Genomic DNA, 288,358 nt, shown 5'->3' with positions numbered 1-288,358 from the left:
GGACGATCCCTAAGCATTGTATTAGATAGGCATGTAAAATTTAGGAGCAACTTTTGGAAAATATTTTGGAGTATGTTGGGAACTAACTTATCATTTGGTTCAACTTACCACCCTTAGACTGATGGCCAAATAGAGGTGGTTAATATGGTGTTGGGTAAATAAAGGTGGCTAGGTACTTCAGTGGTTTAAAGTAGAACATCCAAGAGGAGATAAAGTTATGGCCACCTAATACTGTTCAAAGGTACCATCAACTAGCCCTAAAGGTGGAGGAGAAGACTAGAAAGAAATGGGAATCAAACCTCAAGGATAGATGCAAGGGAAAAAATTAGAGAGGACAAAGAGGAGGATACCAAAGAAGAGGTAATGAGAATAGGAACCAAGGTGAGACCAAGCTCACTGAGCAAGCCACTGAAGGTATTACTAGAGGAGGTTATAGCAGAGAAAGAGGTAACCAAGGAGGTCCCATTAGAGATAGAGGACTAGGTAGAAGTAACTCATACTTTTCTAGTATGAAGTGTTACAACTATGATCAACTAGGCCATCCAACATATAGATGCCCTAAAAGGCCCTCTTCAAACTATAAGATGAGAGTGGCATATGATCAAGAAGAAAAATCTAGTGGCAAGGAGAATGAAGTGGATCACATAGAGTCATAAAAAGGTGAGAGCCTTATGTTTAGGAGGGTATTGGTCAATCAATCAACTCCTAATGAACCTAAGCATAGCAAGGCTTTGTTTAGAATTAGATGTAAGATTCTTGGAAAGTATTGCAAGGTAGAGGTGGATTCAAGCTTTATTGAAAACATAATATTAGAAGAGGTAGTTGAAAATCTTAAACTAACTAAGATACCACATGTGAATCCATACAAGATGACTTAGCTCAACAAGGGTCAGAGTATACTGGTCAATGAATAGACTTGGTTTGATTTCTCCATAAAAAGGTACAAGGATAGGTTTTTGCATGAGATCTTACCCATGGATTCTTTCCATATACTATTGGGAAGACCCTAGTAGTATGAGAGAGAGGAAATACATGATGGAAAGGAAAACTCCACATCATTCAAGAAAGGAGGAAAAACCTTTAAAATCCAATCTCAGTTGGAAGGAGAGGAATCATAGTCTAAGATGCCTAGTGTGTTACCATTCAGTGGAAAAGAATCTATTAATGATCTCAAAGATGATGAGAGCCACAGTTTTGCAATTGTGTTGAAGTCCAAAGGAGAAAGAAGACAGTCAAAGACCCATTGCTTGCAGAGGTATAGGCATTCCCTAAAAAGTATAAAGACATTGTGAATGATGGCACTCCTACAACTTTACCTCCTAGAAGGATTATAATCCATAAAATAGACTTTGTTCTTAGTATATCTTTTCCCAAAAAAGCATCATACAGAGCCACCTCAGACCAAAACTTGGAAGTGGCAAGACAAGTGGAGGAATTTTTGGATCAAGGTTTGATAAGGAAGGGCATAAATCCATATGTAGCCCCTATTGTACTAGCATCCAAGAAGGGAGAAAAATGGAGTATATGTACAAACTCAAGGGCTATAAATAGGATCACAATCAGGTATAGCTTTCCCATACCTAGGATTGAAGATCTCATGGATTGTCTTGGAGGGGCAATGTTCTTCCAAAATTTGGACTTGAAGAGTGGATATCACCAAATAAAGATTAAGGAGGGAGATGAATGGAAGACAAAATTCAAAGCAATAGATGGGCTATATGAATGGCTAGTGATTCCATTTGGTCTCTCTAATGCTCCTAGCACATTCAAGAGGCTCATGAATGAAGTGCTTAAAGACTTCACTAGGAGATTTGTAGTGGTATATCTAGATGATATATTGATCTTCAGCAAGAAAATGGATGAGCACATCAAACATGTGGAAGCAATATTATAGAGGCTTCATGAGGAGAAGCTTGCCATAGACCTTGAGAAGTGTGAATTCATCAAGCAAGAACTTGTGTACTTGGGCTTGGTGGTGTCAAAAGGGTCCTTAAAGATGGATCAAGAGAAGGTTTTTGGTATACTCAACTGGCCACCACCTAGTACATCTATTGAGGTAAGAAATTTTCATGGTCTAGCTTAGTTTTATAAGAAATTCATTAGGAATTTTAGTGGCATATGTGCACCCTTTCTAGATACCATAAATAGTGGGGTCAAGTTTAAGTTTAAATGGACCTTAGAAGTAGATAATTCCTTTGAGATGCTAAAGAAATAAGTATCTACCCAACCTATTTTGCAATTTCCTAGCTTTGAGAAACTTTTCACCATTGAGTGTGATGGAAGTGGCCTAATAGTAGGGGGATTTTGAGTCAAAAAGGTAGGATAGTAGCCTTCTTTAGTGAAAATATAAATGAATCCAAAATGAAGTATTCTTCCTATGATTTAGAACTCTATGCCCTAGTTCAGTCCCTTAGGAAGTGGCAACAGTAGCTATTGCCAAAGGAATTTTTTGTATTCACTAAAAATCAAGCTCTAAATTATATCAACACTTAGGAAATGTTAAGCAATAGGAACTTGAAATGGATGGAGTATCTACAAGATTTCACCCTCACAATAAAGCATAAGAAAGGACAAATGAACAAGGTGGTAGATGCATTGAGTAGGAGAGTGTTAATAGTCCAAGAAGTTTAGTTGCATAACATTGGGATAAAGAGATTCAAGAGTCTCTATAAGGAGCATGAAGACTTTATAGAGGCATATAAGGTATGTTCTGAATTTAAGAACCATTTTCATAGCAAGTTCTCTAAATTTACCTTGCAAAATGAATTATTATTTAAGGGCAATCAACTATGTGTACCAAGGGGATCAAAAAGGAAGAACCATCTTCCAAAGAAGCATAATGGGAGCCTAAGTGGACACTTTGGGGTCAGTGAAAATCTAGAACTAGTCCAAAGGTTCTATTATTGGCCTAAACTAGTTAGGGATGTGACTAGGTATGTAGAGCAATGCATGGTATGTATGAAAGGTAAATGTAGAATGAGTAATGTAGGTTTGTATCAACCCTTACTAGTCCCAAATAGGCCATGGGAGTGTGTGAGCATGGACTTAATAGTAGGTCTAACCAAGACAAAATTGGGTTATGAAAGTACTTATGTGGTTGTTGACAGATTCAGTAAGATGGGGCACTTCATTTCGTGTAAGACTACCAATGATACTAGCCACATTGCACATCTATTCTTTAAGGAGGTTGTAAGGATTCATGGACCTCCATTAAGTATTGTTTCAAATAGAGATGTGAATTTCATGAGGCACTTTTGGAAGAGTTTGTGGAGTAGACTTGGTACAACCTCTCATTTCATTCAGCATACCATCCTCAAACTGATGGCTAGATTGAGGTGGTTAACAGGGTGCTAGGTAATCTCTTGAGGTTCCTAACTAAGGAGTATGGGAAAACATGGGATGTCATCATTTCCCAAGAAGAGTTTTCTTACAATGAAAATAGGCATAGGATCATAGGAAGAAGCCATTTTGAAATTGTGTATGGGATGCATCCAAGGGGTGTATGTGAGTTGAGAGATCTTGGAGGAATGAAACATACAAGTGGACATGCTACAGATTTTTCCCAAACCATGAAAGTAATCCAAGAGCAAGTCAAGAAGAGTATCCAAGATAATACATAGAAATTGAAATACAAGGTGGATGAAAAAAGGAAAGACATTCAATTTTCTATTGGTGATTATGTTATGGTGCATTTGAACAAGTCTAGGTTGAAAAAGGAAGTGCCAATGAAGTTGCAAATGGAAAAGTGGGGCCTTACAAAATCATAGCTAAATATGGGGTCGATCCTTATAAACTTGATTTGCCATTAGATTTGGGCATCTCTCTTATTTTTAATATCTAAGATTTGGTTTAAATCAAGGGTATGCTACCTTAGAGTAGTGAAGGAATCATTGTCGATCTGGAACCTATAGTAGTACCTTCATCAAGCAAGTTGGAAGCTGAAAAAGTGTTGGACTCAAGAGTTAAGAAGGCCACCAGACAAAAGGTTTACATGGAGCACCTCATCAAGTGGAAAGAAAAGATAGGTTTAGAAGTAACTTGGGTTGTCAAGGAATATTTCAATAATTCAAGCATCCCCCAAGACCTATTGTCCATAGGAGTGGCATAATTTTCTTTTGTAGGGGAGTATGGTGCAAGGGCACCTAGGTAGGCCCATGAAAGACCTAGTGATCCTATTTTATTTTATCTTGTAGTGGTTCTATCCACACCACTAGGTGAATAATAGTGCTAAACTAGTCCTTCATTGAGGTAAGTTAAACTTAGAAAGCCTCATGAGGCCTAAATTGCTCATAGTTGCTTAATTAGGTCAAATGGAGCATCTTTGTGTTTTGAAGGGTAGGATGGCCAAACAAGGTTTTTTAGAACATTTGTACATTTCTTATATCAATTTAAGTGTTTTGGGAAGGTTTGATAACCTTTGGAGAAAATTTGAGGGTCAAACATGAAAAGATGTAAAACTTGCTAAAAAATTTACAATGTTGTCATTGACAACATTGACAAATTTTGTTGCATTTGAGTAACTTTTCAGTTGAAGCTTGGTGACTTTTTGAAATAGTTAGGATACAATTTGGAATTTTTTATAAGGCCATCCTCAACCTTTTGAAAGGGTTGGAATTTTGAGCAATTTTGGTGTGTACGAACTAAACAACAAGCTTATAGTTACAGTTCTTGTTTTTGAGAAATTTTGGCATTTTTATGGATTGATATTGTATTGGTAGTATGTACAAGTGTTAGAGGGATTCATTTCAAGTTTTTTTGTGATATTGGATTGTGGTTTTATAAGGTTTTTATTGTTTCAATAAATTATTTTATTTTATGTTTACTTATTGTTCTGAATCAAGTGATTGAGAAAGATGGAGTCATAACTCCTTTTCCCACCATAGGATCTATACGATCTCTTGGGAATAGGAAGATGACTTCTTGAAAATATTTTAAAGTGAAGGAGGGGCCTTGGAAAGAAAGGGAATGATTTTTTTGGTGATGCCCTAGGAAAGCCAAAGATGCATGGCTATAGATCACAGTCTAGTGCATAGCTAATAAGTGGGATTGAATGCTTAGATTGCTTCAATCAAAGCTCAAGGAAGGATATTATCATGTGTGGCAAAACCCCAAAATAAATGGGATGCATTGGCAAGGTTTCTATGGAGAGTAAAATTTAATTCTTGTGAGACTGGTTTAAGGTCTTGTGAATCTTGATTTTTAGGCTTAATTTGTGGTCGTACTGTACAGACTGATTGGGAACCCAAGCCCACCATAATCCTTGCGATCTCTAAAAAGGGTGTCTAGATCAAGGATTATTTCACACCCTTGTTAAGGTATTTTGTAGGTTATTTTTTTATTTTCTTCATTTGGAGGGCTAATTGCTTGTAGCCCTATTGCAAGCATTTTTGTGCAATTTTGCATGATTCTTGGAACTTGATTAGGGTTTCAAGTTCAATTGTGGTTGTAGGTCTTGAAGGGAATCCAAATTCCTTCCTAGATGACCATTCCTTCATTTGGAGTGTCAGATGAGTTGTTGGTTTGGTTGTGGAATTGATGTGAAGAAGACTAAATCAAGCTTAGGGAATGGTGATAAAGAGTGGTTATTCTTACTAAATGGTGTGCATTAGTTGAAGGAACTAGGACCTCATAGTTAGGATCCTAAGGAGAGTTGGGTGGGAAGAAACCCTATTAGGTCAAAAGAAAGACCTAAGGAGACCCTAGAGGAAGCTAGGGTTGGAGCAAGACTAGTTTTCACATCAACAACATATGTTGTTAGGGGTCCTAGGGCCCCTAGGGATGAAAGGGGTCATAGGGTAATTTATGACCCCCTTTTACCCCTTCCATGATAATATATGTCCTTGAGGATCCTAAGAGCTCTAGGGACATATCCCATTTGTTAAAATGGGTCGAAAGCGATCACATGGTATCCTATAACCCCCTTTGACCCATTTGATGACAACATATGTCCCTAGGGGTCCTACAAACCCTAGGGACATATCTCAATTGTTGGAATGGGTTGAAAGGGGTCATAGGATATCAAACCATTCCATTACAACATACAAGCTTAGGGGTCCTAGGACCCCTAGGGATATAGGTCATTTCTTTTGAATAGATGGGAACGGGTCATACAATATCCTATGACCTCTTTCAACCCATCTCATGATAACATACATGCCTAGAGATCCTAGGACCCCTATGTAGATATATAACATGATTGAATGGGTTGAAAGGGGTCATAGTGTATCTTATGACCCATTTTGACCCATTTCATAACGAGACATCTCCCTAGAGGTACTACAAGATCTTAGGAAATATCTCATTTTTTGACCCATTTGATGAAAACGTATATCCCTAAGGGTCTTGGGACCTTTAGGGACATTATCTCACATGTTTAAAATGATAGAAAGGGGCCATAGGGAAACCTATGACCCCTTTCCACCCAATTTTTGACAACATATGTCCCTAAGGGTCTTATGACCTATATGGACATATTTCTTATATTTGAAAGAAATGAAAAGGGTCATAGGGTAACCTATGACCCCTTTTGGCCCATTCAATGAAAACATATGCCCCTAGGAGTTTATAACCCCAAGGGACACATCTCATATGTTTAAATGGATTGAAAGGAGTCACAAGGTACTATATGACACCTTTAAACCCATTTGATGACAATGTATATCCTTAGGGGTCTTAGGACCCCCTAGGTACATACCTCATATGTTTGAATAGGTCAAAAGGGGTCATAGAGAAACCTATGACCTCTTTCAACCCATATGATGAAAACATATGTCCCTAGGGTCCTTAGGACCCTAGGGACATATCTCTTATGTTTTAATGGGTTGAAAAGGGTCATAGAGCAACTTATGACCCCTTTCAACCCATCTGATGACAACATATGTCCCTAAGGGTCCTAAGACCACTAGAGACATATCTCACATGATCAAAAGGGTCAAAAGGTTTTATAGGGAAACATGTGAACCCTTTTGACCAATTCTATGATAATATATGTCCCTAGTGGTCCTAGGACCCCTAAGAACATATCTCACATGTTAAAAAGGGTCAACAGGGGTCATAGCAAAACCTATGACCCCTTTTTATCCATTTGATGAAAAACATGTCCATATGGTTCCTAGGAACCATAGGGATATATCTCACATGTTTAAAAGGCTCAAAAGGGGTCATAGTTTTCAAATTATTCAATGACAACATATGTCCCTAGGGGCCCTATGATCTATAAGGACATATTTATTTTGTTCAAAAGTGTTAGAAGGGGTTATAAGATAACCTATGACCCCTTTTGTCCTCTTTGATGACAACATATATCCCTAGGGCTCCTAGGACCCCTAGGGACATATCTCATATGTTCAAATGGACTGAAAGGTTTCATAGGGTACCCTACGACCCCTTTCAACCCATTTAATAACAACATATGTCCCTAGGGATCCTAAGACCCCTAGGGACATATCCTACATGCTAGAATGGGTCAAAAGGGCTTATATAGAAATGTAAGACCTCTTTCAACCCATTCAATGACAACATATGTGCCTAGGGGTCCTAGGACCCCTAGAGACATATCTCGTTTGTTTGAATGGGTCAAAAGGGGTCATAGGGAAACCTATGACCTTGTTCAACCCATTTTATGAAACCATATGTCGCTAAGGGTCTTACGAGCCCTAGGGACATATCACATATGTTTGAATAGGTCAAAAGATGTTAAAGGATAATCTATGACTCCTTTTCACCAATTTCTTCAAATTATCTATGTGTCTAAAGCTCCTTGATACCCTTAGGGTACCCTATCCTCCTTTTATCAATTTGATGACAACATATATCCCTAGGGGTCCTAGGGACATATCTCATATGTTCAAAAGGGTCAAAAGGGGTCATAGGGAAATATATGGCCCCTTTCAACCTATTCAATGACAACACATATCTCTAGTAGCCATAGGACCCCTAGGGACATTTCTCACATGTTCAAATGGGTTAAAAGGGGTCATAGGGAAACCTATAACCCCTTTTAACCCTTTTGATGACAACATATGTCCCTAGGGTTCCTAGGAACTCTAGGGATATATTTGACATGTTAAAATGGGTCCAAAGGAGGCTTAGGAAAACCTATGATCCCTCTCAACCCATTTGATAATAATATATGTCCCTAGTTTGTATGCAAATTTAGTGATGTTAGGAAAACAATGAAGTAAACAAAGCATTCACAAAACCAAACTAACAAAACATATAAAAAGAGACAAAGTGAGGTCCTCAAATGAGAATATGAGCCATGGATAGGCTCTCTCAATGAGGAGGATCACTTGATGTATGGATGTGTCTATTTGATAGGTCTTGTATGCTCAATTACTTCAATGTAGGAGATGGACAATGGCAAATTGGTAGCCTTGTGAGCTCTCAATTTGGCATTATGAGGGTATGGTTGATGGCTTTGTTTCTCAAACTAGCATGATAACTTTACTAAAATGGGTTGTGATAAAATGGCTTGGGAGGGGATCCAATTTATAGGGAAAGGGCTTGAGGGATGGAGGGGTAAGATGCAAGGATGGCAAGATGGTGAGGGAGGGCTAGGATACACTCAAAGGGGAGCACATGGATTGCGCTTGTTTAGCACCAATAGGGAAGTGACACTTGTCACAAGGAGGATGAGTGTGAGAGGATAGGATAAGGGTTGGCCAAAGGCTTCATGAGGGTGGTTGAGTATGTAAGAGTCATGAGTGAGGATGTAAGAGCCATTTATGGCTTTTTAAGAGCATTCATGACTTGGTGGTTGGGATATTTTTAAGGGAGACTTTGGTTTGGATTAGGAAAGTCTTAAGCTCATTTAGGATTGTGCAAATGATTAGGGGATGGCTTAGGCTTGGGTTAGGATTAGATTAGGGATGTTAGAGATGTTCAAGTGGATGGTATTGATGAGGGTGGGTGAGTTAGTGGCTAAGCTTGGTTAGTATGGGTGGCTGGGGTGGATTAGGCTAAATGGAGGATTTAGGATAGTTTAGGGGCTATTAGATTTGAGGGTTTTATTTATTAAAGTGATTTTAATAAATTTGGGATTTGGAATTAGATAGGAGAATAGGATTTAATTGATAAATAGTGGGTTATTTGATTTATCAATTAGGACTATAGATGATTAATTAAATTAATTAGCTAGGGGATGGAAAAGGATTAATTAAATAGGAATTTAATTACTGATGCCTTTAGAGATAGCTAAATAGGATTACCAAAGCAGTGTAATCAAATTTAGGTGTCTACACCTAGCTGTCCTAGGATCCCTAAGGACATATCTCATATGTTTGAATGGGTTGAAAGGGGTCATAGAGAAACTTACGACCCCTTTTGACCCACATAATGAAAACATATGTCCCTAGGGTTCCTAAGACCTCTAAAAACATATCTCATATGATTGAATGAGTCAAAATGGATCATAAGATAACATATGACCCATTTGGACCCCTAAGGATCCTAGTACTCTATGAGATATGTGAGATTTTTGAATGGATTGAAAGGGGTTATAGGATAATCTATGACCCCTTTAAACTCATTTGATGAGAATATATGTCCCTAGGGGTTCTAGGACCCTTACAGACATATATCATATGTTCAAATGGGTTGAAAGGGGTTATGAGTACCTTGTAACTTCTTTGGACTATCAAGTACATAGATGATGTCTTTCAATTAGTAAAAAGTGGTTATGGTGTACCAAATGACCCCTTTTGACCTATTTAATCACATTATGTATACTTAGGGATTTTACTACCCCTAAAAACATTAATAATCTACTCAAATGGATCATAAGGGGTTACAGGGCACCCTATGATCCTTTTTGACCTATTCGATCATATTATGTGTTCTTTGGGCCCTAGGACCTCTAACGATATAGATAATGTGTTCGAATGGGTCATAGGGTAACCTATGATCCTTTTTAATTCATTCAGTCACATTATGTATGCTTAAGAATCCTAAGACCCCTAAGGACATAGATAATGTATTTGAATGCGTCAAAAGGGATCATAGGGTACTCTATGACCCCTTTTGATCCATTCAATCCTAGGACCCTTAAGGACATAGATAATATGTTTGAATGGGTCAAAGGGATCATAGGACCCCCTAGGATCCTTCTTTATTATAGTCAACCAATATATTTGTGGTTAAGGGTCATCAAAAGAGGTCATATGTGATATTATTAAAAAAATAGATTTAAATAAAATAAAATTAATGAGGAATATTAGGTACACAATTTAGGCTCAATAGTACTTTGGATACCAAGCCTTCATGGTCAATGCTAGAAACATACCCAAAACATATTTATTGTTGACATTAAGGTCAATTGGTCTATCAGTGACTCTACACTTAGTCAATTGGTTACATTGCTACCGAGCTTTGTAGCTGATACTGAGCTTATCATTTAGTTTTTTGGTTAACCAAGTGATTCAATTGTTCCTAAGCCAAGAAGTCAAAATACAATGTCTACTGAGCACCTATGTTAGTTTGTAGTGTTTTCCAAGCTACACAGTGTTTACTAAGCTTCATAAACAATGTACAGTGAAAACATAGTGTAGTAAAGGCTACCAAGCTATTTGGTGGAAGTGAAGAAGATTGTAGTGTTCACTGAGCTCTGTAGTGTAAACCAAGTCCTAGAGTGTCTATGAGCTCACAAGGTTAATGAAGTGGATCTAGTGTTAACTAAGTCATATAGGTCAACCAAGTGGTCTAGCTACTACCGATTTTTCTCAAAATTCACCAAGTCACACAATGTTGACTAAGTTCAAGCTACTTGGAAGTGATTACTATGGACCAAGCTTCAAGTTAAACCAAGTGCCAAAGATTTCTAAGCATTCATAGTGTTTTTTGTGTATCATAAAATCACTAAGTTTTTCTTTAGAACCTGAGTTCTAGTAGTTGGGCTGACTTTGTGAATTATGATAAAATTGGTATTGTAGTCAACTCCAGTAAGTCATGATTTAGATTGGTATACATGCAATGCATTGTATCATATCAAAATAAGATATATGTGAAGAGATATGCTGAGAAAAAGTGCAAATTAAGAAGGCTACAAGAAGTATAAGGGCAAAAAATATTTATCTATCACAGTTAGGTGATCATTGCAATACAAGAAATCTCAACCAAAAAATTAGAGTTGCAGATCAAAGATTAGCCACTGGTTCATCCTAACAAGTGCATCAGTCAAATCCTTTAACAGGGTAGACTTAATAGCCTTTGCTAAATCTCCTAACAGAGTGCATATTTCATTGTATATCTGTAAATCCTTTAACAAAGTGGACCTTACAATCCTTATTGCTCCTAACAGAGCATATTACCAAAAGTGGTCAATTGTAAGCCTTAATAGGTTAACTTTATACTGAATTACTAAATCTTGTGGGTATCATCCCCATCTCGATTTTAATTTCTAATTGGAAGGTTTTTGGGTCACCATATCTTGTGTCAAGTGTTATGAATGATTATTTTCTTTCATTCTTTCATGCATACAATTAGATCAGAATATTATATGAAGGATTAATTGGTGAAGCAAGATAAAGTTTTATTGGTTCCTGATTCATCCTTCCCCTTTTAGTAACCTTTCCTATCTTGTATTTCCAACAATTGGTATCAAATCTCATTTGCTTCTCACATCAGAAGTTTAATAGCTTGAGAAAAGATTAGAGACAATGGAGGTATACATGATAGATAAGGCTATTGATAATGAAAAGTTGGATTTTGAACTGGCTATTGGGAAACTCAAGAAAAATGATTAGCAACTCTCTCAATCATTGAAAAGAAGGAAAAGATCTTGTAGTATAAATGAATGAAAATCTCTACACTGAAGAAAGAATTGAAGATATTTATCCTGAAAGAAATTCAAATGAATCTGATGAAGCAATCAAAGATCTATTATAAAAGAATTCCAATCTTCAAGAAGAAGTCATAAAGTTGAAAAGAGAACAAGAAATCCAATCAGTTATATTGTGTGAAGTCATGGAAGAAAAGGACAAAGCCAAAGAAGAGATATAAGAAAAGAAAAATGAAATTCAACATCTATCCCTTGAGAAATCAAACTTCATTGATCAACTCAATAATGCAAATGAAGAACTTATGAATCTAAGATCAGAAAATGAAAGATTGCAGAATGATCTCAACATTGAAAAGAAAACCTATGAAAGAATGATGAAATCTCAAGAAATAATGAATCAATTGAATGAAGAAAGTTAGTACAAAAACAAAGGAAAAGCTGGAATAGGATGCACAAAAGAACGTGAATCATCTCAGAAAGGAGCTTAAAAGAATAAAAATCCTACTTGCAATCATTGTGGTAAGATAGGTTATACATCAAACAAATGTTGGAGTAATAGTAAAGAAAAATTCAATGGAAAGTGTTACAGTAGTAATCAAAATGGTCATAGAGAAAGTGAATGTAAAGAGAAACTTAAGTTTGAAGGTAAATGTCACAATTGCAAGAAACAAGGACACAAATCTTTAGAATGAAAAACCAAGTAGTGGAACCTAATAGAACAAATTGTGAAAGAAATATTTGGATGGGATTACAATACATGGTGCAAATGTCACTACTATGGTGAATTGGGTACATTATATCAAACTATGTGAAACATCATACGAGGAAAATAAATACTATAAAAAGATGTTTTATTTGTACAAAACCTAGACATCTTGCCAAGAAATGTATAAACATAGGTAGAATTGAAGATGAAAAGATAAAAAAATAATTGAGGTAGCAATGGGTACTAAAATATCTAGAGAATGAAAATCAGGATCATGAAGTCAATGACACCCAAGTCAATGAGTTGGGTGGTTCAATAATTTCAACTTAGTTCCTTATGAAGGTCACTAGAGCTATGATTCAAAAGAAGTAATCTAACATTAGTTCCAGATAACAAGAAGAAAGATCCAAATCAGAATTCAAGATGCAAAAGGATCATCAAGCATGATGAGAAGCAGGAGACCTTACTGAGCTAGGTCGAGTCACAAGACCTTATTAAGAAAGGTTAGGCTGTATATTATTGCAGATACAAATTGGTAGTTCCTACTAAGTGATGATGACTCTACTAAGCTATAGATCTCTCTTGAGCATTAATGAGTAAACCAAGTGTAGGACAACCTATCACCAAGAGAGAATGAATATGAAGCATTAACGGTGATCAATGAAGGAAATTTTTTTAAAAGAAAGAAATTGAAGACATTGTTTACATCATGAATTTCAAAAACTATTAGTGCAGAGTGATTTTAGATCCCCAGAGAGAATTGAACATATTTTGTTGAAGAATTCTCAAAGTTTTCAAAAACCCTACCGAGCATGGGATCTTTGAGAAACAAATCAAAGAAAGGATTTGAAATATTGATTCGTGGAGTTGATTGCAAGCACCAAATTTCAAGTTGAATCTAGAAATTATAGAGGCACTTGACCCAACTAGTGCACAGTCTCAAATTCTTCTTAAGGTATTACTTGTGTACGAAATTTGTTCCTTTTATCATTGTTCAATCTAGGAACTCAAAAACCTAGAGATGAATGAAGCATTTAGGGAATTGTGTGTGGATGGTGCATTGAAGCTTGAACATCAACATTTGGAAACTAAGGGCTTGACACATATCTCTTATATGCCAAGAGACTTTTAGGTCAAGTGGATGAGATATATTTTGAGCCATGTACATAATGGGTAGTTATGGTTGGAACAACCTATTCAGATAATGAAGAAAATGATTCATAGAATTACTGGGCTTCTAATGTTAAATAAAGTGAAGACAACCAAAAGCCCATAATGTCGGGTCAAATTGGAAAAATGAACTCTTACTAAGTGGGATGGAAGAGGAATGAAGATTAGTGGTGTAACAGACATGGAGATGAAGTTTGGAAATCTTTTAATTGTGCACAATATTTATAGTTCTAGTAGATTAAATAACATGTCACGTGAAGCTATCAATCTAGCATACAAGGTTGTGAAGAATAACCTATCCTGTGACCTTGTCAAGTTACTATTGAATTAGCTCAAAAAAAACATGGAGAGTATCAGAGGATCAAAGAATAATCCATGTAAGTTTAGATCTATTTTAACATTTTTATTCTTCTTTGTTCATAATTTTTTCCCTTCCAAAGGTACAGTAGTATGGAGTAAAGATTATCCTATTTTGTATCAAATTAATGAGTATATAGTAGAGATGAGTAAAAATTTTGATAGCATCATGGATAACTACTTGGAAACATTCAAAGAGAAGATGAATAATAGATTTAGGATTCCTAAGAAACGTTTAGGAGACTACAAGGATGATATATGTTTTATGGTGGACTATGACAAAGTATACATTCAAGTAGTCAAACCTAGAATAACATGGGTTAAGCCTCTAGAGTATGAGGTTATAATTGATGACACCAAGGATATCATAGAGGCTCTACTGAATCAGCTTGTGGATCCTAAAGCTACATATTTTGGAACATATGATGAAGCTAAGGCAAGAATAGAGCTTGAGATTAAGCTACCTCAAGCAATGAATAAAGGAAGAAAAAGAGTGGAGAAGATACTAAAAAGCACAAAGAAAGACAATTCTACTCTTATGCTTACCAAGGGGAAAGGTGATGATATTGAAGATCATGATGCAAAGGGTGAAGAAGAAGAAGAAGCCAAATTTGAGGATGAATAGCCTCTCAGGAAGAAAGGTAAGGTTATCATAACTAGACCTACCAAGTCATCCCCTATTGTGTTCACTAGAAGGGAAGCCAAGTCAAGGAAGAAATTGAAGTTAGCTGAAGATGAAGCCAAGTAGATAATCTTCAAAAGATATGCACCTACACTTTAGGAAAGATTAAAGAAAATGAAAGAAGGAACTGGGATGGAAATTTTCAAATCTCCTAAGTATGAGACTAGGAATGTAGATGAGAAAAAGCAGATTAATGATGTGTTTATGTCAAAATTAGGCAAATGGAAGTACTCACTAGATCAGTTTGTACAAAAAATTCCTAATGAACTTCTACATGTAATCAAACCTAGATGGGAAAGTACAACAAAGACTCTCAAGGACATTTTTGAGTAGAACTTGAAGAAACTCATAACAAATCTCAACAAAAAAAAGGTAAAGGAATCGTTGAAGAAAAATGAAGAGAAGTTCACTATTAAATTCAACACATGTATGATATTGCTGAAAGACATTGAATATGTGGTCAAGGAAGCCACAACTATGTGGAAAAACATTTATAAGCTACACCAACCTAGTGACCTTATTATACACATTGATAACAAGGATGATGAAGATGAGGAAGAAAATGTAGAAATAAAAGATGATGAGTTAGATGATGTCAATCTAGATGATGATGAGGAGGAATAGGAAGCTACTAGAGGAATTCTTCTAAATATACAAGGTATTGAAGAAAATGATGCAATGAAAATTGTAGCAATAGTCATGGCCTCATTTCCTCACTCTCTGAGTACAGCCTTAGTGCAATTTGGCTCAAAGATAGCTTCTACCAAGTTGGTTATGGATAGCACCACTATACCAAGAACCAAAGCAAAATCTAAATCTGTTTAGTTGAATATCTCATTGATTGAAGTGGTCAACACTTCATCTACTGAGCAACAAGTCCCTCCATCATCGAGCTTGACTAAGAAACAACAAGGCATTTCTATTGTTAGTGTTGTTTCAACATTTGTTTCTAGTCCATCATTTTCCATAGTTATCTCTATTCCAAATGTATCCATAGCAAGTACAATGATAGTTGAGAGCCATTCTGAACTAATTACTAAAGTCTTAGACAAGAGGAAAAAAATTGTTTGCACCATTTTGAAAGAAAAGGGTAAAGAAGCAGAACCTATTGATCTAGATGAAGATATAGTTATTCCAAATTGGGATATCTCTACCCTCACTCCTGATCAAATGCACACCATGGGTAAATTACTAAAGAAGAGAGCTAAGTAGAAAATAGCTCAAAGAAGAGAAGAAGAAAGAGAATCAAGTTTTTGAAGACATCAAGAACATATTTGTTGATGCTCAGAGTATTGAGGTTGATAGTACTCATCCTATTCTTGAACAATTAGCAAAAATTGTTCACAAATTCAATGAAGACTTAAATGGACAGGAGAAGCTTCTATAGAGAGATGAAAGAAAGTTTGAAAACAGAGTGTTAGAACAAGTTGCACAAAGAATCGCAATAGATCAAGTAGAGATAGCTACTATTCTTGGGTCATTAGAAACCTCTATCAATAATGTTGTTTCATCATTTGTCAAGTTAAGTGACACATATATCTTGACAAAGGATATCAAAGAGAAATTTTCCAAGATAGATGAAGGTATGAAGGCAAGTGCACACTAGCTGTCACTTAACCCAAGTCATATTTTTGTACATTATTCAAAGATCAAATATCTAACAAACTTGTAGGAAGAATTATTGAAGGAAGAAGTCAGGATAAGGGCCACACTTGCAGAAATCTAGGGCATGATTCTTCGAAACATGGATGCATTACATAAACATACTGCGTATGCAAAGACACTCATCCATGATAACAACTTCTCCATAGCTGATCACATGATGGAATTATTAATAGAAGTTCAAGTTGCATTGTATACAAGCAAGGTACTACGGGAAAATTAGGACAAGAAAATGGTACTTATTTTGAAGGTACATTCTAAATTTTTGTAACATTTTGGTATTATAATATAGATATTATACACCTTTATATTTTTTTTCGAAAAGGGGGATAAGTGTATATTATATGAACAAGAATGTGGGAGAAGTAATATGTAAAGAAGGAGAAGTATACTATACTCCATTTGTATGTATATAGGGGAGATAAATGTGTGGGGGAGCAATATAGTATAGTATGGATAAGCAAAAAATCCATTTACAAAAGAAAATTAGAAAAATTAGAAAAACAGAGTAGGTTACCAAGCCACAATAGATGGAAGTCAAAACCAAGTTGAAGACATAGAATAATGGCAAAGGACATTTTGACTTATAGTTTCGAATGATCAAATTTTTGCTTTGATAAGTTTTTTTCTCACTAATGCCAAAGGGAGAGATTGTTGACATTAAGGTCAATTCTTCTACCAGTGACTCTACACTTAGTCAATTGGTTACATTACTACCAAGCTCTACAATTGCTACCAAGCTTATCATTTAGTTTGCATTGTTAACCAAGTGATTTAGTTATTCCTAAGCCAAGAAGTCAGAATACAATGTCTACCTAGCATCTGAGTCATTTTGTAGTGTTTTTTGAGCTACACAATATTTATCGAGCTTCATAAATAATGTACAATACAAACTAAGCATAGAAAAGGCTACCACATTAGTTAGTGGAAGTGAAGAAGATCATAGTGTTAATAGAGCTCTGTAGTGTTAACCAAGTCCAATAGTGTCTACCAAGCTCCTAGGGTTAACAAAGTGGATCTAGTGTTGACTGAGTCATATAGTGTCAACTGAGTGATCCAGTTGCTACTAAGTTTTCTCAAAGTTCGTTGAGTTACACAGAGCTAACCAAGTTTAAGCTACTTGGAATTGATTAGTATATACCAAGCTTCAAGTTCAATCAAGTGCCAAAAATTGCCAATCATTGATAGTGCTTGTCATGTATCAAAACATCACCGAGTTTGTCTTCAAAACCTAAGTTCCTACAGTTGGGCTAACTTTGTGAATTATGATGAAATTGGTATTGTATCCAACTCCAATAAGTTGTGATTTGGATTGGTATATATGAAATGCATTGTATCATATCCAAATAAGATATATGTGAAGAGATATGATGAGCAGAAGTGCAAATTATGAAGGTTACAAGTAGTATAAGGGACATCAAAAATTTATCTATCACAGTCAAGTGATCATTGCAATATAAGGAATCTCAACCAACAAATTAGAGTTGTAGATAAGAGATTAGCTGCTAGTTCATCCTAACAAGTGCATTAGTCAAATCCTTTAATAGGGTAGACTTAACAATCTTTGCTAAATCTCCTAACAGAGTGCATACTTCATTGTATGTCTGTAAATCATTTAACAAGGTGGACCTCAGAGTCCTTGTTGCTCCTAATAGGGAAAATCACTAGAAGTGGTCAATTGTAAGCGTTAATAGGTTAGCTTTATACTGCAGTACTAAAGCTTGTGGGTATCATCCCCACCATAGTTTTACTTTCTAATTGGAAGGTTTTTGGGTTACCATATCTTGTGTCAAAGTGTTATGAATGTTTATTTGCTTTCATTCTTTCATGCATACAATTAGATCAGGATATTATATGAAGGATTAATTGGTGAAGTAAGATAAAGTTTTATTGGTTCTTGATTCACCCCTCCCCTCTCAATAACCTTGCCCACCTTATATTTCCAACAATTTTTATCTTGTTTATGTGAGTTTCTAACTTCAAGCATGTACTCGATGACTTTTTTTTCCACCTAAATTAGATGAAATGAAAAGGGTTCCTTAAGAATGTTCTCAACTTTCCATTGATATAATGTCTATCAAATTATGAGTTTAGTATGTAATTCTTTTACTTATTTTCTAATGGGGTTAGCTATAAAGTGCTAATTTACATATTGATTGAAAAATAACTATAAATTTCAAACCATAAAACATTTTTGAAATCGAAAAGGTGTGTTACATTCTATTCTACATCTACTATATTAAAAAAAACAAGAAAAGCTAAATTTCCTAATGTTTTGAATTAGTTAAGGTGGTCATACACAAGCCTTTAGTTTTTGTAAAAACATTGTAGTAGAAAATTTATAAATAATTATTTTCTTGGAATAAAACTACATAGTGGCTATTCTCCACACAAAATGCAGCTTTGACTAGAATTTAAAAAAATCAAAATACAATAGTTTTTGCCTAAATTTTTAGTATTTGTTCTTTCATGATTTGTATGTTTTGTAATAAAAAACAACAACAAAATTGAGAAAAGAATAGCTGTATTTTTTGAGGTCTAAAGAAGAAGAAAATTGACTTTTGGTGCATTCTTTCTAGAGCATAGTCAACACCAAGAATATGTGTCATAGCTGGGCATGATTCTACTTTTTATATCTAGAATCTTATAAAAAATATTTTCATTTGATTATGATTAAGGTGGTCATACATACACCTACTTTTTATTTTTGTCCTAATTTTCTTGTACTACTACATTAAAATATGCATTCTTGACCAATATGCATTCTTGACCAATCTAGTAGTTTAAAGACTATATTTAATTTCCTACAAATTCAATTTTGATAACCTTTTAATATAAACTTCATAACTAGTTCAAAATTGCACATCAACTTGACATAAACCTGATTTGTTGATTTTACAATACCACTTAAGGGTATAGTTTGGCACACCATGATCCTACACATACCTTAATGTCAACATATATGAATTCTGGTTACAAAAGTTCAATTTGTTGAGGAAGATGTGCTCAATGAGGTCAAAGTGTGAATAGTTATGTTATGGGGGCTTAAAGTCATGGCCATGGATACATCTACATAGTATATGTATGTGTGCAAAAAGTTATTTGAAGGATTGCATGATTTTTTATTGAATATGTGGATACTAGTCACAAGATAGTTCACATGAAATAGTTTATTAGTAAATCAAATATATCTACTAAGAGAGACTAAATTCAATTGAGTGGTCTTAGATTATGGTTGAATACTTGTTTGTGATGATGATTTAGAGGTAGCGTTAGTTTGTGGTGACTGATCAGGGAAGTATTGTACATACTCCAGGGAAGTGATGTGATAATTGCTTCTTTTGGCGATATTGAGATGTAAGGGATTACGGATTGTAATTAGGTTGTAATAACTAGATAATAATATTGGACTCACTCTTTGGTGGGCATAGCCTAGGGATTAGGTGAACCACGTTAAATCTTTGTGTCTTGTTTTCTCTTATGTGTGATTTATTATTTTCTAGTAATGGTTATATTTGCATGTAATTGTTATTTCTATCTATGGTTTATCCCAATAGGTAGAAGAATCTAGAATTCACTTGGTGAAGGGCACTAAAGGATAGCATATGATTTATTCACTATCAAACATATTTTTAGTTATAATATTTTGGGATTTGTAAATATAATGTAAAATGTATTTTATTATCTTAAAAGGTCCTATATTATTCATTTTACATTAGGGAAGCCTCAAGGATGACTCAATTAGTTATTTGGACATAGTACGCATAAAGCAAGTATGTTTTCCTTGGTTGTAAGTGAAATATGTGTAATTATGATTGCATTGATGTTGAGGATGTGAATTCAATGAGAGTGGAATAGAAAATGATGATGATATTGTGTTGAGAACTTCAAAGGAACCGTATTGACATAGAAAGTGTTGTATTACTCAATTCACCCTTGGATATGTTATCCTGGAGATCTATTTTGTGTAACGATTCAGAAACAATTTGGATAGTGGGTTAAGTTGACTTCTTATCAGCTCCTTATAGGGTTGGAATATTGTAACAAAGACCCTCGTGTATTGATTGTATGTAATTGGATCCTAAAAGGGCCACATCCTTTTGCAAGGAATATTTATATTAGTGCATCATCTTGTGGGCGTCATTATCCCTGAGGCTTTCCCTAGTTAACACATTTTGTGTTATTGTGCATGATTCTTATCTTGTGGTGGTTGTATTTATTTGTTATTGGATTTGAACTTCATAAGATTATTTAAGCACACAACTTATTTACACCCTCATTGCCCCGCCCACCCCTCTCAGTTGTGTTGTTGGACTTTACTTTCTAACACCATACATCTATAATGAAAGGAAGTATAATTTTTTTGATGTTATCTTTTCTTAGTGAATCTCTTCAATAGTTGAGCTGAAGGCTCTAATCTTATTTTGAACTCTCTAAACTATCTAATCGTTCTCCCTATTAATCTATTTGGTATGATCTATTGAAATTTCTCTATCTCTAGGGTTATTTAAAGCATATATTTATTTCCACCCTTCTCTAGTTATAATAGTATGGAAGAAAACCTATTTTTTAAATATCAATTTTATATAAAATTCTATCATCTACATGTTCCCAAAGCTTATATGCTTTTACACCAAAATGGCAGTTGAAGGTATATTTAATAGTCATTATAAATGTGCATACACCTTGCACCAAAATATCTAAGATGACTTAATGGGGAATTATTTCAATTCCACACCTTCATAGTTGCCTTATTAATAAGAGTTTATGTAGAGGACTTACTAACTAGATAACAAGATATATCAACCACTTTCATTCAAAATCAATTTCTAAGATAGCCCTACTAATCATACTTCATCCATTACCATTAACATTATATCAATCACTCTATTCTATTGAGGGATGTGTAATTTTTTCTTATGTATCTATATTCCATGAGCATTATAAAATCTTCCTACTAGTTTGATTCTCTACAATAGTCTTAAATACTATAAATTAACTATAGAATTTAGAAACACTTCTAAGGAAATATATCCATGACATTTTACTTTAATCTTCAACAATAAATATAATACACAAATTAAAAAATTAGAGAAAAATAAACAATACCAAATAAATAATAATGGAATTAATTCAACATCTTCAAAAAAATATGAAACTAAGAGTAATTTTAACACAATTCTATTTTTCATATACACAATATTCACATTAATCAAATCCCATATTATAATTATTGAAAACCTCGACTTGTTTTCTAAGGTTTTTTAAACCCTTCTCACCTATATGTTCCATCATTTAGTTTTATAAAATCATTTCCCTTTATGGTTGTTTAGTCTCTAAAGCACACACAACCTTAGTTTTCAAAAAGTATGATCATTATATCAACCAAAATGAACCTTTTTATTATTGGTTCTAATAGTGAAGGAAAAATATCAGGTAATCCATATTTCCCCATTTCATATATCACTTAAAAGATGTTCTTGACAAGGTTTTTTTCTTTATATTTCCTCAAAGACTTTTACAAATTATTATTCTTTACTGAATTTGTTTAAACTATGCAAATATATAACCATGGTAACATCTGATTATATATTAAAAATATTGATTCAAATATAGGTCCTTGTTGGCCATGTTCTATGATAATATTTAATTATTTGGATGGAGTCGAAGATTATAAGAACCACTTGAGAAGGAAACTACAATTCTATTCTCCTCACTAATTGTCATTACCATCAAATGGTGTTGGTAGCTAGGAACCTCTTCCCACCAAGTGGGGTTTCTCTATCTTACTATTTCTATCTATCTAGAGAGAAATAATTAGGAAGGAAAATAAATAAAAATGATAACCTAGAAATAAGGAAGACATGCTTAACACAAGATGATTATCTCTACCTATACTAGCATCTCAACCTTATAGTGCCTAATGCTTAAATTTATGTTTGCGAATTTGTATTTCTATAGATTTTATCAACCTTTGAGCCTATCTTAAACCTAACTTACTTAATAAATTAGTTTGAATTGTTGGCTACATTAAATTGATAGGTTTTAAGCTTTATAGAGTACTTGCAACATGATTTGTTACTACCATTTTAATATTATATTTTATGAATGCAATTCTTAGATCACATATCATCTTATAAAACATCCATGTCTTACAAGTCTAATGTAGAATTAATCTAGCTTGTACAATACATTCATGTATACCATATTAAGTAGTACAAATTAGATCATAAGCATTTTGATTTAGTCTACACAATTTGATTTGTGTTTTCTAGTACAATGTAAAGCATACCTACATGAATGGTTATTTATGAGCATGCAAATTAACTCATAAAATTTTGATTATTATAGTAAGATGAGAAAACTCACTTTACAAATAAAACAATATTCATTTATTAGCTAAATTATTATTTATTTATATAAAAATAAGTAACAAAATTACTTGTCATGTCCCATAATTGTACAATTATAGTTACACAGAATATATAGCCCATAACTACTCTCATGAAAGAATATTGTAAATTATGTACATCTATTTATTTACTTAGGGGTTGACGGTGTAGGTGGGTTAGTGATAACTTATATTGGTAGGCACAAATTCACGAGTCTTGTCTTTCCCTAACCCATGTGAAACCAAAGGCCAAATCATGTTAGCATGACTAGTCACATTCAAAGTTTTGTCCAACAAATTGTCATTTACATAAATAGTAGGCATTTCTTATATTTTTAAAAAAATTATATAATTGAATTATTTTAAATTTTTTAATAACACTAATCTTATCTATAGAAACAATTCACTCTTTTACTTTATTTGATAAATTTTAAATGAAATTCAAAATATATATTTTAATATATATTCAATAAATCAAAATTACAAAATAAAAATAATAGCTAGTTCAAAAGAAATAATAAGAACGTAAATAAACAACTACTTAATGTTGAACACTAGCATACACTAATATCACTAATATCACTAATATGCCTTCATTAATCATTTTCTTAATAGGAAGTTACATAAGCTCTTGTAATAATGAAATAAGTGAAAATGTGAAGAGTTATGACAAATGAAGTGATGAAGTGGTTCAATTGAAAGATACCCATGGTGAGGCCTTAGTATTAATGTGAAAGATAGGCTTCCCAAATGAGATGAATGAAGATGAGATATCACCATCTAATCTCCTTATCCAACCTTTTGACCATTAATGCATGGCATTTGGAATAACGTGTAAGGCACCAACCTGGTTAAAGTGATTGTTCCTTTACTTTTTGGAATGTGGATTATAACCAAAGTGTGAAGGAAAGTTCCTCTTCATAACCATGCACACGTGTACATTTCAGCATTTGCAAAGACAATCATTTCTACAAAATTTGAAATTAAGGTTTGATTTAGTTTTCTTGGATAGAGCTCCACATTGTTGACCAAATGTTCAAAGGGTGTGAGAATCAATAATAGTTTTGCTTTTCCCAAAATATTTGTGGGGGTGCACTAGAATTGATATTGCCATAAAGAAATCAAATAGTTTTGTACTTGATTACAAGCCAATACGACATTAGGCCTGAATGGAAATTGGATAATAATTGTATAATCTCATGGTGTAGTGAGAAGTGCATTGAAATGATGAAAGCAACATTGAAATCCCTATTTGATGGAAGTGGATGGATGCAATCGAAAAATATGATTACCATATGAGATAGAATTGCATGATTATAATTTTGGGTATCCCTTTAAAGTGATGATCACGGGTATTGTAAAGGGATTCAAAGGAATGACTTTTCTTGGGCTTATAACTTGTGACCATGATATAATTTATGACTTGAGGACCAACCATGTTAGCCTCATTGCTACGTTGAAAGGGGACATGATATTCAACCTACTATTCTCTTGCATTTTTTCAAAAAGAGGAGGGAGAAAATGGAAACCATAAATTAGTTACACACAAACAAACTAGTTGAGATCCACTCCACATTAGGCCTAGAGTTCCACATTTAGACTCCCTAGTCAACATGACAACTTAATAATCAGTTCATGGTAGTGAAAGCTGAGTCTGATTGGATGCTATCAAATCATGGAAGGTTAGGGTTTGTTGGCGGAGTCACTATCTTCTTTAGGGTTTTTTGAATTATGTAAAGGTTAGATAATGACAAGTCATTCCACTCAAATGCTTAACTATTGAAGGAAGCAGCTAGCAAAAGTTATCTTTCAACTTTTGGTTAATCTAATGTTTTAATTAAGGAGATAAAAGGTAATAATTTTTTTAACTAAGGAGATAAAAGGTAATAATATTTTAATTAGGGAGATAAAATGTAATAATATTTTTATCAATCGAAGAAAATGATATAGCTTTATTGAATATTTATATGGTATAAGAATAAAGTCGATGTGATTTGCTTTCTAGATTTTTAAGGGATTTGATAATGTTTAAATTATGGGTTATGTGTTAGTAATATACATAAATGTATAAAATTGAAATTGAAGGATTCTAATTTTATATACTTTGAGAGATCAATTTATTTAATCATAAATTATAATAGAATATTTTTTAGAATGCCTTGTTAATCAAAAGATTAATATGAGTGGAGTTTGAGAAAATGAGATTGATAATAGATGTTGACCAACATAAATACTTCGGTTTTCTTTTTGATGTATAATAATGAGTAACACATGCACATAATGTACTACAAATTGAGAGGAGGAACTTTGATAATTTAAAAAAAAAAGAATTTTGTAAATAAACAACCCTAAATGTATGAATTTAAATATCTAGCCCCAACATTTCAATTAAGGTCAACCTAAAAATGTCAATCTTAAAATGCATGAATATAAATCATCAAAGAGAGGGGATATGATAGTTCTAGTGATCTTAGGTACTAGACAAGATTATGATTGTTCAATCACATCCATGATGACGAAATAAATAGATGAGAGGGTCTTTTAATAGGAAAGGGTATTGCATTTAGATGATAAACCACATCTTAGATTTATGAGAAGACCAAAATGGTTGAATCGTGCAATAGAAAATACACCAAACAATACCAAAAAACCCATGGTAGAAATTCTTTTTGGATAAGTGTTCAGGTGTGCATGTTTACACTACATAATTCACATAATATTTATTTGATTGAAGTAAGTTGGGTGAGAGGAGGAACTTTGATTTTAAAAAATTCAAATTTGTAAATAAACAACCTTAAATGTATGAATTTAAATATTTGGCATAACATTTCAATTAAGGTCAAAACCTAGAAATGTAAATCTTAAAATACATGAATACAAATCATCCAAGTGAGGGGATATGATAGTTCTAATGATCTTAGGTACTAGACAAGATTATGATTGTTCAATCACATCCATGATAACTACATAACTAGATTGGAGGGTCTTTTAATAGGAAAGGGTATTGTATTTAGATGATGAATCAAGTCTTAGGTTTATGAGAAGACCAAAATGGTTGAATCGTGTTGTAGAAAATGCACCAAACAATACCAACAAACCCATAGTAGAAAAATAATTTGGATAAGTGTTAAGGTGTGCATGTTTCCACTACATAATTCACATAATATTTATTTGATTGAAGTAAGTTGGATGTTAGTATATATTGTAAAGTTATAGTTGTACAGGTAAACTAGAACACCTTAGCATTAATCTAGTTGATATAAGGTTAAAGATGAACATTATCAATTGTGATTCTAATTAAGGTGAAGGTTAGGTAATTCTACCTAACTTGTTAATTGGGTTAATCTTTAGTATTTTATAGCTTTGCAAATTAAATCACTTAAATTCCTTCAAAATGACACATTAAATATAAAAATAATATTATAAATAATATCTAGTATTGTTACTATGTATATATATATGTGTGTGTGTGTGTGTGTGTGTGTGTGTGTGTGTGTGTATGTGTGTGTGTGTGTGTGTGTGTGTGTGTGTGTGTATGAATTACTATTATATAAAATATTATTTGTATTTACAAGGCCTATATGTGATGGAGACACAACCCAAGACAAAAATGAATGCAATAGGAAAAGGGGAATATTATTATGAAAATAGATCTGCTATTACATTTAGTACAATGAAAATAGACACTACGACATGCCTATGGGCTTACAATGTTATTAGATTTTGGAGAAAACCCTTCTCCTAGCACCTTCTCCCAAACTCCACCAAAAAATGCCTTTACAATGCTAGAAATGTCCTTAAGTAAACCAAATTAGGTTTAGGGTTAAGAATACATATTAGAATATGTAATTTGGCATTCACTGCCAAAATAGAAGGTTCTAGAAAACATGTCAGAAGTTGATGTAAAATTAAATGAATCCAGAAATGGTAGTCCAACTTCTAGGAGGCATAACTTTTGATCCAAGACTCTGATTGATGAATCATTTACATTTCTAGAAATCTCTCCAAGTGTTATATAGCCTCGTAGATTTTTGGGGCCCGTCCAAGGTTGCTTAGTGCCTCAAATCTGACTTTGAAGTGCTCTTAGGAAGTCTCTCGGCAACTTAAAACTGCAATAACTTTCAAAATGTAAAGCATTTTGACTTGATTCCTTTTTTGGAGTGCTCTAAATTACAAGTATAATCATCCTGCCAACTTACACCCTCTAATTCATTATAATTATGGCTCAATGAAAAAATAACCTATTTTCTGCATTGGCATGTATCCCAAGGTGCTCAAAAACTCTAATCCAAAAAAACAATAGTGGAACTATGAGAGTTGAAATCTTTATTTGACCCAAATGGGTATCCAAAAATGAAAACACTTTAAACAAAAATGAACACTAAGCATATTTTTTGGTGATACAGGATTGCTCTTACATTGTTGGATGCTCCTGCATCAATATGTATCTTAATACAACCAAAGAAATGATAAACACATTAAATTTATATTTTACTAAATATAAATGCAAGGGTGACATGCTCACCTATGAAGAAAGTAAGGACATGGAAAATTAAAAGTTAGAAGTCAATCACAATGAGAAAAACTACAATAATGAATTTCTTAATAAATTCAAGGATGAAAATAAGTAGTATTGTTAGATTATACATTTTTATTGACCATGTTAAGAATTGGGATATGCAACCCTATTGAGAAGTCAATTAACCCATTCACTAACTCGTTAAAATGGATTTGAGGCACATGTGCTTGCTATCTAAAAGAAAATCTTTAGCTGTAGATTTAGTTCTCTATTCAAAATATTCTTTAAGATGCTCCAATAGTATTCCTATCACACTCTTAACATTTTTAGGAAAAAAAGAGAAGATAACTAAAAATAAAAATATGGTGAAGCATCAATGATGGGAAGAAACTTGTTAGCCTACTTTTGATAACATAGTATTATAATAATATTACTATAAGTATTGATGATTTCTTGCATGCAATCATTGATTTCACAATCATTCAAATTAGTATTTTTACATTACAAGTAGGGTTCTCATTGCACAAAAAGACCAACTTGTCAATGCCTAATACAAATACTAGACTCTTAGAAAATAATAGGAAGTTAAGTCATGTCACGATGCCAAAGAGGAATGTTAGAAGTTAGTCCAAGAATCCCCCCTTAGTGTTACTTAAGGAGATTCAAACCTATGACCAAGCTCTAATACCACTTGTTACAAGCTAGTGTTTTTATTGCACCAAAAGATTGACCTGTCAATGTTTGATAGAACCACTAGATTTATAGAATACATAAGTTGATTAAGCCATGTCATGGGTCCCAAAAGAGAACACTGATAATTAGTCCAATATTTTCATGAAGGAAAATAAAATTGTCACCAAAATAGTAGACTCACTAGAAGCCTATCCAACAATGAACAACATTGATAAAAAAAAATACAATATTTAAGCTACAAAGGCTGATTTAATTATGTATAAAAGGGTATAAGAGTTGAAAAATAGTATGAGGGGAAAAGATGATATCAATAAATAAAGAAAAAAAGAAAAAAAGAATACAATTTATACTACAAAATAATGAAAGATCAATACCCAATTTTATTACAAATTTATGTTGAAATTCTATTTTAGGTCACATGTCTCTGTGCTACAAAATTATCTTGAAAACAAGAGACAATGATATAGTGTATCTTTCCATTCTATATATAAATGGTAAAACATCATAGAGATAATATAGGAAAATTTTGTTCTTTGAGAATTGAATTTTAACTACTAGTGGGCATGTTATAAAAAATAAATCCTAACCTAAATCTTAGTTAAAAGTCTCTACAAGCTCCATCATGTTGAGCATAGCAATGTATCATTTTTTATTTTTTTAAAATTTTGAACAAAAGAGTTGAATTTTTTTTTTGTAAACAAGTTTAAATACAAAATCTAATAAGGATTGATAGTTGTTCAGTACTTCTATAGATACATTCATGTTGATCAAAATATTGTGAAAGGTTTGTTTATTGTGAAAATTTCTCTCTAATTATTTTTTACATAGATATAGATCACCTTTGGAACTACCTAAAACTACCTTAATAGGCATAGGATAATATTTTCCATTATAGAATTTTTTTTTAGTAATCTACCTAGGGAATTATAAAATACCTTATAAATTTCATTTATGTCCCTCTCACATTATATCATTTAAGATATACTTAATATATGATTTTTCATACCTCAAAAGCCTTGGATAGGTTTCTCTTTAGCACATGGCATTGAAAATATACATCTTTATTTTGAAAATAGTTTGATAGTGATTCCATATTACCTTATGCTCCTTTTGAAAGTTAATGGCACAATCTATATGATTAATGGGACACAAATTAGGTACTAGTTATGAGAAAATGATTCTATATTATAGATTGTACATTGTCATTAATGGAAACACTACATAATTCTCATGGAAATTTTTAGAATCTAGAGTTACCAAAGGTTAGCAGATAAAAGTGACTAAGTATGGCATAATAAGGATAGTGAGAAGAGTTCAATAAGTCCTTCAATACAGATAGGTACAATGGTGTTTTGGAGAGTAAACCTAGGGGGCATTTAGGGAGATGTGCTCTACCATATACTAACTTTGTTTCAACTAGTGATGTTTGATGATGAAGTTTTGATAGTTTAAGAATTGGTTTGACAAAGAACAATGAAAAGAAACTATAGTTAGTTAGCAGATCAATGAATGCTCTTAACTAGTCAATGATCAATGTTGATCTTGATGTTAAGATTATAAAGCCAACACAATATAAGATTTATACAATGATAACCAAATCTAGATAAAATATATTTGATTGATTTGCATTGGACAGGCCAATTGACAATATTTTTTCTTCAACGAGGGCATATAAGATTGAGTTAAGTTAATTAGGAGTAGCATATATTAGTCATGATAATGAAATGACAAGTAATGATGTTGTATATGTTAGCATGATGATGATGATGATGATGATGTGCACTAATTTTAGATAGAATATTTTGTTAGATCATTATTTGTGTATTTTAATTGTTAGTAACCATGTAATCTACAAGAATCAGGTTGGGTATATTGGTAATAAGATCTACCAAAGAACTAAATAATTAAGTGTAGGATGAAATAGTTAAACAAAATCATTTTGAATGTTTTTGATGTGTGATGAATACTTTGGTGAATTATGAGAAATATCTTATAGGGTATGTTTATAAGATATTTTAAAACATGATTATAAAAAAAATGATCATGGATATTCAGGAAGTAAAGATTTATTAAGAATTACATGTAACAAAATGAAGAACAATAAATTGGCATAGTTGGCTTGGAAAGATTTCATGAACCTATATATTTTGCATGATGAATATCAATAATGTGAGAAGATAAGTGCGAAGAGCCCAACATGAATGCACATAATTCAAGGTATTAGTTTTAACTCTTAAGAATTGAATTGACTTTAAGGTTAATTTATAGAAACATATTTAGGGTATTTCCACTACCTCAAAGAATAACATAAAGATGATGTTAGTATTGGAAATATAAGAGGAGTAACTGAGAGGTGAGGGGTAAATCAGTTACCACTAAAACAAATCCAAATCCATTAGATGTTAATACAAACTTCTTATTAACTCAAATCCTTGCACAACTCAGTTAGAACTAGATATTCACAGTTAGAACTAGATATTCACTGTAAATCAGTTAATAAAAATAATCTTGAGATATATTAATGTGTATTAACCTTTAGTAACTTAGTTACATAAAGATAAAACAATAAGAAAATAATATGAATGCATAAGACACCAAGATTTAAAGTGGAAGTCTAATTTGGAAAAACCACCAATGCAGCTAGTTACAACTTTTCACTCTTCTAAAGTGAGCCCTATTAGGAGCCAACACTATTAAAGGTTACAAAACACACTATTAGGTGTGACCCTATTAAAGAATTTGAGTCACCCTATTAGGAGTAGCCTTGTTAGAGGTCTTAAGGCACTTCAATCTGATAAAGGGAGCTCCCCTAAATACCATAAACTCGTAACAGAAAGAAAGAAATAATAGAAAATGAGAGAACAAAATATGGACTTCTTATCTGTGCTACAAATAGAAAATTACAAAATTCATAAATACAATTTGCTAACCCACATGGGTGCCTTCAATACAATAATTTGTAAGATAGGTTGTGAACTATCAACCAAAGTTGTTTTAGATGATGTTTAGGCCTTTCTTAAATAGGCAACTTTTATGTTGCATGAGAAGGTTCTAGATGCTTAAACTTAATATCTAGGGCCAAAAAACCCTAATAATATACATAGAGTCAGCCAAATACATCTTCAACAAATTATTTTAGAAAATTTAGGTAGCCCAACTTTGGATGGCCATAACTCACAAACCATTGCCAATTTTTAGAAATGCTAGCTCCTGATCTATAGGCTCGAAACCATGCTAGTGCCCTTCCATCGAGTTTTTGAACCTCATTCGGGAACTCTAAGGCCTCCAACAGTAATCTTAAAGATTTCTTTGCAAATTTTTTCGTTGAAAATCTGCAATAACTTCTCTGATACTTAAACTAGAGCAATGAGATTTTTATGGTAAGCTTACAACTCTAAAATGAACCTTCCTATAGAAAATGAGAACTTTCCAAGCTCATAAGACAAACTTAATAAAAATAGTAAGTTCCCATAAATAGTAACCACCCTGTCTACTAGCCCTTATAAATATAGAAAAGATTGAAATTTTTTTTTTTAGGTGATGCAAGATTGCCCTTACACCCAAGATGTTCCTACATCAGACACTCAGGGTAATTTGGAAAGTGACCCCATCACATCTTAGGTGTTCAAAGGAAAACCAAGATGGTTGACCTCCTCCTTTACTAGCCATAATGAATCCTCAATTGGTCTCCCTTTTCACTTGACCAAATATTCCTCATAAGTTCTGTTTCTAGTACTTTTCCAACATGGCTGTGCAGTATCTCCTCAATCTCCATTGTAGCCAAACTAGCTGCAAGAATGCTCCACTGCACTTTTGTAACTTCATCTCCATCACCTCCTTCATAATAATCTATCAAATCTAAAATATTAAATACTGGTGAAATATTCAATTCAATAGGCAAGGCCACTTCATACACATTTCTAGAATCATGCCTTTTTACTATCTTGTACGGTCCAAACTTCTTCATTATCAGTTTATTATATGTACCTATTGGAAAACACTCCTTTCTCAAATGAACCATGACTTCATCTCCAATCTAAAATTACCTATATCTCCTTTTCATGTTTGCCTTAGCCTTATACTGTATATTCATCTTTATGATGTGCTTCCTCACCTCCTCATGGATGTTCTTCAAATTCTCAGAAAAATCTTCTGCTTCAACACTACTTATCTCTCCTTTATCTAACTTCCTCAATTTAGAATCATTTCTAGGACTACTCCCATATATAATCTAGAATGGTGATTTACCAGTACTCCTATTGATAGAATTATTATATGCCATTTTCACCTATGGTAAAATCATATCCCATCCTTTTGGTTTATCTACAACCAAGCATCTCAACAAATTTTCCAAATTGTGATTCATAGCTTCTATATGTCCATTAGTCTATGGATGATGTGATGAATTGAACTTCAAATTTCTCTTCAACTTCTTCCATAATGTATGCCAAAAATACCTAAAAAAATTGGTATCTCAATCTAAAACTATACTCTTTGGCAAACCACGATATCTCACCACTTCTTTGAAAAACAACTCTGGTATATGAACAATATCACTAGTCTTCTTGCAAGGAATGAAATGTTCCATCTTTGAAAACTTGTCAACCACCACAAAAATAGAATCACACCCACATTGTGTCCTTGGTAATCCAAGAACAAAATCCATGCTGATATCCTCCCATGGCTTCTCTGGTAAAGGCAATGGCTAATACAACCATGTGTTCTACTTTACTCCTTTCATCATCTGACATACTCGACAACTTTGTACAAACTTCATCACATCTTTTTATAACTATGGCCAATACTAATTTTTAGAAACCAAAGATATGATTTTATCTTTGCCAAAATGTCCAGCCAATCCTCCACTATGCTTCTCCTTGATGAGATTCTCTCTCATTGAATTTCTAGGAATGCACAACTAGATTCCTTTGAACAACATATTATCCTAGATAATAGGTTCTGTACAAGCCTTCCATGCTTCACCAAAATCAAGATCATCTAGATACAAATTACTAAGTTCCTTGAACCCAACCACCTCCATCTGCATTTCTATCAGCAAAAATTGTCTTCTACTAAGAGCTTTTGCAACTATGTTAGATTTCCCACTTCAATGTTTCAAAACAAATGTATAAATTTCCAAAAACTAAACCCACTTTAAATGCCTTTGATTCAATTTTCCTTGATTATTCAAATATTGCAAAGCTTGATGATCGATATACAAAAAAAACTCCTTAGGAAGAAGATAGTGTCTCCACTTCTTTAATGCTTCAACTATAACAAATTTTTTTTGATCATAAACAAAATATTTTCTTTTTGCATCATTCAAATTCTCACTTAAATAAGCAACTAGTCTACCTTCTTGATTCAAAATAGCTCCTATTATAGTATCACTAGCATCACAGTCTACTCGAAACACCTTGTTAATCAAGAAGTGCTAAAACAAGTTTCTTAGTAACTTTCTATTTCAATAGATTGAAACTCTTATCTGCTCCTATAGTCCACTTAAACTCTTTCATATCCCCTCTCATTATTTCAGTCAAGGGTCCACAAATACTACTAAAACTTCTTATGAACTTTCTGTAAAATATAGCCAGTCCATGAAACGATCTTACCTCTGTCACACTCCTTGGAGTAGGACATTCAAGGGTAGCCTTCACTTTCTCTAGATCCTTTTTTAGACTTTCTCTTGAGACTAAAAATCCAAGGTACACCAACTCCTTCTTTGCAAGACTACACTTCTTTAGGTTTATCAACAACTTTGCTTCCCCCAAATTTTCAAACACCTTGCAAATATGAATCAAATCCTCCTTCAATGACTTACTAAAGATCAATATATCATCTAGGTAAACAATGAAAAAATTACCTAGAAACTCCTTCAGTACCTCATTCATGAGCCTCATGATAGTGCTCAGTGCATTGGTTATCCCAAAAGGCATGACTAACCACTCATATAGTCCTTCCCTTATCTTGAAATCAGACTTCCACTCATCACCTTCTCTAATACAAATATGATGGTACCCACTTTTCAGATCTATCTTTGTGAAATATTGATCTTTTCTTAAACAATCCATAAGATCATCCATCCTCAGCAAAGGAAATCTATACTTGATACTAATCTTTTTGATAGCATGAGAATTTGTGTACATCCTCCATTCTCCATTCTTCTTTGGTGCTGACACTACTGGTACATCACATGGAATCAGACTCTCTCGAATCAACCCCTTCTATAACAATTCATGAACTTGCCTATTCAACTCTTTACTTTCTACTAGTGTCATTTTGTGTGTTTCCTTGTTTGGAAAATTGGCTCCTAGAATCAAATCCATCTGGTGACTAATCTTTCTCACTGGGGACAATCCATCAGTTACATTATCTAATACAATATCAAAAAACTCTTCCAAAATATCTGTAACTTCTATAGGTACCTTCTCTACTTCTTCTTTACTATCTTTGGGAATTATAGAAAAACACATATGCTCATGTTTCATACCTTTAAGAAAATCTTTTGCATTAACAAAACATATTCTAGTAGCACTACATACCTTTTCTTCTTTATCCTTCAATGGCTTCAACTTATGTTTCACTCCATCCTTAGTTAGAGTGTAGGTATTTGCTTGTGCATCATGTACAACATGCCTATGAAACTACCACAGCATGCCCAACAACATATGGCATATGTCTATAGGCATGATATCACATAATACCTCATCTTGGTACCTTTCAATCTTGAACTTCACTCAACACTACTCATTGACCATGACCTTGTGGTCATCTTACACCCAAGCAATACAATATGGACACGGGTGTTTCTACCTCTTCAACTTCAACTTGGTGACTATCATTTCTGACACCAGATTTTCATTACTTCCACCATCAATAATCACATCACAACACTTATTTTCATGTTTGCACCTTGTGTGAAACAAACTCCTTTGCTTAGGTTCATTCTCACCACACAACATGACTCTTCAGATAACTAGAACTTCTCCTCTTTTAGCATCTTTAGAATGTGAGGATCTAACATCTTCATCAACATGTGCAACTCTGGCCTAGCCTTCTATTCTTCAATCTATCCTTCCTTGCCATTGAGTACATTCAAATGCTCTATACCCTTCTTCTCTATAGTGAAAACATCTTCCACGGAAGCCTCTTCTTCCAGGTCTCTGTCCTCTACCTCTTCCTTTCTAGTCTCTATTGTTCTAATCATAGAACCAATTGGAATTTTTTCCCCTCTAGTTTTGATTACTAATTCTAGCCTCATCCTTGTTCTTTTGATCATCATTATGACCACCATAAGATCATCCACCAAATTTTCTAGCATGACTTCTTCCATTGTTCTTATTGTCAAACTTCTTGCTTAGTTTCTCCTCAACTCTTAGGGAAAATTGGTATGCCTCCTCAATACTATTCATTTGAACTAGACTTAGCTCATCCTAAATGTTTTTCCTTAACCTATTAAGATAAAGGGCAACTTTCTCCTTATTAGCTTTTGCATGGTCTGTTCTAATGAGAACTTGGTAGAACTCTTTGGTATACACTTGAACAGATTTTCCTCCTTGCTTCAACCCTTGTATTTTCTTCAAAATATCAAGCTCATAATCCATGAGAATGAATTTTCGCTTCAGTTTATCTTTCATCTGATCCAATCTAGTGATTTTGACCTTTCCCTTTCTATTTCACTCCAATTGATCTTCCTGCCACCAAATCTTCCCACGTCCCTTCATTTTTTCCTTCGTAGACTTGACTCTATCAAGATCATCAATATCTTCATATTCAAAGTACTCCTCTAGTTCATTGATCCAATTGATTAGCTCCTCTAGGTTAAGGTTTTTTGAAAATGTGGGAACTTCAAACTTAGGTCTTTTTCAATCTTGGACATGGCCCTAAAAAGCCTCTCTTCTAGATTTAGAATTGCCTCTGGTTTGGTAGTTTCTTCTACTTCATCCTCATCTTTGCTTTCATCTCTTACAGGAAGATTTATTCCTCTTTGCATTTGTTCTTCCAATTCTTACATTTTCTTTTGGAGGGCTCAAAAACCCTAAGGTGTAACACCTATAGCTCGTTTGCCATGCTCTCTTTGTAGAGGCTTTTTTGCACTTCCCCTGAAACCCTAGTGCAAACCACCTTCAATCGATGATCTATCTACACACTCAGCCCAAACCATGGTCTTGGTGCAAACTACCTCACAATCAGCAATTTGTTCACACACTCAAGAACTATAGCTCTGATACCACTTGATGTAGGGAGCTCCCCTTAATACCATTAACTCATAATAGAAACAAAGAAACAATAGAAAATGAGAGAAAAAAATGTGGACTTCTCATTTGTGCCACAAATACGAAATTATAGAATCCATAAATATAGTATGCTAACCCACATGGGTGCCTTCAATAAAATAATTTGCAAGACAAGTTGTGAACTATCACCTAGAGTTATTCTAGACAATGTTCAAGCCTTTCTTAAATAAGCAATTTTTATGCTGCCTAGGAAGGTTCTGGATACTCAAACTTAATACCTAGGGTGGACAGACCCTAACAATACACATAGAGTTAGCCAAATACATCTTTGACAAATTATTTTAAAAATTTTAGGTAGCCCAACTTTGGAAGGCCATAACTCATGAACTGTTGCTCTGATTGGCTATTATAACCACTTTTTAGATATGCCAACTCCTAATCTACAGGCTCAAAACCATAGTAGCACCCTTTTCTCTAGTTTTTGGACCTCATCTAGGCAATCTAACCCCTCCAATGATGAGGTTGAAGATTTTTTTTGCAATTTTTTCCACCAAAAATCTACAATAACTTCTTTGATACTTAAGCTAGAGGAATGAGATTTTTATGGTAGGCTTACAACTCTAAAATGAACCTTCCTATAGAAAATGACACCATTCCAAGCTCATATGAAAAACTTACTAAAATTAGTAAGTTCCCATAAATAGTAACCACCTTGTCTACTAGCCCTTATTAAAATATAAAACACCGAAAATAAAATATTTTTGGGTGATGCAAAATTGCCCTTACACCTAGGATGCTCCTGCATCACAATCTAGAAATGCCACCTTCTTAGATGATTTACAAGAATGATTGTTAAGTCAACTCTGTTAATAGATTTCTTCACTACTACAATTGTTAGAGAGCAACAATGATTGACTTGATTAATGAAGCAATTGATTTGTAGATTTAGGTCATTGTTCTAGCTTATCCTCTAGATCCTTCCTATTCATAATATTCTTTGTAGCTCCTTGGATGATCTTCACTTAATTAGATATCCTTCTTTATTTGCATGTTATCTTCTTCCACAACTTCCATATTTCAATGCACAACTTGGCATTTCATATGTATGAAAACCAATGTCAAGTTAGCTTGAATACCTTTACAAATAAACAATTAACATCGACTAAGTCAACTTACAAAAACCAAATAATAAACAAAACTATTCTACTATAGGTTGGTGTACATTGAAACATGGTCATTCGGTTACCACTGAGTTCCTTGGTAACTAATCTCACTTGGTTTACACTGAACCCCTTTGGTAACTAACTTGAATCAATTTACACATGAATCCTTCAATGACTAACCTAAATTTTTTTGCACTTGATCAATGAACTTGGCTTCTTCTCAACTTTTGCTTAGCTGATACTGGATTCTTTTGATCTTAATTACTATTGGAAGTGCTCAGCTAGAATGTAACATTTGTGTAACATCAATGAAAATATACAATTGTATAATTATTTTCAACAATCTCCCTCTTTGGCATTGATGGAAACACAACATGTCATAAGTAAAGGAAACTTGGAGAAATCCAAATGATTTATAAGATTTTATTCTGATTCTTCATCCATGAGAAATCCCTTTGAGATTCTCCCTATGATGTCATATCTTCAGACTCCATCTGATCAAGTTCTCCCTCTTGCTGATATACAAGTTCCTTCCTCTAATTTATCAAACTATCCATCAATATCCTTAAGTTCTTTTGATATGAAATATTCAATCTCTCCTCTTTCACATCAAATGCTAAAGACTTTATACAATGAGTTTGTAATCTACCTAATGTACTAATTCGTATTCAATGAACTCTAACTTTTTTGCATCAACTTGATAGATCTTCAATGTAGTTTGGTTGATGGATCACTAATTTGTACTCTAGTGTGTAGTAGATAGCAGAATGAACCCTAGATTTCTTTTGAGATATAAAAATGCATCCATAGGTAATGGTTAGCTAAATATGTTAGCAACCTACTCCTTTGTATTCACATATTCCAATCTAATCTCTTTATCTTGAACTAATTCTCTTAGAAACTAATACTTGATTGCAATGTGTTTTGTCTTAGAGTGCATCACTAGATTTTTTGATATGTTGATTGCACTTGTGTTATCAGAGTAGATAACCACTTGGTCCTTGACTTATTCCTTTATTCCTGACAATTTTTTCTTGATCTAGACCATGTTGGAACAATTAACTACTATAGCAACATATTCTTCCTTTGTTGTATACTGAGAGATGCAATTTTGCTTCTTACTAGTCCATGACACTAGCCTCTTTCTAAGAAAGAATGCTCCTCCATTGGTATTTTTCTATCATCTATGCTTCCAACCCAATATGCATCATTAAAGAATTTTAACTTGAGATTTTATCCTTTCTTGTACCATATACCATAGTCTTGAGTGCCTCTTAGATATCTCACAATTCTTTTGACTTCTATCATCTAATTTTCTCTGGGATTTGTAGAAAACCTTGCAACTATACCAAATACTAATGCAATATCAGTTCTTGTGTGAACAACATACTTGATGTTTACCAATCATAGATCTATAGGTAGTCTAGTTTACCTCTTTTGAAGCATCATCCTTAGAAAATTTGTGTCTAGTACACATAGGTGTTCCAACTAGTTTGGAATCTTCCATTCTAATTAAGGTAAATGTCATCCTTCATTTGATGAACTTGCAAACCAACAAAGAATTTTATCTCTCCAAAAATTGAGATTTCAAATTCTTTCCTCATTTCTTCAGAGAATGACTTGCATAAGTCATCATGACTTTTAAATTATATATTATCCACAAATACTTTTGCTAACAATATCTTATTTTGTGGTCCTTCTTTAATAAATAGACTATTATTATCATTGGTTCTCTAAAAAACAATATTTGCCAGATATCCATGTAGTATCTCATACCATGCTCTTGGAGCTTGTTTCAAACCATATAAAGGTTTGTATAACTTACAAACCATGTCTCTTTTATTTGGATTAATGAAACCTTCAAGCTAGTCAATGTAAACTTCTTTCTCTAGAATTAAATTTAAGAAATCTAATTTGACATCCACTTGATACACTTTGAATCCTTTAAATGCAACATATGCAAGAAATGTTCTAACCCCTTCAAGTCTAGCAATAGGAGAAAATGTTTCTCCATAGTTTATACCTTCTTCTTGAGCATATCCTTTATACACTAGCCTTTCCTTATTCCTTGATACTTAACCATTTTCATTCAATTTGTATCTAAATACCCACTTTATACCAATTACATTTTTTTTCCTTGGGTCTAGGAACAAGATTCCAGGTATTGTTCCTTTCAAATTGCTCGATCTCTGCATTCATTGCCTCTATCCAAATTTTAAATAGTTCTAGGTTCAAATTCAATAAGTAAACATGTATCTTTTAGTTTTCTCCTTGTCATTATGTCTCTTGTCAGATCTCCAATTAATTTTTCAGATGCATGATGCCTTCTGACATATCTAGCAAGTACATGTTCCTTTCTTCTAGATTATGGACTTGTTTTAGTTGGTTCACCATACCCAAAGGTTTTGTAAAATTCTAAACTCAACTTGGGTCTCACTATGTGAGACTTGGTTTCCTCTAAATGTGACTTGGGTTCCTCTTTCTAGAACTTAGTTTGAACTATCTCCAAGTTGGGTTGCTCTGGCTGTAACTTGGGTTCCACTGCAAACTTGGTTTCCTCTATTTGAGGTAGAAAACATGTAGTTTTAGTAAAGTCTAGGTAATCCAAATTACCTTTTGTCTAATTCCTAGTTCCAACTAGGTTTCCTTTACCATTTGGGAGCCTAGCCTTCCCATTCATGAATTCTACCTTGTATCTAATGTTTTCTAGTTGTGCCACACTTTGAAGATTGTACTTGAGTCCTTCAACCCAATAAGCATTGTCACATTTGATTTCATTAGTTAATGCAATGCATCATTTTTCCCTTCACATAACTGTTGGAAGTATGAATGTTGATGATATTCCTATGGGGAAGTATTGTAGATACATGCCTAGATCATTATCATGATGATATGTTACATTCATGACTATGTTTGTCATTGATGTTAGCATAATAGTTTTATGTGGTATTTGACAAAAGAACAATAGAAATATCAAGTTGGTATAGATGAGTAGTTGAGTATTCTCACTATCCAAGGTTATCAGAGATACTTCTAAGTATCTAGTATATGTAGTTAATGTCAGGTGAAGAAATGTTAAGTCTGGAAGAAGTTATGTAAGTTTTGGTGATGTTAGTTCTGAGATAGAGCTTATAGAGGCATATTTTGGTAAACTTGTTATATCTCTTAGCAGAATTGTTATTCTGAGAATTGAGGATGAGGATGTGAAGAATACATTTTGATAATGACATGGTTAAGCTCACTTGTCATAACATTACATGTACAAAATTTATTCAAGTTGTAAGGCATAAGATTAATGTTATCACTAAGTGTAACATGTTCTTAATGTGGTCCCATAATAATTAATTGACAAGGTGTAATGGCCAACTCAAGGAATTATCTTATGCACTTGGTATAAAGGAAGAAAATTTTCCTTTATCTCATGAGACGGTATGAGATGATTTTAAGCAACACAAAGATCAGAATCTAAAGTTGAGCAGAGTAGAGCGGAAGTGAAGGAAACTTCATTTCCAAAGTTTTATTGTGTTATCTGAAGTTGGATATTTCGATCCAAGGTTCGTGACCTGGTCTATAAGTTTTGATAGTGTTTGGTTTGGTTGAAAAAATAGAGGTAAGAGGAACTTAATAGTAAATTACTAGTTTGAGCAGTGAGCTCTTCTTATAATTGAAATTACATGTTTGAGTAGTGAACTCTTCTTGCATACATTATACTACAACTCCTAATAGGGTTGGCATAGCTCCTAACAAGGTTGGAATCTCCTAAAAGGGATTCAAACTCTACTAACAAGGACTCTATGTAATAAATATCATAAGAAACTAATAACAAGTTCCATCCTCTAACAAGGAATATTTATATTAGTACATCATCTTGTGGGCATCATTCCCACTAGGGTTTTCCCTCTGATCAAGGGCTTCCCTAGTTAACATATATCTAGTGTAATTGTCTATGTGCATCTTGTTATTGTTGCTTTTTACTTTGGTTGAATGGATAAGATTTCCTAAGGTTAATAAATATTCTAATTATTGGATAATTGATTCCTCCCCCTAATTATCTTGGTAGACTATTGTTTCTAACAATTGGTATCAGAGAATTAGGTCCTTGAAGATAAACTCTAACAACTATGGGACATCCATGGCAAGCATGTTTAGGAAGGATAGTTTGAAGTTCGTTGGAACAAATTATGAAAAATGAGAGGAAAAGATGAAGACACATCATTTGTGTATGGGTCTAGGATATTGGATCTTGACAAAGACATCAAAGACAATCATTGCTGAAAAAGATTTGGAAACTTGTACCGAGGAAGAAAGAGATATTTTTATGTGTGACATGAGAGCTAGAGAAGCACTGTTGAATTCACTTCCTGAAATTGTATACAATCAAGTAAAGTCACTTGTTACTTCACATTTGATTTGGAAAGCTTTGGAAACTAGTTTTAAAGGTCATGAACATTCTAAGAAATTGAGGCTACAAAATTGGATTTGTGCATTACAAAATACTAAAATGATGGAAGATGAATCTATAAGATCATATGTAGGTAGAATATCAAAAATCACTATAGGTATTAAATCTTAAGGAGGAACTAAATAAGATGATGAGGTTATATGGAAGATATTGAAGACTTTAACAACACTGTTTAAGTCAATAGTTAAAATGATACAATTTTTGATATCTTGTACCAAATATTTCACAAAGGAGGAAGACTTGAAGTAGTTGAGAATGAGCTTAGACAACTCAAAGGATTGACCAAAACATAAACAACTTTTAGTACCTTGAATATTCAACCTATTTTACCAAGGAGCACAAGTGTTAGAAAAGACTTTGCTAGCAGTAGAAAATCTGATGAGGACAAAAAGATTGAAGGAGTCACCCTTCTAGAAAGGAAAGAAAAAGATGGTAAGAAAATCTCTAAATGTTGGACTTGCAATGAATTTGGTCATTATGCATCTAATGTCCTAAAAGAGAGAAAAAGTATAAAGGAAATTTCAAACATAGAAGAGATAGAGAGTGTCTGTATGAAAATGAAGAAGATGAATCTAGTGAACAAGCAATAAGTACTAGTGATGATGAAATAGGATTTGTAGCAATCAAAGAAGAAAGCCCAGAGAAAGTATCTCTGATATCACAAGTTGAAAAGAAATCTGATTGGATAATTGATAGTGGTTGTTCACATCATATGACTAGTGATATGAACAAGTTTGTAAACTTCAAAAGTCAAGATGGAGGCATTGTCAGAGTTGGAAACAATGCAACATGCCATGTTAAAGGTATTGGATCTATAACTCCTGGTGGTAAAACTAACACTAAGGATGTATATTTTGTTGATGGTTTCAAGTACAATCTTTTGAGCATTAGAAAGCTAGTAGATAAAGGTTATCAGTTGTATTTCTTAGAAAAGACATGCATGATTAGAGACAAAAATGGGAAGGTAATTGGAACAAGAATCAAAACTAGAGGTAATGCATTTCAGTTGAATCCTACTGAAATGACATGTTTGGTTGCAAAAGTAGATAATAGTTGGTTATGGCATAAGAGATTTTGTCATATAAACTTTGACAGCATTGTGAAGACTAGTAGTATGTTTGCAGTTAGAGATTTGCCTCAGATTGTAAAACCTTCTAACACAATTTGCAAGGAATGTGTTTTGGAAAAGCATAACAGAACTTCTTTTTCCCTACAAGAAGTTTACTATGACAACAAAATTGGAGATTGTACACAAATATCTCAGTAGTCCTATGAATACTAAATGATTCTATGGTGAAAAATATTTTATGATTTTAGTTGATGAGTTTTCTAGAATTATGTGGGTTGCATTTCTTAAAGAAAATTTTGAGCCATTTGATAAGTTCAAGATATTGATGAATAGAGTTGAGAATGAATCAGACATGAAGAGTAAATGTTTGACATTAGATAGAGGAGGAGAATTTACTTCAAATGAGTTTAACATGTTTTGTGAAGAAAATGGAATCAAAAGACAATTATCAACTTTAAGAACCCCTAAACAAAATGATATAGTAGAAAGAAGAAATAGACTAGTAACGAAAGCCATAAGAGCTATGTTAGATAAGAAAGAAGTATTAAAGATAATTTGGAAAGAAGCTGTGAATACAAAAATCTAGACTCTGAATAGAGTATAGATCAAGAAAGAAAGAAACAAGACCCCTTATGAATTGTGGTTTGGTCACTCACCTACAGTTAAGTATTTTAGAATTTTTAGCAGTAAGTGTTATATCAAAAGAGTTGATGATATTGGTAAGTTTGATGCTAGAAGTGATGAGGGTATATTTCTTGGTTATTCATTGAAAAGAAAGACTTATAGATTTAATAATCAGAGAACTAAGACTAATATGGAAAGTACAAATGTGAGAGTTGAGAAATTTAGGATACAAGAAAGAATAGTTGATTACAATTCATATGATGATGTTGTCACTAAGCCAAGGAATGCTGAAGTCTTTCTTAAGACTAACAATAATATGCAGAATGAAGGAGAGCCAAGGTAGGAACAAAGCTTCAAACCTTCAATAGAGCCAAGGGTTAAGATAAAAACTCCTACTTTGAGAAATAATATGAGAAAGGATCATCCACCCAAGCAGATCATTGAAAGAAAACAAAAAGGTGTGATGAAAAGAAATAGAGTCAATGAAGAACTATGTTTGATATCTCAAGTTGAACCTAAGAATGTAGATGAAGCATGTAAAGATGACTATTTGAAGCAAGCTATGAAAGAGGAATTGGATCAAATAGTATAGAATGAGACATGGGAATTGGTCCCTAGACTAGCAGATAAGAATGCGATAGGAACTAAATGGGTATTCAGGAACAAGATGAATGAACAAGGTGATGTTGTAAGGAACAAAGAAAGATTGGTATGTAAAGGTTACTCATACCAAGAAGGAATAGACTATGATGAAACCTATGATCCTATGGCTAGAATTGAACAAGTAAGATTATTCTTAGCATATGTTGCATATAAGAAATTCAAAGTATATCAGATGGATGTCAAGTATACATTTTTGAATGGAGAACTTGAAGAAGAGGTATACATTGAACAACTTGAAGGTAATCCTTTAACAGATGACAAGGCCATAGTATTTAGATTGAAGAAAGCATTGTATGGCTTAAAGAAAGCACCTAGAACGTGGTATGTAGGGTTGGACAAGAATTTTAGAAAGCTTAGATATAGAAAAGGTATGACTGATAGCAACCTCTATTGAAAAGAAATTGATGATGGATGAATGATTTTGGTAAAATTTGTTGATGATACCATATTTGGAGGAAATGATGATGAAAGTGAAAAGTTTGTAGAAGAAATTAAGAAAGAATTTGAAATGAGTATGATAGGACCAATGAAATATTTTCTAGGATTATAGATTGTATATGATAAAGAAGGAATTTTTATTTCTCAAACTAAGTATTTGAAGGATTTACCAAAATGGTTTAGTTTGGAAACATGTAAACCAATTGAAACACCTATGGTAACTAGACACAAGTTATCTTCAAAGGATGAGACACCTACTGTTGAGAAAAAGAAGTACAAATATGTGATTGGAGGTTTGTAATATTTGACTCACACAATGCTAGATATAGTGAATGCATTCAGAATTTTTGCAAGATTCCAAGCTAATCCCAAAGAAGCACATTATGTAGTAGTCAAAAGAATATTTAGGTACCTAAAAGGAATACCAAATTTTGGATTTTTTTATGATAAGCCTAAAGATTTTACTCTATGTGCTTATACTAATGTTGATTAGGCAGGTAGTATGGATGATAGAAAGAGCACCAGTGGTGGAGCCTTCTTTCTTGGAGAAAGATTGGTTTATTGGCTAAACAAGAAGTAGGATTGTACCTCACAAAGTACAACAAAAGAAGAATATGTTGTAGCAACAAAAAATTGTAATCAAGTTGTTTGGATGAAGCAGATGTTGAAGGATATAAGGATATAATTTAGTGAACCTATTGTCATGCATTGTGATAACACAAGCACAATATGTCTAAAAATCTAGTGTATCATTCTAAGACCAAGCACATTTCTATCAAGTCTCACACGTTGGGAGAGAAAGTTGTAGCAAAGGAAATTAGATGTGACCAACTTCTTCATAAGAGAAACAAATCAATGGAATTTTGCCTCTATATTTACCCTTGACTTTAGGTAACCTTCTTGCAAGTAGGGCTTCAATATCTTCAAGGTCATAATCTAATCCTTCTACTTCTTCACTATCAAATTTTTTTCCTTTTGAGTTTCCTCCTTTTTTACTAGAGTTAGTTTGGCTTTGAATGCTGATTCTATGCTTCAAGAGCTAGGAAGATAGGTATCAAAATTATTCAACTCAAAAGTTGTTAAACTTCCCTCTAGTGCATCCAAAGTTACATCATTTTTGGGATCACATCTCATCTCTTTAATAGCTAAAACTCTAATTGCATAAATAGGAATAAGAGTTATTAATACCTTTTTGACTACTACCACATCATCTATTTTTGCTCCTGTAGTTCTAATTGCACTCACACTTTCTTTGTTTCTTTCACTATATTTATAAATGTTTCCATCTTCTTTCATTTTCATTGGATCAAATTGGCCTCTTAGACTTTATTCTTTGGCTCTCCTCACATTTTCATCTCCTCTATAGATCTTTTCCATCTTGTTCCATATTTCATGAGTAGAAGAAAAATATTTGACTTCATCAAATTTAGAATAATTAAGAGTAGAAGCAGTGTCAAACATCATTGTGTTGTGATTCTTTATATCCACCATAGGATCCATAGTCAAAGGATTAGGAGGTACCACATACTAGTTCTCCAAGAAGAGTAGGCTTGTATCTCGATTTCTTCCCAACAATAGCTTCATGAGTTCCTACCATGCTTTGAAATACCTAAAACAATTACCATTAAAACAATTCCAAATCCCTTAGATGTCAATACAAACTTCTTATTAACTCAAATCCTTGCACAACTCGGTTAACAAAGAAATCTTGAGATATTAGCCTGTATTAACCTTCAGTAACTTAGTTTCATAAAGATAAAGGAATAAGAACATAATTTTAATCCACGAGACACCAAGATTTAAAGTGGAAACCTAATTTGGGAAAACTATCAATGCAACTAGTTACAACTTTTCACTCTTCTCAAGTGAGCCTTGTTAGGAGCTAACCCTATTAAAGGTCACAAAATACATTTTTAGGTGTGACCTTGTTAAAGGATTTGAGTCACCTTGTTAGGAGTGGCCTTGTTAGAGGTCTTAAGACACTTCAACCTAGAAATGCCATTTCGTTAGAGGATTTACAAGAATGATTGTTAAGTCAACTCTGTTAAGAGATTTCTTCACTTCTACAATTGTTAGAGGGTAACAATGACTGACCTGATTAATGAAGCAACTAATTTATAGATTTAGATCATTGTTCTAGCTTTTCCTCTAGATCCTTCTTGATTTGAATATTCTTTGCAACTCCTTGGATGAACAACCCTTAATTAGATATCCTTCTTTATTTACATCTTATCTTCTTCCAAAAATTTCATATTTCAATCCACGTCTTGACCTTTCATATATATAAAACCCAATGTTAAGTTTTCTTTAATACCTCTATAGATAAACAACTAACATCCACTAATTTGGCTTGCAAAATCCAAATAATAAACAAAATTATTCTAGTGCAGGTTGACTAATACTTAAACTAGGTCACTTAGTTACCACTGAGTTCCCTAGCAATTGAATTTACTCAATTTACACTCAACCCCTTTAGTAACTGACGTGACTCAGTTTATACAAGAATCCTTCAATGATCAACCTAGCTTGGTTTGCACTTGATCACTAAACTTGGCTTCTTATGAACTTCTTGACTGATACCAAAGTCTTCTAAGCTTGATTACTTCTAGTAATGCTTGATTAGAATGTAACATTTGTGTAACATCAATGAAAATATACAATTGAATAATTGTTTTTAACAATTATATCAATGAGTGATAAGAGTTAAATTATTATGATACAAATTTTATTTTATACAATTATAGTATAATGTGTTTACATTGTTATAGAGTAGAGAATTAATAAGTAACACAAATGTTCTATCATGAAATAGGTGCAACACTCATATCAAGAAATACTTTTTAATTCTAACAAGTTGACAAGTAAAATCCTTTAACAAGGTCACTCTTAATAGGGTTGTGTAGGATCCTAACTAGTTTGGAGAATGGAATCTTTTAACTAGATGACTCATACAAGGAGTTATAAGTTACTTAATAGGGTATATCCTAATAGATATTTATTGTAAAGCTTCTACAAGGGATTAAAACTCTTAATCAAGGGAAACCCTAACTCACTGGATGTAAAAAGCTCCTAACAAGGAAACTTGATTACTATAATAGTGGGGATTTGTGGGTGACAATTCCAACCGTGGTTTCTTTTCTATGTCTAAAATAATTGTGTCAAGAGTTACATGTGTAAATGTAAGAATTACTTTTTTATTTATTACTAATTTTATTCAAATGTTTCATAGTAAAAATATTGATGGTGGAATTATTTAAAGTTATAAAACATTGATATAGCCTCTCCCCTCTCAATTCTCCTAGTATTAACAAGATATCTAAAGTATATATTACCCCTCCAACTCCAACATGTCCTTGATATTACTACAACTAATATTTCAACTTAAGATAATGTTGATAATGAACAAGGTTGGTAAATCAAGCACTAAATAGAATGTGGGATAATTGGATCAATTTTTATTTTGTCATTCATGCCAATCTTATTGACTTAATAAGCTTGATACTGATTTATGTAAGTTGCCAAATCATCTAAAGGATGTGGTGTTGAGAAGAGAAAGGGTTGGTGTATTAATGTTAAGTGTATGAGCTTTAATGGGAAATCAATGAATAATTTATTGACAAGGTAATATTAATTTGATTATTTTACATGATATGAAGAAGAGTTAGAAAGATGCACACATCTGTTATGTTGGTTGGTAAGAAAGGTTTGAAGTAATGAAATGAAAAGATAAGGAATAAGTGTGCCCTACCAAGATAGAAATAGTTGTCAAGAAGAAAAGTTATTGTTTGATGGAAGTATACAGAGCATAATTTTAAGAACTAAGTTAGTGAGTATTATCAAGAAAATAATTGTTATCAAGAAAAGATAGTGTAATTGAATGAATAATGTTAATGAAGTAGATGAGGTTATTTCATAAAGGAAGAAAATATCTCAATTAAGGAGAATATTTTGATTGAATTGATCAAATAGGGGAGGTAGGGGAATCCACTCAATTGTGGGATGGCATCAACTATGAATCCAAATTACCTATAAGATTATAAGGAAGAAAAGAAGTTTTTTAGTGAGATCTATGGATGAAATTTGTTAGTTAATATTAGATGGAAAAGATTTAAGGAAAGCTTCATGATCCAAGAAATTTTCAAGTTCCAAGATGAATTAAAACTAGCATAGTACTTAAAACATTTTACCTAGTGTTATAGATATTATATGTGAATTAAGATGTGATTGAATAGATGAGAGGAATTCAAGGAAAGCCTAATGAAGGAAACAAAGTGAAAATAATGCCTATATAAAGGATGAGGAGGAAATTTAATGTGGTTGATGTAATACCTCAAAATTGGTCCATTTCCATGTTAACCAATTCTAGTCTATTCTAATCAATTCTAAAGTCCTATGTCACTAGGCAATTCTAGTTTTGATTTTTGCTACTTGACTTAATTGTCAAATGTAGAAAGCCCTAAATCTACATTAATCAGACAACCTATTTAATTCCTAAGTATTGACTCTTATTAGTCACATTAAACCTATTTGATTAAGATTTACTTTAATTCGAAGTGTTTGTACTTTAATTAAATCAAATTATATCCTAACGCTAATGTACAAAGGAATTAAAAATGTTTAATTTAATAATTATGCCCACTTTAACTAATTGAATGTGATTATTCAATTAAATGAAAAAGGCATTTATGAGGTCGTATCTCACTTTATTGAATTAAATAATATCTTCAAAATCTTCTCTTCAGTTCTAAAATGGAAACTCTAAGTGAACTATCTCTTGAAATTAGAATCAATCCAGTTAATTTGTTCTCACACTTATAAAAAGCTCAGTTAACTATTCATCACACTTAAGATTTGAAATAGTCAACTTCACTCAACCCTCATTATAGAGGTTAGATTTTGATGATATTGAATTGTTGTGAAACTGAATACTCATTTTTATAGCTCTCATATGTGCTTTTGCTTAGAATTTTAATGGCATCTAGATAAATAATGCATACATCTAGCTTAGTTTATTTTATTGTTTAATAGAATAAATTGCACATCATATAGATTACTTGCAAAATCATAGTTTGCATAAATCCTTCATTCTAGAAAGGTCTGGTTACCTACTTCTCATTCTAAGAGCACATAGGCAAAATCCTTCTAGTTAAAAGGCAATAGGTCGATTTGTCAGACCTCTTGGATGAACCATCCCATGTTCACTACAGGATGAATCCGCATACAATGACCATTTTGAAGTGTAGGTGAAAGATTTGAGGCCTCATTTTCACGTATACAATTCTGGCACCCATTGTGGGGCTAAGAAAAACAATTTTTCTAGCCTCATTTGTCTTAATTTCTATCATTTTTCATTAGTTTGTCATACTAGTCTGTACAATCTTCCAGATTTTTGCACAAAAAATTTGTTTTGCACAAAGATTTGAGGGTTTTGCACATCATTGTACACTTTCTTGCATGAAAAAGTGCTCTATTGTGTAGGTTCTCATGTGACACATCATCTTCTCGCACATGATAGTGGAAGACTTCATGTGGACGTGCACAAGATTTCACGTAAAATCTTGAAAAAACATAGTTAAAATTTAGTTTTCCAAAATGCTATTTATCATTTTTTACTGACATGTTTTCTCTGAATATATTATTATTTCAATTTTTTTGGTTTTTGTAGTCTAACAGTTGTCTATAGGATGTTTGACAAAGACTCCTTCATACAAGCTTTCCTAAACATGAACTAACTATGTGTTGCAGGATGCTATCAAAGATATAATTGTTGAAGACCAATCTTAAAACCCACTAAAACAATGTGTCTTTTTCTTGCTTTCTAAACATAGTCTAATTAGGGCTTGTGAACTTCATAGGGTGCAAGACAAAAGAATAGGGGACTATGCTCTTCACCTCTTACAGGTCATGACCAAGGGTGAATCAGAAACCGAGAAGCTTCTGAAAGATGACATCTGAGGGAGCCAAGCAACTTAGTGGTTCTCTAGTGCTAATCCTCTTCTATGATGAGATGATAGTTTCCTTTTAGGGGATCAAATTTTTTAGATAGGATGGGTCTGGATTGATTAAGTTAAGTCAGTAATAAACATGTTCTACATGTTTGGGTTAGAAATTAAGGTAGAGGAGCACCCTCTTTCCCCTTGAGGGAAATCAAAAACTTTGACCCTTATGTTTGAACCACTAGTCTGAGTCAATCCTTTAGAGGGCCTATTGAAGTGATCCAACCTATGAGAATGACCCAAGTGAGCACACTCCTTTAGCTGGGGATTCCAACTCACTATAATAAAGAAGCTTTGTAGAGTGCAAGACTCCAAAGCCGTATTAATTTCTTTCCCTTGATTCTTGATATCACATATTGAGGGAAAGATTTGTCTATTACACTAGCCAGTGCCATCCTAGTCTTGCTATGTAAGTGTGTGCACTCTCAGATGTTGGTGTGGGTTGCTAGTCTCAACTCTTCTTGTAGAGAAATTGGGGATTAATATGAATGAAATCCAAGTAAAATCCTTTTAGTTAGAGGCTACCTAGTTCACCTTTGAAAGGAAGCATAATCTTTGTGCAAGGAGGGGGAAGAGTCTCTCTTGTAGAACTCACCATAGGTATGCTACTAGGTGTTGGAAGGTGGTATATGTGCTTGAGCCCTCCCACAAGGGTGTTCACTTAGTGTATATTTTATTGAGCCCTTTGAATACACCAAAAACATGGGTGCCCTCTAAAGGGTGACATGGTTGTTTGAGGTGCATAGATGTGCATAAGTTGTGGGAAAAAGGTTTTTCCTTCTCTACTATTTTCTATTCTTAGGCATAAAGAGTGTTTGTTATTGAGTCTTTAAAATGTCCAAACCTACTTAAAAAAACTAAAATTCAAGACTCCCCTATCCCTTTGAGTTTCTTTGCCCTCATTTGGATTGTATTTGACTATTGCTTGCTTCCCGTGTCTTGTTGAAAAAATTTTGTCTTGTTTGAAACCCAACTCTATTTCACAATCTAAAAATCAACCCTACAATCTATGTGTTATCTATCAAATGAATCAATAATCAGTTCAAAATAGTCTAAAATTGTCAAAATCTCTTCAAACTCCAATTTTGTTGTTTGTCTTGTTTCAAATTTCACACACAGTTTTGCAAGATTTCACATGAGCCTCATTTTCTCTATCACTTCTTTGCATGGGTCTGTCTAGATTTTCACACGAGAACTTGCACATATTCATGCAAGATCTTTCTAGTAGCCTTCTTTTCTATTTTTCAAAACTTGTTACTTCTTTGCATGGCCTAGCGCACATCCTCACACAAGTTTTAGTTGTTGATCTGAGTCTTTGCACTTACCTGTGTACTTTCTCATGCACCTCCCAAAGGATCTTCACATAAGACCTTGTGTTAAACTATCAAATCAACTTGTTTCAGCAATCTACATCTTGTGTCTAGCATGTTTCCTACATCAAGTTACCTCTTCTCTATCTATAAACAGTCCCAAACAATGACATTTTGCTCATCTAATGAATTATGGTCTGTACTTTAACTAGTGTTGTCTCTCATTGTCTTGTTCCTATCTTCTAGTTTTCATTATACTCCATATCATGATAGTCATAATCCTTGGCTATTCTAGCCTTCACTTAGACTACTCATACCTTAATATACAACACTCTTCCTTTTTCTTTTTGAGACTACATTTTAGTGTGATTCTTGTCTTGGTTTTTGCTTCTTATCCTTGTTTATGACTATCACAACAAGAAACAAAAATGTATTTGATCCTCTTAGACTTAGGTGAGGTTGCGCTAGTGGTCATAATCATGGTAGAGGTTTCCTTCCATTTCATACACAGTTTGCACCTATTTCATCTAGTGAGAGATCTTCATGATATCCCTTGCCTGTTAGATCACATCGAGTCTAGTGAATGTTCTCCATAAACTTACAAAAAACCAGAAACCCTTGTATTAAGAGGATCCTAAGACTAGAAAAGGTCCCATATCTCCAAACAAAACTTTTGAATTCCTTTTCAAAGGACCTTTCCAATCACAACATATTGAAACTAAACACATTCCTACAATGGTTGATTATGTGCCTAAACATGGTAGTCACAACAGACACCAAGATAAACCTAGGAATGACAAAGAGAAATACCATGACACTGATGAGGAATAGGAAGAGGTGGAAATACTTCTTGAACACATAGAAACGTGTTGTAAAGAAAAAACCTTCAGAAGGTCATGGAAATCTTATTCAATGAAGAGAAAGAAAAATACTTTCTCAAACTTGCCCAAGAGGGAGCTAAGCTACCCTCTCATTTCAATGTGGAAACCATCATCATGCATGAACATGAAACTGAGACTTCCAAACTCCAAAAACAACTAAAAATCATACAAGACCAACTAGCTCAGATGATGCATGAGAAAGACAAACCCACAAAAACATACACCTTTGATGTTGTTTGTTCATTTCCATTTGACAAGAGCATAGACATGCGTCCTTTTCCAAGAGGAGTAGAGCTACCTAAGTATGGAAAATACTTTGGAACCACTAATCCCAAAGATCACTTGTGGGAATTTGGTGCCTTGTCTATGGAATTTATGCATAACCAGACATATCTCATTCATTTATTCCCTAGAAATCTAGGTGGTTAGGCTTTGGAGTGGTTTTCACACTTGCCTCCTAGTATCAAAATATTTGATGAGATCACTAACTTTTTGGTCTAGCAGTATTCTCATAACAATCAACACCTTGTCAATATTTGAGATTTATGTAACCTCAAGTAGAAGGTTTGGGAACCCTTCCTCACATTCTTTTAGAGGTGGAGATAACTTTACACTAAGTTTTCGTATAAGATTTCAAAAATAGAAGAGCTTGACATCTTCACTGATAATCTCCTACCTAATTTTGGGTATAGAGTCCAACTTTAAGGTCCACGTACCTTTGAAGACATGATCACATAGGCTATCTGCATAGAGGAATTCATGGTCAAGAAGTGTGAACTTACTCTTCAGAAGGACACAAAACAAGGCTTCACCTCTAACAAGGAAAAACCCAAGTATGTCAATAAGAATTGAGAAATTGTGCATGATAGGGTTGTTGACAATGCCTCTCCTAAACCTACTAAGGTAGCCTTTAATCTCACAAATGGTCTCAATGCGGCCAAAAAAGCTGAGAAACCTCCTCCTGACAACAAGATATCTGGGAACAAACTGAGAAACTCATGGGCCACATGCCATAAATGAGAGTACACACCTCTAGGTGAATCTTTGGATGTGGTTTACAAAACCTTGTTACAAAACAAGCTCATTTCACCATTAGACAAATCTCACCCATATGATCCACAACCATGCCCACTAGGGTAGAACAAAATTGCATTCTACAAGTACCACCAAAATAAGGGACATAAAACTAGCAACTACATAAACTTGCATCACAAAGTCTAGGACATGATCGATGCTACTTACATTTTGGTAGATGGACATAACAAGAACTCAGATCATAAGGATTTCAAAGAATGCTTCTTGACCTGTGAAAAAGGAAAGATTTCAAAACTAAAACCTAACAACAAGGTCAACTATGCATACCCTAATGACAAAAACATGATCAACATGGTTGAAACTATGGATTTTGAATACTATGATGTCATTACCATTAAGGGCAAGCAAGATAATAATAAACCCAAGACACCAACAAACAACAGACAACACATCTTCGCAACACTATGCTAATGCTATTATGTGCTCTCATGCCAAGTTGGTGCTTAAAGGCCCTACACCTTCTACTCTTGATGTTGAACAATGTAAAGATAAAACCCTTGTTGGTTCATCTAGAAAAGGTGCAAAAAATATAGTGAATTTAGTAGTAACTAGCTATACTGTTCTCGATCAATTGAAACAAACTAACACTCAAATCAAAATTTTTGAGCTACTTAAAATCTTGCCTGCTTGTAGGCAGATTCTAGACAAAGCCCTCATTAAGGAAAATGTTCCTTAAGATCTTGATCTTGAGTGATTTCAATCTATGGTAGGTCACCTGACCTCATCTTACTTTATTTCCTTCTCTAAGGAGGATGACAACTCATTGAGTCACCCACATAATCAACCTCTATAAATTGAGGTCATGATACATAAGACACATGTCCATCAGGTCCTCATTGATAACGACACTAGTTTAAACATTTTATTTGCCTCTCTACTTAGACAATTAAATTACTTTGAGGACTCTGTTGATCCTCACCACAAAATCACTATCAAAGCATATGAAGAAGTCAAACAAAATTCTCTAGGTCTTGTGGTCTTGCCCCTTCGCATTGATCCTATAGAAAGGGATGTCACTTTTTAGGTCCTTGGCATTCCCTTGGCTTATAACATTTTACTAGGATGGCCTTGGAAACATGAGATGTGTGTTGTACCCTCCACATATCATTAATGCATCAAATTCCTGTTTCATGGCTCTGAAGTCACTATTCCTACTAGTACTAGCTACACCTACAATATGCTCAAAGCTACTAAAAATTTTGTCCTTGCTAACATGGAATCTATTGATTATCATGACAACAAGTTGAAACAAATTGAGCAATTAGTCAAGCTGAAGGAAACTAGCATGGGTGAGTACCATATCAAACCAGTAATATCATTAACATCTCTTCTTGAGTCTCCTCATCATTATGGGAGACCATCTGAGGAAAAGAAGCCATTTGTGTTGACACTTCAAACCAAGTATAATGGCACCTTTGTCAAGGCTACAGTTCCCTTAGAGGATGGAAGTGAAAACAAATCCATTGTTGCATGGCTTTACAAAGAAGAGATTCTAGTAGACCTAATAGGAACAAGCTTGAGAGATCACTCCTAGGAAATATGGGCCTTGTCTTAGACTCATGAAGCATTTTGGCTATAAGGGAACTAGTCCTATTGGGTGCAATAACAATAGTCTAGTTGATCCTATCAAAGAAATAGCTCGGAGAAACAAAGATACATTTGGTCTAGGCTTTAAGAAGGTTCCCTTCCATTTGGGGGCTAACAAATTAATACTAGAGCTTGAGGATTCATCTAGAAATGAGTCACAAGCTAAGTCAAATACTCAAGATTTAAAATTAGATGATGAGAATCCTTATCCTTATCCTATTCCTCATGATTTGGCTAAATTCTTTGCTGGGCTAGATAACTTTGTGTCATGTGTAAACACTATGGATGATACTAGTGATTCCTTTGAGGACAATATTGATCTGCCTAGTGCTCATTCAGAAAAGGGAGAGTCTATTCATGCATTATGTGTTGAATACTTATGTAAAAATCTAGATGATGAAGGCAAGTATGTCTTTATCACTATTGGGAAATTCTATAGCCTCTTTCCATGTAGCACTAATTCTAAGGAATATGAGTTTGACTCACTTTTAGAAGTGACTACTAATAAAGTCATTGACTGAGTTCTGTCTATGAAAACCAACTCAAAGTGGGTAAAAAATCTAGGGTTAGGTTGGATGGGTCTAATCCAACTAGTGTCCTCAAATTGTTAGTTGCTGACACTAGTACTTAGAGGCATTCAAACACACTTGAGGATGAATTTGTTGTAGTTCTCAAATTATTGGTCCAAGAATTTAAAGACTATACTATGAATGCAATTAAACCTGCCACTACTCTTTCACTCACATATCTTGAGCTTATAGACTAGAATCGTAATGCGTCTAGTGAAGTCCCCACATTCTAGAATGACTATGCTCTTGCCTGCTACCTAAACCCTATCAAACCTATAACTTCTTCCACTAGTGAAAAAAGTGTCAACATGACTAAAGCTAACATCAAATATCTCAGTCATACAATTAAAAAGAAAAAATATAGAAGGTCTGATGGTGAAAACCACATTGTAGTAGTGTTAGAACCCAAAAAAGTAAAAACAAAAGACACATCCAAGGGTGAAAACCTCTTTGAGGCACCTGCGGATGAGATATTTGATGTACTTCCAAGTCACTTTCAAGAGAAATAATTAGTGTTGATAGAGCCAATGTAGCCGATCAACCTAGGCATAGAAGAACATCCTCATATGATACACCTAGCACAATCATTGTCTCGAGAAGAAAGGAAGAAGTTCATTAACTTCTTCTAAGAAAAGAAGATAAATTTTTCTTGGACATATTCTAACATGTTAGGACTAGATCTTGATCAGATTATGCATCATTTGTCCATCACACTAGACATTAAACAAGTTAAATTTGTTTTTAGAAAATGCATCCTCATGTTGCATTGCTCATCAAAGCTAAATTGGAAAAACTTTTGAAAGCTAGATTCATCCATGCAATTGATTATGTTGAATGGATATCCAACATTTTTCTAGTGTCGAAGCATGATAAGTCCATTAGAGTTTTTACTAACTTCCATGATCTCAATTTAGCATGTCCTAAGGATGATTTTCCACTTCCCAACATTGACATGATAGTAGACATGACAACAGTATATGAGATGTACTCACTCATGGATGGGTTTTCTAGTTATAATTAGATAAAAATTGCATTAGAAGATCAGGAAAATACTACTTTTACATGTGCATGGGGAACCTTTTATTGGAATGTAATGCCATTTGAATTGAAAAATGCTAGTGCTACCTATCAGAGAGTGGTAACTACAATTTTCCATGATATGATGCATAAGACAATGGAGGACTATGTGGATGACACCTTAGTCAAAAGTGCAAAATGTAATACTCATTTACAATATTTGGGACCTATCCTAGATCACATGGAAAAGTTCAATCTTAGGCTCAATCCTAAGAAATGTGCATTTGGCATCACATCAGAGAAGTTACTGGGATACATCGTGTCGACAAAAGGAATCAAGGTGGATATGGGAAAAATTCAATCAATTATGGCTATGCCTCCCCCCCATAACATTAGCCAGATGAGAAGTCTACAAGGGAGACTCCAATCTATTCATAGGTTCATCTCACATTTGGTGGATAGATCACAACCTTTTACAAAGACTTTACATAAGGGTGTGAAATTTAGCTAGAGTAGGGATTGTGAGCAAAGCTTAACATAGATAAAACAATATCTCACTAATCCACCAATCTTGATGCCTCCTATCTATGGGAAGCCTTTGATTTTGTACATTTTAACAACTAAAACATATGTAGGAATCTTATTAGCTCAAGATGACAATGATAACAAGGAAATAGCTATTTATTATTTGAGTCACATGTTGATCTCCTATGAGAGGAATTACAACACCATTGAGAAACCTTGCTTGGCAGTTGTCTTTGCTTCCCAAAACTTGAGACACTACATGCTCACCCACACTATGTGACTAGTGGCTAAAATAGATCCACTGAAGTACTTGCTTAGTAAGGTAGCTCTCATGTGATGATTGGCTAAGTGGGTCATGATACTCAGCGAGTTCGACATTTAGTATGTCAAGCGAAAGTCTATCAAGGGACAAGTGATTGCAGATAAGCTATCAGATGTGCCTATGCAAAATCTTCTCCCAATGAACATTGATTTCCCTAACGAGTCAATTCTAACACTCACACATCAAACATGGGTGATATTCTTTGATGGATCCTTTACACAGTAGGGATCTGGTGCTGGATTACTCTTCATAATGCCACAGAGATGTTCGATACCCAAAGCATACAATATTCTATTTCCTTGTACAAATAAAATTGTAGAATACGAGGCTTTGATTAATGGCATGAAGATGGTAGATGAATGGAGAGTGGATCAGTTCGTTATCTTTGGGGACTCTCAACTCATAATCAACTAGGTTAATGATGTGTATCAGACAAAGGATGAAAAATTAATCCCTTACAAATGCATGGTTGATGACTTGAAGAAGTATTTTACACACATCACTTTCCAAAAAATTTCTCAATCAGATAACAAAGTGGCTGATGCCATGGCTACTCTGACCTCCCTATTATAGATGCTTGAAAATGATCCCCGATATGAGTTCCTATTGGAAGCGTTACACTACCCAGCCTATGATACCCCTGATTCTAGGATGATCTTGCTTCCATCACATCTACTCCTATCTCCATAACCAAACCATTTTGGATGGTCTAACGCAAAATGAAAAATGTTACCTTATTTGTAATGCTTCATGGTATGTCATTATTGCTAATGACTTGTTTAGGGGAGGTCTCAATGGAACACTGCATAGGTGTTTAGAAATTGAAGAGTCCAAACATGCATTAATTAATGTTCACGAGGGCATTTGTGGATCCCACTCAAATGGCTTGAGACTAGCTCACAAACTCATTAGAGCTAGCTACTATTGGCCTAAAATGGAGCAAGAGGAAATTAAGTATGCCAAGTCCTAAAAGTAGTGCTAGCTCCATGGGAATATGATTCACACTCTAGCAAGGGAGTTTATTCCATCTACTACAATATGGCCATTTGAACAATGGGCCTTAGACTTCGTGGGTTAGATTCACCCAACTTCTTCTAATGGACATAATTTCATTATTATAGCTATAGACTACTTAATGAAGTGGGTAGAGGTAATACCTCTTACAATAGAAAATGGAAAAATTGTAGCTCTTTTTATCATAAACTACATCATATACAGGTATGATGTACCATCCTCCATCATTACTGACAATGGATGACAATTTAAAAACAAAGACCTTAAAGAACTATGCAAAAGATTCAAAATCACACAACATTGGTCTTCTATCTATTGCCCCCAGGGTAATGGCTAGGAAAAGGCATCCAATAAAACAATCCTCAAGATCCTCCATCGTACAGTCAACAAATATATGAGGGACTAGCACCTCTAGATTAATCTAGCTTTGTGGGCATATAGGACAAGCATCAGGACTCCAATGGGTACAATGCCCTTTGCTTTGGTTTATGGAGTAGATACTGTGCTTCCAATAGAGGGTGAGATTCCTACCTTGAGAATCTCTATGAAAGGCCTCATTACTGATGAATATTACAGGATAGCTCAACTTCAAGAGATAGTACTACTAGATGAATGTTGACAAGTGGTTTGTGATCATTTGCAACCTTATTAGTAGTGAATGTCAAGAAGCTACAATAGGAAAGTTAAGCCACGTGACTTCCAATTGGGTGATCTCTTCCTAAGAGAGAATCCTAAGAATCAACAACAATGGGTCTAAAAAGGGAAGTTTGAATTGAATTGGATTGGTCCTTACATAATTATTGCAGTGTATGGATCTGGTGCTTACCAGCTTTCTACAGCCAAGGGAGAATTTCTCAAGGAACCTATCAACCTATCAACACTCTCCACCTAAAGCAATTTCACAGTTGATCTAATCTTAGAAGCTCTCTGTACATATCTAAAAGTCCTAAAAAAATCATTACCTTTGTGAAAACCTAGCAATAGGTGCCTTGGTAATACCAAAACAATTGAAAAATTCTAAAAAATACAAAAATACAAAAAAATGAAAAACAAGAAAAGTGCCATTGGTGAAAAGTTGGAAATAGGCATCATGGTAGAAAAAATATAAAAGCCCTACCAAGAAGGTGAAAACCTAACAAATAGGTGCATTTTGTGCCTAATGCTCCATTTTGTAGCACATTTTTTGGCTTCTTGTACAGCTGCTTTGTTGCTTTCCCTACTTTTTTCTCATGTATCCATGGATTGAGTTTTATCATAACTTGGGGGCATCGTCCTTTAGTGTCATAGAATCTCTTTCGTGACAATCACCAATCATTCTAGCTATGTCTATCTACTATTGCTAGTGTGACTCTTTTTGAGATTCTCCTCATAGAATCTCTTTTGCAATAGTCACCAATCATTCTAGCTATGTCTACCTACTATCACTAGCATCACTCTTTTTGAGATTCTCCTCATAGAATATCTTTCACGATAGTCACAAGTCATTCTGGCTGTGTCTACCTACTTTCATTAGTATCACTTTTTTTGAGATTCCTTAATGGAAGATCTCTCTTGCATTAGTCACCAGCCATTCTAGCTGTGTCTGTCTATTGTTGCTCAATCCTCTTTAGGTTCTTCACCTTGAAGATTCCTTTTTGACATTAATCACCAGTTGTTCTAACTATGTTTGTCTACTATTGTCACCCTACTAAAGAAATTTCTTTCATCTATGTTCTAGGATATGTTGGGCATTTTTATTTTTTATTTTTTGTTTTTGCTTCATCATGTCTCCTCAAGTAGCTCAATGATGTCACTATGACTAGAGAAGTCATAATTGGGGGCATGCTCATTTCTTTGCTTTTTGTTTGTGGTTTAGTTCCAATAAGAGCCTAAATTTGTATTGGATGATCGAGTGTATCTCGGCTCCTTTTATATGGATACATCAATAATGTTGGTTCTTCTCCTTTCTTGTTAGAGTGAACTCTTCATGCTACAGTACATACTGATACTTGTCCTGCTAAGTGAACATATGGGTCACTGTGAGTATATCTATCACACTTCTATCTCAGGTTATGAATGTAAGGTTCATTGTAGAAAGAATACTCATTGATTACTTAGCATAAGATGGATCTCTTGTGTGTTTCTTGTGTCTACGATGCAAGCAACATTCTAGTCATCCTAACATTTATGTTTTGATGCTTATGTCAACTTGCTACATTAAAAGGGACAAATTTTCTAATCATTTTGGCTTCTTGTGCCTTGAATGCTTACATTTCATCCCAAAAAAACTAGAACAAATGTCCTATTCATATTCTCATGATTGCAATGTTAGTGAGAGATGTATGACATCTAGGGTTTTGGCTATACGCTCAATGATGATAATTGTCAAAGCTTGGTAACTAGACCTAGGGTTGCATCTAGTTTAAGGCTGCATATAGCATAGGATTGCATTTCTTGGTTCAACATATGATTCAATCACAAATATATTTTCATATTCTATTATGAGGGGTTGCTGGTCCCTTCAAAGTATCATGATTCTTTATGGCTACACAAGTGTTTGATTCTTTGGTTCATCCTCTTGCACTCCTCAATTAGATACTTCTCACTATTGAGCAAAAACATGAAACACTACATCAGATGTTAGTCCATTTACCCATGCATTTCATTCATGAATCCATAAAGTCATTTCATCTACATGAATAACTCAAATCTAACATGCATTCATACATCAACATCATATTTTTCATCTCATAATCATAGCATAAAACAACTCATGTCTATCAAATCAAAAGTTGGAAATATACAATAACATGTACACAATGATACTCAGCACAAAAAATCTCATATATATATATATATATATATATATATATATATATATATATATATATATATATATATATATATATATATATATATCGGTGTCAAAGTATGTGTTAGTACAAAAATAGGTACTACTTGAGTACTATCGATCAAAATGGTACAAAATGGTACTAGCACACCAATCGATACATAGCTAGAATCATAAAACTCAAAGGTAAGAGCATCAAATCTAACTTTGTCTAGTACCCTCACCTACTAGAGGAGGAGACAGAGGCATATCTAATCTAGCTTGTGGATGCACACCCCCAGACTCTCAAGCATACTAGGAAAAATGCTAAACCTACTAGGTCTCATTAGGCATCACTATGGAGTACATTAAAAAATAGTAAGTCGCTCAGGCCACCTAAAGTTGAACCTCATCCTACAACATCTTTTTCCTTCACTTAGCTGCCTATACCTGCCCTCATAATCACTCGATCTCACAATCACACATTGCTATCCAGGTGTTGTGCACTACGACTTGTATCTGCAACTCTCCCAACTATCAGGAGGCCTATCTAATCCACTCTTTTTCCCTCCTCAAGGCATCCTAAGGCCTAGTAGCAAGCTAATCCTACATTTCCTCATCAAACATCTCTAGCTATCACTTTGTAGGTGCCTGCTCCTCTATCCATGGTCTCTACTGTTGACCCTCCTCTACCACACTGCTACTAGTACCTAGATTAGACACCATCTGGTGTGGGGGAATCTGCACTTGTCACATTCTATGTCTCATTTTCTATGTTGGACCCTATGGTGGTTGCTACTATGCTAGCTATTGGATTGGACCCTATACGAGTGCTTGCTGTGGTCCCTATGTTACCATCCCCACTAGATCTAGAAATCATGGAAATGGGTGACTGACAAAATATGCCTAGTATGCAGGCATCATCCATGCATCTACTATGTCTGAGAGGTAGTCACACTTTTTCATAATTTAGTTGCGCACATCAATCATAGATCTCCTAGGATCTAACCTCACTAACTATCCTTGCCCCAAGTCCCAAGCTAACCTGGCATATGAGTTGTACTCCTGTGAGATGTCCTAGGGCCAGCCATACTATCACCACACCCATGTGATGGGAAACCTCTTTATAATATGTGTGGCTCAACCTATGAATGGCTGTGAGGAGAACATCCAACTAAGCTCTCAGGGAGCATCATCCCAATCCTCTACCTTTCTCTAGGGCTTCTATATGATGGAGACTAGGTCATCAAGATGCATCCTCCAATGTTCCATCTTACCTAGGCCTACCTAGGTAAGCTGCCCCTATATCTACATATGTAGGGCTCCATCGACTCTCGAGCATCCTCAAAAATGGGTCGTGTAATTGGCAGGTGCTCCCATGCCTAGATCTATAGAACATATACCCCAATAGCCATACACTTCTACTCATGGTATACTATCTCATGCATCTCATAAAACATATGGGAAAGCATACACTGGCCCCGTCTGAATCACTCAGGAGAGTCAAGCATTCTTTGTAGCATAATATTCCACCTACAGTCTAATCCATGCTAACCTCTATCAGGTACCAGGAAGTAGTTGATGAAAATGGCCAACACTAATGCCAACTTGTGAGTGGTCCCATATGTATGGATGAGATCATCCCAGGTGATGGTTCAACCTATCATTAACTCCTGCTAAAGTATAACCCTTAGTGCCTCTGTGCCTACTTGGGGCATTGTGTCATACACCACTCATGATCCATGGAAAGGTATCCGTAGTATCCTATAAATTTCCTTAGGGGTGATAGTCATCTCTCCTTGTGGTAGGTGGAAGGTGTTCATCTCTAAATGGAAACACTCCATCAATGTTGTCAAAAGGCCATGATTCACCAGCACTGCTAGCATCCAACATGGAGATGCTAACACTAATCTATCAATGTAGGCCATGTCTCCATCATTGTGACTCTACAACAAAGCTCTGTAAGGTAGATAATGAGACCTAAATGTGATGTCATAAAAAAAAACTGCACATATGAGAATAAACAACATGTACACATTCAGTACTCACTCGATAAGTCAAAAATATGTCAAAACAATGGCAAAATTTGGACAAGAAATAAAAAATGCAATTTTTAAATTCATTTTCTATGCTAGAATTTCACATGGAAATTCATATTCTTGCAGAAAATCTTGCTTCTTTGCATAAGAAAACAAGTCCTCGCATAAGAAAACAAGACCTTTCATTAGAAGTGATGAGACTACAAGCAATGTGCACCGGATAGTCCCACACATGTCGCACAAAAGGTAGGTATCTCCCATGTGAGATTCCCCACCAAAATGCATGAAGAAAGATTGGGTTGGTGGATCCTTGCATGAAGAGTGACCCGTCTCGTGCAAGGACCAAAACCCCCACATGAGAACCGATTGACCTTCTTTGAAAAACATGCAAAAACATCCTAAAAATACCTCAAAATGAGTGCAAAATTAAATGTAATGCAAGTTTATTGATTACTCACCACAGGTCCATAGTCCATTGGCTAGTTGTGTTGTCTAGAGTGCTCACAATGTTGTGTATGCACTAGAATTTCCATATCTCTCTTAGAGCTCTCTTCTCTACTAAAGACAAAATGCACAAATGATTTGAAAATGACCCTTTGGACCCTTATAGGTTTTGACCTAATTTTTCAAAGTGCTTTGATTTGTGTGAAAATCACCTCCTAGCTAATTTGACCATTCTGAATCCATTTTTAGGATTGAATTCAAAATCTAACACACCTAAGTAGCTCAAAAATGCATTTCAAAATTTTGAAACCAATGCAACTGAATACTTGTGAAGTGCAAATTTTGTTGATACTTTGTGAATCTTTGAATCTTCTCAACACAAATTTCTTCAAGTTTTTGTAATTTATTCTAGAAAAAGTCAACTCTAGTCAAGTCTAGTCAACTTTTGGTCAAACTTGGACTTCTAGACCTCAAAATCATGTTGAATTAACTTTGAATTTTTTTTTGATCATTTTTCTCTCTTCTATTTTCTATTGACTCTTCATGTTCTTTTGTATCTCTCTATACTACTTTACATCATATTTTTGGGGTGTCATCTTTCAATTTTGCTCCCAAGGGGGTAGGATGATTACATCATTAAATCTAAATTTTGACTCAATCTAAATCTTCATTTCTTGGGGCATCTTATTCTTATCTTATGTCCTTATCACTTAGGGAATTTCATCACTAAGGGCATTTTGTTCCCCTCTGTCTGATATCATCTTTTCATCTGCAAATCATATCTTATAATAGTTCTTGTTAGAGTTCGATGGATGGGTATTGGGATATTCTAAACCCTGATTCCTAAGGATCAAGCCTTGTACTGAGGATGGCTCTATGACTCATGATTGGACCCTACTATCAGCTCAGGTATCTAGGTGTTCTATCTGGATCCTTAAATGTTAAGCTTTGTTCTAAAGAAAACCTTTTACATGCTTATTCAACTCAGGTATCTAGGTGTTCTATTTGGATCCCTTAGGATTAAACTTTGTTCTGGAGATAATCCTTAAAAGCTCTCATATGTGCTTTTTCTTAGTATTTTAATGGCATCTAGATTAATAATACATACATCTAGCTTAGTTTCTTTTATTGTTTAATATGATAAATTGCACATCATATAGATTACTTGCACAATCATAGTTTGCATAAATCCTTCATTCTAGCAAGGTTTGGTTGCCTACTTCTCATTCTAAGAGCATATAGGAAAAATCCTTCTAGTTAGAAGGCAACAGGTCGCATTGTCAGACCTCTTGGATGAACCATCCCATGTTCACTCCAAGATGAATCTGCATACAATGACAATGTTGAAGTTTAGGTGAAAGATCTGAGGCCTCATTTTCATGTATACAGGTGATAGTTTTTAATGGAAGTATGGGAACATAAGGGCATACCTAGTAGAGGAAAGTGTGAATCAAGTGAAGGAAAGAGATGAATGAAGTGTCTATCTTGATCAACCAAGTGAAGAAGAATGTGCAGAAGAGGATTGAGAAGAAAGGAGATCTAAATAGGTAAGCATAGTTTTTATTTAAAAAGATCATTTTATTATTAGTTTCTATCCATTGTAGCATAAAATTTCTTAACCAAGTGGATATAATAGTTCTATTTGTAAATCCTTTGTAAGGTGTCATTCTAATGAATGTACTAAGTCCTTTAGTAAGGCCACTCATGAATAGGGTGAATAGATCTAGTTGATCTTTGATGAAAATACCCTAATAGAGTTTCATTTAAGATATTTTCTTCTAACCTTTACCAAGGTTGACTCTTAACCAAGCTCACTTCAAAAGAGTAAATTTCTTTGTGGGTGATGATTGCCATGGTGGTTTTTACCTAAATTTTGTTTCCACATTAAATACTCATGTTAATATATTATTGGAGATGTTTCATATTATTTCATGTTTTCATTGTATTAAGTTATAATGTGTTGTTAACTGGTTTAATGTTTAACTAAATTATTTGCAAATTAGTTTTAAAGGGTAAACATTATTTTTAAGGACCTGTGATAATTGATTCTTCTCCCTCCTCGTTATCTAACAATTGGTATACAATCTTTTGGCACTTAGAAGGAAAATTTTAAAAGACTCAAGCTTATGATCCAAAGATGTATATGAGATGGGTAGCCAAATTTGAACAAGGAACATTTCTTCTCATGGATAGTAGGATGAGGTTGTATCTACCTTGAACTAAATACTATGTATAGCACTTCCTAGAAAATCACTCTACTTCACCACAACTTAGTCCTATGCCTATTGAGAAGATGGAACATAATTCCTTAATAATTAAGATATCTTCTTGCCTAAGTAATGCTAAATATTATAATTGTATAAATTGTACTTTAAAAAAGAATATGTGGGACAAAATTATACTTATTAATGGAAGTGATCATAATATTCTGTGAGTGAAGGATGAGAGTCTTAGAGGAAAGTTTTTTAACATGAAAAATAAACAAGGTGAGAACATTGTACAATATTACAACATAATCAAGTGGTTAGTGCTACTAGAGGAGTTAGCGGAATCATATGTATTAGAGTTTATGTTATTTAGGTATTGAGATCCATACCTATAATATTCGTACTCTCCATTCTTTGATCATTAGATTGATTACATATGATCTTAGTAACTATGATAATAGTGTAATTGGAACTGCTTTGAAGATATCTCTAACCATTGGTAGTTCAAGGAAATAAAGTTAAAGAGTTTACTAGAGTTCAACTAGAAGTAGCTATGCCAACATACTATCTAACGAGAAAGAACTAGAAGATTTTGAAGAAAACTTGGAAAAGAGGTTGAAAAGAGGAAGATGAAAGTATAAAGGTAAATTACATCTGAAATGTTTTAATTGTAATAAAATTGGCCATATTGCATCTAGGTGTCCTAATAATGACATGAATGATAAGGAGGACAAAAGAGAGAACATATATTGAAATCCCATAGACAACAAGGAAAAAGGAAATAGATCATGTTACCTAGTTGAGGAAGGACAAATTAATGATGAATTTGATGATCAAGAAGAGGGTAAGGAATTTTCCATCTTGCTATGAAGGAAGATTTAGAAGAAGAAAGGTATGAAGATTAAAAAAAAAATCTCTTATTTATCAAGTTGATAAATCCAATACATGGAATATTGATATTTTTTGTTCACATCATATGATTGGTGATGGTGACAAGTTTGAAAATATTGAAGAATATGATGGAGGATGTGTTAGACTTGGTAATGATGTTCCACATTTTGTCAAAGGAAAAGGATATATTATGCTAAATGAAAAGATTAAATGTGATGATCCTTATTGGGTTCAAGGAATAAAATACAATTTTTTGAGTGTGAAAATACATAACAACATAGGTCACCAAATGGAATTTCAAGACTGAAAGATGAAAATCTATGATGCTACTAGAAAGTTGATTGGTATTAGTGATAAATATAAAGGTAACTTACGCTCTCTAAATTCTATTGCAAGTACATGTCTTATTGAAAGAATTGAAGCAATAATTAAAGATGTTTGGTTATGCCATAAAAGGTTTTGTCATGTAAAGTTTGATAACTTGATCAAGATTAGTAAGAAGAAAAGAGTTAGAGGTTTACCAAGATTAAGAAAGCATTACAAAGTGATGTGTAAGGACTACCAAATCAGTAAGATGACAAAGTCTTTTTTTTCAAGAAAATCATATTGATCTACTAATATAGTATAATTGGTTCATACTAATCTCTATGGTCCTTTGAAAGTGCAAAGATATTATGGTGATTGATATTTTATTTTTCTTGTTGATGACCACTCTAGGATGATATTTTTTTAAGATAAAATGTATGGATTCCAAATGTTCAAATGGCATAAGGAACAAGTTGAAAAAGAATAGGTACGAAACTAGAGTTTCTAAGATACAATAGGGGAGGTGATTTTTTTTTTGATGAATTTACTCTCTTTTGTAATGAGAATGGAATCAAAATATGATTATAAAAATTGAGAACTCCACAAAATAAATAGCATTGCTAAAAGAAGGAATAGATCTATAGTTGAAAGTGCTAGAACATTTTTGATTAAGAAGTTGTAAGTTGTGTAATTTTTTTGGAAAGAATCCAATAGTACTACTATTTGTTAGATCACTAAAAGAGCTAAGATAGAGGAAAGGGTGAAGTAGTTATGTCTAGTTATCCTACAGTCCCCTTAAACACTTCAATACCAATAAAACTTGAAGACCTTCAATAGCGATAACATGGTGATCTCACGCAACTTTAAAATTATCACTTAGAATCAATTTCTTTAAACTATTAACTCATTGTTTATTATTTTACCAACTATCAAAATCATAACTTTACTATTACCTAGTTGTTACCAAGGTGCAGTAATAAATAAATATCATGAAAATAAACTTGCAACATAACAAGAATCATACATTTAAAACCATGATTTTTAATATGAAAACCCTATAAAGGGAAAAACTACATGGGACCGGAAACCAAATAACTTCACTCTTCTAGAGTGAAATCTTCTAGGAGCCCACCTTGTTTAAGGTTTACATACACATTGTTAATGTGACTTGGTTAGAGGATTTATACCAAAAGATCATCTAGACCTTATCACTCCTTGATCCTATCTTATGAAGAGTGACTTTCTCAAAGTACTTACAAATATAACTAATCAATGTTACCATATAGGATTTAACAAACTTGTTAAGTCTACTCAGTTCAATTTTTTTTGCTATAGTGGTTAGAAAGTAACAGTTCAAATGATCTATTAGGTTTAGCACTACCTTTCTTGTTAAAATTTCTTTTCTACTTGATCACTTTCTGATCTCTTTCTTTTGGTCTTTGTCTGGTTAATTCACATCTTTCACTTTCACTTTACACTTAACTCTTATTTGATCTTCTCTCTACTGTAGTTGGTTCTTCTTTCTTCTTTGAACTTCTTCTTCTCTAAAAATAATTCACATTCATTCAATATTCAACCAAAAACCAAAAATTGTTCCAACTTCTCCTTAATTATTAGTCTCTCTAGTTCTAGATTCTTGCATATTTATTCACTTAACCACAATCAAAGATCTCAAATTCATTTCATTTATTCACTTATAGAATAGAAGTTTCATAGAACTCTGTGCTCATCCTTATCCCTCTTCAATTTTCGTCATCAGATCTACATTATATTTTTCCAATTGTAGATTCGGTAGCAAAATTTGACTTGTGCCTTTGAGCTTCTCAAACATTCTTTATTTCCACCAAAAATCAGCCTCAAATTCCATCTTTCTTTATTTTTAATTCTAGCTGTGAATCTATGAACATAAAATTTCACTCAAATAAGCATCACTTAGTAACAGTTAACACTATTATTTAACTTTCTTTGCCAACTACTCGACCACCACTATAGTCACTAGGTGAACACTATCTTCCTTCTTTCATGTTATCACTTGCTGTATCTTGTATAGCTCATTACATTACAAGGCTATTTTTTGTAAACGAATCAAAACAATATTACAATATTACTATCCAACTCATTCAAGTTCCCATTGAAAACCATACTTATCAACTCTGTCATCAACATACTTAATCCTCAAATCCTCTTCATCAATCAAATGATATGGCACTATACTAAATTAGCATAATGCTTAATCAAATGAGTCTTGAAATCAATGATACTGTAACAACTTATATGAATCTTTAACATAAATTCATAGCATTCTTAGTTACATCATCATTTGGGGCTAACACTATTTACACCCTTAACTAAGTACAATTGGAGAAATGTACAAATAAAACTCCTTATGAACTATGTTATGGGCATACACCTAAGTTTAGTTACTTTAAAATATTTGGAAATAGGTGTTACATTCTAAAATATGTTAGGAATGAAAAGTTTGATTCTAAAGGAGATGAAGGAATATTTATAGGAAACTCCACAAGAAGCAAATTTTATAAATATTTGAATAAGGCCATTGACAAAATTTTGAAAAGTGTAAATGCAAGAATTGATGAGTTTGTGGATGAGAATGAAGAATAAATTAAAAAAGAACATGTATACTATCAAAGATTTGTATATGTTTAGGAAGAAATTCCTAATACTTTATCTAAGCTATAACAAGATAAAAATGAGCAACTAGTTGAACCCCTACCAAGTGACAACATTTTTAAACAACAAAGACCCAAGCCTATCTTAGAAAACTATGTCAGAAGGAAACATTCACTGAACTAGGTAATTGAAAATACATATTTAAAAGTGATAACAAGAAGTATGTTTAGAGAAAATACATATTTTATTTCTAAATTTGAGTCTAAATAAGTTAAGGATGCACTAAATAATGAAGATCGGATTCAAACAATGAAGGAGGAGATTGATCAAATTGAAAAGAACAATACTTGGTCATTGGTACCAAGACCTAAAGATAAATTTTTATTAGTACTAAATGGATTTTTAGGAATAAATTGAATGAGGATGGAGGAGTGACAAGAAAAAAGAAAGACTAGTATGTGTTGTGGCTTCACAACACATGCCCCAGAAAGAAACTCTTTAGAATAGGTTATCTTTTGAGGCACCATAGGTAGTAGGACTACTGTCGCTTACATTTAGTGGTTGGAAAAAGTGCACATCATATAAATCTAGAAGCTAAAGAGAGAAATATTAAAGAATCAAGGTAAAAGTGCATAGCTTGAGCACTTACACATGTGTGCACCTACCCAAACTTCCTATATCCTCTTTTTTAGTGCATGTTCCAAAGTGCATAGTTGTGTACCTTGTGCACCTATACACCTACACACCTTGGAAAGGCATGTATTCTCCTAACATGCATAGATCCATCCTTATAAATAGGTGGAGATCCTCTTACTGACACCCATTGTTTGCTAGCCTCCTTTTTGTGCACTATCGTACGATTGATAGGTCCATACTATAATAACTTAAAAATGTTCATCTAGACTATGAGCCCCGTTTCTAGAATTTTGGTATAATTTATCTAATTCTTATCATTGATGAAATCTCCAAAAATTTGTTTATTTGATTTTATCCTATAGTTTAACCACTTTATCCTAAGTTCATCTTTAATTAAAAGAACATGTCCTCCTTTTAATTAAATAAAATTCACCACTCATCTCTTATCCTAAGTTGCACACATAAAAACATTTCCCTTATTTAAAAATAAAAGAATGATTTTTTTTGTCTCACATGGGGGACAAAATTCAACTCTTCATCATGATTGGTAGAATTATTTGTGCATATGGATCATTTTGACTTACAAACTCTGCCCTTGATCACATGCATCTTGACTCATGATCTCTATCATCCATTTCTCTTTAAAAGGGAGAGCTCTCTCCTCACTTCACAAGTCCACTCTTTTACTAATGTTTTTCTATAGGATTAAATATCTCATACTTGTGGAGCTCCTTTTCTTCTATCTTCTATTCTTCATTCTTCATGCTTCTCATTCATTCTAGTTTCTCTCCATGCTTATAGCTTAAATCATCTAGTCTAAATAGGGGTTGTAATACTTATTTTCTAGTTTAGCTTGCATTCTACTTTCTCTCATTTAGCCTTCATTTGTATTACATTAATTCTAGATTCTTGGATATTAGCACTCATTACCTCTACTCTTTGAATCTCTTGTTCTATGGTACACCTTGCAAGGGTTGCATAACTTAGTTCATTTGAGAGCCACCATACTATTATTTTTCACCTTTTCCCATCATAGATAGAGAGCTATAAGCTGCCTCTTGAGATGCTCTCTTTCATGGGTATTCTCAACAAAAATAGTTTATATAAGTGTGACACTTTTTGTACACACATTTTTGGCACCCACTGTGGGGCTTGAATCAAGTTTGTGGCTCCATTTATTTTTATTTTATATTAATTTCTCATTTATAGTTTTTTATAGAAGCATATTGGATCCAATTATGTGGTTTTGTAGGTTCTCACTTTGGTTTTAAGGCTAACCCTTGTGCAGATTGGTTTGAAGGCCAAAACTCTAGATTTTTAAAGATTTAAGAATATCTATTAAACCACTTGGAGTTTAGTTCTAAAAATATTTTTCCAAGTTGCTAATGCATCTAAGATGTCCCATTCTAATTTTTAGATAATTCTAAGTTGATTTTAGTTAGTTATGACTTGTTTTTTCATAAAACATCATTTTTGTTCACAAATCAGAGATTTTTTTGGAAAAATATGCATTTTAAGAAAGGTCTATGAATTATTCATGGGGTTAGTTAATTTCATTTTTAATTTAGAGGTCATATTATGGTTCAACAACTTAAATTGGAAAAGCTAGTCTATTTTGGGAAAATGGGTCCTTAGAGCATAAATAAAGAGATATTGCTGAATTTCTTGCATTTTTGGAAAGATATCTCATTTTTAGTAGGGGCCTCTTGTTTTCATTTTTGGTTTTGGAGTCAAAATAATAGGAAAGAAATTTGATCTTGTTGACTGGGTAAAAAACAAAAAGTAAAAAAGAGAGCATTTGTGATTAGTTGCAATTTTTTCATATGCTTGATTGGAAGACATCTTGGATTTTACAGGAAACCAACCACTTTATGTTGGAGGTCTTACTTAATTTTTATTCCCTAACCTTTTTTTTGTAGGGGTTGCACACTTAATTTTCACAAAAAACAAAAGAATGCATGTCAAAGACTCAATGCTAAGAGGTTACTAATTCTTGTTTGTAGGATTGCCTGAAAGCAAAAAACAAATAAACAATTGTTCTTTATTTCCCATATTTTTGTGTTCAGTAATATTACTAGTTGTTTAGATTTCATAGGCATATAAAACTTTCAATTGTGATCTCTTGGTAGTAGGAAAGTATTCTCTTCAGCCTTGTGGTGAGTCAAAAATCTTGACCCACCTTTGTTGAAAATATAGATGGAGTAACTCAGAAGGGTGTGTGAATCAGTTACCACCAAAAAAAATCCATAGATCCCTTTGATGTCATTTGGTAACCACATGGAAAAATGTTGTAACTTGGTAGATGTAAAGTATGTTAACTTATTACTGATCTTTAAGCATTCACAAAGATTAACATGAAATCATAAAAAGAAATAACATGGACACATGAGACACTAGATTTAACATGGAAACCTAATATGGGAAAAACCACCAAGTAACTAGCTATTAATTTTCACTCTTTTGAAGTGAGCCCTATTAGGGTCCAACCCTATTAAAGGTTACAAAACACACTGTTAGGTGTGGCCCTATTAGAGGATTTAATCACCCTGCTAGGAGTGACCTTGCTAGAGGATTTTAGAACAATTCAATAGAACTGTCACCTTGTTAGAGGATTTACAAAAATGGCTATTAGACCAACTTTGTTAAGGGATTTAGAAATCATTGCTACAATGGTAAGAAAGTAACAATGAAGTGACTTGAATGAGATGCAACTGAATTGCTGATACATATCTCTATTATACTTCACTAGATCCTCTATGATCAAATAAAACTTTTCTACTCCTCAAGGTTATCTGATCCTCCTTCAAAAATTGCTTGCACTTTCCTCTTCACACAATCAATACACTTCCATGCTCGCTCATTACACTTTAGAATTCACAACTTGACCTTTTATTTATACCCTACAAATTGTCAAGTTAGCTCATTTACAAGTTACTTTTATCAATAATCATTACATCAGTCATCTACAACTATTACATAAAACAATTAAGCTTAATTTTCCAAAATAATGAAATCCTTCATTGGCTGACCCTGCTCGGTAAAGATTGCTCCAGAATTGATTTCCACTGTTAACCAACTAAAGCTTAGTGAACACTCTGAAATCTACAAAATCCTTTGGAAACCGAGTGAACTTGGTATACTCTAACTTTCCTTTGCTAACCTTGAGAGCTCAATTACCACTAACTTCTGCCACAAAATCCTTCGACGCCTAAGTGATCTTGGTAGAAATTATTTCCATAGAGTAATTTCTAAGAATGCTCAGTAGACTTTGGAATTTTCTTTGCTAACCAACTGAGCTTAGTAGACTCTATCTGTTGACTAATATGACATTTGTGTAACATCAAAGACAATAGACAATTGAACAATTGTATCCAACAATCTCCCTCTTTGGAAATGATAGCAACACAACATGTCATAGCACAATGAAATTTGAAAATATGTCTTTTTTAGATAGAACATTTCTCCCTCTTAGATTTTATACCACAAACTTCTCTAATATAGTAATCTCCCTCTATGAAGGAATTACATAGCTTCTTTTCAAACAAAAAACTCTCCACAAATACATTTAAATTTTAGAAAGATGTGACAGTACACTCTCCCTCTTTGACAACACATGCGAAAGACAACACATACCAAATGAGTAACAATGTACCTTGTGTACTGATTCATATGCAATGTTCCAATGACTATGTTGTATCAAATGATAGATCTTCAACTTGGTTCCTGTTGATGCATCACTAAAACTTTATTTTAGTGAGCTTCAAATAGGGGAATGATCCCTAGCTTACCTCTTAGATACAAGAATGCATCCTTAGGTAATGGCTTGGTGAATATTTTAGAAATCCATTCTTTTGTATGGACATATTCCAATTTGATCTCCTTATCTTGTACCAATGCTTTGACAAAGTGATACTTTATTACAATGTGCTTGGTTTTTTAATGCATTACTGGATTCTTTGATATGTTAATTGCACTTGTAATGTGACAAAACATAACAACTACTACTCTGATCTCCACCTTCATGCCTTCTAATAACTACTTGAACCAAATAATATTAGATCAATTCACTACTACTGCAACATACTTTTCTTCTGTTGTAGATTGGGATGTACAATTTTTCTTTTTACTAGTCCAAGAAACCAACCTCTTTCCAAGAAAGAATGCTCCACCACTTGTACTCTTTCTATCATCAATGTTTCCTGCCCAATTAGCATCAATAGACACTTTCAACTCTGAATTACCTCCAAATTTGTACCACAATCCATAATCTTTAGTACCTTTCCAATATCTCAAGATCCTTTTGATTGCCATAATGTGATTTTCTCTTGGTTTTGCTAAAAATCTTGCTACTATACCAATTACAAGAGTAATATCAGGCCTTGTATGAACTACATACTATAACTTTCTAATCATTTATCTATATAAGGTCTGATCTACCTATTTTGATTCATCATCCTTGGTAAGCTTTAGTCTAGTACACATGGGATTTCCAACTAGTTTTGAATCTTCCATACCAAACTTCTTGAGTATCTCCTTGACATACTTAGATTGAGTGATGTAAATACCATTCTTGCTTTTCTAAATCCAAAGACCAATAAAGAATTTAATCTCACCAAACATTGACATCTCAAATTATTTATTCATCTGCTTTGAAAATTCTTTGCATAGATCATCATTCCTTGTAAACAAAGTATCATCCACAAATATTTCTACCAAAACAATCTTATTATCTAGTCCTTCCTTGATATACAAGCTATTGTTATCATTGGTTCTTTGAAAACCAATATGAATAAGATAGTTATGCAATCTTTCATACCATGCTCTAGGGTCTTGTTTCAAAGCATACAATGCTTTATGTAATTTGCAAACCATGTCCTTCTTGTTTAGATCAACAAAACCTTTACGTTTTTCAATATAGACTTTTTCGTCTAGAATACCATTGAGAAATGCAGATTTGACATCCATTTAATATAACTTAAATCCTTTGTATGTAGCATATGCAAGTAAGGTCCTGACACCTTCCAGTCTTGTAATAGGAGCAAAAGTCTCTCCATATTCTATTCTTTCTTCTTGAGAGTAGCCTTTACATACCAATCTAGCTTTGTTCCTTGATATCTTAGCTTTTTTCTTCTCTATTTTCTCTATCTCTTCATTCATAGACTCAATCCAACTTTCATTTTCTAATTCATCTTTGACATTTCTAGGTTTAAAATTAGCAAGTAAACAAGTACCTTGTAGCTTATTTCTTGTCATAGTACCTTTAGATTTCTCTATAATAATCTGATCAAGTGCACGATGTCTCCTAACATACTTGGCCAATACAAGTTTCTTGCCTTTTTAATGAATTGCATTGTCATCCTCTTGAACTTCAACTTTAGCTTCTGGCTACTCTAGCTCGGTAAGCATTGACTCAGTAGCATTTGAATGTGACTTGGGTTCCTACAACTCAATGATTGAGGAAGACTCGGGAGTAGACATTACATGATTGATAGATGTATCTAGCACTATATTAGGTTCAATGAAAATAAATCTCCTGTAATCTTCTAGTTCCTTTTTGCTTTCTTCTTCAGTCCCTTTTGCAAACTCATAAAATTTCACATGTGCACTTTCTATGATTTTGTGAGTAGATAAATTCAAACATCTATATGCCTTACTCTTGCAAGAATATCTTAGAAATATGCCCTCATCACCCTTCACATTAAATTTTCCTTTTCAAGATTCTTTAGAAATATAACATTTTCTTCCGAATACTTTTATGTAACTTACATTGGGTTTATAGCCATACCATAACTCATAGGGGGTTTTGAATGAGTCCTTTTTCAACTATACTTGGTTCAAGGTATGAATTGCAATGTTGATAGCTTCCTTCCAGTATTTGATAGCAATGTTCTTTTCAATCATTAGAGCTCTTGCACAATCCATGATAGATCTATTCCTCCTTTTAGCTATTCCATTCTACTCGAGAGTTCCAAGAGTTGATACCTATCTTTCGATTCCTCTTTCAATGCAAAAGTTATAGAATTCATGGGAGATGAAATCACCACCTCTGTTTGACCTCGAGCATTTTAGTCTTTTCCCTATTTCCTTCTCTACTCTGGGAAAATACCTTTTGAACTTCTCAAATGCTTCTGATTTCTCTCTTAGATACATGACCATCATCATTCTAGAGTAGTCATCAACAAAAAGAATGAATAAATTTTCTCTAGTATAGCTCTCAATTCCAATAGGTCCACACAAATTAGTATGCACAATTTCCAATATTTCTTCAAACTGATAGTTTTTACTTTTAAAGTTAGTCTTTCCCATCTTACCAATCTGACAATTTTTGCATAGACCAACATCAGGTTTCTTTATACTAGGAATGGCTCTTACTTCCCTAATTTTTCTTATTTTCACCAGGTTATCAAAATTCACATAACATAACCTTCTGTGCCATAACTAGCTTTCTTCAACTTGAGCATTAAAACATGAACATTCATCAAGTTCAAGATAGAACAAGTTACCTTTTTTTTGTATGCCTAATCCAATCAGCTTTCCTTTATCATCCAATAGTCTTGCTTTTCCATGCATGAATTCCACCTTGAATCCAATATTGGTTAGCTATGCCACACTCAAAAAATTATGCTTTAGTCCTTCAACCCAATAGGCATTATCACATACAAGTTCTTTGGTTAGTGAGATACTTCCTCTTCCTTTTATCCAACAAGGTTCATTATTACCAAATCTCACACTACCACCATCATAATCTTCAAACTGTTCAAAATTTGTTTTGTCACCAATCATATGATGAGAACAACCACTGTCTATGATCCATGTATCATTTTTTCTCACATGAGAGATAAGTACCATCTTATCTTCCTCATCATTATTAGATTCATATTTTATAGAAATATAGACAATTTCATCTTCACTATTACCAGAATCCTTAGAATCCATAGACATGAAACATGTTTTCTTACCTTTGTCCTTGAATGATTTGAAGCCTTTCTTGCCATTGCACTTATGACCCTTTTTCTCATCCTTGTTTTGCTTGTTTGGGCACCTAGTAGCAATATGACCAATTTCCTCACATGTAAAATAGATTAGAGGAACCTAACCATTATACTTTCCTTTGCCTCTAGAATATTTCCTTGAAAGTAGAGCTTCAACCACCTCGAGATCACTATCAAAAATCTATTGTAATTCTTCTTCACTTTATAACTAAGAATCCTTTATCTTCTTGCCCTTTTATTTGAGTGAAAGCTTAGCTTCAATTTCTCATTCAATGGTCTTGGAAGCTGGAACATAGTTGTCATAGTTATCTAGCTCAAATGCAGTCAATCTTCCTACTATGGCTTCTAAATTTATCTTATGATTTTCTTTACATCTTCTTTCTTGAATTGTAGAAACTTTGATTGCATAAATGGGAAGCAATGTTCTAAGAAATTTACTTACAACTATTTCTTCTTTGATATCTCCTCCGGAAGCTTTGATTGCACTGACACTTGCTTTGACTCTTTCAACATATTTAGCAATGTTCTCATCCTCTCTTATCCTCATCTGATCAAATTGTCCCCTTAGACTTTCTACTTTGGCTCTTCTCACATTGTCATCACCTCCATAGATATCTTTTAGCTTGTTCCACATAGCAAAGGCAATTTGCAGTCCTTGATATCATCAAATTCTTTACAGCTTAGGACAGATCCAATGTCTATCATCATGGTGTTATGAGTCTTCTTCTTAGCATGTCATTGAAAAATAATGTACCAGTAAGAGTTACATATTCTTCATCAAGATATTTCAATCCTATATCTCCAATGGAAGCCAGATGGAGTCTCATTTGACCTTTCCATGCTAAAAAGTTATCCCTATTAAGCCTTGGAATTTCCCTCTTGTAAGACATCCTGATCTAAATTTACCTTAGATCCTTGAAATCCTTCCTGCAAGCACCAAAAGCTCTAATACCAATTGTTGAAAATATAGATAGAGTAACTATGAGGGGGGCAGGGGGTCAGTTACCACAAAAAAAAATCTACAGATCCCTTAGATGTCTTATAAAACTTGTTACTGCTATCACTCAGTAACCACATAGAAAAATGTTGTAACTTGATAGATTTACTATATGTTAACTTATTACTTATCTTTAAGAATTCACAAAAATTAACATTCAATCATAAAAAGAAATAACATGAACACATGAGACACTCGATTTAATGTGGAAACCCAATATGAAAAAATCCACCAAGTAACTAGCTACTGATTTTCACTCTTCTGAAGTGAGCCCTGTTAGGAGCTAACCTTGTTAAAGGTTACAAAACACATAGTTAGGTGTGACCCTGTTAGAGGATTTAATCACCCTACTAGAAGTGGCCTTGCTAGAGGAATTTAGAATAATTCAATAGAACTCTCACCTTATTAGAGAATTTAAAAGCATGGCTATTAGAGCAACTCTATTAAGAGATTTAGAAATCACTGCTACAATGGTGAGAAAGTAATAATGAAGTGATCTAAATGAGATGCAATTGAATTGTTGATACAGATCTCTGTTCTACTTCACTAGATCCTCTCTAATCAAATACAACTTTGCTGCTCCTCATGGTTATCTAACCCTCCTTCAAAATTCACTCACACATTTCTCTTCACACAATCAATACACGTGCATGCTCACTCATTACATTATAGAATTCACAACTTGACTTTTTATTTATACCTTACAAATTGTCAAGTTGGATCATTTACAAGTTACATTTATGAATAATCATTACATTAGTCAGATACAATTATTACATAAAACAATTAAGCTTAATTTTCCAAAACAATGGAATTTTTCATTGGCTCACCCTACTCGGTAAATAGTGCTCTAGAACTGTTTTCTAGTGTTAACCAATTGAAGCTTGGTGAACACTACAAACTCTACAAAATCCTTTAGAGACTGAGTGAACTTGGTAACAACTAACTTTCCTTTGCTAACCTTTAGAGCTCAGTTACCACTGAATTCTACCACAAAATCCTTCGATGCCCAAGTGAGCTCGGTAGAAACTATTTCCATAGAGTAATTTTTAGAAATGCTTGATAAACTGTTGAATTTTCTTTGCTGACCAACTGAGCTCAATAGACTCTATCTGCTGACCAATATGATATTTGTGTAATATCAAAGACAACACACAATTGAACAATTATATCCAACAACCTTTAGATTTCAAAATTAAGTAGGTTAATTGAGCTTCTTGGTGTGTTTGGGGTAAATGATTAGAATAATAGAGTATTCTCTTCACCCTTGTAGTTTATCAAAAATTTTAACCTCTAAAAGTGGATCCATTTTGTGTAGTTTAGAATCCTTTATAGGGCCTACTCTTAAGTAATCAAGAGGAATGACCCAAATGGTGACAAGAAAACTTGACTCTTCCAACCCATTATAAAATAAAGGCTATCTAGGACACAATATCTTGGTAGACATAGTTCTTGTCTTCATCTAGTGAGATTACTTGTGGGATTAGGACCATGAGGAAATCACTAGATAAGAATGCTTAAGGTACTCTTGTGGCTATGAGGTTTTTTACTTGTTGCAAGGTAAGGAGTCTAGTATTGAGAGAAAGAGGAGTACTATGAACATAAGCCCTTTATAAAAACCATAGGATTAGAGTCTACCCTCTTTTTCCAATCAACATCATAGTGCAAGGATCGGTCCTAGTGGATTACTTGGATCACCCCAAGATTATATACTCACCATTTGTATCCCTGTGGTTGTTCCATTGGTATTTCTATGACAAAGCCAAAATCTATTATGGGAGACCACTTTGTGCAAAGTGAGGGGGCATTAGGCATGGGCCAAATTGTTGGGCAATGAATTATGACCTTAGGTAGTTTTTCTTGGAATGTGTCTTCACATGTGAAAAGACCCATGAAAATATTTTGAATATACACATGACAATAGTTTTAGGGTTTTCTTTTGAGACCTCACATATTCTTTTATCATTAAAGGTTTCTTTGTCCCTTGCTTGATTATTTTAAGACTACTCCGTGTGTCACATCTTGTTTTTTAAACTTGAACTTATTATGCTATCAAATTTTTCAACCAAGTCTAAAAATTCTCACTTGTATTTCTTACTAGGAGGAGTTTCATCATTTGACTTTTCTTTTCTATGTATCTACCATTTGAACTTGCTTTAAATGGCTCTTTGGTCTATCTTCTCTTGGTCTCTTCCACTTTTTTGGTCCATGTCAGCATACTAGGACCTTCTTTTTGGCTGAAAATGCTACCTTGATCTCTTGACTATACACTTTGATTGAGAAATTTTTTCACTTGTTATCTCTCTTGTGCTATCTACTTTTCTATTGGACTTCTTTCCTAGTTCTTGAATTGAGTCGCTAGTGTCATAAGTTGTTTCAACACTCTTCTTGACAAGTCATTCTCTCTATCTTGACAAGTGAGAATTCTACCTTTCTAACTTGGACATCAAGCTATCTTGTGTCACCTTAATCTTTTTCATGTTTGGCTTCATGTCTACAACTATGGAATTTAAACCTTGTGCTACCAAATTTCAACAAACTCTAGATATTCTTGAGTTGCTTGATCTCTTTAGGGAATTGTAATGCTTATACACTCAATAAAATAAACTTGAAGAGACCCATGACCCCACTTACCTTAGATTCACTAAGGGCATGATAAAGACAAACTCTGTATTTGAGAAAATGGTAGAGGACCCAATTAAATCATGTAATTCTCTCTAGTCATCTATATGTGCATAAGTCACCTTGTTTAAGGTCATCCTCTTCTTCAAAGTCTACATATTCTACTCCAAGATATCAATTGTGTTCATCTTCTAGATCTAAAGACCTCTTTAGAGAGAAAGAAAATGATATCTCCTTTAAGCCTATGCCAAAATTTCATGATAAACCTATCTTTGACCAATATGATGAATACATGGGTGCATGCTAATCACTTGAGAAACAATAAGAAGATCTTAGGAATACTTTTGAGAGGACTTTTATTCTCTTGGAATATTCTTATGCTAGCATTTTGCAAACACTTCTTCATGCAAAGCTCATCACATTTCCTAAGTCTAGCTCATATGGAAACTCATTCTTAGATATACATTGTTCTTATCATTGACTTAATGGGCATAGTACTTTAGATTGCATTGAGTTGAAACATAAAATCCAAGATCTTATTGATGATGGTATTGTTGATACCTCTAACGACTCACGTAATGAGGATACTTCTCTTGAGCAAGATCATGTTTATGAACCTATGTTTAGTGATGGTCTCCTTGATACTCGTACTTGTTCCAACACTCATGAACCTAATTCCTTCCACATTGACTATGATTATCCTCAAGGGTTACCTCTTAAACAAAGTCAAGCTAATATTTACTCGTGTGCAAATATTTTCCATTCTACTAGGACTAAAGACCCCCAATATTCATGTGCTACGATGCCTATTTTGATAAATACTCCATTCTCTCTTCATACTCCCTTGTCTTTAGAAGTGGCTCCATGTCAAGAGAATTCTAAAAATTATAAAGCAATAAATGTCAAGAAAGATCAAGATCAAGTACCATTTCATCTACTTCAATATGTCACCTCTCCATATCCTATGTTTTATCCACCTCTTAAGTATGATGATGACACCACTTCCAATAGTTCTACTGAGCTTACTAAAAATCATAAGAAAAGTGATCTTTATATACTATCCAAAGAAAATTTTCAACAATAAAATTATCCCTTCTTTCTCTACTTCTCCATACTCACTTCAAAACTATACTCAAGATTCAAATGCACCTATCGAACATGTTGCTCCTATCAAAGCTACTCATGAGTGTATTGATAGTGTTAGTCATGTTGCTCACTCTAAAGATGTTGATATCCTTATCCAGTGTCCCTTTATATCTTCTAAATCTATCCTTTGTCCTTTTCCATCTAAGCTAAAGTCTTCAAACCTTCTATCCATATTGGGAGCTATTCCTTCATCTCCTACATTTTCCACTCCTGGCTCTCCCATTATGCATGAATATTAACAAACACACTCATCCTTGATGAATTTTTATCCATCTATCCACCTAAACTAGTCATATCATCCTTATACATCCATAAGTCCCAAGTCATTTGGAAAAAAAATTGGATGTTCAACATAACAAACACAAGAATCCATTTACAAATGAAGATCACTATGTCCTATCTAATCAGAACGTGAATACAAAGAAAGAACAAGTATTCAAGAGACCACAAAGGTCCACTACCCAAAGAGCTAAATCAAAGAAAATATGGGTTCGTAAACCCATTATTGAAAAAATATATTCCAAAGTATCCAAAGGAAAATTTGAAGCTATATGGATTCCCAAGTCTCTCTTGAAAGACCTGAAATATTGAACATAAATCAAAGTAAATCTTCCAAAGGCTTCCACTACATATTCTTCCAAACATCTTCCTAAAACTATTTCAAAGCCTTCCAATCTATCTTCCTCAAAGATTTCTTTGCTACCTCATACATCTAAAGCTCAAGCTATTTCATCCATGATTCCTCCATCATTTTGGTTCAGGAGTACCCCATCAAAACTAGGTAGTATTAAGGTCTTCTAGGTCTTCACACTTTTGGATTCTAGCATATTTGGTTAATTAGGCTCTTTCTTACATATTGATCCTATTTGTGTGATCCTTGAACAACTTTGGTATTTGTATAAACTAGTTGCTTCATGAGGTCACAAGGATCTAGTAGTCTCCTAGGGTCATGTTAAAGGTATTAGGAAGTATTAGAATATTTTAAAAGTCATGGAAGAGTCATAAAATCAAAATAAGTTGCATAACTATGACAATAATGTAACATTTACATAATATTAATAAACTTTTGTCTATAAATGTTCCCTCCAATAGTCACAACCTTCAAATATTAGTTGGACCATTTGGGGGAAGGTATTTGTAAGCCCTTATAGGTGGGTGAAAGACACAAGGATGTAATATTTTCTTGTGAATCAATAAAATACTATTATTTTCCTACAAAGTTCTATTTTTTGCTAATTGTATGGACTGTACAGAGAATATGTGACTAGAGGATTAGGTGTCATTAAAGCTTGAAGAGTCAACTTTCAAATGAGCTCACTCTAAGCCTTTGAATAACTAGGAGATTGGAGTTATAAGGGTTTTTGCACAAACTGATTACAGACCCTAACCACCTAGGTTTTTGGCTAAAAATGACAATATCCCCCATTTCCACTAGTGTAAAAATATGATCTTTTAGGAGATGGGAGATGTGCAAGTGTACTTTATTATTTTGGAGGTTTTAGGGTAGGAGTAGATGGTGGCCATATAGTACAAGAAAGAATGAGTTGTCATCTTAATGTGAGAACTCTACTGCATGCTAAAATGTGCTAAAATGCATGCCTTGGGGGTTGAGCCAAGTCTTGAAACTTTGGAATCCTTCCATTAATGATCCAATGTAACCATTCCTTGTGTTGGTTTTGAACTACACTTCTTATTTTTAGTAGTTCCTTTGTAAAATAGACCTAATTGGGACAATTAGGCCTATTATGAATTGCTGTTTTAAAGGGTTGAAATGTGACATCAGAATGTGGCTTCTTGGGAGTGTATTAAACTCAATAAAGGGTGCTAGGAACTATGATTTTTTCTTACGGTCTTTTTTTAAGATTTTGCATTTAAGGCACAATTTGGTTTTAGGAGGGCTACTAGGCTTTGTGCTGCATTATTAGGATAGAATAGTGAAAGTTGGGTCTAACTTGCTAATTTGTAGTGATTCCTTAATCTTTTGAACATTTGTTCAACCCCTAACATGTTGATGGATTAAAAATGTGTGGGCACACCATTTGAGGTTGAAGAGTCAAGTTTTCCAAGTTTGGACTTTAATGGATTAGCAATGGTCTTTTAGTGATATTCTTGTTCAAAGGTGAAGAAGTTTGGGTTAGTTTACTAGTCATGGTGGATTTGTGATTAGCATAACCTATGTTTCTACTTATTAACCCCTTACCTCTGCATCAACTTGTATCAGAGCCTTAAGATCTCTAAGGCTTAAAATTTCCATCATGTCTAAGGAAGAAGGAGATGGGTTGTCATCAAGGATGACAAATGTTGAGATTATGAAGTATTTAAGGGAGAAAAAAAAAAAGGAAACTGAGAAAAGAAGCAGGGATGATCTTAGAAATACTGAGATAAGGCAGATGAGGGATGAAATAATCAGACTTAAAGAAGAGCTTGGGAAGAGCAGTGGGAACCCTGGTGAATGTGAACAAGGGAGTGATGATGAACCCCTTTTGGAGGAGGAAGAAGAAGCATGCCCTCCAAATCAGAGGCTACTTGTGAAAAATCTAAAGTCCATGAAAAGGAGATCCTTGGATGCTAAGTTTGATTTTCCCACTTATGATGGGAAGATGGATCCTGATGCTACTATGGATTGGGTCAATGCCATAACTAGTTTCTTTGATTATGTAACTATCCCTAAGAATTAGAAGGTTAAGATAGCCAAGTCAAGGCTAAGAGGATCTACACTGGTATGGTGGAATTTTATCCAAGATGATAGGATAAAGAAAGGAAAAAATTAGGTCTCCACATGGAAGAAGATGGTGGCCTTGCTCCAAGAAGCCTATGTACCTATAGATTATGAAGTACAACTCCATAAAAGGAGGATGGAATTGAGACAAAAAGGCATGGATGTCTCAACATATACCAAAGAATTTCTTAATCTTGTGATGAAGTCTGGCATTGTAGAACTAGAGAACTTGAAGCTTGCAAGGACTCAAATTGTCAATTCAAGATGAATTGAGCCTAGCCACCATAACTACTATCCAACAATGTTTCATGTTGGCTTCTAAGGTAGAAGAAAAGTTCAAAAAGAGGAGTGAACAAGGTGGAAGAGGTAGAGGAAGGAATGATAGAGAAAGAACTAATTCTTGGAATAAAGGGAAGATAGATAAATCGAACAAGTCTCTTGATCAAGAGACCAAAGAACAAGGATAATCTAGTTCAAGGGGATATGTAAGAGGTAGAAGACCCTTTGGTAGGGGTAGAGGAAGATCAGATAGGCCTCCAAAATAATACAACTACAATCAAATAGGACATTACTCCAATAAGTTCCCTGAGAAAGCAAACAAAAATGAAGGTGAGAGGAGAGCTCAACTTGTCCATGAGGAGAGAGACCTTGAAGTAGAACAAGGCATAGAACTAATGATGAGGCAAGCATTTTTGCAAGTGCCACATTCTTAAGAACCCTAAAAAAGGAAGAATTTGTTGAGAACAAGGGTCAAATGCGAAGGGAAGGTGTGTAATTTGTTAATAGATTCTAAGGAAATGGTGCAAAAGTTAGAATTAACTAAGACTCCTCAACATTTCCCCTATCATGTCTTATGACTTACTAAAGGCCAACAAACCCTTGTTACTGAACAAACAATGGTGGAATTCTCTTTGGGTGACTTTAAGAACACTATTTTGTGTGATGTAATGGAGATGGATGCTTGCCATCTACAACTTGGCAAACCTTGGAAATATGACATGGATGCAACATATAGTTTCACGAAGAATATGTATACCATAATAAGGGATGGTAAAACTTACACCTTGAAACCCTTGCTTGATTAAAAATAAGAAAAGGAACCATTAGTTGTTGTTGTGAATGAAAAGGAGATGTTTGAAGCAATTAAGGAATTAGATGAAGTGTATGTCTTGATACACAAGCCTAGAGAGGAAGTAAGGACTGAAAAAGATAAGCCAATCACCAAAGAGGTGAAAAAACTTCTTGAAGAGTATCATGGGATAGTACCAACTAATTTATCTTCTTCCTTGCCACCCATTAGGGATATAAGTCATCAAATAGACTTTATACCTAGTTCTTCTTTGTCCAATAAAGCTCCATACAAAATGACACCTACACAAAATGTTGAAATTGCTAAACAAGTTAGTGTATTGTTAGAAAAGGGTTTGATACAAAAAAGTGTGAGTCCTTGTGCAATTCTTATTTTTTTGGCTCCAAAGAAAGATGGAAAATGGAGATTGTGTACTAATAGCAAGGTAGTTAATAAAATAACCATTAAATATAGATTTCTAATTCCAAGACTAGAGGATCTACTTGACTAGTTAGGGGGTGCTTCCTACTTCTCAAAAATTGATTTAAATTCAAGTTATCATCAGATAAGAATAAAGCTAGGTGATGAATGGAAAACAATAGAGGGTTTGCATGAATGGCTTGTTATGCCATTTGGATTGAGTAATGCACCTTCAACCTTCATGAGGTTAATGAATGAGATTTTTCAAGACTATAACGGAAATTTTTTGTTATCTATCTTGATGATATACTAATATTTAGTTGTAGCTTGGAAGAGCATCTCAAATAGTTAAGCATGGTATTTAAAAGGTTGTAGGAACATAAGCTTATTATCAACCTTGAAAAGTGTACCTTCTTGTAGAAAGAACTCACATTCTTGGGATTTGTGATCTCTCAAGACACTTTGAAGATGGACCCTTCAAAAGTTGAAGCAATAGTTAACTAGTCTCCTTCTAAAACCCAAAGTGATGTTAAAAGCTTCCATGGGTTAGCCACATTTTATAGGAATTTTGTGAAAAAATTTAGCCATGTGTGTGCTCCAATATTAGATAGCATTAAAGGTGGAAGGAAAGTTAAGTTTGTATGGACAAAATAGGCCAATGATGCCTTTGAATACCTTAAATCTAGAATTTCACAATATCCTATACTACCCCTCCCTAATTTCAATAAAGTTTTTACAATGGAATAGATGCTAGCAACCTAGCTATTGGTGCAGTCCTAAGTCAAGATGGCAAGCAAGTTGCATTTTTCTCAAAGAAACTAAATGATTCGAAATAGAAATACTCCACCTATAACCTAGAGCTTTATGCTATGGTCCAAGCTCTTAGAAAATGGATACATTATCTCTTTCCTAAGGACTTTTTAGTTTTCATTGATAACCATGCCTTGAGCTATCTAAATTCATAAGACAAACTGAATTTTAGACATCTTAAATGGATGGAACAATTGCAGGCATACTCTTTTAGCATTAAACATAAGAAAGGTCAAGCTAACAAGGTGGTTGATGCATTGAGTAGGAGGATCACTTTGGTGCAGCAAATAAAACTCCAAAGCATTGGGATAAGTGCCCTCAAAGACCTCTATAAAGATGACACTAATTTTGGCAATATTTATGAAGTATGCACTACATTAGTGGCTAGATATAACACTGATTTTTTTGAATATCTTATTCAAGATGGCTTAATTTTTAAAGCACATTAGTTATGTATCACTAGGTGTTCAATAAGGGATAGCATAATCAAATAAAAGAATTATGGAGGAATGAGTGACCATTTTGGTCTAGATAACATATTAGAAGCAGTTAGGAGGTATTACCATTGGTTGAAGATGCCAAATGATGTCAGAAAGTTTGTTGAAACTTGTGTCATATGCCAACAAGCCAAAGGTACATCAACTAACCAAGGTCTTTATCAACCCCTTCCTATACCTTCTAGGCCATGGCAAGCTATTTCAATGGACTTTGTTATGGAACTTCCAAGGAAAATCCAAGGGTATGATAACATCTCTGTGGTAGTTGACCATTTTAGAAAAATGACACAACTTATACCCTACAAGAGTACTCATGATGCATCACATATTGCACAAAATATTCTTCAAAGAAATTGTTAGAATCCATGGGTTGCCTAAGTCCATTTTGTTAGATAGGTATACCAAGTTCCAACGTCACTTTTGGAGAACCTTGCATAAAAATTTGGGTACAAATTTGCAATTTAGTTCTTCCTACCATCCTCAAATGGATGGGCAGACATAAGTTATAAATAGATCTCTTGGTAATCTCCCTAGGTGCTTGAAAAAAAAATACACACAAAGCTGGGACCTCTTGTTACCTCAGGAAAAATTTTCTTTTAATGACTCCTTGAATAGATCCATAGGTAAAACACCCTTCGAAATAGTCTATGGCATGCATCCTAAGGGACCTATGGAGCTTAGAGAACTTCCTAATGATTTCAAAGTTAGTGCAAAAGGGGAAGAACTAGAAGAAATGATAAAGCAGGTGTAGGAATAGGTCAAGGATAGTTTGGAATAGTCATCAAAAAATTACAAAGCAATCATATATAAAAAGAGAAGGGAAGTTCACTTTAAGGTGGGTGACAAAGTGTGGGCTTATCTAAGAAAGGAGAGGCTTCCTAAGGACCAACACACCAAGTTACAAATGAAGAAAATAGGACCATGCACAATCTTGAATAAGTTTGGTGAAAATTCTTATGAAATCACTCTTACACCATCCCTTTCCTTTTCTCCTATTTTTAACATTTCTGATCTAACTCCTTTTAAATGAAATGCAGATATGATAGGTACCATGGATGTTGAGAAGTCACATGCTGATTGGTTGAAGGAACTCCCTCCAAGACAACCCTTTCAATTGGAGAAAATTCTTGACATAAAAATCTATAAGAAGACTAGGCATAAAACCTATCTACAGTACCTTGTCAAGTGGAAAGATCTTCCTAATATTGATGCCACTTGGATGACAGAGTAGGACATCATCAAACATGGCTATACTTTGGATCAGTTAGCCTCAAGTGGGAACTTGAGTTTCAAATAGCCTGGGCAGCATGGTGTAGGGGCACCCCATCAAAACTAAGTGGTCTTAAGGTCTTCTAGGTATTCACACTTTTAGATTCTAGCATTTTGGTTAATTAGGCTCTTTCTTGCATATTGATCCTATTTGTGTGATCCTTGAACAAATTTGGTATTTGTATAAACCAATTTCTTCATGAGGTCACAAGGATCTAGTAGTCTCCTAGAGTCACGTTAAAGGTCTTAGGAAGTGTTAGAATCCTTTAAAAGTCATGGTAGGGTCATAAAATCAAAATAAGTTGCATAACTATGACAATAATGCAACATTTACATAATATTAATAAACTTTTTCTATAAAAGTTCCCTCCAATGGTCACAACCTTCAAATTTTGGTTGGACTAAGTGGAGGAAGGTCTTCATAAGCCCTTATAGGTGGGTAGAAGACACAAGGATGTAATATTTTCTTGTGAATCAATAAAATACTACTATTTTCCTACAAAAGTTATAATTTTTTGCTCATTGTATGGATTGTATAGAGAAAAGGTAATCAGAGGAGTTATCTTTCAAATGAGTTCACTCAGAGCCTTTGAATTTCCTAGAGATTGGAATTATAAGGTTTTTTTCACAAACTAATTACAAACCCTAACCACCTAGGGTTTTGGCTAAAAATGACAATATCTCCCATTTCCACTGGTGGAAACATCTACTTTTCTGGGAGATGGGAGACATGCAAGTGTACATTATGATTTTGGAGGTTTTAGGGTAGGAGTAGATGGTGGCCATATAGTACAAGCAAGAATGAGTTGGCATCTTTATGTGACAACTTTTTTGCATGCTAGAATTTGCTAAAATGCGTGCCTTGGGGTTTAAGCCAAGTCTTGAAACTTTGAAATCCTTCCATTTATGATCCAATATAACCATTCCTTGTGTTGTCTTTGAGATACACTTCTTATTTTTAGTAGTTCCTTTGTAAAATAGACTTAATTGGGGCAGTTAGGTATGTTATGAATTGTTGCTTTAAAGGTTTAAAATGTGACATCAAAACTTGCCTTCTTGGGAGTGTATTAAACTCAATAAAGGGTACTAGGAATTGTGATTTTTTCTTGGGTCTTTTTGGAAGATTTTGCATTTAAGGCACAATTTGGTTTTAGGAGGGCTACTAGGCTTTATGCTTCATTATTAGGACATAATAATGAAAGTTGGGTCTAACTTGCTGATTTGCAATGATTCCTTGTTCTTTTGAACATTTGTTCAACCCCTAGCATGTTGATGGATTCAAAATGTGTGGGTACACCATTTGAGGGTGAAGATTCAAGTTTTCCAAGTTTGGACTTGAATGGATTAGCAATGGTCTTTTAGTGATATTCTTCTTCAAAGGTGTATAAGTTTGGGTGAGTTTACTAGTCATGTTGGATTAGTGATCAACATAACCTGGGTTTGTGCTTATTAACCCCTTACCTTTGCATCACATTCCAATACCCTTCAAGGTGTGTGTTAATGTTAATGTTGCCCAATATTTTGGATACCCTCATGAAATCCTCTAAAGCTTACACTTACTATCCATGCTTATTTAGTTATTTCAAGACATGAACTCTTATTCTCCATATAACTATCTTACTACCATCTCTCTTCCTTATCCCTGTTAGCATGTTTGAGTATACTTCTCTATGGTCTTGTCTTATCATGAATTATATTTCCTATAGAAGCACTATCTAACTTGAAAAGACTTGACATATTTCTAAAATTCAAAATCAAAAAGAAAAAATAAAAATAAAAAGTGCCTTGGTGAAAATCACTTCTTGTGGCACCTTGGTAGCAAAAGTAAAGTGAAATAAATTCATCCTATGGTGAAATCCACTTCTTGTGGCACCTTGGATAAGCACAATGATGAAATCTAGCAAACAAGCATCATGGATATTTCTTCCATTGTCCATACATTCCCTCTTCTTTCTTTGATCTTGAAAATTTTGAGCTATACTTGCATATTGGCTATACTATTCATCAACTTACTTATTGTCCTTTCTCATTCACTCATAGCATTTATATCCAACCTCATTCTTATTTCTCTATCCCATTTCTATCCTATCTAGTAAACCTCTTGGTATTGATCATAATAAAGAAAAATATGGTTCTTGTGGGCCTCTTGACATATCCACTCTTTTGGGCTTCACACTTTCATGCTTTCTCACTTATCGAATTTCATTTCTTATCCAAAACTTTACTTATATGGTTGTCATTCTCTAGCTTGGGTACTCTTGAGGAGTTAGTCCTTGAGGATCACTTTCACTTTCTTCATACTCCTTTCTTATCCACTAGCTTGTTGCTGCATCATGTCATCCACCTTGCTAGACATTGGGATAAATGATGTGATCTTCCTTAAGAACTAGTAATCTCTAAATCATTCTAAAAAAATTCAAAAAATCATTTATGATGCTAACAAAATTTTAAAAAGTGAAAAGGTCCTAAGAAAATCTACCTAGTGATGAAAACCTAGAAATATGTGCTACTTGAGACCCTCAAATTTATATCTATCAGTCTCACTTCATGCTCATTTGTCTCACTTCACTTTTTCTAGCTTGGAATCAACTCTTGGGTCTAGGTCTAAGGGGCATAATTTCTTAGCTTATCAGGGTCTCCTTATGTGTTAGGGTTTCTTTGGAAACTCATGCAAAACAATGTTCTTCAACACTTTTTGAATACATTACCTATAGTCTAGGATTCTATGATATTTCTCACTATCATATTCTAGTCTTGAGGAAATGGCCATATGACTTACACACACACATAAACATTGAACTCATTGAGCTATGATGAACTTTATCTTCTATATGTGTTATTTATGATGATTTCTTTGTGAAGTGTTCCCTCCCTAATAGTCTTTCAAGGATTTCATGGACTAGAAGATTGGGAGCATGGGGCATGTTTACTTTCTTTCCACTTTTGGGTATACTTTTTTTGTCCAAGGTGTTGAGATCTTTTGTGATTGTCCTACTTGACACTCTAGGACTCTGGGCCTATAATATATCATCCTTGTCTATCTTGGGGGTTATCCTGGTGCTTATGCCTTGATATAGGTTTAATCTTGATATACTAAACTTAGGTAATCTAACTACATAATCATCTTGACTTATATATGTTTGATGCATAGCTTGGATTCCCACATTTTTATCCAATATAGATCATATTCAAATCCTCATAGTTTATGCTAGTGATGATTGTATGATCTTCCAATGTCCCTAATAAAGTTCAATGATAAAAACTAGGACCTACTTATTTAACCTTTGCAATTGTACGTTTTCATACTAGCTTTCATTCTAGGGTTTATTCTAACTTAGCTTTGCATTTTGCATGTTGAGAGACCTCTCTTCTTTATCTTTCATGGATATGTCAGCTAACTATGTTCATCCTTATCTTTTCTCAATTTTATCTTGTCTATTCTTTACTATTTCTTTCTTCTTTTCTATCTTACCATCTAATCTATTCTTTTGACATATCTATTCTAATATCGACATCCTAGATCTATTTTCAAGATTGAAATCAAAATTTAGGTTCATCTTGGTAGTACAAATTGCTTCCTTCTTCTATGTAGTTGGTTCACCATTGAGGCTTAATCATTGAATCTTTTTGGGGAAATTATTATTTCTTCATTTCTTCATCATTTTTACTCTCTTCCACTCTTTGTTTTCATTTCTATTTCATCTCATTTCATCTTTCTTCATTCTTTAACCTAATTCTTATGTTTTTATCTTTCTTGGTCAAACTAGGGCATATCTTAATTTTTTATCTATCATTATGAACTTTTCTTTGTTATAATTTGATCAAATCTAACTTCTTTCTATATCTCCTCTATCTCATTTCAATTTCAATCATAATAGAGAAAGAATATTCTATCATTGTTGCAAATTACTTTTGTCTTCAACTATCTATTTTTTCTTGATCTATCTACTTTCTTTTCTTGTCATATCAATGCTTGTCTCATTTATTGATATTGTCTCTTCTCTCTCCAAATGTTTAGTATTGCTGCTAAATAGACTATGCATTCAAGATCTACTATCTCTTTGTGCTTTGTTCTTTAGAGGCATATCTCTCTATGATCTTGGATTCTTCATTATTTGATGTAATGTGTTCCTAGACCAATCAAACATTAGTAAAAAATGGGCAAATGTAATTACCCAAAAATGGTCATCTAGACTATGAGCCTCCTTTCTAGCATTTTGGCATAATTTATCTAATGCTTATCCTTGATCAAATCTCCAAAAATCTATTTATTTGATTTTATCCTATAGTTTGACCACTTTATCCTAAGTTCATATTTATTTAAAATAGCATGTCCCCCTTTTAACTAAATAAAATTCCCCACTCATCTCTTATCCTAAGTTGCATAGACAAAAGCATTTCTCCTTTTAAAAGAAAAGGACATTTTTGTCCCACATGGGGGAAAAAAGTCAACTCTTCAACATGACTAGTGGTAATGCTTATGCACATGGATAACTCACACTTTCAAACTCCACCCTTGATCACATGCATCTTTCCTTATGATCTTTATCATCCATTTCTCTCCAAAAGAGAGAGCTCTCTCCTCACTTGCGAACTCTACTCTTTTACTAACGTTATGTTGCAAGATTGAGGATCTCATAGTTGTGGAGCTCCTCTTCCACTATCTTCTATTCTTCATTCTTCATGCTTCTCATTCATTCTATTTTATCTCCATGCTTATAGCTTAAATAATCTTAATCTAAATAGAGGTTGTAATACTTATTTTCTTGTTTAGCTTGCATTCTACTTTCTCTCATTTAACTTTCATTTGCATTACATTCATTCTAGATTCTTGGATGTTGGCAATCTTTCCTCTACTCTTTGAATCTTCCATTCTATGGTGTACCTTGCAAGGGTTTTCATAGCTAGGTTCACTTCAGAGCCACCATCTCATAGCTCTTGTATGTCATAGATAGGAAGATATAAGCCACCTCTTGAGGTGCTCTCATTCATGAGTATTCTTAAGAAAAAATGGTTTATGTGTCCTCAATTTTCACACATATTTTTTTTCATAATCTATCTAATGCTTATCCTTGATTACCAAAAATCTATTTATTTTATTTTATCTTATAGTTTGACCACTTTATCCTAAGTTAATATTTAATTAAAAAAACATGTCCCCCTTTTAAATAAAAAAAATTCCCCACTCATCTCTTATCCTAAGTTGCACACACAAAAGAATTTACCTTATTCAAAAATAAAATAAAGACATTTTTGTCCCACATAGGGGACAAAAGTCAACTCTTCATCACAATTGGTGGAAATTCTTGTGCACATTGATCATTCTAGCTTTTAAACTCCACCCTTGATCAAACATATTGCCTTGTGATCTGTATCATCCATTTACCTTTAAAAGGGAGAGCTTTTTCCTCACTTCACAACTCCAAAATTTTACTAATGTTGTGTGGTGGGATTGAAAATCTCATACTTGTGGAGCTTCTCTTCTTCTATCTTCTATTCTTCATTCTTCATGCTTCTCATTCATTCCAATTTCTCTCCATGCTTATAGCTTAAACAACTTAGTCTAAATAGAGGTTGTAATGCTTATTTTCTAGTTTAGCTTGCACTATACTTTCTCTCATTTAGATTTCATTTGCATTAGATTCACTCTAGATTCTTGGATATTGGCACTCTTTCCTCTACTCTTTGAATCTCCCATTCTATTGTGCACCTTGCAAAGGGTCTCATAGCCAGGTTCACTTGATAGCCACCATCTCATAGCTCTTGTATGTCATAGATACAAAGCTATAAGCCACCTCTTGAGATGCTCTCATTTATGGGTATTCTCAAGAATAATGGTTTATAGAAGTGTATCCATATTTTTCATAGACATTTTTGATGCCCTTAAAATATTAAATTGAATGAGACTTTTTTGGCTTATTTTCTTTATGTTCTATCTATGATGGCTTTTTTGTTGAGTGTTCCCTCCCTAATAGTTTCTTTAGGGTTTCATCGACTAGAATGCTTGGGCCATGGGGCATGTTTTCTTTTTATTTCTACCTATGGGTGTATTTTGTTGATATCAAGTATCTTAAGCATATTACTTCTCCTATTTGAAACTTAGGATCTACAATGTATCATCCTTGTCTATTCTTTGTGAGTGCATACTTATGGCCATCTCAACATTTTGTGTCTTGATGCAAGCATAATCTTGATATAGTAAACTTAGGGAATCTAATTGTGTAGTCATCTTGACCTATATGTCTTTGAAGCATAGGTTGGGTTCCCACATTTTTATCTGATATAGATCATATTCGTATCCTTTTAGTTTATGCTAGTGATGATTGTATGATCTTTCAATGCCACTAATAAGGCTTAATGATAAAAACTAGTACCTACATATGTAACCCTTGCAATTGCACCTTTTCATACTAGCTTGCATTTCAGGGTTCGTTCTAGCTTAGCTTTGCATTTTGTATGTTTAGAGAGCTCACTTCTTTATGTTTCATGTACATGTTAGCTAACTACATTCATCCTTCTCTTTCCTCTTCTTGATCTTATCTTATCTCTTCTTTCCTATTTCTTGCTTCTTTTCTATCTTACCATCTCATCTATGTTTTTGACTTATCTTTTCTAATCTTGACATTTGGATCTATTTTTGGGACCGAAATCCAAATTTGGGTTGATCTTGCTAGTAAAAATTTATTCCTTCTTCTATGTAGTTTGTTGACCTATTGAGGCTTAATATTTGAATCTTGTTTGAGAAATCATCATTTCTTCATCATTTCTACTCTCTTCCACTCTTTTCTTTCATTTCTATTTCATCTCATTTCATCTTTCTTCTTTTTTTGACCTAATTCTTATGCTTTATCTTTCTTGTTCAAACTTAGTCATAATAGAGCATATCTTCATTTCTTGGTGGTCACCCTTTGGTATTAATCTCTTATCTATCATCATGAACTTTTATTTTTCTTTTTTCTAATTTGATTAAATGTAGCTTATTTCAGCATCTCCTCCATCTCATTTTCAATTTCAATCTTGAGAGAACAAAAATACTCTAACATCACTTGTTACAACTATCTATTTCTAAGGATCATATGTTTAATCATTTCATTCCCTCTTGATCTATCTAATTTTGTTGATGTTAGTACTCTTCTTGAGTTTTGATATTGTCTCTCTCCTAGTGTTCAGTATTGTCACTTGCATTTCATTCTTCAGAATTAGATCTCTATATATATTTCTCCCTACTTGGCTTCTATATTTCTTTGACATCATGTGTTCCTCCAAATGTTCATTAATCTGCTAAATAAATTGTGCATTTACGATTTTCTGTCTCTTTGTGCTTCATTCTTCAAAGTCAAATCTCTCTATCATCTTGGCTTCTTTATTCTTTGATGTAATGTGTTCCTAGATAGATCATACATTAGTCAAAGAGGGAAAAATGTAATCACTTAAAAATGGACATCTAGACTATGAGCCCCTTTTCTAGCATTTTTGTATAATTTATCTAATGCTTATCCTTGATCAAATCTCCAAAAATCCATTTATTTTATTTTATCCTATCGTTTGACCACTTTATCCTAAGTTTATATTTAATTAAAAGAGCATGTTCCCTTTAATTAAATAAAATTCCCCACCCATCTCTTATCCTAAGCTGGACATGTAAGCATTTTCCTTATTTAAAAATAAAAGAAATTACATTTGTGTCCCACATGGGGGACGAAAGTCAACTCTTCATCATGATTGGTGGAAATGCTTGTGCACATGGATCACTCCCACTATCAAACCCCACCCTTGATCACATGCATCTTTCCTCATGATCTCTATCATCCATTTCTCTTTAAAAGAGAGAGCTCTCTCCTCACTTCAGTATTAAAAGAATGAATGCTGATGATATTCCTATGGGAGAGTATAGAGTATTGTAGAAATATGATTAGATAATTGTCATGATGCTATGTTACAATCATGACTATATTTGTCATTGACATCAACATAGAAGTTTTCTTTTCTATTTGATAGAAGAACATTGGTAAAGATCAAGCTGGTACAAAATAAATCATTAAGTACTTTCACTAGCGAGGTTAAAGATCAAGTTGGTATGGACAGATCCATGGAAAACATATTTAGGAAAGATAGTCCTAAGTTCAACAGAACAAATTATGATAGCTAGAAGAAAAAGAGGAAGACACATCTGCTATGTATGGGTCTAGGATATTGGATCTTGACAAAATGAGAAAACATAATCATTATTGAAAATGATTTGGAAACTTGTACTGAGGAGGAGAGATTTTTTCATATGCGACATGAGAGCTAGAGAAGAACTATTGTTTGACGTCTTGAAATTGAGTACAACCAGGTAAAATCACATGATACTTCTCATTTTGGAAAGCTTTGGAATATAGTTTTGAAAGTGATGAACATTCTAAGAAATTGAGGCTACAAAGTTGGATTTGTACATTTCAAGATGCTAAAATGATGGAAGTTGAATCTGTAAGAACATATGCAGATAGAATATTAGAAATTACTGCAAGTATTATATCTTAAGGAGCAACCAAAGAAGATGATTAGGTGATATGGAAGATATTGAAGAGCTTAACACCACCATTTAAGCAAGTAGTTTAAATGATACAGTTGTTGATATCTTGTAAAAAAAAATTCACAAAGGAGACATTGCTTGGGAGACATAAAGTAGTTGACAATAAACTATAGTCTAGAGAATTGACCAGAATAGAAATAGCATTTAGTGCCTTAAATATTTGACCTAGTTTATCAAGGAGCACTAGTACTAGATGATACTTTTCTAATAGTAGAAAATATGATGAGGAAAAAAATATAGGAGTAGCCCTTCTAGTAAGAAAAGAAAATAATGGTAAGAAAATCTTTAAATGTTGGACTTACATTGAATTTGGTTATTATGCATCTAAGTGTCTTAAAAGAAAGAAAAAGTATAAAGGAGATTTCAAACCTAGAAAAGATAGAGAGTGTTTATATACAAATGAAGAAGATTCTAATGAACAAGTTGTAAATGCTAGTGATGATGAAAAAGCATTTGTAGAAATTAAAAAAGAAAATCCAGAGATAATAGCTTTTGTATCATAGGTTGAATAGAAATCTAATTGAATAATTGATAGTGGTTGTTCACATCATATGACTAGTGATATGAACAAGTTTGTTGACTTCAAAAGTCATGATGAAGGAATTGACAGAATTGGAAACAATGCAGCATGTCGTATTAAAGGTATTGGATCTATAACTAGTGGATAAAGGCTATCAATTATAGTTCACAGAGAAGACATGCATGATCAGAGACAGAGATGGAAAGGTAATTGGAATAAGAACAAGATCTAGAGGTAATGTATTTTAGTTGAATCCTATTCAAATGACATGTTTAGTTGCAAAGGTAGATGACAATTGGTTATGACATAAGATATTTTGTCATATTAAATTTGACAATATTGTGAAGACTAGTAGTATGTTTGTACTTAGAGATTTTCCTACTAACACAATTTGCAAGGAGTGTATATTAGAAAAGAATAACAAAACTTCTTTTCCCAACAAGAAGTTTAGTACTATAGCAAAATTGGAGATTGTAAGCACAGATCTTCACAGCTCTACGAAGACTAAAGGATTCTATGGTGAAAGGTATTTCATGATTTTAGCTGATGATTTTTTTAGAATGATGTGGGTTGTATTTCTTAAAGAAAAATATGAGGAATTTGATAAGTTCAAAATATTTAAGAATAGAGTTGAGAAAGAATCTAGTATGAAGATTAAATGTTTAAGATCAGATAGAGGAGGAGAGTTTACTTCAAATGAGATTAACATATTTTGTGAAGCTAATGGAATCTAATAAAGGGTGCTCACCTTAATACCAGAAACTCGTAACAGAAAAAAGAAACAACAACAAATGCAAGAAAAAAAATGGACTTTTTATTTGTGTTGCAAATGTAGTATTACATAATTTACAAGTACAATATGCTAACCTACATGGGCACCATCATTACACTAATTTGCAAGAAAAGTTGTGAACTATCACTCAGAGCTATCCTAGACAATGTTCATGTCTTTCTTAAATAGGAAATGTTATATCGCATGGAAAGGTTCTAGAAAATGAAACTTAATATCTAGGGCCAACATACCATAAAAATACATATAGAGTCAACCAAATACATCTTTGACATTTATTTTAGGAATTTTGGGTAGCCCAACTTTGGAAGGCCATAACTCTTCAATTTTTGCTTTGATTGGCTATTACAACCACATTTCAAAAATGCCAACTCTTGATTTACAGAATCAAAACCATGTAAGCACCTTTCCATCAAGTTTTCAGACCTTATCTAGGCACTCTAAGGCCTCCAATAGTGAGCCTAAATATTTTTATGCAAATTTTTTCACAAAAAATTTGCAATAACTTCTTTGATACTTAAACTAGAGCAATGGGGTTTTTATGGTAGGCTTATAACTCTAAAATGAACCTTCATGTAGAAAATGAGAATATTTTGAGCTTGTATGAAAAACTTACTAAAAATAGCAAGTTTCCATAAATAGTAACCACCCTATCTACTAGTCCTTATTAAAATACAAAAGAGTGAAATGAAAATATTTTTAGGTGATGCAAGATTGCTCTTACACCCAGGATACTCTTGCATTAGACAGTTGGGGTAATTTGAGAAGTGACTTCATCATGTCTCTAGTGTTCAAAAGAAAAGCAAGATAGTTAACCTCCTCCTTTGGTAGCCATGAAAAATCCTCAACTAGCCTCCCTTTCCATTTGATTAGATATTCCTTGTAAGTTTTGTTCCTAGTAGTTTTGCCAACACAATGGTCTAGTGTCTCCTCAATCTCCTTTGTAGTAGAACTATTTACTAGAATACTCCATTGTGCTTCTACGACTTCATCTTCATCACATCCTTAATAGTACTCTGTCAAATCTAAAATATTAAATTTAGAAGACAACTCCACTTCATAAGCATTTCTAGAATCATACCTATTCACTGTCTTACATGGTCCAAACTTCTTTATCTTTAGCTTATTATATGTACCTACTAAAAAATGCTCCTTTCTCAAATGAACCATGACTACATCTCCAATCTAAAATTCCTTATACCTTCTTTTCACATCTACCTTAGCCTTATACTATGTATTCATCTTTATAATGTGTTTCCTCCCCTCCTCACGGATGTTCTTCAAATGTTTTGCAAAATCTTCTGCTTCAACACTACTTATCTCTCCTTTATCCAACCACCGCAATTCAGAAGCATTTATGGGACTACTTCCATATACAATTTGGAATGGTGATTTACTAGTACTCCTATTGATAGAATTATTATATACAAATTTTGCCTATGAAAAAATCATATCCCATCCTTTTGGCTTATCTCCAACCAAACATCTTAGTAAATTTGCCAAACTCCTATTCACCACTTCTATTTTTCCATCAATCTATAGATGATGTGATGAACTAAACTTCAAATATTTCTTCAATTTCTTCCACAATGTATGCTAGAAATACCCAAGAAATTTGGTATCTTGATCTAAAACTATACTCTTTGGCAAACCATGTCGTCTCACTAGTTCTCTAAAAAACAACCCTACCAATTGAACAACATCACTAGTCATCTTGCAAGGAAGAAAATGTGCCATCTTTGAAATCCTATCAACCACCACAAAAGTAGAATCATACCTATGTTGTGTCCTAGGTAATCCAAGAAAAAAATCCACACTGACATCTTCCCATGGCTTCTCTAGTATAGGTAATGGTTGATATAACCCTATATTCTGCTTTACTCTTTTTGCTATCTAACATACTCTACAACTTTATACAAACTTCTTCACATCTTTCTACAACTATAGGTAGTAATAATTCTCAACAACCAAAGCTATGGTTTTTTCTCTACCAAAATGTCTAGCTAATCTTGTACTATGCTTCTCCTTGATGAGATTCTCTCTCATTGAACTTCTAGGAATGCACAATTGGCTTCCTTTGAACAACACAGTATTCTAGATCATGAAATCCAATAACTTTTTCTTGTCAAGCATAACAAGTTCTATATAAGCCTTCCATGCTTCACCAAAATTAGGATCGTCTAGATACAAAGTACTAAGTTCCTTGAACCCAACTACCTCTATCTACATTTGTATCAAAAAAAGTTGTCTTCTACTAAGAGCATCTACAACTCTATTAGACTTCCCATTCTTGTGTTTCAAAAAAAATGTATAACTCTAAAAAAACTCAACCCATTTCAAATGTGTTTGGTTCAGTTTTTCTTGACTATTCAAATATTGCAAAGCTTGATGATCAGTATACAAAACAAACTCCTTATGAATAAGATTGTGTCTCCACTTCTTTAATGCTTGAACTATAGCATAAAATTCCTAATAAAAAACAAAATATTATCTTTTTGCATAATTCAATTTCTCACTAAAATAAGCAATAGTTCTACCTTCTTGGCTCAAAATAGCTCCTATTATAGTACCATTAGCATCACAATCTACTTGAAAAACCTTGTTAAAGTCACAAAGTGCTAAAATAGGCTACTCGGTAACTTTCTATTTCAATAGATTAAAACTCTTATCTACTCCTATAGTCCACTTAAACTCTTTCCTATCCCCTCTCATTGTTTCAATCAAGGGTCCACAAATACTACTAAAACCTCTTATGAACCTTCTATAAAAACTAGCTAGTCCATGAAAAGATCTTACCTCTATCTCACTTCTTAGAGTAGATCATTCAAGGATAGTTTTCACTTTCTCTAGATCCATTTTTAGACCTTCTGCTAAGACTACAAATCCTAGGTACACCAACTCCTTCTTTACAAAACTACACTTCTTCAAGTTTATCAGCAACTTCCCTTCTCTCAACTTATCAAACACCTTTTGAATATGGATCAAATGATCCTCCAATTTCTTACTAAAGATCAAAATATCATCTAGGTAAAAAATGACATACTTACCCAAAAACCCCTTTAGTACCATAAATACCATAATACCACAAACTCATAATAGAAACAAAGAAACAACAACAAATGTGAGAACAAAATTTGGACTTCTTATTTTTATCACACATGTGGTATTAAATAATTTAAAAGTACAATATGCTAACCTGCATTAGCACTTTCATTACAATAATCTGCAAGACAAGCTGCAAACTATCACCCAAAGCTGTCCTAGACAATTTTATGTTGCCTAGGAAGGTTCTAGACAATGAAACTTAATACCTAGGACCAACAAACCCTGACAATACATATAGAGTTTGGAAAATACATCTTTTACCTTTATTTTAGGAATTTCAAGTGGCCCAACTTTGAAAGGCCATGACTCTCAAATAGTTTCTTTGATTGGCTATTATAACCACTTTTTAGAAATGCCAATTTCTGATATATAGGCTTGGAACCACACAAATGCCCTTCCATTGAGTTTTTAGACATCATTTGTGCACTCTAAGGCCTCCAATGGTGAGTCTGAAGATTTTACTACAAATGTTTCCACTAAAAATCCAAAAGAACTTCATTGATACTTAAGCTCGAGTAATGGGTTTTTTATGGTAGGCTTATAAGTCTAAAATGAACCTTCATGTAGAAAATGAGAACATTATGCTTACTAGAAATAGAAAGTTCTCATAAATAGCAACCACCCTATCTACTAGTTCTTATTAAAAAAGAAAAGACTAAAATTAAAATATTTTTAGTTGATGCAAGATTGCTCTTACAACTAGGATGTTCCTGTATCAAAATCAAAAGACAGTTATTAGCTTTGAGAACCCTTAAATAGAATGGCATAGTAGAGAGAAGAAATAGGTCTATAATAGAAGCATCAAGAGTTATGTTAGCTAAGAATGATGTATCCAAGATGATTTGGAGAGAAGCTCTGAATACAACAGTCTATACTATGGATAGAGTACAAGTTAGAAAAGACACAAACAAGACCCCTTATGAACTATGGTTTGGTCAGTCACTCACCACAATTAAGTATTTCAAATTTTTTGGGGGTAAATGTTATAAAAAAAGAGCTGATGATATTGGTAGGTTTGATGCTAGAAGTGATGAAGGTATGTTTCTTGGTTATTCATTGAAAAGCAAGGCTTATATATGTAATAATCTAAGAACTAGGACCATTACAGAAAGTACAAATGTAAGAGTTGATGAGAAATTCAAGATATAAGAAAGAATAGTTGACTACAATTCTAATGATGAGAATGTTGTTACTAAATCAAGGAATGATGAACTATTCTTTGAGACTAAAAATGACTTGTAGAATGATGGAGAGCTAATGAAGGAACAAAGCTTAGAACCTTGAATAGAGCTAAGATTTGAGATAACAACTCCTACTGTAATGCCCCGCCAGGGGATCCAAAGAATTAACCTATAATTTCGCTAAGTTTAGTAGCTTTTTTTTTTTTTTGAAAATAAGTACCATATATATAACTCATGCACAATAACAGAAGCAATAGCAATGTCCATCTGAAATTAAATATAACTTACATAACAAATTACATTCTTTAAGATTCCTTAACGTTGAATTACATACATGAATCCATCTAGTACAACATCCACATGAAATAATAATGATAAGTCTAATGTTTATACATTACATTTCAAATATTCAATCATCCACTGTACATGTCATAGGGTATGACAAGCTCAAAAGAATATACATACATAGAATAAGGTACATCATCCTATTCTAATCCATGATACATCAAAGTAGAGATAATCACATGATACACATGATACAACATCATAGAGAACATATACATCCATCATAAAGATCAAACATAATAAACTAAGTGCACGGTTCCTCCCAACCGTCAATAGCATCATTAGACCATCATGGATGCTAGCCATCCCTCCGTGCGTAACATTCCAAATCATCGAAGAGATCATCGATATTACATAGTAGGAATGTCACTCCTAATAAATACAACATCATATATAGAAGTAATCTAACATGCAAATAAAAGCATAAGATAACATCATCTAACATATGCCAATCATCAATGCAAAAGGATAAATATCCACCATCATGAAGGACGCATCAACCACGATGTCTCAATAAATCTCAAAATGATAAGAGTGGAAAATAAACTACCACCCAACCGCATGGTACCTAAGTGGTCCACTCCCACCGTGCTAAGGAGATAATCTCAAGTCCCAAATAGGCTATCAAAATCTCATAGCACATATCTCTATAAGTCCAGGAATCCTAAAAGTATACTAACTCAAAGGTTCCAAACACAAAATCTGACATCTAATCCCAGAGGCACACAATGACATGTAGGAACCTACTATGCAAGTGGGAAAGTGTCATCACAATTATCATGTACAAGTTACCCTGGTAGTTAGCTAAACTCCATTGGGTCCATACTAATTTCATGTGACCACTAGTATCCTCTCATACTGATGAGGCATACTACGAAATGCAAGGTCGCAACCATGTATCTCACTACTCCCATCCTAGCCTGTACAAGCACTCAAGGCATGGGCGAGAACAAAACACTTATCTTTTTAGGTTCATTCAATTAGTATTAGGTGTGAATGTTATCACTTATTAATCCAACTTAGAATGAGTTACCTCAGCAGCCTCTTAGGGCCCCGGCCCCCATTGCAAGCCAGTTCCCGTCACTACATGCAGATATCCTACCCTAATGCTCATGGACTCATAAATCTCAAAATCACAAAAGATAATCCATAAAATCATCAAATATGCATAAAAGCATCAATTCTCCATGAGCAAACATCCATAGAAAATCATGAACACAACAGCTCTCTATTGGCAATTGAAGTATCACTGATAATCAAAGTATCCAATGGTTCTCATTAACTAAAATATCTCAATCAAACTGATCAAAGACCCCAAAAATGGTTGAGTCAAACATGTCACAACATGACATCATCAAAATATATCCACATTTCGGTCCCATCATGGCAACTAGAAAATAATCAAGGATAACTAATCGATGACCAAAATAATGGTTAAGTTAAGTATCTCATAAGAATTTCAACTATAATCAATCAATAATTACAACCAATACATAGAGAATTCCATCACATAACCATGGTTGGGTTTATAAAGATCGAGATTAAAACATCATCATGTCACCACAATCACATAACCCCTCAAGTATCTGGTAGACGTCCTATACTGGTCAACACTAGTCAACCCAAAACCCAAAACAATAGCATAAAGAATACACAATGCAAACACATGTTTTGGTTTTACAACTTGAATTTAAATGTAGAGATCTCAGTTTAGGTTTCCAAGTCTGAAGAATAAATGGAGGAACACATATATTATTTTTGGATAAATAAAAGTTTTCCTTATTAGAACTAAAAATCCATTTTCCAATAACATTTGTTTGATACATCCCCCACCCAACTATCAATTCCTTATTTAATAATTTAAAAAAATTTAAATTATTAAATAGTTGAAAGTTATTAAAGAGTCACTTTATGAAAATAAACCTTCAATATAAATCATTTATCAAATAACTTAAATTTATAAATAACATATTTACATATTACATATATACATATATACATACATACATATATATATATATATATATATATATATAAATATATATATACATACATACATATGTAAATATATTAATACATTTTCATAAAATTGATTTAACAATTTCGATTGACTTCATATTATATAATAATGAGAAATCGATTAACATAAATGTTTTAACATAAACATTTTTTCCTTGCGTTACATTAACATTAATAACCCCCAAAACACTTGTTGCGATACGTAGTACCTGCGATCTCAGGCACTGCGCCGATAGCGGGTACATAGTACCCCTGTCGCCGCAGACCTTTGACGACATGTCTCTACCTTCTGTCGGCGCAGGGTACGAATTGTGCCCACGGCATATAATATATATACTTGTTTCATGCGATATAAATTGCGATGTGATTTAATAAATTTTTCACTGTGATTTTATCAATCGCTCAATTCGGTGCATTATATTCATAGGTATATATATATATATATATATATATATATGTGTGTGTGTGTGTGTGTGTGTGTGTGTGTGTGTGTGTGTGTGTGTGTGTGTGTATCAGTATATATATATATGAATTTGAATTTTATAATTGATTCATAATAAATGTATACATATGCATATATATATATATAAATATATATTTATATATATGTATAACTATGCAGATCTGAATATATAATCATGTATATTTTTTTGTTTCACAAAGATTATATCTACAATATATTTGCTTTATAAAATGCATATAAAATTCTCCAATAAAATTAATCTACCCATATTGAGAATACATATAAATATGAAATTTCTCAGAAGACATATGGAAGACACGAAGAAGATAGGAAATGCATGATGTGAAAATAGCATAAGTAAAATCACAAGAGTCTACCTGGATTCTGATGCTAAATTGCTCTTCCTCAAAAAATCCGCAGAGCAAGCTCCTCCCTTCTTCAGAATTCTCGAGTCCTCCAATGCTCCAATTGCTCTCCCAACACTATGTCTAAGCTTCTATGAATGCCTAAATATAAAGAGCTTTAAGGAAACATCTAGAATGCTTCTAGAAATAGCTGGAAGGTGTCACCAACTAAGCATGGGTCTTTTCCAACCTTCAAGATGAGCCATAGGGTTGTAGACACCATGTGCTTAATTGATGCACTAACCCCCGTGTTGTTGACACTTGAGAAATAGTAAGTGCGCTAACTCCCATGCAAACTTATAACTCCAATTCACTTTTATATAATTTCTATTTAAATATTTATAACTTTCATTTTAACTTTTATAACTTTTATTATTATTATTTATTTATTACTTTATTATTATTTTATTATTATTATTAATTTTAATTTCTAATTTTCTTTTATTTAATTCTTTTTCCTCAATTAATTCTCATTTAATTAATTACAATCAAAATATCAAATAACATGATATTTTATATTTATTTTCTCAAATAATTAATTTGTTAATTAAATCTATTTATTAAGACTTAATTAATAGAAAATTCACCATAGACTTCCAAGATAAAATATGAAAACCCATCATAGAGAAAATCACTCAAAATCAGTCTAAAGGGTTAAAAATCATGAATTATGTCATCCGACACATTCGATGGGTAAAATATCCAGATACTTGTCCTACCTCACTAGGACAATTGGCTTAAAGGTTTGGGATTTGGACTTGAGAATTTATCTCCCTTCTCTTATCATTGAGATAGTATAATAGGGTACGCTCATCCTGGCAATTTAGGGAAGTTGATACTCGGTACCTACAACCTACAGAAAAACCATGCATGTACATACAATATATATAATGCTAAGCTAAACAGACAATGATAGGAAGTGGTGCATCATGTAGATCCCGACTAAGCAGGTGACTACGACTCCCTTCCTTAACCACATCAGAAACGCCATACAATAAGAAAAAATGCACACCATACACATGCAAGTATGTGGTAAGTATCCATAATAAAACACATAAGATAATAAACCATCCATCTAATCATCAATAATAACTGAAAATAGTATAATGATCATCATGTATACATGAAATGTAAAATTTAAATGATCTCATCATATAACCACTGAATCCATAACATAATGTCTAATAGTGTAAAAACAATACCACTAATCCATCAACATAAAACTAGTCTATCATAGTTTGATAATAATAATGATGTCCAGAAAAGATGTGAATGAGGGTAGGCACTACACCTACTTCAAGTAAAAATATGACAATGAATCATCCACCTTCGCAGATCATCAAAGGTAGAGATAAAGATGTTATGATAAGAAGTAGAATCAATAAAGAACTATGTTTATTATCTCAAGTTGAACCAAAGAATGAAGATGAAACATGTAAAGATGACTATTGGAAGCAAGCTATGAAAGAGGAAATGGATCATATAGTGAAGAATAAGAAATGGGAATTGGTTCTGAAACCAACAAACAAGAATATGATAGGAACAAAATGGGTATCCAAGAATAAGATGAATGACCAAGGTGAAGTTGTAAGAAACAAGGAAAGATTGGTATGTAAAGATTACTCACAATAAGAAGGAATAGACTATGATGAAACCTATGCTCCTATGGCAAGAATAGAAGTAGTAAGGTTATTCTTAGCATATGCAAAATATGAGAAATTCAAAGTGTATCAAATGAATGTCAAGTTAGCATTCCTGAATGGAGAACTTGAAGAAGAGGTATACATAGAATAGCCTAAAGGTTTTCCTTTAAAAGATGACAAGGACATAGTATGCAGATTGAAGAAAGCATTGTATTGCTTAAAGCAAGTACCCAGAGTTTGGCATGCAAGGTTGGACAAGCTTTTGACAAAGTTTGGATATAGAAAACGTATGGAAGATAGTAATCTCTATTAGAAAGAAATTGATGATCGATTAATGATTTTGGTAATATTTTTTGATGATATCATATTTAGAGGAAATGATGATGAAAGTGACAAGTTTGCAGAAGAAATGAAGAAGGAATTTGAAATGAGCATTATAGGAGAAATGAAATATTTTCTAGAATTATAGATCATATGGGAAAAAGAAGGAACCTTTATTTCTTAGACTAAGTATTTGAAAGATTTACTAAAAAGATTTGGTTTGGAAACATGTAAACCAATTGAAACACCTATGGTAAATGGACATAAGTTATCTATAAAGAGTGAGACACCTACTATTGAGAAGAAGTACAAATCTATGATTGGAGGATTGTAATATCTAACTCACACAATGTTGGATATAGAGAATGTAGTTGGAATTATTGCAAGATGTCAAGTTAATCAAGTTGATCCTAGGGAAGCATATTATATAGAAGACAAAAGGATATTAGATGCCTGAAAGGAACACTAGAGTTTGGATTGTGGTATGATAGAACTAATGATTTTGCGTTATATGCTTATACTGATGCTGATTGGGTAGCTAGTATGAATGATAAAATGAGAACTAGTGGTGGAGCCTTCTTTCTTGGAGGAAGATTAGTTTCTTGGCTAATCAAGAAGTAGGATTGTATCTCACAAAGTATAGCGAGAGAAGAATATGTTACAACAACAAATAATTGTAATCAAGTTGTTTGGATAAAGTAGATACTAAAAGATATAAGGATAGAATTCAGTGAACCTGTTGTCATACATTGTGATAACACAAACATAATAAATATTTCTAAGAATTTAATGTTGTATTCTAAGACTAAGAACATTTTTGTCAAGTATCACATATTGAGAAAGAAAGTTGCAGAAAAGGAAATTAGATTGGAATATTTAAGCACCAAAGAGAAAATTCTAGATATTTTCACTAAGCCTCTTCCCAAAGAGGCTTTTGAGTATTTGTAAGGTATGATAGGGGTTATTCCCTTTCCTACATTAGAATAGATGATGCAAGAGTGCATCAGTCTAGTATAATAGAGCACTATTGTGTGTTTGGACTGAATGCTAATGCTTCATATATGGTGGAGTATTTGTGATGGATAGAGCCATCTAGGATTCTTTTTGGATTTTATTTTTGAATAGTGTCTTTGGCCACTTCAGCAAGTCAAAAATAGTTGTTGTAGAGTTTGATGATTGCTAAAACCTTTGACATTGATGTCAATGGGGGGAGATATTATTGCATGAAAAAAGGATTTGAGTGCATTGAAGGGAGAGATTACAATATGAAGAATAGTTTGATATAAAGTACATTTAGGTATATCAATGGGGAGAATAATTGATGAAGAGTATTTTAAAATGATTGATGAAGAGGTTTTGAAAAGAAATGTTAATAGTCTTTTACAGTTGGTATTTTTGGAACTAGATGTTTTTCATCTATGTTTCCATCAATGCCAAAGGGGGAGATTGTTAAAAGGATGAATGGTGATGATATTCCTATGGGGGAGTATTTTATAAATATAATTGGATTATTATCATGATGGTATGTTACATTCGTGATTGTGTTTTTCATTGATGTCAAAATAGTAGTTTTATGTGGTATTTGATAGAAGAGCAATGGTAAAGATCAAGTTGGTATAGACAGATTGTTAAGTACTTTCACTAGTGAGGTTAAAGGGATATTAGACTATGTCTCTTCTACATTTAACTAACCTCAAAAGCATAAGATATTTATTCTGGAAGGAGTTTTGCAAGTTTCGGTGAAGATTGTTCTAAGATAGAGCTTACAGGCATGTTCTAGTAAACTTGTTATATCTCTTAGTAGATTTATTATTTTGAGAATCTAAAGTTAAAAATGTAAAAAAGACATGTTGATGATGATTTTGCTAAGCTCACTCATCATCATGTTATATGTACAAAATGTTATTTGAGTTACAAGGTGAAATATTAATGTTATCACTAAGTGTAATGTGTTCTTAATGCAATCCTATAATAATTAATTAAGGAGGTGTAACAACTAACTCAGGGAATTGTTTTATGGATTTGGTATAAAGGAAGGACATTTTCCTATATCATAAATGGATGAATGTGAATGATTGTAAGAAGCATAAAGAGCGGAATGCAAAGTTAAGCAATGAAGAGTGAAAGTGAAGGAAACTTTGTTGCTGAGATTTTATTATATGATCCAATGTTTAATACTTCAATCCAAGGTTTGTGACCTAGTCTATAAGGTCTAACAATTATTGGTCCAGCTAACAGGACAAAGGAAAGAAGTTAAAGTTTAGTACATACAATTATTATGCAAGAAATAGTTGAGAGATCAGTTGGATAGTGAGTTTGGTGATCTTGCACTAGAAGCTATTTGGACAGTGGGTCCTTCTATCTTCTACAACTCCTAACATGGTTGGCATAACTCCTAATAGGGTTAGAATATTCTAACAATGATTTAATGTCTCCTAATATGGACTCATATGTGGTAAATGTTATAATAGACTCCTAACAAGGTCCATCCTCTAACAAGGAATATTTATATTGGTACATATTCTTATGGGCATCATTCCCACTAGGGTTTTCCCTATGATCAAGGGTTTCCCTAGTTAACATATCTAGTGTAATTATATATGGGCATCTTTTTATGGTTGCTGATTACGTTGATTGAATGGTTAAGATTATGTAAGGTTGATAAATGTTTTAATTATTGGATAACTAATTCACCCCTCCTCCCCCCCCCCCTCTTAGTTATATTGGTGGACTATTAATCGAAGCTAACTTATTAATTATATGCCAAGCATAGTTAAGGTCGAGAGACAACACAAATAAGTATTTTATGTCAAGTATCAATATGATATAAGTGCCAAGCAAGAAATTTTTACATATTTTTTTGGCATGACAAAAAATATTACGTTAAACTTTTTTATCGAGTTGGAAGTGTAATTTATAGATCAAGGAGATAATCAAGGACTAATTATGCATCTAATCAAGGATCATTAATCCCTATGTAAGGAAACTACCAATAAAAAAATTGTAAGAACTAAGAAAGAAAAGAAATAAATTTGTGTCATTAATTGGGATATAGAAGGTTCACCCAAAGAGCTATTTAAGGAGGCCTTATGACCTATTTTACATGTGTGAGTGTGTATGGAGTATATGTGATTAAGAATTTGGTTGTAAGAAATGTTTTGGAAGTTAATTAGACAAAAGAGACTGAGTAGTGTAGTGAAGAATTTTTTGTATAGATAAATAAGATCAATTGTAGAGAGGATATAATACATTTCATAGAGGAGACATGATATCAGCATTGTAGTGAAAATTGAAGGATTAGGTAGTAAACATTCTAATAGGTGTTTCAAGGTTCAAATCTCTTAACATATTAGCTTTAATAGGCTTTTGTAAATCTAGTAACAGAGTGCTCACTTAGTTGTGATATGAAACCCTTTAATCAAGCTAGGAATTAGCAATTTTTTTAGCATTTAATATGACATACCCCTCATGGGGTAGATCATCAAAAGTGATCAAAATATTGTAGCGTTATCAGGCAAAACTTTATTGCTGGAGTAGTAAATATTTTATAGGTTTCATCCCAACTACAATTTTACCTTCACTTTAGTGAGTTTCTATGTTACCAAATATATGTGTTAATGTGTTATGTGTTTATGAGTTTTCATTCAAGTAATTAAAAATTATATTTGATATTATAGTATCTGATTTCATCGATATGAGATTAATACTCAAATAAGGGTTTATGTGAAGATATAAAATATGTTTCATGTTTGAAGTGTTAAAATTTTTATAGATCCTGATTCACACCCCCACCACTCTCTCTCTTAGTATCTCACTTGTCCTATTAGATTTTCAATAGAGAGACCTAAGATGCATGGAAAGGAGGTTTTTGAACAACTAAGAAATAATTTATTAAAAGGTGGTAGATTTTTAATGCTCAAACAACTATCTTCACATTAGTATATTCATAGATGAGAGCATGCTATATAGATGTCTACATGATGTAGACTTGTATGAAGACACTAGGGTTTCCTTATGTGGAATTTTGGCTAGTTGATGGATTTAAATAGTGATATGGGTGAGAAATGGTGGTGAAATTTGTTGAAACTAAGACTAGGTTTCGACTATTTTGTGTCAACACACTTAAGATGTTTTCTAACTTCATGACGAGCTAGTAACACATGCCGAGTAAAATATGTATAGATGCCAAGTAAACAGTTGATGCTAAGCTACAATGTATTTCAATCCAGATAGAACTACAATAGGTACCGAGTCATCTTCATGTGCCAAGCAATCTTAAAGTGCTAAGTACAGATCAAGTGCTAAGCAAAGTATAGGTGCCAAGTCACTATAGATGTTAAGTGAAATAGAATTTCTATAGGTGCCGAGTGATCCAATTTTTCTATATTGCCCAAGCATCAGAGGTAACAAGTGTTGAGTAACATAGATTGGACATAGTTGTTTGTAATTGCACTAATACCTATGTAAATAATTTTTTGAGCTGACATAGAAGAATCTCGAAGGATATTAAGGATAAGAATGAATCTTTTATATTTCGTATGCAATTAACATGTAGCCAATAAAAAAAGTGGAGAGGGCATGCAACCTATTGGGACTAAAAATTGCATGGTCAATTTCAGTCACATACTAAAATTTTTGGAGAATCAATGACCTAAATTTTAAACATTAGTTTAATTTAAATTAATAAAGATTTAAATTCAAAAGATGTTTTAGACATAGGTTTTATAGCAGGGGGACTATTTTTCAAACTATGATTATGGGGGTTTTTGAGAGGAAAACATAGCAATGTTATATATCGCCGAAATTGGGAGAAGATGAACTTTCCAATTCTAAGGTTAGTTTTTGCACAGAATGCCATTGGTTTGAACTATAGGAGGTTTTGTCTTAAGTTCCTATCTTACAACTGAATTCAGGTATTAGAGTTCAGTTGTGATTTCTAGCAAGGTAATGACTTGAATATGCATAAAAGATAGGGAAAATGTAGGTGGGGTCATTTTTTAAGTCAGCTAAATGGAGTTTTATCAACATTCTTGAGGCAAATCAGATATTTTGGCAAATAAAGGATTTCATCATTCAACAAAAGATATTTTTCAAATTAGTTATAAGATAATGATGAAACAAAATCAGATCAAAATGGTAGAGAGAAGAGAGAGGTGATTCAGTTGCTGGAGATGGAATTCTAAGTGGACACCTGTCATTCTGAAATTAGATCCAAAAATTCTTTCTTGTCTATATCTTTCTTTCTCTGATCCATAATAATGGTTCCAATTTTTGTTACTAAAAAACCAAAGGGTTTCAATTTTTGGAGAAAAAACCACTCACTGTTGTGATACCAGGTTTTGGATCTAGTTTTGATGTGTTCCTATATTGTGATACCATAATTTTCAGTAGAATTCTCTTGTATGAACAATAGTAGGAAGATAAATACAAAAAGTTCAGATCTGCTAGGTTGCTTCATGTTTTAATTTCATGAAATTTGATTGTACTATTTCAAGGAAATGAATACAAAGGAGCAAGGATTTCATTAGTTTCATTCTAATTCTCGATTCCATCTCAATGAATTTTCAATGTTTTATGATCTTTGAACAAAGAGCTTAGGTCATAGTTGCAGCCCCTTAAGGTTGTATGTTGTTTTATTGTTGCTTATGACTCAAGCAGTTATGTAAATGCTTCAGTGAATCAATAGGGTTGCAGGTTTGTTGAGAAGGATATCATGTAAGAATGAGGTTCGGATTGAGCACAGATGTTTATTTACAAGGTAAATAGATAGATCATATATCTAAATATATACATAAGTATTAGATATCCATATGCATGTATTTGATTGATGGATTTGCCCAATATATAATGCACTGATCGGTTATAGGATCATTAAGTCTTACTGCTGCATATCTGAGGGTTTGTTGAAATAAACATTATTAATCAAAAGTGTTTTCACCTTTCATGTTGAAGGACTTAAATATAATGCCCTCACTCAGCTACTAAGATTCATGGCTTTGCATTTAGCTAATGTAGATTTGTGTCATTTCATGAATCATTAGGAGAAATAAGGGTAAAATCTGCTTAATAGATTCAGAGATATGTTTTTACACTACTACGGTATCATTTGAATCTGAAGTCTTCCTACCTAAGTTTAGCAAAGCTTGAAGTAGAAGAAGGGTCATGCCTTATAGTTGACCTATTGTCAGAAATCGCATGTTGAAAATGGGAGTTAGCTGCCCCTAGATATGTCAGTTTCTTAGTGGGATAATTGAAAACCCTCTAGCATTTTCAAACACCAACAAATGGTGACTCTGCTAGGGAATGTATTGAATCTGAATAGTAGACAAACTTTGAGAATTTTTTAAAAGGAGATCCAATACAGTAGAAGAAGTGCATAATAAAGGTTGCAGTAGTAAGATTGTCTGATGTGTCTCTAGTCTTCTTACTCAAAATATCATGCACCCCAGTTTAGCTTTATTCATGGACAATAATAGGTTGTAAAATTGGATGAAAATTGTGTGCTATGACTATTATAGGTCTATCTTCAATCAATTCAGTTTGCAAATGCTGTTGAGAAAGTTCAGAGTGAAGAATTGATTTATAAAGTGTATTTTCTTTTCAAGATGATAATGATCTACAAGTTTCTCATACATTGAAGGCCTGGTTCAGATTTGTCAAGTGACAAATTATGTTTTATTTCTCACATAAGTGAGTGGCGACTCTCAAATATCTATACCAATATGTTCCTAGTTTGATTCTTATCACAAAATTTTGAAGGATTTTCAATTGTATGGGCAGATCTGAAACTATTGATAGATCTTGGAAAGGAAGTTTTAAATTCTTGATAAGTTTTAAAGTGCTATTTGCAATCTGCTATTATAAGGAATTGAAGTGTAAAAGTAGATCACAGTAGTGATTATTTTATTCCTCTTGTAAAGAGGTGGTAGCTCTACAAAGTTTGATCAGTGGTGTAAAGAATATCAGTCTTGCACCTGTGCCAAATCAGCATATCGAAGTTCAGCATCAGCACTTGAGGTATTTTGGTTTTCATGTTTTCTTTTCATGGAAGTCAAATGCTAAAAACATGGTTGCCTCTATTAAGTGATTTTCATCACTAGAAAGAAGAGGTAGAAATTTTTCTTTACAATGGAGTCAGATCTCAGATCTAAGATTAGTTTGCCAAATTTTGAGAGTTTAGAAACTACGAGTAATAACATTGCTATGTTGAATAGACTAGTCTACAAAAGGATTGTCAATCTTGTAAGAATTGAAGTAGTAAGTACTCAAGGTTTAAGTGTCAAAAAATGTTATTTAAGGCTTAAATAAATAATCAATAAGATGCCTTTTTATTGTAGACCTAAGGAATCTTCCTTGCCTAGTGTTTTCCTTGATGTTCTAGCACCCAATTTAGTCAATTGGCCAGTACCTATAACATTACAATGGTTTTTGCAAATTGAAAGATTCATTGAGGAGATGGAAAGCGGTGATTATAGATTTCATGAAATATCTTCTAATGATAATGAGTGTGTTGAAAGCCAAGGTAGAAATGAATATAATGAATCTATATATAAAGATGATTTTTCTTCCACATGTGAAGCGAAGGATTCAAATGTTAATGAATCAGGTAATTGCAATTAGCATAAGGAAGATGTATATGAAATTGAAAATAAAATTTTTTATAGTGACTATGAAGTTGGAGAAATATGTAATAGTAGTAAGGGTGATGATTGCTATGATAAGAATGAATGTTGTATCAATTTTGATTTTCTAGATTGTTATACTAATGATCTTGTTGTTGTAAGTTGTTCATGTTATCTGGATGAAAATCATAGCCAAGAGAAGATTTGTGAGGTAGTCTTCTTGACCTCTGATGAAATCTTAGATTTGTTGGCTCATGATTTTGAAAAGAAAGTGTCTCTAAGGATCTTCATATTTTCCATCATAATGTTTATTCATTCAGTCAAATTACTTCCCCAAAGTTTGATGTAGAAAGAAATGTAGAATCTGAACAATCCTTATCAGATTTTGGAGGTGTAGATGACAGTACCTCAAATGTCTTTGCACATGACAATTTTTTGGATGCGGGGAATGTTAGTGAAAGGAAGTTTGATGCTGTTTCAAATTCTTTTTATGTTGATCTTGCTGAGATTTGTTTTGATGTTTCATGTGATGAAAAGGAAAATAGTGAATATTGTCATTCAGATTATAGATTTTCTTTATATGCTAATAAGTCTTGTAAAGATAAGTTCAAGGTTTATTCCAACTTTTAGTTAGATGAAGAAAATGATAGTGATCAACATAGTTTAGAGCAACACTTCGAGAACGAGTTTTCATGTTTGGTAACTAATTAGTTGTTTGAAGAATGCAAAAAGGTTTTAGCAAAGGATAAATCTGATTCAATGAGTAACAAGGTTGCAAGTAGGCAATAATCAGATTTCAAATACTCTTTGCAACTAGAGATACAAGGTGAGTTGGAAGTTTTTGGTACATGCAACTTGGTGAATGATGTAGATTATGAAGTTTTTGTGTTTCTAATCAGCATGCATGAATCATCATTGGATTTTGATTCTCAGTTCAGTTTTTGTAGTCATGAGCATGCTAATGTTTTTTCTCATAGTAAGCATGAAGATCAAATAGTCTTTGAATTTTATCGGCACTATGAGAATGATGATAATTTCCTTTTTCCAAGTGATGTGATTCAAGACACTAATCTGATTGGTAAAATTGAGAAAGATAATTCCATCTTACCTCAGAGAGATGTAAATGAGAATCAAGTTTTTGACAGAGGTAAGAAGTTTTGTTGAAGTTCAGTGGCCTAGGGCCATCGCTTGTACATAGTAGGAGTGGTTGTCTTTGCTTTCAATAAAGATGTTTGAGAGAGAAGTTTTCGTTGTTCAAGTGCGTGGTTTGCTTCCTCCAGAGATCTAAATCCTTGCCATGCCCGCAAGGGACATGCATCCCCAGACAGAGCCACTATTGGGACTAAAAATTGCATGGTCAATTTTTAGTCACATATTGAAATTTTAGAGAATCAATGCCCTAAAGTGCTTTTTATGCGTATGTAGCCAATTGTTAGTTTGAGGCCTAGATGATGTTTGAGTGGCTTAACACCTTTCATTTGACATATGCATGTGATCCACAATGTTATTTTGACATCGTGAATCATTCAATGAAGTCCCATTTTGAGCTAGTGTCAAAATTTGTAATTCTACCTAATTGTTAGATAGCAATAGGAGGCCCAGTTTGTCTTTGAATATCTTTTACCCAAAAATGTTTCATAACTAGTTAATTTGGGATTATTTAGTGTCCATATCAAAGAACCTATGTTACAAGTTTCAAGTCATTTTGAATCCATTTGATTAGGTTTTGAACCCCTTAAAGTTGGTCAGTTATTGTTTTGTGCATTCGTGTAGTTGTTCACAATTCTAGGAAGCCCTATTTGACCAATGATATCTTTGACCCAGTTCACCCAAATGAAGAAATTACTTTTGTATTGTGTTCTAGGGGTCAAACATTTCATATGTTCCAATTTTGAGATCATAAAGAATCCATTTGATCAGTTTGCTAACATGATTAAAAACTTAGTTTACATTGTTTTGTTACAGCCAAGGTATCTAGATTGATCCGTACCTCTGTTCGACACATTATAAATTTGATCCCATGATTGGTAAGCCTAAATGGATTGTACCATCATGTTGTGTCCTAGGAATCCTTGAAGTATGCCAATTCTCAAGTCATGACAATTCCATTTGCATACTTTCTTATGTCCATCTGTTTACCAAAAATTACTTTTTGACACATTTCCCGGTTTAAAATTTCCAAGTGCCTATTTTCGGAAATTTTCCAAATGCATCTTGTGATTCTTCATGAGTCCAAAACATAGAATTATATTCTCCTCATGGTAAAGAATATATACCCTAGTTTTTAGAACCCCAAGTGATCAATAACCCTGTTTATAATGTCAAATCCGAGCCTAGTTTATGTTTTTTAATATTGTTTGCTTGCAAGATATTTGAAGTATGGGTGTTTGGTGATTAAAATATTTTGACTAGGAATTTTTCATGGGTTAATAATTTTTAGTATGGTAGAGTATGCAAGATTGGACACTCATACCGATTTTCGTGGCCTGATTCCTTGATTGAGTTAGTTTTTAATGTTAACTGGCGGGCCTCCAGACACAAATTTCACAGTGGTGTGGAAATGATTAAAATAAGTTTTTTCTTTCTGGAAAAATTTTGATCAAATTTGATTCCAGATATTTCAAGATGATCGATGGATTGATTTGCAATATTAGTTGTTCGAAAATGAATTTTTTTTAGGCAAACCCACTTTGGGGCTTGACTGATTTCATCAGTCAGAGTCTTAGCAGTAATAGCTTTGCCAATGTTGCCTACAAAAGTGTTTGAAAAAATTTTCTACTATCTCATTTTATAGATAAATTCATTTCAAAATATATTGGCATTTGTGTAAACCCCTACATTTGAGAACTATACATTGCTTTTAAATTTGGGAACCATATATTTACGACACAACATAAATGGAGTCTCAAATGTTTTGAAATAAAATTTTGAAGATAAAAATAAAAGCATTTTTATGCATTTAAGAGTGTCCAGGCAAAGGACAAAATATGGTAGATTAATTCCATGGGGGAAGAGGAAACTTGCAGGCAATCCATGTTTTGGCAGAGTATGGAATTTTGCAAGCATAAATCATCCACGACATCAAGGAAATACCAGACAAAAACATGGCTCTTATTCTTTTTGAGTTCCTCCAACACATTTTCTACACTTTGAAGGTTGGGGACATATAAAAGAGCCCACGAGCAGGCAACTTTATGCAAATAGGGAGGAAAATACATAGCAACAATATCACACTCCTAGGCATGAATGAAAGAGGAAGAGCCACGCTAGAGGAAGGGAAGAAATTTCTCATTCATGAGGGGAAGAATACCATAGCCAAAGTAAATATGATCAGAGATGGAGTGTCAGGGTTGTCTATGGCAGGAAAATTATTTTTATGCAAATATAAAGACCATTGTGCTACGCTGAAGTTTTTATTGTGATAAAATAGTATTTCCATAAGGTGTGAAAGAGAAGGTAGTCGAATAAAAATGAAAGGCCATTTTTTTGAGAAATACAATAGGCTAGAAAAATAAAAACACAATTAAGTCACCAAAGGAGCATCCACGTCGATGAAAAAAGGAGCTAAGTCAAAGTATGGTGGAAGCCGCAATGTTGTGGAGTGGATTATGGATCCCTCTAAAGAAAAGCTTGTGATTTCCCTGGCCCTCTGTTTTGTGCTGCACCAAGCTCATAATATATGGAAAGGAGGTGTCAATGGGAAGCTTGAGATTTTTGAAACAATCACTGTAAATTAGGGTGCAGGGAAGAATGTTTTCAAAGGAGGGTCTTGTGAAAATGCTTTAAGTTATCAAAAAATCCGTGGCATTTTTAGCTACCTTGGGGTTATGGCAGTCAAAGGGGCTATGGGTTTGGGAAAGATTTTATCCTGTCTTTTTGTTTCCATCTTGGGTTTTGTGTTGCATCAAGCTTCTGTTCTACTACAAATTTTTATAGTTAGGAATGTTGTGGGTATTGGAAAGATTTTGAGTATAATGTTTTTCTTTCTCTGATTTGTTGTGTCAATTTTCATTGATTTGATAAGAAGAGTTGTAGTGAAAGTCACTAGAAATAGAGCAAACCAAGCTCACGCAAAAGGAAGCCTTGAGCAAGCAGAACAACTACACATTAATAGAGGTATCTGCCATGGAAGCATGAGAGCTGCAACATTAAACTAGAGACGTCCATGCCAAAGAAAAGAGACCCCCAGTCGATTGAAGCAACTCATGGCAGGGTTCCTTTGTTGAAAGGGAAAATCGCAATTTTAGAGCATTATCCCACATTTGCTGGGTGGTTTATTTTTTGAATCTTTAAATACAAAACGACTCACCATGTCCATTGTCTTAAGAAAATGTGCCTTTTGGAAAGGCAACACCCATGTGAGGGGCTCCATCAATGATGTCAGTTGGATCCGACTAGAGCAAAATTTAGACAAACCAACGAGCATGCTAAGGTGGCAAGTTCAGACCAAGTGCTTAAGATGCTAACATGTGGCTTCATCCTATGGTGGGCGCAAGCCCACAATAACAAAATGCTCGACTGATAAGAATTGTGAGAATGCAGGATCATGCCATGTGGTGATGGGTCCCAATCGACGCTAACATGGAAATCAGAGCAAGTTTAGGTAGAAATTGACCAGATCATGACATGTGTCATGATCCGACGGTGGGCACATGCCCGCAAATAGAGATGCAAGGAAGATAAAAAATGTGAGCATGCAAAAATTTGAAATGTGGCACTGGCCTGCGGCAGATGGTGATGTGGCTATGATGTGCATGCTGACTGGTCAAGGTTCAACCAATAGCAAAGTGCCATGTGGCACTCGATCAAACTTGGGTTGACTCAAAATTTGAGACTTATAAAAAAAATTAAAATGGTTTTAAATTGCGGTTTTAAAATAGTTTTTCAAATGTGACATGTAGATCTCTTTTAATTCAAATGATATTTAAACTAAAGTTTAAACTTTAGTTTAATTTGAATTTTCAAGATTTAAATTCAAAAGATGTTGCAGACCAAGGTTTTATAGTAGGGGGACTATTTTTCAAACTATGATTCTGGGGGTTTCTGAGAGGTGAACATAGCATTGTTATATATCGTCTAAATTAGGAGAAGACAAACTTTCCAATTTTGAGGTCAATTTTTGCATAGAATGCCATTGGTTTGAGCTACAAGAGGTTTTGTCTCAGGTTACTATCTTGCAATCAAATTCAGGTATCAGAGTTCAATTATGATTTCTAGCAAGGTAATAACTTGAATATGCATAAAAGATAGGGAAAATGTAGGTGGGGTCATTTTTTAAGTCAGTTAAATAAAGTTTTATCAGCATTCTTGATGCAAATAAGATATTTTGGAAAATAAAGGATTTCATCATTCAACAATAGATATTTTACAAATTAGTTACAGGATAATGATGAAACAAAATCAAATCAAAATGGTAGAGAGAAGAGAGAGGTGATTCAGTTGCTGGAGATGGACTTCTAAGTGGACACCTGTAATTCTGAAATCAAATCCAGGAATTCTTTCTTTCTCTGATCCATAATAATGGTTCCAATTTTTGTTACTAAAAAACTAGAGGGTCCTAGTTTTTGGAGAAAAAACCACTCACCGCTGTGATACCAGGTTTTGGATCCAGCTTTGATGTGTTCCCATACTGTGATAGCATAATTTTCAATAGAATTCTCTTGTATGAATAGCAGTAGGAAGATAAATATAGCAAGTTCAGATCTGCTAGGTTGTTTCATGTTTTAATTTCATCCATTTGATTGTACTATTTCAAGGAAATGAATACAAAGGAGCAAGGATTTCATTAGTTTCATTTTGATTCTCATCTCCATCTCAGTGAATTTTCAATGTTTTATGATCTTTGAACAAAGAGCTTAGGTCATAGTTGCACCCCCTTAAAGCTGTATGTTCTTTTATTGTTGCTTATGACTCAAGTAGTTATGTAAATGCTTCAGTGAATCAATAAGGTTGCAGGTTTTTTGAGAAGGATATCATGTAAGAATGAGGTTTGGATTGAGCACAGATGTTTATTTACAAGGTAAATAGATAGATCATATATCTGAATATATACATAAGTATCAGATATCCATATGCATGCATTTGATTCATGGATTTTCCCAATAGATAAGGCATTGATCAGTTATAGGGTCATTAAATCTTACTACTGGATATCTAAGGGTTTGTTGAAATCAACATTATTAATCAAAAAAATTTTCACCTTTCATGTTGAAGGACTTAAATATAATGCCTTCACTCAGCTTCTAAGATTCATAACTTTTCCTTTAGCTAATGTAGATCTATGTAATTTCATGAGTCATTAGGAGAAATAAGGGTAAAATCTACTTAATATATTCAAGGATATGTTTTTGCGCTGGTATGGTATCATTTGAATCTAAGGTCTACCTGCTTAGGTTTAGCAGAGCCTAAAGTAGAAGAAGGGTCATGCCTTATAGTTGGCTTGTTGTTAGAAATAGAATGTTGGAAATTGGAGTTAGCTACCCCTAGATATGTTAATTTCTTAGTGGGATAATTGAAAACACTCTAGCATTTTCAAACACCAATACAACCGATAATAGAAGTGCGAAGAATGAGTGGGAAATAAAGATTTAATATGGATCATAGATTCATACCTAACCCTAAGTCTTCAAAATCCTTAAAAGGAGGATGAAACCCCATTGTATGCATGGATGAGAGTAGTGTATGGGTAAACTATAGCAAAATTTAGAGGGAAGTGTGAAAAACTTAGTGAATGAATCAATTTTACATATTCAGTTGATCAGAATAGAGCAAGGGCATCAAATAGATATCAAATCTCAGAGGATCAAGATTAGAGAGAGTAGATCAAGTCCTTAAATTTAGCAATCAAGGATTGTAAGCTATTAGGTTTATTAGTCTAATACTCTCTAGCAATTGTATTAAAAAGAAAATCCTATGTTGATAGGTTAGCTTAATAGCTAGGTTGTAGAACCTTTAACAAGGTGATAAAATCCTTTAATAGGATGACACTTCATGTAAAGTGTTTATAAATTCTTTAGATAGGCCACTATTTATATAATGTAAAGCCTTTAACAGAGTAGACCTTTAATAGGGAAAACCATCAAAATTGGTCAAACATTATTGTTGCAGTGATATTTTGTGGGTATCATCCCCACCCCAATTTTACCTTCTCATTTTGGAGGGTTTCTGGGTTACCAAATTTGGTGTTATGTGTTTTGATTCATGTGTTTACTTTATGCTTAACTGATATGTTTACATGCATGCAATTTATTTTTATTTAAAAAGTTTTTAAGATTAAAGTGTGATACTTCTGATTCACCCCACCCTCCCCCCTACCCCTCTTTAGAAGTATTCTTCTCATTTGATTATTCCAACAATTGGTATTAGAGCAAGGTTCTCACAAGGAGAAGCCTAAAAACTTACAGAAAATATCTAAAGATGGAAGTCTTCAAACTTGGGAAGATTATAGAGAATCAGGTGATTGATGTGCACCTCACTCTACACAACTTGGAGGAAGCAAGAGAAGAATTGAGAAAATCCTTGAAAAGAAGGAAGGATACAACCATAGCTGAAAATGACACACATTACAAGGAGATTGATACAAAAAAAGTGTAAATAGCATAATTGATGGAGAATAATAGAGCTCATGTAGAAGAAATCAGAATACTCAAGCGTGAACAAGAATCACAAGCCATAAGGCTTTTTGAGGTAACTAAATAGAAGAAAAGAGCCATTGAAGAAGAGGCTATGATAGAATATGACAACAGAAATTTTACCAATAGACTAGAGGAAAAGAAAATTGAGTTTGAAAGAATCTCAAACATGCAGCTAGATACCATAAGTAAGATGATGAATGCACATCATGAGCTGAATATTAAGGATATTAAGATCTCTACATTGAAGATACATAATGAACAATTGTAGAATGACCTAAAAAGAGAAAAGGAGATTGTAGAGAGCTTCAACAAACCTAATGAGGCCATCAAGTACTTTGAGCAACTATTGAAATCACCAAGGGTTAGTAATAATACTTTAGGACTTGGTTACACCAATAGTAGACAAGGAGAGTCTTCCAAGACTACAGAAGAAAGGAATAATAAAGGTAATACAACTAAACCTACTTGTCATTTTTGTGGTAAAAAGGGACATTCTTCTAATGTATGTAGGATCAAGAATGCGAGTTAGCATGATAAGCCTAAGAATGCAAGCTACTATCACAAGTGTAAAAAGAAAGGACATCAAGCACATAACTACAAGACTAGGACTATTAGTACACCAAAATTTGAAGGTCACTGCTACAATTGCAAGAAGTATGGACATAGAGCATTTGAGTGTAGATCAACGCCTATGTGGACATCAAATCAGGCAACAAGAGAAGGTAAGGATGATCATCACTACAATTGGGACTATAACACTAGGTATAGCTGTCATTACTGTCAAGAATATGGACACATTCTAGAAAATTGCATAAGGACACATTTCAAAGGAAACTACAAAAAATGGTTAATTCAAACCATATGTTTTAGTTGTTTGAAGACTAGCGATATCAATAGGAATTTCCCAACAAAGTCAAAGGCACCCAAGTCAGAAGTCAACAAAGGAAAAGAGAAGGTAGATGGTGAACACATTAGGGGACAAATGAACAAGACATGGAAAAAGAAAGATGAGTGTACCTCATCAAATGAAGGGATCACTTCACCTAACAAGTCAAGTGGTCATACTTCATCTAACTAAGTAAAATAAGGCTTAAGGGACTAATTCACAAAGCTTTATCATATATTGATTCCTAAATGAGACAGTACTAAAATGAAGAGATTAGTATGATTAGAGATGCAAAGTTGAAATTCAAAATTTTCACCAGTATTGCCGAGTCATCCTTGGATGCTGAGCAAATGTAAGTATATGCCAAGCTGCTAGTAGGAACCAAGTGACTAGTCATAGCCAAGTTGGCAATGGAAGCTGAGTGAAGAAGAAATCTAGTTGGAGCTAAGTGATAGAAAGTCAATGGAAGCTGAGTTATGTTGAAATCCTTAAGGAGTCAAGTGTATAGTTGTATATGTACTAAGCATTTAATGCTATGTTTTGAAGGGTATAAGGTTTCTTTTTCAATAATTTCTCATCATTTTGAATACAGAGCAAGAGTGAGAAGAGCACAAAAGTGATTGATGAATACTAATTTAGGCTTTTGCATAGATTTCAACAAAGATCAAGCACCATTTTCATCAATCTAATGTATTTCTCAACTGTCAATTTGCACATTCATAAAGTTTAATATCTTTTGAAACCCTGGATTTGCAATATGGCTTCTAGTTCTAAAAACCCTAAGGAAAAGGAAGGTTTCGAGGTTCAATTGGTTAGTAATGAGGTTAAACAACTAGATTTTAGTCCAATTCTAGAAGTTGCTTATAAAAATGACCTTGTTGGCACATTATCCATGATTCCAGCCAAAGTCATGATGGTGCAAGATGTGAGGAAGTGTTACAATTGTAAGGTAGGAGCAATAGGAGACTTGGAGATTTTTGAATCATATGATAAACTATGTGAAAATCAAGTGCTTAAGGAAGAATTTCAAATAGTTGAGAAAAAGGGCTTGACCCATGCCCTAGTTTTCCCCACAGTTTTTTAAATTGAATGGATAAGAATTATTCTAAGAAGAATACACAATGGTTGTTTATGGCTAGAAGGAGGACCTACCAAGATAACAAAGAGAATCATGAATAGGGTTAAAGGTCTTCCAACCCTAGATTGGCACAAGACCCTATGAAGTGATTCAAAGGAATCTATTAAAAAGAACACCAGGGAAAAATGGAATAAAAGGGGCATGACTATCAACACAATCATAGATCTCATTCTGAACTTTGTAGTGAGAATCATATCTCACAAGTTTTATCAATCAAGCAGATTGAATAATGTTCAATGCATTTTTGTGGATGTGCTATACTAAATTGTCAAGAAAGATCATTCATATGATCTAGAAAAATTGTTATTACAATAGATCATGGAGAATCTTGGACCAATAAGAAGATCAAAATGTGCTTAGTGTAAGTTTGGATCAGTTCTAATCTATATATTTTTCTATGTTTTGGAAGAATTCACCCCCCTTGGAAAAGTAAATTGGAAATTAGATAAGTTAGCTATTACTCAAATCAATGAGTGTAGTGAGCAAATGGGAGACAACTTTGACTCCCTAATGACCAGTTACTTTGAGGATTTCGAGAAATCCATGAAGCAAAGATTGAGGATACTAATTTCCCTAGTGCAAAATCACATCAATGATATTTGTTTCTTAGTTGATATTGATTATACTTATATCCAAGAAGCAATTCCAAGAACTAGATGGTGAAGACCTCTAGGATATGAGCTAAACATTAATGAAGCATCAGTAGCAATCACAACATTGCTTGCAAAGGAAATTGATAAAGATGCACCACACTTTGGAACATATGATGTTGTGAAATCCAAAGTTGAAATGAAGTTGAAGACAACCTCTTTGATAACAAGGAAGGATAAGCTAGTGAGGAAAATGAAGAAGAAATTTGGAGAAGGAATTGAATGGGCTATTGAAGAGGAAGAAGAAGAAGAAGATGAGAGTAAAGAAGATGAACATGGGCATGGTTCACTAAATATTACACAAGGCTTAGGTGAGGATGAAGAAAAAAAAGAAGGTGTCAAGGAAGAAGAAGCCGAGGAAGCACTAGCTAAAGCTAAGCCCAAGAAGAGAAAGGCTAAAGCTCAGCCTATAGCCCAGCTTAAGGCAAAGAAGGCTATAAAGACAACTCAAGAAAAGCCAAATATACCAGTAACAAGAGCTACCATGAGAGCCTCAACTCAAAAGGAAAAGGAAAAAATCAAAGAGAAGAAGAAGACTACTGAGAAAACTGGTCCTGTGTAGAAGAAACCAAGGAGAGAGAATTTGAAGACATCAGCCAATTTAGACTGGTAAGCTATGCTCCCAAGTCAAATATTGATAAAATCTGTGATAATGTTAGGAAGAATGTAGATTTTTTTGGTTTGAAAAATGTTGATTTTAAGAAATTAAGTAGAGAGGATCAAAATAAGGTTGAAGAATTAGTATATGCCATGATGGTAGAATTCAAGAACACCCCTCATGAATTGGACAATACAATGCCCAATGAATTATATGAAATTGTTAAAAATAAATGGCATTATTGTTTAAAGATGGCAAAGGAAATAAGAGAATCCACATTGGCATAAGTGATGCCAAAATTAACTAAAGGAAAAATCACTAAGGCAAACAAAAAACATGGGAACAAGTTTGCACCAAAGTATAGAGCCTTTAGCATCTTGTAGAATAAATTTGAAGAAGTTGTCCATAAATCAACAAGAATATGGAAGTTGTTATATGGCTTGACTACTATCAAGGATGGAGAGGAAGATCCCTTTGAGGGACAAAACACTGAAAGGGACAAAGATGTAAATAAGGCTAAGGCCAACAAGGAAGAAGAAGAAAAAGAACAAGAAAAGATTGTAAGAGAAAAAGAGATAGAAAAAGAAATTGTGGAGGAGGAAATAGAAAAGGAAAATGAAATGACAATAGTTGAAGAGGAGCAACAAACTAAATAGGATGTAAAAGATACACAATCACCGCCTCCTAGCCCTCCAAACATAGCACCTACATTCATAGTCATTGTAAAGGATGTTCTTGACACTTCTGCTTAGAACATCAACCCTTTAAATACAGAGGATCTCAAGAAGATCCTTCACCAATAAACACTATAAGCACAATTATGCACAAATACACTATTGGTGAGTGTTGATGAGCTATAGTAGCAATCACAAGGGAGAAGGAAAATAATCAAGAACTATCAACACAACCTACCACAGATCAACTTAAAGAGCAAGAGGTACAAGATAAAATTCCTAAGGTTGATTCTACACCAAGAACGATAACTACTGCTAAGAAGCCTACAAAGGAACCAATAAGACAACATGTTCCTGTGGCACAGACTCTAGGTGCACCTTGTCAAATTGTTATAATTTACCAAGGTAGTAGATAAGAGGACAAAGAAGCAAATAAAACCCCTAAGTAGGAATCAATCCAAACATTGATAAACTTCCCTACCTTAGGGACTCCTCAAAAGTAGTCGAGCACTAATGCAATGCCATTGCAAATCTCCACACTAGGCTCGAGCACTACCAAGATTGCAAGGATACTTCACTATGGATACTTAGAAATGAGTATAAGAAAAAGAAAGTATTGGTAGAAATAAAATAAATATTTCTTGATGCATTCAGCTTGTAGACACTTGATGAAACCAAGCCTATATTGGAACAACTAACAAATATTGTAGAACAGGTAACAAATAAAGACCAAGAAACTAATGTAAAACTCATGGAATGGTCTAAGAAGAAATTTCAAGGGAAAGTAAATGAAAAAATATCCAATGAAATAGCATTGTCCCAGGTTGAATTGGCAAAGAAATTTGACAAAGTGAAAAAGATACTTGAGAATATATTCTCATTGTACAAAAAGTTGTGTGATTTTTCATACTTCACATAGGAGACAAGCCAAAGAATAATGAGCTTGGAGAGAAATCTAAAGATTTCTAGTACTCAACTGCCAAATGATCCAGCTTAGAGTGAGAAGCATTTTTCTCAAACGCTTCACACATAGAAGGAACTAGTTGTGTTGATAATAGAGGAGGCCAACATCAAGGCCAAACTAATGCAGATATAGTCTTCCATAACCCCACACTTGGAAGTACTCCATAAAGAATAAGCCTATGTAGAGAATGTTCTCAAGAAAGATCCTAATCTTTCTACTATGAAAGGACTTGTTCATCTTGCAATAGAGATAGCTATCTAGCATAAATCATTAGAAATTGCTTTGGAAAATTGGGATACATCTCTCAAGATGATTATTTAGGTTAATAAATTTTTTTTGCAAAATATGGTCTTACTCCTTATAACCCTTTGACATAAATATCAAAAAGGGGGAGATACAGTTAAGTGGGAGATATAGTAAAAGGGGGAGAAATAATTGAGATATGAGATATAATGTTTCGTCAGAGTTGTAAATAAGAATGGAAGAAAACACAGATACATAGTATAGGGTACATAGATACATTAGCTTAGGGGGAGCACAAGAATTTTGGTTATAGTTATAGGAATATATTAGCTCAGGGGGAGTTATAAAACAAAATTTTTGAGGTATATATAGTTTTCATAGAATTTTGAGAATTTTTGAAGTTTTGTATATATGCCAAACTATATGCATATTTTACTTAAGGAGATTAGACTTTGATATACTGCTAAGTGTTTTTGACACTCATGTCAAAGGGGGAGATTGTTGAAACTAAAACTAGGTTTTGACTATTTCATGTCAACACACTTAAGCTATTTTCTAAGTTCATGCCAACCTAGTAACACATGCAGAGTAAAATATGTATAGATGTCAAGTAAACAGTTGATGCCAAGTTACAATATATGATGAACCAGACAAAACTACAATAGGTGCCAAGTGATCTTCATGTGTCGAGCAATTTTCAAGTGCTAAGTGAAGTTAAAGTGCCAAGCAAAGTATAGGTACTGAGTCACTATAGATGCCGAGTGAAATAGAATTTCTATAGGTTTTGAGTGATCTAGTTTTTCTATATGTGCTGTGCATCAGAGGTAACAAGTTTTGAGTAACATAGATTGAACATAGTTGTTTGTAATTGCACAAATACCTAGGTAAACCATTTTTTGAGCTGAAATAGAAGAATCTCGAAGGATATTAAGCATAAGAATGAATCTTTTATATTTCCTATGCAATCAACATGTAGCCGATAAGAAAAGTGGAGAAGGCATGCAACCAATAAGAAAAGTGCAAAGAATGAGTAGGAGATAAAGATTTAATATGGATCATAAATTCATACCTAACCCTAAGTCTTCAAAATCCTTAAAAGGAGGATGAAACCCCATTGTATAACAAGAAATACCTTCCTAATTTTCCATGACTATTAATTAGTTAGTTTTCCCCTAAGTTAGTCTTTTTGGTTCCCAAAGTGAAAGATTTTAAACCTAGAATATTATTTTCTTCTTTCATTTTAGGGTTCCATAATTCGTTTCGGCCAATAAATCATAATGATCAACGTTAAAACTTCCCCACATTTTTGGCCCTACAGGATTAAGATGGGTCAACCTACTCCTTAGCCCAAGGTATGGGTTTAAGAATTTTTATAGTATATTAAAAATGAACGATCCCTCAAGATGGAAAATATTCTTGACATAGATATTATTGTATAAGTATACTACTTAATTCACTTTCTTTTTATAAAATTCTTGAATTGAAATATTGATTAAAGTAAAGTATTTATTGTAAACGGTTGAAAATGGAAATGATATAAATCAATCAAATACTCGCTATCTAGTTGTAGATAAGGCCAATCCCTTATCCAACCATGTGTACAATTATGTAAGAAAATATATATTCCAAATACACTATAAACTATCAAACATTATGAATGTAGAAAATGGCTAAGTTCATACACATTCACTAGTCCAATTGAAAATAATTTCTTCTATAGAAGACTAATTAGACAAGAAGAAAGAAGGAAAAAATCTTCTCATAGGCTTCTTGATAATAAACTGAACAAGAAGAAAAAATAAATCCTTTGCACAAGTATTAGAAAATGGCAATTGAAATTATAATCAATAATTACAGAAGACCTATTGAAATAGGAGATAACTATTAAAGCTCAAATTTGGACAAACCTTTTTTGGTTATTCTTTATTGATTTCAAAACAATGAGGACACTTGAGATCATGTTTTGGTTTACCTAAATCTATATCCAGATGCTATATGTTATATATCTATTCTTTTTATACATGATCATGGTTTCCCCTTTATGATAAAATAGGAGAAGTGGCAACATTTAGACCATTTATAATCACACCTTTTCATTCAATAACTAACTACAAAAATTAATATTTGTGTTGAGTTAAATTTTTCAAAAAGGAAGAAAAGAGAAATCTAAAATCTCCTAAGAGGGAGAACCTTCCATTGATATGGACCAAAATTATCAATTTAAAAACTCTTTCTTAGAGCTCCTTAGGCACTCATCCCTCATTATCATGTACACCTTGAATGATAGTCTACTGTTTAGCTTTATTTTCCCCTACCAATAACTCAAATATACTACTTTTATAACTAGCCTAGCTTATCCTAAGATCCTAAACAATAAAAAACATTGTTCAAGATGTCCTATGTGTTTTCCTTTTCCTTGATCAAATAAGGTTGATGAGTAGATTCAAGGTTTTCATTCCAAAAGTTGTTATATGTTGTCCCGTCAAGAAGATGAATGATATGAAATTTTATTTGATTTCAAACAATATACCAGAAATAGGATTTTTTTGTACTCTTGATGTGTCTCTCATTAAATTCTTGCATGTCTCAAATAAATTTTGACACACTTGAAATGTGAAGTATTACAATAGAATGCCTCATGGGATCCCTAAACTCTTTGTATTTAATTTAAATGTATTAAAATTATCAATTGATTACTTAACTTAGCTAGGGCATTTATTATTTTCATCATACATCCTTCAAGTATGGGTCTTGTAAAATGTTGGTCATTACAAAAAAATGTCTTATCATAAGAATAATCATTTATGAATTTTTCCTCTAATGTTTGCCATGAATTAATGGCACTATCACCATCTTGTGACTCTATTTTGAGCTCTAACAAAATGGAAATGGTTTTTCGATTTTACAAGGTTGGTTTTCCTACTCTACAAAATGACAATAATTTCTCTATTTCAAGGTTCCTCAATATGGTAACTCATGAAATAGCAACAATGAACCATGTAGAAACTATTACCTTCTCTACTTTGTACATATCTTGTAACCTCTCTTGTGAAATAGAAAAATGAATTTTCATGTAAAATCATCACAAGGATAACATACCTATATTCTCCCTGTAATATTCAAAAGGAGCATGCAATGCCCTTCTAGGGAACCTAACAAGAGTAAGTCTAATTTGGCTAAGTTGGATAAGTTATTTTTTAACAATGTCCAATAGGTTCCCTAACAATTTAATTCCTTAGATTTATTTATTTATTAAATTTTAGTTGGTAAAATCTAAATCATAACCTATCTTTAAGTTGTACTCTTAGCAATGCATTAACCAAAGCATGATACACATAATAAGAAAAGATCATAAGTAAATCGTGATTCTCATTGCACAAAAAAACATAACATTATCTCATATTTTAAAGAAATAATACATACGAGGATTGAATTTACGAGAGAGAAATGACAACCTGTCCTTCCAAATTTCATAAATCTCAAAATACTTTTTTCTATTCCTATCTACCCATCCCTTTTAGATAGCTTTTATTTTAATACATCAATAATTTCTCTTTAAATTATATATCATTTTAAATAATATTAAGTACAATTTAATTAATAACATCTTCAAATATCATTATGAGCATTGTCCAAGGATCTTCATGAAAGACTCCATAGTTAAGCCACCAACAAGCCTCAAGTTTTTTCACTCAATCATGTGGACCACCTAAGCTAGGAGACAAAACCATGATCCAATAAAGCCAAGAAAAAATCTAGGGCTTAATCCCAAAAGATAAAAATTATATATATCGCAAAGAAAGACCATAGAATCACAAAGGAAATTAAGGAAAAAGGGAAAGAATGAGGGATGTGACCACATCTAGGTGAGTATCATTGTACATTCCTAAGGTGTTAAGATAAACCACCTAGGCTTAAGGTCATCCTACCACATAGAATGCCTTTTCCCTTAGTACTCCAATGGGGATAGTTATAGCCAAGTAATGTTGGGATCAACCACTTGGGTTAGGAACTTATAAGTTATGCAGGATGTTCCTTTGTTGAGTACTCCACTAATACATCCACAATTAACATGTTAGTGTGTGAGAAACCCAAAAACTATAACCAATTCATTTTATTATTATGTTTTCACTAATTAACCAACTCATGATTATAGTCATCCTATGCAAGGACTTGACCTCCAAACATAGGATCCCTAGTAGCCACTTCAAAGCTTGAACACCTATGGTGAACCACTTACCTAGGTTTTCTTCAAATATGTGGAGATGGTTCAGGATAGTACTATATGCTTTTCATAAATCCTTTGGGGTTTATAGACTCACCCCAAAAAAAATTCTTGGTTGACTCATCAAGAGCTTTTTAGGTTAACTTGTTAAAATTATCTAGCCTTAATTTTGTAAGTGGAAAAATCTTATATAAAATAGCTTAGGGTTAGGGATTTCAAAGGTTTGATGAGATAGTAGCTTCTTATGCTCATATTGAGTTGTAAGGAATTATAGATTATAATCAAGTTGTAATTACTGGATAATAAAAATACTGGACTTGTTGTTTGGTGGATGTAGCCTAGGAATTTGTGAGCCCCATTAAATCTCTGTGTTTTGTGTTCTCTTTTTGTGTGCTTTATTATTTACTAATATTGGATTTAATTTTATGTAATTTTTATTTCTATCTTGTTAATCCTAACAAGTTGTATTGAATCCTAGTTGTTTCAATTATCCTCTCCATGAAATCCTCATGATTGATTGGGAGTCTTACAATTGAGTGGGAGTGATGGTAGATGAGGGTAAGTTGAAGGTTGGGAAGTTTAATGGACATAAATTTCAGTTATAGAACATGCAAATGGAGGATTATCTTTATCATAAGGATTAATGGTGGACATTGTAAGGAAAATCAAAGAAACCAACTGCTATGACATATGAGGACTAGGGTATTTTGGCTAGAAAAAAACTTGGAAGTATTTGTTTATGCTTGACATAATTAGTGGTACTTAATATTACAAAAGTAAAGATGACTAAAGAGTTGATATAAAACCTAGAAAATTTGTATGAAAAATGCTCCACTTCAAGTAAGAGTGAGGAAACTCATAGGAAAAGATCAATTGCATCTACATCAGGAAGTGTTTTCAATGCACAAAGTAGAGGCAAAATGGATGAGAGATGAAATAATTATAAAAATTATAGAAAATCAAGAGGAAAATCAAATGGGAAGAAGTCTCAATCAAGAGAGCCTAGATATTATTGGTATTATGGAAAACCAAGGCATAGGAAGAAAGATTGGTGAACTAATTAGAGCAATAAAGGAGACAATCAAGAAGGGAACAAGGAAGCAAATATGGTAAGTAATAGATTTGAAGAGGATGCTTTTCTTCTTTCTTTAAAAACAATTCATGATTGACGGGTTTTAGATTCAAAGGCTTAATTTCATGATACTCCATAAAGGTTTTTTATTATTTATTATGTCCAAGGGGATATAGGTTTGTTTATTTTGGGGATAATGAACCCTATTAGATTTTTGGAAAGGCAAAATTTAAGATTAACTTATAGAATGAGAATCATTGGCCACTAAAAGAGGTAAGAAATATTCCAAGACTAAGTAGGAACTTAATTTCAAGAGAGCAACTAGATGAGGAAGGTTGCACAATTACTTTTAATAAAAAAAACTAGAATGTTTCAAAAGGTTCCTTAGTAGTATAAAAAGGTGTGAAAGTAAACACCTTATATCTTTATAATGGTCAACTATTCCTTCCACTTTAACTATTTTAGAGAAAAATGAATGTTTAAGAAAAGTTGTTGCAATTTAGTAAGGAGAACAAACAATTGTTGTAGATTTTTAAAAAAACACTATGATGCAATGGACTTGTGCACATGATATGGACTTATGTGAAAGTGGTGTGTATTAAAAATAAAAGAGAGTTAGTTTTGTGAAGAGTGAGAAGAATTTATTTTGAGAAATTAGAGTTTGTGCATATAGATGTATGGGAACTAGCTTAGGTATTTTCCCTTGGTGACTCTCCTTATTATGTTACATCTATTGATGATGAAACTAGAAAAGTATGGGTTATTTCATTAGACATAAATTTGATGTATCTGTAAGTTTTCACAAATCAAATTTTTTTTTGAAAATGAGACTAAAATGGTTAAATTTTTTTAGATTTCATAATGGTGGTGAGTATTGCAGAAATGAGTTTGAAGATTATTATTCCACTAATAGTGGAAACTATACAAAGATCTATTGTGGCAGCATGGTAATAAATAAAATGATTATGCAGTATTGGATGATACTCAAAAGGATGATGTTCTGATAGTCCCTCATACTCTACAATAACTAGAATAAAAAAGTACCACACACTATAGTGAATGTTAGATGGTAAACAAGGCTAAGTAGATCTATAGAAAGATTTTCTCCCTTTTTATATTCTATTTTATTAAAAGATGCTAGAAAACCTAAATGTTATGATGAAGTTGTCCAGGTGGATACAAAGCTTCAGTGGGAGTCTACCATGATAGAAGAAATGGAATCCTCACTAAAAAATTAGAATTGAGATTTATGTAAGTTACTTGTAGGTAAAAGGGCTTTATAGAATAAATGGATTTATAGGTAGAAAAAATAGGATGGAGGTAAGAATTTTTTTTAGGATGGATAAATTACAAAAGTATTTGCATAGAAAATGGGCATTGATTTTGATGAGATATTTTCCCCTATTGTTAAAATTATTGATCTTAGATTGGTTTTGACTAGCGAGTGTCTATACACTTAAATCATTTATTTAGTTCATGTCGAATTAGTGGTATATGCTGAGTCTACTATAAGTGTTGAGTCACTCAAGTGCCAAGCAGATAGTGTATGTCAAGTGATTTAGGAGTTGAGTAAGAAATACATGCAAAATCATTTAGATACTGAGTCATAGTATAGAAATTATTATATGTCAAACATCAAAGACCACAAATGTTGAGTAACATAGTTTCTTCATAGTTGTTTGTATTGGCACAAACTACTATGTAAACAATTTTTGAGCTGACTTACAAATTGAATTTTGATATTTCAATGATAAGGACAAATCTTAACTTAGAATCCCTATGAATTACATACATCCAATCAAGTGAAGGGACATTTTAATTGGAAATATGGATGAATCACAGTCGTTGATTCATACCTAGCCCTAAGTCACCTAGGTCTTCTTAAGGAGGAAAAACCCTAAACTTATTATGTGTGTGGAAGAAGAAAAGAGAGAAGTTTGCATGTGCAAACATGACATTCATGGTGGCTAATGAGCTATGACTTAAAATTAGATTGCATAATCAATTAAAGGAGAACATAGGAAGGAAATAGTAAACAACAGAGAGACATCTGATTGAGAAACATCAAGAATAAATCAGTTTAGAGGTGATCTGTCATCAAAAAACAAAGTGCTAACCACGAGATCAATGTTGAGACATTCTAATAGGTTAATCAGTTAAATCTCTTAACATAGTAGTGGTAACAAGCTATATTGAAATTCACTAACAAAGTGCTTACTTAATTATGAGTTGAAGTCTTTTAACAAGGCACACTTTTAACAGGGTGTTGAAATCCTTTAACAAGGTAAGACCTAATAATCTTTGTAAGCCTTTAATAGGGAAAACCTTTCATACAGTAGATCATGTCTCATGATCAAACATTGTTACATTTATTAGATACACTTTATTACTACAATAGTGAAGATTTGTGGGTGTCATCCCCACCCTAGTTTTACCTTCTCATTGGAAGGTTTCTAGGTAATCATATCTGGTGTCATATAAATGTGAATGATTACTTGTTTAAATAATTTAGATGTACATTAATTATATGGTATTTCAATTTACTTATTGCATGTATGAGATGGATGTGCGGTGAATGTTTTATGGATCAAAGTTTAAACTATTGATTCACAACACCCCCCCCCTCCCCGCCCCCCCAGAAGTTTACCTTTCCTATTGTAATTCCAACAGTTGGTATCAGAGCTTAATTCTCTAGAAGAGAAGCTTTGCATCTTTGAAAAAAGATCTTGGAATGGAAGTCTACAAGTTGGGAAAGATTATTGAGAATCAAGGAATTGAAATACAACTCATTCTACACAAACTAAATAAAGCAAGAGAAGAATGAAAGAAATATTTGAAGAGAAGGAAGGAAATTGCTATTGAGGAGAATGACATACAATACAGAGAGATGGACACTACTAAGCTATTTTCTAATGGAGAATCCAATGAATTTGATGCAACAATTGCAGATCTAATAGAAAATAACAAATCCCAAGCTGAAGAAATCAAAAATCTCAAGTTAGAGAAAGAATCAAAAGCTATTATACTACTATGTGAGGTGACTAAACAAGAAAGAAAGCTATGGAAGAAAAAGCCATGATTGAATATGATAAAAGAGTTTTGACCAATAGATTGTAAGATAAATCATCAGAGCTAACTAATATTTCTAAGATACAATTGGATACTTTGAGTCAAATGATGAATGCCAACTATGAATTGAATGTCAAGGATATTGAGATAACAACATTGAAGTTGTAGAATGAGAAATTGAATAATGACCTAAAAAGAGAAAAGGAATTTGCTCAAAGTTTCAATAGGCCAACTAAAGCCATTAGATACTTTAAGCAATTAATGAGATCCCCTAGATCAAATAATGATACATTTGAACCAAGATATATAAGTACTAAAGAAGGAGAATCATCAAAGAGTGCTAAAGAAAGGAGTAACAAAGGTAAGAATTCCAAACCTACATGTCATAATTGTGTTAATAAAGGACACACTACAAATGTATGTAGGAGCAAGACTGTAAATCAGAATGCTAAGAAAAAGAGCATGGGTCATTGTCATAAGTGCAACAAATAAGGTAATCAAGAACATGAATGAAAAACTAATATCATGCACACTCAATGATTTGAAGGATATTTTTATAACTATCACAAGTATGAACATAGAGCTTTTGAGTGTAGATCCAAACCTATGTGGTCATCAAACAAGAAAACAAAGATAAAGAACAATGGTAACTCTTATAATTGGGATTATAATACAAGGTATAGTTGTCATTATTGTCAAGAATATGGACATATACATAAGAATTATATAAGAACACACTTTAGAAGTGACTACAAAAGGTGGTTGATTCAAACCACATGTTTTAGTTATTTGAAGATTGGGCACATCAATCAATATTGTACAATAAGGTCAAAGGCACCAAGTTGTGAGTTTAATAAAGGAAAATGCAATGAAGAGATTGAAAATGTTAGAAATTAAATGAACAAGACATGGAAGAAAAATGAGGATTGTAGCACATCAAGTCGAGAAGGGATCACTTCACCCAATGGGTCAGGTGATCACACCTCATGAAACTAAGAAATCAAGAGGTATGTGAAATTGACATTCAAAAGTTATATCATACATAAGTTCCAAAAGGATTTAGTTCTGAAAATATTACATAAGCATGAATAAAGATGCAAGTTGTTATTGGGAATCAAAGAAAAAAATTTAAGTTTTACATGTTACTGTTGACTATGAAAAGTTTCATATTATTACTGAGAAATGCTAAGAGGATGTCGAGCTAACAATCTAGTTAGTTGGTTCCAAGCTTGTAATGGTTTTTGAACAAATGGAAATACTAGTGGATGTCGAGTGAGTCAAGAATTAGTTGATGCAGAGCTTACTACTTTGTAAGCATTCGACATTAATTACAATACTTCAAAGGGCATTTGATCAATTTGTACTTATTTAACATCATTCAAAATTGAGAGAGGGCAAGAAGAGCTAGAGGTGATCTAGAAATTCATTTGAAGCATTTATAGGAGAATTGAATACTTATTCAACATCATCTCATTAGATTTTGCAAGGTATTTATCATGTACTGAGCTATGCTATTTCTAATTTTGTAAACCCTAGTTTTGTAAAATGGCATCTAGTTCTTCAAAGGAAAAAGGTGTAGAGGGAAAGGAGGTTTTGAATGTTCAATTGGTTAGTAATGAAGTAAAACAACCTATTTTCAAAGCCATACTAGACATTGCATATAAACATGATCCCTCTAGTGCATTATCCACTGAAAGTTTTAATGATTCAGGATGTCAATAAATGCTACAATTGTAAAATTGGTAGTATTGGTGACATGGAAATAAGAGAAGCATATGGAAAACTTTGTGAAAATGGTGTTTTAAGGGATGAATTTAGATTGTAGAAAAGAAAGTGTTAACTCTTTCCCTAGATTTCCCCAATATTTGCAAATTGAGCAGAGTACCCTATATTGTAGTGGATGTGGGTTACAAGATTGTGAAGAAGGATCATACATATGATCTTGCTGAGCTACAGCTGCGACAATTGATTGAAAACCTAGGAGCAATAAGGTAAACAAAAAGTGCTCAGTGTGAATTTGGATCTATTTTGATATGTATCTTCTTTTATGTTTAGAACACATTTTCTACATTTGGCATTGTGGCATGGAAGACAAATAGGTCTATTGTAGTTCAACTAGGAGAGTCATTGAACAATTAGGTGAAAATTTTGAGTCATTAATGACTAGTTAATTGGAGGACTTCAAGCAATCTATGAAGAAGAAATTGATGATTCTAGTACCATTAGTGGAAAAACATTATGATGGTGTTTGTTTCCTAGTTGGTGTTGACTACACATTTGTTCAAAGAGAAACTCCAAGTGTAAGATGGTTAAGTCCATTAGGCTATGAAATTAATCTAGATGAGGCCTCTACAATAATAACAACATTACTTGTAGAAGAAATAGACAAAGATGCCAAAGCATTTGGTAATTATGAGATGGAAAAATCTAAGATTAATTTGGAATTAAAGACTACATCTATCATCAAGAAGAAGGAGAAACTGGTAAAGAAATTGAAAACAAAATTCAGTGAAGGTGTCAAAGGGGAAGAGGATGAAGATGAAGAAGGTAGTCAAATTCAAGTACCACTTGCACTGATACAAGGAAAGGCTGAAGATTAGCAAGAGGAAGAAATAGAAACTGTAGAAGATGTTGAGGAAGAAGATATTAAGGAAGCACCTATTCCTACTGATCAGAAGAAGAGAAAGGTTAAGTAAACCAAGCCAACCCAAACCTACAACACTTACCATAAGGGCTAGTAAATATGTCACTAGACAAAAAGGCTAAAGAGAAAGCCAAAGCTATAGAGTAGGAAGGAGGAGCACAGAAAAGACCTAGGAGAAAATACATTGCTTGGGCTAAATCTGATGAGGAAAGAACTAAATTTTATGACAATAGCCAATTCCAAGTGGTGAATCATAATCCATCTTCAAGTCTAGACAATCTATGTGAGAATGTTAGAAATAATGTAGGTTTATCAGGATTTTCTCACATGGATTTTGAAAATCTTGGAAAAGTTGAAAAGAATCAAGTAAAGGAGGCAATATATGCCATGATGGCTACTTTCAAGAAAGCTCCTCTAGAGATTGCATACTCCATACCTAAAAGTCTATATGAAAGAGTTGAGAAAAAATGACACTATTGTTTAGATACTGAAAGTAAAATTAGAGAAACTACCCTCGCTGAAATCATGCCTGAACTTAGCAAGACATAGATTGCTAAAGCCAAAAAGAAATATGTTGTTACATTTGTTCCTAAATATAGAGCCTTCAACATATTATAGAATAACATAGAAGATGTTGTAAAGAAGACTACATAGATGTGGAAAGTCACATATGGGTTTGCTATAGTCAAAGCACAAGAACAAGAGCCTATTGAGGTCAAAGATGATGAAGAAGCTAAAAATAATGAATGAGGAGTTGAGGGGGGTACTAAAATGAATATAAATGATCAGGTAATAGCTGAGAAAGAGCAACAAGAAGAACAAAGTGTACAAGATACACAATTGCCAAATATCAACCCTCAACAAATAACAAGTGTCAATACTAAAACTATCATAGTAAAGGATGTTTCTAATCTCACTACTTAGAACATCAATCCTGTAAGAGAAGAATACTTGAAAAGGATACTAATCAGTATACACTATAGGCTAAATTTTGTGACAAACTTGTATTGGTAAGTGTAGATGAAATTTAAAAATCAGTGATAGACACTACAAGAGAAGAGGTGAAAACACAAGAACCACCTACCATCACTCCTCAAGTCACTAATGTACAACCTTCAGATAAAGTACTAGAAGTTACATCTAAAAAGGTTGCTAGAATTGGAGAAGGTAAAGTGGAAACTCAAGTTAGTACTGAAATACAAAGTCAAATAGGTCAAATAGATTCATCTACACCTCTAGCACAAGTTCAAGGTGCAATTCAAGGCAATGTGGTATAAAAGGAAAAGCCTAAAGAGATTGAGTTGACACCAAAGCCAAAGGAGCTAGCAGAAATTCAAGCACTGGTAACTTTACCAGAATCAGACACTCTTTCTAGTCACACTCTTTAGAGGCTAAGCACAGATGCAACACCTTTGCAGTTCTTAGTGCCAAATCCAAGTTCATCAAAGGAAAAGAGGTAATAACATATCGAGATGTAATCCTAGATGAAGAAATTGTTTTGGAAAAATATGATTATACCACAATGATAATAGAGTAGATGGGTATACTTCAAGAAGCCTTAGCTAGAAAGAAACATCAAGAACTACTTAGAAGGGAGCATAGGTAGAAGCAATCTTTGATTGATATTAAAGACATCTTCTTTGATGCATTTAGTCTACCTACACTACATGAAACAAAGGCACTTATCAAAAAATTGAAAAATATAGTGGAAAAGGTAAGTGATGTAGACCTTGATACTAATGCAAAATTATTAGAATGGTCTAAAAAGAAATTTCAAAATAAAGTGAATGAGAAAATATCTAGTGATATAGCACTTACACAAGTTGCATTCGCAACTAAGATAGAAAGTGTGAAGAAGGTACTTGAGAATATTTTCTCTCTATACAACAAACTATGTAATCCTACACTCTTCACACAAGAGACAAAGAGTCACATTCTGAGCTTAGAAAGTCAAATAAATTTATCAGGTACAAAATTTCCTATGATTCCAACTCAAAGTGAGAAGCATTTCAGGACTTTACTACAAACCCAAAGTTAGTTAAAAGAATTATCTATAGATAAAGCCAAAATAAGGGCCAAATTGATAAGCATCTAAAAAACATTGACTCCTCACATGGAGATTCTACACAACGAGTTAGGCTATGTAGAAACTCTTATGAAGAAAGACCACCAATATTTCTACATTAGATAGCCTAGTTCACCTTGTTTCTAAGCTTTCCATCCAAATTAAGTCTTTCAATGTAGCTTGTGAAAATTGGGATGCCACTCTTAAAATTATTCTTTAGGTCCATAAATTTTTATTGGACAAACACACTATTAGTGTATAGCCCATTGACATCACTGTCAAAAAGGGGGAGGAAAAGAACTAAAAAGAGAGCTACAAGGAGAGCTAAGAAAAGGGGGAGAAAGTTAGCTTAAGAAAAAGGAGAGAAAGAGAGCTAAGGTAAAGAAAAGTAAGAGCATGGCGAAGCAAGCACAAATAGCAAGAAAGTAAAAGAGTATCAGTTAAGGCACATCTACTTAGCAGGAGTAACATTTTGAGTATAGAATCAAATCTGAAAACTCAAGGAGAGTTATAAGATTTTGAGGTATAAGTTGTCAAAAAAAATTGATATTTGAAATTTTGTATAAAATCCAAATAAGAGATATCTTATGCTTGTAAGAATAATAGTATTAATGCATGACCAAGTATTTTTGACACTCATGTAAAAGGGGAGATTGTTGATCTCATATTGGTTTTGACTAGTGAGTGTATATACACTTAAGTCATTTACTTAGTTCATGTCAAACAAGTAGTATACGTCAAGCACACCACATATAAGATAGAGCATGCCAAGTCCATAGTGAGTGTCAAGTCACTCATGTGCAAAGTCACTCAAGTGTCAAGGAGATAGTGTATGTAGAGTGATTTAGGAGCCAAGTAAGTAATGCATACCAAGTTATTCAGAGGCTAAGTCAAAATATAGAAATTAATATATTAGGAGTATTAAAGACTATAGATGATGAGTAACATAGTTGTTTTTATTGGCACAAACTACTATATAAACTATTTTTGAGCTAACTTATAGATTGAATTACGATATTTTGGTGATAAGGATGAATCTTGACTTGGAATCTGTATGAATTACATGCATCCAATCAGGTAAAGGGAAGCTTAAGTAGAAATATGGATAAATCATAGCCATTGATTCATACCTAACCCTAAGTCATCTAGGTCTTCTTAAGGAGGACAAACCCTAAACTTATTATGTGTGTGGAAGGAGGAAAGAGAGAAGTTTCCATGTGCAAATAGGACATTCATGGTGACTATGGAGTTATGAATTAAAATTACATTGCAAAATTAGTTAAAGGAGAATAGAGGAAGGAAATAGTAAAAAAAAGAGAGAAATCTAATCATGAAGTATCAAGAATACATCAGTTTAGAGGTGATCTATCATTAAGCAAGAAAGTGCTAACTATAGGATCAATGTTGAGACATTCTAATAGGTGAATTAGTTAAATCTCTTAATAGAGTAGTCTTAACAGGTTGTATTGAAATCCTCTAACAAGGTGCTTACTTAATTATGAGTTGAAGTCCTTTAACAAGGCACACTTTTAATGTGGTGTTGAAATCCTTTAATAGGGTAAGACTTGATAGTCTTTGTAAGCCTTTAATTGGGCAGACCTTTCATAGGGTAGATCATGTCTCATGATCAAACGTGATACCCTTTATTATTGTAGTACTGAAGATTTGTGGGTTTCATCCCCACCCTAGTTTTACCTTCTCATTAGAGGGTTTCTATGTAATCATATATGGTTTCATATATGTGTGAATGCTTACTTGTTTACATAATTTAGATGTATATGATTTACATGGTATTTTAGCTTACTTATTGAATGTATGAGATGGATGTGTGGTGAATTTCTTATGGGTCAAATTTTAAACCACTGATTCACACTTCACCCCGCCAACACCCCCCCCTTAGAAGTTTACCTTTCCGATTGTAATTCCAACAAAAATGATTTCTATTTGCACTATCTTGAGTATTATGGCTACTAAAGATTTCTATTTGGAGAATCTTGATGTTAAAACAAGTTTTCTTCATGGTCATTTGGATGAGGAAATATATATAGTGCAACTATAGGGATTTGAGGTCAAAGGTAAGGAGAATTTAGTGTGCATATTGAAGAAAGGTTTATATGGTTTGAAGCAAGCACCTCAACAATGGCATCTTAAATTTAATAGTTTTATGCACATGCATGGATACACCAGGTGTCATTCAGATTTTTATTTTTATTTTAAGAAGTTGGATGATGACAGCTACATTATTTTATGTTTATATGTTGATGATATGCTTGTAGTTAGGTCTACCATGGATCATAATAAGGTGTTAAAACAATAGTTAGAACATTCATTTTCTATGAAGGATATTGGGGTAGAAAAATAAATTCTTGGTATGAAAATTTGTAGAGATAAGAAGAATAGGAAATTAATATTATCTTAGCTAGATTATATTGAGAAGGTGTTACAAGGATTCTCTATGGAGAATGTCAAAGCTATCTACACACCTTTTCCTAATCTTTGAAATTGAAAAATGAGATGTATCCAAAGACACAAAAATAGGAGGACAAGATGCCCAAGGTACCTTATGCTTCAGTTGTAGGGAGCTTAATGTATGCCATGGTATGTACTAGGCTAGATATTTCACATGTAATTGGAGTTGTTAGTAGATATATGATTCATCTTGGGATTGAGCATTGGAATGTAGTTGAATGAACTCTGAGATATTTAAAAGGAACATCTAGTAAGTGTTTATAATTTGGGGGCTCTCCTACTTATTTATAAGACTATGTTGACTTGGATTTGGTACACAATCTTGATAATAGACTAAGTAGTACAAGTTATGTATTTACATTTGGAAGGATAGTAGTGAGCCTAGATTCTTTTTTACATAAGGTAAATTCATTATCCACTATAGAGGTAGAGTACATTTTTTCTATAGAGAAAACAATGGAGGTGATATGGCTTCAATTATTCATGGAAGAATTGGAACATCTATAGTGGGATAGTCATATGCATACAGATAGTTAGAGTGTCATTCATCTTTCCAATAATTTTTCTCTACATTTAAAGAAAAAACACATACAGTTGTAGTGTCATTTCATTCATTTAGTTTCGAATCATGGATATTTAAAATTTGACAATATAGATACAAATGATAATCCAATAGATATTTTCACAAAGGTTATGACAAGGGAGAAGTTTAACTCCTCTTTAGCTTTGATTGATCTTCTAAACTAAACAAAATAATGCAATAATAGAGTCTAGGGTAGTTTGTATTGGAAATATAGATGGAGTAACTGAGAAGGGGGGAGGGATGAATTAGTTACCACAAAAACAAATCCATAGATCCCTTAGATGTCTGATAAAACTACTTACTGCTGTCACTCAGTAAACATATGAAAAATGTTGTAACTCGGTAGATGCAGTGTATGTTAACTTTAACAGATCTTAAACATTCATAGTGATTAACATGCAAGCATAAAATAAATAACATGAACACATGAGACACTAAATTTAACATGGAAGGCCAATATGGGAAAAACCACCAAGTAACTAGTTACTGATTTTCACTCTTCTAAAGTGAGCCCTATTAGGAGCCAACCTAATTAAAAGTTACAAAACACACTATTAGGTGTGACCTCATTAGAGGATTTAATCACCTTGTTAAGTGTGGCCTTGCAAGAGGTCTTCAAAAAAATTCAATGAAACTGTCACCTTATTAGAGGATTTACAAATGGCTATTAAACCAGCTCTATTAAAAGACTTTGGAATCACTACTATAATGATAAGAAAGTAACAATAAAATGACTTGAATGAGATGCAACTGAATTGCTGATTACAAATCTATGTTCTGCTTCACACAAGATCCTTCCTAATCAAATGAAACTTTGCTACTCCTCAAGGATATCAAGCCATCCTTCAAATTCGCTCACACTTTCCTCTTCAAACAATCAATGCACTTTCATACTTGCTCATACTCTTTAGAATCTCAACTTGACCTTTCATTTATACCTTACAAATTGTCAAGTCAACCCAATTACAATTTATAATTACCAATAATAATTACCTTAGTCGTCTAGAATCAATACTTCAAATAATTAAACTTTATTTGTCAAATTAAAAAAATCCTTCATTGGCCAACTCTACTTGATAAACACTGATCTTGAAAAGATTTCTTGTGTTAACCAATAGAAGCTCAATTAACACTGTGAATCTTACATAATCCTTTGGAAATTGAGTGGACTAGGTAAACATTAATTTTCCTTAAACACCCAAGTGAGCTTGGTAGACACTATCTACATAGAGTAATTTCTAGGAATGCTCAGTAGACACAAAAAATTGCTTTGCTAACCAATTGAGCTTGGTAAGCACTATCTTCCAACTAATATGACATTTGTGTAACATTAAAGACAACACACAATTAGACAATTGTATCCAAAAATCTTCCTCTTTGGCATTAATGGCAACACAACATGTCATAGAACTATGAAATTTGAAAACAAGTCTTTTTTTGATAGAAATTTTCTCCCTCTTAGATTTTATGCAACAAACTTCTCTTAATATAGTAATCTCCCTCTATGAAGGAATTGAATAGCTTCTTTTTCAAATAGTAAACTCTCCCTTACACAAATTCAAATTTTAGAAAGAAATGACGATAAAGTCTACCTCTTTGACAACACATGCCAAAGACAACACATACCAAATGAGTATCAATGTACCTTGATACCTGATTCATATGCAATGTTCCCTTGACTATACTGCATCAACTAATAGATCTTCAACTTGGTTCATGATAATGCATCACTAAAACTTAATTTTAGTGAGCTTTAGATAGGGGAATGACCCCTGACTTACCTCTTAGATACAAGAATGCAACTTTAGGTAATCTCTTGATGAAAATGTCTACAATCTATTCTTTTGTATCGACATATTCTAATCTAATTTCCTTTTCTTACACCAATTCTCTAACAAAGTGATATTTTATAGCAATGTTCTTTATTTTGAAATGCATCACTAAATTATTTGATATGTTAATTGCACTTGTATTATCACAAAACAAAACAACTAGTTCTTTGATCTCAACCTTGATGCCTTCAAATAACTGTTTAAACCAAACAATATTAGAATAGTTCACTATTGCTGCAACATACTCTACTTCTACTTTAGATTGGGATGAGAAATTTAACTTTTTGCTTGTCCAAGATACCATCCTCTTTCCAAGAAAGAATGCTCCACCACTTGTACTCTTTTTGTCATCAATGTTTCCTATCTAATCAGCACTAGTAAACACTTTTAAGTCCAAATTTTCTCCAAATTTATACCACAATCCATAATCTTCAGTGCCTTTCAAGTATCTCAAGATGCCTTCAATTGCCATCATGTGATTTTCTCTGTGTTTTCCTAAGAATCTTACCACTATACCAACTCCAAGAGAAATATCAGGCCTTGTATGAACTACATACTATAACTTTCCAATCATTGATCCATATAAGGTTTGATCTACCTCTTTTGAATCATCATCTTTTGTAAGCTTTAGTCCAGTACACATGGGAGTTCAAACTAGTTTTGAATCTTCCATAACAAACTTTTTGAGTATCTCCTTGATATAATTAGACTGAGTGATGTAGATACTAGTCTTGCTCTGCTAAATTTGAAGACCAACAAAGAACTTAATCTCACCAAACATGGACATTTCAAATTCTTTATTCACTTTCTCTAAAAAATTCTTTGCATAGATCATCATTTTCTATTAAAAAAGTATCATCCACAAATATTTCTACCAAAACAATCTTATTATCTGGTCCTTCCTTAATGTACAAGCTATTGTTATCATTTGTTCTCTGGAAACTAAATCTAAATAAGGGAGTTATGCAATCTCTCATATCATGCTCTAGGGGCTTGTTTTAGACCATACAATGCTTTGTGTAATTTGCAGACCATGTCCCTTTTATCTAGATCAATAAAACCTTTAGGTTGTTTAATGCAGACTTCTTCATCTAGAATACCATTGAGAAATGTAGATTTAACATTGATCTGATATATCTTAAATCCTTTGTATGAAACATATGCAAGTAAGGTCCTAACACCTTCCAATCTTGCAACAAGAGAAAAAGTCTCACCATAATAAATTACTTCTTCTTGAGAATAGCCTTTACAAACCAATCTAGCTTTGTTTCTTAATACCTTACCATCTTCATTCAACTTATTCCTTAATACCCACTTTGTTCCAATCACATTCTTATCTTTAGGCCTAGGTACAAGAGTCCAAGTTTTGTTCTTTTCTATTTTCTCTATCTCTTCATTCATAGCCTCAATCTAACTTTCATTCTCCAATGCATCTTTGACATTTCTAGGTTCAAAATCAACAAGTAAACAAGTACCTTTTATCTTACTTCTTGTAATAGTACCTTCTAATTTGTCTCCAATAATATGATATGGTGTATGATGCATCCTGACATACTTGGCCAATACAAGTTCCTTGCCTCTTGAATGAATTGCATTATCATCCTCTTGAACTTCAACTTTAGGTTCTAGCTACTCAGACTTGGTAGGCGTTGGCTTAGTAGCTTCAAAATGTGACTCAAGTTCCTATGACTCAGTTTGAACTTCTTGCAACTTGGTTCAATGTAAAAAAACCTCCTATAATCTTCTAGTTCCTTTTTCCTTTCTTCTTCAGTGCTTTCTACAAACTCATCAACTTTCACATGTGCACTTTCTATGATTTTTTGAGTAGACAAATTCAAACATCTATATGCCTTACTCTTGCAAGAATATCTTAAGAATATTCCTTCACCTTTCAAGATATAACATTTACTTCCAAATACTTTTAGGTAACTTACATTGGGTTTATAGCTATACCACAACTCATAGGGAGTTTTGAACGAGTTCTTCTTCAACTATACTCAATTTAAGGTATGAACTGCAATACTAATAGCTTCCTTCTAGTATTTGATAGCAATTTTCTTTTCAATCATTAGAGTCCTTGCACAATCCATGATAGATCTATTCCTCCTTTTAGCTAGTTCATTCTATTTGGGAGTTCTAGGGGCTGATCCTATCTTTTGATTCCTCTTTCAATGCAAAATTTATTGAATTCATTGGAGATGAATTCACCACCTTTTTCTAACCTTAAGAATTTCAATCTTTTTCCTATGTCCTTCTCTACTCTGGCCAAATACCATTTGAACTTCTCAAATGCTTCTGAATTCTCTCTCAAATACATAATGGTCATCATTCTAGAGTAGTCATCAACAAAAAGAATGAAGAACTTTTCTCTAGCATAGCTCTCAATTCCAATAGGTCCACACAAATCAGTATGCACAATTTCCAAAATATCTTCAGACTAATAGTTTTTACTTTTGAAGCTAGTCTTTTCCATCTTACCAATTTAACAATTCTTGCATAAACCAACATCAAGTTTCTTTAAACTAGGAATGCCTCTTACTTTCCTGAATTTGCTTATTTTCAACATGTTATCAAAATTTACATGACAACCTTTTGTGCCATAACCAACTTTCTTCAACTTGAGTAATAAAACATGAGCACTCACCAAGATCAAGATAAAACAAGTTACATTTTTTTTGTTTTCCTGATCCAATTAGCTTTCCTTTGTCATCCAACAGTCTTGCCTTTCCATACATGAATTCCACCTTGAATCCAATATTGATTAGTTGTGCCACACTCAACGGATTATGTTTTAGTCCTTCAACCCAATAATCATTATCACATACAAGTTCTTTGGTTAATGAGATTTTTCCTCTTCCTTTTATGCAACAAGGTTCATTATTTCCAATCCTTACAATACCACCATCATAATCTTCAAAGTGTTCAAAATTTGTTTTTTCACTAGTCATATGATGTGAACATCCATTGTCTATGATCCATGTATCATTTTTTCTCACATGAGAGATAAGTGCCATCTTATCTTTTGCATCACTACCAAATTCATCTTTCACAACAATGTAAACAATTTCATCTTCACTATTATCAAAATCCTTAGCTATAAAACATGTTTTCTTACCTTTGTCCTTGGATTATTTTAAATCTTTCTTGCCATTGCACTTGTGACCTTTCTTCTCATCCTTTCTTACTTTTTTTGGGTACCTAGCTACAATAAGACCAATTTCTTCACATGAAAAATAGATTAGGGGAACTTTACCTTTGCATTTTCCTCTGCCTCTATAATATTCCCTTATAAGTAGAGCTTCAACAACCTCAAGATCACTGTTAGAAATTTCCTCTAATTCTTCTTCACTTTCTAACTAAGAGTCTTTTACTTTTCTTGCCTTTTTCCTTGAGTGAAATCTTGGCCTCAAATGCTGATTCAATATTCTTGGAAGCTGGAACGTAATTATCAGAGTTATCTAGCTCAAAGGTAGTCAGTGTTCCTACTAGGGTATCGAAAGTTATCTTATCATTTGTCTCACATCTTCTTTCTTGAATTTCAAATACTCTAATTTCATAAATTGGAAGCAATGTTCTAAGAACTTTACTTACAATTGTTTCCTCCTTGATCTCTCCTCCATAAGCTTTGATTGCACTGACACTTGCTTTGATACTTTCAACATATTTGGCAATGTGTTCATCCTCTCTCATCCTCATCTGATCAAATTGTCCTCTTAGGCTTTCTGCTTTAGCTCTCCTCACATTGTCCTCACCACCATAGATATCCTTTATCTTGTTCCACATAGAAAAGGTAGTTTTGAAGTCCTTGATGTTATCAAATTCTTCATAGCTTAGAGCAGATGGAATGTCCATCATCATGGTGTTATGAGTCTTCTTCTCAACAATGTCATTAACAAATAATGTACTAGAAGGAGTTGTGTATTCTTCATCAATGTATTTCAATCATGTATCTCCAATAGAAGTTAGATGAAGTCTCATGAGACCCTACCATGCTTCAAAATTATCTCTATTAAGCCTTGGAATTTCTCTCTTATAAGACATCCTGATCTTTAGGTTAGGTCCTTGAAACCTTTCCTCCAAGCACCAAAAGCTCTGATACCAATTGTTGGAAATATAGATAGAGTAATTGAGAGGGAGAGGGGGTGAATTAGTTACCACAAAAACAAATCCATAGATCCCTTAGATGTTTGATAAAACTACTTACTACTCTCACTTGGTAAACATACAGAAAATGTTGTAACTCAGTAGATGCAGTGTATGTTAACTTTAACAGATCTTAAACATTCATAGTGATTAACATGCAAGCATAAAAGAAATAACATGAACACATGAGACACTAGATTTAACGTGGAAACCCAATATGGCAAAAACCACCAAGTAACTAGCTATTGATTTTCACACTTCTAAAGTGAGCCTTGTTAGGAGCCAACCTAGTTAAAGGTTACAAAACACACTATTAGGTGTGACCTTGTTAGAGGATTTAATCACCCTATTAAGAGTGGCCTTGCAACAGGTCATTAGAAAAATTCATTGGAACTGTCACCTAGTTAGAGGATTTACAAATGGCTATTAAACCAACTCTCTTAAGATATTTTGGAATCACTACTACAATGATAAGAAAATAACAATGAAATGACCTAAATGAGGTGCAACTAAATTTCTTATTACAGATCTCTATTCTACTTCACACAAGATCCTTCCTGATCAAATGAAACTTTTATGCTCCTCATGGATATCTAACCATCCTTCAAATTCGCTCACGCTTTCCTCTTCAAACAATCAATGCACTTGCATACTCACTCATACTCTTTGGAATCTCAACTTGACCTTTCAGTTATACCTTACAAATTGTCTAGTCAACATCAATTACAATTTACAATTACCAATAATAATTACCTCATTCAATTGGAATCAATACTTCAAATAATTAAACTTTATTTCTCAAATTAACAAAATCCTTCATTAGCTAACCCTGCTCGGTAAACACTGATCATGAAAAGATTTCCTGTGTCAACCAATAGAAGCTCAGTTAACACTGTAAATCTTACAAAATCCTTTGGAGATTAAGTGAACCCAATAAACACTAACTTTCCTTTGTTAACCATGAGAGCTTTGTTAGCACTACTTTCTACCACATTTTCCTTTTATGCCTAAGTGAGCTCGGTAGACACTGTCTACACAAAATAATTTCCAAGAATGCTCAATAGACATAGAAAATTTCTTTGTTGACCAACTGAGCTCGGTAAGCACCGTCTGCCAACTGATATGATATTTTTGTAACATCAAAGGTAACACACAATTAGACAATTGTATCCAATGGTTTGATCCAGTATGACCTTCATGGAGTAGTAGTATTGCTATAGGATTAATTTATAAGTGGAATTTTTTTCTATTGTGGACCCTAATCAAATGGCAAGTAGGATATTGTTGATATATGGTGACTGATTTGGATATTATTGTATATTTTTCTTAAATTATTTAAGGTTTAGAAAATTTCCCCAAAAAAATAATTGGTTCAATCATCAAGGATTTTTTAGTTGACTCGTCAACCATTTTCCAAGGTTATCTCATCAAGGGTTTTTAAGGTTAACTTGTAAAAATTATCTAGCCCCAATTTTGTAAGAAGAAAAAGCTTGTATAAAAGGGCTTATGGTTAGGTATTTCATGAGGTTTGATGAGATAGTAGCTTCTTGCCACTATATTGAGCTATAAGGGATTATAGACTATAATCAAGATGAAGTCACTAGATAATTAAAATATTGGACTCACTATTTGGTGGATGTATCCCAAGGATAGAGTGAACCACATTAAATCTTTGTGTCTTGTGTTCTCTTTTGTGTGCTTTATTACTGTATACATGAACATGGGGTTCTCTTGGCACATTGTAAACCTCCTCTTCTCTTGTGAAAATTACATATAATTGTTATATTTGTCTCATTAATCGTAACAACTTCTACCCTACTCAATTAATAAATATCATAATATGCCTTAAATCCTAAAGGAAGGTTGCATCCATCAAAATAGGCGTGTGCCTCTTCCAATCACAAAATGACACAAGGTAAACTAAAATTTATTTGGCCAAAAACTTTAGAAAATATTAAGCAGTTGAATCAAATATATTAAAGTGTGCATATGTTCCTTTATTCTAAGCATATGCTCCCTACAACCATGCTTTTGCAAATTCTACACATTTATTAAGTAGAGAACCACATTTATTCAATATAGTTTTGCAAGTGCTAAATCAACACATGTATCTTATAGTGTAGTACATTAGCATAATAGAGGCTCCCTTTTATTTTGGCAACTATTAGGTTAAGTATAATGGTAAATATGTTTAACATAGCAACTCATTTGTTTTTTTTGTACATGCATTTAATAAAAGGTTGTATTTATTCAAAAAAATGACACATTAGTTAAGAACATGCTACCAGAGACAAGACAACATGAAGTGTGATGAGCTATGCATTTGTTAGGTATAACTCTACATTTGTTCCTAATACACAAAAAAATACAAAAAGAGATGCTATGAATTGAATACCTAGAATTTATAAGCACATGAGAGATCCATGAAATCACCTTGGTTTAACCTCTAGGACAAGACCTTAGTGTGTTTCCTATTTAGTGGATTTGATTCTTAGAAAACTACTTCAAACCCAATGCCACTATTTTCAAAAGAAACATATGGAAGACATATAGCACATAAAAATTTCCACAATAATAGAAATTTAAAATTTATAGATTACAAGAATACCTGTGCACACACACTTTTAAGTTTCAATCTTAAATATTACAACTTTTATGCCTCAATTTAAACATGGGAGAAATTTTAAAAGCCTACTTGTTTCTTGAGGTGAGTTATAAATCAAGATTTTGTTGGTGTGATCCTCAAGCCTCCTGGTTGCTTATGTTTTCTAGTAGGTCTAATTCTTCCTCCTTGCCTCTATATTTCCTATGCTTTCTAGTTATATATGTATAATTTTATTCTTTATATATAAAAAATTTTACTATAGTTTTTGCCTATTCCTTCTTGTGCTTTTAATTACCAGTAAATTCATTATTTATAGGGTGCCAAAATGGTTGCAATGGTTGTGTTGGCTGAAACATGTGCTCCTAAATAAGGATCAATTATTTATTAAAATTAATTAATAATTAATTTTGGAAAAATGTTTAATATTCTCAATAGTTGTATGTTACCAAGGTGATGAAGGTTTTTGCTTCCAAAATATGCCTTATATTGTATTGGTTAAGTTCTTGTCATCTTGTTTCAAGGATCAAGGGTTCAAGTCTTGAGACCTTTTTCCATGCTTAATCTAATTTAGATCTTTGTTAAGTTTTTAGTCAAAGCTTAATTCCACAAGAAGACCCTTGAAGAGCTAAGTAGGTGAGTCAGTTGAGGTGAGTTTATAAGAGTGGTCCGTTCAACGTTGGAATCTCTTTACATATTTTTCAATCTTAATTTTTTTTACTTTATTAGTCAATTTTTAATTTCTTTTATGCAAGAAATTATATTCAACATTAACATACACACAAAAAAAATATGTATATATATAGTTGGAAAATTCAATTCTAGAAAAATTGTTATGTTGACATTGATGTCAAAATTATTGGTGAGACAATGCTTACCTGAGTAGAGTGTCATATCAAGATGATTGATGAAGAGGATTTGAGAAGAAGTGATAACAAGAGGACCTAGTGGAAAGTTTGAGTTATATTGAATTACAATGGGCACTTCAAATGTTGAACTTTGACAAGATAATATGTTGTTTAATCATAACACTAAGTGGAGAAGATAGTTTTGTTGAAGCTATAAGAGATGAACAATAAAGGGCCAAATACCTAAGCTTAGTTGGGCTTCAAAGTAGAAGATTAAGGAACTTATAGTTGAAGTCAAGCTATGCTAGTGTCGACCGAGTGAATAGTAGAATCTGAGAAAATTTAATATTGACCAAGCACTAGTAAAGATAGAGTATTAGAGAAGTTGGACAAAGCGCTAGTAAAAGGACTCACAAAAGACAATGTAATCCAAGAAAGAAAGATAGTGATGACTAAGTTATCTAGTGATGACCAAGGCTTAAGAACACAATTTTTTCTAAGTTTCTTCATTTTATATTTTGTGAAGTAATTAAGATTCCTGGTTGACATGGTTGAATTCTTGAAATGTATAATGTATGTTGAAGTTAAGGACTGATGAGCTAGAAAATTTAATGCAAGTGAAACTATGTTTGAGTATTTCTAGGCATGGATTCAAAGAGAAGTTTTGAGAAGTTTCTAGAAGGAGGAGAAAATGAAAAGATGGAAGGATTTGATGAATCTTCCCTAAACCTAAGATCAATGGTGGTGTTTAAGAAACAAAAGATAAAGATGCCTATTTAAGGAGGCATAAGGGATAGCCTAGTAAAGTTGGAGTAGTTATTGATTATATTGATTAGCAAACTTGAGCAAAAGGCTAAATAGTAAAAAGTTGTTTTGAAGAGTGATTTCTTAAAGGGTTGCCAAGCAAATCAGTGATGGAGATGATAATGAAGGCTAGTTAATGGGTCAATTGTTTAACCAAATTATGATATGTATTTTTTAAGTGATTTGTATTTATCATATCAACCTATTGTTACTTTCTAACCATTAAATTAGTTGTAATCCTTTAATCAAGGTTGACCTAATAGTAATTTGTAAATTGTTTAATCAAGGTGACATCTTAATAGAATGTTCTTAAGTCCTCTAACAAGGCCACTCCTAACAGGGTGATTATATCCTTTAATAGGGTCACACCTAATAGTGTGTACTATAACCTCTAACAAGGTTATCTCCTAATATAGCTCACTTTAGAAGAGTGAAAACTTGGTGACATGTTTCTGGTGGTTTTTTGCAAATTGGGTTTCGATGTTAAATTTTCATGTCATACTTATGTGGATGTTATTTGAGATGATTATTGTTTAAAATTTTACATTCTACAACTTAAATTATTATTAGAATAATGGAGTGTGAGTATATGTTATAGATGAATTTCTATAGAGGTCGAGCTACTTAATGATTGGATCTAAATTTTTTCATGAGTTCAAAACTATAATTGGTACATCTAGACATAAGGACAACTTATTCATCCCCCCCACCCCACCCACCCTCTTAGTTATCATAAATCATTCTAACAATTGGTATCAAAGCATTGGTACTTCTAGAGAAAATTTTCAAGGTACTTAAAACTAAATATCAAGATGTATAGGAAGGGATAACTAAATTGAATAAGGAGAAATTTCTTGCATGGAAATGTCTAATGAAGTTGCACATTACTAGAATTTGAATCTCAATAGTATTCTACTTTGAGAATGAATATGTAACTATTAGATATTGAATCTGCCCTAAGCTATTTAGATTTTGATAACATAAAGGATTGTGAAACTATAAAGAAAATGTGGGAAAAGTTGGAAAAGATCCATGGAGGATATAAGAATGTACTATGAGCCAAATCATAAAGCTTGAGAGGAAATTTTGATGAGATGAAGATGGCCAAAGGTGTGAACATTTCTTAATCTATTGGAAGAGTGAAAGAAGTTGTGAATTCTATTAGAGGAGCTAATGGAAAGATTGGTGATGAGTCTATGATAAAAATGGTATTGAGAAATTTACTTCCTATTTATGCTATTATAGATTATTCTATACTATTGTGGTTTCACAATGCACATCTCATTTCTCCTAGAAATGGGGACCAACTAGTACATTTTTTAGTCTCCTAGACCCCTAGACTAGGGCTTTAGTCTTTTTGGAACTCTTCCTGAGTCTAAATCAAGTCCTAGTCTCTAAGTAGACAAGTACTAGCTATTGAAACTAAGAAAAATTGGAAGATTTTAAGAGTTTTAATGCATAAATGCCCACTTGCACACTAGCACACATGCACACCTATCCAAGGTGTGTAGGTCTGATGAATGAACAAGTACACACTTATCTCCCTTTGGAGATGGACATTTACACACGCACTTCCAAAGGGTGCACACTATGTCCAAAACTAACATACCTAAGGATAGGTGTGCACATGTACACCTCCCTAAGGTGTGCACATGTGCACCTTTCAAAAACCTTAAGTAAATGATAAGGATGTGCACATGCATACCCCATAAAGGTGTGCATGTGTGTACCCTTTTTCAATAAAGCATGGACTTAAGTCTCCTCCCCATTTTCACTTTCCACATGCATGTGTGTAGTTGCACACATCCATATTTGCACACCTCACTTATGTGTTAATGTTTGAAACTTTTCCAAATCACCTTAAAATGACTATTAAATGCACTTAGTGCACCTTGCAAGGTGTGCTAGGTGAAATATTGTGCATTCTAAGGTTCTGGGGGGAGAATTGATTATTTTGATTGTATTTGAGTGTTTTGGGCTAGGTTTTTTGTCAGTTTGGATTTTTTTTGCATTTTCCAACATAAGATAACTAAGGTTTTCTTCTTTGTGCAAATAGAAAGGTATCCTTAACTTGTTGGAGACATAATTTTTTAACTTGAAATTTTCTAGAGACTGCTGAAAGTTTCAACTTGAAATTTTGAGCATAAGATCTCCAAAAAGGCCAATTAAAAAGACCTAGAAAATCTTGTTAAAAATAATATGAAAGAGATTCAAACATTTGATTATTTTGGATAATCTAGATCACTAGATCTCTAATAAAAAAGGATTGGGTAGTCAGAGAGAAGAATAAATCAAGGAATAGACTTCACAGTGCATGAAGGTGTGCATAGCACGAAGATGTGCATAAATACAAAGGTGTGGCACATAACACGCAAGTGTGTAGATCATCATAACATCTCCATTGTCAATATCAATAGAGATCTCATCTAAGTTGGTAACCTTTGCCTTCAAATGAGTCACACATAAGTTTGGATTCATGAATTTGCACTAAAGATCAAAGATATAGAGGTTGGACACATGAACCAAAATAGGTTCCTCATATTATGCAACTATTAATGACAAGATTCAACACATGTACTTTGGGAGTTTGGATAGAAGAAGCAGAAGGATTTCAAATCTATAACAATTTCTAGCTATAAAGAGGGTGTAAATAATCCAAAAAGGGGAAAATAAGTACACAAGAGTGCTCCCAGACCTTATCTGAAAAAAACCAATAAATCATTATCAAAATAGAGAACATTTATTTTTTGGTAAATTGAGAACCTTGCAAAAATTCCCTATAGGTGCATAGGTGTGCAAGGTGTGCAAGGTGCTCTATTCTAGAGGTGCACTGGTGGTTAACTACCAATTCCAAATTTAGAGCTTTCAATGCACTAAAAATGCATTCCAATGATAGTTTGACTCCTAGAAATGCCTAGAGAAGGCCAAGCTTCTGTTTTTAGAGCTTCCACTGAGTCCCAGATCCTCTTAAAAATTCCTTCTTCTAACCCACTACTTCTTCTTCTTTTTTAATACATGCAAAGGCTCATGCAACCATTAACTAATATAAACAAGGGTGGAGTCCTACTTAGCACCATTTAGAGTTAGTTTGTACATAAATAGATTTGTTTTATTAGTTTAGAAGCATATGTTTTCATAAAGAGATCTCTCACTCTCAACACAAATTGAGGAGATGATTTCTTATAAATTCGGGAACGTAGTATGTATTCCAAGCCATTATTTTGATGTAATAATATATTCTTTTGGTGCTTTCATTCTAAGTGTAGTTATTCTTGTCAGAATGTGTTATGTTTTTGGATTCTTGTTCATGATAATAATGGAGCTAAATGTCTTTTTTGGTATTGATTTGATTGTGTAATCTTTTATTTTTGGTGTTTTTCACATGTTGACAAATTTTACTAACATATAGAGTTGGAGAAGAGATTCCCATTTTTTTCCTAGATAGCTTCTCGTCTTGCATGAGTGCACTTTTCATGGCCTTGTGATTTGATAAGAAGTAAAATATATTTTCTTTTTACTAAATTCCTATAATGATTACATTAGTGGATTTTAGGAAGTGTTGCTCCTACTTTCTTTGGTTTCCTACCCAATCTTTTCAACTATTTAACTCAAAGACATGTTATTACTATGGTTTATGTCTGTTAGGAATTTCTTTTTCTTTCTATTTACTTTCATCTCACATTACCTTGTCTTTTTTATTTTCTTTTCTAATCCTTGGTTAAATTAGGAATTCATATTGTTTCATTTTTAGAATACATTCATTTAAAATCTCAAAATACCAAAAACATCTCTTTTTATGGTTAATCTTGAAACAACAAGACGATTGATCATCTTATCTAAAATTGGTTCAAACTAGCAAAGGAATCTTTGTGAACAAATACATTTATCTTCAACTAAGTGGATTTCAGTAGGTTGCAAGATTATTCTGAACCTTGAGGTTGATCCCAAATCAACTTTTCAAAAGAGGAATTTGAAAGGATTCCTATTATTAAGCATCATGCAGAATGATAGCTCATCATATACAAGAACTGAGATGCACTCTTGGTAATGATCTAATCTTGGATAGTCTAGTTGGTAGACTCACTACTTTTGAATGATTAAATTTTGATCATTTTAATGCCTCTACTATTAAATTTTCTTTCAAGTCACAATTGGTTTTACATATTTCTAAGAAGATGAAAGGAAAGTATGAGGTTAGTGAGAGTAAATATTTTGATGATGATCTTGAGGATCTTGAAGCATTAATGGATAGGAGACTTGAAAGAGGAAAAGGAAAGTACAAAGGTAAACTCCCTATAATCTATTTTTCATACAATAAAGTTGGTCATATTGATGCATAGATGTCTTGACAAAAATGAAAATGATGAGAGGAAATAAAAAATTTCAAAGGAAGAAGAGATGTAAAATATTACAAAGGATAAAAAGAATACAAAGGTAAACATAACAAGTCTTGTTACATTATTGAAGAAGAGACATATGATGATTTTGATAGTAATGATGAAGAAGTAGTTTATGTTTCTATGAAAGATGATTCTGGTGAAGATGAGAAAACTACACTTATTTCATGAGAAAAGTTAATAGATGGATCATTGATAGTGGTTTCTCATATCACATGACTGGTGATGAAAGTAAGTTTGAAAACCTAGAACATTATAAAGGAGGTAGTGTTAAGTTTGGTAATGATGCACTATGTCATGCGAAAGGTAAATGATCAATAAAATTGACTGACAAGATCATATGTAATAATGCTTATTGGGTTGAAGAACTTAACTAAAATTGTTTGAGTGTGGCATATTTGAATAGTTCAAGATACAAAAATGAATTTCAACATATGATAGGTAAGATCTACAATGGTTTTGGTGAATTTATTGGAAGTGGAGACCAAACCAAAGGTAACTTGTTCTATCTAGATTTATCTGATGACACATGCTTGTTTGCATAATGTAATTATATATGGTTATGGTATAAGAGGATAACTCATGTGAATATTGATAATTTAGTAAATATTATTAAGATGAATAAAGTAAGAGGGTTACCAAGATTGAAGAAACCTATTAATGTGATGTGTAAACAATTTCAATTAAGAAAAATGACAATCTAGTTTCAAGAGAAAGACCTATAATTTTGATTTTATTGTAGAGTCAGTTTATATTGACCTTTTTGGATCTATTGGTGTGCAAAGCTACCATGGTGACAAATACTTTGTTCTATTTATTGATGACTACTCTAGAATTATTACTATGATATTTCTTAAAGAAAAATATTATGCATTTCAAAGGTTTAAGAGGTATTTGACTGGAGTTGAAAAGGAAATAAGTAAGAGATTAACATATCTAAGATTAGACAATGGAGGTAAATTTGTATCTAGGGAATTTAACACATTCCATAATGATAGAGGAATCAAGAGCTAGATGTATGCACCTAGGAAACCTGCAAAAAATGGTATGGCTTAAAGGAGGAACATATCAATCATAGTCTGTGCTAGAAAATTGGTGACAGAGAAGAATATTGCACCTATATATAGGAGAGAAGCTATAAGTACAATAATTTACACCTTGAATAGAGTTCAAGTCAAGAAAGGTACAAGTGTTACACCTTTTAAGATATGGTATGGTTATGCACCTAATGTGAAATATTTCAAAGTATTGGGAAATAAATGTTACATATTAAAAGATAGTAGAAATAGAAAAGTTGATGCAAAAAGTGATGAGGGAATATTCTTAGGTTAGTCCACTAAGATAAAATAATACAAGTGTTTAAATTCTAACACTAACAAAGTTTTGGAAAGTGAAAATGTGGAATTTGATGAATATGCAAAAAAGAATAATGTGGAATGTAAAAAAGAACTTGAAGATTATGAAAGTTTCACATAAATTGATGAAGGTGAACCCAACACCTTACATGAACCTAAGAAGGATTTTTTCAAGCAGCAACATCCACTACATGCCAAGTTATAGAAATGATGTGTCAAGTATTAGGTAATTGGTGCCAAGTTTCAAGAAGAGCTTGCCAAGCATAAACAAGTGACTTTTAAACAACCAAAAATACATGAATTGCTACCTAAAGTTAATCTACAAGATGAACATGAAGAAGAAGAATGGACAAAAGAGCCTCCATTAGCAAAATATGTGAGAAGAGATCATGCACTTGATCAAATCATTGGAGACAAAGACTCTAGAGTTATGATAAGAAAAATACTAAGTGATACATACTTACTATGTGAATTTGATCCAAATTGGTGAAGTTACAAGAAACAAAGAAAGAATAGTTTGTAAGGGATATACACAAGAAGAAGGTACTAGCTATGGGGAGACATTTTCCTCTATTGCAAGATTGGAAGGAGTGAGAACTATTCTTGCATATTATTCTTACAAATGATTCAAAGTATATAGATGGATGTCAAGTGTGCATTTACGAATGGAATTCTAAAAGAGAAAGTTGACGTTAAATAGCCTGAAGGATTTTTTGACCCAAGAAAAAATGATATGGTATGTAAGTTGCAAAAAGATTTGTATGGTTTGAAACAAGCTCTTATAGCATGCTATGAAAGTTTGCACACATATTTGGTGAAGATTGGTTTTGCAAGGACTAATGATACTAAAAATATATACTTAAAGACTTAATCTAAAAAACTAGGGATACTTTTAGCTAATATATGTTGATGATTGTTGGCATTAAGTTAGTATTTCCATTAGTGACAACACTTACCCATATCAATATAGCTATCAAGCTCAACACTTAATTCTCTACTCTGACCAAGCATTCCAGTGTTATCCAACCTTTGAAAGAGTTCAACAATTTGTGCCAAGTAGATAGTGGCTACTGAGTGAATACAGGCAATATGAAGAGTAGAGAGTGGCTACCATGTGAATACAAGATCAATGGTGTCTATCAAGTACTAATTTTGTGTCATGCAGATTCTATTTAAAACGACCATTGGAAGAATTAGTGTTTACTAAGTGAAGCAAGGTAAACTCAGTATCTACCAAGTAACACTACATTTACCAAGTCACCAGTGGTCATCGAGTTCAAAACTACTTCGAGTGATTAGTATGGACTGAGCCTTCACTTCTACCAAGTGCATGATGATGTCAAGAAATGCAATGGATGCCATCACCAAGTTAGTTCAGTGAACCCAAGTTATTTACTATTGGGCCGACTTTGTAATGTATTTTTTCACTTGTGTTTTGGCCGACCTTGCAATTTTCTAAATTTGAAAGGTATATATGTAAGATGTATTGTAAGATATCAGATATCATCAAAAAGGGGGAATAGCAAAGGAATGTGAAGTAATTTTGAAAAGTATCTGTGAAGGATTTTCAGTAGCAGTTCAAGGAATACAACAAGGTCAATATAGAGGCAGAAAAGTTATATTCATCACATGAGGTGATCAGTGCATAAAGGATCTTATCTACAATCAGTTGTAAGTAGATCCACTACTTTATCTTAATAGGTGAATTAGCTTCTAAATCCTTTAATAGGGTAGACTTAACAGTCTTTATATAAATCTCTTAATTGAGTGCATACTTCATTGTATGTTGGTAAATCCTTTAACAAGGTGGACCTAGTAGTCCTTTGTGCTCCTAATAGGGTAGATCTATTTGGAAGGTTTCTAGGTCACCAAAATATTGTGTTCTTTTGTGTGATGAATGTTTTATCTTTCAGAACTAATGTATGCAGTAGCATAGTTGGATGTGTGGTAAATTTAAAGGAAAGTTTTAAAGTTACTAATTCACCCCTCCCCTCTCAGTAAGTTATCATATCTTGAATATTTCCAACAATTGGTATCAGAGCAGGGGAGTATTTCCAAATACCCATCTTTTGCATGACTAAGTCCTCAATCTCTTTTTTCTTAGATGCAACCTCAAATCTATGCAAATCTCTTTGCCAAAATTCAAGTCAGATGGAAGAACACGGTGCAAACTATTAAAGACATCCTTGAACAATAGCTGAAATAGTTAGTACCTAATCTAACTAATGTTGAAGTAAAGAAGGCAATGAAATAGCATGAAGATAGAATGATTCTAAAGCTTAACTCATGCTTTATATTAATGAATAGCATAGAATCAGTAGTTAAGCATGCCTCAAATGTATGGAGATATGTATATCATCTCAACAAGCCATATGAAGAAACTATTATAATTAAAGATGATGATAGTGATGATGATGATAATGATGATGACGAAAACACTCCTTCCATCACAGTTATTTAAGGTGAATTGCATGCTCTAATGGAGGAGAAGGAAGAAGAAGAGAAGGACGAAGAGGAGGAGGAAGTAGAAGAAATGGATGAAGAAGGAGAGGAGGAAGAAGTAGAAGAGGAAGAAAAGGATGAAGATGATCTAGTTAGAATTGCAGTAGAAGCTATTGCATCTCTTCCCCACACTCCACCACATACTATCACATCCATGGAGATAGCTTCTACTAGTGAAATTGTGAGCACAACAATATCAATTGCTCAACCTTCACTAGTCTCCTCCCAGCTCTACGTATCAAGCACTTCATCTATAGAGTTGTCTATTACCTCTTTAGCTATCGAGTTAGCTCCCTCTATATCTACATCTTCAATTTGTGCATCAATAAGTTCTACAATGTTGTCTTCAACAATTCTAGTAAGCTCTACAATTTTTTTTTCATCTACATTATTTGCATCTACTTCAATTCTAGTTAGTTTAGACACTTCTATGAGTATTCTACTGAGTGTGGCACCATTTTTGGGAATTTTTTTAGTTTTTGGTTCAGCTAATACTTCTATTAGCATTCAATCCTTAAGCCCTATTCCATTTTCACTGCTAGCCCTTCTATCTCTACTGTTGTGTTAGTTCCAAAGGTCAAACTAGTCATCACTAAAGTAACACCAAGGAAACCATTGAAACTTCTGATCACTGGAAAGGAAATTGAAGAAGACATTGACTTAGACACATAGATAATAATACCTAAGATTGACTATGAGACTACTACTATTGAAGAAATGAGGTTAGCTAGTCAACTAATAGAGAAGGAAGCTACATAGAAGCAGCTAAGGTCTAAAAGGGATAAGGAGTACAAAATAATTGAAAATGCCAAGAATATAATTACAGATGCTATAGATATTGAAGTGGATTCCACTCAACATATTTTGATTCAGTTAGAGGAGGCTATATAGAAATATAATGAGGACTCCTTTGGACAAGAGAAGCTAATTGAAAAGGCTAAAAGGAAGTTTGATACGAAGGTGCAAGAGCATATTACTCAGCAGATTGCAATCAAACAAGTGGAGTTGTCCACATTTTTAGGAAATTTTGAAAATTCCTTTAATAATGCAACCTCACTTTTTGCAAAACTTTGTGATATGTCCAGTTTTACCAATGAAATAAAGGAGAAGCCAAATAAGATTGATGCTAACATGAAATCTAATGCATAAAAGTTGTAGGCTGACCCCTCTTCCAGCTCCTCTCATCACACCAAGGTGAAATATCTAGTAGAAGTGTAGGCATAACTTCTAAGAGAAGAAGCAAGAATAAGAGCAACCTTAATTATATTCAAAACATGATCTTGCCAATAATGGATATAATGTAGAAACATATTGCCTATTGCAAGACATTAGTTTAGGATCAAAACTTGTCAGTGGTTGATCACATGATCAAATTATCAGCAGAAGTTTAGATTGCTCTCTCCACCTGAAATTTTTTTGTAAAAGAATTGGGATACCTCATTGACCCTCATTCTTAAGGTACATCAAGAATCTCTCTCTCAATTTGGTGTAACTATATAAAGAGTACATGTAGCCCTTTGGCATTACTATCAAAAAGGGGGAGAGATATTAGTATAAACAAAAGGGAAATTTTGTATATAAGGAGAGATATTAGTATAAGTGAAAGGGGGAGATATCACTCAATAGAGTCAACATGTATATGTGTATAGCTATGTACATAAGCATCTTTGTATATACATGCAATAGCTTTACAAAAATCAATTTTGAAAAACCAAAATTTAGTGAGTCAGTTTATGTACATATGTTTTCACTTATAAGTGTTTTGTCACTAATGCCAAAGGGAGAGATTGTTGGCATTAAGTTAGTATTTTCATTAGTGACAACACTTATCCATATCAGTATAGCTACCGAGCTTGGCACTTAATTCTCTACTCTCATCGAGCATTCCAATGTTAACCAAGCTTTAAAAGAGTTTAACAGTTTACACTAAGCAGACAGTGGCTACCAAGTGAGTATAGGAAATATGAAGAGAAGACAGTGGCTACCAAGCAAATACAAGATTAGTAGTGTGTACCAAGCAGTACGTTTGTGTCATGTAGATTCTGTGTAAACCAAGAATTGGAAGAATTAGTGTTTATTGAGTGAAGCAAGGTAAACTCAGTATCTATTAAGTAACACTACATTTACCGAGTCACCGGTGGTCACTGAGTTCAGAACTACTTTGAGTGATTAGTATGGACTGAGCCTTCACTTCCACTGAGTGCATGATGATGTTGAGCAATGTAGTGGATGCCATCATCGAGTCAGTTTAGTGAACCTGAGTTATTTAATATTAGGCCGACTTTGTAATGTATTTGTTCACTTGTGTTTTGGCTGACCTTGAAATTTTGTAAATTTGAAAGGTATATATGTAAGATGTATTGTAAGGTATTAGATATCATCAAAAAGGGGGAATAGTAAAGGAATGTGAAGTAATTTTGAAAAGTATCTACAAAGGATTTTCAATAGTAGTCCAAGGAATACTGCAAGGTCAATATAGAGGTAGAAAAGTTATATTTGTCACATGATGTGATCAGTGCATAAAGGATTTTATCCACAATCAGTTGTAAGTAGATCTACTTAATAGGTGAATAAGCTTCTAAATCCTTTAACAGGGTAGACTTAATAGTCTTTATATAAATCTCTTAACTGAGTGCATACTTCATTGTATGTTTGTAAATCCTTTAACAAGGTGGACCTAGCAGTCCTTTGTGCTCCTAATAGGGTAGATCACTAGAAGTGGTAAATGTAAGCCTTAATAGGCCAACTTTATGCTGTAGTATTGAAGTTTTTTGGGTGTCATCCCCACCCCAATTTTACTTTCTATTTGGAAGGTTTCTGGGTCACCAAAATATTGTGTTCTTTTGGGTGATGAATGTTTTATCTTCCAAAACTAATGTATGTAGTAGCATAGTTGGATGTGTGGTAAATTTAAAGGAAATTTTTTAAGTTACTAATTCACCCCTCCCCTCTCAGTAACTTGTCATATGTTGAATATTTCCAACAGATGATATCATATTTGGAGAAAATGATGCATTGTGTAAGTCATTTGTAGATTAAATAAGATAAGAATTTGAGATGTCTATGTTTAGAGAGATCATTTTTTTTGTTGGCTTCCAAATGCATCAAATGAAGAAATGTATCTATATTACTCAATCAAAATATATCAAGGAGATACTCAAAAAATTTGGTATGGAAGACTCAAGAATAGTTGGAACACCCATGGCTACTAGACATCAACTTTTAGAGAATGATGATTCTATTAATATGAATAAAAAATTATATAGATTAATGATTGGAAAGTTGCAATATGTTGTTCATAGAAGACAAAATATTACACTAGCAGTTGGGATTGTTGCAATATTTTTTGGAGATCCCAAGGAGAATCATATGATGGTTGTGAAAAGAATACTAAGATATCTAAAACATATGGAGGATTATGGATGGTATTACAAAATGAATGATATGTTTGAATTGAAAGTGTAAATTGATGTAGATTGGGATCAAAATGTTGATGACAAAAAGAGTACAAGTGGTGGAGCTTTCTTTCTAGGAAAGAGACTAGTTTCATGGACAAGCAAGAAGCAAAATTGTATCTCCCAATCTATAACTAAAGATGAATATATAGCAGAAGAATTTTATTGTTATAACATAGTGTGGATAAAGAAATTGTTGAAATGAATGAAGGAAGACATCACTAAACCTATTGTTATATTCTACGATAACACAATTTTTATAACCATATCTAAAAATATTGTGATGCATACTAAGACCAATAATATTACTATCAAGTATCATTACTTGAGAGAGTTGGTAGAAGACAAAGAAGTGAGATTGGAGTATCTAAATATAAAGAAACATATGGTTGATATATTTAAAAAATCCTTATGATGTAGGAGCATCCAATAGTGTAAGGGCAATCTTGTATCACCCAAAAAATTATTAGTGTTAGTTTCTAGTTAATATTTATATTTCTAGATACCTGTTATGGTCAAATAGAGATTCCAACTCTCATAATTCCATTATTAGATTTATGGGTTAGTGTTTTTTAGTACCTTGGGAAACATATTAGTGTAGAAAATGAGTTATTTTTTGATTAATCCATAATTATGATTTAACGGAGAGTGTAATTTAGAAGGATTATTGTGCCTATAATTTCAAGCACTCCAGAAAAATAATCAAGTCAAAAGACTTTATGATTTTAAAGGTATTATAGTTCTAAGTTACCTGGAGATCCTCTAAGAATGCTTCAAATCCATATTTTAGGCACTAAATGGCCTTGTATAGGCCTAAAAGTGGTGTAAAATACAAGAACCTCCATAGGGATATAGAAAACTTAGAGAGATTTCCAAAAATCTAAATGGTTCATCAGTCAGAGTCCCAGATAAAAAGTTATACCTCTTGAAAGTTAGACTACCATTTCCAGATTCTTCTAATTTTGCACTGACTTCTGACGTGTCTTCTAGAACCTTCTATTTTGGTGGATGATGCCAAATTACATATTATAATTTTTTTTCCTAACCCTAAACCTAATTGGGGTTACTTAAAGTCATTTCTTGCATTGTAAAGGTAGTTTTGTGTCGAGTTTGGGAGAAGGTATTGTCAGAAGTTTTTTTCTGCAAAATATGATAATATTGTAAGCCCATAGGCATGTAATTGAATCTATTTTAGTTGTACTAAATATAATAGCATATCAAATATGATAATAAAATTATATTTTTCTAGTTGTGTTCATTTTATCTTGGGTTGTGACCTCATTAAGTGGTATCAAAGTGGCAGTTCTTGAGTGTGTAGAAAGAGCACCAACTATAAGGTGATTTTTGATAGGACTATGGGTATATGGGTTTTGAGATAGTGAGAAGATGCCTCCATGAAGAGAGCATGCTTTATGGGTCAAAGGTGTTCCCCCTAAGGTTAGAGTCATCCAAAGACAAGTACAGGCATTGTAAGAGGAGATCTATGGAGGGATGAGTCATATTGCAAGGGATGAAAGTGAGGAGGAAAATGAAGAAGGAAATGTTGTGTAGGAAGGAAACATCCTAAATTAAGTGAAGGAGAATATTTTTAGGGACATTTCCAAGATGGGTAAAAGACTTAAATTAAGGTTGGCAATTTTTTGAGATATCTAAACTTGGATGAGCTAATCGACTAAATCAATGAACTAGAGGAATATTTTGAGTATGAAGATATTTAGGACCATGATAGGGTTAAGTTTGTGAAGTTCAAAATGAAGGGTCATGCAAAAATATAGTGGAAAGAGATTTAGTTAAAAAGGAATAGAAGAGAGAAGGAGAAAATCACAAGATAGGATTTCATGGTGGACCAACTAAAGAAGCAATTCATTCCTATTGACTACGAGCTTGTTTTGTTCAAGAAAATGCAAGGGTTAAAGGAAGTGGGAAAATCTATCTAGAAATATACATAGGAATTTTATCGAGTCATTATTAGAATGGGGCATGTGGAAGAAAATAAGGAGAAGGTTTCCCATTACCTTAATGGGTTAAGACCTAGCATTTAGGAGGAGCTTATTTTAGTTAAAATGACCAGCATTGAAGCAGCATATCAGTTTTCCTTATGAGTTAAGGAGAAGCTAAAAAAAATAAAATTTGGAAAGAAAAGAGGGCATGCTCAAGGAGGAAGGGGTGGTGGTAGGTCTTTTAGAGGCTAAAATGAGGAGTAAAAGAAAAATGAAGATGTATAAACCATCCAACACTAGAGGAATGAGGATTTCAATTGCTCCCATGATCAAAAATTTAGAGACCAAAGAGCATGAGGTAGAGGACATGGCCAAGGTTTTGGAAGAGAAGGATTTTGTGGTACATGTTTTCAATGCAATGAAGATGGCCATCAAGCCTATAAGTTACCTCAATGCCAAGGAAGGATATCTAGGAGAGTTTATGTTCAAGAAAGGGTTTCTCATGTGGATGATAATACTAAGTCATCACATTCAAAGGATGTAGAAAAAGGACAGTTTTTGGTTAATAAAAGGGCCTTGCTAAGTGGTGAGATTGAACCTAGACAAATGAGTTTGTTTTATACTAGGTACAAGTGTGAGGGAAATATTGTGATGTGATTATTGATGATGGGAGCATTGACAACTTTATGTCAAAGGAGATGGTTTCAGAGATAAATCTCAAGAGTGAGAAACACCCCCATACATATTAGATTTCTTGGGTCTAGGATGATCATAAGGTCCTAGTTAGTGAACAATGTTTGATGAAGTTAAAGATTGGGAGTTACCATGATGAGGTTATTTGTGATATCATATAAGTAGATGTATTCCATTTGTGGTTGGGAAGGTCATAGTACTATGACAGGGATGCTATACATGATGGTCATGAAAATAACTATTCTTTCACAAAGGATTGAGTTCATCACAAATTGAAGCCCTTGATAAAGGAAGATGAAAAGGTATGCAGTGGTGCTAGGGTATGTCTTGTGAAGTCCATTTGAAGTCACAAGTCTATTAATTGAGTATGGAGATATCATATATGATAATGTCCTAGACATTTTTCCTCTAGTAAGGAAAATTAGTCATCAAATAGATTTAGTCCCTAGAGGTAGTTGTCCTAACAAGGATTCTCATAGGCTGACTCGTACTAAGGCTAAGGAGTTGAATAGATAAGTGAAGGAGCTATTGAGGAAAGGTTTGATTAGGGAGAGCCTAAGTCCATGCAGTACTAGCACCAAAGAAGTATGGAGAGTGAGGATTTGTATAGACTCTTGGACTATAAACATGACAACCATCAAGAATTTATTTCCTTTTCCAAGGATGGATGATCTTATGGACTCCTTGAGTGGAAAACTGCATTAAAGATCATGGAGAGTCTATATGAATGGTTAGTCATACCTATTGGATAAAGGTGCCCTCCCACAAGGAATTGAATTTAAATATTTAAACACACCCAATGGTCACAACATTCAATTTAAAGTTATATTTTAAGTCTTGGAGCCACAACAGAATAGTATGGTCCCGATCTTATGATAACCCATATATTAGAGAATTGTCGAGTGAATCAATCAGTGATAAGATGCTACAAGACTCCTATTGGTTGAGTGATTAGGCTATCATAACATCACAAATAATTGAAGGATCATAAGCTAAAGAAAAGTCTTTCTTAATATTAAAATGGTTAACGATCATGACATTGCAGGTGTTGTAAGGATATTTAAATAAGACATGAGGTAAAGCATTGGCATAGTGTCAAGTTGTCATAATATCAAAGATCTCATATAATTGCAAGCCAAAGGGATATGTGTTTTGATGCCATGAAATTCAATGGCTGTAGAATCACAAGGTTGACTTCCCAGGTTGTCGATGCTACAAAGGAGGGTTAGTCATATGATCTTAGAGTTGTAAGATCGCAAGGTAAGAAAGGGGTAGAGACAAATTTTAGATAGTCATTGGTTATTTTGATCTTATGATATTCCTCTATCATAAGGTTGCAAGTGCAAGAAAATATGTCTCCCGAGGTCACAACAAAAAGATAGTTAAACTGCGATCATAGGATTGCAAGGGTCATTGCCATGGTTTTCAATGTTACGATGGTCTGTGATTGTAAGATCATGAAGGTCAAATAATTTATGCCTCTGAAATTACAAGTGGAGATTGATGGTACCACAACCTTATGCCATGGGTGTTATGTTGGCAATATGTTCGATCAGTCAAATGAGATGAGATATGTGATTGTCATTTATGGAAACATATGTTTTATAGTATACCTATGATTATTTGTGATGGAAAATTGTCTAAGTATTGGACAATATTACAAAAGCATGATAAGGTTTACTAACAATAGTATATTCCTTTGGAATATCCCCTTGCAAAGTTAACTACAGATGCATGATATCATCCTAATGATGTAGACAAGTGCACATGTCTGTATAGTCAACCAAGTTCAAGTTATGGAAGAAATAGTGTTGCAGATACTTTATTGTGTAGAATAGAGCATGTCGGTAAATTGAGTTATACAACTCATAGAATTATTTTGATTACTAAATCTTGATGAGCCAAGTCTAAGGATAATATGGGAGATGACTAAGGAAGGTTTTATTAATATGATTAATATAAGTAAAGGACATCATTACTAAGGTTATATGTGAGGAGTATGTATGTGAATAGCAATGTGAGTGATATGATGTGAATTGATATATGCATAGTTACTCCTTGCTTGTGACATTGAGTGAATAGGAAGGAAGATTTTCTATAGTCTACCAAGGACTTGTATGAAGAAATGACAATGAGATGAATTGTGAAGTCTAGCAAGTGATCTAGTTTTGTATGTATATCTATTCCTTTGAGGAACTCAATTGTATAGGTGCATGTTAGGGTAGTGGGCTCTTCTTGCTTACATTTGTATATGATCCACCAACTACTAATAGGGTTGAGGGTTCTAATAAGGCCTAGTCTCCTAATAGGAACTCAAGACACCATACATTCTTCATAGACTCCTAACAGGGTCAATATCCTTAACCAAATTCTTTATGTAGTGAATTATTTTGTGGGTTTCATCCCGACCAGGGTTTTCCCTTGGCTAGGGTTTCCCTAGTTAAAAAAATATGGTGTTATGAGCTCTCTTTATTTATGGTTGTTTATACTATTCAAAATTATTGGTTTACTTTCTTATGCATGTATCAAAGTAATTAATATCCAATTGTAGGCAAAGAGATTGAAAATACTGATTCACACCCCCTGCCCCCCAAGTATTATATATTTCTAACAATTGGTATTAGAGCATAGATATTTAGAAGAGGCTTAACAACTTTAATAAGATCCTTATGAATATGGAACATTTGAAGAAGAATCTTGAAGCACCACTTGAATAAGTTGATCTCCTTACTAATGAAAGAGATGGCCTAAAGTATAAATATAAAGATGTGAAAGCTTGTATTGGTGAACTAAAGGATAATATAGATAACCTAAAGAAAAGAGGACCTAGTGAGCAAACTAGTGATGATGATAGTGAAGATCTAAAGAAAGAAAATGAGATCTTAAAAAAAGAGTTAAAAATAGTTGAACTCAAGCTAAGTCTTAGGAAAAATGGAGGAAAGAATGACTTTGAAATAAAAGTTGAAAATGCAGATCTAAGATCCCAGTTAAGAAAAGTAACATCTGAATTAGAATCCATCAAGTTGGAACATGTAGAATTAGAGAAATACAATACTATTGTGAAAGGTGAATTGGTGTAAACCAAACAACAACTTGAGAAATTTTATACCAGTAGTGAAAAGATTGAAGAACAAATATCTATACAAAGACCTAGTTGTGATAAGACTAGACTTGGCTTCTTCCTTGGACAATCTGCTAAGAAATCTATTCAGAGAAAAGAACTTGATACTCCTAAAGTCAAAAAGTATCTAAACATGAGAAAATTATATGATACATCTAAAGACAAAGAGAAATCAAAAGAATCTAATCAAGATGAGGATAATAGAAAAAATGAATCTCATGCCAAGAGTAATGAACCTGAACATATTGGAGATGATTGCAAAGGTAAGTCTTTTAAACCTATTTCAAACTTTTATTATCATAATTGTAATGGATATGGACATCATGCAATAGATTGTAAGAAACCTAAATTTGATAATGATAACGCAAATAGTAGAATGTTTAGGAACACTAACCATGTAGGAAATAGAAGAAGATATCACAACAATGAAAGTGGAGAAAGAAGACAAATTTTTTATTATTCATGCAATAATTTTGGACACATCACAAGGAATTGTAGAGCACCTAACAACTAGAATAATGAACAAAGAATAAATGCACCTATATGTCAGTTACATAATAACTTTGGACACACAATAAAGTTCTGCAAAATGGATAGAAGAAACTTTAATAAGAATTAGAACTATAGAAGGAATAACATAAGAAATAATGATAGTCTAAAGGAAGAAATGAAGGAGTTTTATAGAAGAATTTAAGGAAACATTTGTAAAGGCAAAATAAACTGAGAGTTTTCATACCTTTCTAGAAGAATTACATCCTAATGTACCTGATACGATAGTAAAGTCACTTATTGTCTATGACCCATCCTACTTGCATTAAGCATTCTCAGTAAAACACTATGTCAGTTAATGAAACCTAATATTAGAAATAATACCACAAGTTGTGTAGTTAGTAGTATACACTAGACACTCAGAAGAGTCTACAATGAAGTGCACATTTCTTGATATGATCATTATGAGGATATATAGAAAATAATCTCTTTGTTACATAGAGACAGTATTTTAATCTATAGTAGATATGCATTTAATGCAAAGTACAGATTGTAAACAATTTAAAGGATGTAGTTTGATTTATGAACATCATTTTCTTGTGTGAAATTTTAAGTGCAAGATTGAAGAGAGATTTGACATATTGAAGAAGTTTGCAGATATGTGTGATTGCTAAAAATCCTAAAATGTAAAATTGAGGTATTTTTTGAATTTTTTGAGCATATTTTCAGTAATGGTAACACAAGGAATCTTTAATATTAGTAACATACCTAGATATAACTTCAAGAAACACCCATTTATCTCTCTTCTTGATGACCCCACTGGAGCATTTTTGCAAGTATGGGACAATGTTCTTCATTTCAAGGACATAAGAAGTTACATTCACTATAAGATATAAAGCATAAGAGATACTAAGATCCATAAAGAATTGGAGAAAATATGCAACAATGATTTATTATTGAAACCATAACATGCATACCTAGAACAACTTGACCTAGTTAAGTACATGTTTGTCAGTGAATAGATTGTCTTTTCCAATTAAATAATAATTTACTCTATACCCAAGGAATGGAAAATCCAAAAGTATTCATAATAGATGGGAAAACCTCATATTATTTTTTTTCCCTCTACATTTATAGGTATAGCTCCCTTTTGCAAAATTTATCAATGGACTCAAAGAAATTAACAATAGTGAACTACACACATTTTACCAGAAAGTGCCTAAGGAATTCTCATGTACTCTTAGGTACTAAGGTAACAATCCACATATTTGTTTATAGAAATGATATAAAAATCCCAAAGTCTCTTCATTAGCAACAATCTAACTAAAAGTTAAATACCATTATAGTTCAAACTAATTGTGAAAGAAAATAAATAGCATAAACTATAGGGAAATAGCAGTAGATATCGCATACACTTGATTATCAAAGTTCACAAATTAACAATTATCAAATTGCTTCAAACACCAAGTTTCAAAGCACAGCGGAAGGTGTGTGTATATATGTGTGTGTGTGTGTGTGTGTGTGTGTGTGTGTGTGTGTGTGTGTGTGTGTGTGTGTGTGTGTGTGTGTGTGTGTGTGTGTGTGTGTGTGTGTGTGTGTGTGTGTGTGTGTGTGTATGTATATATATGTATGTATATATTCAAAAATGTTCTTTAGCACCAACTCTTTCTAAAAACATTGACATATATATTCTATCTTTCTATCATTATTTCATTCTAATTAACTTAAAAAAAAACTAACTTTATCAAAGTATATTCTAGCCTTCTAATCTCTAACCCTTAACTAGTTAAAATGCTCAAGCATTTGTAGTTTTTACAAATCCAAAAAGGCCTTCATTAAATCCTAGGATTTTGGTTAAAATAGTTACAAACAGTAAAGGGAGTTTTTTGAAATAGTTCCAAAGATAAATAGAAAGTAATTGATTTGATTAACTTTCATTGCTAGTTTTCTCTTCGTCAGCCATAGTTTGCTTCACCAACTTCTAGCTCCTAAAGGCATTCATGAATTACTACATTGGATGGGAGCAAGGGTTCTTCAAACTTAGCAACTTGGATCTACAGGTATCTTTTTTCCATTTAAACTCTTTAATCTTTTGACTTTTCCACAACATGAGATTCTTATTTAAATATAACATAGATTCAATATTTGCTAGCATAGTGAAATTGCTAGCTATAGGTGCATCGTTGTCTTTGATTTTCATTATTGCATCATTGAATCTTTTTTTCAACACATCTGAGTCCATATTGCCATCCTCAAATTGTGGAATCCCTATAGGTTTTACAACATTCATATCCTTTAGAAGTTCTTTATGCATCTTGGCAATCTCAGTTTTGACTAATTGCATTTCTTCAATTGCTTCTCTATAGATAGACTCCTTCCAGCCCATATTAGTTTTTAGGATGAATAGCATGCACAAATCTATAGTTTTCAAAGGATTTTCACCAAGAAATTTTAGTACTCCATATTTTTCAACCTTTATTAACCTAGAGCACAATGGCTTGACATCAATTTTGATTAGCTTCCCATCCTCGTATGAGGGTTTGAATTTCACCCAATAGTGTTTCTTGCTCAATGCATGTAGTAGTGAAATCTAAAACAAATTTACTGCTTTCTTTGATTATGGAAGCTACCCAGTCTTGTATCACATCTAAGAGTAGCTTTCCTTTTTATATTTATTTAACTAGCTATTGGCTATCTGTGGAATTAAGATCAAAGGATTGTGGGGTCTAAACCACTAGAAGAGCACCGAGATTCATTAATGAATCTATAGAGGTAGCCATGGCAATAATAAGTGCCTTGAATTCTTTTTTTTCTTTACTATCCTTTTCTAATTAGGTTCCTAATTAATGGTTCCTAATTCCATAGTGGTGACCTTAAGGCCTTTAGTATCAATCTCCCTAAATTTATTCTTTTATTTATATGTGGCTACTTCTACAAGTAGATGAGCATCACTATTTAACTTCTTGATCTTAGAGCCAAGGGCTGCATATTTGGTGATAATGTCCTTTACTAGTGTGGACATAGTTTGTAGGTTCCTCTTCTTTGACTAAATTGGACAACCAAGATGGACTAATAGGAGTAGTGGAGATTTCTTGGGCTTCTTTGGTAGGAGTCATGAACTTGGGCTGGTTTGACCTAAGAGATTTGATTAGCTGCACATCACCATTGCAGTTATCTTAAAAACTTAGTCCATCACTTAGACTTTGTTCTTGAGCCATCATATTTTATTTTTGAATCTCTTGCTGCATAAGTGCCTCAAACTTGGTTTTATACCTAGTTCTAGGGGTTGTGTTTTGTATAGGAGATGGTGTTCTTTTCTACCTATTAGGAGTCGATGAACAACTTGCAATAGGAGATGAAATTGGAATGTTAGAAGTTATTAGTTTTAGAAAAAAAAATCTTTTTTGGAGATTTTCTAGTATGTTGTTCATTGAATGTCCTCATGCCTCTTCTCCTTAGCTAGTTGTCTATGTGAGTGAGGATGGACCTAGTTCTCAAATTTATATCATCTTCTTCTTCTAGGTTCCAATCGACTTCTAATTATTTTGACTCACTTAATTCTTCCCATCCTGGTTCAACAATGTATGAACCATCTTCAACCACTCCTTCCAATTGAAACTTCAATTTGAGGGAACTGATTTGTTGAAGTTTTAATCTTGAATGGTCTCTTCTCAACACTTTCTCTTCATTTTTGCAATCCTACCACAAATCCTTTAAATGTGGAACTATAGATGACTGGCCTTTTAAACCAAGGACTTGATTTGTGAATCCTTTTCTATCAAAATCCCTCCTTCCCTTATAGGATCAAAAATTAAAACCAAGAAAATTACTTCAATGACTAAGGCATTAATCATACTACTACAAGTTAAGTGGCCAAGTTTGATAGGGAAAATTGACTTCCTATTCTCTTGAGGCAAGTTATCTGTAATCACTTAGAATAACTACCTACAGACCTCAGCTAGGACAAAACAATTAAGTGCATAGTGAGGCAGTTTCACTAGTTCTTCTTCAAACCCACCTAAACTCAAATAGGTGAATTTAGGAAACTAAATAAAATAGCCCTTGTGGATTTGAATTAACCTTTGTGTTTCTAAGGATAACTTGGCATTGGTGGTTCCTTTTAAGCTCACATGCACACTTTCTATTAACATGTCATGCACTTTACTAAAATCTTCTAACACCCTGTCCCTTTGAAGTAGACGGCAGTATTGGTAGACAGTTATATCTTTTCTCTAGATTTCATGTGGAAGGGAGCTAATATTATTGACACAAGTGATGTAATAAGTTAGATAAGAAGCCATGAAGAAATTCTCTCTAGATTATTTAGCATGCTTGAGCTGGCTCCTTAATGAAGTAGCAATTACCTCAGACGAATCTAACAACTATTGTACTTTTAGAATAATCTCTATATAGTGATACATCCATTCTTCAAAAAGAAAAATATTAGTGGAACCTTTAACCCAGTGTAATAGAACCATAAGGTCATGAATATGGGGTTTCATATGGTCTTTAGTGACTATTTTGGGTAGTCTTGAACCACCTTCGTAATTGGTTTATGTCCACTTCATGGCTAGGATGCTACAATATTTACTTGGGTTCTCCTAATACTTGACTAGAGACTGGGTAGGGGTAAATGCAACAAAGATACATTTAGGTAAATGTAAGACTAAGGAAACTATTTCTCTAGAAATAGCTAACACAAGTTCTTCATCCTTATTAAGAATGTGTTTAGTCCTTACATCACAGTGATCAATACAAAATTAAAATAATTTAGGACTCAAAAAAGCAGAGGGAAAAAGTTACAACTTCAATTAGACCAAAGGTTAGGATTTCTAAACAACCATTTGTCTCATTGGCCTGCTCAATAAAATTAGCTTGCAAATTTTCCACCTTGACACCCTCCAAATTAGAATCACAAATGACAAGGTTTTAACATTCTAAACTTGAAACATTCCCAAAGAAATGCAAAACCGATTTCATTTCAAACAAGAAAAGTAAATCCCAATATGGATTCTTTCTTTGAAATGCATACAAAGGATAGAACAAAGGGAGGGGTTTTCTGTACTCTAAACTATAGTTTGCTAAGAAAAATTAGACCCTTTTCCTTATTTTTCTACTTCTCCTTCCTTAATTCATTCTTTTACATGACCAACAAAAAGAAAGAGTTTATGTTCTTTTCAAAGAAAGGGAGAACATACAGGTGGAAGTATGACCTCATAAGAGGCATTCATGGAAAATTAGTTGTGGCCAGATTCACATGTTGGAAAACCCATGACAAGACCCATTCATTTAATAACTTTCCTTTGTAGTTTTCCTTGCAATGATTACCATCCTTTGACACATGGTCTATTTTCTGAGTGAAAGATTTCACTTTCCAAGTCATAATTACAACTTTCCTTGTGTTTGAGATTAAAGCATGAACCCAAATTATTACCTTCTGATATATTAATCAATGCCTCAAGAACTAGGAACCTTGAGGAAAACATAACCACTCTTTGCCTAAAAATCTTTAGTGATAGAACTATTTTGAACTACTTCAAACTAAGATTCAAAGGGGTTAAAAGTGCTTTGAAAGAAAAGCTTTACAATACTTAGTAGGTCCCACCTGCAAGAAAAATGGTTAGTATCGTATGCTTGAATATGTGGCCTCTATTTAACACATACACTTCAACATGGTCTTAATATGTGGATCCATCCTAGAATGAACATGATATTGTTCACCCAAGAGGAGTCCTAAAAGACAACATATTGCCTCCTATCTAAAGGGATTTGCCAATTTAATATCCTCATATTAGAGGTATAGGCAACCAGACCCTCTAAGAATGAAGGATTTGAGAATGCAATTAAGCTATATGAGAATGCAAAGTAATCTAGAATGAAATATGCATTTATTCTAAGAGTATATAAAAGAAACTATACTAGATGTATGCATTTTAAGAACTAAATGAAGTTAATCTAAGAATTTGAATGCATGAGCAAGGTGGGTATGAATTTTAATAGCACTTTGATATCAACTTGATTCAACCCCTATTATTTTTTTGAAATGAGGAATTGAGAGCTTCTTAAATAGAATCCAAGAATTGATCAATGGTCGAGATCAATTTGGATGGACGATCGAGATTTAAAATGAGATTTAGTTAGAATGGAAAGTTTCTTTATGAAAAGGAAGTTAACTGATTTCTTTTGAGTGGAATAAGAAATCAACTATTTTAATTCCTTTTATGATTTTAGTCAACTGAGAGCTTTCATTTTTGAACTGAAGAGAGAATATTGGAGAAGATATTTGATTTAAAGAAATTAAATATGACCTCATAATTGAGTATTCTAAATTGAATAATTAAATTCAACAATTAGAATGAGAATATTTAATTAAATCAAACATATTTAATTCCCTTGTACATTAGCTAAAGAAGTAATTTAATTTAATTATAAGTGTTTATACTTTAATTAAATTAAATTTAATCAATAGGTTTAATGTAGCTAATTAGAGTCAATACTTAGGAATTAAATAAAGAGTGTGAGTAATGTAGATTAGGATTTTCTACATTTGACAATTAAGTCAAGTAGTGAATGTCAAAACAAGGATTTGCTTAGTGAAATAGGACTTTAGAATTGATTTAGATAGACTAGAATTGGTATCATGATAATGAGCCAATTTTGGGGTATTACATTTTGCCCCTCTTTGAATGAATGTGTGAGTAGCACATTCAATTCAAAGAAAATTAGAAAGTATGATGTGTGATCAAGAAGTGAGAATGGTTCCAAAATTGATTCCATGGAGACCAATTAATGAGCTTTTAAGGACCATCTCCAGAAGGCAACTTTATCCTAAGGAATCCAAGAAGAACACCTAGATACTTAATGTTGATAAGCATTTAAAAGGTTTCTTTAGAACAAAGTTTGACCTTTAAGGATCCAAATAGAACACCTAGATACCTGAGCTTGAAAGCATTTAAAAGATTGTCTCTAGAATGAAGCTTAATCTTTAAGGATCCAGATAGAACACCTAGATACCTAAACTTGATAAGCATTTAAAAGATTATCTCTAGAAAAAGGATTGATCTTTAAGGATCTAGATAGAACACCTAGATACTTGAAATTGATAAGCATTTAAAAGATTATCTCTAGAATAGAGCTTAATCTTTAAGGATCTAGATAGAACACCTAGATACTTGAAATTGATAAGAATTTAAAAGATTATCTTCAAAATGGAGCTTAATCTTTAAGGACCTAGATAGAACACCTAGATACCTGAGATTGATAAGAATTTAAAAGATTATCTCTAGAATAGAGCTTAACCTTTAAAAATCTAGATACCTAAGATTGATAGCATTTAAAAGATTATCTCCAAAATAGAGCTTAACCTTTAAGGATCTAGATAGAACATCTAGATACCTGAGATTGATTTATGAGTCATAGGACCATCCCCGGGATGAGGTTTGATCCTCAGGAGTCGAGGTTTAGATTATCTCGATACCTATAATTGACTGATGACTAGATGACAAATATGCCAGAAAGTGGGAAACAAGATGCCCCTAGTGGTGAGATGCCCTGAATGATGAGGACATTATATGGGAACAAGATGCCTTGAGCAATAAGTATTCAATGATGTAATCATCCTTACCCCTCGGGAGCTAAATCAAAAGATGACACACTAGAAATGTGACATAAAGCAGTAGAAGAAATCTAAGATTTAGCAGAATGTAGAAGAAATCAAAAGAAGATTTAGAGTTAATTCAGCATGGTTTTGAGGTCTAGTAGACCAAGTTTGACCAAAACCAGAATTGGCCATGATTGACCTAAGTTGTATATTTTGAAAATGGATTTTGAAAATATGATGAAGTTTGAGTTGAAAGAATACTAGGATTCCCAAAATATCAGAAAAATTTGGACTGCACAAGTGTTCAATCACGTCGGGCCCAAAAATTTTAAAACACATTTTTGAGGCACTTAGGTGTGTCAGATTTCGACTTTGATCCCAAAAATGGATTCAAAGTAGCCAAAATAGCCAAGAGGGTGATTGATCGATCATTTGTGTAGTCATTAAGAAACATGATACTTTGAAGAGATCAGCAATCCCTCATCATAGAAGGTGAAAGTAGATTTGCAATTGAATCACATGCTTATGCAAGTGAATTATGTAATGCAAGACTATATTAAGTGTAACCCTAGGTCTATTTACCAAGCCTCAACAATTTATCATCACTAGATATAGAACAAAGCTCATATGTTATACAATTCCCACTGACATTGCAATCATGGGAATATGAATAGAACATACGTTATAGGTTTTTCAGGATTAAATGTAAGCATTCAAGGCACAAGAAGCCAGAATGACTAGAACATTTGTCCCTTTTAATATAGCAAGTTAACATAAGCATCAAAGCATAAATGCTAGGATGACTAGAATGTTTCTTGCATGACAGGCACACCAAACACATAGAAGATCCTTCTCATACTCAGTATTTAGTAAGTATTCTATTCACAATGACCCTTGCAACTGTATCCTAGGACAACATTCATAATTTGTACTTGTAGTGACCCGTACATTCACTTAAGAGGATGATTATCAATATATATTGTAGCATGAAGAGTTCACTCTAATAGACAAGGAGAAGCACCAATTTTATTGATGTTCTCATATAAAAGGAGTTGAGGTGCACCCATCCATCCAATGCGAGATGGAGGCTCTTATAGTGGACACCCCTCTCATAAGAATATGTCAACTAATTTGAACTAAACCGTAGATAGAAAGAAAAGAAAAGATCATGCCCCCAGTCATTACTTCTCTAATCAAAAATGACATCATCAAGTTGCTCAAAGTGACATGATAAAGAGAAAACAAAGAAAATAAAGAAAATGCTCAGCATATCCAAACAAATTCATCATTTTGGGTTCATTTTTGTGCCATAAAATTGATGTCAAGTGTTGGTGTCCAGAACATGTTTGAAAGAAATCTCTTTAGTAGGGTGACAATAATAGACAGATGCAGTCAAAATGACTAGTGACTAAGGTCAAAGAGGTATCCTTGAGGTGAAGAACCTAGGAGGACTAAGCGATAGTAGACAGACACAGCCATGACGACTGGTGACTGACACCAAAGAGATCTTCCATAAAGGAATCTAAAAACATGACATGAGCAAGAGTAGGTAGACATAGCTGAAAAAACTAGTGACTATTGTGAAAGAGATTCTATGAGGAGAATCTTGAAAAGAGTGACAATAGCGATAGTAGGCAGATACAGTAAGGATCACTAGTGACTATTATGAAAGAGATTCTATGAGGAGAATCTTGAAAAGAGTGACACTAGTGACAATAGGTAGATATAGTGAGGACCACTGGTGACTATCATGAAAGAGATTCTATGAGGAGAATCTCAAAAAGAGTGACACTAAGGGGGAATGCCCTTGAGCTGTGACAAGACTCAATCCATGGATACATGAGCGAAAAGTAGGAAAAGCAGTAAAGCAATTGTACAGAGAGCCATAAGATGTAGTGTGAGATGGAGCATTGGGAATAAGAGGCACTTGTTTACTAGGTTTTCACCTTCTTGGTAGGATTTTCCTTTTTTTGCTACCATGATGCCTATTTCCATGTTTTTATCAATGGCACTTTTCTTGTTTTTCAATTTTTTTGGTATTTTTCTTTTTTTTTGATTTTTTGCATTTTTTGGAATTTTCAATTTGTTTGTATTTTTGAATTTTTCCTCTTTTTCTGGTATTACCAAGGTGCCTATTGCTAGGTTTTCTCCAAGATAATAGATTTTTTCAGGACATTTTGCAATTTTTAGATTTTATTCTTTTTCAGGAAATTTTCAATTTTTAGAACTTTTTCAGAGATTACTAGCTCTCAAGTAGGATTACCTTGATTTTGCTCCAGTGTCTACCAAGGTGTAGGACAAGAAATAGTAGCAAGCTAGTGGATAAGTGGAAATGGATAGGCAAGGAGTATGAAGTGGTGAATGTTACCCTCAAGGAAAGCCTTCACAAGATTACCCAAGCTAGGGAAAAGTATAACAATATAAGCTCATGGTGTAATGAAGGGTGTCACGTAAGTAATCCAAGAAAGTGACCATGTCAAGAGATTGCCAAGAACTAAGTTTTCTTCTTTCTTTCATTGATCAATACCAAAGGGTTAACTAAATAATATAGAAAGGTTTGTTATGGAGGTTATGAGTGAATGACTTTGGGAATGAGGACATCTAAAGGATAAGCAAGATCATGATAGGATGTCATGGATGGAAGAATTATGCATGATGCCTGTTTACCAAGTTTTCATCATGGTACTTATCCAAGGTGCCACAAGAAGTGGTTTTCACCATAGGACGAATTTATTTTTCTTTATTTTTGCTACCAAGGTGCATGTTTCCAAGTTTTCACCAAGGCACTTTTTTCTTTTTTTCTTTCTTTTTTCTTTCTTTTTTTTTTTTTTTGAATTTTTTGAGTTTTTGGAAAGAATTCAAGCCTTCTTCAATTTGAATAGTGCTCCTATTGGAAGGATAAATTATGATAAGCCAAGACCATAGAAAGGTATGCTCAAAGATGCTGATAGGGTAATGGAAGGGAGATAGTAGAGAAGATATATGGAGGATAAGGTTTTAGGCTATGGATGAGATAAATGGGATGGAAGGATAAAAGGGCGAGGATAGAAGGTGGAGTGGATAGGGTATTAAAAGGGATGTGCAAGGGTAGAAGAAAAAGTGGGAAAGATCAACATTGACACACACCTTGAAGGGTAGTGGAATGATGGAGGAAATATGGATGAAATGGTATGAGGTTTAGATGTATGAGGTGGTGGAATAATTTTGGAGGAAGGTGGAGTATAAGGTTTTGAAACCTTTTTAGGAAGATGTTGGAAATAATATGGAGTGGAAGCCTTTGGAAGCTTAAATGCCAACTTTGATTTATTTTCAATATTCAAGTCCTTCAAAAGAGACTTGGGAATCCATATAGCTTTTGATTTTTCATTAGATGCTTTGGAATGCATTTCTTCAATAAGAGGTTTAAGAACTCATACTTTATTTGGTTGAGCTCTTTGAATAGTGGACCTTTGTGGTCTCTTTTTCATTTTTTCCTTCTTGACATTCACATGTTGATTAGAGGAGACATAGTGAACTTTTGAGGATGGATTCATGCACTTGTGTTTGAGTTGATCATCCAAATTGCTTCCAAAGGACTTGGGACTTGTGGATGAATGAGACCAATATGACTGGTTTAGATGTAAAGGTGAATGTGAAGAGTTCAAGTATGTGTATCTTTGTTGATCTTGGGGTAGGGTAGGAGGAATGTATAATTAGCTAAGAGTGGAAGTAGGACATGGAGGAACATAAGGTCCCAAAATAGATGGAAGGTTTGAAGGCTTTAGCTTAGATGGATAGGGACCAAGAATAGATTTAGGAGACACAAATGGATAGTGGATAGGGATATCAGCATCCTTAGAGTGAGCAACATGACCTAGACCATTAATAGACTCATTAATAACTTTAATAGGAGCAACACCTTTAATAGGAGAACTTAAGGCTTGAGTATAATTTTGAAGTGGATGTGAAGAAGTAGAATAAGATGGGATACTTTGATCTTGATAAGGATTTTTAGATAGCATAGGAAAAGTATTTTTCTCATGATCTTCAGTAATCTTATTAGGGATGGTGGAAGGAATATCATGATTTATGCTATTGTAAGCCCTTAGGGCATGTTTTGAAGTTTATTTTCTTTGTACTATTTGTACTATCTTATTTTCTCAATTAATATAATTTCCCCTTTTTCTGTTGTGTCCATTCTGTTCTTGGTTTGTGTCCCCATAAAGTGGTATCAGAGTTGGTTTTCCTGAGTGTGTAGATAGAGCACCGACTATGAGGCAGTTTGTACCAGGATTGTGTGGTTGTGGGTTCGAGTTAGAAGATGCCTCCATGAAGATAGCATGGAAAAAGGGCCGGAGCTATTAATCTTGAGGATGTTAGAGCCCTCCAAAGGTAGGTACAGGCATTGCAAGAGGAGCTCCGTAGAGGAGAAAATGTTGCCATAGGTGACGACAGTGAGGATGACAATGAAGAAGAAGAAATGGGACCAGAAGGGGAATTTGATGGGGAAGTTCTAAATCATGCAGAGGAAAGGCTTTTTAGGGCCATTACTAAGTTTGGGAAAAGACCTACAATTGAAGTGGGTGTATTTTCAGGAAATCTAAACCCAGATGAGTTGATCGATTGGATCAATGAACTGGAAGAATACTTTGAGTATGAGGATATCAGGGACCTAGATAGGGTTAAGTTTGCAAAAGCCAAATTGAAAGGCCATGCCAAAATCTGGTGTCAATAGGTTTAATTGGAAAGAAATAGAAGAGGAAAGGAAAAGATCACAAGATGGGCTCGCATGGTGGACAAATTGAAGAAGCAGTTCATTCTTTTGGACTACGAGCTTGATTTTTTTAAGAAGATGCATGGGTTAAAGCAAGCAGGAAGACAAGTCCAAGAATATATAGAAGAATTTTATCAAATCTTGATTAGAGCGAGGCATGCAGAAGCAAATAAGAAGTTTTCTCATTATATCAATGGGTTGCGACCTAGCATCCAGGAGGAATTAAGTCTGATAAGAGTGACCAGCATTGAAGAGGCATACCAGTTTGCCCTATGAGTTGAAGAGAAGCTGAATAAAAGGTTTGAAGGAAGACAAAGAGGGCACAATCAAGGAGGAAGGGGAAGTGGTAGATCATCTGGAGGCCACAATGAAACCCAAAAGAAAAATGAAGATGTGGGTACTAGCAGGAACGAGAGGAATGAGGGTTTCAACTGCTCCCATGATCAAGACTTTGGAAATCAAAGAGGAATAGGTAGAGGACATGGACAAGGAAGAGGAGGCTTTTGTGGTACCTACTTCCATTGCAATGAAGAAGGTCATTGTGCCTTTGAATGCCCTCAACGATAAGGAAGGACAGATAGGAGAGCTGAGGGCCAAGCTAGGGTTGCTCATGTGGATGAGGATGCACAATCATCACATTCAGAGGATGCAAAAAGAGGAGAGACCTTGGTAAATGAAAGAGTCCTACTAAGTGGTGAGATTGAACTAGGACAATGAAGAAGTTTTTTTCGTACCAGATGCAAGTGTGAGGATAAATGTTGTGACATGATCATTGATGGTGGTAACACTGATAACTTGGTATCAGAAGAGATGGTCTCTAAGCTAAAGGTCAAGAGGGAGAAACATCCCCAGCCCTATTGATTGCTTGGGTAAAAGATGATCATAAGGTCCTGGTAAGTGAACAATGTTTAGTGAAATTCAAAATTGTGAGTTACCATGATGAAGTTCTCTGTGATGTTATTTCGATGGATGTTTTCCATCTATTGTTGGGTAAACCATGGCAGTTTGATAGACATGTAGTACATGATGGGCATGCAAACACATACTCTCTGACAAAGGATTGATTTTTCCATGAATTGAAGCCCATGAAAAAGGAAGGTGAAAAGGTATGTAGCAGTGCTAGGATTTGTCTTGTTGATAGAAGGATGTTTTTAGATGGTGTGAAACACCAGCATATGTGCTATGCTTTGATTCCTAGGAAAGATAAAGAAGGTAGTAGTGAAATGCCACTTGAAGTTTTAGATTTACTAGGGGAGTTTGGAGATATTATCTCTGATAATGTTTCAGATGGATTGCCACCAGTAAGGCAAATTAGTCATTAGATAGATTTGATTCCAGGAGCTAGTTTTCCTAACAAGGCTACTCACAGGATGAATCCTACTGAAACAAAGGAGCTAAATAGATAGGTTCAGGAGCTATTGAGGAAGGGCTTGATTTGAGAGAGCCTGAGTCCATGTGCAGTACCTACAGTAATTGCACCAAAGAAGGATGGAGAGTGGAGGATGTGTACAGATTCTCGAGCTATAAATAGGATAACCATCAAGTATCGATTTCCCTTGCCAAGGATGGATGATCTTATGGACTACTTGAGTGGAGCTCAATACTTCACAAAGATAGATCTCAAGAGTGGCTATCATCAGATATGGATTCGAGAAGGAGATGAGTGCAAAACAACCTTCAAGACCAAGGAGGATCTTTATGAGTGGTTAGTCATGCCCTTTGGATTGACGAATGCCCCAAGCACCTTCATGCGGCTCATGAATGAGGTACTTGAGAAGTTCTTGGGAAAATTTGTTATTGTCTATTTGGATGATATTCTAATTTTCAGCAAGACTTTGGAAGAACATTTACTGCATATTCGTAGTGTCCTTGAAAGGCTAAGGGAAGAGAAATTGTTAATTAATCTAAAGAAGTGTATCTTTGCAAAAAGGGAGTTAGTCTATTTGGGGTTTGTTATATCACCCAAAGGTCTCAAAATGGATCCAGAGAAGGTAAAAACCATCTTGGAATGGCCTACTCCAAGGTCTGCTACTGAGGTAAGATCATTTCATGGTCTTGTTAGTTTTTACAGGAAGTTCATTAAGAATTTTAGTGGCATATGTGCACCCCTAACTGATACAATAAGAGGGGATAGAAAAGAGTTCAAATGGACTGCAGCAGCTACGAGAAGTTTTGAATTGCTAAAGAAGAAGGTAACAGAACAACCTGTGTTGGCACTTCCAAATTTTAGAAAGGTTTTCTAGGTGGATTGTGATGCTAGTGGCAGCGCTATTGGGGTTGTATTAAGACAAGAAGGTAAGCCTATTGCATATTTTAGTGAAAAATTGAATGATGCAAAGAAGAAGTATTATGTTTATGATCAAGAGTTCTATGCAATAGTTCAGGCCTTAAAGAAATGGAGGCATTATTTATTGCAAAAAGAATTTGTTTTGTATACTGGTCATCAAGCATTACAATACCTAAATAGCCAAGGTAAATTGAATCAAAGGCATATGAAGTGGGTAGAATTCTTGTAGAGTTATACATTTGCATTGAAGAATAGAAGTGGAAAATCTAACAGGGTTGCAGATGCACTAAGTAGGAGACAGTTGTTGCTTACAATAATGCAGGTTGAAGTAGTTAGGTTTGATGAACTCAAGAATTTGTACCCCAAGGATCCTGATTTTGCTGAAGCATGGAAAGCTTGTAAAGAACCTATTGTTGTAGATAGAACCAAGTGGTTAGACTATTTGATTTAGGATGGTATGTTGTTCAAGGGTAGTCGATTGTGCATTCCAAGGAGTTCCATGAGAGAAAATCTGATTAAGGAGAAACATAGTGGAGGGATGGCAGGACATTTTGGTTGAGATAAGACCATTTCCATTTCTTAGAGAACATTATTTTTAGCCTCAAATTTCACAGGATGTGAAGAAGTTTGTACAGAGTTGCTAGGTTTGTCAAGTTGCCAAGGGGTTTAGTCACAATACTGGCCTATATCAGCCATTGCATGTTCCATCAAGGCCATGGGAGGACATAAGTATGGATTTTGTTCCTCGATTGCCAAGGACACAAAGGGGTAATGACTCAGTATTGGTGGTGGTTGATAGGTTCTCCAAAATGGCACATTTCATTCCATGCCACAAAACTCATGATGTTGTCCATATTGCAGACTTGTTTTTCAAAGAGGTGGTAAGACCACATGGTCTTCCAAGGAGTATAGTTTCTGACAGAGATACTAAATTTGTGAGGTATTTCTGGAGGAAATTGTGGAAACAGTTGAGAATAGACTTGAAATTTAGTTCCACACATCACCCACAAACTGACGGCCAAACAGAAGTGGTAAACAGAAGTCTGGGCAATTTGTTGAGATGTTTAGTTGGAGATAAGCCCAACGGATGGGATTTGATTCTACTACAAGCAGAGTTTTCTTACAATAACTCTATAAATAGGAGTACTGGAAAATCACCATTCCAAATTGTATATGGGAATAGCCCAAGGACTACACCAGAATTGAGGAAGATAGAGCAAGGGGAGAGAACAAGTGCTGAAGCAGAAGAATTTGCTAAACATATCAAGCATCTACATGAGAAGGTTCAAGCACACATTACCAAGATGAATCAAGAGTATAAAGCTAGGGCTGATCAAAGGAGAAGACATAAGGAATTACAAGTAGGAGATTTAGTCATGGTGCACTTACGAAAAGAAAGATTTCCAGCCGATACTTACAACAAGCTGAAAATGAAGAAATTTGGCCCCTACAAAATTTTGAAGAAACATGACTCAGGAAATGCATATGAGGTGGAGCTGCTAGATGGTATTCACATTTCTCCCATTTTCAACATTGCAGATTTAATAGAGTATCATGATGATGGTGTAGATGAGGAGTTGGTGTTAGAGCCATGTCCAATTCCTGCTTCTAAGAAGGAGGAGATAGAAGACATTCTAGATCATTCTGTGGGTAGGAGTACCAAAAAAAAACAATATGAAGAGTATTTGGTCAAATGGAAAGGATGACCAATCGAGGACTCAACTTGGATTTCAGCAGCTAAGGTTTCCCATTTGGGGTTTCTTCTACCATTCATAAAGTGATAGGGTCGATTTTCAATCTACCCTGGGTGTCTGATGCAGGAGCATCTAGAGGTATAAGGGCAATCCTATGTCACCCAAAAAAAAATTAGTTAGACTTAGTTTCTATTTCATGTGTTTTCACTTTTGGACACCCATTTGGGTCAAATAAAGGTTCCAACTCTCATAGTTCCACTATCAGTGAGCTAGTAAATCTCGAAAAAAGAGGAGTATGTAATTCAGCCATCATTTTGGTAAACTAGAAGGTGTGAATTGGCTAGATGAATGTAATTGTGATTTAGAGCATTCTAGAACAAGAATTAGATCAAAAGGCCCCACGGTTTGAAAGTTATTGCAGTTTTTTGGGTTTTGGAGACCTCCTAAGAATGCTTCAAAGTCAGCTTAGGGGCATTAAATAACCTCAAAAAGGGCCAAAAAATGGGGAACAAGTGAAGCTAGTCCATAGGGCTATAGAGTGCTTCGAGAGCTTTCCAAAAATGTAAATGGTTCGTCAATCAGAGTTACGGTTCAAAAGTTATGCCTCCTGAAAGTTCAGTTACCGTTTCTGAATTCTTCTAGATATGCGCTGACTTCTAACGCAGCTTCTGGAGCCTTCTATTTGGTCGATGGATGCCTACTAGCACCTTCTAGAATGTATTCCTAGTCCTTAACCCTTCAGGGTCTATTTAAGGAGATTCTTGGCATTGTAAAAGGCATTTCAGAGTGGAGTTTGAGAGGAGGTTCTAAAAGGAGAAATTATCTCTAGATTTATGCTATTGTAAGCCCTTAGGGCATGTTTTGAAGTTTATTTTCTCTGTACTATTTGTACTAGCTTATTTTCTCAGTTACTATAATTTCCCCCTTTTCTGTTGTGTCCATTCTGTTCTTTGGTTGTGTCCCCATCAGATGGAGGACTACATGGTTCTTGAGATGGAGGGATGGCATCTTGAGGGATATGTGAGGGTTCTTGATCTTGATCTTTAGATTTTTTTAAATCCTCTTGACATGGATCCACTTCTAAGGACAAGGTAGCATGCAGAGTTTGCATGATAGGCTCTTGAAGAGATAGTGAAGTGCTATTTGGAGTGGGAATAATGGTAGTAGCAACAAATGAAGGTTTTGGATCTTTAGTTTGAGTATTATGGGAGAGGCTTGTAGCCAAGTCAAGATTAGCTTGGGTTTCTTTTAGAGGAAACCCTTGAGCATACACATAGTCAATAGCAAAAGAATTAGGTGCTTTGTTTGGTGGAGGTATGTTGGAAAGCTTAGACACTTTAGAAGGTGATGGCATGTTGGTAAAAGTAGAAGTTGCATTTGAACCATTTCTAGACATGGTTTCATGATGTTGATCCTTCTTGAGAGTAGAATCTATAGTAGATGAGAGCTTATATTTTTGAATTCTGCCATTATCAAAGAGATCTTGGATATTTTTTTTAATCTCCTTACAATGTGAAGTTTTATGTAAATTATGTCTATGATAGGCACAATAGTTACTCATAAAGGAAACTCCCACTAAAGTGACCTTAGGTAATACAATGAGTTTCTTTTGAAGAAGTTCTTCCAATTTTGATTCATAAGATCTTCCTGAAGGGGTGAAATCATCCTTTGGTTTAGGTTCCCAAGGTTTTTCATCAAAAATATTTCTAGATTTCTTGGGTGTTTTCAGATTGTTTTGAGATGGCTTGGAATCAACATTATAGGAAGGTAAATAATCTTGCAAGGAGAATTTGTTTGATGATGTGTCATCTTCCTACTTCAGTCTTTGAAGTTGAGTGCTCATTTTTTGGATTTGTTGCTTCATGTTTGCAATAAGTATCTCTTCTTCCTCAATAGGTATATTGGATTTAAAGCATTTGTTGTTAGCCATTGTGATGTCGTAGGTTTAAGTGAACAACCACACATAAATGGTTTGATAGTTTTAGACTAAGACCATACCTAAAATGTCATCTCTATGTAGATTTTGGACTTTGAGTACTCAAGCACACCAAACACATCAAAAATCCTATCAAGGCTTTCAACTAGGATATACAAAGATCAAATATAAGGTGTCCTCGATATACACAAGAAACGCGAGGCCCAAATCTATAGATGAAAGAAAATAATGCCACACAGCCAGGAGGAGATGGTAATCCAAATCTCCACCTTCACTTCCCAAAGGTATAAAGTTCTTTGAGGCTTAGCCAAGAGTGACAAGATTATACTTCCAAGAGAGGTTTCTTTTGATTCACCTCTCAATATTTATACTCCTCCAAAACATAGGAGTTGAGGTCATCCCAAGGGGTGATGAAATCCCCAAGCAGGCCTCCTAAAAAAATAAAACAAGTCCACTTATTTCTTGTGCACTCAAGATCACCCAAAGGCACAAGAGGAGTGAATATGTAACTGGACTTGGGGTTTAAAAGACACTTGTTCTTTTCCAATAAATCTTTAGTTTTTGTATTCTACTTTTGAAGACACTCATGTTTAGCATGCAAGGTTCTTTCCAACTTATAGTGTCATCAACATAATAAATCAAGAGTTCGTCAACAAAAGTAAATTGAGCGTTGTCAACATAAGAAATAGATAGAGAAAAGATTCAATTCCTTTATGCATTCAAGATTGAATGTATTCATTTTAAGCACCAAAATCCAAATATTTCATCGCAATGGTTCTTTGATCCTTAAGCACTCAAGATTGTGTTGATTAACATACATTCCAATGAAAATGTGTTCTCTTGAAGGCACTCAAGAGTGTGTTATAGCATTCATTCCAATGAAAAATATGTAGCTTTTAATCCATGACATTCAAGATTGATTTTGTAGCACATTCATTCAAATGAAAGATTTTTCAATTTATTAAGACATTCAAGATTGAATTTGATTGTTTTAGATTTGAAGGCATTCAAGAGTGTATTTGGATTTTAAATTTAATTGCAACATTCATTCAAAGAAAAATGATTAATCATTCAAGTTCATTCATTTCTAATTTAAAATCCTCCCATGTCCTTCATTGTTGCTTTCCACATACCTGCAATAAAAAAAGTTTGATTAAAAATCAAAGATTTGCATCATGAATTAATGTTTTGATGAAAAAGCTTTTAAAAAAACATTTAAAATGAATTTCTAATCAGAAAAATCTTAAATTTTTATTGTGACCTCTTCAAAGTGTCCCAAATCCACAATAAAAATTTCAGATCAAAATGTTGAGATTTATCTCATAAATTAATTTTTTTATGGAAAACCATAAAAAAATTATTAAAAATATATTTTACATCTAAAAAAATATGAAATTTGCATTGGGGTATCATAACATCATCCTAAACTTTCAGTAAAACTTTTAGATTTTAATTTGATTATTTGGATGGTAAATTAATTTTTTAATGAAAAAACCATTAACAAATTACTAAAAATTCAATTTGTTTCCAAAAATTCTATACTTTTTACTGTACAGGCCAGCCATTTTCTAGAACTTACAAACAAAAATTATATCGACATGCATTGGTGTACATGCTCAAATAATTTGCATATGATAAAACCATTAAAAATATATATATAAAGTAGAGCTTTTATCATAAAAATCTGAAATTTTTCATGTGATTTCACTCTATTGTCTAGAACCTTTAGTTAAAAATTTCAAACCAAAAATTCATCAATTTGATATACTTTTTATGATTTTTATGAAAAATCATAAAAAAGGATTAAAAAAAAAATTTTTATTAATTTTTTTTTTTTTTTAACTTTAGAAAATGAGAAGGAAGAAGAAGAAGAAGAGAAATAGAAGAAGATTAATATGGAGAAGAGGAAGATGTTTCTCAAATGCTCATGACTGTTGGATGTCTTCTCGAAGTGTCTCCAAACCTGCAACAAGTCAAACTTGCAAAACAAGATATAAACAAAAAATGCAAAATAAAAAGAATGAGGCCAGAAAGTTGATTGCTTGGCCCCACGGTGGGTGCCAGAAATGTATGTGTGCATATGTAGCCTCTGTTTAACACACACACACTTCAACATGATATTTATATGCGGATCCATCCTAGAATGAACATGAGATTGTTCACCCAAGAGGAGTCCTACAAGACGATCTGTTGCCTCCTATCTATAGGGATTTGCCTATTTAATATCCTCATATTAGAGGTATAGGCAACCAGACCCTCTAAGAATGAAGAATTTGAGAATTCAATTAAGCTATATGAGGATGCAAAGTAATCTAGAATAAAATATGCATTTAGTCTAAGAGCATATAAAAGAAACTATACTAGATGTATGCATTTTAAGAACTAAATGAAGTTAATCTAAGAATGTGAATCCATGAAATACATGAGCAAGGTAAGTATGAATTTTAACAGCACTTTGATATCAACTTGATTCAACCCCTCTTCTTGTTTGAAATGAGTAACTGAGAGCTTCTTAAATAGAATCCAAGAATTGATCAATGGTCAAGATCAATTTGGATGGATGGTTGAGATTAGAAATGAGATTTAGTTAGAATGGAAAGTTTCTTTATGAAAAGGAAGTTAACTAATTTCTTTTGAGTGGAATAAGAAGTTAACTATTTTAATTCCTTTTATGATTTTAGTCAACTGAGAGTTTCCATTTTTGAACTGAAGAGAGAATATTGGAGAAGATATTTGATTTAAAGAAATTAAATATGACCTCATAATTGAGTATTCTAAATTGAATAATTAAATTCAACAATTAGAATGAGAATATTTAATTAAATCAAATATATTTAATTCTTTTGTACATTAGCTAAAGAAGTAATTTAATTTAATTAAACTATAAACACTTATAATTAAATTAAATTTAATCAATAGGTTTAATGTAGCTAATTTGAGTCAATACTTCGGAATTAAATAAAGAGTGTGAGTAATGCAATTAGGATTTTCTACATTTGACAATAAAGTCAAGTAGTGAATGTTAGTACAAGGATTTGCCTAGTGAAATAGGACTTTAGAATTGATTTAGATAGACTAGAATTGGTATCATGGCAATAAGCCAATTTTGGGGTATTACAAGTATAAAATCTTTCAATTGAACTACTTTGAACTACTTCAAACTAAGGTTCAAAGGGGTACAAAGAGGTTCAAAGACACAAGAGATTGCGATGGATAACATAAGGTAAATTATTATATGCAAGGTTTGATGGTATTTGAGACATGGGAAACTAAGGAAGACTTGTTTTGACAAAGAATTTGGGTATTTCAAGGGAGAACAGAGAAAAGTCAAAATAAAAGATGACACAAAATAAGGCTAACAATTTTATATACAGACTTTGATAACCACAAATGGACTAGAATCATTTTGAGTTGAATTCATGATGATCTCCTATGGTTGGGAGATTCAATTATATGCATTGATAATAACCTAATTCACAAGGTCATAGATTTGAGCAATGAAGGATGTGATCCCATGAACATAAAGAATGTGCACAAATTAGTTGAAATAAATTTCAACACAAGTTTTGATGGTAGAAACATGAAGATTAACACCATTCTACATGATGGATTAATACTCCTAAGAAAAATTTTGGGTTATAAATTCAACCATGGATCTAGGATGGATTCAATCCCTATTGGATTTCTTCACATAGCTTATGTGATGGCAATAAAGGGTGAAAATGTTAACCTATGTGATATTATCTGAACTTAGTTGTTGGATAACATATCAAAGATCAAGAAGCATAGGAGTACAATCTTTAGGTTTGAATCCCTACTAACTCATATATTCTTCTACATAGCAAAGAAGTTTCCTGATATTTCAAATTGGGATGGAAGTGAGTGCACAATGCAAACTATCACTCGAGCTTACAAATCTAAATTAGAAATAGTCAGGAATAATGGTATTGATAGAATGATGAAATCTTTCCAAGGATACCACCTGTGCTAATATAAAAATACAAGGATGAATGGTGTTTCATGGTATAAATAGATTTCACATGTATGGAGGCAATAGTTCCTCGAGTAAAGTTCATTAACCCTATGGGTTATGAAATGAGTGCTGAACTAATTGAAGGTAAAGTATAAATAAGTCTACACTCTAAATTTTATTTTGGATGCCATAGATGGAGTACATATGCTGAAAAGATGAAAGAAGTCAAAACAAATCTAATGGACAAGGATATCAAGAAGAAAGTAGACAAAGTAATTGATGAGATCTATTAGATTTCCACAATCCATGCTAATGTGCTATCAAATTTTTGGATTTGATTGTGTATAATTTTTTTACATCAACGTTTCGGATCATACTACATGATCCATCATCAGGATGCTAGAGAGAAAAGAGAACATGAAAAATTAGAATGCAGATCCAACCAGCTGAAGAAATAGAAAGGAGGGGGAAGGGGAGGAGAGAGAGTTAGTTGATGAGACATGCCACCTAACTCATAAGGAGAAAAATGAAATGAAAATAAAAATAATCCAAGGGGGGAATAGAAGGGGGAAAGAAAGACACCTATCAAAGGAAGCCACCAAGCATAAAAATTAACTTAAGAAGAGAAGACCGAAGGAAAAGGATCAATGAGAGAACATACACGCACAGACAAAATAAAAGCGCATCAACTTGAATAAAACCAAGAGAGCAAAAACAAAGAAGCTCAAGAAATGCAAAATTAGAGAAAAGTCAAAAAATCAAAGGGGACTAAGCCATAAAAGAAGAAAGAAATAAAATCCACTGAGAACGACAATGAATAAAGGAGAGAACTGAGAACCCAAACACTCATAAATATATAGATAGAAAATACAACACTAAAAAACAAAAAAAAAGGAAAAAATAGAAAAAATATTAATATATAGATATGTATATATGTATAATAATGTATATATACATATATATCTGTATATACATATATATATACATATATACATGTGTAGATGTATATATATATATATATATACATATATACCTATATATGTATGTAAAAACATATATATGTATACCTATATATACATATATATAAGCATATATATATACATGTATATATATATACATATATATACATATATATGCGAATATATATATATAATGTTATGTATACTTATATATATATGAATAATATTGAATTATATATATATCAATATTGTTACATGTATATATAAATATATATCACAATATTATTTATATATATATGCGCCTATAAACCTAAACAAGAAACCACGAAGAGGAAAAAAATAAAATTGATATTGTTGTATATATTTATATATATATATATATATATGTAGTAATATTATTGTATATTTATATAAATATCTATAATGATCAATATATATATATATATATATATATATATATATATATATATATATATATATATATATATATATATATATATATATATATATATATATATATATATATATATATATATATATATATATATATATATATATATATATATATATATATATATATATATAAGCCTATAAACTTATACAAAGAACCCTGAAGAAGAAAAAACAAAAATATAAATAAAAGGATGAAAGAGAGAAAAAAAATTAAAGTGAAAATGAAAAAAGGAGGTAGGGGCGCCACAAAAATAAGCAAAACCACAAATAGAAGAGCAAGGGAAAATAACAATGAGACAAACCAAGATACCACTGAGTGTGGCTAAAGCAAAGGAAAAAATGCCAACATACCAAAAAATTGAAACCAAGAAGACGACCACAAGGTTATGATAGGGAAATTTAGAAGAAAGGCACATGCATATGCAAAAGAGAAAACAAAGGAAAGAAAAATAAAACACTAACTGAAAATTAGTAAAATAAAAAACAAGAAGACGACGAGCTCACCAAGCCGAAGGGCCAAGACATGGGAGAAAGGGTGTGGGGGGGAGAGGTGAGAAGGGAGAAGAAGGAGCCAGAGGAGAAGGAAGGGACAACGGGACACTAGAAGAAGGGGGAGATGCGACAAGAAAGAGAGCTAAGAGCGAGGCGATTTGCGAAGGGAGGATAACAAAGGATGCCAAGAACTGCTTGAGGTCCATCCTTCATCACGATTGAGGTTAGAAGGGTTATCATTGATGACAATGGCTTCCTTGAGCTTTCTTTTAGTGAAGTTGTCTTTCCTGAACAAAATTTGCATCCTCTCTAAGCAGATATGATGCTTAGTAGAGGAAGAATGATCAACTAATGCAAATTTGAGGACCCGCTCATGCTTGATGTCAGCGGCATGTTCCTTCATTCTAGTGTTGAACGAATGGCCCATTTCACCAATGTAAGGGGTACCACAAGAGCACATGACCTTATAGACACTAGAATCTACAAAGGCATCCCTAGGGTCTTTAATGGGGGGAACACAATCTCTCAGCATGGATGCGGGCTTGAAGGCAACTCTAATGCCTTTTTTGCCCAAAATCTTGGAGATCTTGTTGGAAATCCCCTTGACATAAGGAATCAAAAAGAAAGGGGGCGACTGGGTGATAGAGAGTGGAGGACGAGGGGCCAAAAGAAAGAGGGAATTGGCCAAGCGAATAGCTGTGGATATTTGCTTGTCAGAGTATCCATTCCACTTGAATATTTGACGAAGGTGTGTGAGCTCTTGGTCTAGGTTGTCACTGTCACAAATCCTAAAAGCTCTTAAGGCTAGGCTTTTTAGGATCCCAACCTTTTGACAGGGGTGGTGGTGGGAGGCAGCATGGAGATAGAGGTCAATATGGGTGGATTCACGAAAAAATCAATGACCAAGAGTGCCATCGGGTTTTTTAAGGATTAAGACATCAAGGAAAGGTAAGCAGTTATCTGCTTCTAACTCCTTGGTGAAAGAGATGCTAGGAACTAAGTTGTTGATGTGGGCATGGAACTCATCCAGCTTGTCTAGGCCATGTGACCAATAGACATTGGTGTCATCTACATAGCGTTTCCACCACTTGGGTCTCAGAGGGAAAGAGTGTAAAGCGATTGCCTCAAACTCTTCCATGTTGGACATTGCCTCAAACTCTTCCATGGTGGACATTGAGAATGCTCTTCATTCTCTTTCGGCCAATACCGCCAAAGAGGCTAGGCAAGATTGTGTCATGGCCCTCAAGAAGGCCAAGCCCCCCAGAAGCAACATTCCCTCGCATGAGTTTGTAGCATTTATTAATCTTCTTCATAATTTTGATCTTATTATTACTAGGGCTGACAAAGGTAATGCCATGGTAATTATGAACAAGTCTGATTATCTTTCTAAGATGTTGGACCTCCTCTCTGACTCTAGCAGCTACAAGATTGTGGCCTCTAATCCTTGCGCTAAGATCGTGAGGAAGGTCAAAGCTGCTATCAATGATTCCTCCTTTGACATTGATACAAAAAAGTGATTGTTGCCCATGAAGGAGCTTACCCCCCGCATTTATGGGGTTCCCAAAATCCACAAAGCTAATATTCCACTTAGGCCCATCGTTGACACTATAGGCTCCCTGACCCACAAGCTTGCGACATTCCTCGCCAAATTATTATCCCCCCTCATTGGTAATTCTGACTCTTATGTCAAAGATTCCAACCATTTTGTCCAGTTCATTAAAGATGCCTCTTGTGTCAACAATGATATCTTAGTTAGTTTTGATGTTGTCTCGCTCTTTACTAAGGTTCCCATACCTGATTCCTTAGGTATTGTCAAGAAGAAATTTTTGACTGAGGTTGCCTCTCTTGTGGAGTTATGCTTGAGATCCACGTTCTTCTCCTTTAATGGTGTCATCTATGAGTAGGTTGGTGGGGTTTCCATGGGTTCCCCTCTTTCACCAGTCATTGCTAATTTATACATGGAAGAGTTTGAGGCAATGGCTTTACACTCTTTCCCTCTGAGACCCAAGTGGTGGAAACGCTACGTAGATGACACCAATGTCTGTTGATCACATGGCCTAGACAAGCTAGATGAGTTCCATGCCCACATCAACAACTTAGTTCCTAGCATCTCTTTCACCAAGGAGTTAGAAGCATATAACTGCTTACCTTTCCTTGATGTCTTAATCCTTAAAAAACTCGATGGCACTCTTGGTCGTCGAGTTTTTTGTAAATCCACCCAAACTGACCTCTATCTCCATGCTGCCTCCCACCACCACCCCTGTCAAAAGGTTGGGATCCTAAAAATCCTAGCCTTAAGAGCTTTTAGGATTTGTGACAGTGACAACCTAGACCAAGAGCTCACGCACCTTCGTTAAGTATTCAAGTGGAATGGATACTCTGACAAGAAAATATCCATAGCTATTCGCTTGGCCAATTACCTCTTTCTTTCAGCCCCTCGTCCTCCTCTCTCTATCACCCAGTCGCCCCCTTTCTTTTTGATTCCTTATGTCGAGGGGATTTCCAACAAGATCTCCAAGATTTTGGGCAAAAAAGGCATTAGAGTTGCCTTCAAGCCCGCATCCATGCTGAGATATTGTGTTCCCCCCATTAAAGACCCTAGGGATGCCTTTGTAGATCCTGGTGTCTATAAGGTCATGTTCTCTTGCGGTACCCCTTACATTGGTGAAACGGGCCATTCGTTCAACACTAGAATGAAGGAACATGCTACTGACATCAAGCATGAGCGGGTCCTCAAATCTGCATTAGCTGATCATTCTTCCTCTACTAAGCATCATATCTGCTTAGAGAGGATGCAAATTGTGTTCAAGGAAGACAACTTCACTAGAAGAAAGCTCAAGGAAGCCATTATCATCAATGATAACCCTTCTAACCTCAATCGCGATGAAGGATGGACCTTAAGCAGTTGTTGGCATCCTTTGTTATCCTCCCTTCGCAAACTGCCTCACTCTTAGCTCTCTTTCTTGTCACGTCTCCCCCTTCTTCTAGCTTCTCGTTGTCCCTTCCTTCTCCTCTGGCTCCTTCTTCTCCCTTCTCACCTCTCCCCCCCCACCCACCCTTTCTCCCATGTCTTGGCCCTTCGGCTTGGTGAGCTCTTCGTCTTCTTGTTTTTTATTTTACTAATTTTCAGTTAGTGTTTTATTTTTCTTTCCTTTGTTTTCTCTTTTGCATATGTGTGTGCCTTTCTTTTATATTTCCCTATCATAACCTTGTGGTCGTCTTCTTGGTTTCAATTTTTTGGTATGTTGGCATTTTTTCCTTTGCTTTAGCCACACTCAGTGGTCTCTTGGTTTGTCTCATTGTTATTTTCCCTTGCTCTTCTATTCATGGTTTCACTTATTTTTGTGGTGCCCCTACCTCCTTTTTTCATTTTCACTTTAATTTTTTTTTCTCTCTTTCATCCTTTTATTTATATTTTTGTTTTTTCTTCTTCAGGGTTCTTTGTATAAGTTTATAGGCTTATATATATATATATATATAGATCGTTATAGATATTTATATAAATATGCAATAATATTACTACATATATATATAAATATATACAACAATATCAATTTTATTTTTTTCCTCTTCGTGGTTTCTTGCTTAGGTTTATAGGCGCATACATATATATATATACATATATATATATATACATATATATATATATATATATACATATATATATATATATATACATATATATATATATACATATATATATATATATATATATGTATGTATGTATGTATGTATGTATGTATGTATGTATGTATGTATGTATGTATGTATGTATGTATGTATGTATATATATAAATAATATTGTGATATATATTTATATATACATGTAACAATATTGATATATATATAATTCAATATTATTCATATATATATATGTTTTTACATACATATATAGGTATATATGTATATATATATACATCTACACATGTATATATGTATATATATACATATATATAGATATATATGTATATACATTATTATACATGTATATATGTATATACACATACATATACGTATAGACACGTATATATACATATCTATATATTAATCTTTTTTCTATTTTTTCCTTTTTTTTTTGTTTTTTAGTGTTGTATTTTCTATCTATATATTTATGAGTGTTTGGGTTCTCAGTTCTCTCCTTTATTCATTGTCATTCTCAGTGGATTTTATTTCTTTCTTCTTTTATGGCTTAGTCCCCTTTGAGTTTTTGACTTTTCTCTAATTTTGCATTTCTTGAGCTTCTTTGTTTTTGCTCTCTTGGTTTTATTCAAGTTGATGCGCTTTTATTTTGTCTGTGCGTGTATGTTCTCTCATCGATCCTTTTCCTTCGGTTTTCTCTTCTTAAGTTAATTTTTATGCTTGGTGGCTTCCTTTGATAGGTGTCTTTCTTTTCCCCTTCTATTCCCCCCTTGGATTATTTTTATTTTCATTTCATTTTTCTCCTTATGAGTTAGGTGGCATGTCTCATCAACTAACTCTCTCTCCTCCCCTTCCCCCTCCCTTCTATTTCTTTAGCTGGTTGGATCTGCATTCTAATTTTTCATGTTCTCTTTTCTCTCTAGCATCCTGATGATGGATCATGTAGTATGATCCGAAATGTTGATGTAAAAAAAAATTATACACAATCAAATCCAAAAATTTGATAGCACAAAGTAATTGATTCCATCCTAAAATAATCAAGGATGTCTAGAAAGGAATTTGAAGAGGTGAAAGGGATAGCCTCAAAAATGAAGGATAGTGGTCAAACTAAACTATTAACCCCTACACCTATTGTAATGGCTAGACCTACTATAGAGGTCATAGTTGCACAGACAAGTATGCAAGCACCTGCAATGTCATATGCAATAGTTGTGCAGTAGCAACCCTTGAGGAATCAAAAGAAAATAGAGGAAGCATCAATACCAAGAAACTCTACAAGGTTTGAGAAAATAAAGCCCATTCAAATCCCCTCTCCTGAGAAGAGAGTTAAGAAAATAACAACTGGACCAAGTAAGAGGAGGAAAACCTTGCAAATCAGTTCCTTAGAATCCAAAGAAGAGACTGGTGACATACCAACAGAGCCTACAGATCAGGAAGTAAAGACTTCAATAGGAAGAAAAGCATGAAATCCTAAGGCAAAAAATCTTAATATTCAAATTATTAATGATAATAATTTTTTGCAGTTGAATAAGTATTATGACTTGTATAATAGTATGAGTAGGAGACAGCTGGAGAATGTTGTAGTTAAAAACATGATTATGAAAGATAAAAGGTTTGATAGCATAAAAAGTCAAATCCTTGAAGACTTGTATAATAGACTAAGAAATAAAAAGGGTAGAGTGATTGAGGAAGATAAGAAAATAATGATAAATATGGTGAAAAAGCTATGTATAGTAAATAATGAGGAAGAATTAAAGGAAATTCTAAAAGGACTAAAACCCTTGCCGAGGAATAAGAAGAGATCTATTCTTCTTATGGGAGGAAATTATGAAGAGGTGAATATGGAAAATCAAAAGGAAATAGTCACATACATGTCTACTATGCCTAAGGAGATTAAGGATAGTGCATAGTCAGAGAAGACAAGCCCTACACAAGTAGCAGTCAATCCACCTCATAGTTCTAAGCAACCAACTGAAACATCAATTCCAAGTGATTCACCACACATTACCATTGGTAGTGAATCCATGCAAGTGGATAACACAAAAGTAATAGTGGATAGAACTAAAGATCCATTCAAAGATTTTAGTTCTGTCATTGTTGGGAATATTATTGACTACAATAGCTCTTTTGATGAAGAAGAAGAGCAAGAGAAAAAGAAAGAAGATGTATCTTTTGAAAAGAAATTTGAAACTATGTCAACTAACACTGAGGTAGCTACTACAAGAGTGCCCTTGGAAATAATAATAGTGAAACCCTCTACACCACCTGCACAAGTAGTAGTGGTTACCTTAGAAGTATAGTCAGATGATGAACATGAAGCACAAAATCTTATATCTTGTTTAAGTAAATTCGTTGAAAAGAAGAAATTAGTTAAGTCAATTGAGAAGACTTCAACTTTAGCTTTGGATAGATTGGAGACGACAATAATTTATATTGATACATTTATAGACATTCAATAGAGAGAAATAATTGTGTACAAAACTTTTGATAATGAGTTTACAACACTTACCAATGTTGCTACAATTCAAACACAAACTAAGCATGATGGTAAACTTATTTATACTATGTGTACAAATAGAATAAATAATATAGAAATTTTAAATATATGCATTAAGGTATTAAGGTAGAGTATGGAGAAAGGGAAGTAGATATATGCTAAGTAAAACATGGCATACCTTCACCTTTACAATTTCAATGAACATATTGAAGAAAAGGTAACTGAGCTACAAATACTTACTAATAACTTTTTGAAACAAGATTAGAAGTCAGGAAACTTTAAGAATTTTATGGAAGCAATCCATGATAGCATTCGGGATATTCAAGAAAAAAAAGAGAATTCCCTAAAAAGATTTACTCTTTTAAAAGATCACTTATCCCCATAGATTACATAGTTACACAATTAGTTAGAGGAATTCTTGGTAGCTAAAACTTCATATGAAAAGTTTTTGGCTACAAACTTGAATGCAGTAGAGTTAGCCACATATTCCCTATGTGTGCTAATAAGTGTGTTGATATGCATTGAAATAAAGTTGGAAGAAACATCTTATGCAGTTGAAAACTAGCTTCAGTGATTATTTTTCTAGATTTTGATTCAACTTTTAGATTTTAACAAGATTTTATTTTTATTGACACCTTTGTTATTGATGTCAAAGGGGGAGAAATAAGGAAAATTATAATTGTAAGTTATATAGTTGTACTTTGACATATAATAGTAGGCTTTTCTTTAAGAAAGCTTTGTAATAGGAGTTATAAGGGATCTAATCTTTTTCAAAATATGCATATAATGTTTTTACTGTGTTATGTATGGTTATTTACTTTGATTGGTATGATAGCATTTTTGGGACTTAGCCAATTTTCCCAAAATGTTGCCATCAATTCCAAAGGGGAATATTGTTGGAAATATGGTCAATTAGTCAAAGAAGATGAGATATGTGGTTGTCATTTATGGTAACATATGTTTTACAGTATAGCTATGGTCTAAGTATTGGACAATGTTACATGAGCATGATGAGATTTACTAATTATGGAATATTCCTTTGGAATATCCTCTTGTGCAATTATGTATAGATGCATGATGTCATCCTAACGATGTAGACAAGTGTTCATGTCCGTACAGTCAACTGAGTTCAAGTTATTCAAGAAATATTGTTGTAGATACTTTACTATGTAGAATAGAGCATGTCAATAAATTGAGTTGTACGACTTACAGAATTATTTTGATTACTAGAACTTGATGACCTGACTTTAAGGATAATATAGGAGCTAACTAAGGAAGGATTAATTAATATGATTGATATAAGTAAAGGTCATTAGTGAGGTTAGATGTGAGGAGTATGTATACGAAAATAAATGTGAGTGATATGATGCAAATTGATATATGCATAGTTACTCCTTGCTTATGGAATTGATTGAATAGGAAGGAAGATTGTATACAGTCTACCAAAGGCTTGTATGAAGAACTAACAATGAAAATAATTGTGAAGTATAGCAAGTAATCCAATTTTGTATGTATATCTGTTCCATTGAAAAACTCAATTGAATAGTTGAATGTTAGGGTAGTGGGCTCTTCTTGCACACATTTGTATATTATCCACCAACTCCTAACATGGTTGAAGAAACTCCTAATAGGGTTGAGGCTTCTAACAAGGCCTAGTCTCCTAATAGGGACTCAAGACACTATACATTCTTCATAGACTCCTAACATGGTCAATATCCTTAACTGGATTCTTTATATAGTAAATCATTTTGTGGGTTTCATCCCCACCGAGGTTTTCCCTTGGCCAAGATTTCCCTAGTTAAGAAAATATGGTTTTATGAGCTCTCTTTATGTATGGTTGTTTATACTATTCAACATTATTGGTTTACTTTCTTATGCATATATCAAAGTAATTAATATCCAGCTGTGGGGAAAAAGATTGAAAAATATTGATTCACCCCCTCCCCCCTTAGTATTATCTATTTCTAACATGTTATTGTGCCATCATTCTATCATGAGATCATAGGTCTTGCTATTGTCAAAGGATCATAAAGAGAATGAAGGATAGGCTTGATGTTATGAGGTATAGCAAATTGTATGATCATAAAAGTTAGGGTTATGAACAAAAGGGTGACATGAAGGGTTTTGACTATAAGTAAAAATTGTAAGATCTTGGGTTCTATTGCCATTATGTTGTATTTTTCATTAGTGACCACTTCTTCAATTCTGTATGGTTACTATGCTCATCACTCAGTTTTCAGTGTTTACCAAGAAATCTAGTGTTAGCCAAGTTTCATAGTTCACACCGAGCATTCCTAAAGCTACCGAGTGAATATAGATAGTGTGCAGTCCAATAGTATTTACTGAGTAGACAAGTGTTCACTAAGTAGATAGTGGTCACCGAGCTTCACAGTGTCTACCAAGTCATTAGCTTGTGTGATGAGAAGTTAGTATCTACCAAGTGGTGGATGTGTAGTGTTTATTGAGTAAAATCAAGGAAAACAAAGGATTCAATATCTATCAAGTGACACTATATCTACCAAGTCTACAATGGTTAATGATTTTAAAACTACGTTGTGTGATTAGTATAGACTAAGCCTCTACTTCTACCAAGTGCATGACAATGTCAAGTAATGTAATGGACACCAAGTATCAGAAGTTCACCAAGTCAGCTTACAAAACTTGAGTTTCTACTATTTAGCTGACTCAATAATATTTTGTTTACTTGTATTTTAGCTGACCTTGTAATTGTAAATATTGGAATGGTATATATGTAATGTATTGCATCATTTGCAATACATGCATGAGTGTATCAAGGAATGGATATGTAATGTTTTAAGAAGAGTGAATATGAATCAGCAGTAGAGAAAAGTATTTAGCAAGGCCTACAAGGAGCAATAAAGATATATCAATCACAAAAGGTGATATGTACATCAAGGATCCTATCAGCAATCAAGTTCTAAGTCAAAACCACTATTTTATCCTAACAGGTGAATCAATTTTCCAAATCCTTTAATAGGCAAGACTTGATAGTCTTTCTTTAAATATCTTAATAGAGTGCATACTTCATTTTATGTTTGTAAAACCTCTAACAAGGTTGATCTAGTAGTCAAAATTGCTCTCAACAAGGCAGATCATCAGAAGTGGTCAATTTAAGCCCTAAAAAGCCAACTTTATGCTACAGTAGTGAAGTTTTGTGAGTATCATCCCCACCCCAGTTTTACTTTCTATTTGGAAGGTTTCCAAGTCACCAAAATTTTGTGTTCATGTGTTATGAATGTGTATCTTTTCTCATGCATGCAGTAGATTAGATGACTTAATGATGATTGGATTAAGTGTTGAGTTAATTTAAATGTGTTAAAGTTACTGATTCACCCCTCCCCTCTTTGTAACTTAGCAAGTCTTGATTATTTCCAACAATTGGTATCAATGCTTTGTGGTTCTCAGGATAAATTTTGATAGCTTCAGCAAAGATCAAGGATAGTGGAGATATTTAGGCTTGAAAAAGCTATTGACAATGAAAAGCTAGATCTAGAGATAGCCATAGGTCAACTCAAGGAAGAAAAAGAGTATCTTTCCCAATCCTTGAAAAGAAGGAAGGAACTTGAAAAACAAATGAATGACCACCAGTATTTTGAAGAAATGATTGAAGACATTTTCCCCTCAAGCAATTTAAATGAAGCAAATGAGGAGATCAAAGAACTCCTAGAAAAGAATGACTCCCTACAAGAAGAGGTAAGAAAATTGAAAAGAGAATAGGAAATTCAATCAAAAAGAATGTGTGAGATCTTGGAACAAAGGAATAAGTCAAGTGAAGAATTGGAGGCAAGAAATGATCAAACTCAAGATCAATCCCTTTAGTAAGAAAATCTTATCAATCAGCTCTCTAATGCAAATGAGGAAATCATGAATCTAAGATCTAAAAATGAAAGTTTAAGGAATGATTTAATCACTGAAAGACAAATCAATGAAAGATTGAAAGCTGATCTAATTTTTGAAAAGAAACTCAATGAAAGGATGATGAAATCTCAAATCAATTAAATCAACAAAGTGAGTAGAATCTCTATAGGCAAAAAGGTAAAATAGGACTTGGATACATAGAAGAAGGTGAATCTTCCAAGAAAGGTTCCCAAAGGAATCAAAGACGTACTTGCAATCATTGTGGCAAGTTAGGTCATACATCAAACAAATGTTGGAGCAATAGAAATGAAAAATTCAATGGAAAATGCCACAATTGTAGTCAACGTGGTCATAAAGCTAATGAATGCAAGGAGAAACCAAAATTTGAAAGTAAATGTCACAAATGCAAGAAACAATGTCATAAGGCATCTGAATGTACATCTAAACCATTCAATCTAGCAGAACAAATTGTAAAGGCAATAGTTTGGTTAGGACTACAATATTTGGTGTAGATGTCACTATTGTAGAGAATATGGACACATTAGCATAAATTGTACAAGGCATCACTTGAGAAAGAAGGATACAATAGTAAGATGTTATAAATGCACTGAACTTGGTCATATAGCTAACAACTGCATGAAAATAGGAAAAGTTGAAGATGAAAAGAAAGATAAAGCTGATAACATCAGGAAGAAGATGAGATAGTAGTGGATTCCCAAATCTACTAAGAAAGCTAGTTCAAATAATGGCCATGTCACTCAAGAAGTGGGTGACTCCACCATTTCCAATTAGATTCTTAAGGGAAGAACTAGAATTGTATCTTCAAGTCAAATCTTGAGTAGTTCCAAATGAAAGAAAGCAAAAGATCCAAATCAGTATTTCAGATATAGTGGGATCACAAGAAATCAACATTCATTGAGCAAGGTTGGTCATAGACTCAACCAAGCTAGGTTATCAAGGTTGAACCTGTTGTTCATCTTCTCCTTGAAAACTTCAATGTAATTATCCATAATGCTATCAAAACTTTCACCCATTTTTGCAATGAATTCATTTATTTGATAAGGTGGTTGAGCACATTTCCATAAACTTGGTAGAACTATCTACAATTTTGAGCAATCATGAACATTCTTTCAACAATGTGACATCACTTTTTGCTAAGTTATGTGATGTTACTGAGTTTACCAAGGAGAAGAGAAACTCAATAAGATTGATGTAGATATGAAGGCTAGCACGCAAAGGCTATAGCTTGACTCCAGCTCAAGCTCCACACATCACATTAAGGTGAGATTTTTTTCAGATATGTAGGCAAAATTGCTAAGAGAGGAAGCCAGGATCAAGTCCACATTAATAGATATACAACATATGATCCTTCTAGTTATGGACACAATGTAGAAACATATTGCATATTCAAAGACATTGGTCTAGGATGTAGAAACAATTATTCTAGATCATATGATTGAACTATCAACAAAAGTTCAAGTGGCATTCTCCACCTGCAAAATTTTGCAAGACAACTAGGATAATATGTTGGCTCTTATTCTCAAGGTACACTCTAAATTTCTCTCATATTTTGGTATCTCTATTTGAATCTATTGTATAACTCTTTGGCATTATTATCAAAAAGGGGGAGTAAGAGATGGTAAGAGACTTGTGGAGACAATAAGGGAGAAAATAGATAGATATGTGTATAGAATAAAAGGAAGAGAAAGTCTATGTATATATTATGTCATATTTATGAGGGAGATATGTGAAAATGTATATACAATAGCTTTACAAAGATCAATTTTGAAAAATCAAAAATCAGTATGTCAGTGTACATAAGTCTTGGCTCACAAGTGTTTTTGTCACTAATGGCAAAAGGGGAGATTGTTGGCATTATGTTGTATTTTTCATTAGCAAAAACACTTATTCAATTCTATATGGTTATCAAGCTCATCACTCGGTCTCTAGTGTTTTTTGAGCAATCAAGTGTTAGCCAAGTTTCATAGTTCACACCGAGCATTCCTAAAGCTATCGAGTGAATATAGAAAATGTGTAGTCCAGCAATATTTACTGAGTAGACAAGTGTTCACTAAGAAGATAGTGGTCACTATGCTTTTTAGTGTCTACCAAGTCATCAGCTTGTGTGATGAGAAGTTAGTATCTACTAAGTGATGGATGTGTAGTGTTTACCGAGTGAAATCAAGATAAACAAAGGATTCAGTATCTACCGAGTGACATTATATCTACTAAGTTTCCAATCATTACTAAGTTCAAAGCTATGTTGTGTGATTAGTATGAATCGAGCCTCTACTTCTACTAAGTGCATGACAATGTTGAGTATTAGAAGTTCACCAAGTCAGCTTACAAAACTTGAGTTTCTACTATTTGGCCAACTCAGTAATATTTTGTTTACTTGTGTTTTAGCTGACCTTGTAATTGTAAATATTGGAATGGTATATATGTAATGTATTGTATCATTTGCAATGCATGCATGAGTGTATCAAGGAATGGATATCTAATGTTTTGAGAAGTGTGAATGCAAATTAGCAATAGAGCAGAGTATTTAGCAAGGTCTACAAGGAGTAGTAAAGATATATCAATCAAAAAAGGTGATTTGTACTTCAAGGATCCAATCAGCAATCAACTTGTAAGTCAGATCCACTATTTAATCCTAATAGGTGAATTAGTTTTCCAAATCCTTTAATAGGGTAGACTTGACATTCTTTCTTTAAATCTTTTAATAGAGTTCATACTTCATTATGTGTTTGTAAAACCTCGAACAAGGTGGATCTGCAAATTGCTCTTAACAAGGTAGATAATCAGAAGTAGTCAATGTAAGCCCTACTAGGCCAACTTTATACTATAGTAGTGAAGTTTTGTGAGTATCATCTCCACTCCAGTTTTACTTTCTATTTGGAAGGTTTTTGTGTTGCCAAAATTTTGTGTTCATGTGTTATGAATGTTTATCTTTTCTCATGTATGTAGTAGATTAGATGAATTAATGATGAATGGATTAAGTGCTGAATTAATTTAAAGTTTTTAAAGTTACTGATTCACCCCTCCTCTCTTAGTAACTTAGCAAGTCTTGATTATTTCCAACAGGGTTCTAGTGTCAACCAAAATATATAAGAAGCTTCACCCATTGAACTAGAAAAGGAGGATTCCCTAACCAATCCAATAGTAGGAAAGTACAAAGTGACAGTTGAGTATGGTTGACTTGTGTTTTTTATCCAACTTAGCATGTTGATAACAAGGAATAGGTAGCTCTTTGATGGAAAATCAAATCATTTGATCTCCTACAACCACTTTCATCACTCCCCAAGCTTGATAATTATGAGGAATGCTTCATCACTGCCTATCGATCTATCTACTCTATTAGTAGATTAATGGTTGCCACTCCTATCCTCTCAGAGATTATTTTTGTGGATAAGTGATCTTCTACATCTAGATTTGTGGTGTGATCAGATATTTTCTAGTTTTGCATTTATTATTCTCTACAAATTTGAATGCAATCATTGAGTTTTATCTTAGAGTGGAAGCTATCTAAGTTATGCTTGCACTATAAAATTATATTTTGTAATGTTTCTTAGGTCAGATCTTCTTTGTTTCTCTAGTATAAATTTGGCATACTACTATAAATTAGCTTTTTTTCCTCTAAATTATATGACACCATGTCTTATCTCTTTCAACCATTGATGTATTGTACAAGTTTTATCTGCTTCTCTTTGATGTACTATGGATATCTATAACCTACATTTGTGTACCTCTTTTGGCCTATGAATGACAAGAAGTGAATCTCTTCTTCCTTATGTCACTTATTCAGTTGTCTAATCTAGATGTGGCAATTGGATTAACAAAAGTCCAAATTTGTATATCTTTGGATTGTCGTAATAATTGTACTATGCATATATGGGCAGAGATTAGTCTGAATCCTCTATTTTGGTGCATCACCTACTTAGAATAGATTAGGTAGTTTTCTTTTATGCATTCCCCCTCCCTTTTCCTCTCCAAGTGTAGTCTAGTCTTGTATATGTGAAAATGTGGCCTATGCTAACACACACACTTCAACATGGTCCTTATTTGCAGATTTATCTTGGAATGAACATTGGATTGTTCACTAAAAAAATAGCTGGCAAGGTGACCTGTTGCCTTCTATCTAAAGAGAATTTCTTATTAGATATCTTCAAATTTGAGGTGTTAAGCAACCAGACCCTCTACGAACAAAGGATTTAAAAGAAAATGCAACTAATCTATATGAGAGTGCAGATTAATCTAGAATGGAGTATGCATGTTTAATCTAAGAACATGTAAAAGAAGATTATGCTAAAATGTATGCATATTATGCTAAATGAGATTAAACTAGAAAATGAATATCTTATGAAAGTAATGAGCTCAAATGAATGCACAATCTAGCAGCAATTTGATGCAAATCCTCATTCAACCTCTCCAAAATGAAGAGATAAAGGTCTCTTAAATAGACTTTCCTGAAATCCATCAATAGTCGAGATTGATTTCAATCAACGGTCAGGATTAAAGGTGAAGTTCAGTCATAAAGGAAGATTCCCAAATTAAAGGGAGTTCACTAACTTAGATTTGAGTGTAAGAGTCAGTCAACTCAGATAGACTTTAGTGTAAAAAAAAGTGATCTAGGTCACTTCTAATTTGATTAGTAGTGAACTAGGAATTTTCTTTTTTGAACTAAAGAGAGATTTTGGTGAGATATTTAATTTAATAAAATGAGATATGCTCTCATAATTACCTTTTTTATTTAATTAAATAATTCTATTTAATTAATTAGAGACACTTTTCTTATTTAATTAAATAACTTCATTTAATTAATTAGGAATGACTTCCCATTTAATTAAATAACTTTGTTTAATTGATTAGAAGTAAGTTCTCCATTTCAATAAATAATTTTGTTTAATTAATTAAAATAGGCACATTTATTAAATTAAATAATTTTAATTCCATAGTACATTAGCCTTAGGATATAATTTAATTTAATTAAAGTATAAATACTTAGTAATTAAATTAAATATTAATAAATAGGTTAAATGTGACTAATATGAGTAAATACTATAGGAATTAAATAATAAGAATGATGAATGCAGATTAGAGTTTTTTGCATCTGACAATTAAGTCAAGTATCAAGTAGCCAAAAAATAATTTGCCTAATGGAATAGGACTTTAGGATTGGTCAGAAATAGACCAGAATTGATATCATGGAAATGAGCCAATTTTGGGGTATTACATTTTGCCCCTCTTTGAATGAATGTGCGAGCAGCACGTTCAATTCAAAGAAAATCAGAAAGCATGATGCGAAAATGAGATTGGTTCCAAAGTTGATGACATGAAGACCAATTGATAAGCTTTTAAGGAATATCTCTAGAATAGAACTTAATCCCAAGGAATCCAAGTAGAGCACCTAGATACCTAAGATTGGTAGCATCTAAAAGACTATCTCCAGAATGGAGCATAATCTTTAAGGATCCAGATAGAACATCTAAATACCTAAAATTGATAGCATTTAGAAGATTATCTCCAGAATGGAGTTTAATCTTCAAGGATCTAGATAGAAAACTTATATACCTAAGATTGAAAGCATTTAGAAGACTATCTCCAAAATAGAGCTTAACCTTCAAGGACCTAGATGGAACACCTAGATACCTAAGATTGATAAAAGATAACAAGGTCCAATCATGAGTCGTAGAATCATCCCCAGAATGAGGCTTGATCCTCAGGAGTTGTAGTTTAGAATGTCCCAATACCTATCCATCAAACTCTAAGAAGAGTTTATATAAGGTTGATCAATTGATGAAAAGATAAGATAGATAGCAAAGATGCCAGATAGAAGGGAACAAGATGCCCCGAGTGATGAGATGCCCCAAGTGATAAGGACATAAGATGGGAACTAGGTGCCCCAAGTAATAGGTATTTAATGATGTAATTATCCTACCCCCTCGGGAGCGAAATCAAAAGATGACACACCAGAAATAGATGTGAAGCAATATAGCAATATATATAGAAGAAATCTAAGATGTAGCAGAATGCAGAAGAGATTAGAATGATCTGAAGAAAAGAGAAGAGATTAGAATGATCAAAAGAAAATTCAGAGTTGTTATGAAATGATTGCAAGGTTGCAAAGACCAAGTTTGACCAAAAGTTGACCAAATTTAGGTATAGTTGACTTGAGCTGACTATTTTCAAAATGGATTTTGAAAATATGGAGAATATAGAGTTGAAAGGATTCCAAGAATCACAAAGTATTAAAAAGATTTGGGCTACACAAGTGTTCAATCATGTCAGTCCCCAAAATTTTAAAATGCATTTTTGAGGCTCTTAGGTGTGTCAAATTTTGAATTTGATCCTAAAAATGGATTCAAAATGGTCAAATTAGCTAGGGGTGTGATTTTCACACAAATTTGAGCACTTTGAAAAATTTGGTCAACGGCTATATAAGGACCCGAGGGATCATTTTCGATTCATTTGTGCTTTTTGTCTTCTATTGATTTGAGCTTTGAGAGAGACATGGCAGTTAGTGTGACACATCATCGATTTGAGGGCTCTAGATGTCACAGCTGCCCAATAGACTACGGACCACCAGTGAGTCATCAATTCCCTTCCTTCATACTTTCACTTTCACGCATTTTGATGTCATTTCTTGCATGTTTTAGCACGTTTTAGGATTGTTCAATCGATCTTTGTGCGAGACCTATCTCTTTTTGCACAAAGATCTTCTTTCTTTGCATGAAGAATGAGATTCTTTACATGAGGCAATTCATTTCTCGGGTGAAAATCTCTTTTCTTGCAGGGACAACTCTTTTTTTGTGTAGGCAGCTCTTTTTTCGTGCGATGACATGCTTCTTCGTGTGAAGAAAGAATTATTTCGTGCAAAACTAGGAGAACTTCACACTCTCATGATAGTCATGTTTAAAATTTTGATTTTCACACGCAAAAATTGCATTTTAATTTGTTCTGATGCATCATTTTGACTTGATATTGATTGTTTCTCTTGTTATTTCTTATTGTGCGTGTAGGAGGTCTTTGGTGACGTTGCATTCATATCGCATTACCCACCATATGGGGAGCTATTGCAAAGTCTTGATGATGCTGATTGGGCACACATTGCTCAATTGGGTTTGTCTTCTTTGTGCCAAATTCTAGACGTGATGGTGAATCACGACCCTCTCACTGCTTTGGTGGAGCATTTCCATTCGGAGATGAACACATTTCATTTGCCAGTGGGCGAGATGACTATCACTTTAGAGGACATCTGGAGGATCTTTCGGATTCCATTCCATGGTGCCTAGGTTGTCTATGATACAGTGCCCCGAGTAGGGATAGAGGCACTGTCTATTGTATTTGGGTGAGAGCTACCGAGGGGTAGGGCAATCAGCTGGGATGAGCTTATGCACACTTATGGACCGACACACAGGTTGGTAGCTATGTTGGCTATATTTTTGAGCTATTTCCTATGTCCTAATAGAGGACAACATGATTTGGAGTGCGGGTAGGGAGTCATGCTTTGCAGGATGTTAGAGGCACCTAAGATCTTTGGGTGGGGTCAGTGCATGTTGGCTCACCTTTTTCATGAGATGCACGAGGTCGTCTTCCATGAGAAGAAGACCATGGTAGTCAAAGTATATATTTTGTAGATCTAGGCCTGGGAGCATCTTCCCATATGTAGACCAATTTTTGAGGATGTTAGAGAGCCTATGGAGCCATATATATGCAAATATTGAGGGCATATTACCCAAGCCCGCCTGGGTAAGACAAAGCAGTGGAGGATATGTCTTGATGACCTAGTGTCTGTTGTATGGAAACCCTAGCAAGAGATAGAGGACTGGGATGATGCTCCCAGAGAGTTACCATGGATGTTTAGTTCTTGACCTTTGGCGGGTAGGACAACATCTATTATTGAATAATTCATAATCTCATGAGTGTGGTGGTAGTATGGCCGACCACAAGACATTTTTGCTAAGTATTGTGCCTATGCTAGGTTGCAGAAGGACATTGAGCGGGGATGGCCAACACGGATGGATCTAGGGCAATCCATGATGGAAATTCACAGCTTAGCTGCAGTTCAGTGGGACTACCTACCAGAGGTAGTAGATGTAGGGATGAAACCTACATATCAAGTATTTTTTATTAGGCATCTGTTCCCACATTTTATAGATCTAGCAGGGATGGCAGGGTAGGCAGAGAGATAGGTGCCCCAGTAGTAGCAAGCACAGCCACAGCCACCAGTTCAGCCACAATAGTAGTCACGAGTCTGGCACTGGGTTTAGCAGATGTAGATTCCCCCACGTCAGATGGGATCAGACCCAGGTGCCGGGGGCAGTGGGACAGGGCACAATTGACGTCACAGGCAAAGGACAAAGGAGGAGGCCCCTCAACAGGAGACTCCATAGTAGTAGGTGCCACCATAGCCACAGGCACCACCATAATAGTAGGCACCACCATAGTAGCAGGCACCTAAGATGCTTGATGAGGACATTCCGAATCAGCCTACAGCTAGGGTATAGGACATAGTATGGTGGTATCGAGAGCGGATTCGTGTGGCCTCCTGATAGTTGGGAGAGTTACAGATTGCAGTGGCAATCTAGGATGCACAGCTGGTGGAGCGACAATGGGATACAGATCTTTGGAGAGAGCACGCTGAGATTGCAGAGTAGAGATTGGAGTTGGCACAAGATGATATCTAGTTTCAGTTGGCTTGAGCAGCATATTACTATGCTACATATACCAACACGTTGCCAGATGAGACACTCCAGGTGCAACGCTTTTCTTAGTATGCACGAGAGTCTAGGGGTGCACGACCTCCTGCCAGACCAAATATGCCACCGCTGCCTCTGCCACCTGCTACTCCTGCTCCTCCTAGAGGTGAGGGTGCGGGACAGAGTTAGATGCTCTGTGCCTGATCTCTAATTTTGATCCCTAGCTATGTATCGACTGGTGTACCAACACCACATGTATCATTTTTTATCGATTGCACTTGAGTAGAACCCATTTTTGTACTGATCCATTCTTTTGATATATATATATGAGATCTTGAGCTGAGTATTCCTATGTACATTTCATTGATTGTTTTTGCTTTACTTTGATGTACATAAGATGTATGTTGTACATGTATAGGCTGACCTCTCACGTCATGTTGCACATTTTTTGCTTGACAGTGACAAGGATTCCATTGAGGAGTGTAAATCAACAAACCAAATGCTTGTGTAGTCGTGGAGGAATCTGGTACATGTGGAGATTCCCCCAATCCTTCATCAAAAAGGGTAGGAATAGAATGACCATTGAATTGCATGCTTATGCAAGTGAAGAATGTAATGCAAGACTATGTTAAATGCAACCCTAGGTCTAGTTACCGAGCCTCAACAATTTATCATCACTAGACATAGAACAAAGCTCGTAGGTCATACAATTTCCACTAACATTGCAATCATGGAAATATGAATATAAAATATGTTATTGGTTTGTTGGGATTGAATGTAAGCATTTGAGGCACAAGAAGCCAAAATGACTAGATTATTTGTCCCTTTTAATATAGCAAGTTAACATAAGCATCAGAGTATAAATGCTAGGATGACCTAAATGTTGCTTGCATAAAAAACACACCAAACACATGGGAGATCCTTCTTATGCTAAGAATTCAGTATTTATTCTATCCATAATGACCCTTATGTTTATAACCTAAGAGAGAAGTGCACTAGATATACTCTCAATGACCTATATGTTCACTTAGTAGGACGAGTATCAATATTTACTGTAGCATGAAGAGTTTACTCCAACAAACAAGGAGAAGAACCAACGTTATTGACATATTCATATAAAAGGAGTCAAGGTACACACGACCATCCAATACAAGATGGAGGCTCTTATAGTGGACACCCCTCTTATAAGAATAGTCAACTTATTGGAACTAAACTACAAACAAAAAGCAAAGAAAAGATCATGCCCCCAATCATTACTTCTCTAGTCAAGGATGACATCATCAAGTTGCTCGAGGGGATATGATAAATAAAAACAAAGAAAAGAAAGAAAATGCTTAGCATATCCAAACAAGTATATCATTTTTGAGTTCAATGTTTTGGGATTGATGTCAAGTGTCAGTGTTCAGAACATGTTTGAAAAAAATCTCTTCAGTAGGTTGACGATAGTAGGCAGACGCAGTCAGAACGATTAGTGACTGAGGTCAAAGAGGAATCTTCATGGTGAAGAACCTAAGAAGGACTGAGTGATAGTAGATAGACACAACCAAGATGACTAATGACTGACACAAGAGAGATTTTCCATAAAGGAATCTTAAGAGATGACCTTAGCAACAGTAGGCAAACATTGCTGAAACAACTAGTGATTGTTGCGAAAGAGATTCTATGAGGAGAATATTAAAAAGAGTGACACTAGAAATAGTAGGTAGACATAGTGAGAACCACTAGTGACTATCACAAAGGAGATTCTATAAGGAGAATAAAAAATAGTGACACTAGTGACAGTAGGCCAACACAGTGAGGACCACTGGAGACTGTCATGAAGGAGATCCTATAAGGAGAATCTCAAAAAGAGTGACATAAAGGGGGAATACCCCCAAGCTGTAACAAGACTCAATCCATGGATACATGAGCAAGAAAAGTAGGAAAGCGAAAGCATGAAAGTGACTGTATAGAATAGCCAAAAGATGTGCTGCAAGATGGAGCATTCGGAACAAGAGGCACCTGTTTACTACGTTTCACCTTCTTGGCAAGATTTTTCTTTTTTTGCTACCATGATGCCTATTTCCAAGTTTTCACCAATAGAACTTGATGGGAGACCCCTCCAACATGGCCAATCATGGCAAGAGTTTGCAATAGTGGAAAAATTTCAAATCTGGGAACCATGGGGTACAAATTGTTTATGAAGTAGCAATATTATGTTTTAATGGTGAAATATAGCATTAAAATGTATTATAAAGGCATTTCCCTTGTATTAGGAAAGAGATCTCCATGAGGAGACAATAATGCATTAAAATAGGAGGTATGGTTTTAATAACCAACCTTGTATAACCACCAGCAACTCTTTAAAAAGAAAGAGTGGGAACCGAATGGGCAGTGGAGTTAAGACAGGGTAATTATGAAAGAACCATCGTTTTTGGTGTGCAAGGGTAGATAGGAAAGTTTGGATCTCTAACCTTTAGCCAGAGAGCCGTGCATGAATGTAATCAAGCAATCATTCAAAGTTAGAAGTTTTTGATGTATTTCATTTAGTGTTATCTGTATTCAATTTCGTAGTTATCGTTTCTGTCTTTGTGGGTGCATTGTAAATTCGTAACCTTTCCCAAAACCATCACACTGTTCATATACAAGTTTTTGAATCTTGGATCGGTTATGAGAAAGTTGATGTTATCGAGACTCGCCAACCTGATTGGATGGATGTGGATGATAGTGCAGAAATACGTGACCCTTTTGATCCTTTGGTAAATATAACTCCGTTTAGTCTCCCACACACACGGCTTGGTCGAATGCCTTTTAGGAATTTTGAAACATTTGTTTCTTAGCCAAGAAATGTTAGAAGCATTCCAATTGAGTCAAATGATGAGCAGGACCAAATAGTAGACCGCAATTCTGTGCCTGTCATTGAGGAGTTACCTGCTAGTGTTAATACACAAGGTGCAGAAATTAGAGGGACAGTGATATTGGATGATGATGACCATCCAAGTACTGCATCACCCATCTTTAGAGAAATCCCAAATGCACTGGGAGGGAACCATCAATCTAGTAGATATCCTTATGGAAGAGACTCTAGGCCAAGTACCCCACAGGTTACGGAAGAACCCATGGCCTCTAATGATGAAGGCAATGATATAGAAGAAGAAATGCTGCATGCTCTCTCTCATCTTACGTTCATGCCATGCCTTTTCTTGCTCTGCTATCTTCAAGGACAATGATAATGCCCATTCAAATCTTGACTGAAAGAATAGTGTCATTGTGTTCAACATATCAAAGTATGAATGAAGGCTCATGATCTTGAGAGGGAGTCAGAACCCGACTTGCAAAGAGTAGGAAGCTGATGAGGACCTGATAAGGGAGATGAAATGGAGGAGCACCATAATGGAATGCGATAGACATATAAGATAATGGGGATCGGGTCTTGAGAATAGAGAAAGCAGTTTTGCAGTTTAAGGGAAATGATTTAAGTCTGAAGATTGAAGCACCGGACAGACATTTAGTTGGTCTTTTCATTGAACATGGGGTGGAAGCATTTTTTTTGTTACATCAGAGTGGTATCAGAGCTAGCGAATGGTCTGGTGACATTGCAGTGGGAAGAAGCATAAATGGTTGCATTAATCCATCAAGTTGCAGGAAGAACGAAGAGAGTTCTTGGGAAGGTCTCAGGCAGAGATCTCGGTATTGTCTCCATGAGGATGAAGCTGGGTAGAAGGTGCAAGAAGCAACCACTGAGCGAGAGTGGGAAGCATCTTCCAGAATCTTCGATGGCTACGATGACCGTATAGTAGCAATATGAAGAATGGTGGACAGCAATGACAATGCAAGGACGTCATCAGAGTGACGCAACGAAAGCTAAAGAGTGAAAGACCATGAAGAAGAAGCAAGCACATTTCCTTGGGACAAGGAAATTTGTCAGTCTGGGAGTTTGATGGGAGACCCCTCCAACATGGCCAATCATGGCAAGAGTTTGCAATAGTGGAAAAATTTCAAATTTGGGAACCATGGGGTACAAATTGCTTATGAAGTAGCAATATTATGTTTTAATGGTGAAATATAGCATTAAAATGTATTATAAAGGCATTTCCCTTGTATTAGGAAAGAGATATCCATGAGGAGACAATAATGCATTAAAATAGGAGGTATGGTTTTAATAACCAACCTTGTATAACCACCAGCAACTCTTTAAAAAGAAAGAGTGGGAACCGAATGGGCAGTGGGGTTAAGACAGGGTAATTATGAAAGAACCATCATTTTTGGTGTGCAAGGGTAGATAGGAAAGTTTGGCTCTCTGGCCTTTAGCCAGAGAGCCGTGCATGAATGTAATCAAGCAATCATTCAAAGTTAGAAGTTTTTGATGTATTTCATTTAGTGTTATCTGTATTCAATTTCGTAGTTATCGTTTCTATCTTTGTGGGTGCATTGTAAATTCGTAACCTTTCCCAAAACCATCACACTGTTCATATACAAGTTTTTGAATCTTGGATCGGTTATGAGAAAGTTGATGTTATCGAGACTCACCAACCTGATTGGATGGATGTGGATGATAGTGCAGAAATACGTGACCCTTTTGATCCTTTGGTAAATATAACTCCGTTTAGTCTCCCACACACACGGCTTGGTTGAATGCCTTTTAGGAATTTTGAAACATTTGTTTCTCAGCCAAGAAATGTTAGAAGCATTCCAATTGAGTCAAATGATGAGCAGGACCAAATAGTAGACCGCAATTCTGTGCCTGTCATTGAGGAGTTACCTGCTAGTGTTAATACACAGGGTGCAGAAATTAGAGGGACAGTGATATTGGATGACGATGACCATCCAAGTACTGCATCACCCATCTTTAGAGAAATCCCAAATGCACTGGGAGGGAACCATCAATCTAGTAGATATCCTTATGGAAGAGACTCTAGGCCAAGTACCCCACAGGTTACGGAAGAACCCATGGCCTCTAATGATGAAGGAAATGATATAGAAGAAGAAATGTTGCATGCTCTCTCTCATCTTACTTTCATGCCGTGCCTTTTCTTGCTCTGTTGTCTTCAAGGACAATGATAATGCCCATTTAAATCTTGACTGAAAGAATAGTGTCGTTGTGTTCAACATATCAAAGTATGAATGAAGGCTCATGATCTTGAGAGGGAGTCAGAACCCGACTTGCAAAGAGTAGGAAGCTGATGAGGACCCGATAAGGGAGATGAAATGGAGGAGCACCATAATGGAATGCGATAGACATATAAGATAATGGGGATCGGGTCTTGAGAATAGAGAAAGCAGTTTTGCAGTTTAAGGGAAATGATTTAAGTCTGAAGATTGAAGCACTGGACAGACATTTAGTTGGTCTTTTCATTGAACATGGGGTGGAAGCATTTTTTTTGTTACATCAGAACTTTTCTTGTTTTTCAATTTTTTTGAATTTTTTTTTTGTATTTTTGAGATTTTTCACTTTTTTTGGTGTTACCAAGGCACTTATTGCTAGGTTTTTACCAGGGTAACAATTTTTTTTCAGGACTTTTTCTAAATTTTATGATTTTTTTAGGACATATAGATGTCTACAAAGAGCTTCTTGAGATTAAATCAACTGTAAAACTGCTTTAGGTGGAGAATGTTGACAGGCTCTTTAAGCACTTCTCCTTCGGTTGTGGAAAGCTAATAGGCACCAGATCCATATATTGTAGTAATGATGTAAGGACCTAGCTAGTTTGGTTTGAACTTTCCCTTTTGCACTTGTTGTTGTTGATTCTTAGGGTTCTCTCTCAGGATGAGGTCACCCAGCTGGAAGTCACGTGGCCTGACCCTCCAATTGTAGCTCTGTGCCATTCTTTGTTGATATGCTCATAGATGATCACATGCCACTTGTTGTTGTTCATCTAGTAACACAAGCTCTTAAAGCTAAGCTATCCTATAGTCATCATCAATGATAAGGCCTTTCATAGAGATTCTCAAGGTAGGAATCTCGACCTCTACTGGAAGCATAGCATCCACCTCTTACACCAATGCAAAGGGATTCGTGCCCATTGGAGTTCTAATGCTTGTCCTATATGCCCACAGAGCTTGATTTAATCTGGAGATGTCAATCTCTCCCTGATTTGTTGACTGTGCGCTGAAAAATTTTGAGGATTGCCTTATTGGATGCCTTAGCCTGGCCATTACCCTTGGGGTAATAAATGGAATATCAATGTTGTGTGATTTTAAATTTCTTACATAGTTCCTTTAGGTCTTTGTTCTTATATTTCCCTCCATTGTCAGTAATGATTGAGGATGGTATACCATATCTATAGATGATGTAGTTTGTGATGAAAAGTGCTACAATTTTGCCATCAGCAACTGTGAGAGGTACTGCCTCTACCCATTTCGTAAAATAATATGTAGCCATGATAATGAACTTATGACCATTAGAGGAGGTTGGTTGAATCTACCCCACCAAGTTGAAGGCCCATTGTTGAAATGGCCATGTTTTAGTAGAGGGAATCAATTCTCTGGCTGGAGCATGAATGAGATTCCCATGTAGCTGACACTACTTGCAAGACCTAGTGTACTTGATAGCTTCTTGCTCCATTTTGAGCCAGTAGTAACCAGCATGAAGGAGTTTGCAAGCTAGTGTCAGGCCATTGGAATGAGATCCACAAATGCCTTTGTGAATGTTGATTAGTGTGCATTTGGACTCATCAAGTTCTAAACACCTAAGGAGTGTTCCATCGAGACCTTTGCTATATAGATTGTCAACCATAATGACATAATGTGAAGCATTATGGATTAGGTAACGTTTCTCATTCTACATCAAACCTTCAGAAATGGTTTGATTATGAAGGTAGGAATAGATGTGATGGTAGCAAGATGATTTTTGTCCTATAATAGAATAGATCATCCTTGAATAAGGGTTGTCATAGGCTAGGTAGTGTAACGCTTCCACCAAGAACTCATGTCGGAGATCATTTTCTGGCATTTGTAGCAGGGAGGCCAGAGTGGCCATGGCATCAACCACTTTATTATCTACTCATGGAACTTGCTGGAAGGTGATGTGTTCAAAATACTTCTTCAAGTCATCAACCATGCACTTGTAAGGAATTAGTTTCTCATCCTTTGTTTGATACACATCATTTACTTGGTTGATAACAAGCTGAGAGTCACCAAAGATGTCTAACTAATCCACTCTCCACTCAGCTACAATTTTTATGCCATTGATCAAAGCCTCATATTCAGCAATGTTATTTGTACAAGGAAATGGAATCTTGTGTGCTTTGGGCAATGAGTACCTCTATGGTGTAATAAAGAGTAATCTAGCACCTGATCCCTATTGCATGAAGGACCCATTGAAGAACATAACCCATGTATGGTGTGTGAGTGTCAGAATTGACTCATTTGGGAAATCAATGTTTATTGGTAGAAGACTCTATATGGGTGCCTCGGCTAGCTAGTCTGCAATTGCCTATCTCTTTATAGCTTTGCATTCAACATATTGGATGTCAAACTCACTGAGTATCATAACCCATTTAGCTAATCTTCCTGTGAGAGCTATCTTACTAAGCAAGTACTTTAGTGGATCTATTTTAGCCACAAGCCCTATAGTGTGAGCAAGCATGTAGTGTCTCAACTTCTAGGAAGCAAAGACAACTACCAAGCAAGCTTTCTCAATAATTTTATAGTTCTTCTCATAAAAAACCAGTGTTTGGCTCAAGTAGTAAATAGATCATTCTTTTTTGTCTTTATCTTCTTGAGCTAACAGGATTCCCAAAGACATTTCAGTTGCTGAAATGTATAAAAGAAAAGGCTTACCATGAATAGGGGGCATAAGGATTGGAGGATTGACAAGATATTGTTTGATCTACGTTAAGCTTTGCTCACAATCTTGGCTCCAATTGAATTTCACACCCTTATGTAAGGTCTTTGTGAAGGGTTGTGATCTATCCACCAATTGTGAAATAAACCTGTGAATAGATTGAAGCCTTCCCTGTAGTCCTCTCATCTGACTAATGTTCTGAGGTGGTGACATGTCCATTATTGCTTGTACTTTCTCTAGATCTACCTCAATTTCGTTTGCAAAAATAATATATCCCAACAATTTCTCTAATGTGACACCAAATGTGCATTTCTTAGGATTGAGCCGAGGATTGAATTTTTCCATATGATCTAGGATGGGTCCCAAATCTTGCAAATGAGTATTGTGTTTAGCGCTTTTGACCAAGGCATCATCAATGTAGTCCTCCATGGTTCTATGCATTATGTCATAGAAAATTGTAGTAACAGCCTGCTGATATGTAGCACCAGCATTCTTTAAACCAAATGGCATCACATTCCAACAAAAGGTTCCCCATGTACATGTGAAAGCCATTTTCTCCTGATCTTCTGGCGCAATTTTTATCTGATCATATCCAAAAAAACCATCCATAAGTGAGTACATCTCCTAGCCAACCATCATGTCCATGGTCATATCAATATTAGGGAGTGGAAAGCCATCTTTAGGACATGCCAAGTTAAGATCACGAAAGTCTGTACAAACCTTGATAGATTTATCGTGCTTGGAAATAGGAACAATATTGGATATCCATTCAGCATAATCAATTGCATGGATGAAACCAACCTTTAGGAGTTTCTCCAATTCTACTTTGATGAGAAATGCAACATGAGGGTACATTTTTTGAAGCTTCTGTTTAACTGGTTTGATGCTTGGTGCTATGGATAAATGATGCATGATAAGATCAGTATCTCATCCTAGCATGTTAGAATATGTCTAGGAAAAATTTATTTTCTTTTCCTTTAAAAAGGCAATGAATTGTTCTTTCTCTTCAGGTGACACTGACTGCACCAGATCTATCATATGAGGATGTTCTTCTGTGTCCAAGTTAATTGGCTATGTCAGCTCTACTAACACTGATGATCTCTCCTGAAAGTGACTAGGAAGGACATCAAATATCTCATCTGCAGGAACCTCAGAGAGGTTTTGACCCTTGGATACATCTTTTGTTTTTACTTTTTTTGGATCCAACACTGCCACAATGTGGTTTTCACCGTCAGACCTCTTACATTTTTTCTTTTTAATTGTGTGATTGAGATATTTGATGTCAGCCTCAGTCATGTTAATGCTCTTCTCATTGGTGGAAGATGTTATAGGTTCGATAGCATTTAGGTAACAGGCAAGAGCATAGTCATTCTTGAACGTGGGGACTTCGTTAGATGTATTAAGGTTCTAGTCTATAAGCTGGAGATGTGTGAGTGAGAGAGTAGTGGCCGGTTCAATTGCGTTCACAGTATAGTCATTAAGTGCATGGACCAGCAATTTGAGACCTATGGAAACTTTGTCCATAGGTATGTTCAAATGCCTTGAAGTACGAATGTTAGTAATTGACAACTCTAGGACACTAGTTGGACTAGACCCCCATGACCTAACCCTAGACATTTCACCCACTTTGATTTGGTTTTCATAGACATGCACTTGGTCAATGTCTTTATCAGTAGTAGCTTCTAAAAGAAAGTCAAATTCATATTCATGAGAATCAGTACTAAATGGTGAGAGACTATAGAACTCCCCAATAGTGATAGGGACATACTCTCCTTTAGCATCTAGATTCTTACACAAATACTCAATATGGCATGACTGACTAGATTCTCCCTTTTCTGAATGATATTTGAGTTGCTCAATATTGTCCTCAGAAGAATCACTAGTATCATCCATAGTGCTAACATGTGGTACAAAGTCATCTGGTTTAGCAAAGAATTTAGCAAGATCATAAGGGATAGGATGAGGATAGGAATCCTCATCATCAGATTCTTCCTCTTGAGTATTTGACTCAGCTTGTGACTTGTTTTCAGATGAGCTGTCAGGTTTGGGAACAAATTTATTAGATCCCAAATGGAAAGGGACCTTCTTAAACCCTAGGCCAATTTTATCATTGTTGCTTTAAGCTATTGCTTTGATAGGATCAATTAGGTCATTGTTATTGCACCCAATAGGGCCGGTTCCCTTGTAACCAAAACACTTCATAAGCTTAAGACTAGGCCCATATTTCTTACGAGTAATTTCTTGAGCTTGTTCTGTTAGGTCCACTGGAGCTTCTTCTCTATAAAGCCATGCAGCAATGGATCTATTTTCACTTTCATCTTCTAAGGGAACTATAGCCTTGACAAAAGTGACATTATACTTGGTCTGAGGTGTTAGCATGAATAGCTTCTTTGTCTCTGAGGGTCTCCCATAATGTCGAGGAGACTCTGGGAGAGATGTCAATGATAGCACTAGTCCAATGTGATACTCTCCCATAATAGTTTCTTTCAGTTTGAATGACTTCTCAATTTGTTTTAGTTTACTATCACGATAATCAGTAGACTCACAATTATCAAGGATGAAAGTTTCAGCAGCTTTGAGCATATTGCAGGTGTAGCTAGTAGTGGCAAGAATAGTAACTTCGGAACCATGAAATGGGAACTTGATGCATTGATGGTATGTGGATGGTATAGCGTGCATCTCATGTATCCATGGCCATCCCAATAGAATGTTGTAGGCCAAGGGAATGTCAAGCACCTGACAGGTGACATCCCTTTCGATAGGACCGACGTGAATTGGTAAAACCACAAGACCTAGTGACTTTTGTTCCACTTCATCATATGCTTTAATAGTGATCTTTCGTCAGGGATCAACAGAGTCCTTAGAATAATTCAATTGTCTAAGAAGAGTAGCCGAGACAATATTTAGGCCAGTGTCATTGTCAATGAGTACCCATCGCACACATGTCTGGTGGATCATAACCTCAATGTGTAGAGGTTAATTGTGTGGATGATTCAGTGAGTTATCATCCTCCTCGGAGAAGGTCATAAGATAAGGTGAGGTTAGGTAACCTACCACGGATTGAAATTGCTCAAGATCAAGATCTTGAGGAACATTTGCCTCAGCGAGGGCTTTAGCCAAAATTTGTCTATGAGTAGGCGAGATTTTAAGTAGCTCAAAGATAGAAATTTGAGCATTAGTTTATTTTAGTTGATCGAGAACACTATAACTAGATGCGGTCAAGTTTGTTGTGGGTTTTTCACCTTTACCAAATGGACCAGAAAGGGTTTTGTCTTTGTGTTGTTCAAGATTTGAAGTAGGAGGCATAGGGCCCTTGAGCACCAACTTTGCATGAGAGTGAGTAACAGCATTAGCACAATGTTGCAAAGGCATATTATCTATCTCATTGGAAGTAGGGCCCCTCAAGACAAATGGTGTCTTGGGTTTTCTGTTATCTTGATTTCCCTTTATGGTAATAATGTTGCAGTATTCAAAATCTATAGGTTCAACCATGTGAATGACATTGTCATCATTGGAATATGTATAGTTGACCTTATTGTAGGGTTCTAATTGTGAAGTCTCTCCTTTTTCATAAGCTAGGAAAGGTTCTTTAAACGCCTTGTGGTCTGAGTTTTTGTTATGTCCATCTACCACAAGATCACCAGCATCAATCATGTCCTGGAATTTATGATGCAAGTTTATATAGTTGCTAGTTTTGTGTCCCTTTTTTTGGTGATACTCACAAAATAAGGTCTCATTCCAACATGGTGGACATGGTTGTGGATCATAGGGACGAGGGTTATCCATTGGTGAAATAAGCTTATGTTGTAGCAATGTTTTGTAAACCACATCCAAAGGCTCTCCCAAAGGTGTATAATCTCGCTTGGGGTGTGTTGTCCATGAGTTTCTTAGTTTTTTCCTAGACGTCTTATTGTTAGGGGGAGGTTTCACAACATTTTTAGCCACTTTGAGGCAGTTTGTGAGTTTAAACGCTACTTTAGCTAGTTTGGGTGTGACATTGTCAACGACTCCATCATGTACAATTTCTCGATTCTTGTTGACATGTTTGGTTTTATCCTTGTTGGAAGTGGAACCTTGTTTTATGTCTCTCTAAAGAGTGAGCTCACCTTTCTTAACCATAAATTCTTTGATACGAATAGCATGTGTAATCATGTCTTCAAAGGTACGTGGACCTTGAAGTTGGACTCTGTATTCAAAATTAGGTAAGAGGTTATTAGTGAAAATGTCAAGCTTCTTCATTTTTGGAATTTTGCGAGAATACTTAGTGTATAGTTGTCTCCACCATTGGAGGAATGTGAGAAAAGGATTACCAATTTTTTGTTAAGGTTGCATAGATCTTGAATATTGATAGGATGTTGAATGTTATGATAATATTGTTGAACAAAGAGATTGGCAATTTTGTCAAACATTTTGATACTAGGAGGTAAATGTGAGAACCACTCCAAAGCTTGACACCTAGGCTTCGAGGGAATAAATGCATGAGGCAGGTTTGATCGTGTATAAACTCCATAGACAAAGCACCAAATTCCCGCAAGTAATCTTAGGGATCAGTAATACCAAAGTACTTATCATATTTGGGTAGCTCTATGCCTCATGGGAAAGGCCGCATGTTTATGCTTTTGTCAAATGGAAATGAATAAAGAGCATCCAATGTGTATGTCTTTGTGGGTTTCTCTTTCTCATGCATCATTTGAGCCAATTGGTCTTGCATAATTTTCAATTATTTTTGAAGTTTAAAGGTCTTAGTTTCTTCTTCAGTTTTGACAATAGTTTCTACATTAAAATGAGAAGGTAACTTTGCTCCCTCTTGGGAAATTTTGAGAAAGTATTTTTCTTTCTCTTCATTGAGTAAGATTCCCATGCCCTTTTGGAATTTTTTGTCTCTTTGACATTTTTCTATGTGTTCAGGGAGGATTTCTACTTCTTCCTATTCCTCATAAGTGTCATACTCTTTCTCTTTCTCTTTGTCATACCTAGGTGGTTCTTGATGTCGACTATGACTACCATATTTAGGTTCATGATTAGTCATTATAGGAACATGTTTAGTTTTGGTGTGTTGTGTTTCAAAAGGTTCTTTGAAGAAAGGATCATATATCATGTTTGGGAATGCAGGACCTCTACTTGTCTCAGTATCCTCTTGGTAAAAAGAATTCCTAATTTGTTGCAAATTTATGGAAAATGTTTGTTGAACTCAAGATGACCTAGCAGGTGAGGGAGATCGGGAAGATGCCTCACTAGCCAAACTGGATACAGATTGTGTAATGAAAGGTAAGTGACCTTTGCCACAATTACGACCCTTAGCACAACCATGTCTAAGGTTATAGGGATAAAACACGTTGCTGCTTCTGGTTGCAATAGTCATAGACAAGGACAAGAAGCTAGAACTTGGACAAGGACTACACTAAGACTGAGTCTCAAAAAAGACAAGATAATAGTAAGAATGTTGTTCACTAAGGCACAAATGGTCTGATTTAAAGGCTAGAATAGCCAAAGATTATGACTAATGCGACACAAAGTATGACAAGCATTAAGACAAGGACCAAAAATTACTTATGAGATGAGACTAGTTAAGGTGCAAGACACAAGTCTTCAGCTAAGTGAAGTGTTATTGTTTCAGGATTGTTTACAGATAGAGAGTGATAAAAGGACATAGAAAAAGACAGTGTGCAGGCCACAAATAGCTAAAATAAACCCAAATTGGTAATGCTGACACAAAGTCTCACACAAGAAACTTTTATAGGCCGTGTGAATAAGTTCCCTAGATTGCGTGAAGGTCAATGATAGTGTTTTAATTTCATGTGAAGAAGTTCATAGAGTCATGCGAAGACTGACGATAGAGGTTTAATTTTGTGTGAGGACTAGGTGATTTTGCACGAGACCCAAATGATTTCACGTGAGAAGGTAGACCATTTTTACAACAGCAACTAATTTTGACAAGGTTTGTAGACTTTTTAGACAGATTGGGCAGATTTTTGAGACAAATTCAATTTAATAGACAGTGAGGTTGACCTTGCAAGATGTTTGGACAATGCTTTCAATTTGCAATTTTTCAATTTTATTTAAATGACAAGTACATAGTCAAAATCAACTCGTTGTTTTGGAAAATTTGATCATTTTAGTAAGCAAGTAGATAAACAGGCATGTAGAACAGCAAGCAAGTGATATCAAGCATGTCTGAAAACAATGAGCAAGGGCAAAAGCAACCTTGTGCATGAACAATCAAGTGACTTAGTACGTGTTGATTCTTAAGAGAGCTAATTGTGTATGTTTTCAAAAGGTTTTGCAATCACACATAAATCCCTAGAAAATAAAAGTTGGCCTCTCTAAGGTTTTTAGTAATGTTTTGACTCTGTAACTTTTATGACTCATAGGGGTGACCTTCAATCCTGACGCACTGAGGTTTCAACACAGTTTGAGAACTTAATCTTCAAGAGCTTCTGGGGAAATCTGACAACCTACAATGAACCACACCCTTGGAGATTTCTTCCACAAGGACATTTATATAGTGGTTGTCACTACCACGTCAAAAATTGCTATTACCGCTCGAGGTTCCATCCATGCAGTTTTTCCTATAGAGGGATTGTCTACTACAATTAACCCTCTCTAAAGGTGACCAAATCGCAATAGTGTACCACAAGGGGACTTAGCTTCTAGATTCAAGGTTTTGACACCTTTTCACTTTTAACCCAATCAAAGCAGATAGATTAATCCGACATGCTAAACTAAGAGTATCTCTTAAAGATATATGATATCAACTCCCAATGATCTATCAACCTCTCCAAAGAAAGGATGCCTCAATCAACAAATTGAAGATTCATCTATCTGTGAGATGCTCACAGTATCCTCCCCACCTATAGGGAATCTGTCGTAGAGAGGAGTTTCACTAGGAACCCACTCTCTCAAGATCCACAAATAGTGTTCATGGGGCCTAATTACTATGTGTGTACAGATGTTAATTCCCGAAAGAAAATCTATCCAAAAGAAATCAAAGAGAACAAGGTGGTACACTTAACGCTTTAACTAATGTGAGCTGAGTCCAAAGATGTGGAACATTTAACTCCTCACACAAGCCAACACGAGTCCACAACTCAGAAGCTAGTGAGTTATAGAAAGCACAAAAGGGTTGCCTAGTGGAGCATTTAATGCTTCTTTTCTATAGACCCCTCCCCTTTAATGTGGTGCTGATCTTACAACCACAGGGTGAAATGAGGGGCCGGTGGATTAGCGAGTCCAATAACCCAAGATAGCTAATTAGATCTATCACTAGTAACTAAGCATGCTAGATGAAAAATAATGGAGATCACAACCTAGTATCAAATTATGCATGTGTTGTAAAATGAGAACATGGAAGGAAACACACACAAGCTTGACACAAGAGATGTTCATTTTAGGTCCAATTGAAGTGTTATTAGTCAAAGAGAATTACCTGGTAATCCTTGCAACACGCTTAGTAGATGTTTCACATATTTTTAGAAACCTTTTCATGCTTTTCCAATTGTCCCGCAAACCACTATTATGATATTCCAAAAAATTAGAAAACACAAAAAAACTAGAAACAGTGAGCAGTTAGCGAAAAAACCAAAAAACATGAAAATCAATGCAAAAATAGCCTCTGTAAGCAGAGTCTAGTGTAAAATTCCTTATAGTCCGCGCGAAGAAGTTTTTTGACCCGTGTGAATTTCTAAGACAGCCTATGCAAAGATTCACATGCTTAGGCACTTTCTCATGCGATACAAAAAGAATCTTTGCACGAAGATTTTGGATCGTCTGAATAATCTCGTGCAAAGATTCCTGAATTTGTACAGAACAATACGGATAGAGAACAAAAAAATGATTTAAAAATGCAGAAAGAGGCCAAAAATTTTGATTTTCCTGGCCCCATGGTGGGCACCAGAAATGTATATGTGAAAATGTGGCCTATGCAAACACACACACTTCAACATGGTCCTTATTTGCAGATTTATCCTAGAATGAACATTGGATTGTTCATCCAAAAATCAGCCAGCAAGGTGACCTGTTGCCTTCTATCTAAAGGGAATTGCTTGTTAGATATCCTCAGATTTGAGGTATTAAGCAACCAGACTCTCTACGAATGAAGGATTAAAATAAAATTCAAATAATATATATGAGAATGCAGATTAATCTAGAATGGAGTATGCATGTTTAATCTAAGAACATATAAAAGAAGATTATGCTAAAATGTATGCATATTATGCTAAATGAGATTAAACTAGAAAATGAATATCTTATGAAAGTAATGAGCTCAAATGAATGCATAATCCAGCAGCAATTTGATGCAAATTCTCATTCAACCTCTCCAAAATGAAGAGATTAAGGTCTCTTAAATAGATTTTCTTGGAATCCATCAACGGTCTAGATTGATTTCAATCAACAATCAGGATTAAAGGTGAAGTTCAGTCATAAAGGAAGATTCACAAATTAAAGGGAGTTAACTAACTCAGATCTGAGTGTAAGAGTCAGTCAACTCAGATAGACTTTAGTGTAAAAGCAAGTGATCTGGGTTACTTCTAAATTGATCAGTAGTGAATTGGGAATTTCCTTTTTTGAACTAAAGAGAGATTTTGGTGAGATATTTAATTTACTAAAATGAGATATGCTCTCATAATTTACCTTTTCTATTTAATTAAATAATTTTATTTAATTAATTAGAGACACTTTTCTTATTTAATTAAATAACTTCATTTAATTAATTGGGAATGGCTTCCCATTTAATTAAATAACTTTGTTTAATTGATTAGAAGTAAGTTCTCCATTTAATTAAATAATTTTGTTTAATTAATTAAAATAGGAACATTTATTAAATTAAATAAATTTAATTCCATAGTACATTAGCCTTAGGATATAATTTAATTTAATTAAAGTATAAATACTTAGTAATTAAATTAAATATTAATCAATAGGTTTAATGTGACTAATATGAGTAAATGCTATAGGAGGTAAATAATAAGCATGATAAAAGTAGATTAGGGTTTTCTGCATCTGACAATTAAGTCAAGTAGCAAGTAGCTAAATAAGAAATTGCCTAATGGAATAGGACTTTAGGATTGGTCAAAAATAGACCAGAATTGGTATCATGGCAATCAGCCAATTTTGGGGTATTACAAGTTGCATGCTAATAAGAAAGGAAGCCAACCTTCTCTAGAGACTCAGCCTTACTATTCAAGTCCCACGACTTGGAGGTGATTTCCATATTTCACAAGGTTGTCATTAGGTAAAAACTTTTGACCAGGGTGCAAACTTTTGTGACAACAATTTTTCCTCATATTAAACATTCTAAGTTTATTGGCATCAAAGAAAAATTTCATATTCATACTAAGGAGATAGTATTGCCTTCAGTATTAAATCCTCCAAGAGGCTTATTTGTTCAAAGTACTTGGGAACTTCAAGCTTCAAGAACATCTAGTTTCTAGACCAAAGTTACTATGGTTCATGCCCAAAACACATACAATGGCATCTTCTAGAGGTAAGTTCCAATACCAAGAGCTTTCTTTTTCTAATCTAAGAAGAAAGGCTAGGGTATCTCTATCACTAGTGAGGAGTGTAGTAGTAACCCATACCCTTGTAAGATTCATCCCCACTCCTTCTATAATTAGATCTCATCCTAGAATATCATCTTCTCATATCAATAGATCACTTTCTTACATGGCTAGAGCTTATTCTTTCACCAGCTTTTATGGTGGAATTCCTCTCCTAGTAGTTCAAAGACATGAGATACTAGTATCATGTCTTTAAAATATACCTAAGTTTACTAGTGAAACCTCCATCTCCTCCTCAAAACACATCCAAGAAATTGAAAATGTTTGTAATATACCTAGAATATCTAAGGATGATGTTTTTGTTAGGCTTCTAGCTTCATCCTTGAAGGAGAAAGTGCTGCAATCATATAGAAGCCTACCTCATAATTCTATTTCTAATTGGGACGAGTTAGGAGTAGCCCTATGCAAGCATTTTGAGGACAAAATTGATCACTATCACTTTTAGAATATTTGACATCTATCAAGAGGGTACCCCATGAATGTATGACTAATTTTAATTATAGATTTCAAAAGACATGGGAAAAAATATCTACTATAGTAAAGCCTTCTCCTAGTAATGCATTCTTATATTACCTCAGAGCCTTCAAAAATGATATTTCTACCACTCTACAATCTATTGGAAGGGACACTCTACAAAATGCCTATGAGGTTACCATAAGATCAGAGAATATCTTGATACAAGGAGGGACGTTAGCTCCAAGGCCCCCAATGCCTTTCTTCCCTGACATGCCCAATCATCAGCCTACTGTAGCCCCTATTCATACTTCCTCTGCAAGTCATCCTTTGTTCTAATCCTAATAGCCTCCACATCCTTTAATGGAGTTGATAGGATTGAGACCATGATGCAAGTATTGATGCAAAATATAGACAAGAGGTTGCAAGATCAAGAAAGGAAGATGGAGGATAGTAGTTTAGTAATGCAGAAGATGGGTAATGAGTTGGTGACTATAAAGAGGCAACAAGCTCAAAATAATAAGCCTCCCCAACTTCAATATCAAGGTCCCATTCATAATAGACCCCAAAACTAGAGTCATTCCCCTTACAATAAAAATACACCTATCAATAGTTTCCATGCTATGAATACCAACCTAAATGGGGGTTATAATCAGAATAGACCTATCGATAACCCCATGCTGTGAATACCAACCTAAATAGGGCTTTAGTCCCTTAGAATAATCTTTCTCAAGATCAATATTTCTACCCTTCTTGTAACTACTCCTATGGATATTATATGTGTTAGAAGAAATAATCTTACATAGCATTAACTATACCAAAGAAATTAGTTGACTAGAAACACAATGCTAATCAACTTGTTGATGCTTCTTTACAAGGTAGATGCTCCTTAATGAACCATCAGGTGGAAGTGTCTTGTAATGTAAACTAGGAGAAAAAGAAGAGTTATAGAAGATTCTACCCCTCCTCCTCCTAGTCAAGCCTCAACATTAAGTGTAATACCTTATGCACAAGCACTTGGCCAGCAACACAATGTTACTCAACCTACTAATGCTTCTCAATAGCAAAGGAAAAATGATAATAGGAGAGATGTGGGTGTTCCTCGAGTTTTTCCATCTCAACCTTCTACACGTGTAGCTCCTAAAGTTTCTACCAAGGCACCTAATGCATCTTTTAGTATGGTAGACCAAATGAAGAAGACTAGTGTGAACATTTCTATGTGTGATGTTGTGGTTACCATAACATCATAGAAGAGTCAACTACAATAGGAAGTTGAAAGAATTAAACTTAGAGATCAACTACCTCAAGAAGAGATTGTAACAAGCCTAGTGCAACCAAGCAAAGAAGGAGAAAAAAGTAAGAAAACTAGACCTCCTCCTTTCTATGTCTCTTTAATTATAGGAGATAAACTAGTCCATAATTGCATGATAGTTTTATAGGCTAGTAGTTTAGTGATGCCTAAGTGTGTTTTTGATATCCTAGGAATGAAATATGAGCCCATGATAAATGATGTATTATAGGTAGATGGTAGTATTGTCAAGACTATGGGGATACTTAGAAATATTTAAATGGCCCTACATGCATGTCATAGTTGTACTATAGTTCAAGATATATTAGTCATTGATGTCAAACCACATTTTTTTATCTATCTTTCTAGGGGCTTTACGGCCCAAATAGGTGGTTACGTATCCTCTGATTGGCCATACATATTTTTTAGAACAAGGTATGGAACCAAAGCTTCAATTAGAGTAGAACCATTAACCCTCCATCATATTGATTCCTACAATCCTAATCTCATCAATATGAACTACACCATCCTAGAGATAGATGAGAATGACACAATAAACAAGCTTGCCACTTCTCTAGTAGAGATACCTAATTTCCTCTTAGATGAATGGGATAATACATATCAATTTGATCATATACTACAAACCTTGGAGACAAGCCTTGGTACTTATTGTATATCAAAGAAGGATTCTCTCATCCCTAGCCTAATGAATAATATAAAAAGACACAAGTGGGACACAGAGTATGTACTTTGATGGATCAATAAATAAGAATGGAGTAGGGGTTGGTGTGACTTTGGTTTCTCCTACACTAGAAAGGTAATACTTCTCATTTAGGCTGAAATTTAGTTGTACAAATAATGTGGCTGAGTAAGAGGCATTAATTCAAGGTCTCCTACTTTCTCAAAAAAGAGATATTCAAGTCTTAAATATATATGGAGATAGCACACTAGTGGTTAATTAGGAAAGGAATCAAAATATCACCAAGAATGGTTCGCTCAAGTCATATAAATATAGAGTATGGGATTTTCTTGAAAATTTCAATTCATTTAATATTCAGAGCATCCATAGAAAAGGAAATAGACATGTTGATAGATGTGCACTAGTGTGTGTATCTTATATGTTGATCTCAGATTGGTTTTGACAAGTGAGTGTCAACACACTTAAGTTATTTACTTACTTCATGCCAAAAAAGTAGTACATGCCAAGAACAACATGTATCTATTAGACCATGTCAAGTTCATAGTGAGTTCCAAGCCACTTATGTGTCGAGTCACTTAAGTGCCAAGCAAACAGTGTATGCCAAGTGATTCAAGAGTCGATTGAACAATAGATGTTGAGTAATACCGATGTTAGGTCATAGTATAAATATTAGTGTAGGCTGAGCATTAGAGACTTCAAGTATTGAGTAAGATAGTTTTGACATATTTATTTGTAATGGCACAAATAACTACGTAAACTATTGTTGAGCTGACTTAAGGATGAATTATGATTATTTTGTGATAAGGATGAAGCTTGAGTTGGATTTCCTATGAAATTACATGTAACCAATTAGAAAATGGGAAGGATTAAGTGGCCAAATGGATGAATCTCAGTTGTAGATTCATACCTAACCCTAAGTTACAAAAGTCTTCTTAAGGAGGAAAAACCCTAAACATTCTATGAATGTTGAAGGAACAAAGAGACAAGTTTGCATACACAAATAGGGCATCACATTGGTTAAGGAGTTATGAAGTGAGGTAACATTACAGAGTTAGTTAGAGCAGAATAAAGGATAAAGGGTATACAATAAAGAGACATCTAATCAAGATGGATCAAGCATATATTATTAAGAGGTGATACAATTAAGTGTTGAGTGCAAGTTCAATGCTGAGACATTCTAATAGTAATTTTAGTCAAAATCTCTTAACAAAGTAGTCTTGATAGGTTGTATTAAAATTCTTTAAAAGGGTGCTTACTTAATTATGAGTTAAAGTCCTTTAGCAAGGCACACTTCTAAAAAGGTGTTGAAATCCTCTAACAAGGTGAGACATAAAAATCTTTTTAAGCCTTTAACAAGGTAGATCATGTCTTATGATCAAAACATTGTAACCTTGATTGGATACACTTTATTACTACAATAGTGAAGATTTGTGGGTGTCATCCCCACCCTAGTTTTACCTTCTCACTTGGAGGGTTTCTGGGTAATCATATTTGGTGTCATATGTGTGTGAATGCTTATATGTTTACATCTTTTAAATGTATATGCTTTACATGTTATTCCAATTTACTCATTGAATGCATGAGATGAATGTGTGGTAAAAGTTGTATGGGTCCAAGTTTAAACTATTGATTCACAACCCCCCACCCTAGAAGTTTACCTTTGTTGGCACTATGTTGTATTTGTCATTAGTGACAACACTTATTCAATTTGGTATGGTTACCAAGCTCATCACTCAATCTATAGTTTATATCGAGCATTTAGTGGTTGCCAAGTAAGTTCATCAGTCAAGTAGTTCACACCAAGCATTCCTGAAGCTACCAAGTGAGTGTGTAGTCCAGTAGTGTTTACCAAGCATACAGTATTCACTGAGTAGATAGTGGTCACCAAGCTTCATAGTGTCTACCAAGTCATCAGTTTGTATGATGAGAAGCCAGCTTTTGAGTGATGGATGTGTATTGTTTACCTAGTGAAAGCAAGGTAAATGAAGGATTCAGTATCTACCGAGTGACACTATATCAATCGAGTCTCCAATGGTTACTAAGTTTGAAGCTACATTGTGTGATCTGTTAGGATTGAGCTTCTACTTCTACCAAGTGCCTGATGATGTCAAGTAATGCAGTGGATGTCGTGTATCAGAAGCACACTAAATCAGCTTATAGAACCTGAGTTTCTACTATTTGGTTGACTCAGTAATTTTTTTTTTACTTGTGTTTAAGCTAACCTTGTATTTTTAAATATTGGAATTGTATATATGTAATGTATTGTACCATTTGCAATGTATATATGAACATATATGCATGAGTATATCAAGGAATGGATATGTAATGTTTGAAAAGAGTAAATGCAAATCAACAATGGAGAAGAGTATTTAGCAAGGTCATCAAGGAGCAACAAAGTTATATTAGTCACAAGAGGTGATTTTTACTTCAAGGATCTAATCAAAAATCAAGTTGTAAGTCAAATCCATTATTTCATCCTAACAGGTGAATCAAGATTCTAAATCCTTTAATGGGGTAGACCTAACAATCTTTGTTTAAATCTCCTAACAGAGTGCATACTTCATTGTATGTTTGTAAAACCTCTAACAAGGTGGATCTAGCAATCCAAATTGCTCTTAATAGGGAAGATCATCAAAAGTGGTCAATGTAAGCCCTAATAGGCCAACTTTATACTATAGTAGTGAAGTTTTATGGGTATCATCCCCACCCCATTTTTACTTTTTATTTGGAAGGTTTTTGGGTCACCAAAATTATGTGTTCATGTGTTATGAATGTTTATATTTTCTCATGCATTTAGTAGATTAGATGGATTGATGGATTAAGCTAATTAAATGTTGAATTAATTTAAAGTTTTTGAGGTTACTGATTCACCCCTCCCCTCTCAGTAACCTAGCTAGTCTTGATTATTTCCAACAATTGGTATTAGAGCTTTGTGTTTCTTAGGATAAAGCTTGATAGCTTGAGCAAAGATCAAGGACAATGGAGATATTAAAACTTGACAAAGCTATTGACAATAAGAAGCTAGATTTGGAGATGGCCATAGCTCAACCGAATCCCTAAAAAGAAGGAAGGAACTTACAAAATAGATGAATGACCATTAGTATGTTGAAGAAAAGATTGAAGACTTTTTTCCCTCAAGTAGTTCAGATGAAGCTAATGAGGCAATCAAAGAAATCCTAGAAAAGAATGGATCTTTGCAAGAAGACATAAGAAAATTGAAAAGAGAACAAGAAATTCAATCAATAAGAATGTATGAAATCTTGGAACAAAGGAAGAAGGCAAGTGAAGACTTGGAGGCAAGGAAAAATGCAAATCAAAATCAATACCTTCAGCAAGAAAGTCTCATCAATCAACTCTCCAATGCAAATGAGTAAATCATGAATCTGATATCTGAAAATGAAAGTTTAAGGAATGATTTAATCACTAAAAGAAAAATCAATGAAAGATTGAAAGCTGATCTAATTTCTAAAAAGAAACTTAATGAAAGGATGATGAAATCTCAAGCAGACATGGATCAATTAAATAAGCAAAGTGAGCAGAATCTCTATAGGAAAAAAGGTAAAGCAAGACCTCAATACAAAGAAGAAGGTGAATCTTCCAAACAAGGTGCCCAAAGGAATCAAAAACCTACTTGCAATCATTGTGGTAAGTTAGGTCATACATCAAACAAATGTTGGAGCAATGGAAAGGAAAAATTCAATGGAAAATGCTACAATTGCAGTTAGCAAGGTCATAAAGCTAATTAATGCAAGGAGAAACCAAAATTTTAGGTAAATGTCACAAATGCAAAAAACAAGGTCACAAGGCATCTAAGTGTAGATCTAAACCATTCAATCCAGTTGAAAAACTTGTAAAGGAAATATTTAGTTGGGACTACAATACTTGGTGTAGATGTCACTATTATGGAGAATATGGACACATTGGTATAAACTATGTAAGGCATCACTTGAGAAAGAAGGATACAACAGTAAGATGTTATACATGCACCAAACTTGGTCATATACCTAAGAATTGCATGAACATAGGAAAGGTTGAAGATGAAAAGAAAGCTAAAGTTGATAACATTAGGAAACAAATGAGACAAAAGTGGATTCCCTAATCTACCAAGCAAAATAGTTCAAATGATGGCCATGTCACTCAAGAAGTGGGTGACTCCACCATTTCCAACTTGATTCTTAAAGGAGGATCTGGAACTGTACCTTCAAGTTATATCTCAAGTAGTTCCAAATGAAAGAAAGTAGAAGATCCAAATCAATATTTTAGATACAAAGGGATCACATGAAATTAGATCATATTGAGCAAGGTTGGTTATAGACTCAACCGAGCTAGGTTGAGAGAAGTGAAAGTTTTGTTAAGTCATCAAGTCACAAGTATCTACCGAGCTAGTGAGTGGATGTTAGTCTTTCATGCACTACGTCATTATGGTACCAAGTATTATTGGAGAAATTTTCATCAAAAAGGGAAAATTTTGACTTCATTTTTCACTGCAACTTCAAAAGACACAGAGTTAACTGATGCCAGGTGCATCCAAGTAATTTCGAGTGAAGTTGTAGCGAAGAAATTGTTCAAAAGATTTCTCTCATTTATTGAGCAGCCATCACATCTAGAAGTAGTAGTAGTAGCAAGGCAAAAAGAGGATCTAAGATGTTGGCAAGAGGTGTGGAATGGAAAGCACCAAACTTTAAGCTAGTACTAGTAGTTGCAAACTCACTGAACCCTAATGGAGCTCAGTCACAAATTGCACCCAAGGTACTTCTAATTAATGATATTTGCACTCATTTTTAGTGTTTTTTTAAGAGATTGAAACCCTAGAGATGGATAGTACCCTAGGAGAAATGTGTGTTGATGGTTCACTAAAACCCAAGCATAAGCATCTAGAAACCAAAGGATTAACCCATATCTTGCATATGCCAAGGAACTTTTAGATTAAGTGGATTAGGTATATTCTCAGTCGTGTGCATAATGGATAATTATGGTTAGAATAGCCTATATTGATCACCAAGAAAATGATTCACAAGGTTATGGGTCTCCCTATGCTAAGCAAAGCCAAACATACCAAAACCCTAGGTCAAGATGAACTTGAAAAGAAAACCCTAGCCAAGTGGGATGGTAGAGGTTTGAACATTAGCACTGTTTCTGAAATTGAACTAAGGTTTGGTATTCATATCATTGCTTACAAGATTTATAGCTCCAGTTATTTGAATAGTGTGTTGTGTGAGGTAGTTGATTTGGCATATAAGGTTGTGAAGAAAAATTTGGAATTTGATCTGTCAAAGTGACTATTGAAGGAGTTGAACAAGAATATGGATAACATCAAAACATCAAAGAACAACCCCTACAAATTTGGTTCTTTATTGACATGCCTTTTCTTTCATGTTCAAAAATTTTTTTCCATCAAAATTTTTAGTTGTATGGAGGAAAGATACTCCAATGTTGTATCAAATAAATGAATTCATTGCAGAAATGGGTGAAAACTTTGATAGCATTATGGATAATTAGTTTGAAGTTTTCAAGGAAAAGATGAACAACAAGTTCAGGATTCCTTCCAAGGTTGTTGAAGACTATAAAGATGATGTATGTTTTATGGTTGACTGTGATAGAGTGTATATTCAGGCAGTTAGGCCTAGAATTGCATGGGTGAAACCTCTTCCATATGAGGTTAACATTGATGAAACAAAAGATATCATTGAATTCCTAGCGAATGAACTAGTAGATCTAAGGAAAACAACTTTTGGAACCTATGATGAAGCAAAAGCTAGAATTGATATTGAAATCAAGCTATCCTAGGCAATAAGCAAAGGTAAGAGGAAGGTAGCCAAGTTGAAAACCTCAAGTGCCCCTCTTATGCTTACTGAGGGTAAAGGTGAAGATATTGAGGAATTTGAAGAAGAAGAAGAGAAGGAATCTAAAAAAAGAAGGGCAAGGTAATCATTACCTAGCTACCCAAAGCCTCCACAGTTGTATCCACCTAAAGATCTAAAAGGAAAGGAGATAGTGAAGTTGTGTTTATTAAGCCTCCTCCCACATTTCAAGAAAGACTCAATCAATTAAGAGTAGGTGCTGGAATTAATAACTTCAAAACACTCTATGAATCTAGAACTCCAACAGAACAAAAGGAAGTTTAAGATTTGATCATGGATAAGCTAGGAAGATGGAAATTTTCTCCTAATCAGTTTGCTTCACAAATCCCTACAGTATTATTAGAAAAATTCAAGGTTAGGTGGCAATCAACTAAATAGTCAGCTAAAGACATATTTGGGAAAACCTTAAGAAAATTGCTACCAAATCTTTCTAATGTAGAGGTTATGGTAGCTATAAAAAAGAATGAAGAGAAAATGATGATGAGATTTTGTACTTGTCTAATTTTGATAAAGGAAGTTGCGGATGTTGTCAAGGATGCCACATTTATGTGGGAAAAAATTTATCATCTACACAAACCCAATAATGATCCAGTAGAGATCAAGGATGATGATGATGGTAGTGATAATGAAGAAGATGATAACACTCCATGTGTCACTTTTTATGTTGAAGATTATCAAGCATTGAAGGATGATGATGAAGAGAAAGAGGAAGAAGCCAAAGAGGAAGAAAAGTAAGAAGATGAAGAAAGTGATCCAATGAGAATAACAGCACAAGTCATTGCCTCCCTACCTCATTCTCCACCTAAAACTGCTACATCATCAAGGTTGGAGATAGCTTCATCAAGTATGATTGCAACCACCTCAAATATATCATTTGCACAATCATTATTTACTACCTCATAGCTCTAGGTATCTACAATGGAAGTGTATACCACTTCATCTACCAAGCTATAGCCCTCTTAACTAGCTCTTGAGTCATCTACTTTAGTAGTGTGTAAAGTATCTAGTTCTACAATTATGCCAACTTCATCAGCAACACGTACAGTAAGTTTACCATCATGTTCTACAGTTTTGTCTACTATAGCTTTAATAGCATCAACTTTTGTTCCAGTTAGTTCTTTTTTTGTAATTACTCCAATTTGTGCTCCACCTATTGTTACTTCATTTTTGGATAGCACATCAGTTTTGGATTCAGTTAGTACTTCTTTCAATTTTCCTTCAGTTGGACCCATTCAAGTTGTTACTACAAGTAAAACTATTTCTACAATTGTCTCTATTTCTATGTCCAAGGAAGTAAGGTCATAAGTAAAACAAAGGACTCCTCTAAAACTTCTACTTACTAGTAAAGAAATTGATGATGATATTGATTTGGACAAGGAAATTGTCATTCCTAAGTTGGATCTGGATACTGCCACAGTTAATGAAATGAGACTAGTTAGTCAACTTTTGGAACAAAAGGAAAGGTAGAAATAGCTTAGAGCTAAAAGAGATAGAGAGTTTACAATAATTAAGAATGCTAAACATTTAATAATAGAGGCTATAGGTGTTGATGTGGATTCATCACAACACATTTTGCTATAGTTGGAAGAAGCAATTAATAAGTTTGATGAGGATACTTCTAGTCAAGAAAAGTTAATAGAGAAGGTAGAGAAAATATTTGATAATAAGGTGCTTGAGCACATTGCTCAGTACATTGCTATAAACTAGGTAGAACTATTTACAATTTTGACCAATCTTGAACATTCTTTTTCCAATGTGACATCACTTTTTGCTAAGCTTTGTGATGTTACCAAGTATACCAAGGAGATAAAAGAGAAATTGAATAAGATTGATGTGGATATGAAGGCTAGTGCTTAAAAGCTTTAGCTTGACCCAAGTTCAAGCTCAGTACATCACATCAAGGTGGGATTTTTGTTAGATATGTAGGTTGAATTACTAAGAGAGGAAGCCAAGATCAAGTCCACATTGATTGATATACAAAATATGATCCTTCTAGTTATGGACTCAATGCAAAAAAACATTACATACTCAAAGACATTGGTCCAAGATAACAATTTTTCCATAGCAGATCATATTATTGAACTTTCTGCAAAAGTTCAAGTGGCACTCTCCACCTGCAAAATTTTGCAAGACAACTCAGATAAGACATTGGCTCTTATTCTTAAGGTAGATTACAAATTTCTCTCACATTTTAGTGTCTCTATTTGAATAAATTGCATAACTCTTCGGCATTATTGTCAAAAATGGGGAGTAAGTGGTAAGAGACTTGTGGAGACAATAATGGAGAAAATAGATAGATATTTGTATAGAATAATCAAGAAGAAAGGTTATATATATATTATGCCATATGTATGGGTGAGATATGTAAGATATTTATATACAACAACTTTACAAAGATCAATTTTGAACAATCAAAAAATCATTACGTCAGTGTACATAAGTCTTGGCTCATAAGTGGTTTTGTCAATAATGCCAAAGGGGGAGATTGTTGGCATTATGTTGTATTTTTCATTAGTGACAACACTTATTCAATTATGTATGGTTACTAAGCTCATAACTCAGTCTACAATTTATACAATTCATTTAGTGGTTTCCAAGTAAGTTCATCAGTCAAGCAGTTCACATCGAGCATTCCTGAAGCTACCGAGTGAGTGTGGAGTCTAGTAGTTTTTATCGAGCATACAATATTCACCAAGAAAATAGTGGTCAATGAGCCTCGCAATATCTACCAAGTCATCAGTTTGTGTGATGAGAAGCCAATTTCTACTGAGTGATGGATGTGTAGTTTTTACTGAGAGAAAGCAAGGTAAATGAAGGATTCAATGTCTACCAAGTGACACTATATCTAGTGAGTCTCCAATGGTTACTAAGTTTGAAGCTACATTGTGTGATCACTATGGAATGAGCTTCTACTTTTATCGAGTGCATGATGATGCTAAGTAATGTAGTGGATGTGGTGTATCAAAAGTTCACCAAGTCAGCTTACAGAACCCAAGTTTCTACTATTTGGCTGACTCAATAATATTTTGTTTACTTGTGTTTTAGCCAAACTTGTATTTGTAAATATTGCAATGGTATGTATGTAATATATTGTACCATTTGCAATGTATATATGAACATGTCTGCATGTTTATATCAAGGAATGGATATGTAATGTTTTGAGAAGAGTAAATGTGAATCAGTAGTAGAGAAGATTATTGAGCAAGATCATCAAGGAGTAGCAAAGTTATATCAATCACAAGAGGTGATTTGTACTTCAAGGATCTAATCAGAAATCAAGTTGTAAGTTAGATCCACTATTTCATCCTAATAGGTGAATCAATTTTCTAAACCCTTTAATAGGGTAGACTTAACCATCTTTGTTTAAATATCCTAATAGAGTGCATACTTCATTGTATGTTTGTAAAACCTCTAACAAGGTGGATCTAGCAGTCCAAATTGCTCTTAATAGGGCATATCATCAAAAGTGGTCAATGTAAGCCCTAATAGGCCAACTTTATACCATAGTAATGAAATTTTTTGGGTATCATCTCCACCCTAGTTTTACTTTCTATTTGGAAGGTTTTTGGATCACCAAAATTTTGTGTTCATGTGTTATGAATGTTTATCTTTTCTCATGCATGTAGTAGATTAGATGGCTTGATGGATTAAGCTAATTAAGTGTTGAATTAATTTAAAGATTTTGAGGTTATTGATTCACCCCTCCCCTCTTAGTAACCTGGCTAGCCTTGATTATTTCCAACAACCTTTCCTATTGTAATTCCAACAATTGGTATCAGAGCTTTGTTCTCTAAAAGAGAAGCTTTGCAACTTTGAGGAAAGATATTGAAATGGAAGCATACAAGTTGGGAAAGACTATTGAGAATTAGGAGATTTAAATATATCTCATTCTAAATCAACTGAATGAAGCAAGAGAAGATTTAAAGAAATCCTTAAAGAGAAGGAAGGATATTGCTATTGCAAAGAATGACACACAATATAGAGAGATAGACACTACTGAGGTATTTTCAAATGGAGAATCCAATGAATTTGATGGAGCAATTGTAGATCTAATGGAAAATAATATAGCCCAAGCTAAGGAAATCAGAAATCTCAAGTTAGAGAAAGTATCACAAGCTATATTTCTATGTGAGGTGACTAAACAGAAGAAGAAAGCCATGGAAAACAAAGCTATGACTAAAGAGTACAAAAGATTTTTGGTCAATATATTGGAAGAGAAATCATTAGAGCTAACCAAGATTTCCAACATGAAATTTGATACTCTAAGTCAAATGATGAATGCTAACTATGAGATGAATGTCAAGAACATTTAGATAACAACATTGAAGTTGCAAAATAAGCAATTACAAAATGACCTAAAAAGGAAAAGGAATTTGCTAAAAGTTTTAACAAAACAAGTGAAGCCATCAAATACTTTGATCAATTATTAAGATCCCCTAGATCTAATAATGACACATTAGGATTGGGATATATAGGTACTAAAGAAGGAGAATCATCCAAAAGTGTTGAAGAAAGGAACAACAAAGGTAAGAACTCCAAAGTTACTTGTCATAATTATGGTAAGACAGGACATGATGCTAGTGTGTGCAAGAACACGACTGCAAATTAGAATGTCAATCATAAGAGCATGGTTCACTAGCATAAGTGCAACAAACAAGGTCATCAAGCACATGAATGTAGAACCAAGACCATGCACACAAAATTATTTCAAGGATATTGCTACAACTATCAAAAATATGGACATAGAGCTTTTGAATGGAGATCCAAACCCATGTGGTCATCAAACAGAAAAACAAAGGTAAGAAAAAATGGCAACTCCTATAATTGGGATTATAATACAAGGTATAGCTTTCATTATTGTCAATAATATGGACATGTTCTTAAGAATTATATTAGAATACACTTTAGAGGTGACTAAAAAAGGTGGTTGAGTCAAACCACATGTTTTAGTTGTTTGAAGACTAGTCACATCAATATGTATTGTCCAACTAGGTCAAAGGCACCAAGTTATAAATTTGATAAAGGCAAAGTCAAAGCAGATGTTGAACACATCAGAGATTAGATGAATAATACATGGAAGAAGAAATATGATTGCAGCACATCAAATGGAGAAGGGATCACTTCACCCAATGTTATTAGAAATCCAAGATAAATCTTTAAGTTTTTCATGTTACTGCCGAGCATGAAATATTTCTTATGTGCATCAGGTGAAATGCTAGAGGATGTCAAGCTAATAGATAGGCTAGTTAATGCCAAGCTCATAGTGGTCACTGAGTAAGTGGAATGGTAATGGATGTTGAGTGATCCTAAAATTGGTTGATGTTGAGCTTACAATTGTGTAAGCATTGAGCATTTATTATAGGGTTTTCAAAGGGCATTTGATCAATTTTAGCTCATTTTTTATCATTTCAATTTTGAGAAAGAGTGAACAGAGTAGAAGGCAATCTGAAAATCTATTCAAAGTAGTTGTAGAAGATTTTAGCAGTGATTCTACACCAGATCATCAGATATCATAAGGAATTTATCATGACTCGAGCTATGTAATTTATATTTTGTAAACCCTAGTTTCACAAATGCATCGAGTTTAAAGAATGTAGAGGGAAAGTAAGTTTTGAATGTTTAATTAGTGAATAATGAGGTCAAGAAACCTATTTTCAAAGTTATTTCTAACATTTCTTACAAGCAAGATGCTTTTGGTGCATTATCCATGATACCACCAAACATCTTAATGGTGCAAGATGTGAGAAAATGTTATAATTGTAAGATAGGAAGCATTGGTGATATGGAGATTAGGAAAGCATACAAAAGACTTTGTGATAATGGTGCATTGAAAAAAGAATTCAAAATTGTTGAGAGGAAAGGGTTGACATGAGCCCTAGATTTTCCAAATGTATTCAAAATGAAATGGATAAGGCTAGTACTTATCTTAATTCATGATAGTTCATTATGGTTGGATAGTAGACCTATCAAAATTACCAAGAGGATAATCCACAAGGTTGCTGGTTACCCAACCCTAGATTGGCCTAAAACACTGAGTAGTGATTCAAAGGAGGTGATTGAGAATAAAATTGGAGCTAAATGGAGCAAGACAGGCATGACAATTGACACAATCACTGATCCTTTGATAGATTTTTCTATAAGGGTTATATCACACAAGTTATATCAATCTAGTAGATTAAATAGTGTGCCTTGTATAGCAGTGGATGTTGGATATAAGATTGTCAAGGAACATCACACATATGATCTTGTAGAGCTATAATTGCAACAACTAATGGAGAACCTTAGAGCTATAAGGAAGACAAAGAGTGAACAATGCAAATTTGGTTCTATTTTGGTATGCATAATCTTTTATGTTCAGAACACATTCCCTTCATTTGGAACTATGGGATGGGAAAAAAACAAATTAGTAGTAGTATAGAGTGGTGAATATATTGAGAAATTAGGTAAGAATTTTGAATCTTTAATGACAAATTATTTTGAAGACTTCAAGAAGTCAAGGAGGAGAGATTGAGAATACCAGTGTCACTAGTAGAAAAATGCTATGATGACATTTTTTTCCTAGTGGATGCTAACTACACTTTTTTACAAGCTGCTACACCATGGGTGAGATGGTTTAGACCCTTAGGTTATGAAATAAATGTAGATAAATCCTCTAGAACTATTATTGTATTGCTTGCAGAAGAGGTAGATAAAAGTGTAAAGATATTTGGAAACTATGAAATGGTAAAGTCCAAAATTACCATGGAATTGAAGGCTACCTCTACTATGAAGAAAAATGAGAAGATAGTGAAGAAATTGAAAGCTAAATTTGGAGAGGGTGCCAAGTAGAAGGAATAAGAAGAAGAAGAAGAAGAAGACGAAGAGGAAGAAGACTCTCAAACATAAGAACCTCTTGCACTAACTTAGGGTATGGGAGAAGACCAAGAAAAGGAGGAGACTGAAGGTGATGAGGGAGAAGAAGCTAAGGAAGCACCTACTCCTACCAAGCAAAGAAGAGGAAGGCTAGGGTCTAACTAGTGACTAAATCTAAGATGGTAGCCAAGAAAAGTTAGGCCAAGCCCACTACACCTACTACAAGGGCTAGTACATGTGCAATAGCACAAAAGGCCAAATAAAAGACCAAACCCATAGAACAAGGAGGCCAAGTGTAGAAAAGGCCAAGAAGGAAATATGTAGCACTAGTTGAGTCTTATGAAGAGAAAGTAGAGTCAGATGACAATAACCAATTTAAGGTGGTGAGTCATAATCCTCTTTTAGACTTATAAAATCTATGTGAAAATGTTAAGAATAGTGTAGATTTATGAGGTTTTTTCTCATATAGATTTTAATAAATTGTGTAAAGTAGAGAAGAATCAAGTGGAGGAGGCCATATATGCCATGATGGAAAAATTCAAATCTAATCCACTAAAACTTGCCAACTCCATGTCAAAGAATTTATATGACAGAGTTGAGAAGAAATGGCACTATTGTCTAGACTTGGAGAGATAAGTTAGAGAAACTTCTCTAGCACAAGTTATGGCTGAACTAGCTAACGCACACATTGGTAAGGCTATAAAGAAATATGTAGTTAGGTCTATACCTAAATATAGAGCACTCAACATTTTACAAAATAACATTGAGGATGTAGTTAAGAAGACCACTTAGATGTGGAAAGTAACTTATAGGTTGACTACAATAAAGGAAGGTGAGGAAGAACCCATTAAAGTAAAGGATGATGAAGAAGATCATAAAAATGATGAAATTGTTAAGGGTGGAGTAGAAATGCAAATAGATAACAAGGCAATAGCTGAGGAAGACTAGCATGAAGAATAGAGTATGCAAGACATACAATTGTCGAGTGTCAGTTCTCAATGTGTAATAGGTGAGAACACTAAAACAATCATTGCTAAGGATGTTTTTGATGTCATAACTCAAAAAATCAATCCACTTACTAAGGAAGATCTCAAGAAGATATTAGATCAATTGACATTATAGGATAAGCTTTGTAATAATCCCATACTAGTTAGTGTGGGTGAACTACATAAGATAGTGACTGAAACAACAAGAAAAAAGGTGAATCTATAAGAACCACCTTCTATCATCCCTCCAATCACTAACATACAACCTTTGGTCCAAATACTAGAAGACGCATCTAAAAAGGTTGCTATAATTGCTAAGGTTGATATAGTAGAGATGAGTACAGTAGAAACACAAGTTGCTACTATAGAATAGCAAGAAATGGGTTAGATAGACTTATCTACACTTGTAGCACAAGATCAAGGTGCAAGTCAAGTCATTGTGGAAAAATAGGGCAAGCCTAAAGAGGTAGAATTGACACCAATGGTGAAGGAGCAAGTTTCCATCCAAGCCTTGGTAACCTTACTAGCATCTGGCTCCTTCTACTCAAACTCTTTAGAAGCCAAGCATAGCTATGACTCCATTGTAAATCTTAGTGCTACGCCCAAGTTCATCTAAGGTAGAGGAATTCATACAGTATGGAGATGTGATCCTTGATGAAGAAATCATTTTTCCAAAGTATGAATATGATACAATGATCATAGAATAGATGGGCATACTCCAACAAGCCCTAGCAAAAAGAAAAAGCATCAAGAAATGCTTAGAAGGGAGCATAGGCAAAAGTAGGCACTATAGGATATAAAAGACATCTTTTTAGATGCATTTAGTCTGCCAACTCCTGATGAGACTAAGCCACTAATGGAGCAATTGAAAGACATAGTGGAGAATGTCAATAATGAAGACCTAGATACTAATGCTTAATTATTAAAATGTTTAGAAAATAAGTTTCAAAACAAAGTCAATGAAAAGATATTAGGTGATATAGCACTAACACAATTTGCATTGGAAACTAAGGTTGAGGATGTGAAGAAGATACTTGAGAATATATTCACATTGTAAACTAAATTGTGCAATCCATCACTCCTCATCCAAGAGACCAGAAGTCATATTTTGAGCCTGGAGAGCCACATCAATGCATAGGTACAAAGTTGCCTATGAATCCAACTTAGAGTGAGAAGAACTTTAGGGTATTGCTTCAAACCCAAAGTTAGTTAGCTACATTATTAGCAAATGAGACCAACATAAAGGCCAAACTAATTGCCATCTAGACCACCCTTACCCCTCATATGAAAATTTTGCACAAGGAACTAGGCTATGCTAAAACCCTAATGAAGAAAGACCCCAATCTTTCTACCTTAGATGATCTAGTCCACCTTGCTGCCAAGCTAGCAATCCAAATTAAGTCATTGGATGTCACATGTGAGAACTCAAATGAAGCTCTCAAGATGATATTGGATATCCATAAATCTTTTTTGGAAAAACACATTATAAGTTTATAGTTCATTTGACATAAGTGTCAAAAAGGGGGAGAGAAAGAAAAAGGGGGAGAATAAGACAAAGAAATATTCTAGGGGAGAATGAGAATTTTGGGGAGATATAAAGATAGTAAGAAAAGTAAGACAAGGGACAGAGAAAATCAGATCAAGCTAAGGGGGAGCAAGCACAAAATAGAGTATGAAGTCAAAGAGTATTAGATGAGACATATTTACTCAATAGGAGTACAAAATTTTGGATATAGAATAGACATATCAACTCAGGGGCAGTTATCACATTTTGAGGCATCCAATTTATTGCAAAAATTTGAAAATTTGAAGTTTTTTATATAAGCCAAGTTAGAGATATGTTATCCTCATGAGATTAAGGATATTATTTCATACTCAAGTGTTTTTGACACTCATGTCAAATGGGGAGATTGTTGATCTCAAATTGGTTTTGACAAGTGAATGTCAACACACTTAAGTTATTTACTTAGTTTTTTTCAAACAAGTAGTATATGCTAAGCACAACATGTATATACTAGACCATGCAGAGTTCATAGTGAGTATCGAGCCACTCATGTGCCAAGTCACTCAAGTGTTGAGAAGATAGTGTATGCCAAGTGATTCAAGAGCCAAGTGAATAGTGGATGTCAAGTAATATAGATGACAAGTCATACTATAAAGATTAGTTAAGCTAAGCATCATAGACTTTAGGTGCCAAGTAAGATAGTTTTGACATATTTGTTTGTACTGGCACAAACAACTCTGTAAACCATTTTTGAGCTGACTTAAGGATGAATTATGATATTTTGGAGATAAGGATGAATCTTAAGTTGGATTCCCTATGAAATTATATGCATCCAATCAAAAAATGGGAATGATTAAGATGAAAAATGAATGAATCTTAGCCATAGATTCATACGTAACCCTAAGTCACCAAAGTCTTCTTAAGGAGGAAAAACCCTAAACTTTCTATGAATGTTGAAGGAGAAAAGAGAGAAGTTTACATGTAAAAATAAAGTAATAAAGTATTCATAGTGGCTAAGGAGTTATGAAGTGAGACAAGATTACAGAATTAGCTAGAGAAGAATAGAGGATAGAGAAGAGTATACAGTAAAGAGATATCTAATAAAAAAGGATCAACAAGACATGGTTTAGAGATGATATGTTATCAAGCTATCATGTGTTGACCACAAGATCAATGTTGAGACATTCTAAGAGGTGATTTCAGTCAAGTAGTCCTGATAGACTATATTGAAATCATTTAACATGGTGCTAACTTAGTTGTGAGTTAAATTCCTTTAGCAAGGCACACTTCTAATAGGGTGTTGAAATCCTCTAACAAGGTGAGACCTAATATTCTTTGTAAGCCTTTAATAGGGTAGACCTTTCATAGGGTAGATCATTTCTTATGAACAAAACATTGTAACCTTCATTGGATACACTTTATTACCATAGTAGTGAAGATTTGTGGGTGTCATCCCCACCCCAGTTTTACCTTCTCACTTGGAGGGTTTCTATTTAATCATATCTAGTATCATGTGTTTGAATGCTTATATGTTTACATGTTTTAATTGTATATACTTTACATGTTATTTTAGTTTACTCATTGAATACATGAGATGAATGTATGGTGAAAATTCTATGGGTCCAAGTTTAAACTACCGATTCACACCCAATAATTTTCTTGTAGAATGAAGTAGAGTTCTTAGATAGAAATTAGTCAAGATTGCATGACTAGTATGGTGATCAAATCATCAACCTTAGCTGCAATAATTTCCTAAGGGTCTCATTACCTTAGATACCCTTAGGAAACTTATTACAAGGGATAGAGGCATGAACCTTGCTACAACTAAAGATAATCATATGACAGTTGCAATTGTTGATGGAAGGATGCTAAACATGTGGAAGGTATTCTTTGAAATTAGGAAAGAAAGTTTTTTTCATTTTTTTCAAGAATATAATGATTTATTTTCTTGGAGATATTATAATTTAAAGGGTTTTGACCCATGTCTATTTCAACATACCATAGACTTACTTGATAGTGTCAAACCTGTTAGGCAAAAGAAGAGACCAGTGAATCCCAAGATTGAGCCATTAATGAGAAAAGATCTATCCAAATTGATTGAGGCCAATATCATTTTCCCTATCGAGCATTCCTCTTGGATAGCTAACCTTATCCTTGTTAGGAAGAAGAGTGGAGAAATAAAATTATGTGTAGAATTTAGGGATCTTAACCAAGCCTCCCTTAAGGATCATCACTCTTTCCCTTCCATGGAAAAGATATTGTTTAAGATTAGTGGCTTAGAGAGATTCTCTTTCTTGGATGGATTCTTAGGTTATAACCAAGTGTTAGTCAAGGAGGATGACAAATATAAGACTACTTTCACCACCAAATGGGGCACCTATGCCTATAGTAAAATGCCTTTTGGACTAAAAAATGTAGGTTCCACATTTCAAATTGTAATGGAGATGGTCTTCAAGAACATGATTGAAAGGTTTGTGTTGGTCTACCTTTACAACATCACAATGTATTCAAAGAATGTAGCTGATCATTTTGGCCATCTCAAACAAGTATTTATAAGATGTAGGGAGTGTGGAGTATCTTTGAATCCAAGCAAGTGTATACACTAATCAAGGGAAATTTTTAGGACACATTATATGTAAGGATGTTCTAACCATTGATCTAGAGAGAACAAAGGCAATACTTTCTCTCTCCCTCCCTAGTCATAAGAAAGGTCTAAAAAGTTTTCTTAGTAGAATAAATTTTGTGAGGAGATTTATTCTTGATTTATCTACCATGGTGAAATCTCTTATAGCTATGCTTAAAAATAATATGGTCTTTTCATGGACCAAGGAAGGGAAAGTAGGTTTTGAAGAGATCAAAGAACCCACATTGTTAGCCCCTACTCTCATCAGTCCAAATTTTGATAAGGATTTCATTCTTTACACATTAGGAGGTGAGTCAAGTATTTCTATTTTTTTGACTCAATCAAATGATAAGAATGAAGAATAGTCTATTGCTTTCTTTAGTAAAGGGATAAAGGGGTATGAGGAAAAATATAGCTATGTGGAGAAGCAAGGCCTTGCATTCATAAGATCTTTGAAGAAATTTAGACATCTTTTATCCCACAATAAAATCCATTTATTGGTCCCTCATGCAAGCATTAAAGATTTCTCGTTGAGAAAAGATATTAGTGAGAAAATAGTAGGTTGGATCACTAACATGATGGAGTATGATGTGGACATCTAGATCACCAAGTTGGTAAGTGGGAAGTGACTGTGCAAGTAGATGATCTCATCTCATGAAGTAGATGAAGTAGAACTTTGATAAGAAAGCTAAGGTCAGAAATATCAAAGAAGGTGATCATGTTCTCAAATGGGACATAGATAGAGAAAAGGTAGGGAGACACTCAAAATTTCATGCCTTATGGAGTGGTCCCTAAATGATTATCAGTTGTAAATAGGCCAATGGTTTCCAATTAAGAAAACTTAATGGTGAAATTATGCCTATTCTAGTAGATGGAATATATCTTAAACCTTGTTTCTGAGAAAAGATGTTGTTCCATGTATATAGTTATATTAGTTTTATTTTGGTTCCTTCCTATTTTCCAAAAAAAGTTGGATGCACATTGTGTTGTTCCTCTGGAATGATAGTTTTGAGGACTTTTGTAGAGTTGCAGAGGAAAAATGAGGTTATTTTGTGGATTAGAATGTAGCAGAAGTAATGAAATTGATGAGTTTTCATGGTTTTAGAGACTCCATAGCCCAATGGATCTTTTAATGGTTACTAGTCATATGCCAAGTAGGCTTAGATTCTGGTTGAGTCACCAAAAATGTTGGCCAAAGGTGCCCTCCCACCAATGATTGAATTTAAATATTTAAACCCATCTAATGGTAACTTGATTCAATTTCATGTTATATTTCAAGTCCTGGAGCCATGACAGAATAGTATGGTCCCAATCTTATGGTAACCCATGTATCAGATGATTGTTGGGAAAATCAAGTAGTGATAAGATGTTACAAGTTTCCTATTGGTTGAGTGGTCAATTTTTCATAACATCACAAATAGTTGAAGGATCGTAAGCCAAAGAAAATTCTTGCCTAATGTTACGATAGTAAACAATCATGAGATCATAGGTGTTGTAAGGATATCTTCTAAGAAAATGAGGTAAAACATTGTTGTAGCATTAGATTGTTGTAATATTAGAGATCTCATAGGATCATGAGAAAAAGGGATATGTGTTTTGATGCCATGAAAGCCAAAGATTGTATAATAATAGGGTTGACTTCCTAGGTTGTCGATGCTATGAAGGGGGAGGGATAGTTATATGATCTTAGAGTCATAAGATAACAAGGTAAGAAAGGGGTGGAGGAAAATTTTAGATGGACATCAAGTGTTCTAATCTTATGATATTACTTTTTCATAAGGTCATAAGTACAAGAAAATATGTCTCTTGAGGCCATGACAAAAAGATAGTTAAACTGTGACTATAGGATCATAAGAGGTATTGCCATGGTCATTGATGTTACGATGGTCTCTAATCATAGGATCATGAAGGTCAACTCAACCATGCCTATAACATCACAAGGGGAGATTGATGGTATCATGATATTATGCCAGGGGTGTTATCATGCCATCATTCTATCATGAGATTGTAGGTCTTGTTTCTATTGAAGGATCATAAAGAGAATGAAGGATTGGCTCATTACTATGAGGTATAGGTGATCATAAGATTATAGAAGTTAGGGTTATGAATAAAAGGGTGACATGAAGGTTTTTACCATAGTTTATCATTGTAGGATCAAGGGTTCCAGTGTTTACCAAACTATTTAAGGAGCTTCACCTACCAAGTTGGAAAAGGAGGAGTCTCTGACCAATCAGGTAGTAGGAATGATATAGAGTGATAGTTTGTTATGGTTGACCTATGTTATTCTATCTAACTTGGCATATTGGTAACAATGAATAGGTAGCTCTCTAATGGTGAATCTAATCTTTTGATCTCCTACAACCACTTTCATTATTCCCCAAGCCTAATAAGTATGAGGAATGCTTCATCATCACTTATTTAGGTATCTACTCTATTAGTAGATTAATGGCCATTGTTCCTATCCTTTCAAAGATTGTTTGGTCGATAGGTGATCTTCTACATCTAGATTTGTACTATTATCAGATCTTTTCCAATTTTCCAATTATTATTCTCTTCATATGAATGCAATTGTTGAGTTTTATCTTAGAGTTGAAGCTATCTAAGTTATGCTTGCACTATAAAAGTAGATTTTGTAATCTTTCTTATGGTCAAATCTTCTTTATTTCTATGGTATTACTCTGGCATACTACTGTAAATTCCCTTTTTTTCCTCTGATTTATATGACACCATATCTTATCTCTTTCATCCATTGATGTATTGGGCAAGCTTTATCTACCTCTCTTTGATGTACTATGGATATCTATAACCTACATGTCTATATCTATTTTGTTCTATGAATGATAAGAAGTGAATCTCTTTTTCCTTATGTCACTCATTTGGTTGTCTAGTCTACATGTGGTTATTGGATTAAAACAAGTTTGAATCTATATATTTTTAGATTGTCATGATAATTGTACTTTGCATGTATGGACAAAGATTAGTCTGAACACTCTATCTTGGTACATCACCTACTTAGAATAGATTAGATAGTTTTCTTTTATGCATTCCCCCTCCCTTTTCCTCTCCAAGTGTAGTCTAGGTGCATCCTGATAGCAAAGGAAGCCCACCTTCTCTAGAGATTCAACCTCACTGTTCAAGTCCCATAACTTGGATGTTGTTCCCATGTTTCACAAGGTTGTCTTTAGGTAAAAACTTTGGATTAGTGTGCAAAATTTCATGAAAACAATACCCTTTGGATTAAACAATGCATTAGGCACCTTAATACATCTTATGAATGAGGTACTAAAGAATTTTCTAGGAAATTTTATTATTGTCTATTTTTACGATATTTTGATTTTCAGTAAGTCTCTAGATGAAAATTTCTTCCATATTCATAGTGTCTTTGAGAGGTTGAGGGAAGAGAAATTATTGATTAATTTGAAGAAGTGTATCTTTGTCAAAAAGGAGTTAATCTATTTGGGGTTTGATGCATCAGTTGAAGGTCCCAAAATGGACTTGGAGAAGGTGAAGGTCATCTTGGAATAGCCTACCCCAAGGTCTATGACTAAGGTGAGGTCATTCCATAGTTTGGCTAGTTTTTACATTAATTTCATTAGGAATTTTAGCAGTATATGTGTACCCCTAATTGAAATAATGAGAGGGGATAGAAAAAAGTTCAAGTGAAATGCAGGAGCTACAAGGATTTTTGAGTCACTGAAGAAGTAGGTGATAAAGAAACATGTTTTGAAACTTCCTAATTTTAACAAAGAGTTCCATGTAGATTGTGATGCTAGTGGTAGTGCTATTGGAGCTTTGTTAAGCCAAGAAAGTAATCCTATTACCTATTTTAGTGAGAAATTGATTGATGCAACAAGGAAGTATTTTGTTTATGATCAAGAGTTCTATGTAATAGTTTAGGCCTTAAAGAAATAGAGGCATTATTTGTTAGCAAAAGAATTTTTCTTGTATAATAATCATCAGGAATTGTACTACCTGAATAGCTAGGGTAAATTGAATTAGAGACATTTGAAATTGGTAGAGTTCTCGCAAAGCTATACATTTGTATTGAAACATTGAACTAGAAGATCTAATACAGTTGTAGATGAATTAAGTAGGAGACAATTTTTGCTGACAAAAATGCAGTTTGAAGTTGTAGGGTTTAATGAACTCAAGAATCTATACCCTAAGGATCTTGATTTTTTAGAGGCTTTGAAGGCTTGTAAAAAATATATTACTCTAGAAAGGATTAGGTGGTTGGATTACATGGTCCAAGATGGCATGTTGTTCAAGGAAGTCAACTATGTATTCCAAAGAGTTCTATGAGGGATAACTTAATCAAAGAGAAACATGGTGAAGGGATGGTAGGATACTTTGGTTGAGATAAGACTATTTTTATTGTCAAAGAATTTTATTTTTTTTTCTTAGTTGTTGTAGGCTATGAAGAATTTTTTACAGAGTTGTCGAGTATGTCAAGTGCCTAAAGGAGCTAGTCTAAATACTAGACCTATCAACCATTGTATATTTCATCAAATCCTTGGGAGGACATAAGTATGGATTTTGTTCTTAGGTTGCCAAGAACACAAAGGGGTAATTATTTAGTATTTGTAGTGGTTGATAGGATCTCCAAGATGGTTCATTTCATTCCATGCCACAAGATTCATGTTGCAATGCATATTGTAGATTTGTTTCTTAGAGAGGTGGTAAGGCTACATGGTCTCCCAAAAAGTATTTTTTCTAATAGAGATACCAAATATCTTGGGTATTTATGGAGAAAATTGTGAAGAAGTTGAAGACAAAGTTGAAGATTAGTTTTTTACATCATCCATAGGCTAATGGACAAACAAAAGTGGTGAATATAAGTCTAGGCAATATGCTAAGGTGTTCAATAGGAGATAAGCCCAAGGGATGGGATTTAATTCTACCACAAGAATAATTGTCTAAGAATAATTATGTGAATAGGAGTACTTGTAGGTTGTCATTCCAAATTGTTTATGGGACAATTCTAAGGATTGCACTAGAGTTAAGGAAACTGGAGTAAGGAGAGAAGACTAGTGTTGAGGTAGAAGACTATTTTGAACATGTCAAGACCCTACATGAGGAGGTACGTGCACATATTACCAAGATGAACCTTTGGTATAAGGCTAGAGCACATCAAAAGAGGAAACATAAGGAGTTGCAAGTTGGGGATCTGGTTATGGTGTACTTGAGGAAGGAATGATTTCTAGTGGTTACCTACAACAATGTGAAGATGAAGAAATTTGGTGCCTATAATTTTTTGAAAAAACATGATTTAGGGAATGCATATTAGTGGGACTCAAAATTGCAACTCTAATCTTGAGTACCATTCTAAAAACTAAGTCTAAATGAGACCCTATAAGAGTTTTTCATGCATATGTACTTGACTATCATTTTGAATTCCAAGTTATTTTGTGGAGTTTCAATCTGAGCATTTGTTGTAATCTACATATCTGCCTAAGTGTCAAATAATGATCAGAAGCCAAATTTGCAATTGAATATCTTGCACCTGGTAAATTTTCATGAACCACCACTTTGGGAATGCTTAGTATGCATATCAAAGAACCTATGTTTCAGATTTCAAGATTTTTTGATGTGTTTTGTCAAGGTTTTGAATCCCTTGAACTTGGTTGTTCATTTTTGTCATGTTGATGCACATTGTTTAGAATCTTGGGAAGCCCTATTTGAGAGTGAATATATTGTAGCTCATTGAAAATTTTGAAGAAATGGTCATACTAATGTGTTTCAATCCTAAATAAAATCCTATATTTATAATTTTAGGTCTTGATGAATCTATTTGATGAGTTTATAATGCTGATTCCATTTGCAAATATTAAAAACTACCTAGTTGTCCCTAATGAGAATTAGCAAGTAGCCTTGTTTGAGCAGTCATAATATTAACCCAATTGATTGAATTGAGAAAATTACTTTTTAATTACATTTTAGGGGTTATAGATATGTTATTTTTAAGTTTTTATCTTATGATGAATCCGTTTGAGTAATTTTCAAATATGATTTCTAAAGTTTTACTAGTAGCCAGATGTGCTAATTGATCAACAAGCTTGTTTGAGATGTTATAAGTTTGAAACCATGATAGATGAAGCCAAGTGGATTACACCACTATGTTTTGCTCTGAGTCTACTAGTTTTTAACTTTTCAAAAGTCCTTATGTACACTTTCCTATGGTCATTCCATATGCAAAAATTATTGTTTTGACAAGTTCTCTAATTTTTGTAATTCTCGAAGGTCAACTTCGCGTGCTTACTAAATATGTCATGTTATTCATCATAAGCAAAAATTGTGCACTCATACTCTCCATATAAAATTCTACCAGTCTGCTAAGATTCATTTCTGTGAGTGGTCATTTGGCCAATTTTCAAAGTCAACTCCAAATATATTTTTGTTGTTTTCTGGTATATCATTTGCATGATGTTTTCAAGAGGGAAACTAAAGTGTTCAATGTATTTTGACCAAGATATCGTCATGAAATAAAATTATGGAGGAGGGATCTCCATGGTACAAAAAATATGTGTGCAAATTCTTGGGGTTACATTAGGTGATTTATTAGTTTTAAGGCTAGATTTTGGGGTTGTCAACACAAGTTTGGCATATTTTTCAGAGAGGCAAAAAATGAGTTGTAAATGATCAGCCAATGATTCAATTTGATTCAAATCAGCATGTGAGATTGTTCAAAGAACCTCTTGAAGTCGGAAGTGTTTGAAACTAAATTTTTTTAGCCAAGTCACTTTGTAACCTGACTCACCTCATTGAAATTTCATTTTATAAGTTAATGAGATATGGTAATTTCTTAGGTCAACTTGAAAAGGATTTGCATATGAATTTCTTAAATTTTGAACAACAGTTGCATGCCAAATGGTCATTTAAAATGAGTGAAGGGTTTGAGTTTTAAAGGATTACAAGAGTTAGAAATATTGTTGCATTAGGGTGCATGGTTTTAAGTTTGATTTTGAAAGTTATTAAAAGGTGGAGGGTTTAATTAACATTTTCATCAATATTTGCATGACATGAGATTGGAAAGCTTGACTTGCCTACTCAGTTAGAAAATAAAATTATGTATTCTTTCTAGTTTTGAACATTGAAGATGCTTTGTAAAGGAGATCTACCCTTAATACAAGGGTGATTAATGTATAGATGAAACCTTATATAGGGAATTAGAAGGAATAGAATAGAGGTTAAAGTGAGAGCACGAAAGGATAGTGAGAAAAGGGAATAGATTTCATGCTTGTTAATATATTGATCATATTTCTTGTTGGCTAGTTATTTCTCCTTTGCATATCACTTTATAGTAATCATCTCTTCAATGAATTGAAACTATTTTATCTTGGGCACCACTTTCTTTCCTTCAAAACCTAGTGGATAATGAGTGAATTGAATGTTCCAATAGGATTTAGGTGCTTGCATCTACTTAATGGATTGAACCAAAATTAAGTGATGTGTTATAATGGAAGCATGTGTCACTAGTGTAGAAACAAACTAAATTGACTTCTTTGGTTGTCCCTCATGATGTCATTTAGATTCTTGTAAGATTAGTGGATTGCGTGGAAATGTTGTATGGATTTCTTATACACACAATGCATTGCAGATTGGAGTGTCAACCATGAAGGCAGTGTAGAAGACAAATAGTTATTTTAAAACATTGTCCATGCAAAAATGGAAAAGTTATGATGTTGATGTGTAAATGGACCACATTATGCCTCTGTTTCAAAATATGCCCAAGTTGAAAGTTGTTGAATTTGCACCACATCTGAGTTTCTAGGGGGAACTAATAGAGGCTAAAATTGAAGATGAATATTTTCAACACTATTACTAGTCAAACATGAATTTTAAAATTTGGCATAGGAGAGGATGGACCAAAGATTAAGGAGACCCTCAACTTAACAATGAAAACAACAAGAAAGTCATCGACTGAAGTATGTGTGATCACAAAAAAGAAAATGAAGGAGTTCAATCTTGTTACCAACTCAAAATGGATTCCCTCATGTCATAATTAGGGAGGAGAGCCCTATTGGGGTAAGGAATGAAATGATGTGAAGATGCTTTATTCATATTTTGGGAAGTCAGGACACTAATAAGAAGAGATTAAATAGAGAGAAAGTGAGTATCATTTTGGTTTGAAGTAAACTAGTGAAACAAATTTATCCCACATTCATTGTGCCATAACCGACTTAGGTATTTTTATACTTGAGCAACAATGTACTAAGTGTCTAAAAGACTTTGGTCTTTTGAGATGCTTGGTTCAAAATATGTCGGCCCAAGCTAGTAAAGTGTGATAGTGAAAAAATTTTGACAGGCATGACAGGTGACATGGACCCATGACTAAACTAGATGAACCAATGAGTATGTGCCATGTAGCACAAATTATGAGGTGATGAGTTGGTGAGGTGGACACGTGGTGAGCAGTCATATTCTCATGGATGACATGGTGGTTGGTAATGTACAATGCAACAAAGTGACACGATGACAAGTGGTAGGGGAAGTGATGTGGCATAGTGGCATGTGGCATAGTTTATGAGGCATGATGACTAGGTAGACATGACATATGGTAAATTGTGGTGATGTCATGAATGATGTAGTAGATGATGACACAATATACTAGAAAGTGACATGATGACATGTGGTAGGAGTGATGATAAGGTATATTTGAACCAAAGTGTCTAGATTTTGATGCATGGTGAAGATCAATGGTTATCACTTAGTCACATAGGGAAGTTGCACACTAATTAATAAAAGTGAAAAAGTGATCAAATTAGAAGGTGCTACATAGTGTTGAAGTGGTAGTGAGTGCAGTAATGAGATAGTGAATTCAAGAGCCAATCACATGGTGCCATGCGACACCTAGAAAAAAGAGGGCCCTGGTAGATGTTGATGGAACAAGTGACAAGGATGTGACTAACCAATTTGATTGTGCCACGTGTCAAGTTGGTCAACCAAGTTTTGACCTAAAATTGGGAGAGGGGGAATTCAAAATATTTCTATTTTTCTATTTTTAATTTACTCTCATGAATGAATGTGCACGACCAATTTTAAACAAAAATTTATTTTTTTATAAAGTTTTAACTTTATAATAATGTAGATATTTGCACATTTTTAATGGTCTGTTCATTAGTTTTGGACCTACAACTTCCAATGGACACCCCAAGACTAGTCTTTAAGCCACCATATGACTATCATATATTAATGAAAAGCCCTTGAAGTCTAGTTTCCTTTCTTCCATCAAATCATGCACAAGTAGTAGTGGGTGAAAGTTATTCTTAGATTCTTTTGAGTTACTCTAATTTTAACGATATCCTAGTTTGGTTGTTCAATTTTAGTTTGTGACAAAATGGTGAAGTAGGTATCTGCTAAACATGGAGAGGGTCCTATTGGTGATGTTATTTTGTCTCCTAACTAGTTTGGTGAAGCTTTTGGAAACATTTTATCAACATGTCCAGTGTTTTATCTGGAAGGGGTTTCTCATTATTTTGGAAGAGATATTTTCAAGTTTGTTATGTGCAATTATGAGATTTGATCTAGTTTTTAATTGAGGAGAGAGGAGAGAAGCATTATTTCAATAGATGATGAAGAATCAAGAGGACAAGTGGTAGTTTCATATTAGATGTAACCCTTCTTTCTTCTTCTATATCTTCTCCTTCTCTTTCTTTGTACAGGGTTGGTTCTAGTCTTCAGGACAAGTTTTCATAGCTATGATTCCACCATTCTCTCAACATTCTCTCTTGTATGAATAGAAACAATGAAGTTATAGTGTTTAGTTATGATCTATTATGTGTTTTGTGAGTTATTTTCATGCATGTTTAATGTGTTTGTCTCAAAGAAATAAACAAACTTAATTTCATTTTGATTGTTGTCTCCCATCTTTGGTGTTTGCACTCTTTTGAGATTTATGGACAAAGAACATAGATCCTAGTTGTATCTTATTTAGAGTTGTGTGTTTTGATGTGTTTTGCCACTGATTCAAAGAACTAAGTAAATTCTTGATGTATCTTAATATCATTGTAGATTTCATGGAAGGATCTGATGAGTATGAGATTCAATTTGAACATTGATATCTAATTCAAAAAGTGAATGGATGGATAAAAATACCCTAATGTATGTTGTAATTTGTGGAATACCCAATGGATAGGGCACTAATCAACCATAGGATCTACATTTTTCTTGTTGTTTCATATGTGGGTTATGCTAATAATCAACTTATAATCAAAGTCATTTTCCCTTTCATGTTGTAGAGCTGAAAAGGATACCTATACTTAACTTGTCAATCTCATAGGTGATGTTAGTAGCTCTTTCATGCCTTTGTCATTGCATAAGCATAGAAGATTTGGCATTTTCATATGCTTAATATAGATTCAGATTTAAGGCTTTTACATTGGTAACATAATGGAATATAAGTTCTACCTACCTAAGTTTTGTAAAGATTGAAGAGAAGGAGTTTAGCCTTATAGTTGGCCTAGGTTCTAAACAAAGTGTATTTATCATAGGAGTTAGTAGCCCTTAGATGCATTTTTTTGTTATCTTCATGGTAGTTAAAATCACTGTTAAATTAGGAGCCAACACATATGAAGTGGAGTTGCCATATGGGATCCATATTTCTCCTATTTTCAATATCGAAGACTTAACATAATATCATGAAGATAGTGCAACGGATGAGTTGATACTAGAACCATCTTAGAGCACTAGTAACATGTAGTATGAGGAATACCTAATAAAGTGGAAGGGATGACTGGTTGTAGATTCAACCTAGTTATCCAAGATGGAGGTTTCTTGTTTGGGTTTTCCTCAAATGACTATAAAGTGATAGGGTCACTTTTCAATTTACTCTAGGTGTTCAATGTAGGAGCATCCAATGGTGTAAGGATAGTACCGTATCACCCAAAAACATGGTTAGTATTAGTTTTTGTTTAATTTGTTTATATTTTTGGATACCCATTTGGGCCAAATAGAGATTCCAACTCTCATATTTCCACTATTAGATTTCTAGGTTAGTGTTTTTTAGCACCTCGAGATACATGTCAGTGTAAAAATGGGTTGTTTTATAATTGAGCCATAATTATTATGACTTAAAGGGTATAAGTTGGATGAATGATTTTACTTGTAATTTCAAGTGTTCCAAAAAAAGAATCAGATCAAAAGGCTTTATGATTTGAAAGTTATTACTATTTTAAGTTACCTATAGACCCCCTAAGAATGCTTCAAAGTTAGATTTGAGGCACTAAAAGGCTTTGTATGGACCCAAAAAATGGGGGAAGATAAAATATATTTTAATTTTCTATAGAGTTCTTAGAGATTTTTTTTAAAATGTAAATGGTTCATCAATCAGAGTCCTAGATCAAAAGTTATACCTCCTGGAAGTTGGACTACCATTTTTGGATTCTTCTAATTTTACACTGACTTCTAACATGTCTTCTAGAACCTTTTGCTTTGGTAGAGGATGCCAAAAGGCATATTCTAAAATTTATTCCTAACCCTAAGCCTAATTGGGGTTACTTGAGGTCATTTCTTGTATTGTAAAGGCAATTTTTTGTGAAGCTTAGGAGAAGGTACTATGAGAAGGATTTTTCTCCAAAATCTGATAATATTGTAAGACTATAGGGCATGTAATTGAGTCTATTTTAGTTGTATTGAATGTAACAGCATATTATTTCTAATAATAAAACTCTCTTTTTTCTAGTGTGTTCATTTTGTCTTGGTTTGTGCCCTCATCACCTTACCTAAGGATGCACATGAATATCTAATAGGAAAATTAAGGGTGATTTCCCTAACTAAGGCTACTTAAGCTAAGGTGGAGCTCTACATCAAATGCTATTAATAAAATATTTTAAAAATTGGTCCAGAAGGTCATACTTTAGGACCTACCTAAATTATGAAGAGAGAAGCACAAGATGTCAAATCAATCATAAGAAAGATCACAAAAGAAGAACCTAGTTTAGAGAACTAACCAAGATATATCTACATGTTGAAGATGTATGAAATAGAGTTAACTAAAGATAGTATTGGAGTGTGTTTGGAACTTTTTTCAAAGAGGGAGAGATTATATAGTTACCATGTAAACATGAGTAAAGAGAGAGATATGATATAGCTACCATCAATAATGCAAAAAGAGGGAGAGATTGTTAGTAGATGTATATCAAAGAGGGAGATCATGTTCCACTATGATAGAGGGCGTTGTTAGAAGTGTTACTATAAGTGTTTCATATTAGAGCTACATGGATACGAATCAAAATAAAACAAAGGATGTTAATGAAGATCTGTTATTGGACACAAAGGGAGTTGGTTGAGGCAAGTCAAGTTTTTTTGGATTGCATTGTAACTAGACTTGTTGTCATCAATGCCAAAGAGGGAGATTGTTGGAAACTACAATTGTAGTAATTGTTATGTTTTCATTGATGTAAAACCTTATTGGTGAGACAACTACTACCTAAGTAGTGTGTCATATCAAGAATCTTTACAAAAAGGATTTTAAAAGAAGAGATAACAAGAGGACCTAGTGGAAGGTTTGAGTTATGTGGAATTATAATGGACAATTGATTAGTTAGACTTTGATAAGATAATGTGTTGTTTTATCATAACACTAAGTGGAGAAGATAGTTGAGTTGAAGCCTAGAAGAGATGATCAATGAAGGACCAAATACATATGCCTAATCATGCTTCAAAGAAGAAGATTAAGGAACTTATTGTTGAAGTCAAGTTATGCTAGTGTTGATTGAGTGAAGAGTAGAAGCTAAGAAAATTTATTGTCAATCGAGCGATAGTAAAGACAATTTTTTAGAGAAATTGGACTAAGCACTAGTAAAAGCACTAAGAAAATATGTTGTAAGCCAAGAAAGATAGTTAGTGATTACCGAGGTCGAGGAACACAGTTCTGGTTGAGTGTCAACATTTTATAGTTTGTGAAGGAATTGATATTCCTAGCCGACATAATTAAATTCTTGAAATATGTTAAGCATGTTGAAGATAAGGATTGATGAGCTAGAACGATTGATGAGCTAGAACATTTGATGCAAGAAAATTCATGTTTTATTGTTTCTAGGAATGGATTCAAATATAAGTTTTGAGAAGTTTCTAGAAGGAGAAGGAGGAAATGCAAAGATAGAAGGATTTAATGTATCTAACCTAAACCTAAGATCAATGGTGGTTTTTAAGTGAAAATAGATCAAGCTACTTTTTTAAGGAGGTATAAGGGCTAACCTAGTAAGGATGAAGCAATTGTCGATTCTATGGATTGGCAAACTTGAGCAAAATGATAAATAGTGAATAGTTGAAGTGAAGAGTGATTGCTTGAAGGGTTTCCAAGAGAACCAATGATGGAGATGATAATGGAGGCCAGTTAATGAATCAACTATTGAACAAAATTTTGATATGTATTTTAAAAGTGAGTTGCATTTATTAGATCAACCTACTATTAGTCTGTAACCATTGTATTAGGTGAAATCCTTTAATGAAGGTTGACCTAGTAGTTATTTGTAAATCCTTTAATCAAGGTGACATTCTAATGGAATATTCTTAAGTCCTCTAACAAGGCCACTCCTAATAGGGTGATTAAATCATTTAATAGGGTCACACCTAATAGTGTGTATTGTAACTTTTAGCAGGGTTGGCTCCTAACAGAGCTCACTTTAGAAGAGTGAAAAATTGTTGACACGTTGTTGGTGGTTTTTCCCAATTTGGGTTTGCATGTTAAATCCTAGTTTCCTTTGTGGATTTTATTTGAGATTTTTATTTTTTAGTGTTTTACATTCTACAAGTTTTTTATTATTGGGATAGTAGACTACACATTTATGTTACTGATGAATTGCTATAGAGACTGAGCTACTTAATTATTAGTACATCTATACCTAAGGATAACTAATTCAACCCCCCCCCAGTTATTCTAAATCATTCTAACTATATATATATATAGACACACACACTTGGTTATAGACGTGTGCACCTATATGTACTTAGATAACTATATATATTAGACATAACACTAAAATTCAATAAGTATAAAAAGTAGAGAATCAATAAAATATTATAAAATCTATAAGATCCCAATTAGGGTAATTGACTTCTCTGCAAGAAATTATAGGCTCAAGGTGCCTATGTGGATCATGGTTTGAACTCTACATCAATAAATATTATAGAGATTTTTATATCTATTCTTGCACACACTTGCATCACCAACTAGTGTGTATGTATATCCACATATTATATCATGATTTATCATTGAATAGCATAATCATTAGATAGGTTAGCAAGGTTAGAACACCATAAATCCATAACCTACATGTGAAATCTAATAAGATAGATCATAAAAAATGTATCTCAAAATGTATCATGTAAAATAACATCATATCATCAATCACTATCATAAACATAAATGTAGTAACTCATAATAAATCTCAAGTCATGTCACAAGGGTGACATTACAAAACAATTTTCTTTTTGAGAAATTCTTAAAAGGTACAACCTTCCTAGTAAAAGGAAGACAGTGGAAATGATAGGAGTATATTGTAAGATAACTTGGTGGGGGGGGGTGGTGTGGTGCATGAATCAATTATATCCATTTACCCTACATGACTTAAAATAATTTAATAAGATTTAAACTTCAAAAACTTCCAAAATAATAACTCAGTAAACACATCAAACATATTAATCTACAACTCATAACAACTTTACTTCAAATTATTATCTCACTATTTCTTAATATACCAAGTATTAGAGTAATCATCTAGCTTATACTAAGTTGCAACATCAAATAATTAACATGAACTAAGCTTTGCAACACAATAAAAAAACACACATTTGACACAAGTATTTAATGTGGAAACCTTGTAAGGGGAAAAACCACCTAGGAACTAACAACCCAAATAATTTCACTCTTCTAAAGTGAGCTCTATTAAGAGCTAACCTTGTTAAAGGTTACATGCAATTTTTTAGTGCAACCTTGTTAGAGAGTTTTCACCAAATATTATCTAGACCTTATCACTTCTTGACATTTCTAAAGAGTGGCATGCTCTAAAGGAATTACAAAAATTACTATTTAATTTTACCATATAAGATTTGAAAGACTTGTTAGGTCTACTCAATTAAGATATATTTTTACAACAATCATAAGAAAGTAACAATCAAGTTATTTTTTAGGTTTTAGGAATACCTTTCTTGCTCAGATCTCTACTTCTCTCTATCTCTTCCTTTTGATCTCTTTCTACCTAATTCAAACACTAACACTTTCACTGAGCACTTTCTTCACTCAATTTTCTTAATTTTGTTCTACTTGGTTCACCTTATGTCTTCTTTATCTACTTCAACTCACATCAACATAATCAGAAACAAGAAACATCTTGTTCATCCCGTTAAATAGCTAACTTTTTCATTTTCATATTTCACTACTCAATTATAATCATAGATCTTAGATTCAGTGAATTTAGCCACTCAAAATGTAGACTTCTTGAAATTTTTGATCCATTTTAGATTGTTAAATCTTCTCAATTTGATCTTCTTTAAATTATTTCATCCATTGATCTCGTAAGTAACTTTGTCTTTATCTTTCAACCTTCTCAAAAAAAAAAAATTCACCAAATGTGGGCCCTAGACTTATCTTTTACAAACTTTTTCTTCATGTTCATTCTTAGTGAACACTATAACTTGCTCAGTCAATACATCACTCGGTTAACACTAAAATTGTTTGGTTAACACTATACTTCAACACTTCTTCCTTGGGTGCATGGTGACAACTATAGTAGCTTGGTTAATACTATTTTCCTTCATTCACCATGCAATCAAGTCTTGCATATACATCTTTCTTAAGATCATGAAAAGAAATCAAACCAATAGTATACTACCAAAATCAAACTCATTCAATTTTCCTTTTAATACCTACACTTATCAACACTCATTATCATCATACTTTCTTCAAATCCTCTTCATCAATCAAATAATATGGAAATCTAGTGAACTAGCATAATGTCTAACCAACTAAGGCTTGACATCAATAACAACATGACAACATAACAACTGATATGACTCTTACATATACATTAACCAATATTATCAGTTGGGGCTAACAATCTCTCCCTTTGGCATTGATGGTAACACATAAACATAATATTTTACATCACAAAACATTGTACCATAAGATAATCAAATGTATGCATAGACAATAATACAACTCTTTATTCGTCTAACATTATTTAGGTTCTTGCAATAGAGGACCAACATTTCTAGCTTAGTGCCCACTTTGACAAATTCTCCCCCTTTGGGTGTACATTACTTTCTATTCAACATCACTTCATATAAGCTTCTTTACTATATAAAAATTCTCACTTATGGATTCTCTCCCCCTTTGACAACAATTGCAAATGTAACTATAACTTCCAATGTAAAATTATAAACCTTGTATTAATTTCTTGTACCTTGCATGACATATTACATCTGTTTCATTACATTCACTTCTCACAACTTCAAGAAATCATGCCTAAAGAGTGAACTCTTGTATCAACTCTAGAAAGATGTATCTTTTCATCCATGAATTGATGCAACATGCATCATTTCTTATTGAATCTTTCATAGGGGAAGGACCCCTAACTTGTTAGAGGCTCAAAAACATCCTTTGGCAATGGCTTTGTGAATAGGTCTAATATTTTCTCCTTAGACTTCATATTTTTATTCTTACCTTCTTCTCTTGTACTTTCTCCCTTTAATAATGATACTTGATAGATATTTTCTTGGTTTTTATATCCATCACAGGATTCTTAGATATGTTGATTGCACTTTTATTTTTTAAGCATGAATGTTATTGGTATTTCCATGAGGGAGTATCCTAGTATTGTTGGAGACATTATTTAGAGGTTGTGTGTTGCATTCATGATATTTTTTTCATTGATGTCAACATATTGGTTATTCTATGAGCTAGACAAGCATTAGACAAAGTTTAGCTTTACGTAGTTTGAGGATTGCATATTATCTTATGCATAGTTGAGGATTGTGAATAAACAAAGAAAGATACATTTCTATTCAACATGCTTATTATAGAAGCACTACTATCATCTCTTCCTAAAACTAGATGTGGTCAATTAAAATATTTAATATTTGCTCATGAAATTTGGAATGCTTTCCAAAGTACATTCGAAAGTGATACATATGCTTAGAAGGTTAGATTATAGAGTTGGATATGTGTATTGTAAGATGCTAAGATGATGGAAGATGAATCTATAAGGAGTTATTTTGTTATAATATTAGAGATTGTTATAGGAATTAAGACTTGTAGAGGAGAGAAACTAGAAGATGAAGTTGTATGGAAAATATTAAATAATTTGATGCATGCCTAAAAATAGACAACACAGATGATTGAACAAATAATTCTCTGCATGACTAATTTTATAAGAGAAACTATTCTTGGGATAGTACAATTGGCTGGAATATCAATGAGAAAAAGTGGATAATTGCCTAGAGTAAATAACTCTCAACATACTAAGAGAGATAACTATGTTGACAAGAAGTACCAAGAAAAGTGGAGATTATGCCAGTAGTAGCAGAACAAAAGAAGATGAACACAAGAAGATTAAGGAAGGACTTGCCCTACTTATGAAGAGAGAACCTAAAGGTAAAAAAAATATTAAGTGTTGGAAGTGTAATGAACTTGGTCATTATTCTTATAAATGCCTTAAAAGAGTAAACAAGTTCAAGCCTAGAAAGCCTTATAAATCAAGAGTACCTATGGAATGTTTTTATGTTGATGAGGATGGTGATACTAATTTTAAAGTGGTAGGCTTCTTGACTAAAAGTGATGATGAGGATGATGAAATAGGATTTGTTTCTATTAAAGAAGAAAATCCTCAAAAAGGAAAAGCTAGAGAAGAAAAAACATTATTATCACAAGTTAAAAAGAAGAAATCTAGTTGGATTATAGATAGTGGTTGTTCCCATCACATGATTGTAGATATGAATAAGCTTTTTTAATTCAATATGTATGATGGAGGAGTAGTTAGAGTTGGAAATAATGTATTAAGTCATATAAAAAGAAAAGGATCTATTACACTTGATGGAAAGACTAATATAGATGAAATTTACTTTGTGGATGGTTTGAAATATAATATTTTTATTGTTGGATAGCTAGTTGGTAAGGGATACTAGTTACAGTTTACAAAGAAGACTTGTATTATCAAAGATAAATATGGTAAGTTTATTGGTATTGCTACAAGGACAAGAGGTAATTTATTTTAGTTGAATCCTATTGAGATGACATATTTAGTTTCTAAGGTTGATAATAGTAGGTTATGGAATAAGAGATTTTGTCATATCAACTTTGATAATACTATGAAGGTTAAAACTACATTTTCAATAAGAGATTTGTGTAAGATTGTGAAACCTACTAACATTGTGTATAAAGAATGTGTAATGGGAAAAAAAAAAAAAATTTCAATTCTAAGAAATAAATTTACCACTTTGGTGAAATAAGAGATTGTGCACACAAATTTGAGTGGTCCTACAAAGACAAGAGCATTTTATGGTGAAAGGTGTTTTATGGTTATTGTTGATGATTTCACTAGGATGATGTGGGTAGCATATCTTTGAGATACATATGAAGCTTTTGAGAAGTTCAAGATATTGAAGAGTAGAGTTGAGAATGAATCAGGTTTAAAGCTTAAATGCTTGAGATTTGATAAAGGAGGAGAGTTTACTTCAAATGAGTATAACAAATTTTGTGAAGATAATGGTATAAAGAGACAACATTTAACCTGTATGACACCTGAGTAGAATGGGAAAGTAGAAAGGAGAAATAGATTAGTAAAAGAGGCAACAAGAACAATGATACTTGAAAATAATGTATCAAAAATATTTTGCAAAGAAGCACTAAATGCAATAGTATATATGCACTATAATAGAGTACAAATCAAACAATGTACTAATAAGATACCTTATGAATTTTGGTTTGGACATCACCATCTATGAAGTATTTTAAAATCTTTGGAAGTAAATGCTACATTAAAATAGATGGTGATATTGGAAGGATTGATTCAAGAAGTGATGAAGGTATGTTCCTTAGATATTCATTGAAAAGAAAAGCCTATATATGTTTTAATTAGATATCTAAGAATATTGTTGAGAGTGCAAATGTGTAAGCATATGAAAAGATTAGAATATTGTTGAGACTAATCCAAGAAGTGACAAGGAGAATGTTGAACATGAATAATTATATGAGACTGACTCAGATTTGCAAACTAAAATTCAAAGACAAGAATAGAGAGAAGAACCTAGAATTTTTTTTAGAGTTGAGACAATGACACCTAATAGGAATGTGGAAAATAATAACCTTGCTAAATAGATTGTTGGAAGAAGAGATAAATGAGTTATGATAAGAAAAGAGGTACAAGAAGAACTATGATTAATTTCTCAAGTTGAACCTACAAATGTTGATGAAGCTTGTAAGGATGATTATTGGATAGAACCTATGAAAGAATAACTAAAGTAGATTGAGAAGAACAAGACCTAGGAATCAGTTCCTAGACCTAAGGACCATAATGTTATTGGATCCAAATGGGTATCTAGAAATAAGATGAATGAACAAGGAGAAGTTGTAAGAAATAAAGAAATATTGGTATGTAAAGGTTATGCATGGCAAAAAGGAATTGATTTTGAAGAAACATTTGTACATGTTTCTAAATTAGAATTGGTGCAAATGTTTTTGGCATGTGTAGCTAAAAAGAACTTTAAAGTTAACCAAATGGTTATTGAGTCACCTTTTTTGAATGGTGTAATTGAAGAAGAGGTATACATTGAGAAACTTGATGGTTTTTCTTTGACAAAGAAAGATGATATGGTTTTGAGATTGAAAAAAGGAACAATATGGACTGAAACAAGCACCTATATCTTGGTATGAAAGATTGAATAAATAATTAACATATTTGGGATTTTTAAAAGGTATTACTGATAGTAACTTGTATCAGAGAAAGAATGATAAAGGATTACTACTTGTAGTATTTGTGGATGGTATTATTTTTTGAGGAAATGATGAAGCAAGTGAGGCATTTTTAGACGAGATGAAAGTAGAATTAGGAATAAGTATGATTGGTGAGATGAAGTACATCTTAGGATTCTAGATTGTACAGGACAATGATGGTATTTTCATATCACAAGCTAAGTATCAAAAAGATATATTGAATTTTTTTGGATTGGAAAGTTGTAAACCTATGGGAACACCTATGGTAACTAGATATAAAAATTCCAGCAAAAATGAATCACCTAGTGTTGAATAAAAATAAGTATAGGTCTATTATTGGTGGATTGTAATATTTGAAAAATAGTAGACCTGATAGCTAATGGAATTGGAATTGTGGCAAGATTTCAAGAAGATCCTAAAGAGACATATTATGGAGCAGTTAAAAAAAAGTTTCAAATATTTGAAAACCATGTTTGATTATGGATTGTTGTATGATAGATCACATAATTTTAGTTTATGTGCATACACTGATGTGGATTAGGAAGGAAGTGTAGATGAAAGAAAGAGAACCAATGGTGGAGCATTCTTTTTGGGAGGAAGATTAGTTTCTTGGCTAATAAAAAAATAGGATTGGATTTCACAGAGTATGGAAGAATTTAGAGTATGTAGCATTAGAAGACAATTGTAGTCAGGTTATTTGGATGAAGAAAATATTGAAAGACATTGAGATTGAGTTTACAAAGTCTATTATTATACATTGTGATAACACTAGTATATTGAGCACATCAAAGAATCCATCTTTACATTCAAAGATAAAGCATATATCTATTAAGTATCACTTTTTGAGAGAAAACATTTTAGAGTTATAGATCATATTGGAGTATGTTAGCATGTCAAATCAGAAGATAGAAGACACAATTACAAAAGATTTGGCAAAGGAAACATTTGGGTACTTGAGAGGTATGTTTGTGGTTATGCCCCAACCTTCTTTTGAGTAGTTGATGTAGAGATTGCATCAGCCTAGTGGGAGTAGAGCATTATCTAATTTGGATTGGATGCTTGATAATTCTCCAATGGGGGAGTATCTGTGTTTGGGCTGAGCCATAAAGGGCTCTTGGTATTGGCATTTAATAGTATCTTTGGAAACTTAAGATTACTTCAAATCATACTTTGAGAATTGATATAATGATACCTTTGTGATTGATGTCAATGGGAGACAGGTATGTGTATGAAAAGCATCATTTGATATGTATATTTGAGAATAACACATGAAAGATTATCCTTTGAAGGAGAGATGTACTTGAGGGAGAGGATTTGATTGATGAAGAGGATTTGAAAAGATGTTGATGTATGGGGTAGATTAACACTTTCCTTGTGCATGGTTACATCATGGGCAACATGAACGAGAGAGAAGTTGTAGCAGAGATACATTTGGTATTCATGGAAGTTAGATTTTTTTTAATCTATGTTGTCATCAATGCCAAAGGGGTAGATTTTTAGCATAAATTCTAATGGTATTCTAGTGGGGGAGTATCCTAGCAACTTTGGAGACATGTTTCAATGATTACATGTTGCATTCATGATAGAGTTTGTCATTGATGTCAACATACTTGTCATTCTATGAAGATTGGTCAAACAATAGAGAGATATTGAATTCATGTAGTTCAAGGATTGTAGATCAACATATGCATATTTTGGATTATTTTATATAGTATGTCTAGATGCTACAACTAAGAGAACATATATAAATATGAAGGCTAGATAGAGTTATGAAGAATCTAGTGAAGGCAACTTTCAGACAATGTTTCTAGAAAACAAATACCATTGTTTGGATTTTATCTCCTAATATAGATGGAATCTAGTTGAGTTGGATGAGATAGAGGTTTAGGAAATGTTGAAGAGGACATGGTTAAATGCACATACTCAGATGATTAGCGAGTTAAATGTTATGAATACTATGAGCTAACAGATCGCTTATAATTATGAAAAGATATATAATTGTAATGTAACGTGTAATGTGATATCTTAACTTAGTCCTATATTATTATTGTAAATTGAGAAATCCTCAAGGTCGAATCAAAGATTTATTCTAGGACTTGGTATAAAGGAAAGGTCATTTCCTTGGATGTAAAGTGTATGTTATGTATTGTGTGAGCTTGAATGATAATATCTTTTGGATCAGAGTAGATATTGGTGTAGTTGAGGCATGAAAGAGGTTACAAGGAGCTTTATTTGGCAAGATAAGTTTTTGTTGGAAACTTGTTGATGTACAGTTGTATTATTCAGTGAGGATACTACTAAAGTTGTTTGGATAGTGGGTCCATTTATCTTCCTTTCAAATCCTAATAGGGTTTTCATAGCTCCTAATAGGGTTGGAATCTCCTAGTAATAGGGATTAAAAATATCCTAATAGAACTCAATGTACTGATTTTATTTCATTGACTCCTAACAAGGTCCATCCTCTTACAAGGAACTTTTATATTACTACATCATTTTGTGGGTACCATCCCCACTGAGGTATTCCCTTTGATAAAGTGTTCCCTAATTATCAAATATGGTGTTATTGTGTATGGTTATCCTTCTATGGTTATTACATCTATTGTTTACATGTTTTAGAATTAAAGAAGATATTGTGATTTGTTTTGATTACATAACTAACTCATCCCCTCCCCCCTCTCAGTTATCTTTGTGGAATGCACTTTGTAGTACTATGTTTCATATGAATGGTGATGATACTGCTTTGGAGGAGTATACTAAGCATTGGAGATTATTGACATGTTGCATTCATGATTGTGTTTTTCATTGATGTCAACATAGCAGTAAGTCTATGAAGATTGGGAGAGTAACCGAGAGATATTTTAGTGATATGAACAAGGTGTATCATGTCTAGTGATGCACGATCATGGACATGTTGAGCATTATTTCCTAATGGCATGGTTCAATGCATAGTATGTAAGTCACAGATGTATAGAAGTTGTACCTAATTTATAGAGAGCAATATAGAAATAGAATAATAGGAAAGGAGTTCTTGATGTTTGTTCATTATCTTACATTTGAGATGCAATGGAGATATGCATAGTTAGCCAGTGATAGAGGATAGTCTATGGGTGACATCAGCAAGTGCACAAGCCCTGGTATCACACGTGAAGTTTTGTATAAACTATGAGCTGACATTGCTATTGTAATTATAGTTAATTAATTATTATATTATAATTAATTGGGAAAGCCTCAAGGCTAACTCAATGAATTATTTTGAAGATATGGTATAAAGGAAATAAATTTTTCTTGTTTTTAATGTATCCATTATTGTATGAAGTGTGAAGTACGAAAAGAGCAAAGTGTTTGTTGAATGTGAGTAAGTGATCCAAGGGATTATTAGATGCAAGTTTTGTGATCTGGTTACAAGATCTAAAGCAACAGAAGTCTAGTTGACATGACAGAGGAAGAGAAAGGAAGTACATTCCATATCTATTATTCTACAAGGAATAATATAGAGATCATTTGGACGATTGGTTCCTTGGTGTTAACCTTAAAAAATTTTGGGCAGTGGGTCCAGTTGTTTTCCACAACTCCTAACAAGGTTGGAATCTCCGAATATGGATTCAAAGTCTCCTAATAGGGACTGATATATATTGAATTTTGTTATAGACTCCTCACAAGTTCCATCCTCTAACAAGGAATATTTATATTAGTACATCATCTTGTGGGTACCATCCGCACCGAGGTTTTACCTTTCATCAATAGTTTCCCTAGTTAACATACCTAGTGTTATTGTGTATGAGTATCTTGTTGTAGTTTCTAATTATATTACTCATATGGTTAAGTTTGAATGAATTTGATAATAGTGATAATAGTTGGATAACTGATTCAAGTACTTCAATCAAAAACTAGTTCAGTGATTCGAGATCTAAAACTTGTAAAATAATAAATTATTTGTTTATTGTTTTGGTGGGTGTGGGAGGGGGTGTTCCTCAGTCAAACCCTAGTTTAGGAATTGACTTTGAATTGAAATAATTGAAATAGGATGATTGCAAGTAGTACTGATAGATTGAACATGAAGCAATGTAAATATATGAATATGCTCTTGAATTTGGAACGTAATCAAGTATATAGATGTAATAGATTTCACTCAACTTCAAAACCCTAGAAAGGAAATCAAAGTGACATCAAAACCTTCATGATTGAATGTTCTTGAAATCTACCTTATGAATGCATGTAGATGAATGTAGATTTTGAGAGGATAGATGCAGAAGATGCAATAAAGGATCTTGAATGTATGAAGGGAGATCTTGAATGTTGTAATGATAGATCTTGCATAAACTCCAATAGATTGAATGCATAAATCTTTGATCATTAACGGAGAGAGCTTAAATGCCTTGAAATGCTTCAAGAATGCTTGAGAATTTGAGAGCTTAAGAGAGAGTGCTTGAACTTGAACTTGATGGATGAGAAATGGAGAAAATGGAAGGGTTTATAAAGGGCTCAAAATTAACTAGCTCCTGTGGGAAGACCAATCTAGAAGTTAACACCTGAACATCCTAAAACATGAGACTTGAAGAGGGGGGCCAAATTAGAGCTTTATCAGGGATGAACTTCTCCCTTGACTTTCCCATCAGGGGTGAATTTTAAACCTAATGTATCAACAGTGAACTTTGACCTGGATGACCAGGGCCCAAAACCTCCAAGATCCCTTCAGGATCCCAAGATAGGTCTTGAATCCTTGAAATCATGCACAAACTCTAAGATATAGCCATTTTAGTGCGAGGAGTAGATTCCAAGTGGATAGATGAATGAAAGGAAGGACCTAGGGGAAATAGATCCTACCTTGATCTTAGTGCCATAAAAATAAGAGCTTTAAAGAGGATCTATTAGGTTTTACCCCAATTCCACCTAGGAGAAAGGATGGAAAAAGGGAAGAATAGATGAAAGAGAGAAGGAGATTGGTGATCTAACATTAAATAGGTGCTACACTTTCATTAAATTGGAGTTCTACCAATTTAAGACGATATAGTATAAAAAATCAGTTATATAATATTGTATAGCAAGAAAAATTTGTGATGGAGATTATCTAATCTGTACACCTATCCACATCCTATACATATGTCCACTAAAGTATATCATATACCAATAATGTATCAATGTGTCATAACCTAAAAATATCTCAATACCAATCTAAAATGGTAATACCAATATCAATCAAAGCCAAACATGACTACAACTATATACTTTTATGCCTTGTGAATGTCATCACAAAACAATGTCTATTACTAGAATAGATGAACGATAAATGTTTGTCAATGCTATGCCATTAAAGACCTACAATTAATAATGGATGCGCATCAAAACAAATATCAATATCAATTCCTTGTCACCAAGAAATGAATTGAAATGTAATGGTCAATAATGATCAAAGGGTATCAACATTAGGAATAGATAATAAATACCAATAGTGTGAGTGTCTATAATCAATGCATCAATATATATCAACATCAATTTCATTTTTGTATCAAACACAAAGTGATCAACAAGTCTTTATCATTGAGGACAACACCCAAAAAATAAACAAAGAACAACACAAATTTTATTCTTATTTTTAGTTGTGTAACTAATTCATAAACTTTAGTTCTTAAACTATTCTTGTTTGTGACAAAATAGAACATGTGACAAAGAAATGAACCATAATGTAAAAAATATTCTAAGTATTCATGAAATCAAATTTTAATTATTTGAAATTATACAATTCTAAGTAAAATATTATATCTCAAACTCAGCTACTATAATTTACGTCAATCTAAAATCTGACAAACCTTAATTTATCTCAATTATTCACCAATTATCACTATTTTAAAAATAATTATTTAATATCAATTTACAATTTGTTTCCCTAAACATACATTCCATGCCACTTTGGAAAGGTTGCACAAACCATTAGCCACTTGTTTTTGTAGTATTTTAAATATATCCAAAATATAAAACCTTACCACTCATGACATTTTTATTCAGATTTAAAGCACACAATCTTCCACATTGTGAATAAAAAAGGCTTTCCACTTTTCCAAACCTTCATTCCAATTGTGTCAGAGGGGTATATATTGAAACAAAAGGCAACAATGAACCCAAAGTAAAGGAGGACCAAAAATTTTGTGCTTCCTCATTGAGTAGCAAGTCTAAGCACATTGTTCCCATTCATACATAAACAAGGGACTCTTTTGTCTCGAGGCCTCCATACACCAACATCCCCACATGGCCCTCATAATACCCATAATGCCAAATCTTTATAAATATACATACTTTTATTAATTTATAAAGAAATTGGAATTAAATAATTTGCATTATTCTTGACGGCATAGCTTAGATGGATATAAATAAGTGTGAGCGGTTGGAAAAAGGGCCAAGGCGTGCCATGGCGTCAGCTGGAATGCCGGGTTTTTGGCAGTCAAAGAGATATATTCTATTAACAAACAAACTTAAAATAGCGTCAAAATAGCCGCCTCTGACTAGTTGACGGGCTTTAAAACACCGTCAACATCCCGGCTTGTCTGTATAGGAAGTTACAAGGAACCTTCCTTCTTATACGCTCTCTTAAGTATACGTAAACGTACACGTACGCTCTTGAAGGGAAACATGGTGGATTTGACTACACGATTTCTAAAGTAATCTATGCTTAACCAAGGCATTTTGTAAGGTAGTGGGACGCCTTTGGAAACCATTATATGGTATTTTTCAATTGAATAAGGGTATTCTATTTACAAATTTGTAATACATTTGAAGGATTATAAATATGTAGGTTAAGTGATTTATATGGTTTATAATATTTTTTAATTGAATAAGGGTATTCTATTAACAAACTAGTAATACATTTGAAGGATTATAAATATGTATGTTAAGTGATTTTTATAGTTTATAATATTGTTTTTATTTGATTGAATGAAAGTGTGTACAATAGGTTAATATCGAGGTGGCATTTGTATCTAAACTTATCAATTTATTAATGCTAATATATGAATTGAACTCATTCGAGTTAGCAGTCCTTTGAGCTCATTTAATACTAAAAGTAAGACTAAGAAAATTGAAAAAGAGAGGGAATATGGTGGTCTTCTCATAGATTAAGTTAATATTTGATCTTGTGATGATTGTGGAGGCTATGGATGCTCGGTTTGTAGATGTGTTTCTTGGCAATAAGAATTGCTTTTGAGATCTCTAGTTCAATTTCATAAATGTAGCACTCTATAAGAACTCTTACATAGGACAACCATAAACAAGGTGAATTGATTTTAGCTGAATTACTTGATGAAATCATTAATGTTATTTTAGAATGTAAAAACCTATTATCTTTTTTCACCTCAAAGTTGTCTTAAATTAAAATGGGCTTGTAATAACTGGGAACTCGAGATGGTTTGTTGAGTCCCTTAGGGGTTTGGGAATAGGATATGCATAATGCTCCTTTTCTTACCCTAACTATGTATGTGTAATGATTTTGTTGATCTCATTTTGGTTTTGACAAGGCAATGACATAATACTTAAGTCATTACTTAATAGAACTTAGTATGTGTCGAGTAAGTAGTGTATGACAAGCAATATACATAGTTGGTGTCGAGCACCAGTATCTGCTAAGCAGATGGTATGTGCCAAGTCACTCAAGTGCCAAGCATGTCATATATGTTGAGTGATTCAGATGCCGAGTAAAACAATGGATGGTGAGTCATTCAGGAGTCAACTTACAACATTAAGGATATAGTGAATGCTGAGCATCAGAGCTTTTAGAGTGCTGAGTAAACAGTTTTTGACATACTTGTTTGTAATCACACAAACTCCTATGTAAACCATTTTTGGGCTGACTTAAGGATTGTTTTACGATTCTAGAAGATATATACAAAAGGTATATTGAGAATCTCTATGTAGTGAATGTAACCAATCAGAAAAAGGGATGTACTAAGTGGAAAAATGGATAAAATCACAATCGTTGATTCCTATCTAACCCTAGCTCACCTAAGTCTTCTTAAGGAGGACAAACCCTAAAGAGTTTGCATGCACAAATGAGAGGAGAAGGACGAATGCTAAGTGCAAAGAGAGAGCATTCATGGTGACTAAGGAGGTTGTGAGAGAAGAATGAATTGCAGAATCAATTAAAGGAGAACATAACAAAGCAAAGAGAGGATAGAAGAGATACATTTGATCAGGAGGATTAAGTACATATCATGAAAGAGAAGATCTGATATGTAGCAGAGAGGTGCTAACACAAGGATCAATGCTGAAACATTCTAATAGGCGAATCAGTGAAACTCTCTTAATTGAATAGTCTTAATAGGATTTTGTAAATCCTTTAATATGGTGCTTTTTTTATTGCAAGTTTAAGTCCTCTAACAAGGCACACTTTTAGTAGATTGTTGAAATCCTTTAACAGGGTAAGATTTAAAAGTCTTTGTAAACTTTTAATAGGGTAGACCTTTCAAAAGGTAGATCATAGTATATGATCAAACAATTATAACCTTCATTGGATACACTTTACAACTATAGTAGTGAAGATTTGTGGGTGTCATCCCCACTCCAATTTTACCTTCTCATTGGAGGGTTTCTGGATAACAAACTTATTGTGTTGTGTTATTTATTTCATGCCATGGATGAACATGTGTAGTTAGCTATTTCAATTTACATGAAAATATGAGATGGATGTGTGGTGAATATTTTATGGTTAAAGTTTTAAAGTACTAATTTCTCCCTCCCCCCATTCTTAGAAGTTTACTTTCCCATTGTTAATTCTAACAATTGGTATTAGAGCCTTGTTCTCTAGAAAGGAAAGCTTTACAACTTTGAGGAAAGATCTTGAAGATGGAAGTCTACAAGTTGAGAAAGATTATTAAGAACCAGAAGATTGAAATTTAGCTTGCCCTACACCAAGTCATAGATGCAAGAGATAAACTGTAGCATTCATTGAAGAGAAGCAAAGAGATTGCTTTTGAGAAAAATGACACTCATTACCTAGAGGAAGACACTACTAGATTATTTGAGAATGTAAATGCAAGTGAGTTTGATGCAACAGTTATAGATCTAATAGAAAAAATGGTGCCCTAACTGAAGAGGTCAAAAATTTAAAGATAGAACAAGAAGTCCAATCAATATTGCTATGTGAGGTAACTAGGCAGAAAAAGAAAGTTGAGGAAGACAAAGTCATGATTGAAGATGACAAAAGAACACTGACCAAAAAATTTGAAGAGAAGACATCGAGGTAAATAGGATTTCTAAAATGCAACTAGAAACAATAAATCAAGTGATGATTTCCAATCATGAATTGAATGGAAAGGATATTAAGATCACAACCCTAAAGTTATAGAATGAACAATTGAGGAATGCACTAAGAAAAGAAAAGGGATTTGCTAAAAGTTTCAATAAATCTAGTGAAGCCATCAAATACTTTGAGAGACTGATGAGATCTCCTTGACCTAACAATGATACCAGTGGATTAGGATACACCAACACTGAGCAAGGAGAATTATCTAAAAGTGGTGAACAAAGAAACAACAAAGGTAAGAACTACAAACCCACTTGTCATAATTGTGGAAAGTTAGGTCATATAGCAAATGTTTGCAAGAGCAAGAATGCAAATCAGAACCCTAAGAAGAAATTCAAGGTTTACTATCATAAGTTTAACAAGAAAGGATATTAGACACATGAATGTAGGACCAAGACCTCAAGCACATGGAGATTTGAAGGATATTGCCAAAATTGTCAGAAGTATGGATATAAAGCATATGAATGTAGATCTAATCCCAAGTGGACATAAAACAAGCAAAAAAATGTATAACACAATGGAAAATCCTACAATTGACAAGGTGCAGTTATCATTGTTGGCTAGAGTATGGACATATTCCTGAAAATTGCATTAGAACACATTTCAGAAGCAACTACAATAGATGGTTGAGTGAGACTACACATTTTAGTTGTTTGAAGACTAGTCATATCAGTAGAGACTATCCAACCAGATCATCAATACTAAGTAATGGTAACAATGAAGATAAAGAAAAGGTCAATGTTGAAAAGGTCAAAGTGTAGATGAACAAATCATAGAAGAAGAAGGAAGATTTCAGAAGCTCAATTTTAGGTGAGATCACTTCATCCAATGGATCAGGTAATCACATCACCCCCAACTAAGAAATCATAAGGTATGTGTGGGATTGATGTTTTAAAGTTATTTCATACATTAATTCCAAGAATTTGAGTTTTGAAAAGATAATATATGCATGAATTAAGATGCAATGTATTGGTTAGAACCTGGAAGAAATCTATAGTTTTGTTAGCTTTGATGTTGTTCCCGAGTGATGGAATCATGTTAGTAGTGGTTGAGCTCGATGTGGTTGTTGAGAATAGTGGAAATCATGTATAAGTCAAGTGAGTGGAAATCCTATGATAGCTGAGCTTACAATTGTATAAGCATTAAGCATTTATTTCCAAATATTAAGGGTTATATAGTCAATTTTTAACTCATTTGTATTCATTAGAGATCAAAGAGTGCATGAAGAGCATAAGGCAAATGATTCAAGTGTTTACAAACTAGATTTAGCTACTACTCTTTATCATTCATCAGATTCATAAGGTATTTTACTAAGTGTTGAGTTTCACTATTTGAATTCTTCCAAACCCTAGTTACATATAATGACATCTAGCTCTTCTACAAATGTTAGGAAGGAAGGAAAAGGAGTTTTTAATGTGCAATTAATTAGTAATGAAACTAGACAACCATCCTTTTGAGCTATTCCTCAGATAGCATATAAGGGAGACCTATCTACTGTGTGTATGCGTGAATATGTGGTCTCTACTAACACACACACTTCAACACAGTCATTGTATGCAGATTCATCCCAGAATGAACATTGGATTATTCATCCAAAAATCAGCCGGCAAAGCGACCTGTTGCCTTCTATCTAAAGGGAATTGCTTGTCAGATATCCTCAGATTCGAGGTGTTTAAGCAACTAGAACCTGTAAGAATGAAGGATTTGAAAGAAAATGTGACTAATCTATATGAGAATACAGATAAATCTAGAATGAGAAATGCACGTTTAATCTAAGAACATGTAAAAGAAATTATACTAAATGTATGCATATTAAATCTAAAAAATGAATATGAAAGTAGGGAGCTCAAATGATTGCACAATCCAACAACAATTCGATGCAAATCCTCATTCAACCCCCTCCAAAATGAAGAGATGAGGGTCTCTTAAATAGACTTTCCTGGAATCCATCAATGGTTGAGATTGATTTCAATCAACGGTCAGGATTAAAGGTGAAGTTCAGTCATAAAGGAAGATTCCCAAATTAAAGGGAGTTAACTGATTTAATTTGAGTAGAAAAAGGAGTTAACTGATTTAATTGGAGTAGAAAAATGAGCTAACTGATTTAACTCATTTTTGATCAATAGTGAACTGGAAATTTCCTTTTTTGAACTGAACAGAGATTTTGGTGAAATATTTAATTTAATAAAATGAGATATGCTCTCATAATTACCTTTTCTATTTAATTAAATAATCCTTTAATTAATTAGAGACACTTTTATTATTTAATTAAATAACTTCATTTAATTAATTAGGAATAACTTCCCATTTAATTAAATAACTTTGTTTAATTAATTAGAAGTAAGTACTCCATTTAATTAAATAATTTCGTTTAATTGCTTAGAAATAGCTTTCCCATTTAATTTTATAATTACATTTAATTAATCAAAATAGGCATATTTATTAAATTAAATAAATTTAATTCCATAGTACATTAGCCTTAAGATATAATTTAATTTAATTAAAGTATAAATACTTAGTAATTAAATATAATATTAATCAATAGGATTTAATGTGACTAATATGAGTAAATACTATAGGAATTAAATAATAAGCATGATGAATGCAAATTAGGGTTTTCTGCATCTGACAATTAAGTCGAGTAGCGAGTAGTCGAATAAGAATTTGCCTAATGGAATATGACTTTAGGATTGATCAGAAATAGACCAGAATTGGTTGATATGGCAGTGAGCCAATTTTGGGGTATTACATTTTTCCCCTCTTTGAATGAATGTGCGAGCAACATGTTCAATTCAAAGAAAATTAGAAAGCATGATGAGAATATGAGATTGGATCCGAAGTTGATGATACGAAGACCAAGTGATAAGCTTTTAAGGACCATCTCTATAACAGAGCTTAATCCTAAGGGATCCAAGTAGAGCACTTAGATACCTAAGATCGATAGCATTTAAAAGACTATCTCCAGAACAAAGTGTAATCTTTAAGGATCCAAACAGAACATCTAGATACCTGAAATTGATGAGCATTTAGAAGACTATCTCCAGAACGGAGCTTAACCTTCAAGGATCTAGGTAGAACACCTAGATACCCGAGATTGAAAGCATTTAAAAGGTTTCTTCAGAATGAAGTTTAACCTTTAAGGATCCAGATAGAACACCTAGATACTTGAGAGTAATAGCATTTAGAAGACTATCTCCAGAACGAAGCTTAACCTTCAAGGATCTAGGTGGAACACCTAGATACTCGAGAGTAATAAAAGATAACAAGGTCCAATCATGAGTCATAGAATCATCCCCAGAACAAGGCTTGATCCTCAGGAGAAGGGGTTTAGACTCTCCCAATACCTATCCATCAAACTCTAAGAAGAGTTTTTATAAGGTTGATTATAAGGTTGATCAATTGATGAAAAGATAAGATAGATAGCAAAGATGCCAGATAGAAGGGAACAAGATGCCCCATGTGATGAGATGCCCCAAGTGATAAGGACATAAGATGGGAACCAAATGCGCCAAGCAATAGGTATTTAATGATGTTTAATCATCCTGCCCCCTTGGGAGCAAAATTGAAAGATGACACACCAGAAATATGATTTGAAGCAGTGTATCATGAGATATAGGAAAAATGTGAGATTCAACAGAATATAGAAGAGATCAGAACGATCTAAAGAATAAAGAAGAGATCAGAACAATCTAAAGAAATTTGGAGAGATCAGAGTGATCTGAAGAAATGTAATAGTTGATCCAAAGTGATTTCGAGATCCAAAAGACCAAGTTTGAGTTGAAAAGATTCCAAGAATTGCAAAGTATCAGAAAGATTTTGGCTACACAAGCGTTCAATTGCGTCGATCCTCAAAATTTTAAAACGCATTTTTGAGGCTCTTAGGTGTGTCAGATTTTGAATTTGATCCTGAAAATAGATCTAGAACAGTCCAATTAGCCAGGGGTATGATTTTCATGCAAATTTGAGACTTTGAAAAATTTGGGTCAACAGCTATATAAGGGCTCCAAGGGTCATTTTCAATTCATTTGTGCTTTTTTCTTGTAGTGATTTTGAGCTCTGATAGAGACATGGTAGTGAACGTGAGATATCATCATTTTGAGCACTCCAAACGACACAGCCAGCTAGTAGACTACAGACCATCGGTGAGTCATTGATTTTCCATCTTCATACTTTTGTTTTCACACATTTCGAGGTCATTTATTGCACATTTTAGCATATTTTAGGATTGTCAATTCAATCTTCGCGTGAGATGAATCTCTTCTCGCACAAAGATCTTCTTTCTTTGAGCGAAGAAATAGGTCACGCTATTTCTTCATGTGCAGCTTGAGGATCTTTGCGCGAGACGAATTTGGTTTCACGCGAAGATTGAGTTTCTTTGTACGAGGTGATTCATGTCTCACGTGAGAATGTCTTTTCTCGCGCAGACATCTCTTTTTTCATGTGAGTGGGTATTTTTTCGCGTGAGCAGATCTTTCTTCGTGCGAATACAAGAATCTTCACGTGAAGAAATAATGATTTTGCACAAAATTTTAAAGCTTCGTGTGAGATTTTACAAATTTTGCTCTAAATCCCGTGATAGTTATGCTTAAAAAATTTATTTTCGCACTCCAAAATTGCATTTTAGTTTTTTTTTATGCTTTGTTTTGACTTGATATGGATCGTTTGTTTGTCATTTTTTGTTTGTGCATGTAGGAGGTCTTTGGAGATGTGTCATTCAGATCACAATATCCAACATATGGAGAGCTATTGCAGAGTCTTGATGATGTAGATTGGGCGCACATTGCTCGATTGGGGCTATCTTCCCTATGCCAGATTCTAGCTATGATGGTGAATCACGACTTACTCATAGCTTTGGTGGAGAGTTTCCATTCGGAGATGAACACCTTCCACTTGCCGATGGACAAGATGACCATCACTCCAGAGGATATCTAGAGGATTCTGAGGATTCCTTTTCACGGTACCTGGGTTATTTATGATACAGTGCCCCGAGTAGGGACAGAGGCATTATCTATTATGTTCGGGAGAGAGTTACTGAGAGGCAGGGCCATTAGCTGGGATAAGCTAATGCATACCTATGGACCCACACATAGGCTGGCATCCATGCTGGGTATATTTCTGAGCTATTTCTTATGTCCTAACAGAGGACAACATGGGTTGGAGTGTGGATGGGGTGC

This window comes from Cupressus sempervirens, chromosome 5, assembly GCF_028749045.1.
Source record: "Cupressus sempervirens isolate cs-2001-9-10 chromosome 5, ASM2874904v1, whole genome shotgun sequence".
Lineage (NCBI taxonomy): Eukaryota > Viridiplantae > Streptophyta > Pinopsida > Cupressales > Cupressaceae > Cupressus > Cupressus sempervirens.
The sequence above is the reverse complement of the archived record's forward strand: the minus strand, read 5'-3'. Positions refer to the sequence as shown.